The following is a 249,512-nucleotide window of genomic DNA, read 5'->3' as shown; positions in this document are numbered from 1 at the left end:
ACCCTGCTTACACCACAGTCATTTCACCCACAGATGACTCAAATGTAAAATAGCATAGTAGTGACAGAGCTTTCTGGATCTGTGCTATGTGATTTGCAAGCTTAGTGAACAAAACAATTAAGATTCAGTGACATGCCAGCTTAACCGAGCTTGTTTATTGTTTGTGTGTATCGGAGTGTTTGTGTGTATTTGAGCGTTTGAGTGAACTGCCGTGTTCTTTCTTTATACCCCCAATAAACTGCAAAGCAGATTCATAAGCCATTTCAAAACAAACAACTTTCCTTCACCCCACCAGCACTTGTTTATCAGCATATTCATTTTTTTAAACCAATTCTTATCAGTAAACTGGTCATAAATATCATACACACGTGAGTCTATTTAGCTATCCACAGGTTAGCCCTTTTCATTTTATTAGATCAGCCTTGTTATCATTTTCAAAACCAAAATTTCAGTCACTCTGTTTGTCTTAATTACCTGAATTATACTCTCCATGGAGAAAATGAAAAAAAGGGGATTCTCGCCAAAAAGGCACTTTAACACACAATTTTAAAATGATATAAGTCCACAGCAGATAAACATGGAAAGCTTTGTGTCCCAGCCCACCCTACACACACACACACTCACTTTTCATTATTTGATCTATTTCAGATGGAGGTTCGAGGACTCATTCAGAATATTAAAAGGCTTGCATTGCATGTAACACTGCATTTCAATCAAGGAGTCCTTATCTACGAGAATGACAACCTGAGGGATAATACACAGATACAACCGAGGAGTCCACAGCCACCCCCTCCCCACACACTCTCTTACACACACACACACACACACACACACACACACACACACACACACACACATCACACACGCACATTCAGTCTCTCTGTTTCTCCTTTTAGTTTTTTTTCCGCAATTGTCTTTGCGCATAAACAACGCTAACTTCCATTTGTAGTAACAATATTGCCGCCTAGTGGCAGCATCATGACACACAGTTTAAGGGAAGGGCTTCAGATTTCACACAAACACGGGTGTTAGATATTCATCGTTGTCTTAGTCTGGTGGTGTCACCTCAGAGGTAATCCAGGTCACATTTCAAGAGCAAATGCAAAACCTTTCATACTTTGGGAGAATTGTGTCTAACTGGATTCATCAAACTGTGCCTCACAAACAGGTCTATGAAAGACAGATATTTCTCTCCACGGCTAAAGAAGCACCGAATCAGGTTCGTAGCACTGTAGAATGAAAGAATAAAGATAGGTAACAGCACTTCATTATGTATTTGTTTGTGTTATTATGTATTGGGATTTGTAAAACAAGCTTAAAAATGTATTGCACAAGACCTCATAGCCCTTGGCATCTAATTCAAACTTCTACCCTAGATAATCCCTGGCCACTGGCTGCCCACTGAGAATGAGACAGGGCTAGGAAAAGAGAGGTGGAGGGATTGTGGCCACACTTTATTAAGTAATAGAGTGTGTAATGGGTGAATCTCCCACTGATACAGTGAGGCCTGCTAAGCCCTGTGTCACTGAGTCGAAATTACTCCCCAGGAACCAAAAACACAATCTTCTTTATAGCATTTAGCCATATTGGAGAGCCAAGAGAGCATGTCTGAGGCACAATATATAAAATTGTCCAGGCTTTGAGAAGATTTATCACTAAAAAATATATATATAAAGAGAGAGAGAAGGAGAGAGAGAGAGAGAGAGAGAGAGAGAGAGAGAGAAAACAGAAATCCTTTACAATCATAACAGGGGGTCACTTACAACAAAACAGATAGGGCTTTCCCTGCACATTTGGGCCCCAGGACTGACTAGACTAAAGTCTACAGCATTCAGCCCAGCTAGCCTTTTCCCCGTGACATCAGACAGAGCCTAATAAAGAGAGAAATAAAGAAAAGCATGGGATCAGAGACAGACAGACAGAAAGAAAGAAAAATGGAAAGAAAGAAAGAAAGAAAGAAAGAAAGAAAGAAAGAAAGAAAGAAAGGTTAAATCTGGTGCCTAAGGAAGAGGAGGAGACTGAGGACATGGCTCATTTGGCCTAGAACCAGGAGCTATTGGGGCCAGGTAAACAGGTCGTTCTGGGGAACACTGGTTTGACACCTGCTTGGGCTCCTCTGAGCCTCACATCTCAATTTATCTCAGTAATGATGAGCAACCGGGGCAAACAGCATCGCCAATGGGAAGAGAATGAAGCCGCTTGCCTAATGGTCCAACAAAGAGGAGCCACTTTCAGGAAGAGTGAGGAAAGCGGATAGACAAGATCGAGACAGAGAGAGAGAGAGAGAGAGAGAGAGAGAGAGAGAGAGAATACTCAGGTGCACTTTCTCTATGTGCCTCTGGGCAATGCCCATTGGAGTCATTTTATCCCATTCAGTTGTTTCTTTTGTGACTTTCAAGTCTTGGAAGTGTCCTGTTTTTTTGTTGTTTTTTTTAATGCACTGGTCACATAGGTGCTATATCTGTGCTTAAGTGATTAGATATTTGCAATATTATACTTTTTTTATAAAGTCTAACACAGGTATAAGGTCCCCAGAGCAGATATGCGTAAAGCAATGGGATATCCCACAGAGCTCTGAATCTCCTTTCAAATGTGTTTCCATTTGAAGACATTGAGATATTCTTCTCTGCTCTCCGAGAGGACTAAATCGCTCTTTGGAGCCCTACAGATGTGAGAGTGAAAATGATTCTGCTCCCCAGCTGACTAGTGGGAATTGATGAAAGAACTGGTGTGGTTCCACTGGGACATTCTCATCTACAGTGCATTAGCACTCTCCTCTAACATGCTCTGATGCCATCACAGAAAACATGCAACCACATCATGTCCCAAGGTGACTATATGTACAGCCACAGTAACATGAAAAAAAAAAGCCCTTTGCAAAGTATCCAGGGACTGTGTTGTGTCAGTCTCAATATGTATATTTACCTCATTTGTCTGATAGCACATTTACAACACAGAAATATACTCTCTCTTATTGGTATGTCACAGCTGTTATTTAGGATCAAAGCTACACGCATTGTCAATGTAAAGGTGACTATCATCTGGAGGAAAAGAAAAATCTTTGGGGATCCCAAAATAATATATATATATATATATATATGTATATGTATATGTATATGTATATGTATATGTATATGTATATATATCAGATGTTTTCGTGAAAGTCAAAGCTTAAAGCAGCAGGACAAAGTCACTGAACCAATTAATAAGAGAGCAGTGCAGTGTGACTGTCTCTCAGCCGGCATTGGCTGTGTTTGTGTCAAAACAACAGCGTCGGGGTTACCAGGGTTCACCTGACCTCCCTGTCTCCTCAGTTTTCTCTTCCATATTCCCGGAACAAGGCCGAACAGTGTCGGCTCACGGCTCACAATGCCCATCTCCTCGGACATGACAATTAAAGCGCAAAGTGGGGGAGCTTTGCATGCTCATTAAACGGCCCCCAAGGTGCCTTTGAAGGGTCCGGAGAGATGCTGCTACATCCCTGAGGACAGAGCAGGCAGGCCCCATTAGAGCAGTCAGAGCTCCCTGCCGATCGGGGAGATAAATGATCTAACGCCCGCAGAGCGTTGGTTGCCAGCGCTGATAAATAAACATGGGGATATCTTTGCCATTGTTTTAGCAGTAGCACGAGAGCGTCTCTAAACTCACATTGCCAACCAAGAATCCAGAGCTCATGAATAAAACATGAGAGTCTGCAACAGGGCAAAGCAAATGCATCCTCTTTTCAGAGGGAAAAACATCAAGGGAGAGAAAGAGAGAGAGAGAGAGAGAGAGAGAGAGAGAGAGAGAGAGGGGGGCCAGCAAGCAAGTGTGCACAAAGTATAGCATTGTATGTCTTTGACAGACACTTTCTATGGGGTAGAATGTGTGAATACAAAACAAATGGGGCAAACACTGAGTGGTCACATGCTATTCAGTGCCACTCAGTGCCATTCGCTGCCATTCAAGGTCGTGTAATTAGTTAGAGTTAGCTTGAACCCTGATGTAGGTATTGTACAATCCCCATAATGGATAAAACTCCATGACTCAATTCTCCCATTACTAGAAAAGCTAATGGTGAGCGTCTCAACAGGATAAGTCAAAGTCAGTTGCCAATTGTCCCCGGTCTATTGTGTGTTAAGAGAAGGAGCTGTACTGCCCCCGGTGGCAGTGCGACACACAATGCGTCTCTCCGTGCATTTTTGTACACTCAGAGAGATGGCTGTCCTTGAGCTCCTACTGAGTGCCACATTCCAGAGAAGCCAACTGCATCAATAAAGCAGCCATAATACACACTGATTTAATTTGGGGCACATTTCTCTGTGGAGAAGATATGGGGTTAAAAGCTACAGAAACCTCGTGGGAGGTGGAGGGGTGGGGTGGCGGGGGCTAGAAAAGAGGAAAGCGGATTTGATTGAATGAGGCAACACTTGCTGTGTAAAGGCAGGAACGAGTGAAAAAAAAAAAAAAACGAACAAATGATTCTTGCCCTACAATTATGAGGACCGACACAGAAGGGGAACTTTTTTCATTCCTGCAGGTTTAGATATGTGAGTGTTGGTCTGATGATATGAGCACAGAATGATTTGCGCTGATATTCAAACAGGACTACATCACAGGGGATACACAGCAGGGACCATTTGCCTATGTGAGTAAGAAATAAGAATATTGTTCAGCTGCTCTTGTGATGCAATGATTTCTGGATAGGGAACAGATTGGACGAAAAAAAAAGAGAGTTCAGAGAGAGAAAAGGAAAGGAAGGAAAGAGTGGAAGTGAAAGAAAGAAAAAGAAAATAAATTTTTGGGGTTTTTTTATGAATTATTGTCAGTTTATTACAAACCTGGTATTCACAAAGCATCCCAGAGTTGTTCCCAGGCACTGTGTGAAAGAATAAGATACAAGACATATTCATAAAGCATTTTATCTCAATTCTCAGGGATAAAATTTATTTTAAGAGTGTTTCTCAGTGTAGTTTACAACATCTGAAATAGCAAATCAGTTGTCTGTATTGAAGTAGCCTATTCACCATTTTGTCCAAGCATCTCTTTACCTGTGGTATTTCATTTTAAAATATGATTTTTAAAAATTTTAAAAATCCCATGATCATTTTTATCCTTTTACCTGAAATTGGAGGAATGGCAATTGTAACTCTGAGTCTGGCAAACCCTGGCAAACATCTGGACAGAGCTGAAATAATGTTCCATCTTATTCAGTCTGCCTCAAAATCTACAAGCTCTATGACAGAGCTATACCTTCACAGTAATGCTACATCACTGTAGAACTCTGAAATCTGAGACAATTAATCTTAAAAATGAAGTGTGAAAGAAGAAACAGAATTATGCCTTAGAAATAATAAAAATGATGAATATTTAAGACTAGTTTCCTACTTTGTGGCGCTTTAATAAAAAAAAAAAGAACTGCTCTGAAAAACTAATCCAGTTGTCCAGATAGCAAACCTCTCGTCCCACTCCTACTCAGCCAATAATCTATAGCCAAGTGTTCCTCTCTGATAACTGTCAGCTAAACAAACACAACTAAACTATACCCTTGAGCAATAGAGTAATTCTCACAGTAAAGACCCGTGTGACACAAGCTTGTGTTCTTCACGGCACAAAAAAAAGCATTCAGTACAAGGTTAACCAGTGCCTAGATGATGAAAATTCTCAGGCTAGATGCAATACTTTGTTTGTGCACGCGCACGCGAGTGTGTGTGTGTGTGTGTGTGTGTGTGTGTGAGTGGTGGGGCTCTCTAACTAGGACTTATCCAATGCTCTTCCATGTTCACCCATATTATCAGTGAAGAGTTTACGTGTAGTGGTGGGGTGTTTCCTTTTTCTGAGCAGACAGAATGAGACTGTGAGTTCAGTTTTGATCCAGATCTTGAGTTTGAATGAAACTGGGCACCCAGTAGAGGTCCAGTCATCCCTGACCATGGCTACACTGCATCTGAATGCACTCATTAGTATGCAGGTCCTGCTCTCAGACAGACACCACACACACACACACACACTCACATGTGTGTAGCTGCTGCCACTGCCACAGGTGCTACCACATCAAACACACTTCCCGCCTTGACACAAACACACTAATGAAAGCCCACTTCATTGTCCTGCGGGGAGTACACACACAAAAGCATGTTTACGCATGTTTCACAAACACAAAACAAAAACACACACACACATAGAGGCAGTTCTTCCTTTTCTAACACTCTCACAAACACACACTCTCTCTCTCTCTCTCTCTCTCTCTCCCCCTTCTCTCTCTCTCTCTCTCTCTCTCTCTCGTTCTCTCTTTCACACACACACACACACACTTAGACAAAGAAGAGGGTGCAAAATACTTACATACACACATAGACAAAATGATCAGATCTAAATAAAAGACAGTTTAGCCTGGATGAGTGGAGAAGGTTACTATCTACAGTTTTAAATTAGGGCTCAATTTCCTTTCCTTTTATCTGGATCCCTGGTACAGAGCGAGAGGCAGTTTATTGTCTTACTTCTTCAGTGTAATCGCCCAATCAGCCATGCTTAATGCCTATCACTGTTGGCCTGAAAGAAACATATTTCCCTCATTGGCAGAGGCACCCACACTCCCTCATTAGAATGACATTACACATTTCTCCCTTAGACAGTGTAGAAGGGACCCCCCCCAACACACATACACACACACACACACACACAATACATTCAAATTCATAATAGGCAGAACTTTTGCAATTAAACCCTCAATGGCAGAGCCTATGAAGGTCGTCGCGTAACAATTCTGTGAAGTCATTTTTATTTTAAAATGTTATTCAATAAAAGGGTGGACAAGAGGGGCAGATACACACAGTGACACAAATCCACACACAAAATGACCTCTCTTTGAACTAAGACATGTACTAGCGGCAACTGTACTGAAAAGATGTTAAGAACAGAGTATACTGTGTAATCAGTGAGTTACCTTGTAGGCAAAGCCTTCATTGTACAAAGTTGCTTTGTTACCATGTCAGCCTTCCCAGTAGTGTACTGTCCTCGACCAGTCAAAGAATGCTAATTCATCCTTCCAAGATTTTGTCTAAAACTGCTCTTATATAAGATCATTTAGAAATAAAGCAGTTAATATGATTGGTTTGACATTGTTGTACATTATTTCCAATTTAATGTGTCAAAACCTTGTCCAACTAAACTTGTAAGTCTTAACAAGATTCTCCATAGAACAATAATCTCACAACCAAACAACAAACAACCCCGGCAGCTGCTGTCAGCAATAATTAAAAACCTGAAATTTAACATAAGCAGTTACGGTTCAAAACGTGAGTTTGATTAACACTGTGGTGGAAAAAAAAAACAGTAAGCAATAATTGGCAGCTAACTACTTCTCTGATGAATCTGCGTGAAGCAAAAATCTCTCTCTATGCCCCTTTTTCTGGTCTGTGAGCGGTCAACAGGCGTGAGCATGGCGCAGTGTATTTGCCTGCAGTCTCACTACTCCACCCAGTGATCCGATTATGGCTCCTACAAGAGCAATATTGCCAAACATGACCCATGCATCATTGTCTCTGACCCCTCTAACAGTGCAATTAAAGCAATTTAAACAAGCAAATGCACTCAAGACCAACAAATCCCGTAACGAAAATGTTCATCCCTAACAGCCGAGTCCTCATTTAACAGTCAGTGAATGCCAAAGAATTAATTAACAGCTATGATATCAAACCTCAATCTCTTCTCTATATTTTAAGCACTTTGTTTTGTTGACACGGATCATACAGTGGGAAAGTGAAGCAGGGTAATTTTCATCAAGGTGCACTGGGCTTTTTTAACTCAACTTCAGAGTCAAATAAACACTTGTTAAATGAACGGAGCTTACAATGCCTCCTGCTGCATTAATGGAGCCCTAAGGACAGACACCGCTGTTCAAATGGCTTTAATCTCGCACCCTTAACCACCTCCTGAATGCCACTGCTCCTCACACTCACAGAGCCATATCTTATTACAAGTTACAGTTTCTCCGTGTAGAAAATGGCGCTTCCGCCCCTCCCAAAATGGGATTTCTGAACATAGAAATATATACAGTGTACCAGGGGTATGTGGGGGTGTATAAAAAAAAAAAAAAGGCCTGAGATCCTCTGTTCCTTCTCCGTTCACCTGATAGCTTTTCTTATTGAACGAAAAGAATGGAAAAGAGGCGACACCATTAACCATTCTTTCCTTTTGAGCGATTTTTTTTTTTTTTTAGTCCCTCGATTTGATACGGTTGCCCCTCGGTCCATTACAGTAACATTTAAAAAGGCCATCTTCTACCTGACCTTACTGAACCTTAACAGTGAAAAGCAGCGTACACCCTTTTGTGGGGGTTATCTTACGCACATGTGTCGAACTGCAGGACTTGACGATAGTGACATCAAGACTTACTGTCCATGAAGACAAAAATAAGAACAGAAAAAGCACTTTGGTCATATAGTATGCTCTATTAAGATCAGCCGGGAGGTATATGTCTTAGGCCATATTGATATAGTGGTCTTATAAAATCCAACGTATTGCACAGTGTCTTTGATGCTTTGGGAGAAGAGCCATGAGGCATAAATATCCTGCAGAAATAAAAGGCAGGCATAGAGATGGATGAGAGCTGCAGTACAAGGCAAACTTCAGGCCAAATCAATGGACCACATCAAGGGTAGATGTACAAGTCTGAGCGCAGGCTTTCAACCAAATCTTGTATAATAGAGAGCATCAAACAGTGTGCTGCTTGGAACATTTTCTCTTGCCTCACATCCTCCACTACCAGTTGTATTGAATTGTATTGAATTTGTGGTGAGAGAATTAAGAGAAATAGAGAGTTTCACTTTATGTTGTATCCTTTCCTCTCTCTGTCTCTCTGTCTGTCTGTCTCTCTCTCTCTCTATCTCTCTCTCTCTCTCTCTTTCTCTCTCCCTTTCTGTCTTTCTCCGTTTCTTCCTCATTGTTATTACTTGATATGGACCAAGCTACTCCTCCAGCTCTGGATCACATGGACCTCTTCGTTACATTTCTTTCTTTCTTTCTTTTTTTTTTCAAACCAAAATGAAATGAATATTGTGGCTGAATGGTCATGTCCACACTTGGATAAATATGAAAGCCTTTCAGAAAGAGAGGCTTACTCCACGAAGAATGCATTAGGGATATGGGCTCTCTGCCATAAGAATTATACTGACTTTGGTTTGGGGAAAAATGTCTTCCTTTTTTCATTGCCAGTCTGCAAGATACTTCTGCTGAAAATATCACAGTTACAAGAAGACTCTATTCATGCAAGGATTACACATTTACTCATTTCTTACATCAGTCCACATTAGTTTGATCTAAATTAGAACAGGATTTTACCGTCATGTGCCCTTAGTCAATAATGTAGACTACAGGGAGTTTCCATACTCCCTGTAGTCTGCATTCCATAGCTCTGTATCAGTTGATGTGCATATGCATAATGTCCTCAGTGATAAAATATCAGATAGAAGATGTACATAAACTACTAGATGATGCCGTAGCTTTTATGATGTTCAATGTGGCAGGGTTTCAGTCACACAATTTCTGTAAATTCATAAACTACTGAAATGTGCATGCTGAGTTATTAGTCATTATAACATGTATCAAAGTGCAATGTTCCCTTTGTTCAGTTACCTGAAGAACCTCAACCTGATATGAGAGTTCCGTGTCTTATTTTACCTTCTCTAATGCCACGTAAGAGTGGAATTTTTCTGAGGATAGTTGTAAACAGTTAAAATAAGGACAAATAAAAAAAAAACATATTTATCTTTAAATGTGAATAACATACTTGTGCATCGCGACATCGGTCTTTGTGTGTTTGTGTGTGTGAGAGAGAGAGACAGACAGGGAGAGAGAGAGAGAGAGAGAGATGATGTCAAAATGCTTTTCAACTAAAAACATCAATCACCATCAGTCACTGTTTGTCTTGTGCGTCACAGTGCCTTTTCAGATATTAATCATTCATCGGAACATCCTTCCCACCATTAAACCCAACTGGCCTTTTATTCCTGGTGTGTGACAGCTGGAGAGAGATGGATAGATATGATAGTATCAGACAGTGGGCAGGCTGTGTAAACATAAAACAATACTGGTTATTAATGCTTTGGACAGATGGTTGGTACTTCCTGCCTCATACTGCTACCAAACAGCAGAATGACAGGCATTTTTCCCCCGCATAAAATATATCATTTTCGCTTCCTCTTTCTCACTTGGTACCCCAGCCCAAACACTGAGATGGATCCAAAAGCATTGAATATGAGTTGACCAGACAGTGCTTTGCAGGGTTGTATCTGATGTTCCCATTTGGCCCATTCTGTACATTGCATCTGCCCCTACTGTAACACCCCCGTTCTGCCAGCATGACAAAGATATAATGAAGACTTCACATGAGGACAGCTGCTCCATTTTTATCTCCCTCTTTATCAGAAACCTTCCATCTCTCTCTCTCTCTCTCTCTCTCTCTCTCTCTCTCTCAGTGGTGAAACAGGACAAACTAGAGAGAGAACCATTTTAATGAAGGAAAAAATTCTTCCCCTTACTCTCTGTGCAAAGATTTTTTACACAGTTTAGGTATGTTATGCTGTAGTTGAAATGCAAAGCTGTTAATGCCTGAGATCAATGAGAGATAAGACGAAACTTCAGCTGGAGAGCATTACAAGACTCAATGAGGGAATAACTGTTAATCAGAGATGTGTGGATGTGTGTGGCACCACATTTGCAAGTTATGTTTCTGCTGTTGGGTATTTTCCCAGTTCACGGGAGAGTGATGGGTGATGATTGCTCAGAATGATAGATGCGCACACCTTCTCAATGTAATTTTCTCAAATTTAGATTAGCATTTCTTAATATATAATACATTTGAGTAGTACAAATGATGTAGTACGATTTCTATGTCTAAAAGCATACTCCTCCCTAAAGAATGTCTTATCAGTGAGGTGGAAGTTTAGTCAGGGATGTCATAAAAATCACCAGCCTTCCTGTGGGTGCTAATCTTCCCAAAATGGAATTATTTTGGTTTTTCTGTTGGGTGTCAGGGCAGCTTTACCCTACTTATGGGTAAATTTCAATTCTGACATCATGGTCAGTGTCCCAGAAAACATCAGTATAGTAATATCAAACCAGGATTTCAGGATGATGCCCCCTGCAGAAACTTCAGTGAACATTTATGGGGTGGAAAAAAACACTGACGTTGTGAGCAAAGTTGTTTGACTGATGAACTACTGTTCCAGAGTTACAAGATCCGTCAAGAGGCTGAAAATGGTCTGTTCACAGACCACAACATTTAAGAAACTCATTTTTCATTGACACATCCTAAATTTCCATATAAATCAAAAATCATTTAGACTGGATCTCTTTTTGACATTGCTGTTCTACCTTAAAAAAAAAAAAGTTGCGCATTACATTTTGCTCCCAAAATAGAGTTATGGTACAAAGGTGAAGTTGAAAAGGGGTTAGAGAACAGTCATTATGTGACACTTCAGCTTCTTCTGAGCACTCCAGCAGTCAAGCCAGCTGCCCTGGGCTCTTCACAGCCTAAAATGTGATGTCAGGAAGTTTTCTACTTCACCCCATACTTTGAACAACTAGGAGCCATTAAGATGTGGGCTGCACCTAAAAGCCTGTCAAGGCTGCCTACTGCGAACAAGCTCAGTGACAGGGAGAGTGAGCAGTACAAAAAAAAAAAAAAAGAAAAAAAAGAACCTTCTGGAATTTGGCCAAAGCTTAGCCACTCTCAGAGAGGCCCTGTGCATGTGGCTGCAGCCTTATTCATATGTATAATTTGCTGAGATGAAACCTTTATGGCATGTGATCTTGATCCATGATGATTCTGAGCCCAGCTGTTTCTGCCCATCTGGAGCACTGAAACACACAGATGGCTGCGTGTTTTTGTGTCTTCGTTCGTCCAGGTCAGTAGGCTTTGCTTTCCTCCTTTTTATTCATGCATTTTCTTTTTTCTTTTTTTTTTTTTTTTCTTTAGATAGCCACCTCTTTTCTTTTTCCTCAGATATTCACCCTGACGCAATCACCAATTGGATAAAAAGCTCACAGGGGTTTACGTAACCGGATTCACCTAGGAATTGCAAAAAAAAATCTTTACCTCTGTTTAACTCTCTCTCTTGAGAACAGCAAATTTCCTGAGGGCTTGGCTTTAGTTCTGTTGTTTATTTGGTATTCTGCTGTAGCTTCCTGTTCACAAATTTATCCCATGATTACCCAGAGAAACATGGAAATGGAAAAGAAGGTAACTGTTATGAATGAACAAAGCCAGAGGAGGAAACAAAGAGTCCTGGAGGGGGGAAAAAAGCAGTATCGTCTATGACAAGAAGAATTAATCTAAGACCCTTAAACGGGCCAGAGAAAGTCTGCTTCTACAGCAACGACTGAGGGGCTTGACTGACTGGTTAACTGGCCGTGGAGCATATTCATTAATACACAAGACTAGGGGGTCCCCTTCCCAGACAGGCTGCCTTCACATTTACTCTATGTGACCAACAGGTGTTGAGGGCGGTGCACTTCTCCCCATTGAACACAGTCACCACAGGTGAAGATGTCTCCTTACACTGGGCTGGCTGTGCAGGCTGGAACACAAAGCGTCTCTGGTGTGCAGAGCATGAGCTCCCTGCGGAGAAAGAGGGGAAGAACAGATGGAGACCGTAAGCAGATGCCATCGCTCACATCGTGCATCTAACCGTGGAGTGGAGACGGTTCCCGATGGGATGGGGACGTGTTGGGAACCTTCTGCCCTCTTCCAATCTATTCCTCAAAAAACTCTTTCATCCTGCCCAAGTCATGAGAGCACATTTAGGTGCTCCACTCCTGATCACAGTAGGTGGGTTTCTGTGCTCTTTTCTGAGATTCACCAATGTAGCAAAAGAACTTCAGAAGTTTGCTAACCTGTCTGCACTATGACTACACTATAAACGTTGGTTTTGACTCCTGACTAGTTGTTCGGTCACTATCTCTCTTGTACCTCATGCACTACTTTAGGCACCGACTAATTTTAAATGATTAATTGAATTAATTAACAGACTTTACAATGTCTCATGGCTGTAGGGGTTCAGTCAAGCATGCTACACTAATTACTGATGGCTTAACTCAGTGAGTCAGTCACCTGTTTCTAATCAAACATCTGCTGTAAATTTTATGCTTTCTATTCTAGGGTCATTCTTACTGATACAGCCCATCAGAGCAACAGATCTCAGTACTGCAGGTATTCAAATGAAGGCTTACCTGTTAGTGTGGTAACTGCTGAGTGCCAATAACCGCTCTCATTCAGAACACTCTCAAATTTTGACTATAGTATGATGAATTAGTTAGAAACGTACCACACAATAAACAAGATCACAGAAAGTAAATTGTGGTTGTCTCAGAGGCCCTAGTATGGGTTTCACTCCTCTAACACACACCCTCCCACTGGCTCTGAAGTAAAGAGCAGACTGATAGGTGAACAGATACAGAGTGACACTTAATGCGTATGGCATATTCATCATGCCAGAGTCTTCATCAATCTCTGGCCACACTCTCCCCTAGTCCGGAATGAATGAGTGACTTTGCCAAAAATAGACCACTTGAGAAATAACAATTTAAAACAACAGTGAATCAGCTGTCACCTCAGTCACTGTCTATTCACCATGCCTATTTATCTCACTTGCCTCTCGTAAGCCCCAAACACATGAGGAGTGGCCAGGGTCCTTTAATGCTGAGTCAGAAAGATATTTCATTATTTACCTGCTAACAGGGAGGCACAAAATGTCTGAATGTCTAAGAGCACTCGCGCTGGATCGGCCGGTCCCATTTTATTGAAGCCTGCTGGCTGACACAAGCACTCGAGAATTCAATGAATAATGCTGACCTTTCCCACAGATTGGAGGAGGGGGAAAAAATCTGTCAAATCTAGCATTACCATTTGCTAGAAAGCTATGACTATGACAATGTATGGGTGCTGTAAGTATTCTACTGTTTTCAGTGTGGTTAAAATGCACCTCACACACGCGGCATGACGGATGAGAGAGCGTATCGAAGTGCGCGCGGGAGTCAGCCACAGATGGCAAACGTGTGCACTTGTTCGCTAGGGCACATGCCTGCCTGTCTGACACATACCACACCCTCCTTTACCATCCTACTCTCCCCTCTCCATCCAGATTTACACTTGGTAACGTGGGGCTGATCTGTGAAGTCTCCCTCTCCTACCCCTCTTCTACTCTTGCTCCCCCCTCCCCTGTAATTCCCATTAACATCTCGTTGAGTAATGAGTCTTAGAAGATTACTCACATCTTTATCCTACTGCACACCCACTGAAGAGTAATTATCTGTACCACAGAACAATACGTTATCTTCGGTGGGTGAAAAAAGAAACAGACACACTCTGAGATGCAGTGTCACCCCCACCCCACCCCCCCACCCCCCACCACCACAAACACACACACACACACACACACACGCACAAAAGTTAGATGACATTTTTCTTTCTCTGCTGTCTTTCGGGAGTGAAACCTATACACAGGACATGGACAGAGATCCTCTGAGACCTCAGTAGTCCCATCAGTGTCTAATGAATTCATTAAGAAGATAGGCTTCAGCTAATGAAATGCTGTGCACAGTCAGATCTATAGACTTTAAGTAATGAGTCACTTCTAAAAGAGGGAGAGTAGAAAAAATATACACGAGTAATTCCCTTAATGTCAATATTTTCCCTTTCTTATATCCAAATCGTTTGGATCACTTACTGTCAGTCAAACTGCTGAACCTTTTTTTTTTTACTCGTTTGTGCATACAGTGGCACTGTCACATCTGATTCGGCTCTGATTTGAGCCAATTTGACTGGACTTGACTTCCTGCTGTTCCTGCGCGTAGCTCTGAATTCTATCTTCTGTCTTAAAAGCCAAAGAGACGTGTTTTCAATCGGTTTACTATGAGGCCTCATCTTTTAGGTTATGAGGAGTAGGATCTTTTCGCTAAATCGTTTTCGCTAAATCTATTGAGGGCGGCACGGTGGCGCAGTGGATAGCGCTGTCGCCTCACAGCAAGAAGGTCTCGGGTTCGATTCCCGGCCGGGCGGCCAGAGTCCTTTCTGTGTGGAGTTTGCATGTTCTCCCCGTGTCTGCGTGGGTTTCCTCCGGGAGCTCCGGTTTCCTCCCACAGTCCAAAGACATGCAGGTTAGGTGAATTGGAGACACTAAATTGTCCCTAGGTATGATTGTGTGTGTGAGTGTGATTGTCTGTGTGTCTGCCCTGCGATGGACTGGCGACCTGTCCAGGGTGTTTCCCCGCCTTTCGCCCTGTGACCGCTGGGATAGGCTCCAGCAACCCCCGCGACCCTAGTTAGGATAAGCGGCTTAGATAGTGAGTGAGTGAGTGAGTAAATCTATTGATTAATCACCATCTCTCTCTCACTTTTTTTTCAGCTTCATTTTTGCCTCTTAGTATCTCTATCTCACAGACGATTCTCATATACTGTTTTTCCCAGTCTCTGTTACTGTCTCTCTAATGATGAATTTAGATACTTTTAAAATACTTTTATATTTTCTACCATTTCCTCTTTCCCACCCTTGATCTCCCTTCAGTCGCTGAGAGGCGATAATCCACACTTTTAGACCATGTTCATTTTCTTTTTCTATCTTTCCCTAAAGCGGGTGACTGTGCCGTAGCCTACTTCCTCTACGTGCACACTGACGGCGCTGCTCCGATTTTACTCGAAAAATTATCCCACTGCTGACGCCACAAAAGAAGATTCACATCAAACAACCGGCACATCCAAAAGGGCTGAGAGGGATCAGTGAGTAAAAAAAAAATACTGTTATGACAAACTGCACTTCAAAATCAGCTCTTTCTCAACACACAGTCACACATCTGATCATCTCTTCATGACTAATGTTATACAGAGACTGTTCTTACAATAACTCATCTGGGGTTACATCAGTGCTGTGACTTGCAGTGGTACAGTTGGTGACACCCATGACAGACACAGACATTTGGAAGTCTCACAAGCTTCTTGTACTGCTTTAAATTAGTTCCACTGAATCACTGAATACCTCTATTACTCATAACTGGAACAAGTTCAAAAAGCATACCTCTCACAGCACATTGTGTCAGCTTTTAACGATGGAGTCACTCTAAACTTTTCAAAATGACTATAGTATATTTGGTCGTCAAAATGTAGGAGATGTAGCAAGACTTCAGCGATGACTTTCGGGGATCACATCTTTTCACAGCCTGATAGCGTTTCAGACAACAACAAAACAATTAAAGTTAATGATTAAAGTAAATGGATGTTAAAGCAAGAATAAATTCAGCTAATGTCACAAATCTAACAACAGAGCTCTAATTTTCTCACATATTTTAAAATACAAAGCCACACTGCAAACAGTTTCTCCAAAATTTAGGCAACTCCAGTGACAGCAGATGCAAAGTGGTCAGACAAGTATGTAAAACAGCCTCCTGATTACAGAGGCTAGTCTTGACACAAGTGCTGGTTATCCTTCCAACTTAACTGGAGTGCTCATGGAGAAATAGAGAAGAAAATGGGAAGAAAAACATGCAAAGTCATTGACATAAAGAGATTAAAATGTCTGCAGTGTTTTCTCTCAGCTCGGTCTTGGACACTAGGGGGTTAATGACAGGTCAGCATAGAAGTGGTTTGGGTTAAAAATGTCAGAGAGAGAAGAGAGCTGGTTGGCCATGCTGAGAGCTAATGAATGCAGGTATACATACACACACACACACACACACACACACTCATAGGCTCAGAGCATCTCCAGCGTGTCTGTGAGCACACTTGTGTTCCTCCTGGCCCTTAATAAGCTCTGTAGGAGAAGACACATCACGCGCCATTTCACTGAGGGCTTGAGAAACTGGCAGGAGTTTATAGGAAGCATCAGATGCGTATACCTGATGTGCCTCACAAAGAGAGCAAAGGAGAACTTTTACAGACAAACAAATCAAAGTTCCAGTTCTGACACCACTGTTTCTGTAAAGTAAATCACTGCACAGGAGGGGACAATGTTCTTTGAATGTGCTGTGTTGCCTGTGTGAGCAAAGCATTGACCAGCTCTACAGAGGAAATAGAGTGAGAGATGGAAGGACAGATTTTCATGGTGTTGACTGACTTTGCATGCTGAGCAAAGAGGTGGTGTCTGTCAGCATGTAACAGGAAAGAACACGGTACATGTACAATGTAACAGAGTGTAAGATACACAAGACTGTACTCTAGCTCCACTGGAGGATTCACACCAAGCCACTTCAAATTCCAAAAATAACCATGTACACACACACACACACAGTCACACACTCACGCACGCATAATCGGCCAAAAGCATTTTTTTACAATCCATCTAATGATCTATCTGAAGCCTTCAGTTCCTTTTTTGATGTATGTGCTCTATGATGTGAGCATGTGCACAGGAACAATGTGACAAATAGTGTCTGACAGTGGGATCAGCAATCAGTACCAGTTTTATCAAGAAGGAAGAAGAAACAGAGGGAGACAGAGTAGTTGTTTCCACTCGGCTGAGTGTTTTCATGCATAATTAATTGCAGAGAAAAAGAAGAGGAGCAATAGAAGTTTAAAATAACATTACAGTTCAAATGTAAACATCACACGTGTATGTAAATGTTGTATGTAAATGTTGCTTCCTTTCACTGCTTCATCTAAATCACTGAGTCTGCTCAGCGGTGATGCCACTACAAGACATTCAATTAAAACAAACAAACAGACAAGCCAATCTGGAATATCATTAGAGATGTTCTGCAAATGGTAAAAATGGTAAAAACAAACAGAACTCTGCCTTTTAGCCACAGCAAACGTGGATTAAAGTGTTGCTTCTGGGTACAGTATCATGGATAGTCATATTTGGAGTGAACGCTGTGGTTCTGGCCCCTCACACCCCGAAAGGGCAGGGAATCATTGTAGTGGTGTTCAGCATGACACTGTGGCTTGGAATCAGCAGATGGAGCACGACCCAGGGCAGTGACATGTAAATGGAGGCAAACAGTGAGGGAAATAAGAGTGGGAACAGAGCACTGGGCAACATTCTGCATGAATAAGACCTGAAAGAAAGAGCTGAGAGAGAGAGAGGGAGAGAGAGAGAGAGAGAGAGAGAGAGAGACAGAGAAAGAGAGCAGAGAAAGAGAGAGAGAGTGAGAGAGGGAGAGAGAGAGAGAGAGTGAGAGAGAGAGAGAGAGAGAGAGAGAGACTAAAAGAGCTGAGCTGGGGGTGGGGGGTGGGGGGGGGGGTGGGGGCAAACAAAATGAAAACGCAAAAAGCCTATTAGATGGCTAGCCAGATATTCACACAATTTCAGAACACATTTATCAGGGGATTCAGGCAGTTCTCTGAGGCTGTCTTGTGTACTTGCGTGTGCCATCTCAGTGCTGTGGTTTGAGCTCGCCTCTCTCTGTCTGCATGAGCCGTTCTGGTTTGATCAATGAACTGCAACTCTCCAGCAAATCTTCTCTTCGTTGGAAAATGGAAGTGAAAAACATTCAGCAGTCCGGGACTGAGAGAAACATCCCACCTAATATTCACGGATGTATCTCCATCTGCCTGCACTGTATGGACCACAGGCTGTGTATGATTTCCCTAAACCACACTCACAGTAGAAACACTTTGTCTCGCTGACTTGCTGTACTGAATATATTACAACCTCCTCTAATGGGGCAGCCTGCAGTGATCTTGGCACATGGTGTTTATGAAATCATATTGGTGCAATTGCATCACTAGTGGTGGTCTTGGACTTAAATGATTCATAAAGCACCTCTGAAATTCTTAAAGACGTCAGTGGAAATAGCTAAATAACAGCAAAGGTGGTCAAAATGGATCCAATCCTTAGTCAGGTTAGTCTACCTGATCCTATTTTAGAATATCTGCCTCTAACAGGTCCAATTATACTCAAGTCTGCAAAGCACTGCTTTGACTTCGATTAAGGGGGAGAAACTGAAAGCTCAGTCTTACCGCACAGATGGTGTATCCAGAGAAATATCTCATTTCTACAACTTCCTTTGAACCCACAGTGCAGAGTTCTGGAGCTGAATTCTGAAGAAGAAATGTCCAGATCCACATGATGTGTTTTAAAGGTTATATCTCAACAACGAAGGTAGAGGATTGTGATCGTATCTGACTTTGCACCCAAGAAAAGATAACCACAGTTCTGATACATAGCATAGGGTGATAGTGAAAATAAGTGGTTTAATCAATGACCAAGTCTCCAAAAAAAAAATGAGTGAAAAACTTCCAGCCCCCATCACACCATTAGTAGTCATCTTAGTATTCCATAAAATGTGTTGAAGGAAAGTTGTGAGGCAGCAAACTTCAACACTACCCACTCTTCCTCTGTAGTTTTGTCCCATCACATCAAAATTAGATAGCAAATGATAACTGGATGGCAGAGAACCCATCTACACAAAGCACTTTATCAATTGGACTGACAAAACTTGAGCACAAAGTTATCTTATCCACAAATCCTCAAAAACCGCTCAGCATGGAGGACAAACAGGCAGTACCACAGAAACAAAAGCAAAACTCTGGCAAAGGAAAACTGACAAGAATTCATTAAAAGAGTGTAGCAACTGCGAATCAAGCTTGTTGCATTCACAGCTTGTGTGGTAATTAAAGAATATGTATTTTTTTCCAAAATGTCCCTTGATCTTATCTCTCAGTCAGATATGCAGGAGAGTTGGAGATGATGTTGGAGTGGGGGGGGTAGTCTAAAGCTCCATCGGTGGCATCCAAAAACAGGCTGGCAGGAACAACGGAGCAAGAACTGACAATTACAGGCCTTAATCCTGCACGGCAGTGACGGACCCCTGCCTGGGCCTATGCACGATGACAGATGGTGTGAGATATTACAGTCATTAAAGCTGGGAAACTGCGGCGAAAGACCCACCCAAGAATGTACAGACTTCATCGATCCGTGCTCACAGTGGGGTCTAGCTCCGACGTGCACCGACGCTCTAACTCACACAAACACACAGACACACACACACACACACACACACGCACAACCCTTTTACGCCTGACAAGTAAAAAGTGTTAAATAAGGAACCAGGAGAGGTGGAGGGATGGAGAGGTCTAACAACAGCCTGCCACTTATTGCATTGACTTATTATTATATCTCATCCATCCACCGTTAACCAGCTAAATATTTATGATGCTCCGCTGGAATTTGATGAAGCATTTATTTTCGTCCAATAACAGCAGGAGGTGGAAATTACAGTCTGAGCACCCTCAGCTTGCTTGTGTCCATCATGGCTCACTTGGACTATTATGAAAATAAATTTGCCTTGTGACAGAGACAAGTTTCTTCTCTTGAACGGGTTTGTATTTGAAGTGTTTAAAGTAACTCTAACCTTACGTTCTGCCAATGAAAGAAATTCAAATGAAGGATTCCGTAATGAATTTTAAAATGGCTCCATCTCATTGGCCCGAAGAAAATGGGCCACCATCTGTGAAATGTTTTCTAAGTTCTCAAAACAAAGCCTCCCGCACCTCGTAGTTTGCACAAACATTCACCGCATTACAGACGAGAATAATGCTGCATTAACCTGAGACATAGCTTATAAATAGCCTCGGATTTTTTACCTTCAAAGTGCTTTTGCCTTATTTTTGCCATGCCAACAAAGAGCTTTAGGAAGTGCCAGAATCCCACAGATGGTGTTGAATCGGTGGAGGACGAACTTAGTTTGGCTAAAACTAAGCCAATGTGTCTTGCTTCAGTGGAGTTTGAAAAGTTTGGATGTGTCACAGTAAATTCCTTCAAGAGGAGAATGCCTTGATGTATGGCAGGGACAATGAGAAGAATTTGTGCAATTTATTTTTGCTATACGGTACAATATGACACAAACATGTGGATTTTAGACAGTATGCATAAACATTCACTCCATGATAATCACAAAATCAAACATGAGGCTGTTTAGCATGAAATTGTTTTTGCCAAATGTGAAAGGATAAATTTACATCTTTTTTGCAAGTGCTAATGTTTAATCTGATGCATTTCTGACTACTGCAGCATAATAATAGAAATTTGAATGTAGGTACATTTCATATCTGTGGTGCGAAATGCAATTATTTATCACCTTGACTCTGACACTGGACAGCCCAATTAACGACATAACAGACTGTACAAGTGTTAAATTATTGTATGGAACATCTCTGTACTGGTAAAACAAGAGGAGAAAAGAGGAAGACTGAGCTTCGAGCACACCGAGGTATTTATTCAGTCCATTTGAGGAATGTTTGAGGAGTCTCTCATATCGTGTTTATAGAAAACACATTAAGAGTCAAGGTTTATAAAGTATAGATTTCACTCACTCGATGAAGAGGCCCTATCTGCGCAGGATTTCTCCAGTGAATATTTCTTAATGTTTGTTAAGCACTACTATCTTGGTTAAATCAGGTCAGTGTGGTTAGAAAATAAAGAAATAAATAAGTCAGCTATGCAAATCTAGTCTTGGCCACAGCACCAAATGCAATATTTAAGGGAGAAAAGTTCATAACTTATCTCAGTTTTGCACATCACTTATTTTGTCCTATATCTATTGTATCTGATGGTTCACACAGATATCCTTTAAATAGAACCTTTAAATTCAACACTATACTACAACCAAAATCTAGACAAATAAAGCAGCCTGGAAACGGGGAAACATTCTCCTTAAATCTCTCAGTTGGTCCCTAATGTGTCTGACATATTCAGTTCTCTCTCTGGCTCAGTGACAGCAGACATTCATTGAGTGGAGTCTAGCTATGGTCTGCTGCTGACAATGAGAAAAAAAAGGGATGAATTTGAAGGAGGGCTGGTCTTCTGTCTTCACTTGCCCTTCCTTTATTAATTTCACAGGGACTTCAGCTAAGCCCCATATCTTTATGCTGACGCAAGGTGGACATCTTAAAAGATGTTCCTCCATGCAGACACAATTAGCAGCCTGAGAAGGTTTTAATGGATGAGGCATTGGCTAACCTGAAACAGTATATGCTCCGCATTTCTATTGCTACAGAACAGATAAAGAGAGAGAGAGAGAGACAGAGAGACAGAGAGTCAGAATGCTCAGTAAGAAACAGTAGAATGAGGGAGATAAAAAAAAAAAAGATAGAAAAACAGAGAAAGTTTTTCTTGTGATGAACTCAGAGAGTTCACACAAAGACATTAGACAAAAAAAGGAGGACAGCTGACAAAACCAGACATCAGGTGGTTTTCTGTTTTCTCCTTACAGGCTTTATGTGCACTGTCTCCCTCTTTTAACTGCCTCCCTTCAGATTGCTTTTATTCTCCTTCAATACTTCTGTCCAGCCTCCATCACGCACAGGCTGGACCTGGTTAGAAGCTGTGAGCTGAGACCAATGATTTCCCATTTCTGTCACAAATCCATTGAAGGTTTCTCAGAATTTTCAATCGCCACCTCTTTCTTTCTTTTTTTTTCCTTTCCCTAAGAAGAGAGATCGAAAGGAATAGGGAACGAGGGATTAAGAAAAGCCAGAGAGGAAACAAAAATACAAACGCCAACGGACATGTGGAAGCTTACCAGCTTTTTAACTATGAATCTGGCCTTGTTAATCGACAGAAATTAATTAAGTCCAGTTAGCACTCGTTCTAAAACATTTCCTAAGTCATAAAATCTCTTAAAACGGAGTTATTCATGTGTATATTCCCAGCATCAGATGTAGCCCTTGTAGGCAATAAAATTTATAATTTATTGTTATAAATTACTTGTATGTGTCACATTACCTTACCATTAGCCACATCTACATGTTCTTACTACTTCCACAAGCCAACAAGTCATATTGTCACAACATTTACATCATTACATCACGCCACACTGTCACTGTTACATCCACAGACCAACACATTATATTGTCACTAATTAAATTTGCATGTCATTACACACTATTAATTACTTATTAATTACATATATCTGTCATACAATGACATTCCATTGCCATTAGCTACGTCTGCATGCCGTGGCAGTACATCGCATTTACTTACTCTGTTGTTACAAAGTTGTAAATTGCATTTATATGTCATTACATTACACTATCAGTAGCTATTGCTACATCCTTATATTGCATTGTTGCACTATCACTGGCTGTATATCACTACAGCATATTTCAAGCAGAGCCGAGTGGGGGACAGCAAAGTGTCCAGAAGTTCGCACAGGAAGAAATATTCCGGCATTCGGAGTCATGCTGTTTAAGAACCTTGTGTTGTAAGATGAACGTTAGCGTTGAGCTCTACGACAGCCGGCCCATCCATCAAAACGACGCCTGCCGATTTTTGTGAGGTTCGCACCGCTCTGAAGGACATCACTTCAAACCATGTCCTCCAACGCCACTAGCCTTGGCTTTGGTCCTCCTCGACTCTGACACTGCTACTGAAGATGAAACGATTGTCACAAAGGGGGCCCCGTTTCCTTTCGATCCCTCTCACTGCTTGACATCTACAATACGGCACTGGAGTCAAAGAGAGAGAGAGAGAGAGGAAGGATAGAAATCAATCAGTACTGGCCCCCTGCTCCTTTTTTCCCTTTCAAAACCAGAAGTGTATATTTTTCCCATTATTGATTCATCTACAGACACTGACCTTATACAGAGACATTCAACTCATGGCGAGCACTACAGAGAAGGGCCCTAAAGTAAGTTATACATGCCCAGGGCAACAGAGGTTCAAACCCACACTGGCCCAAGTTTTTCACGATGCTATGCGTAGCTTCTGCTAAACAGGTACTTGTTCAAAGATATGTAACACAGGTTTTGTTTTTAGCACTGGACAGACACTCTTGATATAAAGCACTGAATATGTTTATTCAAGGTTGTTTCATCAGCCTTGAATTGATTTCAGTTGACTGATGTGTCACACGCTCCCTCCATAGCGAATGGTGATTCTGAATATAGGGCCATTTGAAAGTTGACGTATGTTTAGAAAAAAAATTTCAGGTCAGGAATTCAACCAGTATTCATACAAACATCTTGATACAAAACTGGCACTTTGAAATATTTCAGGAACTGTCCCATCAAGATCTCAGATGTACCACAGGAATGCGCACTCATGTAATGTATTGTCTAGCCAACATCAGTGAAACTTTGTCAGTGTAAACATTAGGTGCACACAAATAGTCCCAGATGTGCCTGTTAACACTTGACAGAGTCATTCTGACATATCCCGTCTGACAAAGTCATAAAGACGCATAAGAAACATCAGTTTTACATCTGTCATGAAATGAGACATCCTACACATGACATTATGGCACATACAACAGCTTGTATTAAACCTGACTGACAGCATGTTTGTGCACAGAAACCTCTATGCAATATTGTTGTTCTAACACTGTCAAAGTCATAATATATATTTATTTGACAGTTGTGGGCATTAAGAGACGACAGCTTCACAGATGTTATGTGTAACTTGTTTGTCATTTGAAACTGTTGCTGTTCAGAGAGGAGCCAAACATTGTAAAGGTTTGGGTATTCTATGATCAACACTGAGTCACAAATCAATGAAGAACAATAATTAAGATACCAGAGATATTTAGAAAGACAAAGTGTATGCTTAAATAACTGAATTATCTTTTGGAGGTCTTTAGTACTTTCTTGATTCATTCAGTAGGTCCAACATGGAAAGCTCGTGTGTGAAATCTAAAACTTCACATTGCCAGTTTTGCTCCTTTTTAAGAGACTGTTCTCTTAAGTTCCTACCCACTTCATTGAAATAATTACCACCTGCATGGCTTTATTCAGACTTAGAGTTGGGGTAATACAGGTCAACACGAAGCCTCTTATAGGAGGCGAAAAAACGTGTCGTTTTTGCGGTGTGACATGCTGGATTATGTAATTAATCAAACTGTCGGCAGCGTAATGAGGTTTTGCTGGACCCTTAATCCACTGGAAATTAATCAGCAGGAATTAAACAATTGCCTTTGCTTCACAAAAGGTGAGCCCTTAAGCCAAGAACATCAATAACTCTTCTTCGCCTACAAAATCCTTACTCAGACATCCATGTAGGTACTAGATTTAGGAAAAAACTTACAAATGGGTAGGTGAATATTACTTTTATTACTAAATAATACAGTGAGAAAAAAAAAACAGTGATATTTGCTTTAGGCATGTGCACTCAAGCCATCAGCTGTAAAAAAAAACAATGTGATAGTCTCTCAAGGTTAAATAACTTTAACACCAACGCCAACAGTGTCAGTAAGACATTAGTGATGAGATGAACACAAAAGAAAATCAAAACTGTTGTTACAGATTCAAACATTAGTGATACTCTTAATGTGAGTCATGCTTTACTAAGCCCATTACTGTGTAATTTGAAACGGGTGCTACAGCAAGACAGAATTTAAAAAAGACAGTAAGGTTTTAAAAAAAGAATCTCTTAAAATTTCATTTCATTCACAAATATTGATACAAACGTCAAATTCATTTCAGCTGGCAAGTGCAGCAGCAGTAAAGACATGATAAATAAATAAGGCAGGCAGTAAGGTGTAAAGTGTCCGTGCAGGCTTGCCGTAGGGCGCGGAAGAGCTTTCAGTAAAGGAAGGTGCCGAAACTGCCCTTGCCATTACGTCTGAACTGGTTTCCGTGGATGGAGACGAACATTTCTTGGGCGAGCAGGTTTTCATCAGCTTGTGTGTCTCCTGGTTCTTTGGCACGGAGTCTCTGCAGGCGATGTTTCCGTGCCGACGTGGCTACCAGCTCTTGTTTTATGACATCATTGCCCTCTGTGTATTCCGGAGGGATGCCACTCCTGCGCGCTGGGGTAGGGCATTCTTCCTCAATGACGACGACGGGAATGTTGCCGTCCGTGTCAGTCTCTGGTTTCACCTCATCCATGCCTCCCTCTTTCTCCTCCTCCTCTTGCTCATCTGAAAAGAAAAAGTCGGATATAATTTAATTTGAAGTCGCTCTTGAAATGAAGTCAACTACTCTATGAAATTTTCATCTCCATGACTACTGTATGTCCTTTTAACAGTATGTGTGAACATACACAGTTCCACTTTTTTCCCCCCTGCACAGAGTACATTAGATTCATAATTACACAGGTTCTAACTATGTGACCATGAACGAATGCTGTTGTAATGTAAAGTGTGCAGTTTAAAAAGCTGAATCTCAATGCTTGACACGACTAAATTGCCCAGATCACTAAAAGAGAAATGGAATGGACCCAGTCAGTGCACTACATCCTCATATAAAATGGTTAGGCTATTTCAGTGGAAATGAAATGGAGTGATGCTGCCCTTGAAAAACCTCACCACTTTTATTTAGGGGCTCACCCCTGATAAGGACAACCACTGTGAATAGACACAGTGCCCATAAATTTGACAACCATTTGAGTCTCACCCTTTCAAGTTAGAATTCCATTTCCAAGGAAAGAAGTTCGAGTGTTGTCACCTTTTTCATGAGTGCCCTTTTCTTTTTTTTCGGTCCTCAAACTAATTTTCACTCAAACACAAGAGTGCTTAACTGAAATTGCAAATAAAATAACATTTCTCCGCTTAACGCTACTTGCCTCAATCACATGCTAATTTTCAAAGAGGTGTGAAAAATTTCAACCTGAGTTGTTAATGCAGAGGTAATTTTCGTGTTCTATCTGAAGACACATCAGACTATAAGCCTCCTTCAATAGTTTCACTTGACAGTCATAGGGAACCACAAGCCATTCAAAAAGGTAAAAGAAATTTAAACTCATTTTGCGCTGCTCTGTGCTGCACTTAATGAGCCATGAATGATGACATTTGGCATTAGAAACCTGTACAATAGTAATGGAATAGATAAGGGAAGTCTTGTATTGTTGTATTAAGAGTCACAGTTACCTTCCTGTCTTTACCACTAGTGGATTCAAGTGGTATTACTACCAGCATAAGTCTTGACAATCTTGCTGTCGTTGCATTTAAGTACTAAATAAACGACATTAAAATTTGAGCTCATGACCAAAATGTTGAAGTGTTAATGTTACCCTGGCTCTCTGACTACAAGGGAAATGAAGTTGTAAGACTATTCAGTTTTAAACCTGTTTCATCCCCATATCTGAACAGTGCTAATAAGCTTATGTCGGCAGTATAATCCTATATCCCCGGTGCATGATTCGTATCAAATTTAATAACACAAAAATGAGCCACCTTGCCACTCCTTTTGTTTTCATTAGAGAGAGAGAGAGAGAGAGAGAGAGAGAGAGAGAGAGAGAGAGACCACAAAAAAGCTTGAGGCGTTAGTAACTGCTGCAGAAAAGACTGTGGAAGATAATGGTTGCTTCTTAACACATTCTTATTTTTGTAACACATCCACAGAAATAAGAGGAGGGTTTTAATGGACAGATCTCTCTCTACAACATTGCCTGTAATGACCACTGTTACCTTGACATCACCTGAACAGAAACATATCATAGGTCTTATTACATTTAAAACAAACAAACAAACAAACATTTGTTTTTTGGGAGCAAATAGGTTGGTTTGGTTTACTTGCTTTCTGTGACACTTGCTCACCAGAGCACTCACTCACTCCCTCTCTCACATACACTCAAAATTACAGTCATTTTACCCCATTTATCTGCTGAGAATGGAGAAAGCTCACTCCGGCAGTGAGCCTGCCTGTGCCAGATATTCTATTAAAAAAAGGAAAGAACAAGACAGAAAACCAGAAAGAGAGAAGAGAGAAAGAGAATGCTCCCCCTTTCTTATTTTGAGTCACTCCACCCTCCTTTGAGTCTCGTTTAGAAATTAAGCACTTTTCTTTCGTAGCTGCCCTTGAGTGAAGGTCGAGCTTATTTTCGCTTTAATACAGCCTCTTCTCCAAACCACCATGAAAATGCTAATTTTTCTGAAGAGGTGCAGGAAAGGAATAGAGACCCCTCCCATGGCCCCAGGGGGCATTTTTAATAAAAAAAAAAAAAATTATGCACATGAATACTTTTTTTTCCACTGATGTATTACTCTGAGCAAAAGCGGAGCAGCCTCTGAGAGACAGTTCGAGTTATTCCTGTGATGTTCCTCGACAGTCCATATGGGCAGACACTGACTGTTCACCTGTGTCTAGCTATTTACATTACTGGGTCATGCAGTCCTAACCTTTTGTACATCACACACACAGAGACACACACAGAAAAACAGAGCAAAAGCATTAAAGCTGAAGATAAGCTCAAATATCACAAATGTATTATAAAGTCTTCTACAAAGACACTTTTAAAAAAAAAAAATTGTGAAACTGGTCTGATTCTGAAACAAAAAAAAGTGAGAGTACTCCAATTTGTGAAACTCATCTCTGAGCTTCTGGGGACATTAATGGAACACAGATCTTCATAATTACTTCATAATTACTATTTACACTAGAGTAATTCTACTCTATTCAACTCAAAATGTGGAAGCAGAGCAATAATAGCTAAAAGATTAGGATGAGAGGAAAACTTCCGAGAGACGCAGCTCTTAAAATACCTGTGATGGATTATTTTTTATTAAAAGTCAGTTTTACCATACTAATCACCTAAGAGTGTAACAATAATAATAATAATCATCATCGTCATCATCATCATCATTGCAGCTGTATTAGAAAAGTTTAAAACTGTTTGGAAGCCTTGGTTTCTGGAACATCACTGTCACACAGTGACCTCACAGCAAAGCTTTTTATACTAGCCAATTTGAACTAGGTTTAGACGGACAGCATTAAGAGACACGTTTATTCATTCAGCAAAACACTCCTAACCAGTCAGATAAGATTAGATAGACAAATCTGACAGACAGGTAAGATATGTAGGATAGGGAAGACAGAAAGACCGACAGACGTTTATGACAACTAAAAATAGCTTCCGTCCTCCTTCAAGACTGATTTGGACATGTCAGAGATTATTTGGCACTGTGCGGTTTAGCTGAGTGAACTCTGGCATGTAAACAGAAAGCGTGGTGTGTACCTGCGGGACTGGTCTCAACGGGCTGACCTCCCGCGGCAGCATCGTCTGGCTTGACCAAGATGACGCCATAACTCTCGTTGTTATGGATAACGTTATTCACCATGGTGATCTTTGGCATTACGTCCAGTTCATCAGCAAAGTCCTGCCAAAGAGAGATGGGGGAGAGTAAACAGTCAGCAGAGACACACAAACACACACACACATACACACACACACACAAGCTGTAGCTTTCTAGCCTGAGTGCATCAACAGAAGATCACAGAGTGTGAGGCAGGAGAGGTATATGAACATCACCTCAAGAAAACAGATACGACTGAGGAGGACATTTTGTTGAGATGTGTATTTGTGTGTTCAAGTATAAATTTTCTGACTTTCTTTAAGTACATAATTTATACATTGAAAAGACAACTTGCAAGTGTGAGCGCAAACATGACAAATACTGAAATTACAATATTTGACTAATCTGAAGTATCAGCCTTTAAAAGGCAGTAAGAACAGGGGCCACAGTGAGGAGTCAGCTTAAAACTGTCATAGAGAATGTTTAAATCCCACTGTGGCACCTGAACACCCGCTAAGCTAACACACAGGAAAAGCAGGACTCCCTATGGCTTTTTAAACCCTTTTTTAATCCTCTGAATCATTTATTAGGAACTGAGAGATTTCTTACATGCAACTGCTTTGCAAGGCAGGGCTGGTAGGATTTTAGCGGTTGCCAAGGTAACCAGGCTAGCATTGAGGGAGCAGAACAAGAGCCAGGCTAATCTACAGTCATTTATAGACTCTGGAACACATCCATCTAACTCACCTTAATCAAGATCCCGTCCTTGCAATGATGGATACCGTTCCCCAACAGGCTGCACACACTCCCAGGGTAGATCTCCACGCCTGCACCCTGTAATTCAAAACAAAAGGAACCATCAGCCTATCCACACTACACATCAATACTAAGGAGGTTCAGTACCACGTTACTGAGCACTGTGCTGAGCTGGCTAGTGATACTTACATGCAAATGGCCATGGTCTGAGGCCTCCTACTTTAACAAAGACTAAATACTGAAGTGGCGCAACAGTAGAAACCTGAGTACATGAAAGAGCTGTAGGACAAGTAGGCCTGACCAAGGGGAGAAGCTCAGGGTCGTACACATGGACAATGCCCTGGTGTGCTGGATCACTAACTATCCAAGCAAAAGGCCACAGTTCGTCCAGTCAAAAGACGACCTCTCCAAGATCGTCCTGTACGGAACACGAGCTCCCCAGGGAGCTGTAATGTCACCCCCTTCATTTCACTCCTCAGATCCATACTGGGTTCATGCCATCCCCGGTGGTTCTCAGATGACTCTGCAATAGTGGGATGCATCGAAGAGGGAGAGGAGGAATACTGGATGCTAGTATATGGCTTCACGGAGTGGTGACAGGAGAACTGCTTACAGCTCAACATCAGTAAATAAAAAAAGAGGAGTGAGTGGTGGACTTCCAGAGTGGCAAAGCACAATCACCATCACCTGTCTCCATCCAGGGTGAAGGGGAGTACACCTATAAGTAACTGCGGGTCCACGTCAATGACAACCTGGGTGGACAACATTGACACACTCTTCAGCAAAGGTTAAAGCAGGCTGTTCTTCTTGAGGACGCTATGGTCCTTCAATGTGTGCAGCAAGCTGCTCACAGTGGCCAACATGGCCTTCTTTGCTGCATTGTGTTGAGGAAGCAGCCTTAAAGCAAAAGAGGTAGCGAGGCCTGCTATGCTGTGTGAATGAGCCTTGACTTTGTGGAGACAGTGGTGGAAAGAATGACCTACAAGCTGTGTGCCATCCCGCGCGAACAATTTCCACCCCCTTAACAGCGAGCTTCTACATCTCAGGAACTTCCTGAGACCCCTGCTTATCCACCTACGGTGCAACACAAAGTGTTTCAGATGCTATTTTGTGTCAGCTGCTGTCAGCCACTACAATGCCTCCTGCAACAATGTGTGACTCAGCCAGCTGGATTCCTGCAAGGAACTGTCTATAACTGCCCTACAAACTATTGTATTGCAATACACTTTTGCCACCATAGTTTGCACTATGTTTTCCAGTTCATCACAAGCACCACCAATCTGAATACAACTCAATCTTACTTATACTTGAAACTTTTCTGCACCTAAACATTCACCACTTGTATACATCATACACAGTACGTTGTTTTGTATATATACTGTGCTTCCATCCACATACTCTTCAGACTGTGGTACTGTTCTCTGCACCTTATGGACATTTTATCTGCACTGTATTGTATATTGTACATTGTACAGTTCTGCTCTGTATATAATCCTTGTATAGCTGGACTGTTTTCTAACACCTAGATTGTATTTAATCATTCAACAACTATTACTTGGGGTTTTTTGTATTGCTGCTACTGTATTGAGTTCCCCCCATCATCAATAAAGTATTCGTATTGTGAACACTAAAGGTACAATAATAACCATATGGATAGTGCCTGGTCATCAAAGGTGAACCTATTTCAACAGTCAAAGATGTAAGCACATAGCATTTCTAGTGCCAGACTTCAAACAGACTTCACAGCACATAGACCAGCGAGCACAGTCAGTGTTTGACAAACCTTTGATCCATAGAGGTCACACATGTTCATGGTAAGCTGGGCAGATGTTCGTACAATTACGCCAGTGGTCTCACACTGCAAGACACAATTTTCCATTTCTAGCTTCCCCTGACGCACACCTGTCAGAGAGAGAGAGGGGGAGGAAGCAAAGGACAAGTGAAAAAGTTGAGAGATGTTTTGACATGATGAAACATAGAAAAAAAAAAGTATATGCAGTAAAGCTTGGACTTGATTTGACCTTTAAACAACTTTCAGATCTATAGTGAACCCGTGTGCTTCATACAAGTTTAACAAGGACAAACAAATGCTGTAACTGAACAACTAAAATTCGTTTAGCCCTCTCAGCCAGGCTTTTTAATGGTGTCCTAGTTATAAGACGTACAGTAGCTCTCTTTTTGCGTTGTCAAATGACAGTTTAGTAAAACGTAAAGAAAAAAAAAGGACTCATTCTTCTCTTGTTGTCTCCTTCACTCTCAGGGAAAGAAACAGACTGGCCAACGAAAACACTTCACTGTCAAGACATTTCAGACCTGTTACTGATGCCAGGCTTGCTTCAGGAGGTTTTGGTGTTTGCGTGCATGTGTGCACGTGTAGGTGACAGGCCCCCAAGAAATATAATTAAAAAGCAGCTCGGCATGGGCAGCGGTTGTGACACACAGGAAGAGGGATCTGTGAGTTTTGCTGTGGGCACTCACATAGGATGCCCTCTATAGCATCATGCTGAATGAACTTAAGGTTGGAGATCTTCACGTCGGCGCCTGTAGACTCCACAAAAATGTCACCCCTACTGCGTTTCTCAATCACCACCTCATCTGGCAGCCCATACCCTACGGCGAGAAAAAGGTGAGCATATATATTGAGCGCGCGCATATATATATATATATATATATATATAAATAAACATAAGCAGCCTATACCCTATGGGTAGAAAAAGGTGAGCACATATAGAAACATAAGCAGACAAATTTACAAAGAACATAAAATCATAAGAACATAAGTCATTTTTCTATATTTCACAATGAAACTTGTCAAATTCTCAACAAGTAAAATGTCACTTTCAAATGCATCACACAGATGGCCATAACATGTGAATGGATTGAGTCAATTTTGGTCTCACTAAGTGACAGTTAATTGTACTCAGTCAACAGAAGTAAGTGGAAGCGTTAGCTGGACGGAAGGTCTGAAATAATCTCCGTTTCAGACACAGAGCTGCTCCATGTCAAGTGGCAGGTCAGAGCAGAAGCGGCCCAGAGCCTGAGGGTTTGATGGAGTGGAGCATCCTGACAGCCCAGCTTCATTACTGCCAGAGCTCTGACAGCTGGTCCTCACAGGTGTTTTCCAGAGCTTTCTAACAATGCTCAAAGGGACCTCACCACCCTGACTGGGTTTTCATAAACCAGCTTCAAAAACACCCAGGGTTGAATATTGATCAATAAGGTCACTCAGCCAGCCACATTTCCTTCACAGATACTTTATCATAATTGACAGCGATGTGCTACCTCTGGTATGGAAAAACAGAAGCTAAATATCACAGGCTTGCTTTGTCTTCAGAAAACCAATTCTTAACGTCTCAACAGGTTACTCTTCACACAAACACACACCGAGTATGCATCCTAAACAAGAAACACAAACAATCTGAGATAAAACAGCAGTCGTGAAGCAGCTGCTCTCGCTAAATATCAGAAGCCTTTGGGCAAGAGCAGAGGAATTCTATTATGGTAATCCAGTGCTGCTCTAATTGAGTTGCTTCTTGCCTGTCGTAATACGGAGCCAACAGTCTTCTTCTCTTTTACGCTGTCGTTATCTCTCCTTTCAGGGGTTCCCTGCCGTGGCAGGAGAGGGGCTGCCAGACGCTCAAACCTCCCTACTTAAACAGTTTTCTCTCACCCTTTCCCCTCCCTCCCCCTTTCTATCTCTCCCTCCTTCTCTCAGTGTTGACTCTCACTATCTGACTCTGCAGGTTGACTATTTGCATAAAAAGACTGGCACAGCGTCTTGTCCCTGACCTATCCACCCTCGCCCCTTTCACATGCTGATGCTCTCCTAATGCTTTTAAAAATCATCCCTCTCTCTCATTAAGAGACGCTAACCGCACAGTCAAGCTCAGTGACCTCTACAGGCTTTCCCATTCTTCCGTCTCTGCTCTCTGTTCATTTTACACCGATCCAGGGATCCATTTTAGTATACACAGGCCCACCAGTGGACCAGGAACACACAGCAGATGATGATGATGATTTCTGGATCAGAACTGGACCGTCTTACTGTTTTTTTATTAGAAACCATAGAAATGGAGTTTGTTTTTCCCCTGAATCTTTTGATGGGTGGATATGACAAAACCTTAAACAAAATTCTCTCTAACCAGTTAGTATAAATGTACATAAATGTCGAGATTTGCAAAGCTGTTTTTTTTTTTTTTTGACTGCCAAAAATTGGCTGTCGTTAGGCCAAAGCAGTGAGTGACAAACGGTGGGTAGACTTACACATTGCACGCCTCTAAAGAACCTCATCAAAACACCTTTAAAACAACCAAACAAGAAGTTATTTTTAAATATGCCACTGGAGGTGTTGGTTGTCACATTTTCCAGAATCTCAGCCCATACTCATCCACGCTAATCCGTGACAGATTCCAGTCAGACTGCGGGCATGCAGACGCTAGTCAAGCAGCCTCCTGAGGAGGATCCCTTATCAGTACAGCCATACATTAGTATTTTAGCTCCACCATAAAGATCTTTTGCTTGACCTGTGAAGTAGTGAACATTTTAGTTACCTTCAACTTCGATAGAGTCTGAAATGCTGATTGAACTGCTGACATCATAGTGACCTGGACACACAATGACCACGTCACCTTCGTAACATGCGTTCACTGCCAGCAGGGGGTCACTGTGGAACTGATTGAAACAAAGACACACACAAATTTAGAATCTTTTATCTAATAGTTTACCGGCTATTTAGATAAGAACGATGTTCTGAACATCTTACAATCAATGTTATTACGGACCTATTACCATTACAATTTGTCTTACATTGGTTATTTTATCATTTATCTTAGACCATGAAATGCTTTGATCTCGGCAAAACGCCTGTCCTATCGATGCTGTATTTGCTTTTGCCCCGATGAGGCATATAGCCTAAAGAATCTTGAAGTGTACTTAATATGCTATTTGATTTCAGTGAAAACCATAACAGCCAAGGACAGTCATGCTCCACACATCTGTCTGCCTGCAGCCAGTTTACCCAAGTGGTACAGCGAGTCCAGCTTAATTAATAGAGAAAAATAGATGGAGTGCAATCCCCCCCCCCCATCATTTCTTCTAAATAGTGTGCACAGATACATTGAATTAAAAATAAGCAAAAACATGTTTTTGAAAAATTTATGTCTTGGTTTGTTTTCTCTTGAATCAGGTGAGACCCCTTGCATGTAAGGTTCATTTCCTCAACAGTCAAAACTACTGGTAATTATTTATTACAAATATTGTATTTTTTTCTTTTAATTGAAGTATGTTGCATCTGTATTCATCATTGCAGAGGTACTGTGATATGGATTTTTGGCTATATCCTCTTGATTCCTCATGTAAGACCAAAACACTTTCAGACCTGTGCTCGCACATACACACACATAGACACACACACACATACACAGACAGCTAAACAAACCTCACTCATCATATCCCAGCAGAATTGAAGCAAAGAAGCACTCAAGCACAAACAGGCACACACTCACTGTTTTTACAAGTCCTTGGGGGATATGACTACACATTGAATGAGAGGGATCAAATAAAAATTCCAAACACAAAAGAGCGTTAACAAACCTTACAAATCTCCCCACGTTAGACCAAATCATCAGCTTAACACACTACTGAACACTGCTACGAAACATACTCCAATGGCCGCATTACCGATCACTACTATTGAACACGCTCTAGTGAGTCTGACAGGAGATTGTGCTGGGTTCATTATACGCTGAACAGCCATGTGGAAATGTAGGGCCAGGAGATCAGGCCTTTCATCTCTGAAATCAAGTCCAAGACTAACAGAAGGGAATTAGCCCGATAATCTGTATGGTGTTTCACATTAAAACAGCTCTCTAATGCAGCAATACAAATCTAATAAATACACTCTTTCTTTCATCCGCTTGGAGCCGCCTCATTTATGAATTTCATATGAACTGTAAGCCATGGGATTCGTTCCAAATGGAAGCTATCAAAGAGTAATTTATATTTCAACAAAGTGACACAGGGAATTGCAGAAATCTAACAAATCTGAGGAAAAAAAAAAAAAACAACAACAACATGTGAATCAAACCATACATGAATACAGTGAAAGAGCAAGAGAAAGAGGAAGAGAACTAATGGTGACTCACTTGCAGTTCAAACTCCTGGCTGGAGTATTTTGGGCACAGTTTGTCAGACATCAGGCTCTGTAACTGCTGCACAGTGGTGGTGGCACATACCACGTGAATGACCTTACCCCCAGTTGGACGAACACCTTTGGCCCTGCAGGACTGTTGGCCAGAGTTCACCTTGTAACCCAATACATACCTGCAGAGAGAACATACACGGCAACCACAGGTCAGCACAAAGCAGCAACCCTGGGCTGTCAATCAAATATCACCAACACAGGCTTTCCACTGTACTGCCCTCCGGTACTCATATCAGCGAGATGGCTGACAGGTAAAATTGGTGGAACAGTGTAATTTGGTCAGTGTAGGTTTGTGTTGGGGAGTGAAATGGGAGGCTGATATACAGCGATGTCCAGTGAGAGTTGGAGATCGAACATAAATGGGGAATTTTAGTATTCAGCATAGTGCCATGATGTACTACTTTGGACCTCAGTCACTCACACAAGTGAAACTCACAAACACATGTCACTCAAAATGGAAAAATATATGCAGCAACATTGTAAAAGTATGCTACTTTATAAAACTGATAGAGCTTTTTCATTCTCTTGGTCAATCTACATTCCAGTCATGTGGTTCCTGAACAGAACTCCACTGCTGGAACTGCATAACAAAACACAGCTCAGACATTAAGATGGAATAACTCTTCATACTAATCCACATTATTTTGTTTTCTGTGAAGCAACTCTTTCAAATAGTATCTCAAGGTAACACAGGTTGGCTCTATTTTATTTTTTTCCTCTAAGTGTCACAACTTTGGATGCATTCCAATTCTCTACATGCTGTACAGCAAATTCTGTATCTCACTTAGAGATCTTTTTTTTTTTTATTATTATCTAAATGGACTTGCAGATAGGTTGTATAAATGCATCAATGCTCTTGAGGATATGTAAAATTAACAAATGCACTTTTTGGTGCCAAAGGGTACTTGGCTTTGCCTCAAACCCAACAACCACTGCACTATGCGGCAGTAACCCCATAAGACACATTCTCAAGTACATTATTGCCTCATTAACATCAGAAATAGCCATATCTGGACATTTCATAAATATGGGGATATACCATAGGCCTGAAATACTCAAGAGATGCTGTCTCACAGAATTAGCCGACTGAGGTCTCTTACACACAGACAGACACACACAGACACGCACACACACACACAGAGGTGGATGGCAACCTGAGCAGTGGGTTTTCGATGATCCTCAGCTTGCGCTTGAGAGCCTCCATCTGTTCATACATGCGCAAGCCCTCCACCATGGAGACATTATCCAGCTCAGAGTCAGAGTCACTGCTCAGCCCATTCCGAAGGCTGGAGAATTCCTGAAACTTCTCTGAGCAACGTGCCAAGAGAGCGTGATACTCAGCAACCAAACCTGCAGGAACCCTGTCCTCCAAAATATCGTAGTACCTAAAGTGATGGAGGGCAGAAAAGAGAGAACAAGAACCTCAGTATTGTCTTTTTTTTTTTTTTTAACGGGTAGCCCTACATCAGAGAGTGTAAGCACTAAATCCCAGCCAAAAGGGAAATGGGGACAACATTCCACAAACCTAATGTCTTGTGGTTTCATTTGACCACAATCTACAAATGTGGGACTGGGTAGGTCTGAGTGTACTCTGGTAAAAATGAAGCCTCAGGACATTTATCTAGGATTGACTGCTTGTCAGCTGCTGTTTAAACACGCCAGATCAAGATATGTGTCGCCAGTCATTCTGGAATAAAATACTTAGCAAGAGAATTTTCGTTTTACTTGAAACCCTGACAACCCAAAGCTGAAATCGTGAACCCCTTATCCAGTTAAAAACACTCAAAGTAAAAGTCTAGAAGATCTCCACTAGCATCAGAATTAGGGAATGTGCCAATTGATACGCCTATACAATAATCAAGTAAACATTGCCATCTTGTGGCCTTATTATGAACTGCTTGAGAGACTGGATTAAGATTTCTGAATTATGACAAAATGCAAACTAAAAATGTAGACTGATAGTAAGGAGACTGGTCGGACTGAGATTGCCTCTTGGGGAAACACTGGTGATCCATTAATTTCACGATGGACAGATGGATTTAGTTTGCCAAAAGGGATCTGTCACAGCCTATAAGGAATTTTATATGTGACATGTCAAAGGTCCAGAAAAAAAAAACAGGGCTGTGACAGCTCCACTGGCAGATTGTTTCTGCAACACCTGTATTTATCAGCATAGCCCGAACTTAGTCAAGCTACAATTAACTACTGTGAACTACTCCCACTGTGAATTCAATGTGTCTGTGACGAAGACAAGCAGAAACAGACAGACGAGATCCTTCCAGCCAATCTCATGATTCTCCACAGACACTTACAGTCGGAGACGGGGCTCTACACAGCGAACAAAGTAATCAAAATCATCATCCTCATCTTCCTCATCCCACTTCCTCCAGATATGCTTGTAGAAAAACCTGTCAAGGGAAAAAGAGAGAGAGTATGTGTATGAAATTGGTGAAAGCGGCAGAATGAGAAAAAGATCACCTGAAACCGACCTCAAACTGGACTAACCAGTTAATTCAGCGCATCTCCACCCCGAAAAACCCAAAAGCATTTACATGCACCCCCTAGCACTCCACATAAATGACAAGTCTTGAGTGTACCTATTAACTTCATTCACTGCTTCACATTCTCTCTACATTCATTTGCCTAACTGTGAATTTAAGCCAGTCTAAGACAGGGGCCCACCGCAAATGCTTGAAGCCACTGTGACAGAACAAAAACTCCCACAGGTCATAGAAACCTTTAGAGGAACAAACACTTAGAAGAGGAGTGTATCCTCCATTGACTGGCACCAAGCAGTTACAGGGTTAGAATAAGTGGTCTTTTTTTTTTTAGGGATAAACAAAAAAGAGGGATATTTGCATGTTTGCACTTTAAAAAAAATCTACTTTCAAAGCACAAGTTTCCTTCATAAGAGAATCTGACCTTAGGTGCTCCAGGGCCAAAGCAGTCTGGTCAAATTCGCCTGACTCATCAAAGACAACATGGAGCTCCTGCAGGGGCACTTTGTGCGTTGTGGCCTCCAAAAGAGCTTTCATGGCCTCCTCTGTCAGCTCACAACCTCTAGTTTCACATTGCAGTGGCAGCACCAAGTCAACTTTCGCCCTGAAATCCTTATAGTCCACATCCACAACCTGGAAAACACAGGTGATGGGCATTATACACTGATCATAGCGTCATTCTATTCACAGTCAGTCAAAGCTATGGAAGTCACTATGTTTTCTTCACAAGCTGTTAGGGTCTTTGTAACAGAGTTTGCCCAGAGCCAGACACAAACACTCTATACTTCATTCTAAATCTCAACAAAACCGTGTTTTTGCTCTTACAGTCACAGTTGGTCTATGTCTTCACAAAAAAATTCTCTATTGCTATGTTCTATAGAAGATGTTTGGCTGGTAGCTGGTGCAAATGACTGGGAAAGGACACATTAGTCATACAAATACACTCCAACAAGCAACAATGCATTAGCAGCTGAGCTTTAGGTTCGCAGTTCTATTGCACAATTAGTGTCATGACTGTGAGCAAATGTTTTACTTACAAGTTGTACCAAAGGTACTCTTGTAAGCATCAAGAACATATGAAATGTCCTATTTCAAGACTAGACTGCAAGACGGTTTCGTTTGTATTGCATGCCATTTTATGATTTTGAGCGCTTGATAAAGACTTGCATACCCTTCTTTCTCCTTGCACCTTTTATTTATCTTGGGATTTAGCTGAAGAACCGAAAACGGTTCGGCTTCACGTCTTCCACAGTATACGTGTTCAAATGTATTTCTCCGCACTAAAATGCTTGACTGCGCATTACAAAACGAAATTAGGAAAATAACCCAACAGAACGATTTTCAATACAATTTTAATTACGGAAAAAAAGTCTGAGGACTGTCAGCCGTTCGCGTGTTGGATTAATTTTGTGTTAGGTGACACGAAGGATTTGAAAGGCTATATGAATATACAGTGACACAAAGTCAAAGATTTCATTAAGTTCTGCAGAAGAAACTTGATCGAGAACGCAAATCCATCACGGTCATAAATCCTTCAGCTCATTATTAGAATTAATAAAGTGTCCGCCTTGAGGGGGTGTATTATCTCCATAACTAGTTCTACTTTGATCTTGTTTTTAAAAGTACTCCTCGGTTTTCTAAATATTCTGTCCACAGAATACAAGGAAAACAGATCGACAACATAAATAGTGTCACAAATAAAGCAGAGTTTTATATTATAGACTATTTTCATTTTACTGAAGGTCTACTACTAAACGAATGGTCACCATAGAGAGTGTGGAATGCGTCCAAGTGCCTTACTTCAACTAACACGTCAAACACCTCAGTGCGCCACAGGGCTTGCCAGTCACACGGCTCCACGATCTTCTCCAGGTAGTCAGCTGTGAACGCTCTAACCTCTGATGTTTTACAGTCACCTGATTAAAAAATATTGTTTACATCAACAGTTAATTTCTTAAGCACGTCTAAACTTAAATAAATGTGTATTAATGTGAATTAATAAAGAAGTTACCCTAACTCATTTCACATCCTTCTTAACATTTTAAACATTTGAGATCTACGTCACCTAGCATATAATCTTGATAGGCTTTAAATCTCTCGTAGAATAAAAGGTTGTTGGTTTGGAAAGTGTCTGGTAATCCTGCATTCCCTTCACGCTCTGCACGTTGCAAATGAGTGCCTCGATTGTCTTCGTCGTTGAGGTAATCTGTACCACTGTCTTCATCATCTTCCTCTTCGTTTTGAAACAAGCCTTCAAGAGTTAAAAACGCAAACACAAAGTGCTTAGTAATACGCTGTTTCTATGTGAATCCGTGTTTAAAAAAAAGAAAAGAAAGAAAGAAAAGAAAAACAGGATTGGCGGACCAATTGTTATGCTGCAGGCAAAATGTATTAAATAGGTCACATGGTATTGTCAACGATTGCAGTATTGCTCATTGGGGGAAATGTTAACAGATAATTAGATTGAAACCACCTCCCGCCTTGAAGGCCACGGCATTCAATGAGTCCAAGCATTTCACATTAGCTGCCCTTCGACTTAATAAAGAAAAAAATGACAGTGATCCCATGCTGTTAACGACATGGTAGAGCAGTTGCTTGTGTAACTCCACATGTATTATTCATACGCAATGCGGCAGTAAAGTAAGTTCGCTGGGGACACTGGCTGTTATTAAAAACAAACAAACAAAAACATAGCACAAATTAGCATGAGCCCACATAAATCACAACCACTTTGCGTGGAGATAAGCACAAGGCAGTTAGTTTAACTTAACACACCTTTAGACACTCGAAGAACATCTTGTCCAAGTTCACTGCGCACTGCCTCAATTTCTGTTTCAGACTCTATATCGACTTTTACCTCTGGCTGGCATTCTCTAGGTGTTGTGACAGCGAAATCTACGTTGCCATTTTCAACCCCGTTTTCTTTAACTTCGTTTTCTGTATTCGAAGCAACGACGCTTTCGGCCATCCTAACAACTTCTTCCTAAAGCAGAAATTCAGGATCAGAAGAACCCCGCAAAATGTACCAGATAAGGTAATACGGAGGAGAACCGTCAACAACTGGAATAGAGTATATTTTTCAACTTCACAAGCGACCCGTCCTTGTATTTTCAAAATTTCCCCGGTACTTGTAAGGAAACCAATAAGAAGACTCGTAATGTCGGCCGTCCCATTTAGGGGCAGAGTTACCAAGTTGCAACCAATGAACAATGAGTCTTGCTGGAAAACTTCCGGCTATATAACTTTACAATAAAAGTCCAATGGGCGTCAAAAATCGTTTGTTTTATATACATCAAGGCGAAACTAAGACATGTAAACCACAAATTATTCTCAGTTCCAACTCAGTAATATGATACAACATCTGTGTCCAAACAACATAAGTGGAATCTGTCTGAAAGCTAGGATGAAAAAACAATATTCTGAAACATACATTCCCAAAACTTGTATTTTCTATGTTCTCTTAGCACCACTATTCCTCTGTTGTGAATCAGTAAATTTCTTGATAAAAGTGTGACTTGCCATTGTTGCGTCTAATAAATCACTATGAGTTAAGGTCCTCCAGTCAGGCATGGTTTTAAAGGGACAAGTCACAGATATTATGTGTTAAATTTGTCCCTACAAAAACAACCCTTGTCTCAGATGTCAAAGCTAGTCTGTAATTAGTAGTTAACTGGTTTGTGGGACATAAAGACTTCACAAGCTTCCAGTTGTTTGTAAAAGGCTACATCGGATTGACAGGTTTAACCTTGATACTGGTTATTCATGCAAATTGTCCAAAAGTGTTAGTGTCACATTCATCAGAATGAGCATGTTAATGTGAATGAAAGTAAACAATCTTCAAGTTCCTAACCTAAACCATCAAACACCAAACACATTTGTCATGTTAAAAATTATTACATTTAACATTTTATTGTCCACCAGTACTTGACATGAGGCGCATGAAGAACATCAGAGCTATGATAATAAAAGTGAAAGCTATTCCTCTTTCCAGAAGATGGCAGCAGAGAGCCATGTACACAGAGGTATGGTTTTTCAGATGAATGTGAGCCCCAGGGGTTCACCAGATATTAACTGGGTGGACAGCTTTCAGGCTTAGTTTTTAGTCAGCTTCTGAAACAAACCACTGAGCTCATTGGTCAGGCATTGTTGTGCATAAAGGCATAGTACCAAGAATGTAGTAGGCATTCAGGTACACAGGCTGAGATATCCTTATGTATTTGATGTCCTTGACTGGTTGCGAACACCTGTTTATCAGATAGGGATCAGTCTTTGACAAGGGAGTGGTGGCATCTGAGCAGTCAAGATATAAAATGACATTTGAGTTGTAAATTAAAGAAAGATATTTCACCACAAATATGTTCTGCTTGTTTTATTGTAATTGTACTACCGTCCTGCACAGTTATAGTTCACCAGTATATATTACCCGTGAGAATGGATAATAACATGTAATAAAGTAATTTCTCACTGCTGGAGACTCAGGAGAAAAGGATGATATTGTGTAGTATACCAACAGTCTATACCTAATGAGAAAAGGACATCTATATTCTTGTCATACCTTAGATTGACCTAAGAATCCAACACAGTATAAAAGAGTTCAGTGAATAAACTGTAACTCTGTATTGTTAAATCCTAGACATTGCACATTGTGTACCAATGTGAAAGGACAGTGAATCACTTAGGGCGGTTTAAGAGAGCATGATGATGGCACAGCCTGCTGCACACGCACACACACACACACACACACACACACACACACACACACATACACAGGACTTACAGATTTGTGTTGCATTTATTAATCTTTTCTTGAGGCAATCTGGACAAATCCAGACAGATTTTCCTACAGTAAAAAACAGTGCTCCACTCATACACACATTAGGAGTAGGCTGAGCAGGCCTGTAAACTGACATGGTTGGATGGTTGGGACTCACACCACCTGTTGCTCAGACGAAAGTGATTGACATTGACAATAAAAGTTTCTTTAAAAAAGAGAAGAAGAAAAAGTGAAAGGTAGAGGGCAAAGTATTCAACCTCCTGCTCATTGGAGATCCTCCTCTGACAACCTGTTTGTGGAGGGAAGTGACAATTGATTTTAAGGATGCAGTTTGAACTGGAAATCATCAAATACTGTTCAGATTGGATGTCAAATTCAATGAGCATCTTTGACAGCGGTGTCCATCCTCAGCCGGTTGTCGTGGCAACAGTTTTTCGACAAACAAGAATGAATCATCCCCAGTAAGAGCCATGCCTTTCCTAGCAGATCAAATCTAATTTAACAAAGAAAAAAACACAGACAGAAAATATTCATATGTGTAAGCATGCCATGTCTCATCTTTCATCTATGTCCAGAGTCCACAATCTCTGTGACAGCAATTAAACTGATATATAACTCCTCTGAGCCACAGTGATTAACTGCATGATGATTTACTGATAGATGTTTCACAGAGAATACATAACACAGGAGACTCTACCTGTTTCACAGGGAACTTTGAGGTCTTGAATTACTCCTCCCAAAATCTTATACGATTAAGGGATCAACAAATGAAAGGAGAAGTTCAGAGCTGGAATAATCTAGAGGGTGAGCTGAGCTAGCATGAGGAGATGAGACTGCTCACTACACTTCCTTGGTGTGACCACACTGAAGAAAGCCCTGCTAACAGGAACACACGTTGCGTGGGTGTTCACACATGAGCCAGCATCCAATTGCATTTGGTGGCTAATTAAGTACATTATGTCCACTTATCTATCAGCCTTACATGTCATGTTCACCCCTGACTAAACCTTTACTGCTTTTGATGGGGATACAGTCTAATGCAGAAATTACCTGGTGTTATTTGGAGGTGAGACTGAATCGACAGAGGTGTAGGGATGCTGTGTTAGGTTGGTATAACTGTTCCCGTTGCTTCACATTATCTTGTGGATGAACCATTACTGAAAAATATCTGGCTGAGGGGGTCACTTAAGGCATATAGCACCTAGCATATGTCTTATAACCACAGCCTGAGGAAAGCAACAGTTTTTTTTTTTTTATTTTGGAACCAAGAGCCAAAGAAGCCTACCCTCCAAAAACCTTTACTTTCTGTTAGAGGCCAATGAGTCAGGGCTGGCGTTCATTTGTGAATGAATTTCTTTTCAAGTGAAGAATTTGAATTTTAAATGAAATTGGGTAAGGCATTGAGCAACTGATATTTTATTGAAATTACAAGAAATGAAGTCTGTTTAATCCACCCATTCTGTGGAGACTAAATACTTATCCTACACTCTCTGAATAATTAACACAAACACAAATGCTTACAACTTGAACTCATATCTATTCTTTAATTTCTTATAATACTTTAATGAAAAAAAATAATAACTGAATAAACTAAACCACCATATCACTATTTTACATTTTCAGCTCTTCAGCCTGTTCGTTGCAACAACCACATTGAAATGTTTCTGCAAAAACAAACAGACTGATTACTCAGCAGACTGGAAAAACTCCAATTTAGAAAAGAAATCAAACATACAATGTCATGATTCTTTTAAACTGTATGTGTGTGCATGAGTGTATGTGTATATATTTATACACACACAGGTATATATATGTGTGTGTGTGTGTGTGTGTGTGTGTGTGTGTGTGTGTGTGTGTGTGTGTGTGTGTGTGTGTGTGTGTGTATATATGTCTGAAAGCCTGACATATGTTAGCAATAAGAGATAATGCCCTCTTGTCTGTCTTATTTCATTATATTTATGTAATTTTTAATTCTGTTTCCTGTAATCCCAAAGGCAGATGATAAATATTAGACTAAAGAAAAATTTAATATAAATAAAATCTTCCAGTATTAAAGGATTAAACCAACATAAACAGAGTTAACTCATCTAAACTCCTTGATTTCTAATACTCAAATACTGCACATAGCAGAAGTACTTATGCCACAGACAGCTCCTTAATGACTACATACATGGGTTGTATTCTGCCTCTCTTGGTAGTCACTTTGGATAAACAAATAAATGTCCGCCGAACTAAGTGTCTGCCAAATACATAAAAGTAAACGTAACTGTAAATATATTTCATGACTCAGCACTACACAAGCACTCAGCTGTTGTCTGTCCTTACGTGTTTATGCCACAAAGGCATCTTTTTGAAAAACAATAGAAATCTTATACACTAATGAAGAAGCATTGAAACGACTGACTTCTTGCTTCAATGTCATCTCTGTCTGTAGTTATTTTTATTTTTATTATTATTGTTATTAGTAGTAGCTGCAGGAGGCAGTTTGTTGGAGGATGAGCAGGGATGCCATACCCCTTGTTAGCAAAATGACCAAAATGCATCCCACTTGTTAACCTGCCACCCTCCTATATATTCTACAGTAGTGTCAGACCATTGGGCCATCTCCCCTGTTAGAAAATAACAAATCGCCTACTGAGTAGTAATAGTAGTAGTAGTAGTAATAGTAATAGTAGTAGTAGTAGTAATAATGTTGTTGTTGTTGTTGTTGCTGTTATTTTATTAGTAGCACTAATAGCAATAGTGCCAGTAGTTTGTTCAGAGTAATAATGAGTTATTACGTTAAGACAAAAATTATTTGATGGATTGGGTGTGAAGAGGTCTATAAAGCATTTTGCAACTACAACTTTAAATGACCTATTATTGTGAAGTCCAACTCATATTTCTGAGGGAAATTTGATTGCACCTCCCAAATCTTCAATATATATTTGCTGCTCCTACATTTTCCATATTCATGAGTTGTCTTTTAACAATCCTTAACCTGGCCTATTTCACCCCCCCCACCCCCCCACCCCCCCCAAACTATCCAACATTAAAGCATTAAAATATGGTCAGATACCATGTTTGAGTGGAGGCTTTTTTTTATCATTTTGAATGAGTTCTGTGATTTCCTGGGAATAATGAATCTGCAAGATGAATATCCACTGATTGGTACAAGGAACAGAAGGTTTAACTGTCTAATTGCGTGCTTGATCCAAACAATCCCACTCCAAACTGATCAGGCTTCCGGTCGTTGCAATTACCTCTAATTAGTGAGTGTTTGTTGATTCCAAGACGTGGAGAGAGTGCTTTTAATAGGGATCAAGTGGGAATACACAGTGCACATCTGTCACTTTGTTGTGGAAATTGATGTTTGTGGGGGCATAATACTGTTATTCTTTATTCCAGAATTTTGTTGAGTCCTTTCACTGCCTTGTTTTTATTTTCACCCAAGAAAGAGCTGAATAAAATCAGTGCGTATAGGCCATTCAAAATCCCTTCTCTACTCAATTCATTTGTATCACATGTGAAGGATCAAATGGCTGAGTCATTCGACTGGAACTGCACAGACTTAACACAATCAAGTCCACTACAGGACACTGAATTAGACAGTTGCCACGTTCAGGAAAGCTGAAACCCCACATATCTGTGGTGTGCTACTGTGGCTTCTGGCAAAAACATTATACCTATGGTTTTTGTCTAACGCATTTCATATTTTGTTGAGTTCCAGAGCTCTTTCTTCACTGTTTCAGTAAGTCTTCAGCACAGGAGAAGAGGAGATTGTAGAAAAATAAACCCAAAAGCCTAGACACATCCTAGGGTTCTTGCTAATGAAAAACTCAACAGAGCGCTTTCCTTAATACTACCCTGTACTGTGACTCAGCTGGTTTCCTTGACAACAATTTACTCTCACATCTCGTACCTGTCAAGACTTGTAGTGTAATTCATGAAAGTCTAGTGTACACATATATGTGTGAGTTCATGGGGGGTTTTACTATGTAGATATTTTCTTTGAACCAAACTGTATGTTTCCACTGCGCTTAGCACTTCTTTCAGCCAATGATTCTTAGTAACTCAGTTTAACTCCTGTTAATGAAAATAATTATATTATTAGTATCATAATATTGAACCGTAATGCTGTCATTTCTCTTCTTGAATGCTAAATGTTCCCACAGTGGCACATAGGATTAGATTTTTATTCCAGTGCAACAAGCCAACTGCACATCTAGGAATGACAAATCAGAAGCAACTGCATTTTAGCTGTGTGTGGGCTGTACCTGATAATCAATATTCTGAACAATCACTAGTACAAAGACCTCAGGTTCCCTGTTCACAGAAATAGTTGCCTATTTGACATGTTGTGCTTCATTAGCACTGCCAAGCCTCTCATCTTTCACCCAAACATGTGACATACCACATCTTCTCTGATTCATTTGACCTTCACTGCTTGGAAGTCTATTATTTTGCCACTTGATCAGTGCACAGTCAATATGATTACAGAAACATATCAAAGTCCTTATGGAAAAGGAATTGCAGTATTTGAGGGAGGTTCAGTAGCGGGAAGAATTAGATTTGATCCTTGTGTCTGAGCATACATGATAATGGAAGAGAACTAACTTTGCAGTGCCTTCAGAGTCAAACACATCATGATCCCAGAGAAAACGAGAGAACTGATTGAAGGTGGTGGGTGTGTTTGAAGTGAAATAAAGGAGCTTCAACTAGGAGGATGAATTGTGCTTTCAATGCAATCAATCAATAAGTTAACCCTAAAGGTGAAAAACAGTATTCCAATGTACATGACAAAGACACAATTTTAAAAATAAGTCAAGTTTTGAATTGTATGTGTAATCTACTACTTTATGATTACATTTACTTATCATAACAGTTCATACATTTCAGTATGAGTACTTGTATGACAAGACAGTTATCAGATATGTGGTTAAAGTTTGAGATTTTTTCATTTGTTTATAGTAAATAAACTGGCCTATAAAACTGGAAAAGAAATATTATAAAATATAGAAAGAACTTGGACTTTGCAGAATGAAATAACATGAGTTTAGATTAGATTAGATTAGATTAGATTAGATTAGATTAGATTAAATTAGATTAGATTAGATTAGATTCAACAAAAGGAATAACCTGCACTCGTCATAGAATGGAAAAAAAAATCATGATATCAGCTTCATACAAGTCATTGTATAGATTATGGACAGCTTGGCGAGCTCTAACAAGCTGTGTAATTTGTACTTGAAAACCTTACTATTGTCCTGTAGAGACTGTCCTCAAAATTCGTGCTAAGTGTTTTGAGATGTAATTTGGCTCAAAATTGGCCTTTTTTAGTAGTCCATCCATTGACCTGGATATTTTGTAAAAGCCTCTCGCTTGCCTACGGTGATCAGTCTGAGACCTCTCAATCGTTTAATAAGTCTATTTGTTGCAATGTGCTCAAATTACCGAAACAACGAAGCTGATACCAGTCAGAATAACAGTAGTACTTGAGTTTCATATTTGTTGAAAGATGCAAACTCACTGGCCGGTGGATGTCGGAGAATTATTTTATTATTGTTGTTGTTGTTTTCGTTATAAGTCTTCGAATGGATCAAAAGAGATTTTCTACCACTGCACGCGCAGTCTTTGTCGCAGCTTCTACTAATTTGGTTGGTAACTCACGACTTCTTTCATATTCATCACGGAACATGAAGTGTTGCACAATAATTACTTCGTGTAATTCATTAGGATTGAATCGACAGCGGCTTTTGAAACAGTGGAAGAATTCTGCAATTTTTAATCATTTCACTGATGATATAGTAAATTTCTGTCTTGCCTACACCGTACCCAAAGACTGTCAGTGTCCTAACATTACTCTACGTTTGTTGAATACAACACCCAATTGCACAGTGCATCAAAACCAGCCAATAAACACACAGCGCTCCTTGCAGTATAAAACACCCTGACTGCTCCTCCGTCTCTCTACTCCACCAAAGCTTGCGAGTGTCACAGCACGCTTTACGCGCACCCGACAGAATGTCTTGTGCGTAAAGCTCTATATCGCGGGGTAGCCTATTTTGGAGGCCGGTGCTACCATGCAGTCCTCGTTATTTGCAATGGCACACAACTTTGGAACACCAACACCGGTGTCGTCTGCCTGGAAGTCAGTAGAACAGATTGTGTCAAACTGGTCGACGCAGGAGCGGGGAAACGGCACACATCTTGGTGAGACGGAGACGTTGGAGAACTGGCGCGCACCGTACGGACAGTTCTCCCGGTCTACCTCAGTGCTTCTGACCGTGCTCATGACACTGCTGGTCTTCGCCACAGTACTGGGCAACGCACTTGTCATTTTAGCTTTTGTGGTAGAGAAAAGTTTGCGGACACAAGGCAACTTTTTCTTTCTGAATTTAGCCATAGCAGATTTCTTGGTGGGTAAGTGAATATGCCAACTAAATTACTGAGATATAATCACAGAGATGATTATATGATTATTATCTAACAATTCCCTGACGTTGCAGGGGGATTTTGCATTCCGGTCTATATTCCCTATATTTTGACGGGAGAGTGGAGGCTCGGCAGAGGTCTTTGCAAGCTTTGGCTGGTTGTGGACTACATGTTATGCACAGCTTCAGTCTTCAACATCGTTCTCATTAGCTTCGACCGGTTTCTGTCTGTCACGAGAGCGGTAAGAGCTCACAAATACAGTAAGCTACATATACATATGGTCTAAACACTGCTGTGCTAAAAAGGGGGCATAATCTATGGTGTCATATAAAGTAGTAGGCCTACTACGGGAGCTGTATTACTTCCAACTAATCATTATTGTTTATGCCTTATGTGGAATTGTAATGGGAATGGCGGTGTGATTCTGTGTCACATGTCAGTTAATTGAACAGCCTTGTTTGTGATATTAGCCCGTGTGTTGTGTCATATGTGTTTAATGATGTGACAGGTGAGTTACCGCTGCCAAAAGGGTGTGACGCGGGAGGCTGTCCTGAAGATGCTGAGCGTGTGGCTGGCAGCTTTTCTTCTCTACGGACCGGCTATAATCAGCTGGGAACACATTGCCGGGGGAAGCGTGGTCCCAGAGGGAGAGTGTTACGCCGAGTTCTACTTCAACTGGTACTTTCTAATGACGGCTTCAACTGTCGAGTTCTTCACGCCGTTCATCAGCGTAACATACTTTAACCTCAGTATCTACATTAACATCCGAAATCGCTGTGAGGTTAGAGAGGAACACCCAACTAGGAGTAGCGAGATGGAGCCCCTCGGAGCGGGGGATGTTCAGCGGGTGTTCTTCGTAAGACCTGTGGATGAAGGAGGGATTTCACACATGCCTTCCAGGTCTGGATGTTGTCGGTTATCCAGCGCCAAAGTTTCGGCAACAGAATATGACAACCGAAGCGGGTTGAAACGTAGAGACAGTGTAACCCCAGATTTGCCTCCCTTACATGTTGGAGACATGGAACAACATCCAAGTGAGCGTTTTCATTCAGCTGAGCACTCGTGCGGTCTTCATCGCAACCGCCCAGATATTGGCGCAAGTCTTGCCAGTCGTTTCCGCCTTTCTAGAGACAAGAGGGTAGCCAAGTCGTTGGCGGTTATAGTTTGCGTGTTCGGTTTGTGTTGGGCCCCTTACACATTACTGATGATAATCCGGGCGGCATGTCATGGACAGTGTGTTCAACACTACCTGTACGAGATATCCTTTTGGCTTTTATGGATTAATTCGAGTATCAATCCTGTCCTATATCCACTCTGTCACACCAGTTTCAGAAGAGCATTCAGTAAATTGCTATGCCCAAGCAAGATCAAAATCCAGCCTCAGTATATGGATCATAAGTACTAAAACGTGTAGGCTGAAAATAAACGTTATGTAAGGTTGAAATACAGTGGCATAGACTTTAGGACTTTTTTGGTGTGCTCCAGGGCACGACGACGTCTTTGTGCATCAAAAAGTCAGTCGGTATTTGAGTTTGCCATGAAAGCAAGACTATTCTCTTTGTTCTCTTGTATCTTCTTTTTTTATCTGGGAAAACAATCCATTGGCCTTGTCAAAATTCGATGTAGGCTAATTTTGGTACTTCGGATAAATAGGTGCGTCGTATGTGTCTTTTGTGTTAATAACAGGTTTCTGAAATTAACTGGATGGGTGTAAAGAAGATGTCCATGTATAAGACTGCACTGTGTTCGCAATTTCTAAATGGTTTAATGGTTTCTAACGTGTGCCGCACTCATGGAACGACGAATAAACGTGTTATTTAAGACGTCTTTCTCTCTATTTCTTTTCTTACAGATCTAATAATAATCTCAACATGACATTGTACCGCAGAAAGCAACACGTGCAAATTCACACTTTTGCTTTACCAAACAACGATTCTCAACGATTCACAATAGCTTCCTTTAACGTTCATTACAATGATAATATTCTTATTTAAAATATATTTAAACCTACGGTCAAATGCGAGTCCGAATGAAGGCCCAGATGAATAGGAGGGCACTGAGTAAATTATATTAAGCGCAGGTGCAGTATTGTAAGAAGACAGAATAATGACTTAATTGAAGTTACCCCGTCTTTTACATGCGACCTATTACAGCTTCATAATAGACAGGGAGAGCACACTTCACTAAAAAAAAAATTTCTCACAATAACATGCCGAGACAAATAGTTGCAGATGTCAGTGAACTAGTGTTCTGTACTAGAAGATTTAAATTTTTAGCCACCACATATACTGCGCATTTCAAAGCAGATAGTGAAGTAGTTTCATGTCACACTGGCAGAACACAAGCAAAGAGACTTTATCGAATATATGTTTGTTTGTTTGTTCTTTTTACAGTCCCTAAACAGATGTGTCTGAAACAGAATGAAAGCAGAGCAGTTACAAGGAAGCTCTCACGTAACACTTCTCTTAGGGTTTCTGCCAGGGCAACTGTACATCATATGTTATAGCCACCTATTGCCTGTATTTAAACACACCAAGCAGGGCAACCTTGAAGTACTATTCTTTGGTGTTTCCATTTTGATTGGATGCAGTTTATCAGATATATTTGCATAGCTCTCGTGACGAGGAAAGCTTGTCATGGTTTCCCCAGCAACAGAAAAGCATAGCAGTGGGTTCCTGTAATTTCTATGACCACAACATGAAAAACCTGAGGCTTCTCTGCAACACAATAAAGCAATGCCATTCAAAAGAACAACATAATGATAGTCATAGGCATACTACTCTAACTGAAACTCAACCTCCAGATAATTCTTTACTGTGAGCCTCCAACTGAAGACTCCTGGCGATATGATCTAAATCGGTGCAATCTAGTGTCAGCAAAATAACCCAACTTTCCTAACACAGTGCATGAAAAAGTTTTGATTATTCCCATAAATAATGCCTTCCAAACACTGAACTCAAGCTATCTATCCTGTAAGATCAATTGATACAAAATTAAAAGTTCTGTAATAATTGTCACGTTCAATTCTCTTAACATCCAATACTCAATCAGGGTCAATTTTTTTTTTGCATGAATCCATTTAGTCACAAACAATTACTCTTCACAAGTGTTGGGTTAATATATTTTTTTTTTTATTTGTGCAAATGTCATGAAATCAATGATACGGGTTAAGCTGATTTACAATTAGATGATACATACAATATATAGAGGCATGTTGGGAAGGGAGGAGGGGCAATAATCCAAAAAAGAAGAAAATGCATTGGAACTGATAGGGTGTGGGCACAGCTACTCTCTCAACGGACAGAAAACACACACACACACACACACATACACACATACATACACACGCAGATCAGCATCTTTCTTTCAGTCAACCCGGCAGCCGACACACTTGCTCACACAGCAGTTTACTCTACTTCTCTCTCTACAAAACAGCATCTGCCACAGAGAAAGTGTGTGTATATATTTAACAAAACTTTTAACAAGGGCAAGAGAGAAAATGAGGCACACGGGGTAAAATGGAAAGGTGAGACAGAGAGAGTGAGAATGAGGAGGGAAAAAAAAAAAAAAATCTATATCCGTTGTACAAATGCTCTTGAGGACCACAGGGCACTGAGCATGAATGCAGAGAGAGAGAGAGAGAGAGAGTGCTGACTCAAATGAGAGGGTAATTTCATCACACCTCTATACAATGTCGCCACAAAATGGCTTAAAAACGAGGTTCAGCTTTTTCCTTTCTTTCACCAGCCAGAATGAAAGGGACGGGATTCCACACCTTGAAAACAGGATTTAGCGCTTTCTTCTTCTTCTTCTTCTTTTTTTTTCTTTCAATTTTTCTTCTGATAGAGATGGAAAAATTCACACTGGAATGATCATACGCAGTGCAAAGGAAAGCAAAGCGCAGAGCTTTACGCCTTCAGGGCTCCACAGTGCCAAGCGGGAAGCGAAAAGAGAGAGATTGAGGGAGAGAAAGAGAGAGATAGAAAAAGGAGAGGTGGATATAGGGAGCGTATGTGGAGAAGGAGGCAGGTTAGGTTGGCATTTTTTTTTCTCCCCCCCCCTGACTGAAATACCCTGCTGCACATGTGTGTATGTGTGTGTATATATACATATATCTCTCTATGAGTATATTCACGTAAGTGTGTGTGGACCACTACAGCACAAGACCCTCGTAAGCTGGCCCCTCGGACTCGGGCGACTCTCTCTGTAGACGCAGATGCTCCAGTGTGTTATGGAAGTGTTTATTGATCTGCTCCGTCTCCTCACTGGCCTCCAGGTTTGGCAAATCCTCCCGGATTTTCTGGATCAGCTGGTTCAGGACCTGCACAGTCACCTGTCATACACACACACACACACACACACACAGACACACACACACAAATCATATGTACAGCGTTATTACTAATGAATGACAAACTGCACACAGCTCACCCCCTGCCAAAGTACTGGTTGGTTATTGTGCTTCATCATGAAGAGAAAAATGATTCCACTTTTCTCAGCCTCAGTACAAGAGTATCAGTCAGCCGAAGCGTGACTGCAGAGTGGCCTTACCAAGGCCAGCTGTGGTTTCATATGACTGCTAGTACCTTGACGACCAATCTTAAACATGAATAAACCTTGCCATTATTTTAACAGTCAGGTCCTGCACAGCGCAACTTTTCAGCTCTACCCTGCAGTAAATGTCCAATAATAAGAATAAGGGCGCACACAAGCATGCTCCAAGTACACAGAAGAAATGTGCACCCCTATTCTCTTTCTTTCTAGGACTCTTCCTTTCAATCTAACCTCTTTTCTCACCTCTACAAATCTCCTTCAATCTCTGTCTCTCTCCTCTCCTCTACAAGGCTCTGCTGGTTACAATGTGTGTGACCGAGGGGTGACCCTGTGTGCTTGGGCAAGTTCTAACTCAATCAGAGTAAAAGCTGATGCTCCTCAGCCGTCAGACACAAAGACTGGGAGTTAAAGAGTGTAACCCAGTCTACCCCTGATGGGTGACAGATTAGAAACAAGAGAGAAATATAAAAGAAGACAGGGCATTCAGAGAGAGAGACAGAGAACGAGAGAGAGAGAGAGAGAGGGAAAAAGAAAATGAAAAAAGGTATTGAGAGGAGCAAAAAAAAGCAAGGAAAAAAATGAGAAAGAAAAGGAAAATGAAAAAGAAGGAAACACATGAATACAAATGAAAAGAAAGAAACACTCAGAGAGAGAGAATAGGGAGGAAGGAGGGCGTACCGCATCATTCTCTCGCTCGTAGAAACAGACGTATCTGTTGAGGATCTCAATGAAGAGCTGCACCTGCAGCGACGGATCCATGCACTGGTTCGCGATTTTCAGAGCTTTCTTCAAACACTCCATCACCCTCTTTCCATCACGGATCTGCACACAGACACACACACACACACACACACATACACAAACACACAAGACAGATGACATAGACATGAGTCGAAGTCATTAGGAGCCTGACTGAAGATCTATTCTTGGGTAGAAATTATTATCTATATATCAACTATATATATATATGACAGTTCTGCAAATCTCAAACTGTAATTCGCAAATCAGAGAGAAAGTGAGAAAGAAAAGACTTGACAGCTGGCAATGTCTCAGATATCCACCTCCATTTACTAAAAATACCAAGCTCTTTCCCTTTGAACCTTTATAACCATGACTAAGTGAAGATTAACCACCTACAGAAAAGACAACTCTTGGTCCTTTGTGTCATCATTTTCCAAAGTTATACTCTTTTTCAAAACTACAGATCACACAGATAACAAATACTCAATCCCCTCCTGTTTTTCCCTCTTCCTTTCTTAACTGTTCAGGCCAAGTGCTCCTGATAAAGAGAGAGAGAGAGAAATGAACATGACAAGAATCTTGTACCACTCTCAGAGTGCGTTATCATTTAAAAATACCCGAGCAAACTATCTCGATAATCAAAGAAGCAGTCTGATTGATTCACCACTACCAAAGAAAAGATTTCCACTCTCTCTCTCTCCCTGTCTCTTTCTGGGGAAAGAGAAGTTCTATCCTTTTAGCCTCCTCCTTTTGTTGATAAGTCAGATGATTAATCAACTAGAGATGAACCGGATTGCGTTTCCTGTCAGTGCATGGTCTCAAGTAAACTAATATCAATACTATTCTCATTCATTCCCAATGAAGTAACGTTATTTTTTTTTACTATCAGACTTAAAGACAAGGTATCTAGCTATTTTTGCTTGGTCTGCCTATGAAACTCACCTACAGAAGTCTACAGAACCCTATAGAGCAGCCTGCAGAATATGACCTATGACCTTCTCATTACATCAGGCCAAATGAAGAATCCAAACATTTGAGGAGATTAACGCTTGAAAACACGATCACATGTTTACAACTTCACTCACAAAATGCAACATACAAACTTCTACGCAGAGAACATTTTTTGCACACACAAACACACCTCCTCTCCGTTCTTGTCTGTGTTGCGTCCGGACCAGAAGAGATGAGCACAGATGCTGACAGCGCGACATTGGTCAGGTTTCTTGAGCAGTTTGGAGGCAGCAAGGGCACACTGCGTGCGTAGTGGCTCATGGTTCTCTTCACTGAAACAGCGTGTTCGCTCAAATGTGCCAATAATTAGAGTAATGGCAGCCAGCTGTGCCTTAGAGTCGCTGATCTCATCTTCGTACAGTGAAAAGGCCTACGGAGAACACACACACACACACACACACACACACACACACACGTACATATTACTTTACAAGCTGCACTACCAGCACAGATTGCAGATTGAGCAGGGCATGACTAGTAAGTAAGATTATTCATACCTAGTCACACTTGCCTTCATTTGTCTATAGCTAAGCAGGTTGTAAATGGATTCCAGTGTGCATGTGGGGAGGTGTTCTTGCTTTCTACACACTCCTTCAGTTGACAGTGCTTGAACAACAGAAGTCACTGCCATAATCCTGTATGCACTCGGCTCCACTAAAGTGCCCCTGACCAAAGGTTTTAACAAAAACGACCTCCTTCTCTAAAGAGACTCTTCACAGAAAAACGATGCGGCGACCACTGTACCTGAGACATGAACTCGTAGGCCACTGTTTCATGGTTCTCAAAACCAATTTCTCCAGCTGCCAGGGCACCCTGGAGGAACAGCCGCAGCGGAAGCTCAGCCAGCTCTGCTTTGATCAGAGCACTAATAGTCTGATGAGCAAAGGAGAAAATCTTCTGGCACTTCTTTTCCCATTTGTCATCCTTTGAAAGGGGACAAAGAGTAAGAGAAAGAGAGAGAGAGAGAGAGAGAGAGAGAGAGATGGAAATGAGGCAAAACTTTTTGGTCCAAAGGAAGTCTGTTCTGCTTCTGTTATTTTCTTGTCATCCATAAAATCAATAAAAGAAAACAGGAAGAACATTTCTCTTGCGTGACATTTGATTGTAATTTTAGACACGTTAGCTTAAGTGCTGATTTACAAGACCCGGGGAAAATGACATCACTGAAGCCATTTTATTTTTCTCTCTGAGGAGAACGGTCTAGTACGGGTCGGAAATAAAATGCTATTATCGTGGGTATTTCTTCCAGGTGCTAAATGGAAATCCTAGACCCTTCTAAGAATTTCTTTGATAAAGGAAATTCTACATTTCTAGTAAGGAAACACAAATAGCGCACAAAAAGGGCTAATAATAGATCACATTCAATTTTTAGTCCATTACAAAGAAAGGAAAGGCAAATCATTCAGTTGACCTGGTTTTCTGGTCAATTTGTAGTAATTTATTTAAACTGAGTGCACAAGTCTCCACTGTTGTTGGACTTGCGAATCTCAGGGTCTTGGATCCTCAGTGTTTTTGTAGACACATGTTTACAATATGTCTAGTACTTTGACTTCATCATAAAACAAAACAAAAGTAAGCAGTTTGGGGGAATTCTGTCTATCTATACATCACTTGTTTACATTTTCTTAGTGCTAACGCCCAACTAGACTGTTCAGGGTTTGCATATTTAAATACTGTCATTGAAATATCTATTTTTTCTAAAAACAGTTGCCAACTGGTCGACCTTTCTGTAACCTATGGACTCTCCAGCCTCAACCTTCACAACTCTATGCCGACCGTAGAGTCATTTTCTGGCGTTATTACAACGCGGGTGTTTTTGGAAACTAAAGTATTGTGTGATAACAAGTGTTGTGTTCAGAAACGTACCGAAGAGGAGTTTTCTTTGTAACGAAAGGCCAGCTGATAAGCTGCAAACACCAGCGGAGGCAGGGTGTAACGAATCCTCTGGTTTCCTCCTGCCCCAAAATGCTTCCTGGCTGTGTTTAAAATCTGTGCAACCATCAAATGGAACCATTAAACAATCAAACAAACAAAAACCTCATTATGCGCTACACTCATAATGCACTGGGATGCGTCACTCACATATCAACACCTCCAGTTTCATGCTTCATATCCTGAATTGAAAACTAGAGACATGCTGTAAGCTTTTTTAAGTGAGTCAAACACCTAACATCTTAAGGGTGATGCATCATTGCATATGACAAATTTGAACAAAAAAAAAAGGCAAATCCAGGCATTGCTAGCAATGGAATATACAATGCACCCTCATGCCCATACACACATCACAGATACACCTTCCCAATGCATACATTTTTTCACTCTTACCATCTTATGCAATGAAAGCATACAGCCGAATAACAAACAAGGTACAGCCGATAGTGTTCTGTGATATGTGATTCCATTCGCATGAGAACTGATTCAGTAAAGAAGGGAAAGAGACAGGGGATTCACCAGGTACTGCTGATCGGGATCTTCCGAATGCAACAAATGGATGAAACGGCCCACTAAGCTCTGCTCCTCTGCAAAATCCTCAGGATCAGGATCTTCTGCTGGCTGATCTGGCTGATCCTGGATCAGCGTGGACACCAGGTTCAAAATGGCATCCACCTACAGAGAGACAAAGAAAGAGAGAGATGAGAAAATGTGTAGATGGCAAAGGAAGGGGTGAATAAATCCCAAAAGCAGTAACCCAAGTGAGTCATGTTCAGCCCGAATACCGACAACAAATGCAAGAAAAGAGGTCTGATCTTCAGCGCTTCATTAAACAAGTAAAACAAGCTACACGAGGTATCTAACAGAGCTTCAAAGACATCTAATGGCTGGTCTTGGAATCCCAAGAGCACTGTCACAAAGAAGCCAAAGGCTTTTGATGGTCTCCCCAGACCTTAACATCAGCGAACCCTCACGGTTCAAAGCAGTTCTGAATGCAGAGGATGGTCCAATCATTCCTTATGAATTACCAGATATTCATATAGTGCTTGGTGTTTCCAACTGCTCAACAAAAAGATACAAAGATGCAGAGAGTAAAAGGAAAATCTCATCACAGATGCAGATTTAGGATCTTTGATGATTCGAACTGTGTATCGTACAGAATTAAGGGAGTCTGAACAAATTCAATGCCTTGATGAACTAACTGAATCAGTAAAAAGGGAGAAACCTAATTGCACAATTATAAACAATTATATAGTGTTTCATAATATCCCAGTTCGATACTGCAATTAGATGAGCCCAATATCATTATGACCATACTGATATTCATCCACGCCAACCAGACGGCAAAAGGCCGTTACTAAAAGCTTGACTGGACTGTCCTCTAGCATAGTGCTCATCTCTTCACCTAGTGAAAACAACAGATGGGCAGGAAAGAATGTCTGGGGACAAACGTGTGGAAATGCCACTCATGTTGATGCATCATGGGAAGCGAGGGAAATCAATATGAAGCTCTGCCCCACGACGGACTGAGCAGAAATTAAAAGCATGCAGATGAGGACACTGCTGACCTTTCAATAACAGCCAAGTCAAAGACCTTTTAAAAACTGAGCAAACAATACCTATAAACAAAAGACACACAGAAAGAGAGAAAGAGGGAGAGAGGGAGAGAGAGAGAGAGAGAGAGAGAGAAGGAGGGAGGGGGGGGGGGAGAGAGAGAGAGAGAGAGAGAGAGAGAGAGAGAGAGAGAGAGAGAGAGAGAGATCCAGGGAGGAACTAGAAAATGTCATTATAAGGACAACTTTATGAAGATTTCATTTGCTTTTTGTTTGATGTCAGCAAGCATCAAAATGTACTTAACATGTCCCCAGGTTTCGTTCAATGCACAATGGAGAGGAAGGCAAGTCTGCAATTGTTTGGGTGTATCTGACCAATTGGAGATGTATTGCATCGCTAAGTGGTTGTATGGCTAAATAACCCGTCATTCAACAAACTATAATTCAAAGAATATCCTGTCTGACTAGTCATAGTAATACCCTCATATAAAACTTACACAGCACCATAGAAAAACATCTGTTATGTCTGTCAACTTAAATGATGTTTAGGAGCAAATACATAACATCAAAGCTACAAATACCTTGGGAATTTTCCACCTCTAATTCATAGAGCTACTCATGAACGACAGACTGTAATGTGAGGAATTTTTCCCCCCATAATTTATAGTGGCATCAAATATGGCGTCGCATGTCATATAAACAACCTCCAGTTGAGATGATTGCATTAATAGTCTCGGTAGATGTATCGCTAAAATCAAAGGCATGCTGTTAACTCCCCGGTGTTCTTCTGGAAAACAATCTACCTCATGGAGTTTCTCTCCAAGTCACGTTCCCATTAAACAGGATTTATGCGAGCAAGCAACTGTGTGTGGACAGACGAACATCTGTCAATGTGTACATCTATCTGTGTTTAGTTACGTATCTGTTGCTGAGGCCCGACGATGGCGTTGTAGACCAATCAGACGACAGATGTCCGTGTGTGCGTATGTGTATGTGTGTGAGTGAGAGAGAGCGAGAGAGAGAGAGAGAGCGCGAGTGAGAAAGAGAGACTGTTAGTTACATACCTGTTCCTGTGATACAATGGTGGTGTTGTAGTCCAGTGTGTTGCTCAGCACATGGCAGCTCATGTTTTTGCGTGACTCATAGTCGAAGTACTCGAACAGTGGAGGGAAATGAGCCAGCTGCAGCACGGTCAGTATGTTATTGTAAGTGTCGACGGGGATTTTCAGCAGCCTGGTCAGCTCCTTAGACACCGCGCTGCTAGTCGCAATGCTACACAGAAGAGAAGGCAATCAAAGAAGGCTAAAAAAAAATAATAATAATAATAGCTTGCGATAAATAATACCGCTCTGAAAGAGTTGGGCCACACGGAAAAAAAATAAAATAAAATGACAGCCCTAAACTGATAGAATGCGACCACTGTCATTCGAAGGGATTCTGTTACATAGCAGGGATTTGAAAGCTGTCATCCCCAGTCTGGGGCACAGCTCTGCACGGCGAGTCAGTAACAGTACCGACTTAGCTCTAAGTTTGAAGTATACTGTCTTATTTTCTGTCCGTAATGGAACCTGCAATCAATAAATATTAGCAAAAACATTTGATGAGTCATTAGTTAATGCTAGGTTTGTGTCAAGAGCTTTAAAATCTATGTTCCTAGCTGCTCCATAACAACCAATGAGAATTAAAGAAACTACACAGGAACAGACTGTCTCGACAAGACCACTTCCCTGTTCTAATCACAAATCTCAGCATTGCTTCAAGTTCTCATACCCCCTTTTTCTGAAAGCAGATGCAAAATCAGTCGCAAAACAACAAGAAAAACAGATCAATTGAACATGACCCGTGGCAGCTAATGAATGACATTAAGAACGCCATGCTTTAGCAAGTCGTAATCATTACAGCACTGTCATGAACAGTGGAAATTTCCTTTCGCTATTTCAAGGACGTGCCTCTATATGGCTGTTTTGTCCTTCATAAAAACAAGTTATAATGTATGTAGTGAGTAGACAGTTCGTAAGCCTGTGTATATTAGTTCTATCTTTACAAACAACTTCTAGAAGTATCCTTACCAGTCCCTTCAGGTAAGCTTTTTTTTCCCTAAGTTCAACAGAAAAGTAATATTGGTTCTCAAAGTCAACAGACCCTTAACAGCCCAGTTGCTGGTTGAGGATGATTGGGTGTTGTTGAAAACTGGGCAGGGCTGTTGTACTTACTGTTCCAGGTTGAGTTTGTTGAAAATCTCAACAGTGCTCTCCAGGACCTTGTCCACATAGTCCACACGGTCTGGGTAGCATTTCATAGCCAGATTAATGAGAGACACCTGCAGTGAGACCACATCCTCAGACGGCATGTCCTGACGAGACTGAGAAAAAAAAAACCCACAGGGTCGATTACACAAAACACGAGAGCCATGCTCAGTTATGAAAATCATTGTTCTAAAAATGGACTCATCTCTTTATTTCTTTCTCATCACTTTAAAGATATTTAAAACTTTGATTACCACAGCCATTATGTTCTTTTTTTTTTTTTTTTTTTTTAATGATCACTAATGATTGACACTCACAAGTGTCTATGCAACCATGCTTTCTGGGAAGTAAACAAAAATGGCCTTATATTTAGCACAAAATACAATGACTATGAAATAAAATGTATGTCAACTAACAAAGCTGAGTGCCATTATGTCCAATGCATGAAAGGAACTGTCGTGTCCAATGACTCTCAAACACTAGAGATTCAAAGAAAAAGTCCCTTTTAAGACTAGTATCGGCTCTCACACATTAACAGCTGTAACAGATACTTTAACATAAGGACCTGTAAAACCTTCAGTGTGACTATGAGTTGAGCTGACCGAAGTTTGATGGGACATGTCTCTGCATCGTAACCACTCCAAGCAAAAAAAATCACTCACTGCAACTTCCCTTTTTTAATTAGAAACATAACAACAACTCAATTAAACGCGCGTTCTCTCCCAGTGCAACCACGACTAAGGCAACGTCAAGCACCTCTATTAATGACACGGTTTCCATTCATTTGACTGCATTGCACTTGTATTGGCTTGGTTGCCAGGAAAACAGTGGATTATGTGAGCTTCTTATTTGATGGTAGCATATGCTCTTTAAAACACCTGCTTATTATTCACCAACAGGAATTGTATATATAATAAGTTTTATAATATCCTAGAAAACAGGCCTAAAGCCAAGGACAAATTCCCGTGCGTAGATACAACTTTTAATTGACTTAAAAATATAAAGAGAACTTCCGTAATTAAATGCTTCTTTGAATTTATCGTGAATTCTGTCCTTGAGTATGCTTAGCAACAGTATCGTCTGAAATGAGATGAACAACTAAACAGATGAAAACTTTGCTCAAAATGACACAGCCTTGGGTCATTTCCGTATTGCTGTTGCCACTGTGCGCATGCTTTACAAAAATTTGAAGAAATGGCTCTTCACAACACTTGGGACTTTTCCACTGTTTCTGTGTGATTGGCAAATTCATACTCAACACACCTGTATAACAGTAGCTACTTGCTGGGAGAAAATGTCAAACAGTTTGATTTCAGCAGGGATACCAGGACCATCTTCTCTGTGAGCAAACAGAGCCAACCTACCCAGAGAAAGAAGCACAGAGATGTTTAAACATTTATAATTATCACAACAAAGAAAAGCAGACTTATTTTTGGATCTACTGCCATACTTGCATGCGTAATGTGCAATACTAAGTGTTAAGTGTGTGTGTGTTTGTGTGTGTCTGAATAAAAATGTGCAATCCGCATTGTAGGTCACCTGTCGATGAGAGCAATAATGATGTTTTTCACATTGACGTTCTGATGCAGTTCGGCACACGAGCGCAGGAAGGGATTCAGTGTCTGGAGGTGAAACTCATCTGGGAAGACCTGGGGAAAGACAGCAGAAATTCTGATGTCACTGGACGGTCATACAGGCAAAGAAATCAACACTGTGTCCACGCGCCTGACATTCTGTAAATTTTCAACATCAACGCATTCACATAAAAATGGGAATAAAAACATTACGTATTTCAACATCTACACTACGGAAGTTTTTTTTGGAGAGTTGTGTACCTGAATGATGCACTCCATGAGGTATTCCTGAGCCAGAGAGTCTCTGCAGTTTACAACCTGTTCCAGGACTCCAGGCAGCACAATCTGAGCATGAACAAACATACGCTTAACCATCAGGGACAGACAATGCCTCATCTACATCCTGAACAATGCATGCTTAGGCTGCAGCCCCCTAACATAGCCAATCACAGCGTAGCGCGTGTAGGCTTTGGCTTATTAGTCAGCACTGGGAAAAGATCAGCACCACTTTAATGGTGCTGTAATCTGTATTCTGTCCCCAGAACAGTACAAGTCCTAATAACAGAAATCCTTGTCCTCTGACATGATTCCATCCTTGTAATTCTAAAGCAGCAATCAACATACAAATAGCAAACCAAATGATCACGTTCACGGGGGAAAAAAAAAATGTTTACCGCCACTGGATGAGAAGTATCATTAAGCTTGGCATTTGAGAGCAAAGAGCATGAGCTTGTCTTCAAAGATCAAACGGCATAAAAAGCATCAGCAAAGAAGAGTCTCTGCCTTCTGAAATCATTTTTTTTCCCTCTTCTTCAAAAGCATTTAGATGGCAGTGCTATGACCTGGTCAAAAAATGACTCTCACTCAAACACTCCCAACCAAAGAAAAATGAGATTTTAGAGCTGTTGACTCTGACACTTTATAATTAAAAGCAAACTCACTTTCCTATGAACCCTAGTGTGGACCTTTTGTTAGGAGTTCCAACGCGATTTTTTTTTTTTTTTAAAGGTTAAAAAGTTTTTGTTTCAAATGTCCCACTTTCTCTTCCAAAATAACCAACTCTACTCTCATGTTGCCTTGGTAGCAAGAAGTTTCATAGCTGACGGCACAACGCAGCATAACACCACCACACACAGCACTGGAAAAGGAAATACATATTTCTATATCAGTTTTCCCTAATTCCTGTTGTAGACACGTTAGTCTTTGGCACAATAACGATGAACCTTTACCATATACCCACAGAAGAACGGGATCTTACCTGTTTGTACTTCTCCACGTTAACGCCTTCCAGCTGGCTGAGACGGACAAGGTTCGTGCCCACAAGGATGCGCAGTTCCTGCCTCTCTTTCTCTCTCTTCTCCCTGTCCCGGCTGTGGCCCTGATGCTGCATTCGGACCCACAGTTTATTCATCTCAGCAAAATTCAGCAGCACAAAGTCAACGGAATCATTAATGTCCCCCGTCATCTCCTCCCTGGAAGGACAGATGAAGATTGTGTTGATCAAACTTTTTGGCAAAGGGTTAAATTAAACTGTTAAAAAAAAAAATCATGATGAAATTAACTTGCTTTTGCAAGACTGCATGTTTGTATATGTTTAACACACAAAGTGTGTACAAATGTAGACTTTCAGCTTTCTCAGCCAGCACAGACCTGTATGATTTTCTGATGATGCTTTGCAATAAAATCTTGATGTGGGCCAACATATGATATGCTTGAGCGGTGACATGTACAACTGCACTCTTAAAGAGTTATCAAAAATATTGAACTGAAGCCACCATTTTTATTGCTGATAGATTTGTATATGTAGTTCAAAGCACAATTACTGTTCTTTCGCGTGTATTTCTCCAAGCATATGCTAACACAATAATAACCTTTTAACATATACTTTTCCAACATTTTCCAACGTCACCATATACTGCATTTATTGAGGAAAATCCTGAAAGTCTGATGGTTTGAGTCAGAGGAGTAAAGCTCTTACTCAGCCTGTTCACCGTCGTCTGGGAGAATGTTCCGGGTGCACTGTAGCAGGTAGTTCCTGAGGAACAGGCCTCGGAGTGGATGCTGAACCCCTCGACACATCTCCACCAAGTCTTTCAAGATGTCTTTCCGGGATTGAGGGAAAGACCGCACGTACACCACCCCAACAGTAATCAAAAGGTACCTGACACGAATTTAAAATGGGAAAACTATTAATAAAACAGACAGCTGATTTCTGCGTTCCACTGAAGCAGAAAACGGCTTTCATGAGGCATAATTCTTGCAGTCCTACAGAACAGACAGCTAGCTAAGCCATTAGAGGAGAGTGTGACATTTGGCTTTTGGTTCTTTTATGTGCATTAATGTAGAATCTGAGAAGTCTGTCTCAACAGCCAAACTCAATTCCTTTAAAGAACACTCATTATTTCCACCAGTCTGTCTCAACACATGCTCCATTTCATACAGAGAATTACGACCGATTCATTAGACAACCCTAAAATTTAATATTCAGGAAAAAACATAAATCTTCATCTCTCTCAAACAATTTGCATGCTGTCAGCAGCGCTGTGGTCTGTCTATACAGAGACACCCCGCACTACATTTTCATAAACTCAAATGGCAGAGTCTTCTCACTATAATTTCATGTGATGTTCACATCTTAAAGAAAAGCATGCTATTACCCTGTACTACCAAAAAAAAAAAAAAAAACCCAAACAACCAAAAAAAAAAAAAAAAAACTATTCCTTGACAAAAGAGCAGGCCATTTGAGGCTGTATTCTTACGCTTGATACAAACTCCGGGCTAAATCATAGGCTTAGAACAGGACAAGTATACTCACAGTCTAGGGATGATGTTCCCAGCATACTGAACCAGTTCATACAGGTCTGCTACCTTGCGGCCCTTGGCGAACTCGTCGGTCAGATACACCTCCAAGTAGTGCAGCTCATCAGAGATAGCCATGTCTGCGGCAGAATACGAGAACAAAACAGAGAGGTCAAAATGATATCAGTTAGGAGACCAAAATGTAGGTTTCTAGGTTATTAGGACATTTTGGTTTTTTGGGGGTTTTTTTTCATAGGTAGCGATTACGGTTTGAAATTCCTACCCAAATCCCTTATAATGCTTCTGTCCAGCAATTACTTCATTTATTAAATTTGGCCTATCAATGACACGAAGGATTTACCCAGATGTGCTCAAAAAAAGGAATTTTAATTTAGAATAGTAAAAGAAAGCAAAAAAGATAATTCATCAAATCAGAGGCGCATCCAAACAGCTATGAAGCAATGCCTACTAATGAAAAAAAAGCTATAGAGGCACTAGGTGATCTTTTAAACTCAACACATCACATGGCAGATGTTTTCAGCACAGAAAAACACCAAAACTGAGGACTTTACATTACGTATGGACTCAGTGTAGAAGATTTACCCATAATAGCTAGACTATGCATAAATGTAAGACCAGCTAATGTCCATTCAAACAATAGGGAAAAGAGCACTGGAAAAAATACGTGATTAAATACATTTATTCTTTGAATATTCACTGAAACTTTAACATACATAGTTCATAGTAGCTCTTTGGAGAGAGCATGGATGTCCTCAGTTCCCCCAACATATTAGAGGCATGTTTCAACGCATCCATCAGCTTATTCTTGTCCTGAAGGAAGACAGAAAATATTCATGACTTTTTTATTTCTTAAAAAAAATCAACAATTTTTTTTTAAAGCCAGTTTCCAAGAACTCCATTTGGCTGTTTCATGGATGGAGACTCAGACTAAAATCGGCTGCATTCAAAATGCAGTTTAAGCCAGAACAAAATGCTTCAGAGCACAATTTTGGCCTACACTAGACTTACTTCTAGTACTTCTAACATTAACTTACTTCAAACATTAACTGTTATCGCATAAAATGCTACAAAATAATACATTAATGTACTCTTTTGATGGAAACACTGTTAGTGTCTTACCAGGCAGCGCTTCATTTGAAAGGACTGCACCTTGACTGCCTGGACTGCCTCATCAAGCAGCTTCTCCTGCTCATCTTGTGGGGACTGCTGTGTAGTCGGCTGAGGGATGGACCAAAGAGATGATCAGTATGATAGAATACGTAAAGATATTTCAAAAGGGGTCCGCAGAATCGGGATGAATATGATGAGGAATGAAAACCAAAACTATTTAATAATTTGTTCCTGGATACAAAAGAGTTTTCGTCTCTAAGAGATGGTCGCTCGTGTTCTCTTAAGCACACACAATCTATGGCTAAGTGTTAAGGTGCACAGAGTTTTGTTAATGATCTTAAGAATCGATCTATTTCCACACAGCACGATGCTGTGCAGTATGTTTAGTGAACAGCCACATACATCCGTCACATGATCATAAAAATAATAATTACACATACGCTTCTACTGTTTCCGCTTCTCTAATAAATGAATCCAAGAAAAACTGAAGTGTTCAAGTGTTATACCTAACATCCAGCATCGACATACTATTAAGGAAAAGCTAGTCAGAAATATGCACCTATTCGCATGCAGTGAAAGCGACTTGTTAACAGTACCATCCAGTAAACGAACTAATCCAGTACATCGATGTGGGATAACCTCTTGGCTGACAGGTGATGAGTACTAACGTCAGCTAACATTCCACCCATTGCGATACAGTTATTAGGCATTTAACTTAGCTTTAAGCATTACAGGGCTACAGCCGCCTTACTTTGATCCCATATGTTTCTCCTGCAAGCAAGTGGACAGGACAACTAGGGCTAGTAAAATATTATTTATGTTTAATTCAGTAAATAAACAAAGCTAGCATAGCTACACTGGCTGGCTAGCTGTAATGCTAGGTTAGCAGAATTACTCTCATCCGGTGGCTATGCTATGTCAGCTACATCACAAGGCAAAAACACAACACTAAGATTTAAAATAATTTGTTATTTAAATGTCTTGATCACAACTCTCTCTGAGGCAAAAAACAAATATAGGCGATCCAATCTATACTAACAGCTATATTTAATTAGGCGGCTAGTTAAATTCGAACCTCTAGCGTTAGCTAGGCCTCCGAATCTATCTACAACCACTGATAGTTAGCCTGCGAACCAGCTGACTGCAGTAATAAAAAATATGCTTAGATTGCTTAGTATTTTTTCATTACAACATTCACCAGAAACATATGATTTGCACCGCTTAAAATATAATGAGGGCACGGGAATGTGCATATTATATCTTTTACTCACCATGATTACCAAGTATGTATAAGGAAAAGACAGAACACCCCCCTGAAACTGTTCCCAGTCATGTGACTGTACCAATTCTGTGGTTCTTGTGATTCCTGTATGCAACGTCGTGTGCGCTGAATGGGGAAATTCATGTCTCAGTACGATTCAAGGGCATTTTTATCGGATGATTACATGTTTTGAACGTGATAAAATACATTCGTAGTACAAACACAGATAATGAAATATCGTCGTTCAGTGTTTAACCGTTCGTTTGGAAACATGCCTGTAATTCTGAGTGAATTTCAGTGATTAGATTAATAAAATATTATTTTAATGTTCGTGGCTATTTTAATGTTATGAGTGTATTTTGGTCTGGGGCTTTTTTGTTTGTTTGTTTTTTGTGCACGTTTGCAGCATTTCTCTCTTTATTGAATGCAAGTTAACATGCTGAAAACATGATTGCTCAGTGTTGTCCGTCATTGGCTGCGTGACGACATGTACTGTGGAGGGTAACAGTTACGCCTCCTCTATATCAGCCAATCATATTAGGGATAGTGTTTGGTGGGTGAAATATGTCAAATTTCCCGCGAAAGCTTTCTGTTCGTAAGAGTTGTTGGCTTTTCTTAGACGGTGTTCTCTACTGAAAAAGATACAAAATGGATAAAGAAATGTTTAGCAAGCTTGCGTCGAAAATGGGGATCACGTCTATGAAAGTACTGAGGTGAGTATTCAAATTTGAACTTGACCATAATGCGTGGGAAATAAATAATCCATACTTATTTAAGTAAAGCGAACGTCTGTTAGCTTCTTTATTAGCTGACAGCCGCTTAAGTAGCAAACCTTGTAGCCGAACTACATTGCATACGGAGAAAATAAAATATTACATTTTGAAATTACTGGATAAATGCAGATACACATTACTTTTTTTCTTCTACCAATATATCTGTAGCCAAGCAGAAGAATACATGCGATTATCTCAGGTGAGATGCAATGGCCTAGGCAACGCAACAGCTACAAGCAAAGCTGTCATCTGCCTGGAACTGGCAGCCACGTCAAAGAAGTTTCCACTAGACAAGGTCTGTATGACTAAAGTCAAATTTCACATAAATGACAGTATCAATATCTGTTTGTTCACAGTTCCAAGATTCTACTGCCTTGTTCCATTTTAAACAGGAATATGCCATTAAATTATCTGGATTGAATAAGAAGCTATATCAGAGCCATCTGAAGTCTATGGAATGCATCCTTGGCCTTCAGTCAAACATGGGTCTCAGGGATCTGGCCGTTCAGTACGGTTGCATGGACGCAGTTAAGATAGCGTCTCAAATTCTTCAACGGTGAGTTGATCGCTTCCTGTAGACTGACATTGTTCGTTGTTGATTGAATTTTGCAACTTTTTCGGAGAGGTCTTTTGTTGTGTGAATTAAATTCACATTAAAAGTCGATAGGGTGGTCTTCTGAGGCCTGGTGCTGTTTTTTTTGTAGGTATGAAGCGTGTCTACCTCCAGCCCAGCAGCAAGATTTGGACTTGTCAAAACCGCTCTTCACTACTGCTGCCTTGTTCACAGCATGCAAGTAAGCTCTCAATGTGATGTGACTTAGTTGTGAGGTAGTGATGTGTAGTTAATTCAGGATTTTTTTTATTTGTTTGTTTATGTACAGATTTTTTTATGATATCCAGTCCTCTTTGCAAAGATGCTTTTAGGGCCTAAATATTAGATTTCTTTGCAACTGCTGGTTATTCAAGTGTCTGCATGTAGACTGTGCTCAGGTGTAAATTGATGCATTGAGACGCAGCAGATTAATTTTTATCAGTCTGCTGCCCCCCCCCCCCCCAACCCCCCACCCCCAGCTTGGAATCGCTTTGTATCTTCAGTGTATTAGCTGCTGCTGTTAGCCCGTCTTGAAAATAACCAACTGACATAACCATTCATTTCACAGGTGCATGAAAATTAGAGTAGACAAAAAGTTGGCATCATCATCTGGTGCAAAGAAAAGCATCTTTGATAGGCTCTGCGCTCAGCTAAACAGTCTCGGACAGGATATCTGCCGTAAGTGGGACAAAAACACCTCGTTGAGCCAAGAGCTATTAAAATGTGTGTGTGTGTTGGGGTGGGGCGGGGGTGTTTTTTTTTTGTTTGTTTTTGTTTTTTTTACTGTTCCCTCGATTCAAATTCATGCTCTCACCTGCCCATGGAATAGTGCTGTTTTCATAGAAACTTCAGGCTCTCTTGTGGACCTTTTTATTTCAACCAACAATGTATTTCTTTCAGTCACCAGCACACGTTTTATATACACATATGAATTTCAAAGATCTTTTTAGTGTTGTGTGGTTAATTGAATAATCCAGTGAGTAGTTCAAAGACATGCAGGCCATTTGTTGCCCTTCATGCGGTTGTCGTGGTTACCACACAGCATTTGCCTCTGTCTAGGATATCACCGTAAAAAGATGCATACAGAGTTTCATGATCTCCAAACCTTCTTTGCTAATTCAACGTCCTACAGGTGAAACAGCTTCTGAAAAGGTATCGATTAAAACGGGACCAAAACGGAAATCAGAACAACTGAAATCCCTCACAGAGGTTCTGGAGGAAAGGGAAAATGGTAAGAGCGGAAATGTGTGAACCTTGAAAGATGGTCAGCCAGTCTTATGGATATACCACCTACTGCGTGTAATTCCTCATGTAAATTTGAAATTAGTTCTCAGCTAAATGCTGTAAAATTAGTTTAGTGAGCCATGACCTTTTAGTCTTATGAATATGAGTTCATATGGTGAATTAGCAAATCTGAAAGCACTACAGAAGGCTTCCCGTTGAACTGCATTGATATTTTACTGCTGTGACCAATTTTTTGCAGTAAATTAGAAAAACGTGTATGTGAGCTTGCAGGGTCTCTCCTGTAGGACAAATTTACTTAAAATAGATTTTCAGTTTCAAATGTATCACCAACAGTATTTTCAGGCTGAGATGAGTACATATGTCACTTCTCTCCAACTGTGGCAAAGAGCAAATAAGATCAAACAGAATTTTAAAATGACATTTAGGTATTAACATCAGTCGAATCCTGTCGACCAGATCTGTGAGGTTACTGTAGGGTAATGGCAGAGTACAGCAGAAAAAGGGATTTGTCTCAGTTTTGCTCAGAGGTGTTTTGTAGCAAATATACACTGATAAATGTCAGCTCTGTCTGTCTCCTCTCTCTCAGCAGAGGCAATGCCAACTGCATCCAAGCAACAGAAGGAAGAGGAGTTGGAGGATAGTGTTAAAGTGAATTATGAGGAGTGGAAGAAAAAAATCCTTGAAAATGCACTCAGAGCAACGAAAGCAGACTCATAGCTTTTGATGCCAAATAATGTACAGCATTTAATGTATAGATTTAGTTTTTTTGAACCGGTGTTTTATCATTAGAGTGTACAGATAGGAGGCATTTCATTTTTTTTTTTTTCTTGTAAATGTGCATTGGTTTTGTTGGGATCTAGACTGCCCTCTGCTGGCCCTGTCAAAATGCCTAGAGTTTGCTGAAACAGAGTCGTCCATGTGTGCAGGAAATCTCTTTCTGGAACCTACTGAACCTGCTTTATTATTTCATTCAGTTTAGTGAAGAAGAATAGTTGTCAAATGAGTGTCCTACCTACGCTTTGTTTTTAATTAAAAGCAAAATTTGTGAAAGGCTTGATTGTTCAGTGGTACTACACACATCTGATTGTCTTGTGAACAACTTCTGCACAGACTCAAAGACTTCTACATCAGATTCTGCTAAGCCTCTAATTAAGATTACAAGTCTGCTCTCTGAATAGTGTCATGCAGTCTTAAATCTCTGTAAGGAAGCTCTCCACACAGAGTATGCAATATACATACAGGAGTTTGGACAATTTATCAGTGCCTTCGATTCCTTAAAGTAAGTTTTGTTCAGAACATTGAGTTAATTTATGACTTCTCTTGTTTTTAATAAAATAACTAGTTTTATCTGTGTTTGACCCTCTTACTGCCTCTCACAGAGTGTGTGTGTGTGTGTGTGTGTGTGTGTGTGTGTGTGTGTGTGTGCATGTGTGTGTATATGTATGTGTATATATATAGAGGGGGAGGAGTGTCTGTCAGTGTGATGGAAAGTATTGGCTGTAATTCACATATCAGTTTTCTCAAATGTAGGGCAGTATTTACCATGAAATTATAGGAGTGTATAATTGGTACAACAATCAAACAGGAACCATACAAGATAATGAAGCGACTCGAATTCAGCTTTTGTTAAATTTGGTACTTGCTGTATTTGTTGGCACAGGTGACAAGCAGTTATTTTCAGCAAAATACACACTCTTGCCAATATTATGTTAGTCACTCACACTTCCTAAAGACTTTGTCCCATTGCAGAAATAACCACTTCTCTGGAAAGACCATACAGGTACAAGCAATATCAAGGTCATTGCACTTAGACGTGTTGTTTGTATCAACCAGCTGGTTTTCAGGTATCCAGTAATGTCAGAATCTGACAGGGTGAAAAATTGAGCTAAGTTTGAGCTAAGTAAAGCTGAGTTTTGGGACAAGGATAACAAACATACCTTCATAGAAGGGAGAATATAGTGTTGATGCACCTCAAAAAGCACACATATGTTGCATCATTCAACTGCTAAACAAGACCTTCGGTAAAGCAAGATAAATACAAGCAGTTTAGTTATGTACATTTGTATTGCAAGCAAGGTGCCTTAGTCTAAAAAGCAATCAGTCCTTCTTCAGTGTAGATCCTCTAATGTCAAAATGATCTGAACCAACCAAACCAAATCCAAAACATTTCCACTGAGAACAAAGTGTCTCTGTTGAAAACCTGCTCCAGAGAAATAAACATGCATCACACACAGTAACTCAATAAAAATCAAAAGCAAAGTTCAAATATTTTTGCACTGTACAGTAAAAAAAAAAAAAAAAGACAACAACAAAAAACAAAAACAACCCCCCGCCCAATCACTCAGTGTCTTTCAGCACTGTTAGACACACTTGGATGCATGTCTTGTAATCTCCGTATGATGTGCTATCTTGGAGTGAGTCCTCAGTGTGTCAGTAAGGTGACAGTACAGACAGCACAGAGAATGAGAGATGACAGCATCTTCTTGTCAGTCCCTGGCTGATCTCTGGCACTACCCGTGCTATGCCATGCTGATCGATCTGTTCTTCTGAAACCTCTTCAGCCTGTTTGCTGCAGCAACTACATTGAAATGTTTCTGCAATAACAAACAGACTGATTAGTCAGCAGACTGGAGATTTGTTTGATAGAAAACAAATCAAACATACAAAGTCATGATTCTTTTGAACTGTGTGTATATATATATATATATATATATATATATATATATATATATATATATATGTGTGTGTGTGTGTGTGTGTGTGTGTGTGTGTGTGTGTGTGTGTGTGCGCGCGTGTGTGTGTGCGCGTGTGTTGTTTTGTTTTGTTTTGTTCTGCTTTGTTTTGTTTTGTTTTGTTCACTTAACTTGACTGACCTACCTTCTGCTGACCTGATTCCAGTTAGTGAAGTCAAATGGGTTAAGTATCTAAGGTCAGCATTGTTCAACAACAAAAAGCACAATATATTTTTAAAGCATTCTACCTTTAAGATGAGGACTATACATAGTCTGGTTCAGACAGAACTGGTCCAATATGTGTTCGTGTTATGTAACATGCCAGAATGAACTAGATGCCCCATTCTTCTTACCTTCCATTGCCGGTGGGCAGCCAGATAACGCTGCAGCCGTAATTGGGACTTAAGCCGTACCTTTTGCCTCTTAGCTTTCTCCTCCAGGTTGTTCAGCCAACTGTGTTTCATACATCCAGATGCACTCAGTCGACTGCTGCAATTGAGCATAGACACAAAGACAAAAGCCTTCGTGACATGCCCAAGATCAATAATCAAGTGTACGCCACAAAATCTGCCTCGAATACAAAGAGTGCTTTATATAGTAAATCAACAATGGTAGCAGTAGAGTAGCTTAATACATCTGAGTTCAAAACCACTAAAAATGAACACTCAAAAGCTATAATAAAACTACAGTGGAACAGGGAGTTCTGATAGTCACATGGCAACAGTTTCTCTATAAGAGAGGGATGATACCTAAGAACACAAAGAACACATTTATTAGATTAATTCTCATAGAGAGAAAAAAGGTTGCACAGGAATAAAAAAAACAAAAAAAAACAAAACTGCACCCTACATTACCATTAGATTTTATATGAGCAGTGGTCCACTGTTCAAAGAGCAGTCACTGCACTAAAATCGTTGTAACATTTTAAAGAACACGCAATGCAGCCGAACACGGACATCCCATTAGCAGTCATCAGCTAAAAGCTTTGATATCCTGGTGTACGTATGTTTAAGCAGGGTGTGTGTGTTTGTCATTGGTTAACGGGTTACGCTGCAGGCATGGCGAAGGGAGAGAGCGGGTTACGTGGGTGTCTGGTGCGTCATTAAGTGCACTCTTTCACAGATTACTTGATCATTAACAATGACACCACGCTCAAGCGGGGCAGAATGGTGCCACATGTCAGCTCTGTGCCCACCCTTCGACACCTGCTGTGGCAGCCTGCTATTGTCTCATGCCAGCTGAGCAATAAACAGGCTCAGCGTGGGAGCAGGCATCTGTCTTTAGTACCGTGACGTCTGCAGACCCTAAAATACACCCTTATATGTCAAACCTCTGCATTGCGTGTCCACTGGATCCCTTTTTTCGTTTTCCTTTATTGAATAATTTCTCCCTTTGTTGTCGCTGTTAATAACACAGCGTGCATCCTGTTTCTCTGTAAATAAAAAAGCCCCATTTCATCAGGGGCTGTCAGTTGGATTTGATTCCAAAGAGATGGAGAGAGAGACGGGGGGGGGGGGGGGGGTTAAGGCAAGAAAGTGTAGAACTGGTACTAAAGAGTTCAAATGAAGGAATACCATTTGGCAGGGATGAGCAGTCTGGAGATGAAGTCTTTGGCCTCCTCTGATACGTTCTCAAATGACTCAGCATCAAAGTCCCAGTTTCCATGAATAATGTTGTTCATAGTCTCTGTGTCACTGTCACCCAGGAATGGAGAAAGCCCACTCAGACTGAAATTCAAAGGCAAAAGCACTTTATGAGAACATAACCCAGAATGCTTTTTATTTCTTGAGCTTTCCAGTATCTATAAAAAGAAAGGCAAGATGCGACGTTTTTTCTCATTGCGTTTTGTGTCTTTATAAGGCATTCATTTCCAATGAATATTTAACTTCATAGCAATGGCGCTTCATCCCTCAGGGCACTGCTTTTGGTTAGTGTCACGCTTGAATCCATTCTAAAATGAGGGCAACACGACACTCACACAACACCCAAACATGAACGTGTTAAATAGACAAGAATAATTGAATTAACACTTTGGAGCCCCGTATAGTAACAGGTATTTGGGCCTCTAGGTGGTGTGAAGTAGGTCAAACTCACATCCCGGGTGGGAATTAGCTCTCCTGAGGCCTTTTCAACAGCTGTGAGGTTATTAACATTAATTGAATCAGTGCACCACCTTTGAGGCTTGCATAGCAGAGGGTCATTTGAGGCTAGGTTAATTTTTGATATGATAGCATGTTTACAACATAAGCAACAGTGTGAGGAGACACAGTTAAAGAGGAACGTGATGTCTATTTTTTGTTTGTGCGTGTGTGTGTGTGTGTGTGTGTGTGTGTGTGTGTGTGTGTGGGAGGGAGGTGGAGTAGAGTCAAGGGGACATTGACTACAAAAAGGCACAACTGCCTTTGTTGTTGCGTTGGAACACATAAAATGTTTTGAGATGCTTTTAACTTGCTGACAGAGTCCAGTGGCCTTTTCATAATGAAGATGCGCGGTACTCTCAGCTGAGCTTTCTGAAGTTCAGCTTCTATGGGCTCAATATTTGCATTTTTCTTTTCATCTTTCCATCATCTGAGAGCATAGCAATAATATACCATTCCCCCTGGCAGAGGAATCTCTTAGAAAGTGGAGCAGTGTAATACGTTTGTATTTCCCCTCCTCTCTTCACTTTTCATCATCACACCCTGCATGGTAGCTTTCTTTGACTTGTGATTCCTCTTATTACTCTCTCTTTCTCTCCACACACACACACACACACACATATATATAAATAATATATGTTATATTAATATATACATATATTAGCATTTATACAGATATTGTAGTGTGTGATCTAATAATGGGTATTATATTACAGTGCTGTAGCACAATTATTTGGAATAGTTTAGAAACATAGATTTACAATGATTTATGTGCGTAAAGTGTTCTAGTGGTCTGTGATGTTGATACAGTGACAGGCTAGGTAGGGACTCACAGCATATAGGTGATGACTCCTACACTCCACATGTCTGTAGGAAATGACACAAAGTCATAGTTGACCACTTCAGGTGCCAGAAATTCTGGGGTCCCGAAATTGACCTTAAGTTTCTCCCTGGGTCTGTACCTACAGAAAGATGGCCAAAAAGTTGAATACTGACTTTCTACCACCCTGTGCATTACATTTAGTGCTAGAGGATACTTTCTGATAAAATTTAAAATCGGTTTTAAGAATTTGTATCCCTTGCATATAAATGTAAATGTCCGTGATTGCACACACACACTGTGAACAGTGAGCAGCAAATTTGTTCTCTGCATTTAACCCATCTAACACACCAGTAGTGAACACACACACCAGACGCAGGAGCAGTGGGCAGCATTCCTTGCGCCTGGGGAGCATTGGGGTTAAGTGCCTTGCTCAAGGGCACACAGGAGTGGGAACTGGCAACCCTCCGGTCACGGGCCCAGTTCTCTAACCTTTAGACCACGGCTAGACCATGATTATATCATTATGAATATAATTCATAATGACAGGGTGTTTTGTAAAACTTTTTGGCATGGCAGGCTTTCTGCATGCAGTTCTGAAAAGATCAAATATTATCAAGAAAATGAAATCAGCCTGTCCCCCACCCTGCCCTTCCTTTTCCATCAGTCAATCTTTCTGTGAATCACTGCAAGAAGGGGGGGGGGGGGGTCGCCATGGTAACAAAACCCAGTGTGGGACAGTATGACAAACACACATCAGCAGTGTGAATGAAAGAGTGTATGGATCACGGATGTGTAGGAGGGAAGGAGTGAATGAGTAAGAGAGAGAATATTAAGAAGGCTAAAGGACAAAGAACTGTCAGTGATGGTAATGTGTCTGTAGATGCATTAACGAACATGAAGTCACTTACTTTCTAGCAAGTCCAAAATCAATGATCTTGATCTGGTTCCCTGTGCTATTGACACAGAGGATATTCTCAGGCTGAAAGAAAGATCAAAGGAATCATCATCATCATCATCATCGTCGTCATCATCATCATTATCATCATCTTCGTCATCATCATGTAACACTTATGATGGTACTATTAATAAAAAATGTCAGGAGAATACTGAATACATCAAAGACAAAATTTTAAAACATTTAAACAGCACATACCACACCTGACAACTTGTTCTGTTAATGTATGACTGGATTTGAGCAGCCAACACAAGATACCGCTCCAGTCATGTCATTCAACGCAGGCATGACAGACAGATTGTTCATGCTGACATAATGAGTGATTTAAAGGAGGAGCATTGGCGAGGGGTACGTGACACTGCTAGGAGTGATAAGCTAGAGTGTATCTCAGAGAGAGAGAGAGAGAGAGAGAGAGAGAGAGAAAAAGAACATTACCTTCAGGTCTAAATGGAGAATGTACTGCTGGTGGAGGTACTGAACCCCCTCACAGATCTGTCGTGTAAAGACGATGGCATCTAGCTCGGTCAGCTGGAAGTTGTCATCAACGATGCGGTCAAACAACTCACCGCCCTCCACGCTGTGGAAAATCAGACAAGGCACATCGAGAGAGAGAGAGAGAGAGAGTTTAGACCCACTGTTTGCATGTAATTAAATCCATTTTTAATTCACAGAGTAATATTATACCCTGCCAAAAATATTTCTTGAATAGAAAAAGTTTTGGCACAGAACAATGTCCACTATTTGTTCACTGGCATAGGAGTTCCTCTAACACTTTAAAAGGTGATTTACTGCAGCTGAAGTCCAGACTGGTGTTAAACCACATCTGAAACTTCAGCCTCAGAGATATTGGTAATAAGATATGATCTGCATGCTGACAAACAGAGTTGATCTCATAGAAAGGATCCAGAGGACTCAGATAGGTCCTGGAGTAACTTACATTTTCAGTAGATTTTTATCTGGGAAACTAACTGAGGGTCAGGTAATTTAAGTTTAGGAATCTATTGTCCATTTCTGATATCAGAGTACAGTCAATTCAAAACTCAATGAAATTCAGTTCTTGATGCACTTTTACTTTTCAAAAGCTTTTTGAATGGTGCAATTAACATCTTTTGAGTGTTTTGAATGGACTCTAATCAGAACACGGCTTGTTTAAATAAACACGATATTTGTTTTAGTAAAACAGGTTGGCTTAAATCTTCCAATGCAGTGTTCTGGTGTTAAGTGGTGCATGTGGGTAGGCGGGTACTGTCAGCTTCTTTCAATGTTTTGTTTAAAAAAATGTGTAGTAAGAGGAGAATGCCATGCTTTGATGGAACGCCAAAAAAAAAATCAAAGCCCTTTTGAGATAATACATGAAAAAAACAGCTTGCAAAAGATTAATTAACTCATTTTGACAGCTTTGAAAATGATGGGGAGACCATCTTTCATAACATAAATATGTTGACAGTTTCATTCATTAACTGAATAAAAGTAGGAATACTCACTACTCCATGATGAGGGTAAGATTCGTCCGAGACTCAAAAGCATCGTACAGCTGAATCAGATTCACGTGATTTAGCTGGTTCATCACCCCAATCTCATTCTTCACCTCCTCCTTAGGACATGTAGGGAAAGAGAAGGAGGGGGAGAGAGAGGGAGAAAAATAGTGACAAAGTCAAAAAACCCTGCAAAAGGAAAATCAGAGTTAAATTGAGTCGTTTTTTTTTTTGGGGGGGGGGGGGGGGGGGGGGGGGCTCTGTCAGAACAGTCTAACTCCTTTTCAGACACCGAAACTCACCGACAGGGCGACTGTGCTTAAAATATGTGCATTTTTTAAAGAACAGGAGAAGCATAGCGAGAAGAAAATGGACTCATTTAAAACAGAAAGAAGCGCTTTCTGATTTTCAGAGAATTATGTAAAGTTTCAGATGTGATCAAGCCATGGATGAGGGTTTTTTTTTTTTTTTGAGAATAGAGAAAAGCCTTCATTGAAACCTGTTTGAAAAGATGAAGACTGACACTCTGTGCCAGACTAGTAATTGCCTGCCATGGTTGGTCTGGGACTTCTTATACACACCTCTGCCTATGACCCTGGAAATCCAGTCAATTATCATGTTTAGGAAGGTTCTCCCTCTCTCAGTTTAAATGGATAGTGGAGGCAGCCTTAGACAGCTCATCACTGGGTACGTGCCACCACTGTACAGGAGTCTCTCAAAAGTTAAAAGTAAGTGTGTGTGTGTGTGTGTGTGTGTGTGTGTGTGTATGTATGTGTGTAAGAGAGAGAGAGAGGGAGAGGGAGAGTGAAAGAGTGAGAGAGGGAGAGAGACAGACAGATAGACAGAGAGAGACAGAGAGAGAGAGTATGCACACATTTCTGCTATGCTGTTTATCATCAACTTGTCCACTTATCCAGAACACACAATACACACTTGGACTATCAAAGAAAATGCTTTCAAATCCCCTGTTCCTACTGCTTGGATTTTGTAGAGTTACAAACCATTTCCCAAGAGTAAATGTGAGTGTTTTGAGGCTCTGTACTCATTAGAGGCTTCTGCATGTTACTGGGTAAAGAGGGAGGTAAAAGTAGAGGCTGAAAATACATGACATAACTGTGCTATTAGAATGAACTCCATCATTAGAAATAAATACAGTAACTTGTCGAATGCTTTAGCTATGAGAGCAGAGGAACTGTTGATGGCTTGTTGATGAGATTTGATAGAAACATAAACAGGAGAGGTTTCCTTGTGAGAAATACAGATAACAGATTAAATGGCTGAAATGGATGAAAATACTATATGTGTCTTCATCCACATGACAAAGTAAGGTGTGTGTGTGTGTGTGTGTGTGTGTGTGTGTATTTGTGTGAGTTTGTGTTTTGAGCAAATGGAGTAATTTAACATGTCCTCAGCAGGGGGTTGGGATGTTGTTATGGTAACGTTCTCACAAATCAAACTCAGAGGAAGGGAATAACAAACAGCTTATGGAGAAAGAGCTAAAAGGATGAGCAGATAAAAAGATACGCACCCTCTCTTTTAGTCCTTTTACTTTAATGATTTTGGCTGCCAGTGTAAGACCAGAGGATAATTCTGCACATTTATGGACTTGACCAAATCGCCCTCTGAAATGTACAAAAAACACACAAACACCACACACCATCAGAGCATGTGGTTACAACCAATACAGTAACTCTCTCTCTCTCTCTCTCACACACACAAATACACACACACATGCACACACACACACACACACACACACACACACACACACACACACACACACAGTCCATTAGAACGTACTCTTGCCTTCTCCTGTGCAAGGTCTAGATTTGATATTTACCATTTCACTGAGGAACTGATCATCTAGATATCATTTTATCCGAGTTTGTTTGTTTATCTCTGTCAGATAGTGAGAATCTAAGATGGCTGCTGCTGAATTTGTATAAAGGCCAAAGCAAATGGATCTGCTCCGCACCTGCCCAAAATAACCTCCTGTCCCCACTGTGTCCAAAAACACGAGCTGTCGTTTATTGGTGGCTGGTGCAAGGGGGGATTATGAACTTCATCTCTGTATTCCAGTTGTCCTGCTTGACTGCTATATGCTATCTGCCACAACCTCCACCCCCCCCCCCCCCCCTCCACCACCCTACCATCGCATGCTATCTCTTGCCCAAGTCTCCTTTGCAAGTGTTCCCCTGTTTATCTGTGAGCATAGCGGCGAGTTAGCCCTCACTCCAGCCCTTATCTTCATGGCCATTGTTAGCAGACATAATTGGTTAAATGCCAGGCTGACACTGCACTGATAGCCAAGAGTTAAAAATATCCAGGACTCGACTCTTACAAAAGGTGCAGAGACTAAGGCAAAACAGTAGGGGTCAGCGAGACTAAAATGCATAGTTCATTCTATCGTGCAATTGGTTCTCTGTTCTTTCCAAGGTTTCATGACTTTTGCCCTTCAAATTTCTGTCACAGACTAACCTAGACAGTACTACTCAGAAATGTGCATCTGCATTTTTGAGATAATTTGACCAGGTTTGTATTCGATTCATTGGAAGCAATGCCAAATCAAAAATTATGCATTAAAACTGGGATAGTTTATGTACTGGAATAGTTCCCAGCACAGAAAAAGAGCTGACTGAATGTTTGACTGCTTTTGAACACTTTTTGAAATTCACCTATTAAAGTGTGCACTATCAGATCTCTTTTGTAGTTGGCATATATGGGTAATTAATATTCTTCACCTATGTAGGCTGATCATTGTGATTTAGTTACTTCAAAGTTACAGCCTATATCCGCATGTTGTTTCCACAACACCCTGTATGTTAATGGTTAGCATCAGCACCAGTAGAATGTATGGGGCCAATGAAGTTAAACTGAGCCTATAGTTACCAGTTACCAGTTACAACTGATATACACCTTGAAAATTCAGCAGTTCACCTTAGAGTAATGTGGATTAGCATAAAGCATGAAAACATTTGACATTTGTCATTTTCTTGAAAGTGTGGTTTTATCTGTACTGCAGTAAGAGATATTTCCTGTATCTGACAAGGATTCGGACAAGTGGTAACAGAACTCAATCAACAATTTAACAATTAGAGTGAACTTGACCCTGACTAATATCAGCCCAAATTTATGTCACCCTGAAAGAGCAGATTGAGACTGACACCTTAAGAGTCATTTTCATTCCACTCTGTGTAATCAGAAATGGTATTTTAAATGATTCTCTTCATAACACAATGAATTATTCCCTTTTTAAAGTGGAGCTGGCAATTTACAGCGCGTTAAATTGAACTGACAGTAGATGAGTCATTTGCAACCTTCTTGACATTTTCATCTTCCCTGGATCAAACTATTGCCATACCTCACATAGTGTATCTACTGTTAAATATGGAACATCGCTTTATCCATCTCATCGGGTTTGGGTGGACAGCAGTATAACTGGTAAAGGAGTGACTCACTGGGCATTTTGTGATTAATTAACAGTGAGAGGTCCTATGCAGATGTTCAAGAGGTTTATTCCACAGGCCTAGAATTAGACTTAGAGGAGCTGTACTCACCCGCCTAGAAGCTCATTGGGTTTGACAGTATAATAGGAGCCCATGGGGACCTGTTTGGCACTCACAATACGATGCTCAAAGGGAGCAGGCTGAGGTGGACAATCATCTAAAAAAAAAAAAAGATGGAACGATGAGAAAATTGCTGGTGTTCCCAGATAAGTGGATACAAAATAGTAAACTGTTTTACGGGCAAATTAAGATACAAAGAATTTTTTCAGTGGTGCCCTTACGGTGTATTTCTCAATACGATTCTTAACTTCAAATATTAATAATTCCAATCAAACTATAAAAAATAAATAGTTCCAGTCAAAAATGCTGATTGGCCAACTGGCTTGTAGCCATGCTTCAACCCCAGCAAAGTCACACCTATGATGCACTGGTAACCTTATTTTAATCACAGCTGTGCTAACTAATTCGAAGGTTACCGAGGCTACCTGTCAGCTATCTATCTACAGCTATTTATCTACCTGTCAGGGGTTAACACCATAGAATTATGATCTCCATTGTCAGCATGACAATTTTGTGAAATAGTGACAGTACAATTAATAGCAACATTGAAGCATTTTGACAATACTGTAATCATTTTGTAAAATCAATGAAGCACTCCAGGCTGTGAGTTGTTGTGAATGTAATCGCAGTTTAAGAGTCCAGGCTCTATATTAATGAACACAGTCTTGAGTATGTTGCCTTATATTTTCAATGTCACATAATCTGTAATTTGTTGTGTTGCGGCTGTAAAATTAGCCTCTGCCACTGCCACTCTGTTATGTTTTTTTCTAGATTAAGCTGTGAGGCCAATGGTTTTGAACCATTCATGCTCAAATGTGAACATTTAACAAAAAAAAAAAAAATTGTTTCATCTCAGAGTGGTAGCAAATACTCACCAATGATAAGCAGCTGTACATCAGGCATTTTGCTCAGAGCAGCAGCAGTTAAGTTTGGCGTCATAGAGGTGGATGACATGGGATTTAGGGCTGCGCTGTCTTTGACACTGTCAGAGCTGCTCTGTGGGGTTTCCTGAGTTGTGTCCACAGATTCGAATTTGATGTTCTGGGGGCTTAATTGAGAGTCTGATTCATCCCCAACCTGCTCTGACTGGGCTGTTGCCATGGAAGTTTCCACAGAAACTGTTTTCTGTAGAAGCATGTCCTCCTTCAGTTCCTCTTTTTTGTTTAGGTTTTCCTCGGAAGGAAGCTCCGGCTTATCTGTTTCTTCTTCCTTCTTCTCCTGCTCATCATGTTCTAGGACTGAGGGTTCAAATAGGAACTCACAGATCTGGGAGTCTTCTATCTGACCAGAAGTCCTGATTTTTTTTTTTTTTTTTCAACAACAAAAAAAAAATTAGTTCATTTATGTGAGTTAAAGTGTTTTGTTTATCCTGTTTATACAAATGATTTTCAGAAGGCGATTGTCCAATGTATATGCATCATACAAACCTGAATTGATCTGAACTGATCGGAGAGACATTGAACTGATCTGAGGTAAAGTAAATCCTGTCAGCCTGGACTGAATTGAATTGAATTGAATTGAACTGAATTGAATATATAGGTTCTGCAGTTTAATGTTTTGTTTTAATGCGTACAGCTGTTGCATAAAATAACATTTAATGATTAAAAAAAGAAAACATTTTTTGAAAATGTGATGTAACATGAATCCACTGTTGTCCATGTCCTTGGGGCTGAAGCCTCACATGGCTCAGATTAACCTCTCATATGACAGAACAATGTCCTTTTTTACTCAGCAACATCTGCATGTACAATAATACATCAAATGAAAGCATATCTCTCTACAATTGTGCTGAGAGCCTGCTGCTTCTCTATCTCCATTAACTCTGACCATGAAAACACAATTTTTAATCAAGTCTCATGAACGCTTCTGTTTCTGTATCGAGTTCTATAATTTAGTGCAGGCATATGTCTTTGTTCAGCTTGGACAATATGATCTGAGAAATGAGAAATACTTCAATATTTTTTTTAATTTAGCCTAGGCTTGCATTCAGTCATTTGTATAGTATTCAGTTACAGGTATATCTTTACTCCTGTACTTCACCTGTACCATTTTAATTACGTGTAAATGGATGTTTGAGAGTGCTTGAAACAAAAAGTGTGTAAGACAGATGAATAGTAACAGTGTGTGTGCTTTCGTGTGGCTGTCAGTTAAATCAATTCATTTCCATTGAGATAGATGTTGGTAGCTGTATTTCAAACCAAGAAGAATGACTGGGTGAATCAGGTGAGAACGTGAAATTTCTCTTGAAGCAACAAGACAATATAAAGCAACAAGTATAAATACTATAATGAAAATCCTCAATTTTGAATTCAGATGCAGAGCCCCTGTGGCCTTAGCAGGTGACCAAGATTCCACTGGAGTTAGTATTCCTACAATACTAGCCGTAGTACAGATTAAATCAATTAAATGTCAAAACCTTCAAACAGTGATAGCTGATGTGAGGTCCCGACACCAGACAAAGGATAAATGCTTGCACTGAGTCCGAGTTATCTGTAGTAGTTTGACACATCTTACCTCTCAGGCTCAGAAATTGTTGCTTCCTCCACATCTGTTGTCATAGTAACAGCCTCTTCCTCAACTGCTTGCACAGCTATGCTTTGATGTTCTAACTTCATACCATCATGCACCTCTGCAGTCCCAGCCTCGCCCTCAGCTTTGGGGGCAAAGGTCTGGACCCTAGTGGGCTCTCGGCTCTTTAGGGTGACCTCTTTAGCCTTCCGCTGGACTTTGCCAGTTCCCTCACCTCCACTGACGGGGCATGGTGGATCAGAATAACCTAGCTCTGTTTGGGACAGGCCTGAAGGTGCATCAGAAGCTTCTGGAACCTTCTTCTCCTGTGCCTGGGGTTTGTCTGTGTAGGGAGAGGACAGTCAAAGTGGAGCAGTAGTGACATGGTGAAACAATTTAAGCCAAATTTAGAGATTTGGGCTAAGGAGAAATTGTTTCATTACATATTTTTGAAAATTAAATCAAAGATGGAGTTAAGGGGTTCCATTTTTAGGCAAAATTTCAAGAGTTTCTATAATCTACATTCACTGGTGTGTATTATGTACACATCACTAGAGTTCATTTATTGCTGGCAAACTGGCTGTGTGCAAAACACACAGTGGCAAATGTGTCTTGTGAATCCCATTTTACGATGTTTTCAAGATACCAGTGCACATGATCTCACAATTTGTGATTTGCAAAATGCTTCGAGCAATGTCATGTAAAAAGGCCTGAATGCCTCAAGGTGGGGTTTATAAGCAGAGTTATCACTGTGAATTTTTCATATGATGTTGTTAGCTTCTAATGCAATTTTACCTGTAAATGTTTTGTTGGCATCCTCTGGAACTTGCATTTCACGATGACAAACATCCACTTTGAGCTTTGCATCATTGCCATCTGGTTTATTTTTCTGTGAGAGAAAAGAACAAATTTGTCTTTTGTTTTTTGGTTTTTTTGCATGAGTGAATTTCATCGCGAGCATGTCAAAAACACATTTTCATTTCAACTTGCCAAAAGGACTAGTGACCTTTAAAACATCTTCCTCCTGTTCTTTTGTTCCAGTAATTAACTACATTATAAGAAGACCATAACCACACAAGTAATGATTTCAAACTGCCAGCCTTGTGCTCTTTCACATTGTATTTGCTCAAAAAAAAAAAAAAAAGTTAACCCACAGCTTCAAAAGGCCTTACAAAGAGTACACTGGAAAACAGAGGCCATGCTGTTATAAACACCAGAGAAGGGGGGAAAAAGTGCTTCAGCCTGTTTTTACAAAGTGACCAAGTTTCATATTGGAAGTATGTCCTTAAAACAGACAGAAAGATTAAAAAAAAGGGATGTAGATTGAGAGGTACACAGCAACTAACACACCAAACACTAACCAAGCCAAGCCTTCAAGGGCCTCATCCATGACGCACCAGCATAAGACACACTATAAGTGCACAAAATTCAATATACACTGTAAATGTGCAGAAAAGGTTATATACTTTATGTTGGATTGATAAAGAATTTAGCTTACAGTACAATATAAAGCCAACAGACAACAATCAGTGACATACTTGAGACAGCTGTGATTTGAGCAAAGATGTTTTCAAACCAATAAATGTTTCCTGTTGAATGTAAGTCTTTCATAGTACAAACACAGATCAGAAGAAAAAGGTTAGGAAATCACCATATACAGAGATAAATTTCTAGACATTCGTTGTAAGGCTGTAGTTGCATTGCTTTTGTGGTGCTCAACGGTTAAGGTGTCGTATTGCCCACTTAACAATGAAACTCCGGCATCTGAAAACAGATCTGGCAATTAGAGCATAACGGCCTTGCCTCCCCTTCACAGAGACTAAACTAACCAAACTCAGACATGCTGGTCTGTAAGCGGATCTGTTGCTCCGAGGCATGTGTGACAGAAATGAGTTATGGGTCTAGAGTGTGTGAGAGGTGACGCTGTTTTGGTCCTGTAATGGCATTCTTTATTCATATTCCAGTTTAACGGATTTTACGTCATCTGATGAAAAATGCACCAGTCTGACAATGACATTAGTGAAACTGAGTATGGTATAACATTTTCACAAGATTTGAAACATCATTCAGTTGTTTTAGTTTTAATGGAATTTCTGAAGTTAGAGTAAACTGTGTGCTTTTGACACATACTATGAAGCCTTTCTTTTTGGTTTGTTTGTTTTGTGTTTTTTTTAATGCTGTATTTGCCTCATGGGAAGTTTTGTCTTACGAAACAACTAGCTTGTTTTCTTCACTGAGCAGCTGAGCAAATGTTGTCCAGACAGCTGCTCACTCATATGAGTCATCCAGGTTAAATACCTTCACACAACAAGGCCTCTCCGAACAGACACCACAACTGTCGGTGAATTTGAAATAGGAACTCCATAAAACCTTACAAGTGGTAAAATATCAAACTTAGATAACATGTCGCATTGGCCAGTAAATGAATTTCCACACCTGCACTACTGATAAGTAAATTGCATTCATTTCACCATATCTGTATAAAACCATATCTGTATAATGTATTCTGGCCCTAAACCAGCAATCTGAAATCAGAGGACCAACTTATTTTAGTCATAGTGTTTCAGAAGGTGAGGAAATAAATGCAGAAGCTTCTTGCACAAAAGATATGACTCAAGCACTGATTCTGAGCTGACCTACTCAAAGAAAATGAATGCGCTACTTTGTTGTGATAGTGCTCTTCTTGGAAACTAATCTAAAGTTTCTGTGTGTGTATGTTTTTTCTGTGTGTGTGTGTGAGAGTGTGTGTGTGTGTGTGTGTGTGTGTATATCTTTGTGTATGTGCATATGTGTGCACAAGTGTTCACTGACCTCCTCTTCAACATTGTCCAGCAGGCCTTGCCTCCTCCAAGGTACTATGCCGTTTAAAATGAATTCGACAATCTTCGAATTACGGAAAGCCTCCGCCACATATCCCAAGACTTTATCTAGAGTTGACACAGAGCTCTCAATGTTTTCGATTTTCTCCCTCTGTTTCTGCCCATCCTGTTTAAGGCCCTTAAGCAGAACCAGCGTCTCCCCACAGAGGACCCTGACCTCTGATAGCAGTGCTGGATCGTCGCCCTCTCTCTGATTTGTACCCTGAGTATTAGACGTCTGAAGACTCTGTCTAAATTGACCAAAGTCTTTCTCCAGCGTCCCCAAGCCTCGGCAAACCATGTCCAGCCTTTGCAGTATTTCAGTCTGGGTACAAGCTATTTGTTCAACCCTTCCTTCCAACAAGTTCAGTTTCGTCTCCACGCTGCTAAAGCTATTTAGTAGAGAATTACTAGGTTTCTTGACTGCCCCAGAGGACGCTCCTGTGTTGTCCAATCTCCCACCATCATACATCTTGGCAATACAAGTCGCCAGAGTCTGTTTGTTACTCATCGTTAGAGATAAGTGGCGAGGAAAAACAGAGAAATAAAAAAGGGCTAGAGAAAAACCCTCTGCCACAGAGTAACAAGAATAAGAGACTTGTCTAGTTTAGCTGGTCCACCTCCTGCTGTTTTGCAAGCTTCTCTGAGGTGTTGGTGTTCTCCGCACAAAACAGGCACCTCAGCCAAACCCTGTTGTCAGAATGTGCCAGAGACATGACACCACTTAAATAAACACCTCCATGGGAGTATCTTATCTTGCCACTTCTATTTTTCCTCCAGTGCTCCCCTCCTCTCTCTCTCTCTCTCTCTCTCTCTCTCTCTCTCTCTCTCTTTCTCTCTCTCTCTCTCTCTCTCTGGCTAAGGGCTTTTATATGACCTAGCAGGCCCCAGTGTCTGCCAAAGTTCCAGTGGACTCTTGACGTCACCAAAACATTTAAATTCACCTCAGCAGATGCTGTTGACAGGTAGGCATGCAAAGAATGCCCTTTTGAAATGACTACCCATATGCCGCAACAAAGAAATATGTGGAGTTGAACACTGGCAAGGTTGTTGTTCAATGTGGTCACCTTTCTGTGTTTTTAAACTTTACAGTTAGGTTTACCTGTGAGGCTGAAGCTTCATTTCCCTCTGTTTCAGGGGGTTAACAATGTCCTCCCCACAGGCTGGAACGTGACTTAACTTTAGCTGACTTCAACACTTTAACAAAAATAACTCCGGAATGATGATAAATGTCATGCTGTACTCTCTCTCTCTCTCTCTCTCTCTCTCTCTCTCTCTCTCACTGCAAGAAGTTTCTGGGATTGAGCTCTTTATTGGTGTATGTGGATTGGTTGCTTGGGGAAACATAAGAAGTATCCTAACAGTCAGCTTGGGGTCATTACCCCCTTCTATCTTCTGAATTATGGAAAGTTGCATTGCATTGCTAGAAATGTTCAGATCTCAGATACACCACAAAAGGCAGCTCATTGGTAGTTAAGATAAGGATTTATGATTTTGAGTCTGCCCACATTTTCTGACAAGTGACAAATGACCCGACATCAGTCAGGCATTCATGATATCAATGGGAAAACGCAATATTATTAAAATAGCAATGTAACTGCGAACAAGCAGAAAACATTTGGTTAGCACCATTCCTTGGCTTAAAGGCCATGCCCCCATACCACACAAATAAGCAGAATCACACCATTGTGACAGATAGTTAGCCAAACAGTTAGTCTGTGCGTTTAGAAACTTCAGGAGGTCTAAATCCTTGAGACTTTAGAGATTTATTTCACAAAAGGCCCTCACACAGTCACCTAATGGAGTTGTCCCTCAGGCCCTGTACTATGGGCAGAATGTAAGCCAGGGACTTTATTTAGAAATCCTTCCCAGATGGGACAGGACTTTTGTGCCCTAATTCTGTGCCAGAGACCATCCACATGATAGATGACAATATTATGCAATGGAGCAGTGATGGAAATGTTCTACTGTGGTTCTGTCTGTTGTTGGAATGTGGCTTAGTGCTGTGGCTTTTCCATGGAGGCTTGCGTGTGTATTGTGATGTTTGTGTGCTCATAATGGGGGGTTGGGGGGGGGGGGGGGGGTGGAAGGGGTGCTAGGCATTCTGGTCAGTACAGAGATAAAATACTGCATCATTAACAACTTAATTTACTTGCTAATCGCGCATGGCTAGCCTATTAGCATGTTAGCATGTTTGGAGGCCTGGTGAATATGTGTTTGGCAATACAAAAGCTCATAAATAGTTTATTTCCTTGGCTCCACTGCTGCTGCCAAAACTGAGGAATGCAATGAAGCAATCTATGAATAGAGGGAGGGAGAGGGAGGGACAGAGAGAGAGAGACAGAGAGAGAGTGAGGAACCTCTGACATCTCTTTCATCTGACAGCATTATGTTGTCATATATTCTTCGCATTTTGTTTAAGTGATATGTCAAAGAGCACTTCCCCAGCATTACAAAAGTAAAATAAATAAATAAATAAATAAAAATTAAAATATTAAAATAAATATATAAATTAAATAGATTCAATGAGATTCAATTCAATGGACTGATTCTTAGCAGGAAAAAGAGACACAACATGTTTCTGAAGAGCACAAGGTCATGTATGATGACCAGAGGAAAACCTGGTGACCATTTGACTTCAGAGAGTAACATGATCTGAAGCTGCCCCCTTGACAGTGGAGCTGCTAACACCTGCAGGATCATTGGATGAGGTGTTGCATGAGGCCCGTGACTGAACTTCACGCAAACTTTGACATGGAAATGTAAGGTTCATTGAATCACGGATGTATGTGAACAAACAAATAAAGCCTCCAAATGCCAGTCATGCTAAGTGCCGCCCATACAAGCCGAACATGTGTTCTGCAATGATAAGTGGGGATCAGTGAATGATGAATAAGCACGACAGAATGTCTCCATATTGTTTTCACATTCCTGGATCTACATGATACCATCCAGAGCACAGTGGCGCACACTTAAGTTATTCTTAATGTAATTGCATTAGACCTCTTACATGTCATGACAGAGTTACATAATTTCTCTGAAATGTCTGGATATTTGCAATTCTCTCACTTTTAATGACACAGACTATACTGGATAAATGTGATTATTTTGGGTGAAAACTGCCTCTGCAAAATCACATTGTGCTCTTTCTTCTTCATCACACAGCCTTATCTTCTATGCTGTCGTCTATGCACAGGTCGGCCTTGGCAGAACCAGAGACAGTCCATCTGGAAAGGTTTGGAAATTTATTTCCAGCAAGTGTTTATTGCATTTAGGAGTAGAATCTCTCTGACCTTTGGCATTCAGATAAGATGCCAATAACACACACTGAGGCATTATGACTGAGAATTTGGCATTGTGTCTGAATGTGGGGTCGTCACCCAATGGGAGTCAAGAGGACATAAAAGTCCTGGCAATTAAATGATAGCGGGATGTCAAGAAATAAGGCTGGTGGTTTAAAGTGAGGCCAAACTGGAGATGAAGGAAAATGATGAGTATCTGAGGTAAAAATATATTTACGTAACAGTCATCTCATTGGCAAGAGAAGGTGCACCTGGGTGGGAGATATGATTTGGCAATTATGGAAGGTTCATGGCTGGTTTAGTGTGGTTTAGCCTTGGTTTATGTAAAGACGGTGTTAAAGTGGTAGTCTCAGTTTACAGTCTGATCCGTCTATACAAAGATACGTGATTCGGCAGAACATCCAGAGTCCCATAACTTCAAAGGACACACAGCAGCCTTGATAGATTCTGTTCCCTGTTCAATTTCCTACCCTGCCTTCACCTACAGAGCTTGTAGGATTTAATGGGTCGAGAGAGAGAGAGAGAGAGAGAGAGAGAGAGAGAGGCCACATCATAATCACCCCCACATACAGACGCTTTCACAGACACAGTCACTTTATCACTTTCTGAAACATATTTTCTCATCTGTTCTCTTTTAAACATGTATGACCTATTACATGCTTGCTCACTCCCCCATGCTCACCATACCTTTTCTAATTAGTCAGTGCTTGCTTTAAAAAAAGAAAGTTAACTAACTTTTAATCATGTTTGTGTCCTTTCCTTTTTGAGGGAAAAGGGGAGAGTCAATGAGTAAGTAATAGAGTTCAACTGAAATCAATGATCTGTGCTTTAAAATGCCTCAGATTTCCTTATCAAATCCAGTTATGTGCGGCATTGAACAGTGAATATAGTGCTTTCTCTGAAATCCCTTCAATTATTCAAACAGAAATGCACTGCACTTATTAATTCTACATATTGACACTAAAAATCAACAAGACAGGCTCCTAGTTCAGAGGTGATGCACATATTAGAATTAATTAAAATGCGCTGTCTTTTCTTGTCTGGAGAGAAAGTAAAATGAGTCTGTAGTGAAAAACCCATCCTGGCAAGACTAAAAAAGGATCGGTACCTATAATCATGTTGTTCATGTGTTCTTTCAGCTTATTACAAAGAGGTTCCTCGACCATCTCTTATGCAATTGGATAACACAAGCTTTGTTTTAAATGGATAAATACAAAGGAGCACCCACTGACAAGAGGGATTGTTTATGAATTTTTATGTTGTTGGTGATGATTGTTTATGATTGTCTGTGAGAGGGGGGGTTATGAATCAGTCTCTCTCTCTCTCTCTCTCTCTAATTCTTTAAGCTCTAACATCTGATTCATTATTTTCAACTAATTTGGATTCATGAATTTCTTGTGAGGAACCAATTAGTACACTAGTAGTGTTCAGTCCCCAAGGAAACAGTTTAAGTACATAGCAACATTTTTTCAAATAAACTAATACAATCCTTGTATTATTAGCCTGAGAAGTAATTATATTCCCTTTTTCTTGAAAAACAAAGCAAACAAACAAACAACAACAACAAAAAAAAAAAAAATCGGAAAAAAAGCAACAAAGAAACTCAGCCAGAGACAAACCTCGGAACGACTCGACTCATCCTTAACTGAGCAAAAACATAGATCCGCTTACCGTGAACTTGCGTATGTAGTCAGACACGGTGAAACCTCCCGTACTGAGAAGCAGAGATCTATACAGTGAAGTACCCATCATCCTAGTCTACTTTGAGGGTTAGTGGGACAAGCTCCTAGTCCATTCTCAGACTCCAACTCCCTCAAGAATAAAGTGTCTTAGAAGGCTGTGTACCAAGGAATTGTTGATACATTTTGGAGGGGACTGGCCACCCCTGGAAACATACTCTACCTTATCACACCACACCCCCCCCCCACCCACTCTGTCCTATCCAGCTGAGTACACTCACGTCCCCTCCCGATAGCGGAGCCCCCTCACCGCGGCGTAGAGCCCAGAAAGTACTTCCTGTGGAGAGATAGCAGCTGCCTGAGATTAGTGGAGGTATGCAGGAAATGTGAGAGTCTTTATTAATAGGGCAGAGATTTGTCTTTTTGTTTTGGGGACTGTCCCCAGTGAAAGCCTGGGGGGACTCTCCTCCACCTTTTCTCAGGAGACAGGACAGACCAAAGTTCCATGACAAATTTCAACACTCTCGAAAGGAGATGGAGTTTGATGAAGAGAAAAAACGTAAAAAGAGAAGCTGGGTAGGGGCATTTACATTACTTGCACTGGGAAAGTAATACCTGTGTAACAACTGGGAGTTATGTTTGTGTGTGTCCGCATCAGACCACCAGGGACCTGATCCCCGCCCACACACACACACACTCCGTTTGTTGAGGACAGTCTGTAACTGTGCGTCAGTCACACTTTAAATGCAGAGGCATCGAGTTGCGGCCCTCTTCTCCACTCCTCATAAGGCCTACATGAGCGTAGCTGGGGATGTGGGGGTGACACATTGTCCATTTTGGGGATCTCTCTATGCTTTCCAGAGAGCTTGAAAACCACAGCCACACCCTCTAGACCTTATCCAGTGAGTTTTCACCTCTCAGAGCAGTGTTTTTAGGACATTTGTGAATGGCTTCTGTAAGCGGGGAACTGTAGACAGGAAAAGTGGGTACACCTGATCACTCTAAGGCAACTTGGGACATTTCCTGCTGCACAAATTTCTTGGCGCGAGGACGAAAAGGAGATAACTGGGCCCATTGTCTTTTGGGCTGGTCACTATGGTAACGGTGAGCTCAGTGATGATGACAATAATGGAAATGATTATAATTGCATGGAATCCCAAGATAGAGGAAGTCAGAATAAGAATATCCAGTTTTGTCAAAGCACTTTTAGAAACGTTCTTTTTTTTTGGAACGTTGCGTTCATTTATGGCCCGCAGAATTTGTTACTCAGGCATCGATGCAAAGACTTCAGGGAAGAAGAAAGATTTCAACATATCTGTCTTCTAAACCTTAAGAAAAGAATTTTCTTTTCTTATTGTGCAGGTGACAGCAGATGTCAGAGTAAACAACACCCACTCCAGAGATAACAATGTCCCATTGTCATGACAATGCGAGAGTTCCATCATCCGGCAGTGCTGTGATAAATGTTGTGGACAGGTGGTCAGGGCAAGATCACAGACCAATCATGACTCAGCAACTTTCACTGTTTGGTTTTTTTTTTGCCTTTGTTTTGTGTTGTGATACCACCAGTTGCCAACTACTTGAAACAAATGAACAGAATGATCACTCTCTAGTTTATTCTGAGCATGACATTACAAAGTTCTGTCGGTGGATGTATAAATATTAACTCGACGAAAATTATGGAGACTGAACACTGGTGTAGACAGGGTCAAATTTTCAACCTGATCTTGATTACTGAAACACATAAAGTAGGCAGAAGACTGGACAACATATACATCTTTTTTTTCCGTTTTCTCTGTGAATAAAATCCAATTGTACATTGACACGTATCAGAATCCCCAAACTGAGAAAACGATCAACAGAAAGGATGGCCATGTCCCCTGCACCGATCACCATATGAAAAATCTCACACATAGTTAATGGCTAAATCTGGCAGATCATCTGATATTTACAAGCCAGTATAATTACAGAGGCAGGCACTTTCAAAAGCTCAGCTGGGGCTGGCCTTAAGTGTCCCCAACAGCAGATCAGCAAATCCAACATATTGATCCATCCAGTCTTCCCATCAGTACTCCAGCGTAGTTTAAGTAAACTTTTTGACTGAACACAAATTAAGATTTAAAAAAAAAAAAAAGTGCAGATGAAACTTAGTAAAGGACCAAATTTCACTGTTTGGGGGTATTCTCAATTCTTCTCAGTCTTCAGCTTGTCTTAATTTGTGCACTGCAGCTAGAAATATTTTAAACAAAGTGAATTTATGATGCACATGGAATAGTTGTTGACATAAATTTCTGATGACAAATTGTACTTTTCAGAAGAAAGCGGTTTTGGCTGCTTTCATTGAACAGTCACAGTAATTATTTTGAAAACCTCAGAGTAAGTTCACCCACAGTTCTCTGTGGTAGACTGAATCAAAGAGTTGGCTTTTTCAAGGAAAGAGTTTTTTTTTTCAGTGATATGAGAAATATGAAACAAATGAGGCTCCTTTGTCAACAGCTCAAAGTAATCGTTATATACAGTCTTTAATAAAGTCTATTTTCATTCTGTATACTCGCCATACAGACGTTTTCATTATTAATTCCCCCTCCTTGAACGAGCACTCATACAGTCAGGAAAACAAAATCATTTTGTGGCATCCTGTAGATACATTTATTTTGATAGTTGTGAGGCATTTTTTTTGTTAGTATAAGTAGGGCACAGTTCACCTTCACTCAAAATAGAGAAATAGCAAAAAAAAAAAAAGGAAGAAAAAATGGATGAGCAATGCTATTTGACTGCCACCTAGTGGTCCAGTAGCCCCCCCCCCCCAAAAAAAATTACAATTTGCAAACAATACAACAGCGCAACTTGTGGACAACTAAGGCAACTTAAAAATGCATGCCACACAATTGCACAAATTCACATACAAATAGAAACAAACATTTCAAATTAAGCTACAATAACACTGTGTGAGAGAGAGAGAGTGTAGATAACCATGGAATTAATGGACTGTTACTGTGAACATTGCTTTGCCTAAGGAATGCCCCTGAGGATCTTATTCAGAAACAGATTAATATTTCCATCAAATATATATGCTATCTGAAGTATACATAATACAGTCATAAGCAGGTACACATTACAATCTGTCACCTCGCTATATCATATGTTTAATATAGATACACAGCTATATTTCATCAGATTAACTTGATCAAAAATATAATTATATGATGTTTCTCATTTCTGACTGCATTAGTTATTTTACTTGGACTCAAGGATCAAACATTTTTGTGATCAATTTTCTGTCTAGGGACTCATATCAGACAAATAAATGGCAAACTGAAATCTGGATAAAACATTACAACAACAACAAAAACTTCATTTCACATTAACCAAAAGTAAATAGGGGGGGAATTGGGGAAAATTAGAGAGCTGCCCAAATTAGGAAAACGTTCTAGGCATGTCTAATCTCTTTTCAAGAATGTCTTATGCAATGAATTCTTAATAATGTCTTGAGGGAATAATGTGAGACAAGTTTAGTCTAACTTATTCTGAATTTGGGTGGTCCTTTTGTTCCAAAAATATCTGTTTGATAAATGACTTGTCTATCATAGTCAGTGGTTTGAAAAGAGGGTTTGTAAACTGAACCTGTGAGTTGGTCCTAGACATCTCTCTTGAGACCGCTTTAAGCTCTCCAAGATTAATCTTAAATGGGTCATGAAATTACACTGTCAGATGATAGTACAGTGGGGGGGGAAGAAAAGAAAAAGAAAAAAGAGCACTTAAAACCAAGACGAACATTTTCAACTTCCTTACACTAAATAATATCTCGAATGAAACACAAACTCTCTCTCTCTCTCTCTCTCTCTCTCTCTGTCTTATTGTTCATGCTTTCCATTTCCTGTGGTGTTGGATATAAAAGCAGGAATCTGTGTGTGTGTGTGTGTGTGCGTGTACGTGCGCGGGCACGTGTGTCCGTCTTCCCTCTAGGCACGGAGTAATATTATGCCAAGATGTTCCATCCTGAGGTCTTTGGCAAGACTACCTTATGCTTGCCTTAGCTAATAAAGCCCAATTTGAAACAACCGACCACACCATGGATCCAGTTAATATTGTGTTATAGAAAAAGTGTTATCGTGTAAATAACCTTTAGAACACATTTTCTCTCATTTACATACTGATACAAGTACAGTATGTCTCTTAGCAACTAAAACCCCTCTTCTGAGAAATTCTCTGTGTGATATTAATTTAATGACATGCATAATGGAAACCTGATGCGTTTTGTACAGGGGACATCTTGTGAAAAGGAATGGTTATGCATGCCCATGAGAATATTTTAAAGCGATCCGACTGAAAGTGCAATGATGTAAATGTGCCATTCATAACTGTGCAATGCCTGAGACCCAGCAGATGGGAAATCCCCTGATTGAAACTGTGTAAGTCCCCTGTGCTGTTTTCAGCTGAATTTAACGGAGTCAGAATGACTGAACACACAGACCATTTAGAATACTTAAACCACTGAATCATCCAGGATATAGTAGAATGCATCTGGTGCAAACTCAAACGAGAATTCACTTTTGACTGTTTTTTTTTTTTTTCTTTCTCAGAAGTATTATTTGCACAGTGAGCCTATCACAGCTAACACGAGTTGCCTGAGCATGGGCATTCGCTATGTAATACCCGCAATTGTGAATTTAGACCCCCCGGACTAATATTTTTTTTTTTCTCTGGAATTAAAAAAATGTGGGGAAAAATGTTAATTATCCCGACTATCTTTATTTAACAAACATAATTGGCTAAACATATTCTTTATCCTCATATATTTCTTTTGTAGATAGTATTAAAACTCCAAATGTATGAACAGATTTCTGTTCAAACCACTTTGCATAATAGTAGGTTTCCATGTCTAAAGGAGCCCTGTCACCTCTCGCTCACCCTAATCTCTCTTCTCCTCCCTTCATTGTGTTGTCATAGATCACAGGCAAATGGTGAACACACACACACACACACACACACTCCCACCCACAGAGCTCACTACCATCAACTGAACATTCTTCAAGAAGCCTGTTCACCAGGAGACTGCTTTGCATGTTCAAACACACCCAGTTTTTCCTCTGGTTTCCCTCAGCTATGAATACCCATAGAGAGAAAGAGAGACAGAATGCCTTTCTGTATGTGTGTGTGAGTGCGTGTGTGTGAGAGAGAGAGAGAGAAATATTATCAAGATCAATTGCTTATATGTGTCACATATTAGATACTAAGGCCAACATCCAACACAGTGTACTTTATTACACAAGCACAGGCTTTTCTCTTATTCTATGGTGGGAGTACACACAGATCAAAGAATATCTTAAATACACAATGTAACAAAGATGACCTAAATGCTAAAGAGTAACATGTGCAGTTATTATATCTTGTTGTTGAATTAGTTTGTGCTCAGTGAGTGCCATGCCTACTGATGGAGTCAGAATACAATGAATGCACCAGCAAAAGAACAGAGCACTTCTGCTCTTTTTACAATGTTCCATAGAGCCGAACTGGTCACAGAGAGAATGAGGAAAGAGAAAGAGACCGAGAGAGCAGAGACAGCTGTCTCCAGAGGAAACAGATGGGTTGTAAACAGGTGTTAGAGAGCTGTAACACATTAAAACATTCATGTCTAAAACAGAGTTTAACATACATAAAATTACAAAAGATTTCTGTATTTTGTTCACATTTTAATATGGATATCACAACTAAGCCATGTTAATCAAACTCAATCCCTCTTTCTTCCCCAGCTACTTAATCTACCTGTTGTATAACTAAAGACGGCGATCCAGCCATGTCAGTTTGTATTAACAAGCCAGCTGATTTCTCTTCTGTTCATTCCTTTCATAGCATAATAATGTTGATCTGCCATGCTGTTTTCAGTCTACTCGATTTCTCATATTTAATATGCACAGTATACACATGATTATACTGCGGGAGAAAATATAGACCTAGATCAACATTACTGCCTATACAGCACTATATACAAAGCACTGCAATGCACTTTAATGCTGTCTTTGTTTCAGCAAAGTTTATTTTAAAATATATCACTCGGAAGAACTTAAGAATTTCATAATATTATAGAAATGTCAGGGGATCGTAAAGAAAGGATTAGCACAGTGTGTGTCTACTGCTCTAATAATTGGTATTATTATTATTAGTTATAAATTATAGTTAGTATTATAAAATATAGTTATATATTTATGCTGTTCTATTTTCTGAAAATACTGATAGGACTTCAACACAGGTGCGGTTTTTGTTTAAGACAAGCTGTTTAAATCGAACATGGCCAGTGAATAGATCTTAAATAGTCTTTTCAAAGCACAGCTTTTGAGGACTTACAACATGTCTAATTTGAGTTTGTGAGATGCCAATGGGCATTTTGCTTGCTCTATAAAGTCTCAAGGACTTTTGAACAGCAAAAAAACGAAAGACCCAGGAATGGCAGTAATTAACTCTTCCTTTGAAAGAGATCAGGCTTACAACCACTGAGGCTTTTTCTCCAACATTTAATATACTCATGTACAGAGTGAACATTACATCTGTATGCTTTTAACATGTGTGAAACAAACAAAAAAAATAACAAGAGGAAATAAAATATGCACTTAAATTAAGGTGGTACAGGCATAATAAATAGTTGTTTAATCAGGCATTCTTCCTCCCAAGGTTGTAAGCAGGATGCAAGCTCGTCTACTCAGCGGCATAGTTTACTGGCATCTAACACATAAACAGTGTAAGAGATTAGCTTACAACCATTTAGAAGCCACAGTTACATTACCAGAGAAGCTGTCTGATTGGTCAGATCTCAACTTAGCACAGAAGTGGCCCCATTGGTAGAACAGGAGCTCCTCAGAAAACAGCGTGGTTCTCTACAAGGCATGGCAAGGGGAACAAATCCCTTGATATATTTGATAAAATCCATTAAAAAGATAAATAGATAAATTCCTACACCACTGAAATTGATAGACTATAGAGGTTTGCTCTTTTTTCCATTTCCGTCTCGGTCTCATTTGAGGAAAGGGTTGTGTTCCTCGCCCTCTCATTTTAATATGCAAATTAAGTCTCTGCATCCACAAGTTTCCAGGGTGACACAAAGGAACACCTAGATGATCAAACAGTGTCTTTTCCAACATTGAAAGTCAGTTGGGCTTGAGATTTCCCATCTCCATCAGACACGAGCATCACTTGCAGAGGGCTGCACAGTAGGAGTCCTGAGTTTCCACTGTCAATCATCTGAAGCCACGCCCTTTTACAGAATCAATCTCTGTCCCAAGATCTTGCGGTTGATCTCTGCCAAGGCCACAGAGAAAACAAAAGCTTTCTCATCGGAGAGGTTGGCATAGATGTCCACCTCCTTTTCCTGTTTTTCTGTAAACGGAGCCACAAAAAAAATAAATATTTAAAAAAAAAAAAAAAAAAGATAAATACTTGGATTATTTTTGGGAGTCAACAGCACAAGGGCATTGTTGTTGTTGTTGTTGTTTTTAAATAATCAGTAACACAAATGCTGATTATTGCAGTTAATGTATAATGTTACCTTGAAAATATAGGAGCTATTTAGGTGCGAGCATTCATCTATATTTTAAAAAGAATGTTTGATTTGTGAAAGATTATACAGAAATCACTATGTGACTTTTGTAGCCAAAAATAAAAATCGCGAAAAGCCTCTCGTCCTCTGTATAACACCAAATGACATGAACACCCTGGCAGATTCATGATGTCTTATTCAGGAGTGAATGTGAGGACGGCACATTGTCTGTGAATCATTAATCTACATACTTAGGCTAACACTCACTCAATCTGGACAACCATCTACACTAAAAGCTTTTCCTGTGACTGTGTAATGCACAAATATTCCCTCTTTTTTTACCTCACAAAAAAATGACACTGACCTTTATAAAGCAACAGAACATAAAAATGAAAATCTCTGTTCGGCAAAGGACCTTTTGTCTTTTCTGAGACGTGATCTAAGAATAGAATTTCCATAAACAATTTCATAAAATAAATCCTCTAAAAGACCGAGCCAATACTAACTTGCTAACTGCACAGTGCTGTTCATTGTTATTAATTCAGAGATTATCTTTACTTGTGTTTCAGACTGTTACCAGGAGCTTTGTCACACAGTGTTTCACCAAATGGTTCATTTGTATATTACAAATAAAGAAGTATCTCTTTATGCCTAACTGAGCTTGTTCTGACTGTTAGTTTTAGAATCATTCTAAAACCGAGACATGGTGAAAAAAGAGAACTGTCTACAGATGACTCAAGAGAGGAGAGAGTGCCGCCAACATAAGTAGAGGTTTAGGAAAAGAGCGATCTCAAGAAATGACAGATTGATTATAGCTAGAACAATTTATAAATATGAGGGTGTCTGTACAGTCAATGTCAGACTGACTTAAGTGATTGACAGTTTCTGGGAACCCCCCCCAAAACCATATCTAACAATTCCTCCTCAGTTACAAGTCACTTGATATGGGAGGGAAAATAGCATTCCCAAACTCACCATTTGGTATCTGAGCAAGAATTGCACACAAGGCACAAAATACATACACACACATTATATATACACACACACACACACACACATATATACACATATACACACACACACACACACACACACACACACACACACACACACAAAGCAAATAAATGCCAAAAGCAAAAATTAACAATGGGCATTGTTTTACCTTTCTCCTCCTCTGGCTTCTTAAGTCCAACAGTTTTAGGCCTGCCTCTCCCCCTGCGGATAGGGTCTGATTGGCTATTCGAACGGGACCTCCTCCTATTTTCCATATCATTAGTGGAGGTTAAGTTGATTTTCTCACGACGAATTCGTTCTGTCCGTCTCCTCTTCGCATCCATTTTGTCTACAAACAAAAAATAATTCATTGAAATTGAATCTCTACATCTAGACCTCAGACTTTGTCACACAGTAGGCATGTATTAAAAGTAATTACTCTCACTGAAGCACATTACAATAATTCTAGACTTGTGAAACAATTATCAAACAACCCTTATACCAGCCCCACCTCAATCACCTCCACCTCCGCCATGTCCATAATAGGAATTGCAACAGAGAGAAGCTGTCAGGCCATTCAGGTCTTAGAGAAGGTAGGTGTACATAACTCTATTGGAGTTTATTTATAGGGCTCTTCACACACACAAAGTGAACTTCAGCCATGACCAAGCCAACTAAGCCTTACTGTGTATGAAGAGAGCCTGCTCCCAGGACTTTCATAACTATCACACATTCACTGAATCAATGTAAGCGAACTGAGCATTCACTTTTCTGTATGACTCAAAGACAGTTTATAATAACATGGGTGCTGTTTCCATCGAATCAGCATGACATTTTACATGACTAGCATAGTCAAGTCTGTTTTATCAACTGTGCTGTCATGAGCTATAACCATTTCAAGTTAAATTTCAACACCTTCCAGAAAAGATTAGCAGAAACTTGAAATAATTTGGATCTATTAAAAAAAAAAAAACACCCACTCTCCTAAAACAACTTGAGATTTGCATTACATACTTTCTCATACATTTCTATCTATAACGCCCTTGGAAAATCTTTTTAACCTTTAGTAATGTTTTAGATTAACCACAAACATGTTCATGATGGCGGTAGAGAGTCTATTTTACTATGAGTGTAGCGATAAGCTGGTGCATGTATCCACCCTGTCCTCTACTCTAAAAAAGACTACACATTAGCTCTGGAATCCTGGCCCAGCCAATAGCCTGCCCTGACAGGAACTGCAATGTTCTGGAGATTACAGATATGACTTATTTCATTTACTCTCACAATCACAAGGTTTGCAGCTCTATTCAAATGCAGGTTTACTGTTTTCCTCAAAAGACACTGACTCATACTAATCTAATTTAGCTTTGTTGAGCACAATATACCAACAGAATTGAAGTATTCTTTTATTAAAACTGTATTGGACTGTATTTAAATGAACATGTAAACAGTTACACTTCCTTCCTTTTGAAAATATGCCAACATAAACATGTTTGTTAAGTGTCTCTGGATAACTAGAAGCCATCGATGTTCAGAACAGAATAACATTCATATTTCCAACAAAGTAATCTTGAGCAGAAAGACAGCACAGCCTAAATAAAGTCTGCCCTACTTTACATTCAGGTCCATTATTCTTAGCTGAATAAGTATGATGGGGAAAAAATCCATCATCAGAGGCTGCAGATAGAAAGGGACTGTGTGTTTAACTGGAAACCAGAGCACCACTAGAGCCACAGAAATGTCTCTGAACAGATTCGAATAGCTAAACTTCTTTCTTTTTTTATGACCTCAAAGGAGAAAGAGATGACACACCCATCATTAAAAATCAGAGAGCAGCAATCTTAAACCCCCCTACCTACTGATATTAAAGCAATCTTATCTGCCTTCCAGGAGGTTAATGAAGTAGTTCGGCCAGGATTCTACAGACAAATTTGAGAAAATGGAATGTGACTGTGAAGACTATTTTAAGTTTTCAAAAACTGATATGTTTATACGAATAAAAAACCCACTCATACAAAGAGGGGCTTGTGTGGAGCATTCCGCTCATAACTTCAAGCAAAGTAGCATACGCTGAGGTTGTTCTATATCCCCTCCTCCAAAAAAAAAGAAAAGCTTTGAATCAACAAGGCACTGTAGACACTCAGTCCCAAAATGCTATGAATGAGCCAGATAAACAAATGCTGTGTTAAAAGGCAACGTAACCACTGTGTATCTGAAAGGTTTCTATTCTGAGCCTAAAGAAAGTCTGTTTTAAAGAAGGAAACAGACTGTGAATCTAGACTGCTGTAATACATGAACAGGCGGTTTCCTATTAAATCCTCAGTCTAATCAGCATTCTAATCAGATCTAACAAGATCATTACAAAGCAGGCTTGCCTCCCCTGTCTTTCACAATTTTTGTATTTAATTTTCCACGAGAAGCAATTCAAACAATGACCTTCTGAAATAGCCCCTTTAAATCCCTAATGCCAAAAAAAAAAAAATCAACTGGAGAGAATTTAAAAAAAAAAAAAAAAGCTAGTTGGAGTATTTGGCCAATAATTCTGAATTCATTCTATATTTACCTGTTCCTCAGCGGGTAAAGTTTGAGATTAGCTAGTCCCAATTATATTCAGCTCAAAACACCACTAGTAGTGAGACAACATAGAGGGGGACAGGGGGAATAAGCTTTTCAGAGGGGAATTAGTGATCCCATCCCCCCTCCTCTCAGCAGTACTCAGTCAAGCAAACAGCACTTTCAGCCTGCCACTAGACTACCTACTGCACCACTCATTTCAACCACCAACTCTTCAGGCTGCTGACTGGAAACTTCACAGTAATTTAGCTCTGTACTCAAAAAATCCATATAAAGTGAAAAACCCAAGCAAGTACCTCTGGGAGCTGAAACAGGCTGGACCTGATTAAATTGATTTGTAAAGCTGAAGCAAAGATCATAAACTTCTAAAACTTCTGTATGCAAGCTGTGTAAATGTTAAATTTCAGAAAAGTCCATGACAATCAATGACATGTTTAAAACAATAAATCATTTCCTCAGCTACTACTACTAACACTACTACTACTGCTGCTGCTGCTGATGGTAATAGTGATAACTCCCCTGTCAACTTGCTATAAACTCCTACACAAATAAGAATTCAGTATTTATTTTCTGATGACACGGCATGAATGAGACTGATGAGTACTGATGGTAAGTGCAGATGAACTCTTTCAGGTCGTTGCTCATTACCTATGGCTGGTGCTGATCTCTCATTCAGCTTCGCATTGAGTAGCTTTCGACTGATGAACACATAACCACAAGGACAGGATTTGCAAGCTACGGGGATCTGACACAATCAGAAAACAAAATCAAGGTTAATTTTCACGGGAAATGTCAACATAGTAGACTGCAATAAAAGATCTTGTGTGATAGAACAACATACAAAGCGTACTTTTATTGTTTTGGTATAAGATCCATATTATTATTCAATTCATTTATTCTAATCTATTATTAAAAATATGCAGCCACTCCTTTCGACAAAGATAGGCGTATTTTATCCCATATATGAGTAATATTGCTGTGTGATCACGCTCTGAAGGGGAAAAAAGTCATTGGCGCAAGGTACTGAACTATATTGGACATGTGCCGATATTATAATCACTTAAAAATCCCAACAGTTGGGGCAAAAGACTGCTGCTGTTTATTCGGGGCTGTGGTCATTCTAATCGTATTGTTCGAGATATTTAAGAGGGAGCGACAGAAAACGTCCTTAGATTCTAAATCCCACTGTCGTCATTCATTTGATAGCTTTAGCGCAATCGACGTGAGTCGCTGAATAATTTAAAGCGATCTGCATCTGTTTCGACACAACGTGTTAATTTTCAGACAGCTTCGTCTTCCTCATTTGGTTGAAGTTACAAATAATGCACGTAGCATATATGCGTATCAGAGGTAAAGATATAGTGGATCAAATATACGGAAACATCTAATCACACGGAGGCGTACGCGATTACACCAATAGACTTAAATGTCTGCCATCCTATTCGAGGTGCTGTAGACCCAAATATCGACAAAATTCCATAGCGATTTGAAATCGGTTAAACTGCGACAAGCGTTACAGACCAAGATCACCTTCTACATTGTAGAACTTTGACATAGTTTCATTAAGCTAGCGAAAGGTTCCCCTTTGAATAGATAAAAGTATGTAGGCAGGATTTGTAAACTTTAAAGACTTTAAATATTTGGATATTCCTTACCTGCTGGTCGCATTCAGGACAAGACTTGGTAGCCATTTTCACTTTCTTGACTTTATTTGCCGACATGTTTTTGAAAAAATCCGAATTTTCTGAAGCCTCGCAGTCACGCAGCAAAACTTCTGTCCGCTTTACTTTCTGCACTACGCTACTGGAAGTGCAGCTGATCGTATTCCTGAGTGTACACACACACTCACACACACACATACATACACACACACGCCAGACCAACATCAATCACACCGAACTCCGACCATGCGCGCTAGAGCGAGCTAAAACAGCTCCTCAATATGTTTACTCCACATTATAACATTGAGCATGCGCGATATCATTACAGTTTTTGAGAAAGAAGACAGCAGTGACACGTTTTCGTTGTGATATTTCCTTTCTATATGTGTGACCTATACTGAGCATGCGTCTTAGAACGGGCCTTGTCACGTGGTTGAAGAACAATATGTGCTGATTAGAAACACAAGATACCTTAATGTTCATCTCTGAAAGGGAAAATTCCTTCATATTCAGTTAGTATACTGTTTATGCAAGTGAAATGCAACACCGTCTTATCTGACCAATGAGAAATCTGAGTGGATTAAATGTTGTCTGGTTTGATGCTAAAAAGATATGACATTTGAACATATAATTTGTAATTTGTAAAAAAAAAAAAATAGTATTATTGCTGTGCTGTTGAGTGTTTTATGTACATGTAAATTGTCCTATGTAGTGTAAATGCCCCCTCCCCAAACAAGGGAAAATAAACAAATAAAAAAAAAAACATGATGTTGTAATGTAATGTATTCTCTCCATAGTATTTGAATTGTGGTTATTGTTGTTAATTTGTGGAATTCTATTCAGAGCATTAATCAAAACCTGCTTCTGACTGAATATAAAAAGAGTGTATAACTATATGCCCATCCCCCCACAACCCAGGCTCTGAGTGCCAAGAGCTGTCCTTTGATTCCCATTGTGCTAGGAAGAATCTATTTAAATGCTCCTAACTCACAGTCATCAGAATGAGGACAAGCTAGCTAAGCAACCTCTAACTCCATTAGGGTATTATCAAAGATATGTACAAATGTCATGAGAGATTATAATTATGGTTTCAACAGTTAACATATTTAAATTAAGACCTACAAGTATCTGCTGAGTACCTATAATAACCAACCAGGAATTAAGCCCAGAGTAATTCAATATGATTTGCCTCAAAGATTTCAATCCTCTGTTTATTGTCTTTGGTTTGGTTCTTATACTATGCCACATGGCACTTCCTTGATATCAGCTTGTGACAAATATATTCCGGCATTAAGTAATTCACTGAAAATGTGTACAGATCATTATCATGATTGGTCTGTTTGCACAGTAGTGTCAACAGAGACATGGCCAGTAAGCTATACAGGACAAGAAAGGTGTGATTTTACAATGAAGCACCAAAAATGTAACTACATGAGGTTCTTACATCCATAACAGTTCTTGGAAGTGGGGTCAGTTCCCTTCAGTGATGTGACTACATTGTAAACAGAGTTTTATGGACGTGTGTTACAGATTAGTGATAGGGTATCATACAATAATCCGTCACAGTGACATACTTCCTTTGTGCTGTAACAGTAGACTCTGTTCCCTCCCCAATAGCCAATCAGAAAGCATTTGCAAAGATGATTGTCTTCTGTTGCCACAAGCAGAGGAAGTGTGAGAGAGACACCAGACATAATGACAACTATATTTCTGAAAGTAGAAATAGCATTGTTGCTAAATCCAGTTTAAGTGGAAATATCAGAGGTTTTAACAGTGATAAAAATGGCTTGTAATACAAATAGTACCAGAAGTTTTAAAGTTTGTTAAATTGAAAACAAACAAACAAATAAATAAATAAATAAGCAATACAATAACTGCAGACAAACAGATGAATAAAAATGTCAAAAGGCGTCTGTTTTTCTATACAAATGGGGAACAATGAAGCAACGTTTGTAACATATGTGGTTGCCCTGTATGAATGGTAATCGAAAAGACAAGTACAACACATCGACCTAGATCTTAAAAATACTCTCTCTGATAATTTACTTATTTGTAGCTACATCTGAAATGAGAAACATGGGACCCGCTTCCCCCCCCAGAAAATGCTGCTCGTTGGATATTGAGCTGAAACAGAGGATTCAGTCAGACAACCAGATAATGGGTCTGTGCGGCTCTATCTGTCCTCCTCTCTCACACAAATCAACCATCAAAGACAAAGTGAGCGGTTTAAACCAGCCTTCACAGCATTACTGACCTGCCCTCTGGCTCACTGGCCATTTGCAGTTTGCGTTTCCCTTTACCAGCATAAGAATCCCCCTGCAATGATGACACATTTTACATTTCCAAACCAATCTGACACAGATCCGCACTTAAAATCAGAGAACCGAGGGCCTGATCGCACTCAAAATGATCAAGACATTAGGCAAAATATGAGTGTGTATGCTTGAAAAGAGCTAGTGATAAAATAAACAAACAAACAAGGAACAAACAGTTTTGCAATAAAACAGTACTGTTATTTTACCGTAGAACAGTCTCAAACGTGTGTGTTGTGTGGATGGCTGGGTCTTGTTTTTCGTTCTTCTCTCTAAAATCTAGTGTGATAAATGAACTGCTTGATCTCACATACGTTAGATGAACCTAATGAATGCTTTTCCTCTAGCTCGCTGGTGTCACACAACGTGTGAAATGTAGCACTGGTTGAAACATTTTCCATGAGGCAGTGTCCTTAGCCTGAGAGAGGTCATCCATATGACACTTAGGATAAATAGAACCCAGTCAACAGTGAGTCTGAGTGGGTGAGCTTGAGCGGAGGAGGAATCTACAGCATGTCCTTTCACATGTAAAACAAGCCACTGTTGAGTTCTGTGTTGCAACGGAGCACCCTCCACTTTACACACACACACACACACACACACGCACACACATGCACACATACACACACAGTGACAATACTGTCGATTACGTTCTGCAAATAAGAGTTTGTAGAGGAACTTGGGCAGCTATGAAAAACAAATTTTAGTCATCTTCAGAAATGTATGGCACAGAATCAACAGAATTTCACAACATTCCTTTAACAAGAAGTTAAATACTCTTCACTGAATATCATGTGATTATTTGTAATTAAGCAACACAATTCTGCCAGTGATTGGCATCAAATGAGACTATACAATCCAATAGCTTTATGTGTATTTTTTTCCTCATTGGTTGACTATGCATTGGCCCACTAAGCAAAGAAAGATCAGGAACAGGGACTTGTGGATGAAGAGTTACACAAAGACCAACTCATCCACTTGTTTCATGACTGAACCATCATTACATTTATTAATACATTTATTGAAGTTGCATCCTGACCATAGCCTGTGTCTATTTTTTTGTTTTCTTTTGCATTCAAGTCAAAGGATTATGATAACAGATGGTGTAACTAGACTAAATAGTCTCTTAGATCCCTTTAACTGGCCTGAAACGTTAATGATAATGGCCACTGCATTAGGTTAGAAAGCCGTATCTTCAATTTGGCATGGTATTGTCTTAAGACACAGCTTTAAGGACGTATCACACGCACATGGTGACGGTAAATGAACGAATACACAAATGGTTCCCCATAAATCAGAGCTTGTTTATGAGGAAATGTGAGAACTATGGGTGTGGCTGTATAATGGCTTTTTGTCCCATTTCACTGGTGTGCAAATGCAAACTGTCGTGAAATGTGACTCATTTAATAAAATTCTCAGTATACCTGATAAGTATCTCTGCCTGAAAACCTATCATGTTAGAAATGACCAAAGCAAGAGACAGCTTGTAGAGACTATGGTTAAACCATGTATCTTTAAAATAATGAGCCAACAAAAAATACTGCATAAATTTTCTATTGTTGACATGGCTGTATGAGATGTACAGAGTCAAAATTTCATGTTTAAAGAAACAAAATTAAATTAATGTTGCAGTGACTACTGATATTGCAAATGTAGAGCAAGCACATGCATATGTGACAATTTTCCAGAATGCAATCCACAGAACTTCACAAACTTGTTGACAAGCTGTTTGAGAAGACCAAAGACAGTGACCATCATTGTATTCTGTCAGCTAAAAATGGAACAATTCAAATGATTTTTCATTGATATAAATAAGTTTTTGGTTTAAGTGCCACTGAGGAGACAGTGGACACTGTGTCATTTCTTCTGAAAAGACTCTTTTTGAGTAAAGTCTTCTCTATATCACTGCAAAATTGAAGTAAAGCAGACATTAGCTCCATTAGTTTCATATGTTTCCAGGCTTTGGAAATGGAGGCAAACTTAGAAAAAAGAGAAGGAGAGACATGAACAGTAGCGCTGAATCTAAGATTAAGAGAAAGGTGCAAGGTTGACCTTCAACACGAAACACTGTGTGTACACTAGGAGAGCATGAAGGCATTTTTGAAACTGCAAAGTCATCAATAACCGCAGGTTCACCTTATGATGAATACAACAACATCAACAAACCTTCATTCGAATGTGTAAAGCCAAACACACAGCACTACGCAGTTATCAGTATGGCCAGCAGATGGCGCCATTTAAATAAACTGGGAATGGGTTTGCTTGTTATGACGTCAATCAGACTGTTCTTGTAAATGTCACACGGGCATAATAATGTGCTCTTTGTCAACTGATAGATTTTATCTCTATTTTTTGTTAAACATAACATTTGGTAACACCCTAACATTTTAATTTTCATATATAGTCACTAGTATCCCCAGTCCTTCTGGAGGCCCTCCAGGCTACAGTTTTGAGGTCTCTCTGTGCTCTAACAGACCTGTTTCAGTCAGTCGAGGAGCTGATTGGGTGATGAGTTGAATCAGCCTCGTTAAAGCAGAGAGAGGTCTGAAATGCACAGTGTTATAGGCCTCTAAGAGCAGAACTATAAAACACTGTGCTAACACACATTAAAACTGCATACATACTCACTGTGGAGAAACTAAAATGAAAAAGACATTGAATTGCTAATGTAATGAGAATATTTTTGTTCTCCCTCTAGTTCCCTGAATGTTCCAGGATATCATGCATGTCCAGTCAAGTGTAAAATGGGCAGCAGCTCCCTCATGCAACCCCCCCTCCCCCCCCCAACACACACACACACACACACACACACACACACACACAGGAAACACCAACGGTTAAAATGACTGAGAACAAGTAGTCTGGGATGCTTTGGTCTTGGTCTCACACGTGATACCAGCATGGCTCAGCGACACCTGAAAGAGAGAGGATGTATGTGTTCACTAGAGTGCTAATGATTACTGCTATCTACTCTTAAGGTTTAAACAACAGTACCAACACTCAGCACATTCTACTACAGTTCTCCTGTGAATCATACTTTATCAAGCAGAGTGAAAAAAGACAGACAAATATGGGTATTTTGAGTCAAATGTTTCCATTAAGCTTTAAACTACTCTTTTCAACTTTCCACTCCATACACAACTGTACTTCCTGTTAAGCAACACAAAGGGTGAATGACATGCCTTTCAACACTAATCATTGCCATGTGAGGGTAGGCTGAGACTCTGTTCAAAAATCTTGTGTAACACATGGGCAGAGAAGGGTCAAGTAAGGTTGTCTCAGAGTTTAAATAACCTGTCCAATTTTCTCAGTGCTTAAAAAATTAAATTCAATAACTGCTGTAATAGCAAATTAGGGCAGAATATATTAATACATTTAATAAGTCAAACAATTTGAGTGGGAAAAACCAAAGAGAACATTCTACTCAGTTCTGGTGTCCAAGTTATTTGAACTGCTATTTCAGACAAGTTCAAATCTAAGAGCTCAGACTGTCCTTCCCAAAACACCTGCCTTCCTGGTTTTAAATAGCTTACAAATTTCCAAGTTAAAAGAAACTGTTAGAAAGTGCTGCCATCTGGTGGATAAAGAAAGGTAAGCCACCGAGTTGACCACTGCAAGACCAGCAGTTGTTCTACGTTCTACGAAGGGTTTCCCTGACTGAGAAGACAAAACAAAATGTCTGACAATATTTGACCTTCCAGTAGTCATGCAGATGAACTAGCTTACCATCCACAAATTTAGATGAGGAGGATAACTAGAGCCGGTATCAGAATTCTCATTCTGTGAATGAGCAGAGCCCTAAACAGCAGGACATAAGGTAATTGTCAGGACGTTGTTACAGTCCACGGCATACATGTACTTTATATCCAAATACAAATACACACAAAATCATACCAATTCCAATGCTTTAACACCTTTATTGTGCCCAACCAGAACACTGAACTTCACATTTGTAAATACAGGCAGCAAAAACTTGGCAGACCACAATGAGGTAGACTTTCAACATTTAAACAGCAGCTACAACCAGTGAACACATTTAACAGGATATTTACTATAGAAAAAAAAAAAAAGAATGGCAATCCTGGTTCTACTATTAACTCTATACCAAACTACCAGAGAAAGGGTTTGAGACATGACGCTGCAGCTGTGTTTGGTCTACACAGGATCCAAGTGCATTCACATGAAGTTCACATTCTACATTCAACAAGCAGCTGTTGGCATCACAGGCCTCCTGCCTGTGGCATTAGACTCGCTGAAGGAATACAAAGTGCTTAAAAACCTCAATTTACCCCATCTCTCCACAGTGCAAATTAAAAAGTGCAATACTAAAACTATGTGCAATCAAATGGCCATCTCAGTTCTAGATCAATATGACAAGTTAATTGGGAAAAAAAAAACTTCATGAACACAGTAAAAGCCAGATCGAGTGATGGGACGCCTTGCAAACACCCTCGGTCACAGGGAAAGGGGACCAGGTCGTGGCATTTCCTGCAAATGACCAGGGTAATAGATAACAGCAGAGTGTTAAGTCACGTTGTTCCATCAAACAGAACACTGATTGGGAAAAGAAAAAAAGTCCCCATGAGAACACCGGGGATGGAGTGAAAACAAAAAAAAAAAAAAAAAAAAAAAAAAAAGAAAGAAAATTAAAAAGCCACCAGGTAGATTTATGCTCAAAATTTTCCATGTCATGACTTAAAACCGTTTGTGTAAAAATTAGTAAAAAACTGCGTAAAAATGTCTGGAGGATGAAAAACTGGGCTTCGGTCAAGTCGTTGCATTTCAAAGTGTAAAAAAAAAAAAAAAAAAAAAAAAATCTCATCTCTGCCTAACTGTAACTGGAAAAGGCCGCTAGCTAGCAAGATGAGACGGCGAAAAAAAGAAAAGAAAAAAAAAGAAAAGAAAACAAGGCACTGTATGGCATCTGTCAGTCAAAGGCAATGACACCAGCATGATCATACATCAAAATTACAACAGCATATGTAAAACAAAACCCACAGAAATGCTTTTCATTGTAAAAAGAAAAAAAAACAAAAAAACCCTGAAAAAAAAAAACAAAAAAAAAACAACTTCAGAACCATGGCCTGAATTTCTCTTAGAGCCCTAACGCTTGGGTTCTCTCTTTCTCTGGGCCCCTCTGAACCCACAAAATCACGTTGTGCACTGTGCATAGGACAAAAACCAAAAATAGCAAGTGCAATAGTGAACTTTTAGTGTGTTCCCCCAAAAGCCCCAAAAACTCCTGGTGAGTGTCGATCCTGCTGAAGGGACTGCTGCTCGTGCTAAGCCCCTCAGGCACGACACGAGGTATGGGATGGCACATATCGCCTTAGCTGGAGTCCCGGTTCTTCTGGTTACGCATCAGTGGGCGATGATTACTCAGGATATCCATTGAGTGCTGCCAGTGCCAGCAGGAACGACAGTAGTACTTGAAGCAGGCCTGAGGAACAAACACACACGTTCACACAAATCACTCAAACATTATCACTAATGGCACACACTCGTCTTTCCTCATAGCTAGAGCCGGCGTACAGTTTTACAGTCTGTTACATCCCCTCTCTCAGAACTAATGCATTAAGAGTAAAAGAGGAACTAAACAAAACCCGTCTCTCCAGGTGGCTCTTCACGCTTCTGAAACAGACATTAACTGAAAGTACTGGAGGCACACAATGCTAAAATCTGTGCCAATTCAAATGCCGACCTCTCTGAATCCCCAAATACAAAAACTTCACTGAACACTGGAAACCCTTTCTTTTAAGACGACCATCAGTACTGAGCACTTCCCAACTCACCTGGTCTCTGCAGAAAAAGGGACCTGGCTGGCGACTGCACATCTGACACATCGAGTCCTCCAGGTATGGGTCTATCTGCACCTGAGGAAACACAGGCACGTCATTCATTACACAGAACACCCACCCCTGTAGGACTTCTATTAAACTACAGTTTACATATGACACGATCCATGTTACTGAGCCAGTGAGTGATGTTATTCAGCAAAACTTACCTTCTTTGTAAACTTAGGAGTCTTTATTTCCACAAATGCAGCACTCACTGCCTTCAGGTAACTGCGCTGGTTGTTAAAGGTCACACGGCCTGAACCTGCATGGGGAGAGAGAGAGCCATAAATATAAAAAACTTGTAGACACTATAGTGACTGTTTTAAAATTACTCATTTTCCTCGATATCATGGGCATATTTCTATGCATGAGAGTACTCTGTAGAAACTGATGTATGTATAATGTTAGTGGCCTGAAGCACTAGCATGCAACCACAATATGCAACATTATATGCAGCAAACAAGACATGGACACTGAAGTAAAAATAACATCTCAAACACAGAGTGCAAGGGGTTTTACACCACCACATGGGACATCAACTGCATTAAAGTCAGATAAACAAATATTTCAAACAAGCATTGGAATACACTGAATACAGAGAACATCCCACCAATTGGATACTTGTGCTTGTCTGTGTCAATGCCAGCATACATAACCCCTCCAAAGAGGTCATTCATAATGCTGGCTAGAGCCTCAGCGTTCAGCATGCCATGGAGAGCTCCCACAAACACTGTGTTACTGGGGTCCAGGCGCTGAGAAGGGCAGCGCACATAATTACTGTCCGAAATCACCCAAGGGATGACCTGCACCTGTCAAAGTGGATCACATGACTAGTTTCAGCCTCCTCTGAAGCAATGTGGTTACACATTAAGCATGGCAGTGTATGTGTGAAGAAGTCTGGGATGCACAGTAAGATGGAATGAAAAAGACACATTTATATAGCATAATATTTAACGCTGAGAAAATTCAAGGCAAACAGCTCAGAGAGCTGTCAGTTTATGCCTCTCTGCCTATGTGCTGTAAAATAAGGTATAAAGTATGTGTCAATGATACAATCAGATCCGAATTAATGTATTGCCCAGATGGATGGCAGGTCTAACTCACGTCTTTGCAGCGCATCCTCCTGCTTGACATTTTGAAATAGTACTCGCTGTAGCCCTCTGGGTGCAGGAGATCCTGAGAACATGCCTGCAGCAGCCCACGCACAGACTTCTCTGACTCAAACACCAGGTACACATATCCTACACCAAACACCAACAAAACCACCTTCACTCAGCCACCCAGTACACATGTCTGACAGTCTGTTCCCAACCCTGTCTCTCATACACACACACACACTCTCCCACATATCAAACCACACAAACACCAAAATAAACATCCCCTACAGGAGATAGACCTCAGTAATCATTTAGGTTTCTTACTGAAACCATGTGGCTGATTCTGTCTGCAGGCTATGTTGCTTGTTTTATCAAGTCAGTTCAGCAGGTTTTTCCTGCCACAATCATCATGCATCCCTGAGCCCCACACAGCGGAGCATGAGACTATTGCAAGTGATGAATCATAAAAGGGTTCACAACTGACTCATTTAACAGTGGGCACAAGTGCAATCACAACAATGACTTTGAAAAATAACCACATGTGAGAGATGTTGGCCACATAACGTTTGAAGAGACCCATCTGATCCGAGTAAAAGCCATGCTCTAATTCATTTAGATCCATGCAACATATACCTTTCTATACAGTTTCTATCAAGAATACATTTCAGAGGTGAACCCCTATCTCCTTTAAAGTATTACTGATATTACTAAATTCCAGAGGGTTCAAGCAAGTGATTTGAGTAAAATGAAACCGAACCATCACCAGTGTACAGGTAACTACCAAAATAAAGGAAACACCGACTTCATGTCTGCATACAGCACTGGGGCACCATAAACTGCCAGAACAGCTTCCATGTGCCTTGGCATAGGTTCCAATGGCTCAGAATTCAACAAAACTACTAATCTACAAAATACTCCATCGTTTGATCTTTGGATGGTGCTAATGGAAAACATTGCTTAGTGCTGCTTAAGAATTTACGAAACATTCAACCGAGTAGAGATCTGGTGCCTGACAATGCCATCCTTTTTAAGTTCCTCAAACTGTTCACTGACAACTTGTGCTCTGTGGATGTCAGCAAGGTCATCCAGCCCATAGAAAATCTTCAAAATGAAGATCACCCAGAATGTCTTAGCATTTATGGCTTGGCCTCTGAGTAGTTAAGTGAACCTTAACCACAAGAGGGGTCAGTACAGTCACTGTGGCAAGCCAGATCTGTCAGTTATTTGGTATGCACCAAACATGCAGTCCTCCACTTGCTTAGACTAGGGTAAAGGCTGACTCATTTATAATGAATTTTCCTACTGCTCAGCAGAGCAGGGCCTAGGGGTTTATATGTTGCCATCATATCACTGCACCCTTCACTGTGAGGTTCAACAGAATGGGTTTCCTGCGAGTGCCTGCTCCTGTCCTAGACTGACATTTGTATGCTTTTTGTCTTTCATCTCAAATAACATGCTCCAGGATTCTGCACTTTCAACCACAACTGACCCCAAATGATGCCTTTCCTGTAAAAATCACCTGTTCCGTGCAAAATACTAGCTTGTGAAGCACTCCTTCACTGAAGCTCATGCCGAAGGTTCCCAAAACTCAGCGAGATCTCTACTCTAGCAAACAGCTAAAAACGGTGAGCAACTTTCATATATAAATCTTAAACATAACAGGATCTCAGATTTACCAAGGACTCACACCTGTGTGGAAGTACCAGCTTTCAATATACTCAGTATATTTTGCATCCCTTTTGCTTCAGTGTTTCCTTCATTTAAGCAGTTACCTGAAGTTCCCCACGAGCTCAAGTGCTTCTGACCCCACCTCTAGTGCTCTCCATCTCCAATGGTGCAGTATTAAGAAATAAACTGTCCTACCCATTGCATTACCTTTAGGCATATTACCTTTAGGAGGGCAGCGTGGATGCTTGCCATCCTTACCCGGCCACTCCACACTCAGAGGGCCATAACAGCTAAAAGTGTTGATTAGACCAGCTAAAGAAGGGAGAGAGAAGTTACAATGAGAATTGCATGCCAAATCATTAACTCAATGTTTTACCACAGATTCCAATTTAAAAAGTATATGAACAGTTGGGCCCAGAGGGACATGGCCAGGGGAGTGTAAACTGGCTGTGTCCGACTGATCATTCTCCTTGATGCTCCAAGACTTCATCATTGGTACCACTGGCAGAATTAACCGATACAACTCTTAAACTAGACAATACAAAGTATAGGTAAAAGAAGCACTGTGTTGGTCTGTGCATGTGGCACATGCTGAGTCTCATTAACCTGAGAAGTATGGAGTAACCACTAAACTCTCATTAACCATTTGCACAGACCCCATGACAGAACGCTCCCTACCTTCAGTGATATCCCAAGGCACTCCTCCCAAAAAGACCTTGCAAGAATAAACAGGGTTTTTGTAGTTTCGGGAGGGAAGCTGTCCGCTCCACGTGAAGGTAGCTTCATTGACCGCTGTTGAGGAACAGTTTGAGAATGGGTAAACTTAAAGAATGCACTTGGTTTGACATCAGTTAGCCACGGTCAAGAAAAGACAGATTTCTAGACTAAAGCAGCTGTTCAAGGATGAGACCGTTAAAGCAACATTTGAGAAACCAAATTAACAAATAGTGAATATACTATAGAATCTCACTATAAGGTATACTCTCCCATGAAAACCATTCAGTTCTGCTATGTGCTTCATTCCTATACGAATCACCATCACTTGCTATACGAAAGCTTTAGCATAAAGATCGGCATACATGCAGCCTGTCTGTGAAGTCGGGCCTCTCTCTCGATGCTGAAGGGGCCTTCGGGGGTTTCCAGCAGGTCCCAGTTTGGCCAGACAGAAGCACCAGGCCAGCGGCGGGAAAGGGCACTACCTGGAGGGGCACTAGGAGGGGGAGTCAGCGGGGAGCTATCATGGTCCAGCCGAGAGCCCAGGCTCAGTTTGAGAGGGTCTTTCTGCATGTTGGACATGAGGAAGGGCACCGAAGGAGAAATCCTCAGGGAGGACTAGAGATGGAGACAGAGCCATGATTGTGTGAGATGCATATGGATTGATGCGGGATGAATAATCTTCCCCGTTAAGGGGGATGAATGTAATTATCCTCATCCACTCCTTAAGGCTTAAAAGCACGTCTCTACAGTAATCATAGATTGCAGTTTACACTGACAGTTTGTATGTCTGTCAGGTAATGATGCACGACAATGACAGCTTAGATCTAAAAAAAAAAAAAAAAAAAGGAAAATGAAATAATGAACGTCACAATAGAGGTATTCCTGACACTAAAGCCAGATGGCGAAATGATCTTAAATCTCAGTGAGGAAAGTGTTCCGAGATCTCACACGTACCAGCAGCTCAGAGAGGTGATCGGAGCCAGAGCTAAAGCCGCTAGTCTCGGAATCCACAGGACTGCTAGAGTGGGAGTCAAGGAAGGAGCGGGATTTCATCCGAGCCATGCCTGGAAAGTTCTCCAGGAAGTCTGCAGCACCCGTCGGCTCATTGGAGGAATAGCCAGGCGGTTTGTTGAGGAGTTGGCTGAGAGGACTTCCCAGCATTCCCATCACTGGAGGAAAAGCAAAATAAAAACGAATGCAACACAAATACTTAAAACTACAAAGATCCAAATTAATGACAACTAAACATGAACCAAACCAACATACTTCATACATATTCATGGTTGACAATTACTTGGTGGCAGACAATAAACTGTGTTGCAACTGTAGTTCAGACCAAGCACAGAGGAATGCATTGATTTTAGTGTCTGATGAGCTTTCAGCTGTTTGAATTCATTTTATGCCAACATTTTAAGCATTTCTAAGTATGAGCCCAAGGCCCTTTGCTTGGAAAGCCAGGGAGAATGAGAAAGTAAAAATCATGAAAGATTTCGATCAACATGTCATACACCAGGCAAGCACCAGTTATCTGATACGGGTGACTGAAACAGAATTAATAGAAATAAAGCTTCTTTCAATGCATGTGCGTGAAAAAGCGACCGCAAACAAAGAGGGGTGGGGGTGGTGGCATGACCGTTAACAACTTCTGCATGTAAATTTGATAGTGACTTTCTCACACACACACACACACACACCCAACCCACCAATTAAAGTAAATAAACTATGAGTCACTCAGGGAATCTCTAACACACACTCGATTCTGACTCACAACTTTTAAAAGGCCTACTGACAACAGCACTTTCAGTACCATCATACTCAAATCACACACACAGGTCAGGATTTTGAGCGATTTGGGCTGGTTAGCTAGAGATAAAGCAGATGCATGGAAGAGGACAATGCTAAAAAATGGGTTAAGACCACAGCGAGCGAAATCCACACACCCTTTATTCACCCAAGTAATCCCCAATTAAAGAGATCACATCTGATTAACAGACATCAAATAGGTCTGAGAGCACGCACAATAAACTGATCGTAGTCTACGGTGATCAGTACTCAAAACCCAGTAATTTAATACCACATTCAAAAAGAGCACACAAATAGTACACACTCTAAAAACGCCAAGGACTAAGAATAAACTCCAGCTAATCAAAGCCAGTGTAGAGCTAAAGAATGAACACTATGGCAGTGACTGTGGTCTGTACTCACTGGAGGGGGTGCTAGCCTGTGTGGTTGGCTCAGTGTCCTGGTTGCTCCAGGGTCTGTCCCACCCTGAGAGATTTAGGGACTGGAGACCCAAACCCAGATCACTGACATCGGTTAAACCCCTGGACGAGTCCTGGGCAGTGTTTGGGAACAGCATTCTACTCCTCACAGCAGAGAGCTCCGAATCTGGCCGGTCTGGGAATACGGAAGAAAGAGAAACAGAGTTTGGACCATCTGCATCGGCAAGGTGGCCTGACTGAAATTGTGATATGGAGAAAGATGAAAAATAAAAAAAAAAATAGAAAAACCAAGTCTAGCGTCTATGACTAATAACAATCTCACTACAGAAAACTTCATCCAGTGGGGTGTGTGTGACTGTTAGCTAGCCAGCCAAAACCCTGTGCTCCTATTGCAGATGCCATGTGCCTGTCTGTGTGTGTCTCTCTCTCTTTCTCCCTCTCTCTCTGAATCAGCGACCCACCCGGCATGTGATCCAGGCCCTGATGCCATCTCACCCTTCTGCTAATGACATCAGCCCCCTCCCCCCCCCACCTCCGCTGGACCACTGCGTGCCACACAAATGAAAATTCCTGTCAAGATCTCCAGCCTAACAAAACAGGCAGTGCGTTGCTGTGCAGTCTGTTCTATCTGTTTCTGAGGCACTGATTGCAGTGCTCTGGATGGAGGACAGAAATCTCCTCCCAAACTACTCCAGGCTCAGACCGAGGTGAAAAAAAAAAAAAAGAAAAAAAAGGAGAGAGAGGATGGTATAGAGGCTGAGGAAAGTGCTAGCTGCTGCTGTGTGCTGGATGATGTCCAACTGCGTGATCCAGCCCTGAATCAGCAAGCTCAGAGAGAGCGAGAGAGAGAGAGAGAGCGAGAGAGAGAGAGAGAGAGAGAGAGCGAGAGAGAGCGAGAGAGAGCGAGAGAGAGCGAGAGAGAGAGAGAGAGAGAGAGAGAGAGCACCCAGCTTCAACAGATACACTGCTGCTGCATGACACTGCAGAACTGATACTGCACCTTTTACCACATATATACAAACAGAGACTTGCTACACATAGACAGGAGTAGCGACAGGTATTTAAGTATAATGGGCTGGGTATATAATGTACACAATATGTAGACTGAAATGATGGTTAGAACATCGAGGCTTCCTAAGTCTTTAGTGATTTCAATGGCAAAATGATAACCACATACTGTACTCCTAGTTAGTACCACACGCACAATGCAAACTTTGTCAATGTCAAGCACCCATTTTTAACAGACACAAAAATATGCTAATCTGTTTAAAACAGCACAGTGTGCAGTTCACATCAAAAGACTGACAAGGTGAATGCCTCTATATTTTCAACCTATAAATATTGTCACAGTTTTGTGGTCAAATTATCCCACTTACACTGAATAGGTTTATTTAACTGAATCATTTTCCATGTAAAGCATTAATGAAAAAAGGAAAACTGTTACTTCTGAAAGGTACTTGAAAACCACCATTTTTTGTTATGAGCATACTGCTGTGCAAAATACCTTTTGACTGATCAAACCAAATCCTTGAAAGGCAACAGATTACACTGCTGGGCCTGATAAAATGAACAATCAACAGGTTTAGTGTGGTTTGTAATTTCCAGAATATTCTGGCTCTGAGGACGAGTTACCAATCAAAAGGTCCCGCTTGCCCTTAGCACTTGGAGTAGTGCAAACTCCAGTGAAGTCCAGAGAATTGCCAAGCATGGTATTCATTCTGCGAAAAATATCGGCATTGCTGCATGTGGACAAGGCAGGAGACTCCGAATCCCAACGGTTCTGGACTCTGGGATCTTCTCTCTGGGAGTGTACAACAGGATTATGGAGAAATTATGTAATTATCGATCATCGCGCTCCCCCTTTGAATAGTTACTCTAATTTTATCTTGTAAGGCCTTGTACCTCCAAGTGTCCTAAGGCCCACAATATGTAGCATTTAAGAAGGACCTGGTTCCCCGAGAGAACCGTTGGCTAGTATTTGATGTTGTCTCATCTGCATTAAAGTCATCAGTATTTCTTAAATTCTGGTTCTTAAAAATGGTCCTACGACAACTGGTTTAAACTGTCAGAGGTGCAGTGTACAGCAATACCTAACTATAGTTGAGCTACTCAGTCAAAGAAAGATAATTCGATATTTTGAGATTATACTTCACGAGCCACTGGGCTCTTGATTCAAAAACATTTTTTTTGTTCACGACATGTCTACATCACTGTGGCTTATGCAACATACTTTTTAGTAAAATGTTTTAAAAGTGTGTTAATCCCATAATGCGTAACAAGGATTACAGTGCTGGTGAACTACTCTTCACACTTTGAATTAGCCTACTCACCAGAGAAAACGCCATGGTAGGTTTTAGTGAAAGAGAACGCTTTACAACGCACCGGTAACGAACTGCGGTCCTACTTAAGCCCTCTACCGACGTAAAAATTACTCTTTATTGGAAACATCTGAAATGAGGTTTTGGGAAACACATCAAACGTTACACGTGATGCCCACTCAGGCTTCACATGGTCATAATGGAGAAAGACGTATAGATATGAGTTATATAGATCGTTAGAAATTTTAAAGGATATTTTAATTGTTAATTGGATGTTCAATATGTGGTTTAAGCACTCACATAAAAGTAGGCTGAAAATTAGTTAGAGGTTTGTTTCGTTTGTCTCTGTTAAGTAGAGTAAAGCATACTGTCTTTATCCAGGCATAATACTCATAACACTGATCTGCTATAAACCGTGACACAACGCAGACTGTCTGGTCACGTGTACGCGGGCGTGTGTGTGTGTATGTGTATGTCTGCGTGTCTGGGGGTCTGTGCATGTGAGAAAGAAAGTTCTTAATCGCAGTCTTCGGTCGTATAGTTTTTACAATTGTCTGTTGTAATATTCGTGTAATGTTCCCTTTTTGCAGTTGTACTCGTGTGTATGACTAGTCTCCATGCAAATTAACACTAGAGTGTGCTTTAAGTTGGCCGCTCAAATCATATTTTAACGATTTTAATAACGATTTTATGGATGATTACTCCATGAAAACTGCTGCATTCACTGTTGTGGAAGAGAGTCTGATGCAACTTCCTCTGACATGGATTTGACGGGTCCCTTACAAATACTGCTCCGATTGTTTTTCAGTATTTGTGTGTCAGAGTAAAGCCATATAAATTGTGTTTATGACTTGTCACAAATTTATGTCTGCGTGTCATATCAGGACCTTGGATAGTACCAGTTACGTACAACACTATGAGGCCTGGGATCAGATCCAACTGATTATATTTATATATGTAAAAGCTGAAATATTTATGGTAAGTGGACAGGAAAATCCATCCTTGTGCCACTAGAGTGCATTGTATCTCTTCAAATGAACAGCAAAAGGATGTTGATTTACCCTACCTCCACTGGGTGCCAGCCATCATCTTCATCTTCACTCTGGGAAAGCTACAATCGTATTTGAATGATAACGATCTACCAAAAATCGTATTTGAATGATAACGATAATGGTATCACATAGTAGGTTATAAATATTAATCTTAAGTATTCCAGGTCATAGATGCACTGTTATGTCATTTATACCATGCATGACAAAAGGTAGGTCCTTTAAATAAGATTTGCTGGTACTGTTATACATATCACAAGATAAGACACAAGTGTTGAAATTTATGTTTCAAATATTTTGGTTGAGACACAGTGGTGGATAGTCAATGTTTACACTGCTGAAAGACACATCCATGAGGAATATTGTACTTATGGGTATTGACTTACAAGTGAACAGAGCTGTAATGTGACGAGTAAAAGCGTCAGTGGCTCTGTGCTGTTACCTGGACAGGTTATAATGCTGGGATTCTGAGGTTTGGCTAGTCACGTCAATAATATTTGGAAGGACAGAATCAATGCATGCTCAGCTGGCTGAAGATAAAGGTTATTACAATGAAGCACCGTGAGACATGATGTATTTACTGTAGTCCGCAGTAGAACTCTGGGTGAGAGTAGAACACTATGAAAAACATTTGGGGCAGTAGAAAACAGATCTGTGGTATACACTACACATATGAAAGATTGCTGAATAATACTGTGTGATGGATAAAGCTAACGAAGCAGATCGTGAATTTTTTAAAAGCACCAAAAATAATATGGTTATTTAGTCAGGTAAACAAATCATTGAATATAGTACTGGCATATCTGAAGTACTCCCGGGCAAAATATTTAGGACTAACATTTAATGCTCAGTCAGAAACAGGAGATTATCGTCTAATGCGAAAATCTGTTTGATGGGTCAGTTTCTTCATCATATGGGTGTGGCTTTTTTTGAGATGAGTCATTTTGCATTTGCAGAGAGCAGGCAAGTCTGAGCAACCATAGCACACACTGGCCCAAAACCATTTTTCAAATAATCTGCAAGTTATCCTTTGGAGAGATTTCCTTAAACATTTAGGCCAGAGATTTTTTGTTCCAGGTGTATTCAAGTTTTGGTTAATGTAAAATGACTTAAAAACAATTTAAGAAAACTATTGTAAATATTCATATACACATTTACAGAAAAGGTTATTGAGAGCAATATTACACAGACACCAACTGCATTCTCTTATTTAATTTCACGAATTTTATTATTTACACACCACTTTTTTTTTTTTTTTTACAAAGTTAGTCTAAATGCAAACTAGGGTTGACCTTACATGTATAGTAACAACAAAAATGCTCCACATGCATCATTTTCCCACACTTTCCATGACCAATTTTTACTCTAATTTCATGTAAGTACTCACTTCTGTTTCTCTTAATTTTAGCATCATTCTAACACAAACAAAACAAACTGCTTCTTAATCTGTCAAAAATAGAAATTAGCAAACACACACAGTAAAATAATTAACTTGCACTTTCTTTAAACTTTTATTTAATTACACAACAATGCACATGTATCCATTGCTGAAAAGTACAAAAATACTTGAACTGTTTTTTCCCCCCAAATATATTCTACTGAGATTGAATTTAATACATTTGGCAAATCCAAGATGACACACAGGTATACATTTAAAAGGCCTTAAGATGGCACTTTAAATGAGTTCTCCACCTTTAAGCTTTAACTCTACAGAAGAATCCCGCTGCATGCAATAGGCTTTTGGGCAAAGACCAAACCTCTTCAAAACAATAAGTGGATCTCTACTTGGCATCTAAACACAAGCAAATTAATCTTCACAGGAGGTAAGACCAAGACACAAAACACAGCAAGTACAAGACAGGTTCATGCCCAGTTAAAGAGGCAACACAAATACTATAGAAACCAGGAAGCACAAAGAAAATACATACATTCTAATTCATGCCAAAAAAGTACTACTAATAATTACATGCTCAGTAGCTGTGTATCAGTTGATTGTCCCTAAGATCCCTTCAAAACCAAACTGAAAAGAGCAGCTTTGCCATTTCAAAACACCCTAATTGTGATTTCTCCTTTGAAAAAAAAATTATATATATGTAAAATATTTTATATAGAGAGTATTACGCAAGTGCTATGCCTGTACCATCGCTGTGTACCTCCCAGCACATGTTCATTAATTATCTTTTAGCTTTCACTACTCAGACTATGCTAAATGGTTTTCAAAGGAGTAAATACATCCACAATGCAAATGTCCATTTAAATTAACCTGATTAAATTAATTAGGAGCTCAGATGGGATCACTCCATTTGGAGGGAATATTGGTACATCTGAAAACAGAAATGTTAAATATTAACATTTAGTATTTAATATTAAAATGAATATAATTTCATTTAAGAAAAACTGTATTCAGTAACAAGCATGGTTGTGTGGTTGAAGCCACTGTACTTAAAACCACCTACATGTTTAGCAGAACTGTCGAGATTTCCATCCAGGCTGGGAGGACTCTGATGCAGAGGGATACCAGCGCATCTATTTAAAAAAAACAAAAAAACAAAAACAAAACAAAAAGCAAAAAAAAAAAATTGAGTACCTCCTATGGATAAACAAGGGTCAACTACCAGTCCATACATGGATTACTCTGTAGTTTAAATTTTAGTAAATAGTCATGTGTCACACAAAATCAAAAACAGTAGCAGCTGAATGCTTGTGAATGAAAGGGAAAGAGAAGAGAATGCCTAGACTGCACAATAATCATTCATCTCAGGTGAGGTACAGACAGTGAAGCAGCACAGAGAAGGCATTCAGAGTTTTATGAATCTATCATCAGATAGTCATTAAAACCCTTGAAAATAAAACTCCCTTTGAGGACAGGTTTTAACTCCAGCCAAAGGGCAAAGGAAATCAACACAATACCTCAGCAGTCTGAATCAGATTGTAATGATGAATCATTTGTCTTCCATTCTATTAGCCCCTATAGATTTGGACAATTAGGCATTATCACTGACTTTTAACAGAGCAATCCACCTGCCACTTTCTATTCTGGCTATGCCAGTAACCTGGTGATGAAATATGTAAATAAAATTCTCTCCTATTCTTATTTTTATCATCTGTGTAAAAATGTCAGGAAGATTCAAACAGATAAAACAAAATCTCAAAAATAACCTGTTCAATAAGTGCTCAACCAGTTAATTTAGTTGACCTTGTATTCAAACCTAAAATGCTAGAGAAAAGTCCAAACGGAATCCAGTCTGAAAGACAGAGATTGTGGATAGCCTTAGAGACATTAAGGACTGTAACAGTTGATGCTACGCTCATGCCTGCCCATTCACTGTAGTTTGGTCTGATTGAGTTTCATTTCACAAAAGTCTTCAATCATTTATCATCTCTGCATTTATCAACACCCAGTGGAGCAGTAGAGCACACTATGCCCTGAATAGGAGTTTCATCAGCATTTTTTAAAGTTTGACCAATTTCATTCCCTTTTCACCCTAATGTTAACTATAAACCACTCTATATGTGGATTTGATGCATTCAGCCACTCTACCAACTGAAATTCATAATGCTAGCATAGCAGTCTTGGGTACAAACAATAGGAGTACCAGGCCCAAATCTAATGACAAAATAGAGCCATTTATTTTGCCACATGCCAATTTGAGAGAAAAAATTAGAAAAAGTACACAGTGGATTAACATCCACCATTTCCAGCTGAGATGATGGCACATTCAAACTCAGTAGTCACAATCAATAAAATACATCAGATATTTCCCAAATGTTCCAATCCCTCCTTTTAAGTCAAGAACACAATGCTAGAAGAAATTAAATTAGCTAACCTTTCCTTTAGAGACTGATTCTTCTTTCTCGGTGAACAGAGCAATGAGACTCCTAAACTTGACCAGTGTACAAAGAGAGACTATGATTTACTGATAGGGATATCGTTACTCTGTGAGTGAAATACTATTAGCATTAGCCTTATGGTATTGGTTAACCACTGGTCTCATGTACCGTCATATTTCATCATCCCCCCGGCCTGCCCTAATTAGAATCTCCTTGATGTGAAAATCTTTTTTAGAAGTACTATAACGATATGTCCGTCGACTAAACAACGCAGCCAGTCACTGTGCATCCTCGAAACCATGAAGCCATTTCTCTGCCTTACGCTGTATGTTCAGAAACCACACAAGGATGGCATGATTGAGTAAACCGACGTCCTACATTACAATTACAATTTAGCATTTGGCAGACGCTTTTAGCCAAAGCGACTTACAATCAGTGCATCAGTCGAATTCCTAATACCTCATAAGCAGACAACGCCATAAGACTGACCGTCAATTTACCCCTTCGTATTGCGCCCCTGGAATTCTTTGACAAACATAGAAACAAGACAAGTTTTTTTTTTTTTTTTTTAACATATCCCACATATCCTTTAAACATTGGATTTAGTGCTGTTAGATCAATGTTAAAACTCAGAAAGCCTGGCTGTTGAGTAGGACAGCCTACGCCAGGCAGAAATAGGTAACTTTGGAGATTGAGTGATCTGACCTGTGCGTGCAGAGCTGCAGCAGCTGCGGCCGCGGCAGGATAAGTGAATGCAGTGTGCGGCAGGCCAGGGGTCAGCTCTGTGCTGTACAGGGGATAGGGAGTCCAGGCATCAGGAGATGCAGGAATCAGTGCTGCCCCTGTCAGGTCATCTGTAAAAGCACAACACACCAGAACACCCCCACACACCAAAAAATAAATAAATCCTAATGCAGCACCATTGTCAGGAATCAGGTCATTTGATCTGGATCCAATTCAGTTTAAATTGTTCCGTCCAGTGTTCTTTGTTTCGCTGCCTTTTTTTTTTCTTAAGCAATACAATTCTGCCAGAAAAAAACTGTTGTGCTCTGATGGGATGCAACAAGCAGTTGTCTGAATTTGGGTCCTAGTCACAATTCTCCCATTCACAAGTAGTAAAAAAAAAAAGTACCAATAATTGCAAAAACATCTCAAAGGAAAATATTCTCCATTTACAGTTGCTGCAAAAATCAGGCATATGCTTGGACAAAAAGCATATATGTAATATATAATTCAGTGTATTTGCACATGTAACCTAATGAAAAAATAAATCAGCACAACAGTTAAAAAGTAGAGAGATGGCATCACAAAGATAGTTTAGTCACTAGGAATACCTAAATTTGTATACTGACACGAAATTCATTTGCAGCAGTGATACTTTTAAACACAGAGTGTGATTTCTAAATTGAGCATGTGGAGAAACAAAAATTATCATGTAAACATAAACTCTCAAAAGGCCCTCTATGTTTGACACATGCATGTGGAGGTGAATTAGTTTGTTGCCTGACATCCGGATCTACGCAGTAAGTGTGCATCTCTGCACGTGTGAGAGCTAATGTGTGGCCGTACACTTACATGGGTCCCGTGCTATGAAGTGTGCTCCTAAAGCTGGGTGGATATTTGTGGGGTTCGGTGTGCCCATCAGCTTACTCTTAGCCATCTTCGTGTTGGCTTTAGCAAACTCTAATCGGAGGGTCTGCGGGTTTTCAGGGTCAAACCGGACCCCCTGGGGACAAAAGGGGGGTTGGGGGGAAATACAGTAAGGGAGGAGTGTTGTCCCTGCCTGGCAGAAGTGCAGTGTGTCCTAAGCTGGTGCCAACATGCAGGTGAATGCCTTTGCTTGTGACTGACTAACACTAAACAGTGGTGCTCTAATTAGGTACAGAGAAACTAGTAAGGAAACTACAGTTAGGAAACTACTACTATTGATGTTAGTGTATTGTAGAGATCCTGACAATTTCCAAACCTTTCAAACTTGAACATAATTTCTCTGTAAAAACAATGGCCATAAACTTAAACAGAGAAGCGATAAAGGCCTGAATATATGTAGACCAGGCACAAACCAGAATACAGTGGCTTGACTTGCATAACTGTATATAACAGTGTCAAATGGAGCAGCTTTTCAACTGAGTTAAGTCACAATGAAGTGTCATACATTTCTCATCCCCAGATTTAAGATCACAAACCATAAAAAAAAAAAAAAAAAAAAAGTTTGGTAATATTAAGATCGGTTAACAGACAATGTTCAATTTACGAGGAATATACATAATCTGGACTCTACAAAATCCCTTAATCCCCACTCAGAACACAAACATGCATACAAACACTACAGTACATCAAAATGTTGGTAACTCCAGTACAACACTGTCAATATCACAGAGCTCACAGATGGCCAGGTGCTTACATTCAATGCATTTTTTGCCGCCTCTGCGCCTGATCGACTGTCAAAGGTAACAAACCCAACAGGCTGTGAAAGAGAAGAACGTTCAAGGGTGAGAGCTTTAACAGAAAATACGCCTTTTAATGTTAGCGAAATACCAAACAGGCCGTAAGACATAACATTTATTGGTTAATGAGACGGTAAACCACAATCGCCAGTAGGTTGTCTTTGTTTTCTTTTTTTTTATTATTATTAATGCTTTACATCTGTAACCAATGGAAAGGAAATATGGGCACCTGAAATTCAAATTAGCACAAGCCGCAACCATAATCTCGCTTTATAGTGATTTAATTAATCCCAAAATGCATACACTCTCTTTACCATAAAACCAAATGGAGGTTTTTAATGACAGCACTTCCCTGCGATGCCCAACAACGTCTCACCTGCTTTGATGTTAATTTAATCAGTGAACCTTCATAACCCTGTAAAGGAAAAGAAATCCAATTAAGAGCCATGGAGTCACATGCTTTCAAAGAGGAAGAAATTCCTCTGACATCCACCCCTCCCTCCATATGAGGCCAACCCTGAAAGCCAAGTCCTTTGTTGGCATGCTAAATTTCTCTTCCACAAGGCTTCCTGAGGACAAATCTGCACATCCAAATTCAAAGTGATTAGCAGATTTATTTGACTTCTATAAAAGAGAAGTCAAAGTCTCAAATAAGAGAACTGAACCAACAATGTAGGCAGAGTTGCTGAAAGCAAATAAGATGGATCATAAAAACTACAGAAACACACACCACCAAGACCCATTTTACCTTAAATGGTCGAAACAGCAGATAGAGTTCACGAGGTTTGATGTCTGTTGGTAGACCACTCACAAACAGAGTCCGTACCTGAGAAACAAAACACACCACCGAGACCCACATACCGTCGTCACACCACTGAGCAAAGACAAACATACTACAATGCGGATAAGAATACATCAGCGTTTGAATGTTGCGCCTGCCGCAATAAAGTAATTCTTTAAAAATAAATTAAGCACATGCCATATTCTTAATAAATTTGCATGACAGCATCACAGTAATATATTGCTCAACATTGATCAAAAGATTTCTCCAACCCAAGAGACTTCAAACACTGCAAAATTTAGACACATAACTACCAAAGTTTTTTACAGTTTTTGACAGTAACAGAAAAGCACAGTAATCAGAATGTTTTTTAAATGAGGAAATACATCAGTGAAGCTTTTTTTTACAGATGTTGCATTTTAAAGTTCATATGTCTGGTCTGGTGATGAGCAACGTCAATATTAATAAATTCCCCTCGGTACTAATGAGTCTACATTGCACAATAAAGATGACACAGCCATGCCACTCTCTCAGCCAATAAGCCACCTTGGGGAGGGAGATGCAGGAGGTTATCATATAGTGGGCAGTATTTAACAGTCTGAGAATGTCATTGATGAGTCTGACAGACACAGAGACTGTGCCAGCTCAAACTGACTTTAAGCAGTGCACCCATTTCTCACCCTATTTATTTATTCTTGAATGAACAATTGAAAAGTTCGAACAGCAGCAAAATGTTCTTTTTCTTAGGCCGAAAACATACCTACCGTTACATTCTACGTGGGGAAAAAAACACATTTCTCCAAATAAATGTTTTTATTCTACAGACATAAAGACAGAGCAGCCTTGGACAGTGACTTTTGGGCTGAACGTCCGACATTTACTTCTGCGGTTAGTGAGAAACAAGTGCAGAAGTCCACTTGTCCTCTCAACAGGAGATTCCAAAAGGCACAATGGACTGGCAAAAGAACAGTGCGGAACAGTGCTCAGCATGACGCCATTTCCTTCCTCTGACCGGCAGAAATGACCCCAGCAGAGCTCTACAGACCCCCGCTACTGCAACACCTCTTTCTTGCTTTCTCTACACAGGCCAGTCCCCAGTCCTTATCCACATATAGCTGTCCGGCTAGTCTTTTGCAACTCGTCTACTAAAATTTGAATTGAATTCAAAACATTTCAAATTTATACCGAAATGAAACAGACAAAACAATATTTTAAAATATCTTCAAGCGTACTACTGGCCCCCTTTGACATCTCAAGTCCTATACTATTGCGATATTAACCAGACACCCCCCCCCCCATTAAGAAAAAAAGCTCGATGATCCCCCCTCTCTCCCTCCTCCCTAAAGTAACATTTTTTTTTTTTTTTAAATCAGTTTTAATATCACACCCGAACTTGAATAATATTTTTGTGAATTTGCAGATATCCGAACTGTCAGAATATATTGTTTAGGCAAATGTAAAGAACATGATAGCAAGTTCACTTGACGAGTCAGAGGCCACAGGATGTCGTCATTAATGAGTCTGAACGTAGCGCTCCTCATAATTGTTGCCAACAAGCACACCCACTCTAACCATTGTGTCTATACTATCTACACGGACTTTCACTATTTGAAACCAATGTAGTGTAAAAGTCCTGGACATTACTTACAAGTGTTCCTAACGAGACATTCGTTGGGTGGGAAGTGTGACTGAGTAGCCTAACTTTTCCTTTTCGGTTAAAAAAGCAGCAAATGGCAGCAGTCTACACTTTAAGCAAAAAACTCTCCAATTATACACTACCAACAAATTTTAAAAATATCCTTGTAAAGTGGTCAAACACGTTAAGATAATAATAATTATAAGTCCAGATTTAAGCACTAACCCATACATGCGTTTAGAACAGAGTGGAAGGTCCGTTACTGCGCATGAAGAGGACGGAAACACATTTGACAACAATTCTTTGACCTCAACAAACGCATTACTGTCTTTGTAAGAACTTAGGGTTAACTCCCCAATGAACAAACCTAAAATGTTACATACTACCTAAAACAGTCTACCAAAAACGGTAACAGAACCTCTACGCAGGTCAATCTAGGTGCAAGGAGCGGAAACTGGAACCTCTACGGAAACAAACAGTACAGTTCTATTGGCTTTAAGCAACTGTTACATGTCAAATATCTTGGATAACGCTGTATAAATCTTTAGAAGACCTATTCTTACCTCCTCTTCAATGGACACATTGTTGTTTGGCTCAGAATCGGACTTGATACTCATCTTGTGGCTAACGTGAGGTACTTAGAGGAAACTACAAGCGACAACAAGAACAAAAAAAGTTTTGCGCGTTGGAGTGCCTTTAAAGTGCCGACAGAAATTCGATTAGTTTTTGTTGACGTTTCGTGACAAACGACAAAAACGTGACGCCTGTGAGAGGCCGTGTCAAAGCGTAGACAGTTCTCAAAAGCAGCTATTAGGAACCCGGTGAAGCAAAAAAAAAAAAAAAAAAGTTGGATGATTTGGTGAAGAGGTGCACTGTGATGGTGAGAAAGACAGGAAAGTGGCGGTATTCCCGCTTATCTCACATCTAGCTTATTGTGGTTAAAGTAGAAGTTCAAAGAAAAAGTGAGTATGGCGAACCCCTATGCCATAACTCTCCTGACTCCCAATTAGGTCATCAACTAAGTTGTGGCCAGCAACAAAGTGATAATCAGGGCATAGAGAGGTTCCAGCTGGCGGAAGGGCCAGCCCCTCCGTTATCACATCATCGTCTCTAGAGGAAAGTATGAACCAATAGAAACTGATTTTTCAAACTTCACGACTTCAGGCTCTCTCTCTCTCTCTCTCTCTCTCTCTCTCTCTCTCTCCCCCCCTCTCTCTCTCCTTAGAGCTCTTTCTTGAGAACCAAAATTGTACTGATATTTTTCTTGGAATAAATGAAATTTCTACGTTTACATACAATTTTAGATATTACGTTTCATTATTGACATATATAGACCACACATTTCAAGAGGTCAGTGAAATATGGCCAATGCATCGAAAATGCAGTAATTAAAAGAGAAAAAAATATTTTTGCAGTTTATAGGTTTTAAATGCTGTATTATTTATACAGCACTAATGTTTCTACAATATCTTATTCTGTCTTATTTGAATAAACGACAGATACTAAGCGTAATTTTTACAGTATATACCTCCTGTACATTTAATTTAAAATTTGAATAGGGAAAAAAACACAGGGTGGCTATTTAGATTTGGAATGAAGTGCAATTATTTATCATCCCAAATTCAATTCTTATTTTAATCTTATTTTGAATTTATATGACTAAATTTGCGCTTTCCCCTGAAATCAGACTGTGGTCTCCATCAGCACAACTCATTTACTTGACTGTTACCCCTTCACCACACAGAGAGTGGTTCTTGCGAACACAAGCAGTGGTTCATGCGCTCATGCTTCCATGGCTGAGATGATTTGTGAAAACGGATAGACAGGACAAACATTTATTTAGTATGCAATCCGTTTTTTCTCCCTTATTGGATGAAACATTTTTGAATGAGTCCGATTTACTGTGAATCTGAAAGGGCAGGCAGCTTCCTGACATTGTGTCGGAGCACAATTAAAGTGAAGCTCTTGCTAAAGGGTGGGAGGGTTTGGAAATATGTGCCTTTTTTTTGCTGTAATTGACCTAACGTTGTTTTGCATGGTCTATATCTAAATTTAGGCAAATTCTTTTACCCTACCATGCCTAAATTTATGGTACACTAGGGAGCATTGTAACTATTTATAAGTCAAACAGATGTTTGAACACACTCATATGGAGCTTGCCTTGTATAAAAGGAAAAGAAAATGGAGGTTAATAAAAGTTAAAAAAACAAAGTGTTTGACTTAAAATTCTTTTCATCATTGCTGCCTGTGAGATAGAGTTTTCAGTAAATGAAAGATTGTGAGGTTAGCATTTGACAACTTTAGATGTCAAAAATGGCACTTCTCTTTGCTTATTGTGGTGAACATGTTGTCTACAAAACATCCTTGTTGCCTTTCTTTCCTCTTATGCTATCATTATGTAGACATAAGAAAATATCACTACTATGAGTCAATGATATTTTTTATAAATAAAATGAATATTACTTTTAATTCTGTTAGTCTCTAAAAGCTGTATTACTAATGTAGAGAATTAAACCCATCACGTACCTAAAGATTCCATTTCAATTTAGAAATAGTTTAATTTATGTGGGTAAACCATGTTCTACAGTGACCCAAAATCTATGCGTATTTAGACGTCTGAAACGTCAGAAGAAACCCAAGGTTTCCGGCTTAGATTTTCACTTTATCATGGGAGGAAGTGTCGGTGCAAGGTGAAGGAGAGATTGGCTTTTAGCAGTCCTTTAAGACTGCTCCGTCTGACCTCAAGGTCTTTCCACACTACCGATTCTTCAGCCCTATTTCCTCTGTCCCATTCAGAGGTCTCTCCCTCACATGTTTGGCAGATATGGATATAGAATAAGTCCGTGTATAAATAAATAAATGTGATACACTGCCTTTGGAATTCTCATTAGAGATTGAGGTATCTCTTAGCTTGAAAGATGAGGAATACTGAATCCATCGGCAGAAAAATATTTTTGCAAAGGTCTGTGATGTGTAACACTACGTCATACCTTTTGCTCAGTGTTGTGATATCTACTAAATAGCAAGTAAGACAGAATGAAATTTTTAAAAAAATTGCTATGATGTTATCCTGTTGTCTCTCTCTCTTTACAATGGGCGTGGCAGGTCTTGCTTAAACAATGGATAGTTTATGATGCCTCAAAAGACATTAATAGAGCAAGTGTATCAGACACAGGCGAGGAAAAGATTCAGATCTTTTGCACAGTGTCATCAATGAAATGAAAACAAGCATCTTGACCCACTGTACAAAATGAGGACTAATTTTAGCCTGTGACAAATCTTATGTTTCTAATCTGAGAGAGTGATGAAATAATCATATCTGGTAGCATTACTGCATTGATATTTTACATTCATGCATTGTCTTCTCTCAGACTCAGGTAAACCACAGAGACCACAACTGTCAGTGTCTTATCTTCTTAATGACATTTAATCCCCCAAAAAATGACTTAAATCTTTTAGATGGAAGAGAACTTGGAGTTATTGATTTTACTGTTCTTATCCGTATTAACAGTTATCAGGACAGACATAATTTAACACAGTTAATTGCTTTCAAAATGTAAGTCGCATCATAAAAAGACTGTAATAGGATTTTATATTCTCAGAATATGACTGAGGAGGCCTGGCTTACAAATTGAGAGGAAGAATTTCTTTCTGCTGTAAGAGGGGTCACTGTTTCATGCTGTGCCAATGGATTATCCGCACACTTTGGATACACTCTGATGTGCTCACCAGTGTCCACAGTTTTTGGAATGAAACGTTGGAGGAAAATATGAATAGTATCTATCGTCAAAGGGCGATCAGAAAATTCTGTTATTGTACATGGATCTGTGCTTTACCATTCAGAGTTTAATCAAAAAGTGATTACAAATCAATACATTTCAGCCTCCGATACCACGTTAATTCACATTCTTCGGGTCTTCATTGACTGTTGAATTCCAGCATTACAGAGTCTTAAATATGACAAATGTTGACAAAAGCATAGATAACCACGGTTCTCATTCATTGCCTATATATGTAGTTTCTTTTCCTCTGCTTGGTGCTGTGTCCATTTGACGCAAAACTCATAAAGCGAGGCCAGATCCCTGTGAAGAGGCGCTCATGTTTTATTCGAGAGAAGAGCGACTCCATTGTCCCAAAAACCACCTCTCTCTGCACTCCTCCGCCACTCGCTTCACTGCACCCATCCCATCGCATCATCATCACCCGCCACCAGAGCACTTAGCAGCATGTTCCCAGTGTCCTCTGAGCCTCACCGAACAACCACCATGTTCTGCAACTTTCATTCGCTCAGACCCACCGAGAACAAATTCCCCCTTCTTCTCTCAGTGCGATGCTTGTGTGTAAACTATTCATAAGCCTCTTTTTAGATGCTGCTTGTGACCGAATGCAGGACAGTATGTATGTAAAAGTGTCAGAGTTTAAGCAAACGGCGCATTTTGGCAAACTCTTTTACAGTGTTTTGTGTTGGTGGACCGCCGTTTGCTGTTAAGCTGAATGTTGGATCGATATATGTAAACTTGAACTCTTCTGCGACTCTAAAACAACATTGCATGAATGTCATATCACTCAGAAAGCAAAGACACAGTTAAGAAACTAAATTGAATGCACTTTGTTTTTACATTGACACATGCTGGCACGACAAGACTTAACACTGAACACCGGAGAACAAAAAAAAGATTCATTAAAGGTTAGAAAAGTTCATATTTGCCCAACTGTGTTAAGAAGAACCCTGTTAACTTGGGTCTGATGCATTGTACTGGATCTGATACAAGAGTTTCAGCATGCTAACATTAGCCTCCTCATAGCTAGAAACAATGAGAGAAACCAAGGCTGAGAGAGGCCAAACATTTGAATGAGCCAAAACTCTAATATGCTCCAATTATTTATTATCTATAAGTAAGTTAATATTACTGTCTAGAATTTATCATCCACAGTTATTATCCAATGAGGATTTGTAGCCGATGTACTTAAAGATTGAATTGTCAAAACTGAATTCAGTTTCATGAACCTCATTCAAGAACTGCAAGAAATGTTCATTTTTAAGATGAAATATTACAGAAGCTGTTTATCTGGTTATGTGTGATAGACTCAGTTTGAAATCTTAAGTTTTTCCTTCAGTCTAGGAGACAATTATCATTCAGAAACCTCCTTCTTTTTTAATTCACACACACACACACACACACACACACACACACACACACACACACGTACACGTGTGCGTGCATGTTTGTGTTTTTTAATTTAGGTTTTTTGGTTTTGGCTTTGGTTTTGTATATATATATGTGTGTGTGTGTGTATATACATATAATCTGCATGTTGCATGTCATTTATGACTTATGACTGAGCAGACACAAGCACGTTTACAAATGCTGAGTCACCGGGGTTCATTGCCTCAATCTCAGGGACAAAGTTGTTGTTTTTTTCCTCTACAGAGAAAATAAAGTCATTGCCAAGGATACAGCATGTTTATTGTTAATACGGAACAGAATAAAACAAACAAAAGCTGAAGTATGATCAGCAAAGCTTCATTTTTTCCCCCCTCTTTCTCTTCTAGTACATTCCATCTCAAAAATAGGGGACACACAGTGGTCACAGGAAATGGGCAGTATATCCCTAACGTTCTTCTTTGACCTCTTGTTTGAAAGACACAAAATTAAAAAAAAAAAAAAAGTGTGTTCTTTCTCATGCTTTCCCTCATTGATAAGCCAAAATTTTCTGCAAATCCCTCTCTTATGTTTGTATGTTGTAGCCTATGTGGAACCACCTTCTTATCCCTTATCACCCACCTATTGGTAAATATGACTCTTTAATGTCATTGATAAATGAATGAACTTTGGCACTCAGTAGGTCTCCAGATGGAGGCAATCATCTGAAAACTCTTCAGTCTGGACACGAAGGACAAAATCAGTTGTGACTTTGTTCTGATTCAGTTATTTTGACGTTCGCTTGTTCAACTACAGATAGATTCTTTTAAGTAGTCAACTAGCCCCTAAATCCCAGTATGGGTGAATCTTTCCTTTAGTGTGTGCATCTTACATAATATTTCAGTTCCCGCACTAACTTGAATGAGAACTAAATTTTCTCGTATTGCAAGTCAACATCTAATGTGTTTCAGACGTCTTTGTGAAGATTAAACCAACAAGTCTCTTACTAAATGTTCTAGTTATATTTATTTTTGATGTCGTTTTCTATTGTTGAACTGCAAACTATTTAGTGGTACCATATGACCATGTCATTGTGTTTAAATGCCATGTGAAACGCATGTAGTAGGCTATTTAAAATTTTGGAGTAAGAAAAAAACAAGGAACTTCCCTCCCACGCCTTTTCTTAAACGGTTTCCTGTTTAAATGTGGTGAGAGAACTTGAAAGGTTATGCTATGAAAGCAAAGGGGCCATCATATTCCCAGAGAGAGAGAGAGAGAGACTCCAATCACATATACTCAGCTTCCATTTTCTCGTGAAGAATGATGTGACTTCAAAATTAGAGAAGGGCGACAGTATGACCCAATATCTTTTGGACACCAAAAAACACTCAAATCATTATTACTTCAGTTAAAAAAAAACAAACAAAAAAAACGTACAATTAATTGTAGGTAACCAAACTCTTAGCTCTCCGAACCAGGAGTTATTAATATACAACAGAGAGCGTTGTCAGAAATGACTGAAGAAAAATTAAAATTAAGCTTGTACTAACTTGTTACATCTTTTGACAGTGGTACAAAAATCAAGAAATAATCAAGCACTTTTAACCTTTTAAGATATAAAAAAGCAACTCCAAAGAAATGATCTGCGCTGAAGCATTCTGTAGACAAAAGATTTTGCTTTGATGTAGATGTGGTGGACATAACATATCTACCATATTTCTATCCAGCTCACTAAGTCACTGCATAGGGCTGGAGTAACCCAGCAAAACCAGCCAGCAGAACTAATCTCATCAAATATTAAACATCAGTTGGGAGACTGGTCCAGCAACGCACAGGGCTGTAATCCTGAATGAAGCATTTATGCTCCAGACTTGATCTTGAGTGGCATTCCCTCTACATGTGTGGTAAGACAGACCAAAGGAAGACAAAAAACTCTGATTTTTCTCTGCCAGAATGTCTTAGTGTTGAAGACTTAACGCATATTCAGACGATAAATGCTCATCAACAATACTGAGTATAAAGGTTATTCAAGCTGCTTTCTCTCACGTATGAAGGCTTTAAAGGCTTTAAGTTTTCCCTGGAAAACTTTTATGTCAAACGACAAATTCAATTTATTTTCTTTTTCTTTTTTTTCTTTTTTTTGCCATTGTTAGACTTCATAGAACTACAACAATGCGTATCTGTAATATGTTAAATAATCTGTGTTACAACCTACTACATAGTATCGCTTCTCAGTTTAAAACACTGTCAGCCTTGAATCATACATTTGCCTGCTCTTTACAGAGTCTGTGATATCCAAATGAAATAATAAACCTCTTATAAACTGTGCAAAACAGACAAACCTTATCTTAATGCACTTTAGAACGTGCTGAAATGAAAAAAAGGTTTCTAAAAATAACCATTTCAACTTGACTGTTTACCAGAATTTCTACATGAAGATTTTGGACCATGACTTGGTACACACCGTAACCTTCTGTCTCAGACGAGACAAGTGAGCAGAGAGTTATGGGAGAGGATGGCATGAAGAGATGATAAGGAGTGGTAAAACATTCCAGAGTTAAAGTAAAGAGCACAGGGGGATCCAAAGGGGGTCAGACCACTACACTGCACAGCTGTCCGTCAGCTTGAGTCAACTCTACTTAAGCCACTCAGAGAGATGAATATTTCATATACACCTCCCTCCCTGTGCGTGGGCCTGTCGTTCCTGGTTTCTCTCCACGCCTGCTCACCGCTCTCTCTCTGGCTCTTAAGAGGACACTGCAGTTTGCATAATTCACATGCCTCATGCTGTGTATCCCTCCCTCCCTCCCTCCCTCCCTTTCTCCTCTGAAAAAAAGTGCAAAGCCCAGATGGAATAACGTGTACAAGTGAAATCTCAAATCTAAAAAATCGCGTTTAATTTACTCTTATGTTTCCATAGGAGCAGACTGAGTATACTGACAACTGGCCCATAAACCGCACATGCTGCCTAGTTATAGGAAACAGTTCATACTCTTCCTCCCTTATATGCAGTTTAAATACTGCCAAAAAGAGAGTGTAGTGTTGAACTTGGACAGACCTGCTGTCGGTGGAAAATGAAACCATGTCTACCTCTCCAGCAGCCAACACCCTACTTGTGAAACTTTAGTATCAGAATGAGCATCTTCGCAACAAATCTGTGTAAGCACTCAGTTTGCAATGATAGCTTTCGTCCTATAAATTGACCTCAGACTGATGTGTTGCTGGTTGTAAATTTTCATTAAGATATGCTTTCAAAATGTTTGGACTGAAATTTCCTGAGACACATTACTTCCAAAAGGGAAAATACATTTTAAAAATACCATATTTGTCTTGATACGATTCTTCGAAAGCTTTCTAACCAAGTTGTTTAGCTCATTTTTCTCTCAGGTTTGCAAATATTTTGAAAACGTTGTGGTAATGTACATGGAACATGAGAAGTTAACCATTTAAGGAAACTGTTTGGTTCTTCATCTGTAAACCTGGCAAAACACTCTATCCCCAAATCTCTGTCTGGAAGGAAACGGAAGACAGGATTTCCTTTAGAAAAAAAAATATTTCTTTATATAACTTTCTCTTCTGATTACAGGTAATCTAGAAATCTGTCCAGATGTCATCATTTGAACTCTCAACATCCTGTTGTTATATGTACTTAAACCTACAGTCATGACATACCAAAAAGATATTATGCTTAGCATTTTACCCCTCCTTCAGTCTCACAATGGGACCTATCCTCAGCCATAGACGACCGTATCATAAGGTCTGATAGAAGCTTTTTTTTTTTTTTTTTGGCCCGGCTGGAATTCTGAACCCATGTGTTTACATAACATTAGTTTACATTATACTCAGAGTGAAGAGTTAAGATGAATGAAATGAGAGACAAAAGCCACCACTGTAATGGCCTGTCTGAGAGCTAGGCAGAGACAGCTGCAGTCCAACTGATCACAGTGAGAGAGATTTTCACAGTGGAGAACCCAGAAATATACTCACAGCAGTAGTACTTCCATTTGTTTTCACAACATGTTTTTAATCAAAGCTTCAGATATGCATAAATTGAACAACTGAGTGAGATTAAATTAAAAAAAGAAAAAGAATTAAAAAACAGAGCCTTGTATACAGCACACACACCAGCGATAAATTAAACCTGAGCGTATGCATTATAGAGGGGATAAATAATATAATCTATACAGTGGTTAAATGATATAAATATTTTGTGTCTTAAATCACCACATAGGCAGAAGGAAAATCTTGGGGAGGGAGAGGGGGGGGGAGGGAGATGTGGAACAAACCAACTGTTCTGTGTTTGAATGAACTAATGAGTAATAATTATCTGATTCCTCTGTCTATGTGTGTCTGAGTGAGACAACATGTCTGGTCTCCTGACAGGCCTCATGTTAGCCCTGTGTCAAACATTTTCCATGTACATCACTCTAATCCTGCTTGACAGCCTTAATGCTGTTAGTGCAGACACATGCAAATGATTTCCCTCATCGCAACAGCCAGAATTACTCATGATACAGGTATGATGGTGTTGATGAGTTTCATTATTTATTCTCTGGGTTGGTGAGTGGAGCAGAACAGAGTTTTATGGCAACCAGCTATAGTAGGGTTAGAAGTAGTTTGGTTAGTAGGGTACATCATCACTAAAGAGGATTAGCAAAAAAAAAAAAAGTGGAAGTTCAGTTATTTGGTAGAATTTCATGAATAAAAATTTTAGATCTACCTACTCAGACTCAACAACTCTGAGGAAGCATGGTTAACCGTCCTGCTTAAAAGTAACAGATAACAAAACAAAATGATAATTTAAGCAATTTCAATGGAACAGGAGGTTCATGAAAAGACTCTCTTTCTGTTAGTCTCTCTGTCTCTCTGACTCTCTCTCTCTCTCTCTCTCTCTCTCTCTCTCTCTCTCTCTCTCCCTCCCTCTCTCTCTCTCTCTCTCTCTCTCTCTCACACACACACACTCTCTTTCTCTCATATTCTCTTTCTTTCTCCATCATTATGTTCCTCTTTTGCAGAGGTTGTGAACAGTGCAGTCCCCGTCCTGTTTAGAGGTTGGAGGGGATATGTCAGCCATTTTGTGATGTACACCAGCTGCCCTGGCCCCTCTATGACCCTGTACTGCCCCCACAGTGAAGGCATTCCTCTACCTCCCAGAACCTTGTTTACACTGCTGCCGATTAGACAGCACTCCCCTCATACACATACAAGTACTCAGCCTTTCTGCCAGAGAGGTAGAAGGGAGGTATGGCCTTCCTTCTCTAGCGAACTCATCTGCCAAAAGTCCCTACAGTAGTTACCACTGGGACATTTAAACAATGAGAAATCCCAGGCAGACACTGTAATTCATGTTCAAATAGGGAGAGAGCGAGAGAGAGAGAGAGAGAGAGAGTCGGACAGACAGACAGACAGAGACACAGACAGATAGATGGACAGACAGACAGAGACAGAGAGTGAAAGCTGTAAGCATGTAAAACAATTTGTTTCTGAATTTTATCACTGCTACCAATCAGATAGTCAGACTTACCTGTCTTAGACTACCTAAAGTCACAGGACAGGGGTGGTCTTTGTCATTAGGTCAGATTTGAACAACTTTCAACAAATATTTGTGAACAGTCAACTCATCAAACAAAATCACAGAGGCATGAGTGTGAATAATTTTTAGTTTGCTTGTTTGTTTTTGAGCACTACTTTCATTCCATTCCAATTAGTGGTTCTGTGTGGACTAGTTCCCAGTTGTAGACTGGTTCCTGGATCTACAGTATATGGAGATAACCACATTGGCTGCTCAAGTTCCATGGGTGGTATAACAGCTGGCAATGTGGCAAGCAGAGTTTCATGGTTAGACTTTATTGATACATACATACTGACTGGAGATGATTAAATGTTTCAACATTACAAAATAGGGATACTGAGGTACATCTACCTGACTGAAATTGCACTCTCTGCTCTGATCATGCCTGGTCATTAGTGACAATGTGTTGTGTCTGAAGAACCGGGACAATAGCTAAGGTGCTACAGCGTGATCACAGCTCTGACAAGGTGTTTGAGTTAAGTTAATTTTCTGTGTGAATGGGGTAGCATTTGTTTGAATATTTCACAGTTTCTATTTGTTTTAAACAGCTCTCTATGTTAAACAGCCCTCTGAAGGCTTGGAGTGTCTGCCCATAGAAACTACATGAACATTGCCATTCATTCAGCTCTGAATTGATTGATCCGGTAATATATACACAGAGTGCCAGCTCCATCTCCTGGTCAAACAGAAACATTACTGATTACCAGACAGAAGAACTTGCAGGGAGAAACTTTTCTTTGCAAATGTCCACGCATTTCTGTGAGAACTAGTAAACGCAAAATGTTTTAACTGCGAAGAACTATTTGTTTATTATTGTTTTTTAGAGCCAAAAGCGGGAAATGAATCGCACAAAAGGCGTTTTGTCAGTAGTTAATCAGTATTGCTTGAGTCCACATTTCATTAAAACTAGATGGTTACGCTGTAAGGGTTAGGAAGATATCATATGTGAACAACACAAAACCTTGTTTTGCTGAATAGTTTTATTCTGTTGTTATGTAGTTGTGACACCAGACGATGTCGCTCTTATTTCAAGACCGGAAACGTGCTTGCCGTGCGTGAGCTCTTACAAGTTGCGCCTTACGCACGCTTAAAGGTTTGAGCGGTTGCTACTGGTAGCGCTTAGAATAGGGGGTCACGGTATGATAGTCTTGCATGCATATAATTTCAAGTGACTTTCAAGAGCGACAAAGAGAGATTCTGCCATTCTACCAATTACCAAAGAAACGTTCACTAATAAGATACAGCCATGATAACCTCTGAAGAAAGGTAAGTAAACGAATACGTAATTGTTCTTGAAATGTTCCCATTGGTACAGTTTATCTCTGAATGTTATATTCGTCACCATTTAACCATACTTAATTTACCTGTATGCCGCAACAGTACAGTATTTTATTACTTGCTTCTTTAACATCATTCTCGAAAATCATGAATACGATTTAACGTTGTCGTAGAATACAGAAAGTGCGTGATTGGTTTTTATTGCATAGTTATGTGAGGGGAGAATCGTTCTTGTAGTTACTGCCCTATAAAGAAGCTTTTCCCCCGTGAGAACGCACTGCAGAGCACAACACGTTTTGTTATGGGAACTTTAAAATGTTGTTCAGCTCGTTAAATGGACAGTCTTGATAAGTAGATTTTTTCAGTGTGTGAGTTTATGCGGCTTTTAAAAGTAAGAGAGGAAGAAAGTAAAGATGTGAATGAATGAATGCATGAAACATGGGGTTTTTGACAAGCTTGTAGCCCACTCCCTTATTTTCCTTCAACATTCTTGCATTTGCATGTGGTCAAAAATGAACTTAGCTTTGACACTTATGCAACAGATTGCTCCTTAATGCGTATACACTTGATGTGTATTCTGCCTGTCCTGGATAAAATCGTCTGCCAAACGAATACATATAAATGTAAATGCAAATATGGATGAACGAGCGAATGAATGAATGACCGTGGTACAAGTGGTGACAGTGCCATAAACTAGCTAAACTAGGGTCATAAAATGAGTGGAATAAATTATTGTTTCTTGTGGTAGGGTTTTTGAGACAGTTTATGGGCACCTTAGGCAAGCCCTGTATTAAATGTCAGTGGTCAGTATTTGCCTTTGCAATAAACTGAACATGTGTTAAAAGAGGAAAGAAAGAGGTTATTTGTGAACAGGTAACGAGCTATCAGCAATGGGATTAAAATAATTCTTGTAAAAAATAGCTTCCCCTCCATGCTCAGGGAAGGAAGTGCTCCAGTTTAATGTTCTTGTGGTATAATTTGTTCTCAGTAAATGCAGCTCTTTAAGTGTGATTGTGGGTCAGCAGAAGTCTTACTCAGCATGATAAACATTCCTGACATGATTCTCAAAAGAATACTTGTGTGTTTGAATGATCTCCCATTAAGTATGAGCCTATTGTTTCACATTGTGTAAACAGTGCTCTCTATTTATAACGGCCCTGAATGGGGCGCATGCATAAAATACTAGTCCAACCATCTGCAAGGATCCCACTTCAGCACAATTCCCTGTTCTCACTTTTAGTCGGTTACACAACCAGTGCTTATACGGGTTGTCTCTCTAGAGGCTGTTACGCAAGACCCTCCGCAGGGCTCTTTCTAGAATGGATGCTGCTGTCTCCCATTCACAAACTAGGATTAGTGGCCTGTTATGTGATAACCAACAAGATCATAAGTGAAATCCATATGCTTATGAGTACAGCTGTAAAAGTTAATATGATTTTTTTTTTAATCACATGTTGTCTTTAAGGCATTATTAGTCTTTTTTTTTATTATTATTATTTTGTACGTAAGCATCCACATGACGGGCCGATTCAGAAGTGCCAAGAGAACACTTGACTTAATGAGGAGTATAAATCATACGGGAAGATGAATTTTAATTTGGCTACCGTTGCTATAGGTGGAGATCTTACTGACTCTTGAAAAAGGGTGATTGTTTGGTAACATGTGTCAGGAGCTTCAGCGACAAAGAGTACTCAATGAGATGATGTTACAGATGTAGTGGCTAAGGTGACGTTAGCATGTAAGTCTGATGGAAAGAGGTAATTAAATAATAATAGCTGTGGTCATAAAAGATCATAGTCATCAGCTTAAAGACTGTACATTGGTTCGGAATGCAGCACAAAGACAGATAAGCAACTCTTTTCCATGCAAAGTATTTTCTTAATTTAATGCAAGTATCAGTCCAGAATGTGAACAAGCAGTTCCATCAAGAGCAGTTCATCGTGACTGAAGGAACTAAAAAGTACAAACCAGTAAATACACAGCTGTTTACAGTTATCATGTGTATCCTATAGTGAAGCATTTCTGTCTAGTTAGTGTAACAAACTCAAGAGCTGTGTTTGAACATTGTGATAAAGATATTTCCAAATTTAAAATGTAGGTCATGAATGAAGGTTTTTTCCAGAGAGAGAGGGGTGATTCATTCGAGTGAATCATAGACAGAGTTATAGTGCTGTAAAGCTGAAGGAGGACTTACAGAGCTTGCCCTAAGGTTTCTGTGCAATGCAGTAGAACTACTAGCTAATTGACAAATTGGGATTAGTGTGTAATGTGTGACTGTGCTCTGGAATCAGTCTGAAATCCTCTTAACTAATTCACTTTAAATGTGACCTGCATTCGTGGAAAGATCTGTAGGTTGCTACAGTGTCTTATTTTGCTTCTCTTACAGATTTTGGTAGATGTACGAAGCATGCATTTCTTATCATAATTCTCTCTTTTGTCTCGTAGAAAGTATCAAAAAAGAGGGTAAATTGTTAAAGCAAATTCTGTTCAGTTGTTTGTCATAAAACAGGCTGAAAACAAGGCTAATTTGTTTGGAAATTCAAAGATATATTGTATATTTCCTCAGTTGTGCCTAACTGATCAAATATCATTGATCAAAAAAGTTCATCTTTACAGCATAGTTACATGTTTTAAAGGCAGTGTAATCCTGTAATCCTAAGCAACCTTTTCTCTTTCTCTGTTGCTTTCTCTTTCTCTCTCTCTCTCTCTCTCTCTCTCTCTCTCTCTCTCTGTGCAGTGCTCTGCTGCTGAGTTCAGTTCACCTGCTCCGGTGGTGCAGGCTCCAGGGGCCAGGGCCTCGGTGGTGTTCCTGACAACCCCCCTGTACAGAAAGGCCTCCAGGATGAGTGGGCGACTGGCACAGATCAGGGCCCTCCCATTCTCCTTCACAAGGCGAGCTTGAGTCTTCATGTTAGCAATACTAACTCATCCATAATGAATGCCATTGTCCTTTTTAAATAAAAGTATGAAAGCGATGTGACAAGTTTTCTTTTGGGTTTTATTCACAAGGTTAAGTAGCAGTTGTTGACTCAACAAAATTATGAAGGTATATTAACCGACAAATCTATCGAATTAAAATGAGATTTTAAATATGTGTTAGCTGTATTCGAATGATCTGCTCTGTTCCAACATTCCTCAGCCCTCCCTCTCATTGTGCTCCTGATTTCTTTGCCATTTATATTATTTTAGTGCTCAGGGGTAGTCATTATAAGGTCTATATAAGGCATTTTGTGATTTTTTTTTTTTTTGTTTTGTCTTGTTTTGTTTTTTGATGTAAGACTTCCAAAGACTTTCAGCCATTTTATTATAACTTTGGTAGAAAAGAGCACAAGTTAAATGAGGCATATAAGAGGTTTGGGACAGGGAGCAGTCATTTAAATATATCAACTACATTTGCATCGAGGATTGTCAACTAGACCTTTTAAAATGGCCAGTTTCAGTAAAGAGGTTAATCTGCCTAATGTGCCTAAATTTACAGCACAGATTTGTTGTCACTGGGTGGGTAATTTGTCCTTGTCCTATATAACGAACAATACTGTGTTTACTCATACTCTTAGGGATATAGGTTTGTAGGTCTGCAAAAAAAATCTACACTTTTAATCCACAAATTGACTTAGAAATGCCTGACGAATACTAAGTGAACTTAATCTTTAAAAATAGGTTCCCTTAATGTGTGATGTCATGGGTCATATGACATGTTTCAGTCTCACAAAAGTATTTAATGGATGAAAAAGAATTGTATGAATAATAAGATACATGTAACTAGCATAATTTTTCTAAGATGTGCGAATGTTATAGACGGCAGAAATGTCAGTTTAAGTCATTTAAGTTGGGACAATGAGAAGTAGATGTAGATTTGGAGACAAGAGTTACACCCGCGTAAAAATGTAAGTATAAAGCTGGCATTAATTTGCATGTTAGAGGAACACTCAAGTGAAACTGAAGTTTTTTCTACTGAATATACAAGACCAGTTCTGATATGAAGCATAATCTTTCTAGGTCACAAACTGTGGAAGAAGCGGAAGTTTTGCTGGTTAATGTTGAACTCTCTTAGATAAATGTTGTCTGTGTATTCTCTTTTTCCAGCATCATAGACTAACAGTGACTCAGGTGACACCAGTGGATCAAACACCATCTGTCCTACAGTTCCAGTACCAGATTAGTGAGCAGCGTTTTTGTTGTTGGGAAGCTGTCCTGTCATCATATGGTCTTTTCCTGGGAGTCCCACCCGGAGAACTCCCAGAGGGCAGTAAAGAGGGGTGGGTGTGCATGTTTACGATAAACTGCATACTTACAGAACTAGTTTAATTACAGGTGTAATAAGTTTGTCAGAAACAAAAAAAAACACTTAAGGATAGGGATGGCTCCTTTATTATAGGCAGACTTGTCATAAAACCAACTCAAAACAGTCTAAGTTAACCATTAGAACCCCCTTTAATTGCATCACTGATATTCTGACTGGCTTTTGGAAATCCTGAAATTCTTGAATGGCCTGATTGACAAGGTGACTTCTGAGTGTCTATGTGAATAAATAACTGGACTTCACTGTAACTGATGTATTTGCATTTACACATTGAGCTGAAACGCCAGTTTATTTACACAGAGATTTTCAGTCTCGCTGCTAGATATGAAAAAAAAAATTCCCAGTAAACAAAACAAAACCTATAGTTCTCCAACTGCTAAACCATTTTCCTTAGTTTTAAACCATCGTGTATTAATAGCTTTGTGAAGTAGTCACTCTCTCACGCACAACCCGGAGAATCTGAGCTAAGAGTGCTCACCGTTAAGGGTCTTATGTAATGACACTTCTGTTTGTGTTCCAACACGCTGTGCCTAAGGCACATTCACTGTAGCCAGTCACTCATTTAGCAGGAAGCTGATGGATACTGTAAGACTGCAATTGCATTTTTCTGCAGTAACCTGTGAGGAAAGCATTAATGTAAAGCTTGTGTGCTCTCTCTCTCTCTCTCTCTCTCTCTCTCTCTCATCCTTTATTCATTCCTTCATCTTCACTTTTCTCTTCTATAGACTCACCAGCCTCCTAGAGTTCGCTGAGGAGAAACTAAATGTTAGTCATGTCTTTGTGTGGTTCAGCAAGACCAGAGGAGACTTATGTAAGTTCAGAATTCTGAATCAAGTCAAATATGTAAACTGCTGCTCAAGTACAATTTATCCTTGAACACTAATGCTTCAAGCTCAAATTTAATGTCAGATGTTTGTTGTGCCTATCCCCCGCCCCCCCTCTCTCTGTCTCTCTTCTTCAGTGGTGCTTACCAGAACATTCCACTACCTTGGATTTGAGATTGTGAGACTTGCCCAACTGCAACTGCCTACATGGTCAGATCTGATGTTCATGGTATATGCCATGCAGCCTGCCCTCTCTGATGAAGGATGAATGGAACAATCCAGAAAATTCACTTTGGTCTTTCGGTCTTCCGGCCTGATTTCTATTTTCCTTAAGACTAGCGCTTACACTTTTTGCTAAACTTGCACAGATGTATATTCTCAGATGGACAAATATCCAGGATGTCACAGTTACGTTAGAGAAACATGAGTAAAAATGATTCTTTCAGGTTCCAGTATGCTGAAATGTACCACTCTTGAAGTGTCAGTATTAGACTGCTGGGTTGTTTGGTGCTGTTTATAAAACAACATACTTTCTCTACATTTGTTTTGGAAATCTGAGCCTCACCAGTGCTTTATTGGATTCTCAACAATCTAAACCAGTGGTTCTCAACTCCAGACCTGAGGACCCCTTGTCCTGCACATCTTCATTTTAACTTTTCATTTTAACTCTTCATTTAACTTTTCATTTTAACTCTTCATCGTCACAGCTAACTGAGCCAATCAAGGGCTTGATGATTAATTAATCGGTGAAATCAGGTGTGTCAGTCCTGAGCTCAGCCTTTGATTAGCTCAATTATCTGTGACGATGAAGAGTTAAAGCAAAGATGTACAGGACAGGGGGTCCTCAGGACTGCAGTTGAGAACCACCAAGCTAAACTAAATTCATTAAATTCAAGTTAGAGAGGCCAATATATGTAGTTCCAAACCTGCTCAGCTTTTGATGTTATTTGTTCATGGTCTGCTATGCAGCCGTAGCCACTGAGACTTGATGAATAATGTGTTCTGATGAATAATACTTTTTCAGAATTATACTGTGGTTTCAAAGTTTCAAGTAAACCAACTTAAACCAATGGTAAACCAACTCAATCAAATACACTGGAGCAGGGATGCAGAACAACTGCCTAGCTGTAAACAAACTTTTAGACCTTACCACAACACACTTTACAGTTGGCATTAGTGTTTGAGTTGGGTTAAACTGATCAACAGTGTTTGTTGGTGCTGCACTGATATGTTTATCGATAGAGACAGTACCCAAAGTACGCTAAACCAATGCTCTCATTGAAAGAAATATAAAATAGCCCATTTTTTCTCATAATTTATATGACTAGAAGACATTCAAGAAGCTCAAACGTATCTATTACGTAAGAAAATAACTAATAGAAAAAATAATAAAATAAAATAAATCTATCAAATAAAATTGAATATAAAAATGTATATGAAATAATAATCATTTTAAAAAGCTCATCATTTTACTGGCATAAAATGTATTTGACCCCAGACCACTTCATCCAGACAACATTAATTTTTTCTGCATAGGTCTGCCTTTCTTTCTTTTTTTTTTTTCCTCTGGGGGACAAAGGTTCCAAATGTTTAGTTCTTATACATACCTGTACCTCTGGCAGTGTTTCATTAACAATAAGGATCCAAGTGGAAGACTGAGCTTTTCCACGGTTTATGTAAAAATTAAATCTGATTCTCACACTATATTAAATACTATTTTTATTATTAGCTACACCTGAGTTTCAAGCCATCCAGTTTCCTATGACAGTTACCTGGCTACCGATGGCTGAATTTTCAGATGGATCAGCTTCGCGTAGCTCAGAACATCTTTCAGTCACATAAATTGCCATCTAACATTTTTGTGTTTCTCAGTAGAAACAATTTTTGTTTTCACTGAGGTGAGGAAAGTTTGAAGTATATGGCTCTGTAAACAGTTGGGTTCTGGTGCTGCTCCATTCAGCATTTGCCTTAGGCTCATCTAATTCTGGGTATTAAAACTGCTTCACTCAGCTGTTGTATAATACAATGTCATGAAAACATTAGAATGAATATTTTGTGTTTTGAGCATTAGTGCTATATGTCACTATTGGTTTGAACTAATGTGTGATTATGATTTAGGTAAGTAAACAAAATGAACAATATTAACAATATTAATAATAATAATATTAACAATATTAATAATAATAATATTAACAATAAGAATAATGAAGTGTGGTTTTGAGCAATCAGCTGAGTGATTTTTAGAATAAATGGCATGCATAAGGACTTAGGTGCAATTTCATATGAGCAATGAATGATGAAATGAAATAAACTGAGCCTAGTAAATTAATATTTATTTTGAGAAATTATTCTTAAATTTACTTGTGTCACAAGCCCTTTATAAAAAATAATTGCACTTCCCCTGTTGCACAGAATGTATTGTAGAACTAAAAGAAATATTTTAAAAATATTTCTCTTCTCCTCTCAAATGCTTTAACACTACACACCATCAAATGTTCCAGTTGTCCTCCGAAACATTTACTGCAAGCTGCTTTTGAAGACTAATACTTTATGTGTGGGTGAAACAAACTGTTGTATACCTTTTGCCTGTTGTTATTTGTAAAAGCAAAGGAATCGATTTGAAAACTGGAAAGGACACATGGGTGAGGTGGAATGTAGTGTGTTGGGGAGGGGGGGGGGGGGGATAAACCCAGGGTTAGAATACAGTTCATTTCGAAAACAGATACTATCACTTTGATTACAGAGAGTGAGGTCTGACAGACACCAGCAATTCAAGTAATGCACCACATGACCTTGGTTATATTCTAAATGGTATTAAATAATATTCTGAATGACATTTTGTTACATGGAATTAAATCTATCAAATTTCCTACACCTTTCTCTGTTGTCTCATCAGAATAAAATGACTGTAGGCACAGACCCATCCAGAGCCGTTATAAACAAGTATTTGTTTACTTGTTGAGACCAGTAGTGTAGCTTACAGTAATTAATATTTAATATACAACAGAGCTAGCTCCCGCACATAGTTTGGACAGATAACTTGATCAGCACAATCATTTTCCATTTACAAAAGTTTCTCTAAACTGCTGTATAACTTATACAATAAACAAACACGAACTTGAGAGGTTGAGTGTTCATGCGTATTGTAGAACCAACTCAGTGTAACCCGTTACAGTGCCCAAGGGACTAAACAAAATCAGTCGTCTCAGCCGAAACCTAGATTAATGCACCTAAATGCTGTTCAAGTTTCAGCTTCCCTGACGGGACTAGTCTTAACGATCCATTCCTAAATCTACGCCTATCATTGCTTCTCTTGAACTCATCCCCTCGAACCAAGCTCATTCACAGACACACATGCATACACATTCAGAACAGAACACAATACACTTTGTGATGACAAATTAAAATGCTTTTACTTTAGAACGAGGACAAAGACTCAAAAATGAAATGATGCTGTGGTTATCACATAGCTTCCAGTGAAGAGTACTTGTTATAAAACGAATTGGATCCTTTTCTGACTAAAGAGTTAAAAGGTACGTCTACAGCTCTTTCACCATGTAATCTAAAGGCGCAATAAGCACATTCCACCGTGAAGTGTCCTCTTGTCCTTACAAGGTTGTGACAGACCACTGGCAAATTCCAACATTTCTTCTTCCGATCCGTTGGAACTGCCGCTAGGGGCAGGTTTTATATTGTGTGTGACCTTTCCACTGTGGTGTGTGTGTGGTTTGAGAAAAATCATTGGCTGTTTTAAAAGCGTCACATTTGCAGGGAAGTAAGCCAAATCCCATTGATTCCTGTATCCTATGCTAGTTTCTGCCAGCGAGTACATACACATACCACCAAATGGAGTTTAAATGACACGCGCTATGAGGTAAGGGATCCACCGTCATTCTGCAGAATGAAAGTGATCGTGCGGATTAGCAGTAAAATACAGCTGATTATTAAATTAACTAGAACGAACAATTTGACTTTTAGCAAGTTGGCTAGCACACACATCACAGTGTTATGGCTAAATGGCAGGTTAGCCAGAGCTAGCATGCTAACGACGTCCAAAATATGCCCCCATTGTCATTTATAGGACACTGGTGAAATATCATTTACGTCCTTTGCTGTTTTACCTATTTGAAATATATTGTATGTAGTTGGTATGATAACTGAAGAAACAATATTCATGAATAGTTCTCTTTTTCCTAGAATATCCAAAATATGGCACTTGGAACAGTATGTACTATGACAGAGTGTAGTCGTAGTAAACCAGTTATGCTAGTTAGCTGCCAAGTCCTGCCTCACAGCACGTAGCTTGTAAGCTAGCCCAGCAGGTAGTGGTGCCGTTAGCACGCTGTAAATTGTTACCGGGCCTAGCAAACTGGCACGGAAAATGTACCAGGTCAAGGGTGTTTTCTGCAGTGGGAGACCTTCTACGAACTGAAATTATTTTCTAATGCTTTAAATTTAGTTCTCTAAAAATGCACATATCTGTTATTGGCTGAACTGTTGGTGTCTGCATGCTACCTTAATAGTGAACTAACTTGCAGGCTAGGTGTGACAACATCAAGCATTCGAAATATGGAGAGAGAGATTTCTCCTGAGATAAGGAGTGTTTGATTGCATTGTAAAATACTTAAGAACAGGCGTGTCAAAATCCAATCCTGGAAGGCCAAGGTCTTGCTGCTTTTCTTGTCAACAAACTACGTGTGGTCTTTGATTGGCTGAAGAGCACACATTCCTGTTTTTCCAGGTAAAAATCAAATGACAGATGTCAAAACAAAAAGCAGCAAAACCTTGGTCCTCCAGGACTGAATTTTGAAGCCCTTGCTGTAGAATCACTGCTGTAATAAACATTACTCTGACAGCAGAAATCTTCTACCCCGATTTAGAAACAGATAGTTTCTCAGTTTATCTTTAACCCACGATTAAAGAAGTGTTTCAAAAGTGTTTTTTTCTTAGTCCACTGGCTGTTAAGGTTAGCTCTGTTGAAGTTAGAAACAACAGGAACCTATGGGGCAGAGAACTGGTTTGTTCAAATCTTATCACTTTCTTGACCTCATATATTCCCGTTGTCTCAGGTGAAAGGATGTCCTGGAGGGTCACGGTCCTGCTGTTTTTCTTGTCGACCAACTAAATACAATCTCTGATTGGCTGAAGAGCATGCACACCTGTTTTCAAGGTGAAAATCAACAGGTAACTGAGCGGTGAAAACAAATATCAGCAGGACCCTGGCCCTCCAGGACCGTATTTTGACACATATGTTTTAGCTGGATTGGGGATTGGGGAATGCATCAAACCCAGACAAGTTTTAATGTGAGAACACAGCAGTAAAAAAAATGTTGAAACTATTCAGCTCCATGTTGATTCTGAGCCATTGCCAAATTATTTTCATGTCACACAGGAAAAAGCCTGTGCCAAATGCCAGGCAACACTGGAATAATGCAGCAGAAAAGGAACATTCAGATCATAGAATGGGAGGATTTGGACAAACGCAAGTTCTACTCCTTTGGAGTGTTTATGACTATGACAATCCGTGCCACTGTCTATCCGGCTACGCTCATCCGCACGAGGCTACAGGTCCAGAGAGGGAAGTCCCTTTACACCGGCACCTATGACGCCTTCCGGAAGATTCTGAGAGCAGAGGGGCTGAGGGGCCTTTACCGAGGTTTCATGGTGAACACATTCACGCTGATCTCAGGTCAGGCGTACATCACCACCTATGAGCTGGTGAGGAAGTATGTTTCCTACTACTCCAAAGACAATACCGTGAAGTCTCTTGTGGCAGGGGGGTCGGCGTCTCTCGTTGCCCAGAGCATCACTGTACCCATAGATGTCATCTCTCAGCAGCTGATGATGCAGGGCCAGGGGGAACATTTGACGCGGTTCAGGGTCAAACCCAGGGAGGTGTCAGGCACAAAGCACACAGTCACTTTTGGCCAGACCAGAGACGTTATAGCACAGATATTTGCGGCAGACGGCATCCGTGGGTTCTACAGAGGATATGTGGCATCCCTCCTCACCTACATCCCCAACAGTGCTGTCTGGTGGCCCTTCTATCACTTCTATGCAGGTAGGTCAATGCTGTTTTTCTACAGGGCCATTGTTCTTACAGATAAAACTGTTTGTCATCAGGAGCTATGTGTATACTCTCTCTACCAAAGCCCATTTATGCGAAAGATTTGGCGTCTCTGGGTCATATCTCTTGCCCTTAAGATTGTGATTTTCAGCACTGAATGGCCCATAAGATTGTGATTTTCAGCACTGAAATGGGCAAAGTATGCTTTTGACTTCAGATTCTATGATATTAGTTTGTTTCCATGTGCTTTATTCTCTACCCTAACATTTATTCATGTTTTTTTTCCTGTAACTTTAATGTGATTTACTTACAGAGCAGCTATCCAAAATGGCACCAAGTGACTGCCCTCATCTGATACTGCAAGCCATGGCAGGACCACTCGCTGCAGCTACTGCAGCCACAGTCACCAATCCAATGGATGTTGTTAGAGCCAGAGTACAGGTATGAAATATCTTCCCCTGTTTATTGTTACAAGACAGACTCTTTGATTTTTTTTTATGTTACTTTTTGTGATGTTCCGAAGAGCATGTCACAAATGGCAGTTTTGACTGCTGACTTTGTGTGGTGAAGGTGGGCCAGTAAGTTCACAGAGTAGTAGCTGAAGTAAAAACATCACCTCCCTGAAATTTGAAGATCTGGCCTGTCAGCCACAGGGCTGACAGTGGTCCACTTTTAGTCCACCCTCGGTGAAGCACTGGCCAACAGTGTGTTAAATGTCGCGATGTTGGGGGTTTGAATCCAGTTCTTGACAATTTGTATTGTGTAAATGCTGATTTAAGCTCTTAGCACTAGATGTGTGAACTTAAGTAGTCAGAGTGGCTCAGAAACCATCAGCACTATAATATTCTGGTTCTTTTATGGGTGTATTTTTGTCTGCGTCCGTGTGTTTGACAGGTTGAAGGCAGGACCTCCATCACTGAGACTTTTAAACAGTTAATTGCAGAAGAAGGATTCTGGGGTGTGACCAAAGGTCTCTCTGCCCGCATCATATCGTCTGCACCCACAGCAATAGTCATGGTCGTCGGTTACGAGACACTGAAAAAGCTCAGTCTTCGCCCAGAGCTAGTGGACTCCAGGCACTGGTAGATGACGTTGTCATTTCAACAATTGTTTCTGATCCACACTGATTCTCTTCTGTGTATCTCATTCATATTATTTTATTTTGCCTTTGTAAAACATTGCTGCCTTGTGACATTGCAGTGTGATGTGGAGCCATTTTACAATACTGTGTTCTGCTCTAGTGAGGATTTCATTTTGCAGAAATGAAAAGGTGATTATTATCCTGTACATATTCAATTATGAGCTTTAAATTTTGGGGGGGGGGAAAGTTTAGTGTAATATGTGTATGAACATCTGTGAATGCACTGCTGCTCAGTATTTTATTTTGCTGAAACAAAACCCGTGTTTTAAGTGTTTTAATTTATTCTGAAGTAGAGTTGTCTGTACATTTAAGCCATGAACAGCTGGGCTTTTACCACTCTGTTGACAGTAAAACAGATAAACATGTTGACAATGTGCAAATGTGACACGATTTCTCTGAATACACGCTCTAAGTCTCTGTATCAGTCTGTGTTTATGTAAGTACATTTGGATGTTGCACACTGTAGAATTTCTGCGTGCTGATTCCCTGCTGATTCTCCCATTTTGTACACAAACATCATCAGCTTCTTGTGAACGACATTGCTTATGCTCTGGTTTGGGAGACATTCAGCTCACTGTGGGACAACTCATTTGTCAAGGGAAAAAGAAAAGGATCCTAGCTGTGTACCTAATTAATGATGAAGAACAGGGCGGTGAAAGAAAAGAATGTATTACAACAGAGAAAGAGTGGTCCTTCCTTTTGGGCCTGTGTGTGTGTGTGTGTGTTTGTTTGTGTGTGTACACATTGTTTTGGCAGTAACCTTTCAAGAAGCCATTCAGTACTACAGAAACCATGAAGGGGGAATTCCTGTCAGTTTCTGTAAATGAGGTCTTGAGATTATGTGAAAATAACAAAAATGAGTTTGCTTACAAATGAACTTGGAGCTATGTCTTTAAACAGATGTGTCATTCATGGAAATGAAATAGATTTTTTGCTTTGTTTCGTGAGGTGGGTGAAACTCTCCCTTTATCAAATGTATTTTAAATACAGGTGCTTTAAAGAAATTTCACCTCGGTCTGTGTATTCAGAGCCCCGTCAGCGAGATGTGATTGAGTAGGCTTGTTCTGTCCTTGACAGCTGATCTAAGGTCAGTTTTGATTGCTCGCCTTTTGTTTACAGTACCTTATATCAGCGGGGCTGGACAGAAGGTAAGTGGAATGATCCTCCATTCCTAAAGTCACCTTTTTGAAGGTTAAATGTTTGTTTACAGCATTTATCTCAATAAATACAGTTTCTCCTACTGGTGCAAACACAAAGAAGAAACAAACTTTCTTAGCTGTCTTTATTTTATACCAGTTTGATAGATGACAATTCAAACTGGAACAGGACTATTTTCAATACATTTTGAATTAAGTCTCAGTACAGAGGGCAGTTCAGTCCAGGTTTAGGATTAATCCTCTTCTGAGAAATTGACAAAAGGTCACTGTAAATCATAAATCTCTCAGGACTAATCATAGATGGGTATGCCTCATATCTGACGTAATCTTCCCCCCATATTTCATCGTGAGCAGTGACCTCTCCTGCCTTGTGTGGCAGGTTGTCAGGCATATTACTCTGACTTATTCAGTCTTGTCTGATGTAGAGGTACTCTTATGGCTGTTGTTTGTCCTCTATGTTGGCTTTGTTAACTTTACTTTAAAAAAAAAAGGTAACAGGGTTTGTGTGTCTTGCAAATATGGCTTCTTCAGGTAAAACAAAGAAGACCGGTTTAGTTCTGTTGCATAGCTGTAATTTGCCAGTAGAGGGCACAGTTTAAAAGTAACTGAACATTTTGTTTTAACAGTATAAACACTGCATTGACACTACAAATTATTCATTGCTCTCGTGCTCCATTTTCTGTTTTACAGATTTTTTAGTTACCGTCCCAAACACAAGTTTACCAACTTGAATTTCTCAGGAGAACCACAGTATCTCATTTTTACCCAAAGTCAAATGACATTTACACGTTTGGTGGTAATACCACATCTGAGATCAAAGCAGTGAAAACATGAAATTAGAAAGCATTGCAGAAGAACCGTAATCATCATATCCGTTAGATAAAACGCAAACAGATCATTCCGCGAAGCAAACACGATATACTCGTCGGATTGTTTATCCTTTCCTCTGAGGAACCCGGGCTAAATGAAAGAGCCAAAAATGTCTCAAGGTCTTCTGAAAGAGAGTTTGAAGAGGGCGAGCGTTACTTAGTTCAGTCTCTGGGCAAATGCATTGCCCCCTGTGGAGGCTTTTTTACCGCCGCTTCTTGGCTAATTCACTGGAGTCTCACTCTAGTGTGATTTAATGCCGAATGTCGCTTAACAGAAGTGGGAGCGTACAGCTCTACTGCTGAGAGACAGAAAGGAACTGACACAGAGGGAAAATGTTACCCCAACATCTGCCCTTGTCCAACCGAGCAAGAGACGAGGCCATGTCGAACAGCGACAGTACTCTTTCACAGAGAGCTGCACTCTGTGCACTGTGGTAAACTCAGGTTGCCAGAGCAAAAATAGGTCAAACGTCTTTTTTTCCCCCAAGTTAGCGGTGAAATAATTTAGTCCGTCAGTTTTGGCATCTACGTAAAAGAGTTTTGTAAATGAGCAAGAAAGTAGGAAAGTTAAAAGTATTGCTGTATAAAAAAAAATCGAGCTTGTTATTATTTTTTAATATGTGCTATTGCCCTGATAAGGCCTGAGGTATGGGTTCAATTTTCCTGTTCCATTTGTGAGGCAGAAAGTTTTTGATTGCTTAATTTACTCAGTTTCATTTTAACTTTTGCACTACTTTTCATAGTACTACATTTTTTTAATGTGGGGGTTTTATCAAGATATTTTATCTAGACACTTTCCAGCCAATGGTGAATGCCCACCATTGTGAGAGCTTCAGGGTCACATGAAGTCGCCCAGAATGAGTTTAAACCATAACACCACATTTGTCCTTAGAACTTTGAAACAACTCTTAGAGAATTTGAGCAATGATAAATCACCCATTTCATCTTGTTCTTCTCAGTCTCACAAGAGATCTCCCTTTCATCTCTGGTTAAATATTGTTGAAAAATAATGGCCTTATACAGGGAGATTTAATATACTGTATCCATAGAAGGTAATGATGCATGATTACTGCTTAATATGCAATGCAGAGGTGAGCTAGTGATGTCAGCCGGGAGATGCTTTCAGAGAGAAAGCTGCTACCAGGCTATAATTTTTTCAGCCAATACACAATGACACGTTTCACAACTGCGGTTAGAACCAAAATTATACAGCAGTGCTCCGGCTCATAGCTCACTGATTCCACTTCTCCTGCCTGTTCCACTCGTCACATTTTTATTTTAGAAGTTGGAAAAAGATGGAAATGTTGCAAAAGCGACGAAGTGGAACAGAATAATACTTTCCTCACAAGGCACAGGAAATATTTTTGTAGGCTATATTTTGATACAGTAATATACAGAAGTTGCACACAGAAAATAAACATTACAGATTCTGATCAAATAGATTTTTTTTAAAAGATGGCATTCTGCAAATGATACTGTAAAGCATAAATTTATAATGCTCCTTCCCATGTCCTTCTGCTCACACACACACACACACACACACACTCGCAGCACCATTGTCACCCCTACATTCTAAAAGCTGAATTATTGTTAATAATCACCCAATAACACAGGCTGTTGACCATTTTCTCTTCACTTTCACGGTCTCTGTTTCTGCTCCCTTGTTCATCTCTATCCACTGCTTCCATTTCACCATGACTTCCAATAACTCTTCCTCTTCACTCTGTGTCTCCTCTCCTCTTTAACCTTCACATTTTCTCTCAGTCCACCTGTCTCTCATGGTCCATTTGCTGCCCCCTCCCCCCCACACACACCACCCCCACCTCTCTGCCTCCTCCACACCTCTTTATCTTATACTCTTATACTTATACTTAAATTGTCTCTCACTCTAGCAGAGTTACTCACTCTGATGCTTCTCTTCTACTTTCTGTATCCTTCCCACTTCAACCGTCTTTTCTTCCTTTATGATTAAAATACACAAATCACCCCTGTGTAATATGCGTTGATTGTTGCTTAGAGAAAAGAAATAACTTGTATATAGTAACTACGCAGCTAAAAATGTATTAGCTGTAGTTTAATAAAGGAAACTCTTGTGTCACAGTTCTCTCTGGGTGTGTGTCCGTGTCTGTGTTTGTGTTGTGGGTGTAACCTTTATCATGCTGAGGTCAACATAGATTAATGATCAAAGGCAGCTGAGAACATGGAGGCGTGTTTAAGACACTACTCTCCACTAAATGAACCTATGGAGAAAGCCTCAGGGCCCTGGAGGGGTTAGTGCTGCAGGGTTTGACCATCTCCTCTGGGAATCGAAACTCCACCAGAGAATAAAAAGCTTTATGCGAAATAAATGACACGCTGGCAAACGACCCTTGAGATTGCTCCAAAGACTTTGGGTGTAGGGGTGCTTAACGTATCTGCCTAATCTAGAGATGAGACTGTTACACACAGGGTCACATCTCTTTCTTGCTGCCTTACTGGTGATAGATGTGGCCCATTAGAGTACGTCGATGACTAGGCTGTGATTCAATTCCAACATTAGCCAGTAAATACAGGCAAGCAGTGGTTCCAGCTGAGGCTTGTCAGCAGAGTAAAGATTTACTTGGATGACTAAATACTTACGCCCAGATCAATTTGTAATATGACCTTCTGAGAAATACTGTACAAGTTAGAAATCATAGATCATTAAAAAGATGAATTGGGAATATTTGGGATTTTGGGAAGGGGGCGGATTTGTTCCTCTAAATTGCACCCACATATGTTTTTAGTTTACAAACTTGTCCTTCTGTTTAAATAAAGAGTAACAGCACTGATTGACTTTATGTTCTTAACTGGTATTGTTTCTGTGGAAAATGAAGGGAAAAATCATTGGAAATGTTTTTTTGGGGTTTTTTTGCTTGTTCATTCATGTTTACAGGACTTTGGTCAGTTTGCATTGTGTGCTTTTGAGATGCAAAATTCATAAAGATCATCTCAAATTTCTGAAATCCCTTTGGTGTCTGTCTTTGTTACACAAAGATTTTTTTCTTAAGTCCAAACAATATGTGAGTGTCAGTGAATTCGCTGCACCCTTCATAATTAAAATTCGGAAAAATTTTTTACAGTCCCTCTCAATGTGGCAGCAACACATCCAACTCCAGCACTGTGTTATTTTACACATATCCAGGACTGCAGGAAATTTTATACATTCTGCTGCCAAGAGTACTAGAGAAAGCCATTATTCATTTACAAAACATTTATCTTTAAGACTACAATTGCTTTCACATTCATTCTGCTCAGGTCAGTGGGAAAAAAAAAAAAAACAAGATCTGGAGACGCAAACTAAATTCATTGATTGATGGGACAAACAGTGGCTGATGAGGGTACGAGGGTACTCGGGGGAGTAGATTGCTCCTTTGCTTTTTCTGAGTACTTCCTGGGAGGAATGACAAAGTGCTCCCTGCCCTTTCTCTGCATTAATTATCAGCTGCTGTCCAGAATGCACTTTGTCAAAGAGATGGATGAAGTACCATCAGAAAAGGAACAAATCAGCCTGGAGAGGAGCTAGGGGCCTCTCTCTCTCTCTCTCTCTCTCTCTCTCTCTCTCTCCCTCTCTCTCACTCTGTGTGTCTCTATTGGGGCGTTCCTCTGTTCCTCTCTGTTAAAGAGGTGGGACCCCCAGGATGGATGGTCCTTCATTGAAAATGTATTGAAATCATGTCTGGTCAATAGCTGTTTTTTTTTTCATGTAAAGGGCTTGTCAAAAGAGAGGAGGTTTTTAGTCTGGAATCCAGAATTCTTAGAAATAGTTTCCTCTCTCTTTTTTTCAGAGATGCAGTGCTCGCCTCTTTGTAGAATTTTAAGAATGAGATCTAAAGGCCTCTGTACAAAACAACATACTAAAAGTCCTGGCAAAGCTGTTGATCTCAGTATCTTAAAAAAACCCAAACAAACAACAACAAAAAAAACATTGTCAAATAATAAAACCATTGTTGCACCCACCGCATACTGGCTATGTAAAATATTTTAGAACACTGGTAAAATATATTTGATTAGCATCAGGTTAATCCCACTATGTCACTAAATGCAAGAAGAAAAGAATAAAGTCAGATTAGGTTGTTTGGAGAATTAGGGATCCGCTCATGTAAACCATTATGTCCCACATAAGGCAGGAGCTTTTCACAGCTTTTCAGCGGGAGGAGCCACAGGCCCACGTCACATATGCCTGCCACCACACAGTGGTTCTGATGAGAGAGAGAGAGAGAGGGAGAGAGAGAGTGTGTGTGTTAGGGGTAGGGTAAAAGAGAGGGAGTGAGAAAGTGACAGGGACAGGTAACTGCTAAGACAGGGAGAAGAGAGCGAAACACAACCCTGTACGAGACAGGTCCGCTTCTTGATCTTGGCTGAAACATCTGAAAGAGATAGAATTTAAAGATGCCAAACTTTGCAGGCACGTGGAAGATGAAGAGCAGTGAGAATTTCGAGGAGCTCCTGAAAGCCCTTGGTAAGATATTTACAAGCTGTGATATCTTTGTGATCTAAATTACAGAATCACTTAGCAACTTTGCGATTTCAAATAGTATCATTTTTTTTCTTTGTCTGACCTCAAGAAATGTTTTTTTGTCCTCTGTTTTCTCTCAAATGTTAAAGGTTTAATAAGTGTGAAGAGTAAATCAGGGTTATTTGCGGTCTGTTGAACCGCTTTTGTCTGATCCTTTGTTTCTAAGACTGCACATTCTCTTTCATTTTGTATTCAGAGTGGAAGATCAAAATGACAGTATTGTGCTTTTCCCCTTTGGTGACTGAGAGTTCAAGGAGTGAAAATGTTTTGAGTGGACCAGCAGTGAATCAATTGGACATATTTTCTTGCAGCTGAGGGAATATTGTTTGGCTTGCAGATGTTGTAGTATTCTGTGGTACTGTGCTGTGGTTAGTGCTATGAATGGTGACAGTAGATTTGAATATGGCAAGATGGCACACTTACCTCTGCGGGTATACAGTCAGTGCGAAGGCCATTGTGCAATTAGGTAAAAACAACAACAATAATAATAATAATAATAATAATAATAAAAATAATAATTAGTATTAGTAGTACTAGCATTAATAGTAGTAGTAGTAGTAGTTATTACTGCTTTTGTTGTTCTTGTTGTTATCTTCTTCCTCATCTTCGTTAATAGTCTTTATTAACAGGTAAGACAAAAGTAGAAGTTAAGAAATTTCCCTCTCTGTCCCTGCTGACAGGGAGAAGAGCTGTGGTTTTATTATTTTCCTAGAGAAAAAAAGGAGACGAGAGCATAGGAGGACAAGCTGAAAATTATTCCTTCTTGAAATGTAAATGACCTTATTTATATTGCTCATAAAACCGAGTCAGCACTCTGAGTTCTTTCCCACAGTGTGAGCATGCACTTTTGGGAGAAAAAGAAAACCTAGCCCTGAAACACAGATGGAGATTGGGTTGAGGACACAGGCCAGAGTGTTATACAGACCGTTGTTTATACCAGTGCTCTGTGCCAAAGGGTCAATGGGTTTGTAATATGCCAGCGCTGAGATGCATTATAGTCCAAAGGAAGATTCTACGAAGCCAAGAACACTGACATTCCTTCCACTCAACACCTTGTCATCGCATAGGCACATCAACATCTGCTGATAAGAATCTTTTTTTGCGGTGTCTTGTGCTGGAGTTTTTATACAGAAAAATCGTATAGCAGTCGGGTGTGTGTGGAGAGACAATGGGATTCAGTCATGACTGAATGATTAAGACATGTAGCTGTAATTTAGAAACATTCTTCTCCAAAATATCTGCGGTGCTGGCGACAAACCGCTCCTCTAATTATCCACATACTGGATAGATTTAAACGAAAAAAAAAATAGTTGAAGAAAACTGTGCAAATTCTCTAGTGGAACAGTAGATGGAAATGAAAACTTCTGAATGTTAAACATTTGAAAAAAAAAATACAGAGCTTTACATGCAAATACATGAAAAGTGCAAAAGATGGAGTAGTTCCCATGTGAGATGATTCCTTCTAATTTCATACGCTGTCACACAGAAAATATAGCTGTACTGTGTACTTAAAGTGCAGAATTTTTGTATATTGTACTATATTGTTAAGTGGTGTTTTATAGTATTGGGGTTGCAAATGCATTTTTTTTTTCTCCCATGTTCCAAATGCATTAGGGGTGAATGCAATGTTACGGAAGGTGGCATGTGCAGCGGCCTCAAAGCCCCATGTTGAGATCCGTCAGGATGGTGACCAGTTCTACATAAAAACTTCCACCACCGTGCGCACCACCGAGATCAACTTTCATATCGGTGAAGAGTTTAATGAGGAGACATTGGATGGCCGAAAATGCAAGGTGAGACGAACAAAAATTAAAATCAAATCATAAATTAATTTTTGTGTGTGTGTCAGAGAGAGAGAGAGAGAGAGAGAGAGAGATGCATTGAGATCTATGGATTCCATGGATTTGTGGATAAATCTGTTTGGAAACTTTAACCTTTAGCCTTACGTAAACCTCTCCACAGACAGAGTTACAACCAATTAGATTATATAACACGCAACAGACATAGGTAATGAAGCAAGTGCAAGCTTAACACTGATCCTAGGATCCCGCAATCTGTCGGTGAAAAACTGGACCTCCACTAAACATCACATCAGATCAACTGTCCTCAGATAATTTACACGTATGGGATCTGACCAGAAGAGCATATAGTCATTTTGGACAGAAAGAGTTTTGGACAGCAACTTTTATTAATGTTATTATTAATGCTTGACCATAAGTATCAGCACTTAAATCAGTATGAAATGACAATAAACCTCAGCATATATAAGAGAGTGCTGCAGCATGGTGTGGGAAAGTGCAACACGATGACTGTAGACTGATAGGAATGAAAGGAAACACGGCAGGCTTAAGAGTCAGCTTCTAGGAAATGAGAACTACACTGACTCACGGTTCCTCTAAGATGATAAAACGGCTCAGTGACAGCTCCCCTTCTAGTCTTTACTCTTCTGAATCACTCTTTCCGCCTGGTACTCTCCGATCCTTTCATCCTCTCTTCTCTCGGATATTTTACAAACTTCATCAAAGAATGAAAAGGGGTGTAGGAACTGAGGATTTTACCTCCTGGAGGTTTATTTCACAGTTACGCATTTGATAGATGTTTATTTACCATGGAGATTCGGCCCGGATGGCTTTTCACCCTGATGGTAATGTTCTTGGATGACGCCATATGCGCACACACACACACACACACACACACACACACACACACAAAGACACACAGACACACACACTCATACAGCTTGTTTGCAGAGTCTGGCCACCTGGGAGTCGGAAAATAAGATGACCTGCAGGCAAACCCTTCTGGATGGAAGTGGTCCCAAAACCTACTGGACACGTGAGCTGAGAGGAGATGAGCTGATTCTGGTGAGGAGATCAGAGTTTAAGTCCAGACTTAAAGTCATTTTAACAGCTTTTTCTTCCCCTTTTAATATGTGCATATGACATGTTTAAAATTGATACATACTTTCCTAATAAAAAAAAAATGGTGTCGTAAAGCCACCATGTCTCAGAGATACCAGATCAATTAAATCCCATAAGCCCCTCAAGGTATTTTTACCATAGAATATACCATAGAATTTGATTTCTTTCCTTGTGTTTTTTTTTTTGTTTGTTTTTTTTCCATCTGATACTGGGCTGATAGCACTCTGTGCTCAGTTGGTCACAAGGTAATGATTACGGCACACATAATGTACAGTCACATTTATTGCCACTCTTCAAATGCACCTCTCAGTTTTTCCTATGCTGTTGCTTTTCTGAATTATCAAAAGAATGTGGCTCTGGTAAACATCTGGGTTGTGTGATTTTATAGACCAGATGGACGACAGTAAAGGGGACCAATAACCTGAGAGTTCATTTTTATTGGTTAGGGGGAATATCCTCCTCACTGAGTTTGCAGTCCCAGAGGGCCACAAAAAGCTGAGCCCTCCCTTGAGCTGATATATCAGGAGAAGAAGCATTAGCGCAAAATACAAACGACGTGTTGCTTTCAGCTGTGAAGAACGTCATTGAAATAATAGACGTGGAAGAAGTAGGAATTTGTGGTTAACAGAGGGAACTTGTATTTGCTTGTAAATGAGACTGCAGAGAATTCGGTTTCGGTCTATTGTACCTGTGCCCGTATTTTTAGATTAAACAATACCTCAGACTGCTGTGACGATGGTGTTAGGTGACAAACTTGCTATGGAAATATGGCAGGAATAAGACAATCGGCTTGATATTCTGAAGAGCTATACACATACAGGACATGATGACTGGGTAATTTGGTACACTAGTAACGACAGGCAAACAAAATACATTTACACAAGACGATACTTGCTACTCGTGAGTTGATATAAGATGATATCAAGAGCGAATGTGTTTAAAACTGGCTAGTTAAAAATCTATCTATCGATCGATCGATCTATCTATCTATCTATCTATCTATCTATCTATCTATCTATCTATCTATCTATCTATCTATCTATCTATCTATCTATCTATCTATCTATCTATCTATCTATATGGCTGTCTGTCTGTCTATCTATCTATCTACAGTAAACTACAAGAAATTCAGGACAATACTATGCTTGCCTTGTTTTGCCTCTGTACTCTCTTTAGTAATGGTGCACAAAAAGCTGGATTAATGTGCAGAATATTTTTGCTTTATTCTGATTTTTTCCACCTTAAATGACCGGCTTCTTTGGTCTTATGTTTCCCAGATGCTCCAAAGGCAAATACAAAGCCTAGAAACAAGACTAGACTGTTCTCTTACATATGCACTAATGACACAAACAGACATACCTGCGTAATAAGACACAGCTGTGGAATCAATTCAAAAAGCAATCGGAGTATCCTAAAATGAGGCAAGCCAAGTACAAAATGTGTTGCAACTGTAAAAAAAGAAAATCGGACACAAGTCAAAAACGGGAAAAAAAGTGGGTTAAAGATGTCAGGCTGGTTTTTAACCACATTAATCTCATCATTGTCATTTCACATCCAGAGTGTTGGAACACTGAGCCAAAACAACAACAACAGAAAAATCTACTTTTACAGCTCATTCCCTCTGTCTGCCTGTCTGTCTGTATGTCTGTGTATCTCTCTCTCTCTCTCTCTCTCTCTCTCTCTATCTGTGGAGAATGTATTTGTTGCTGATCCCTGGCAGTGTTGGCAGAGTTTAATTTGTGAGGCTGTAGTCTCAGCTGGATTCAGCAGCATAAAGCTGGCATCCACTGGCAGCCATAACCAGGCCGTTGGCCCTGACCCAAATGGGCCCAGAGCAAATGGACCCTCATTGATCACGTTTGGATAGGAAATGGTGCTATAGTATGCTGAGGCCCTGACACTCCTCCTGCTAATGACTCCCACGACACTTACGGCAGATGGTTCATCTTTACACCATTCTTTAAATGTGTGTGTGTGTGTGCGCGCGTGTGTGTGTGGTTGTCCAGCCCTTGTTTCCTGCTCTGGAACGCAGATGGTCCGTGGTGCTGACAGACACTCCATTTCTCTCTTGCTGAGCTTTTCAAAGTGCAATAAATATCACAACTCACAGCATTTCGCTGTCAGACAATCCACTCTTCTCCTTTCCTCCCCTCCCTTCCCCTCCCTCAGTCATGTAGACAGGACTGACAGTTTATCTGCTCCTCTGTCAAAGCACAGGTATAGGTCTATATGGTACCCTCTATGTCCATTACGTAATCCAAAAAATAGACAAGTACTAAACCTCAGTTTGAGTGTGATAAGCTTAGTACACCATGAACATGAGGCATTGACATTGTTTTTTATTATTTGAATTTGAACTGGATTCTGAAGTTAAACCGATTTCTTTTTTCTGTCTCCTTGATGTTAAAGACCTTTGGGGCAGACGACGTGGTGTGCACACGGATTTATGTACGAGAATGAGCTTCAACTGAATCTGAAGACAGCTGAGATGTTACCAGCATCCCTCATCATGTTACATTCCATCTGTAGATCCCTTATCAGCAAAACTGAATTTTTATTGTCTTGATGTTTAACTGTGCTGCATAGCTATAGCATCTGTTTACAGACATTTTGACATGCTTTAGGCTACTGTTTGTCAAATAGTGCTCCCTATCTTAAGAATCCATGTGATACAGTTTGACGAGGATAAAAACTTGTAAGAAATGCATTCCTCACAAAAGGACAAATGAGGCAGTGTTGTTGTTTTGGTACAAAACCATACACCTTTCTCTGCCAAACACTTTACTGTGTTACATTTGCAAAACTTTCTATTGCTTTTTTTTTTGTATGTGTGTGTGTGTGTGTGTGTGTGTGTGTATGTCTTATTGTTTTCTGCACTGCAAACCCTGAACAATAAAGAGTCGACAATTTTTCAGCATTATTATTTATGCTTTCCCTACTTCTTGACTGCTGGAGTGCGTACATCCAAGAGACAGACAATTTCAGATGAATGATTGCTCCCAGAGTGGTTGATAGATGAAAAAAGCAGACGGAACGGAGCGAAAAGAAAAGGATTTGGGATGCAGCCGGCAGAGACTGTCCGAGGAACGTGCTAGCGGAGATGAAAGTGGATCAGTATCATTATCAATACCCGTGTCAGAGCCGGATGTTAGGAAACAGCTGTTCTCTGTCTTCAGCCCCATTATTACATCACATAAGGAATGAGACAGTGAAATATTTTCTTTCTTGCTTCACTTTTTAAAACAAATTGAGATTTGATTGCAAAAACTGCTTTGTTTTAAGAATGTTTCAGCACACGTTCAAAGGACATGTGGAAATTTTGGCAATCCCATAGATTTCCATTATTGCCCCCTGAAATACCATTCTAAGAATACAGTATGGCACAAGAATTTGTTTCTTTTCCATCACTGTAGCACATCTGAGCTTAAAGAGATGTTTTGCAAGTCAGTAACAACATGCTTGCGTTTTTCACTTCACTGCGGACACCTCATACATGTATTGAAACAGGAACAAACACAACATTTTGTTTTATCCTTTTGGCAGGACTACATGATTTCAACTTCCAATGCTGTTGTAATAAGAACACTTTGTAGATTCACTGAGCAAAATGACCTCTTACTGACCATCTACTCTTTAACCCATTTCAGAGATCATGGATCACAGTACAGAGGTAAGATTCAAAGTGTTAGAGCAGTCAGAACATTACACACAAAAGAGTAAGGTGGGTTAGACTATTCTCTCTCAAAACATTCAAAGAGGACACTCCTTTTAAGAATGGCTGAGTCTTTTATTCATGCTGATTCTCTTCAGCTGGTGTTTCTTTCAAGATGGGGAAGGCAAAAAAACCCCTTTTTTTTAAAGAAAAGGTATAATCGTGAAAATACCAGAAAGAAGCCATTTCAGCTTGTTCGGCTAAAAACTTAAGATCATTGCACTGTGGACTTGCTAAAATCTCCACTTAAAAACATTTTTACTTGTATTGCATCCATATGAACAGACATATATTCATATCTTTTGATAACCTTGTAATCAAATCCTAATCAAATAATTGAATTAAAGACTTATTACTGTAAGTAAAGGGACAAATCCTATGTAGTCTCCCTCAGTTATATTTGCCATTTGATTAGTCGCCCTCTACTGTTAGTATTGAAAACTGCACCTACAGTGATTTAAAAAAAGAAAGAAAGGAAAAAAAAATCCTTCTTGTACACTCTAAAAAAGGTCCAAAATATCCAGCGTGACTCTCCAAAAAATTGGAATCCCCCTGTTCAAGGCATGGAAACAACAGCCCAATAGTCTATCCTTTGTTCTTATCTTCACGCAGTGCAGAGGGAGATGAATTAATCGAATTCTGCTTCAGAATCAGTCACACTGCTTTGGCTATGTCAGTGGGTCAGCATTGAGCTCCAAGGCTTGGTCACAGTAAAGCAGTAAAAACACAAGATATAAGCCAAAAAAAATGAGTTTTACCTTGATAAGCAGTTACTTAACTGTACATTCTAGAACCTCTACATTTGCTGGTTTATGATGTGCTACTCATCTTCAAAACCATTATATTTTACAACATTTTAAAAGAAAAAAAGAGATTGATACAAGAGAGAATAAGGAGAGGGATAGAGCTGCAAGAGACTGCAATGAGTAAAGGGTGTACCTTCAAAACATTTCTGCTAATGCACAGATCATTGCCTCATGGTTATTAGTCCAATTAAGTCAATCTGTGCTTTAACAATGGTGCATTTTCATAAGACCTCAGACTGGAAAAATGAACAGGTCAGAGACAGCAGATCAAACTACTACAACGTCTTTTTATTTCAATCTTTAAACAATAATGAAATCTACAAGACGACTACAGAACAGAAAGACATGCCATCACAGCCTCTTTAAAATACACTTTCCATATTTTTAAGTAGAGATCAGTCCATAGTGAACAAACCAAAGTGCCTTCATCTTTTTCACAACTTTTACATTTGAGAAGGACATTGTGAGACAAAACCAGTATGAATCGTTTTTAAGCTCTACTCTGTAACATGGGCAGTGATATCCTTGATTTCAATGTATTAAGGACTTTACAAATGTCACAAAAATGCATTCTGGGGGGGATGGGGGAGAAAAACAAACAGAAACATTCTTAAAAATCCAGGAGCTAACTATAACCGTTAAAATGAACATTATAGACCACCACAATGAGGAAAAACAAGGACCAGACAAAAAATGGAAAAAAGATATACATATATAACAACTCCCTTTGGTAAAAACAGTAATAAACAACTTTTAATATACATACCAGCATTTGCCACCTTTTGCTAAGATTAACAGGAAGTCTAAGAGGTGAACTACACATGGACAAAGGTGTCAGGAGTATAAACAGTCTGGACAATGTACAAGGTATTTACATGATGATTGGGGTTTGTGGCTGCTCTTGGCTCTGCTGTCCTTGATTGGCCTGATGATGCTGGTTCTCTCGTTATGGGTCATTAAAAAGACATCAATAATATCTTTAACCAGGGCTGCCAGAAATTTACACACTATACAAATGAACAGCTGAAAACCAGTTGTTGCTGTTATGGTCTTTTTTTTTATCTTTTCCCTCCAATTTTTCTTTAGATCAGGTTACAGGTCATTATGATCCTACACAGGAAAGGAGTCCATACTCCCGTCTCTGATCCGTTTCTGAACCACTAAACTACAATATTGCTAAACTACTGTTAAATCTGAAAGAGATTAATAAAAAAAAAAAAATCTGTAATATATATATTTATATATATGCCTTGGGCTTTATGAAGAGAGAGGGGTCCATATTGTAAAATAAGCCTATGTGGGTTTTCAACTCTCAGTTTGAAGAGGCTTGTTCAAATTAAACAAGAAGAAGAAGAAGAAGAAGAAGAAGAAGAAAAAATACTTGTCAGAGTTTGAGCTCAGGCATAACCAAATGCCTTATGGGACACTCTCTACCAGTCAGCGGGAAGAGAGGAGTACAACTAAAATGTTCAGTGGGGGGAGAAAAACCCCCGACATCTTGGCATCAAGTCCCCACAACAACAAAAACCCATCAAAAACCCATCTAAAAGTTCTTTTTGTTAAAAAAAAAAAAAGAAGAAAAAAAAATGCAGAGAGAGAGAGAGAGAGAGAACTGACTCCGAAACAGCCTTCCTACAAAGCCAGCTCCAGTGCTGCTGCTGCTGTTTCAAGTTCTTAAAAATAAGAAAAACAACCAAAAAAAGAAAACACACACACACACACACACACGCACGCACTCACGCACTCCTCTTTCTGGAGAGCCAGCAGGTTATGATGTCAATGTTGTGCCGTATTTGACGTGGTACTTGTTGATGTTCTGGAAGTGGAGGACCTTGGGTTCTCGGCTGGTTTTGCAAGGCAGGAATCCGTCCTGTCCCTCCCCCATTAGCCACTTGAGGTTTTCGGTCGCCATGTCGTGAGTGACGTGTTCCTTCGTCCACTGGTCCACCCAGGACTGGAACCGCTGGTGCAGGCGTGTGCTTACCCTCTCGTGGGACTGGGGATGGTGATAAGAGAGCAGAGTGATGAGGACAAACGTGATTCATTAAAACTGTCCCAGAAAAGTTGCAACGCAATGTAGACAAACTGGCATGGTCCTTTAGAGGACACCAGCACTGAAACGTAATGAGTGATCATTTGTTTGCTGTTTTTATTCAGAGTGTGTGACTGTTAAACGTCTAATGCTGAAAGGCTGTGTTTCACAAGTCACTGTAAAACATCTTACAGTTTCAGTTCATTCTCTCGCTTGGTCATTTTGCTACTACAGCTTCAACAGTTCTACAGTTTAGTCATGTGTTCATAAAAAAAAAAAAAACACCGTAATTATACATCAGTCTGAAAGCTTGTCTGTCAACACAATCTCACGTTCACCTCCATTGCAAAAGGAATAAACTGAGTATTATAATAGGACACAATTTGGGATTAGAACCACACAGATTCATTCCATGATGCTCAGTGAAATAAAAACAGTTGACGATTACACAGATTATAATATCAGAGTCCCACAATAATAAAAAAAAAAAAATGCTGGATTATTGAAATAAGACAAATAGTAGTGACAGAGAACTGGAGCTACCTGGTGGGCCCGGAGAAGAGCTGTGCGTCGGTACATGTAGTCCTCTGATTTACACACGTACACCATCTTATAGGAGTTGAGTTTGAACATGCAGTCCATCTTACGGTTGTCGGCGCTCTCCAACGATTTCTCCGCCGTTTCTTTTCTCTCTCTCATCTGAGCCTCCTGTCCCCGCTGACACTTCCGTATCCGCCGCAAATTCCTTACACACAACACAGTCATATCACACAGCTGATCTACATTTAAAGAAAAAAAACCCCTCAATACCTGAAAAAAATAAAATGTCCATTTGAAACTTTGTTATCGAGGCTGCATAGCTCACATGCTTGTACGTTAACAGAGAGAGAAAAAAAATAGCCTTAAAATATTTCTTTCCTGCAAGTTTTGGAGGGAGATGCATGTAGATTGGAAGGTATAGTACAGCAAAGTATCACTGATCAGCCTGTTTTGTTCAAACACACTTGTAGGCTGTCACAGAAAGCGCTTGTTTACCACAACTCAAAGAACTCAAATACGGGTGGATTATATCCCTCCATTGTTCTGCTGGACTATGACAAATGTTCTAATTCCCCCCCACACACACACACATTAACAGAAAACATCTGTATATATAATCAGTATTTGAACATCTGTATATACTCATAGAACATCTGGAACTGAATTCAAAGTCCATAACATTTTAATAGTCATATGGACAGAAAATTCAAAAACATTTCTTTTGATAACACAATGATGTTTACGGAAATGAAGACTTTTGGATCACAACCTACAGCTTTGGCACTTCAAAGAACTCTAAAAGTAAGTGCAACAGGCAGCAATACGACTGTGTACCTGTTCTAGCTTTGGGAATTACAGCACTACGCCGATATCAAAAAATGACACTTCCAGACAAACAGAGAGTATGCTCTCAAACATGAAATAATTATCCAGCCAGAACTCGTGCAGGGAGCTGCACCATAAAACGACTGTTTCATCTTCTGAGGAGAAATGTCAAAATCACACGCATTGATAATCTGTAACTTCAACTCAATTTACGCTATCATCCTTTGAAGACATTAAAAAACATTTAAAACACTTCAACATCAAACTTGCTAAAAATACCAATCAAAACTTCTCAGATCAACAGCAACCATTAAGCGTAAAGAAAAATGGTACAGACAGAGCCGTCATTGAATGAAAGAATGCAAGCAGGCAGTTTACTCTTGAAAGAGACAAATAAAGAACTCTCCTCGGTGTTAAAATGAATGCTTACAGACAGACTAATTATCCCAGAGAAAGGAGCACCCCCCTCTGGGCAGGAAAAATGAAAAAAGTAGCATCAACAAAAATATACAGCACCCTAGCATTTAAAAATTAAAAAGCAGCTCTCAAAACCTGTGACAAATACGAGATAACCTCATAAAATAAATAAGCGAAAAGTTCCTGAGGTATACCCTAACTGTACCCTATTACTCACAGTATTTCCTGTTTGCCCTGATAAAGTTTGCCTGTTTGGCTTGTCTTTGCAGACATCGCCAGACTTGTCGACACTCAAGCGGTTCTGCTCCACAGAACAAAACTCACTGCACTGTCTGTACTCCGCAGCTGATAGCCCTCTGCTGTACTGACAGCCTCACACTGGGTGAGTAATCATGTTTAATGCTTGGTTTGGAGTTAAGAGCGATGTTCTGGGTATGTATGGTTCTGAGATGCCAGGATAACAGCGAGGTCTCACCTGGGTAGGAATACGGGCTTCTGAGACAGATGTTCACGCAGCTCTGGAGACGCCGAATCTGTGTTCAGGTAACGCTCGACGTAATCAGACCAGCGCTGCGAAACCACAAGAAAACCATTTCATTTACCTCTGTTACACTCTAATGCTCATGTGCTAGTCACACCACTGCTCCACACCGCAAGCTCTCCTGCTACATCCTGTGTGATATTTCAGTAAGTCAATTCAAAGATTCTATTTTACATGCTCAAACCGTCGGGCAGACCATGGTCTAGAACTAAACCATAAAACAATCGGATAATGATTGAATAAAGAACACCACACAAATGATCTGGACTGATCTGTCATTTGTTTTCAGACGAGAGCAGAGTTAATATTAGAGCAGAGGGTTCAGCACCCACCTCAGCCTCCACTGGCTCATCTGAGTTCTCCTCCTCTGTGTCCAGCAGCTCCACCGCCAGCACCACATTACCTCTACTCTTCTGGAAGGATAGCTACAGGGGGAAAGAGAGAGAGAGAGAGAGAGAGAGAGAGAGAGAGAGAGAGAGAGAGAGAGAGGGAAAGAGAGAGAGAGAGAGAGAGGGGATCAGAATTAAGCGAGTGAGGGCTCCCAAGAGAGATAATAAGAGAGACAGAAATACAGTTGTTGGGGAAATAATGATTTTGCCGAAACTGCTGCCAACAAAGCATGACTTCTGACAAATATAGTTAGCAAAGAACTGAATTATCCGGGGGAATGAGAGAGAGAGAGAAAGAGAGGATTTACCTTGAAGCAGTTTTCGTCAGACATGAGTTGTTCAGCTTTGCGCTGGTAAGCTGCCTCAGTGGTGGCTCTAGAGGGCTGAGTAGACTGGACTCCTCCTGTGGCTTTATTCGCACACTCACTCAGGTAAAGATCCATTACCTGGGTGCATATCTCATCGCTCACAATGTGCTGAAGCTACACACACAAGCACAAACACACACATACACAAATGGTCAGCATGTCGGACATGACTGGTTCAGATTTTGGGCATGTCTTGGTCTCGTACACTCTGACTGGTTGCAGCTATTGGGAAGCCCATTTCAACATGTTGAAACTTAGCTATTACAATCTTTATAACAGCCAGCAGAATGCCTCTGAGCCCATCTACAGTTCTGTTTTAAGTCACAAACATGATGAAAAATAGAAGAAAACTGGTGACCCTTTAACAAACAGGCTGGTAAAATTTAGTACAATGACTAAGTTTAGTAAAAAAAGAAAACAATATGCAGAACTACTTCAGGAAAACATATTTCCATCCTTTGATTTTTCTGTAATCTACTGATAGAATTCCACAGGGTACAAGCAGTATTCAGACTAATGTGTAATCCAAATATCTGACCCTCACATACAAAAAAGATTGGGGAGAAAACATAACATTTTGTCCCATACAAGAGAACAGGTAACTCATCTTGAACAGTCTGTTCTCTTTAAGAAAAACTACACTCTACACAGTTTCTCTCATCTTAAACTGTCTGACACTGCCGTGGATGAGTGTGTCTGTCAGAGGGAGAGAGAATGAAAGAGAGAGAGTGACTGACCTGTCTGACGATACTCTGGATAAGTTTATCCATGGTGAAGGCAATATAGGCGTGGATGGTGAACATCTCTCTCAGCGAGTCCTCGTACTGAGATGTCTCCATGTTCCCATCCAGAAGATTTCGCACCATCTCCAGAAAGGCTGAGTAATACTCTTCAACTTCAATATCCACTGAAAAATTCAATTAAAAAAAAAAAAAAAGAGATTTTTAATCACAGCAAGAAACTAATGTAAACACTCTTACAGTATGTTTCACTGGCCTTGTTTTTCAGCTGCATATGGACTACTTTTCCTTTAGTTTTATCGTTTAAATTCACTCACTCACTTTTAACACACACTAGGCTCTATTTTAACAATCTCAGCGCATGGTCTGAAGCGCATGGCGTTAAGTGCACTTAAGGCATGTCCAAATCCACTTTTGCTAGTTTAACGGCGTATAATTTGAGCGCAAAGTAAGGTGCAAGGCGCTAAGGACTTGTACTTAGTGTCTTATTTAATCATAAGTGTGCTTTGGTGCGTAACATGCAATAAACCAGTCAGAGCGTCAGCTCCCATTCCCTTTAAAAGCCACCGGCGCTGGCACCTTGACGGATAGCTATTAAAATGGCCGCCTTAGCACCTGGACAAAAAGAGTGATTCGCTGCCTCCGCCTTCACCCAACCCTCTGTCGAAACAGGTATTGCTTTTTCACAATGAAACAACTGCGATATTACTTCAGACCAGGTTTTTGTTGGTCTAAGCGTAGAGGCTTTCGGTTGTATTCAAAATAGCAACGCGCTGGCAATGCGCCTGACCACACTGCGTTTTAAGACCAACCGCCCAGACGGACGCAAGTTCATTTGCTATTTAAGCGACGTGGGCGCTGGACGAGAAAACGACAGCTGCGTCGGTCTGAAACTAGGAAAGGCACTTGCGTTTCGGTTTGCGTCTCGTCGCGCCTGGTGTAAGATAGAGCTCATTGTCTTTTTTGTACTAAATGTGAGACAGCCTTGATTACCATGAGTCATTCTAACAAACAAAAAAAAAATACAGCTCTATTAAACCTGGTTTAAGGAACATTATGACAAGGCACACATGGCCGTCATAAGCTGCGCTATCAGGATGACTGTAGGTTGTTTGTGTGTGTGTGTGTGTGTGTGTGTGTGTGTGTGTGTGTGTGTGTGTGTGTGTGTGTGTGCGCGGACTCACTGGGTTCCTTCAGACGGAGCTGCACAGCAGGGCTGTCGTTCTTCTCTCGTTTAAGACCCAGCACTTCTCTCTCCCACTCTCGTTCTCTGGCATCTTCCTCAATCTGTCGCTCGGCCTGCGCGTAAATGCGCAGCAGGCGGGAGCAGAGGATCTGGTGGAGGCGTAAGAAGATGTACCAGTTGTTGTTGACGTAGAAAAGATTGTAGGCCTCCTCGCAGTCTGCCAGTTTCTGCTGCTGTGCCGCTGTGTGGCTGAACAGGAGCTTGGATTTCGCTCCGGACGACGTGCCGTTGTGCTTCTTCGCTCCCTCCTCGTCAGGCTCCGTCTCGTCCTCCTCTTCCTCCTCCACGTCGGACAGTTCGCCGCGGCGGGCGAAGAGCATGTCGGGGATGAAGTGATGGATGATCTGCTTGATCTTGTATTTATCATCTTTGTGAATACCAGACTGCCTCTTCACGTGGTGTATGATGAGGGCGGCAGCGTCCTCCAAAATCTGCCCATCCTCGTACGGAAGGGTCATGTGAGGGCCAGAGAGGGGCGTGGCATTGTCCTCCGATGCCTGCTCTTGTCGCTGATTGGATAAAGAGTAAAACAAAACACATCAGCCTAACCCGAATGGTTTATCTCCTTAAATAAAGGCAGTGGCAATAATCTGAAATCGGACACCGTATGCTACTTACAAACACCTTGGCTATACCCTGTATACCAATGTTTTTACTTGCTGTAGAATGAACGGACTTAATACAATGACTTACAGCCCACAATAACAGAAGGACGCAAATAGTGGACAAGTTATCGTGGGTTAAAACCACAGTGCTAACACATTGGAAAGAGAGTTCAAAAGAAAGCCTTGAAAGTGCTCTGACCTCGTCATATAAAGTCTCAATTTCATTGAGCAGGGTCTTGGAGCGAAACACTTTGGTGTCGTTCTGTTTGAAGTTAATGCCCTGGTGGTCCAGCGACTTGAGGTAATACTTTTCGTTCTGCTCTCTCCAGATCTTATTGAAACCCCGCTGGGCTTCCCGCCACTCTTCCTCTTTCATTTTTAATCTGGAAAAAAAAAAACACGCAAAACAAACACCCGCAGAGTCAACGTTTATCGCTCAATTCCCCATCAAAAAAAAAAAAAGGGAAATGTCAAAACGAGTCAAAATGAAATCATTTTACAAAGTCTTTACATCTCCTTCAAGCAGACAGAACTCTTACAGAAATTCAAAATTGTTGCCCGGACAATTAATTAATTAATTAAGTTTAAAATAAGCGCTCTGCCGAGAGGAAATGAACAATCAATGGGTTATTTACGCCTACAAAATCAATCACTATATAATTCACAAAACACTTCAAAAGAAGGCACATAGTGTTTCCTACACCCCAGACCCTCCCTCCTCAGGCACACAACTGTTTGGAGTAATTGATTCATTTACTCCAAACGCAGAATGGGAAAGATGAAAGAGTTTGCTTAAATGACAATTTTTAAAACTAACACGCCACGCACTCAAATCTCTCACTCAACACAGCTTTCTTTTCACTCAGCTAATTAAACTCACAGAAAATAATTGTCAAATTAATTCTGATAATCACTTTCATTTTAGAACGTCTTACAGAATTAATTCACATTTTCAGTATGCTGATGTTTTTAATGGTACAGTTTCCTCTTCAATACAAGTGCTGTATCATTTCTGCAAAAAGGGGTTAGGAGTTCTTTCAAACGTCTGCAAGGGTAGATGAAACAACGACAGTTTTAAAATGTAACGGTAAAAATAGACGGTGGAGTTAGCAATACATCATTTTTTTCTGGATAATCCTCCCCTTCCCACAAAACCCCTGGTATACCTTTTGAGCACGATGGGCACCGAGATGGCAGGGTTCCTCTTCAGTCCGTCGATGATGTCGGGGGCTTTGTCTCCATATATCCTCTGGATAGCTTTGCGGTGGATGACCTCTGAGGAGCCTCCGATGGTGTTGTCCAACCTGAACTTGGCCTGTTCTTCGGCTGACATTCGCGACAGCTTCTTCTGCACGGTCTCCAGCACGCGGATAGTGGCCAGATTTGTCTCCAATACCACGTCAAGCTAGACACAACGTTCAAATATGTTTTTTTTTTTTTTTAACCAAACAATGACAGGCTGAAAGCAATGTGTGAAAAGTAACCAACAGCAGTGCTTATTGTGCACATTTTTAAAAGCTACGCTATAAACAATATGTACAACAAAAAAGAAAAGTTAAAAAATGGAGTGAGGAGAGAACCCCCCCCCCCACAAACTAGAATGTCCTTTGTGAACATTTTTAAAAGTATTTTAAAAGATAACGTTAACGGAAAAAAAAAAAGAGTTTGTTAACACTGAATCAAAAGGAAAAAAAAAAATCAGATATAAATGAGAAGCTCAATGGTGCAATATCAATGATGGTTGTGTTGCAGTGACTTTAAAAAGACTGTGCTGTTTTACCTCAAAGCGTTCATCTTCACATCTGTAAATATGCTCTTCATACTGCGTCTTTTTGGAGCTGACGAAAGTGGAGTCCTCAGACCAGGAGGGGAAAGACACCCATGTGTCATTAAGCACCTGAAAGGGGATTTGCAATTGTTTAATCATTTCAGAAAACAGTAATGTCTAAATTGTAGACATTGCAACAGCTCTATATTGTTCTATTATAGTTTTCTGGTCCACAAACACAGTCCATATAAACAACACTTGTATGAATAATCAAACTGTCTTGATAACTCTCCCCCTCATCGATTAACTATCGTGCACAGGTAAGAAAGGAAAATGTCATTGGCTTCTATGTTGCATTCTGACCTCTTTGCAGAGTGGAGTTCTCCCAGTGCATCTGGGCTGTTGGAAGCTCTTGGGCAGAGCTCTGTAGCTGGAGCCCAGTCTCTTACAGGATGCGTAGTCGATCTCCATGGCAATGCCTTCGGTGGCCCGCTCTTTGGGAATGCTCTCGATGTGGGCACACTCTTTATAGCCCAAAAAGTTTTTGAACCAGGTGAACAACTCAGGGAATTTCCTGTGGGGGAGGAAATCAATGCTCAAATCAGCAGTGTTGGGCAAAAACAGTGGAAACAACCATTGGTACAAATATTAATGGCTGGCTAGCCATGTGCACCGGGGCAAAGGATCCAAATTTGTTAATCACCAAGTCTGATTTACTTTGATGAGGAAACTGAAGTGCTTATGAATGGGTACTGCCCCTTTAAATAATCTTAAACGAATCAAAACAAAGGAACCATCACACAATTCAACTTACTTTCTCTTTTGACATGACTACAAAAAAAAGGTCTTTTAAACTGTGCAGCAATGTCCTTTATCGTGGCTGTCTGTCTCTTACCCAAGGAAAGGTAGCACCAGCTGCACCAGTTCAGCCCGGGAGATCACCTCCTGATTAAAGATAACCAGGCAGCGAAGGAAGTTGTCATAAGCCTCAGCACTCCGGAGAGCTTTACGCACCTGTAATTGTCACAGAACCTCTGATCAGACACAGCCTGACTGCAGACAAACACACTCTTCCAGAGAGCGTTTTATTAGTCACTGTATCTGGACAAAAAAGGGCGATATACACAAACACTCTCACAACTTTTCTTAAGAGGCAGAATTCTTTGAGAGACAGAAATGCACAATGTCTTCCTCAACATCTAATTTGCAAGGGACTTCAGTCAGGAAGATTACTATTAAAAACAAAACATTTGATGTAACAACTTGTGTGCTTACCTTTTCAAAAAACAGAGACTCAGTGCCAATTCCATGTTTACTGGCCTCTGCCATTGGATGATCCTTACCCATGAATTTTGGCTTCTTCTATGAAAAATAAATATAATGATCAATTCACATGGGTAGGTTCCTGACTGACATTAATGGCACCTGTTCCAGGTGAATGAATATAAGCCTGTATACACTCAACAGTGCTACATCCCTCTTCATTAATGGACATTATCACTTGACAGATAACCTACATCAAGCATTTGCTTAACTTTCGGTAAACATTCTCCGTTCATTCATTGTGCAACTTTTTTTAGGATGAAGAGTCGACACACTCCAGGTGCCGGGCTTACTGACAGACAGAGGGGTGTGTGGAGCAGGAGGAGATGTTCACCTTTACGGGAGGAGTAGCAATAGGCCCAGGGAGTCGACGGATCTGACAGCCATTCTGGCTGAATCTCTGCTTGTTGTTGAGTTGTGGTCTCTTCACTGTGCCGCCGTGGTCATTTCGCACAGAGTCGGCCTTCTCCGCCGTCGTCTTGTTCAACAGCTGAGGGAAACGGAAAAGAAGCTTCTGGAACGATCCTCCTCATTAAACACTAATTACCTAACATGCCCAACTGAGTTTGAGTTCCATGATGAGGCAAAATAAACAGTCCTGAAATAGTTACGTTTGTACAAATGACACATTTCCAGTAGTTTTAACCAACATGCAAACACAGGCAGCCGTCCACGTTTGTTGCTTGCCACTTCACTGGGAACACTCACCACTGAACTGTTGGCGTCGGGCAGGAACTGGCCAAACTCGGAGAGGAGGTCTTCTTGGTTCTTAAAGAGTCGTGCCACCTGGGCGTAGACCTCCTGCTCGGTGAGCGCTGGCGTGTAGTTTCCCCCGGCTTCCTTCGCGTTACGCTGCTCTTTCTGAAAACATAACTGTGACATTATCATCAGGGACTGACACAACACAAGTGCTGGCTCATTACTTCTAATGTAGACCACAGATTACCCTGTTTAGACCTAGACTGGCCCAGTCTTACATATAAGCATCAACCTTTCGATAAGCTGTAACTTTCGTGAATGAATGTATAATTGACATGAAAATGTTCCATAAAATGAAATTTGCCGTTCCACAAGAAATGTAAAACATCTGTATGACTTTTTGAAGCAACTAACACTCATTTAATACATTCTTTCAGTGCATCATCCTTGTTCATTCTATGCCCACTGCCCTGTTGCAGCGTCTACCTGGTAAGTATGCAGGATCTCCAAGAAGGCTTTGTAGATGTCTGGCTGGCCTTGAAAACGGTTCTTGATCTTGTTTACATAGTTGATGGCATGGTTAAATTCCACAGGCTGATTGTTCTGCAGAAGAGGGGCACTGGCCGGGGTGCTGCTGACTGGTGTATGAGACTGAACCGAAGGGGACCGGGGGGAGGCATAGGAAGGGATGGACGGATTGGGCTGGCTGGTCGGGGTCAATGCTGGAGACTGGATTGGCTGGAGATAATTGACAAGATCTGAGTGACACACTTAAACTTAAAAAGTGATGCTTTCAGGAAATGTTTTGGTAAAAAATTAACACTTCTCCAACCTTTATGGCCACAACAAACGTCCTTAATGCTGCATTAATAACTTAAATAAGTTCAGATCAATGTTATGCACCTGCCTTTTAATTAATTTCCAGTCTAAACTGGCCCGTCTGGGATAAAAATCTTATTCTGTTTTTCAGTTTAAGAGCAACAAAGAGAATGCACCTTTTATAAACATATGAGGCTGGTTATCTGATTACCTTGCTGATTTTGGCTGGGGTAGGCTGACTGGGTATAACCAGGGCTGCAGTGCTGGTTGGGGCAGCCTGCTGGGCTTGGTGTGAAGCCGAATGTGTAACGGGTATATTCTGCACAGAGATGCCATGAGGAGTGATATGATGGATCTGACCAGGAGTGGTCACATTCACCAGGTCGTTGGTCTGGACCTCAATCTTGTAGCCTGGAGGCAGGAAGGTGTTGAAGCCCATGATGAGGTCTGGGTGGCCCTTAAAGAGCTGGGACACCCTGCTGATTACACCTGGAGTGTCGATGCTGAAAACACAAAAACACACAAGTCAAGCCTCTTTCAGCATCCAAAAAAAAAAAAAAAAATCTAGAGAACTTCATTTCAAGAAGACAACTGCACACACAACATTCACCACAAATAAAATAAAATTAAAATGCTTTTGACTGAACTTTAACTATGACTTTTCACACTGGAAAACAGGCAACCTGTGGTGCGTACAGTATCCTTAGAAAAGTGTATATACACACACACATACATATATATGTGTGTGTGTGTGTGTGTGTGTGTATATATATATATATATAGATATAGATATAGATATATATATAGATATATATAGATATGCATGCTGTTGTCTGATTTCTGAACAATAACACCATATGTAGACGATCTGGACGTGCTTTTATGCTGACCTTTGTGATTTAAACTCCTTCATTATATCAAGGAAATCGTTGTAAACCTGAGGCTGATTCCCAAACTGCAGTTTCACCTGATCCAGGTAGGACAATGCATCTTCAACCTGAAAACATACACACACCATTATTAATTATCTATCTGGCACAGGCAGATCCTGTGTGCTCCAGAATGAAATTTTTAATTTTTACAAATTCAACAAACAGAACTTTTTCTCTCTTGGAACTTATTTTTCTCTTTTTCTTTTGACAGCAAACAAGCAGTAAAAAACGTGAGCTGATAAGAATAAGTTGAACTAATCAATGATTATGCATAGAGCCTTTAAGATGTATTTTGCACCTTGAGTCTCTGGAACTGCTGCTGTCCAGGTGTTGGAGCTGAAGGGGGTGTGGTGTGGGTGTGACCCTGACCAACAGGGGCTCCTTGTGATTGGACAGCAGGGCTGGGGTGGTGTGGACCACCATGGACAGCTGGACTGCTGTTATGGCCATGGCCTCCAGAGCTTTGAGTCATAGACACCTAGACAGGAGAGAGAGAAAAGCAGTACTAATGTTAGATCTATAAACCCCATCACAAAAGCCATTACAAGAGGAACAACAAAAATAAACAGTCTACAAGTTGTACTTTATGCATCCTTAAGATAAATAATAAATAAATTCTCATATTTGCTCAGTAGGACTTCCAGTTAAGTTATGTGGGTGCAGAGTATTCAGAACAAACAAAAACTAAGTCTAAAATTCAAAACTTGGACAAGGGATAACTCTTGCAAATAAGTAAAAAAAAAAAAAAAAAAAATTTAAATCAACAGCTGATCTATACAATGTGTTCCCACCCACATCATCGTGTCCTCTTGAATTCTGCGTGTTTGTCTTAAATCAGGTTGTCTAAAGTGACATAACACATGCTCTATGACAGAAGTCACTGAGTACCTGATAACTCTGCGGGACAGAGTACTGCATGCCAGTGGAGGGCTGCATATTGTCTGATACAGCCTCGTACAGAGAGGATGCAGGGGTGACCACACGGTGCTGAAACCCGTCTGTGCTCCCCGGGATCCGCCGCGGCTGAGGTCCAAACACAGTTTCCTGATCCTCCAAACGTCGCTTCATTCTGCACTCATACTCTATGACGCAGTGAAATCTAAAATAAAAGTTACAGAAAAGGCTTCCTATAATGTTTCCTGAAAATTGCTTTATTATTGTAGAAAGTAACTAGGTCAGACATTATCGACATGCAACTGATTTCTCTAATCTGAACAACATAAGACTGCAAACCTTTGGTTTTACTGTGTTATGGTGCTTAAGTTTAATGGAAATTTCTTTGAACTGTTACATACGTAACCTGAAACTTTGGTAAAGACCAATATGCTGGTATAAAGTTTAGTATGTAAACTAAGTTGCTTCACTTACTATGATATTAAAAAGTACAAACATCATTGGTCTACAGGTTAACAGATTTCTGACTTGTTCAGACAAAAACAGACTAACAAACAGAGAAAGGCAGCTGTCTGAATTTATGACAGCTGTCAAAGCTTGGTCCTCTCAGAGAGCAACCTTTGCCGCGTCTGTTTAAAGGATCTCAGTTTTGACATTCGAAGTACAATAACGCTTCCTATACTGACAAACTAGTTCATACAAATCCGTTTTGACATTACACATGACACTTTTAAATACATTAGCAACAAAGCTAGTTCGACCTCTCGCTTCTCGTCATATAACGCGGAAAAGGTGTCTGAACGCAACCTAGGAAAACGAGTAACAGACTTTTGGTGAAAAAAACCCTCATTTCAACATCAGACAAGAAATTTACCGGGATTAATTAAAAAGATATAAAGCATGTAACTGTTACTGACCATGGTGAAGTCATTCCCTAGCTATGCAGTCAGTCGTAGCATTAGTTTTGTTAACTGTAGGTCTGAAGCCAAACAAACGCTTGAACGTTTTTATGGACACACAAAGACGGATTACAACTCGGCTTGTAACTCGTTTTGGGGTGAAACACATTGTCCAACATGCTAACTCCTGGGGAAAAACTGGCAGCTAGGCTAGCTCGAATAGCTACACCCTCCTCGCTCGACAGATACTTTCAGTCAAATGCACCCTCCCCCATGTATGGTCTGTGAGATAGCTGCCTGGCAAACACTGACACACGCATACACACACACACACACACATATACATACTCACTTGCTTGCTCAATCTGAATAGCTACCTAGCTATAGCTACCCTTTCCTTGATAGCAGTCGGATAAAATCGAGCAACTCTACTGTAAGCAATCTGATATGGCCAATTTAAAAAAAGACAACGTACTGTTCAGGACTCCAGCAGCTGTAAACTCTAATTTTTACATTGCTGCGTAGCGCTGACCATCAACTACTCCTTTAAGGCTAGCTAAATGGCTAACAACGCCGCTGGCTAACGACTAGCCTCACCGTTCTGTCCTAATTCGAGAGAGATGAATGAACTCACTTAAAGCTAACGCAACCCCTAAATGCAGTGTACATTAACATTAACGTCCGGAACATTCACTTAAGACAAATCACAATCGCTATGCTCATACACAATCGTTTCCCTCACTGCGAGAAACGCGGTTTGAATAGGAACTCCAATGATTTGACAAGCTAGCTAACCTACTAATGCGAGTTGGGTTAGCATATCCGAAGTTGTTCCAAGCTCATGTTCAGTCGAGGCTATGCCAATGCGCATCTACATATGCGTTAGACAGCATCACTTTGAATGCATTTCGGAAATGCGATAGCTATCGTCTATGCTGAATGTATTGTTTTACGCGTAATCATGGTACTGGCTCTTTGATAAAATAAATATAGGGGCAGCCGATTAATGTTGGGTCGCTAGCTAAGGACTAGCCTTGCTATGCTAATTGTAGAAGTATGCTAACTGGCTAGTTAGCCAACCTAACGCTAATAACACATAGCAAACTCACCTCGCTTTTCTGCGACCTGGAACAACAAACTCCTCTTACCGATTTGCGTGTATTCTGAAAACTATTAGAGAAAATGGTATTGGGACATAAGAATGTCCCCAAGTGTGTAAAATGTGGTAGTTTGAGAAGTGGTATTTAAATTAACGGTACGTTCACCATCCAGTTTAAGGCGCCAGTCCTCAAATTCTTTGCTATGTTGCTAATTGGCTAACATCGGAAAACAGAATCTGAACGAGAGGCGTGGCTTTGGAGGGGCGGGTTTTGTTCTTCGGCCAAGTAACGCCCTTCTCATGTGCTGATTGGTCAGATTTCAAGTAAATTAGAATGAAACACCCATCAGGTTTCAGGTTCAGATATCCGGGGTGTATCTAGAGTGGGCACAATTACAGAAATGTATCGAGGATCCCACCACCGTTCGTGTTGACTGGTTGTCGCTTGACTCGAATTCGTAAGTCACGGACAATAGAGATTTGCAGTCTGCTGAGTTTGGGCATAGTCAGTGTATTTCCTCGAGATGACAGGCCAAATATGATTTAGGGTTTTAAGCTTGATATTGGAAAGCACATGCCAAAGCCGAATGTTGTAAATTACAGCTGGACAATCTGTCCCATGTTCTCATAAGTCTATTTGCTCTCTGTTTACTCATAGATATCTAATGAACTGGTTTCTAAAAGTGATGATAGCAATTTAAAAACGTCGTTGCTTTAGTTGTTTTAGTAGTGTAGCTACTAGGGGATTTTCCTCTATTTCCGTGTTATGAAAAATGATGAGTTCCTTTAAGTATTCGCCATTATTTTGGACGCTGGCTGTCCAGATTTCTGCTGTAATTAATGGAGAGCCTGACGACTGAGGAATGAAGACAAAAAAAGAGTTCATGACTGACGGAGAAAAATGTAATCGTTATGACGATTTCAACCTTTGGTCACAGACTGGTGGTCTTTTTCCAGCAGAGGGAGACAAAGTCTCCATGTCTATTCTGTAGAGCATGACGGTAGCTCAACTTCTCACTTATCGTGAGCTTGACAAATAATGTGTATCGCGAAAGTCTGTGCATTTTGTCTTATGTGAGTGTGTACAGTTTTCCCCTGAGATCTGAGAAACATCTTCACTTTGTCTGTAAGCAATTTAAATGCATTTGTATGCATTCCGTTCATAAATGTTTTGATCATAAGTCATGGTAGAGGAAATCTACATCCACTGTGTGGATTTGTGTTAGGACAAAGCTAATATGGTAAGTAGATTTGTCATAGACTCATTGCGTGACCAGCGTTGAATGAGTGGGGAGAAGAGTCGCAGATATGGAATGGATACTGTAATCTCGATTCGGAAAAAATGTATTTACTCATATGGTTTCGAGTTCAAATGTTAAGATAATCCTTTATTAGTCCCACAACAGGCAAATTCACGGTTCTGACATAGGTCATTAAAGACTGGAGATGAGGGGAAGAAGACAGTCTGATTTAAAATAAACTAAACAACAAAACCCCAAGATGGCTTCTCACCAAAGTTTCTGTGACATGAAAGAGAGACGGAGCGAGAGAGCAACAGGCCAGGGAGGAATCCATTATCTAATGCATGAACTACATTCTGATGGGAGATCATTTTCAACAGTTATGATGGATCTATGAACACTGAATTATCAAGCCTCTCCTTGCAGCATTTGACATTTGATCTTTGTAGATATCTATCTATCTATCTATCTATCTATCTATCTATCTATCTATCTATCTATCTATTCCTTTGCCCTTTACTCTCTCTTTCAATTTTTCAGTTCCCCCCAACTGACTCAGATACTTTTTTTTATGGTCATTTATGGGAATATATTGACAAACAGCTGACATAGTAAGAGAAGTCAGAGTCTATTATTTTACTTATTTCTTTTTCATCTAGTATCTCGCATATTAAGACAGTGGTGACATGTAACATTACAAAAACTGTTTTGAGAATGAAAATAAAACCGTAGATGTCCTCCGTTCAGGACTAATTTCATTTCAACCATTGTAGGGCTGTTCTCTGTATTACAGTGGTACTGCAGTCATCTCGAAATTTTTACCTTTTAGTAGTTATAATGCCCTCATAGTGAAATAGCAGTGATCACAAATGTCAGATTAATGCAAATTGAAATACCCCTACTGCTGAATATCCATTAAGCCACGGAGGCTAAGTGAGCCCCTTGTTGCTATGATGACCTTCACATACAGATTTCAGAACTTGACTGTAGTACATATTGAAAACAAATCACATGCTTTTGACAATCATCTAATTTCAGAATATAAATAGTTATACCACAGACACACACAGCACTAAAACTTACTGTGTGAAAATGGAGGTCTGTTTCTTCAGAACTTTAAACCTATGCTGTTTTAGAAGATAGATTAATTTAGTGACAGAGATTACAATTTACAGCATGAAAAGAAACCTTTATTGATCAGTTTTGCACAACCCAAGGGGCTCTCAACAAACATGAATGCACTGAAATGTATCTTGGAAATGATGATTGCTTCACTGATCTCCACCGGGAAAATTTGTTTTTTAACTTGTCAGATAGTGGCAGTTGTCATTTAGTGTAACTGACTGACACAGTCTAAAAAGTAATAATGGTTTCTATGGTGTCCTGGGTAAGATCTGGTCACATTAAAACAATTTTGGCATTTTTCTGGGGAAGAAAGGCATGAACTGGGATTAGTTTATGCATGTTACATTTACGTTTATATTTAATCATTTAACAGACGTTTCTCTCCAAAGTGATTTACATTATGAATAATTACATTATGTGCATAGGTAACATGCCATGAAACAACATACAGTTCTAGAGAGCAAGTGTTGTAGTTATAAGTGCCACCATATGCCCATGAGTATTATACAACTTTTAGAACCTAACAACCAGAAATAAACTATTCTCTGCCAATCATAATATCATCATATAGCTAGGATATTTGATAATACATAACAATAACTACAAATTAAAACTGTAACCAGTAATTATGTCTTATCAGGATCAGTCAAAGCATTGATATACGACCATGTAAAAAAAGAGACCATTGGTCATTTAAAAATGAAATATGTGAAACGGAATACATATAAAGTTTATACAATATTCAGATCAAAACAGTGCATTTTGGAGTGCAGAATTATAGTTCATTTGTGGTAGATCACCATGCCTGGTGCAGTGAAACAATTGCTATGCTTTAGCTATGCATAATAGGCTTAACTTGAATCAGGCAGGAGAGAGAGAGAGCGAGCGAGACTCTAACTTTTCAAATCCCTTTAATTAACCATTGCATAAATCAGAGAAATTTATGCAATGGTTGTGGACAAGTCCTCTGCTCTCAGAGAGCTACAACAGGCATAAAGCAGGTTTGACACAAACAAATTCAATAAAATAAAAGTCCAAAAAGGCAGTAAACACTAGGGGAAAGGCAACATCCAGCATGATTTAACAGCTGGTTTTGAGTAAACCCTACTCTACCATTTCACAAAGCAGTCATTTATGATGCATGTTCTCCTTTCAGGAGAGGCCCAGAGCTATGTCATGCCGACTTATCACACCATCCTTTTAACATCCGAAAAAGTCCCTCATGTTGCTATAACAGATGAAAAACTGTTCCTGCCTGCAGACAAAATGAACACCACTCCCTGACTCTTGGATCAAGGTGTGCCCTGTGTCTGTTGTGGTTATTGCACCATGCATACTCACCAATTGGAGACACCAGCTCCATTGTCATTTAGAAATTAGCATGAAGTCCTCCAGGTTACCTTTCGGGAACAAAGTTGACCCTGTCATATCTTGCTACTTCAAGGCGTGAAGATGTGCAGTTTTTCAGCTTTATAATATCAAGCTTTCCCTGTGCTGCGCAGAAAACCAAGCAGTGGCACCTTAAACCTGAGTAGTCAGCCCTCTATCTCTTTCCACATCCCAATTGTGGATCAAATCACAAGCTCTGGGAAGGCTGAATGGGCCCCATCACCATGATCTGAAGACCCTTTCTGAGCAAAATGCTTGAAAAATAGTTGACAAAGCTACAGAGATCCCACTGACTAACTTTTGTTCCAACTGAATTGATCGCAGGCCGAGCTTGTTGACCAGTACCTCTGCTTGTCATCCAACTCCTTTAGAAATACACCAAACTGTTCACCTCATTTACATAAAGAAAATGTTGGTTGCCTAGGAATCTGATGGCTGGGTCTCTGCTCTTAATGTTTACTGCTCCTTGACTTGTTTTATGGACTGACAAAAAAAAGGCACTCCTGCTCTCAGCAAATGCTGGCCAAAACAAAACAAAAATAATTCCAGTACAGCAGTGAATCTTGCCTACCAGATTTTTAAGAGGATCAAGGGTTTCTGTCCTGTACTGCAAAAAGGTTATTAATGATCATGTTTCTTGTTGCCAAGATAGCTTTCTCTTGAGTATACAAAACTGTGATTTTATGACAGTACTGTGCAACCGGCCTGAAACAGCATATCCCTGTTAGATGTCTCTGCAAACCTTAGTCCAGCTGCTCCAATAGCCACTGACTTTGACCATACATACTGCATGTGTTGACTCATCCAAGATACAGTGTATAACCTGGCTAAGAAGGCATCAGATAAATAAGTGTGATCAACCCTATCAAGAACCATAACTTCCTTTAAAGAAATCAGGGCAATTTCTAAATCACGCAATTTAACGTAGTATGTTATGTGTACTAAAAACAAATGACCTCTGATAGCTCTGATCATTAGACAGTATGATTGGTCCTTCTGAACAATCCCATCCATAAATATATGCAAGACACCTTGATTAAACTGATTAGTCACTACATGGGTGAAACATGTACCAAGTACTTTAAGGAGTAGGAGAGAGAGAGAGTGAGAGATTGATCATTTACATGTGAAAGTGGTGCCTCACCAAACGTTGAACTGCCATATGGAGAGGCATTTAACTGGTAATCCTCTTCATAGTGAAGGAGTGCGCTAAAACCAGACCAGTCAAATTTGCAGCTGTGGCATGAAATTGAATTGTCCTTTTGCTATCAATGGAACAAATTCATCAACAATACAAGATATAATCCTCTTTTGGCTTATGAACCAAACCCGAAAGCACAAGCCTTTCTATAATCATCACAGGTAATCAGCTCTGTGTCATCTCCAAAAGTGTGTGATGAATGAGTCTGTGCTTAGTGTCTGACTGCCCATATCCTCTCACAGGGCCCTGTTCTTGTGAACGTGCTGGCACTAAGTGTGATGTATAAGGGTGTCTTGCCCCGTCGGACATCTCTGAATGAGATTATTGCCTCCAGGCTTTTGCTAACAACTTTGCTGAATCAGTTGAAACTAGGGCTGTATCAGTTTTGCTTTTTGCATTAGGCGCCTCAACAAACAACAGCCAAAATTGGAAAACAGTAATGCAGAGCCAAGTATGTGCACCAAGGCCACAGTAAATAATTATAAGAAAACCACCTGTGTGAGACAAAAGAATGCTCATTTTTCCCTCTTGAAAGATCTTTCTGTCCAAAATATTTGTGTATATTTTTTTTTCTCCTCAGCTGCTCCTGGGCATGCAAATGAAAGTTGTTGTGTGGGGTCTGCAGCCTGTAAAGAATTTTGACAAGACCAAAGAGTTCAAGGATTTCTTTTTGGAACTGAAGTTGATAAATTCACCCTCAGGGTATTTTACATGCTTTTCTGTTTCAATGGTAAAAGAGCATGAGACTACTAACAATGAGACTATAATATTAAAAGACTATGCCCCTGGAAAATGCATGTCGTTTTGTTTAAGTTTGGAAAGAAAATCTGAAAGAAAATGTAATATGATTCGACGTGAGACACTAAAAAGACAACAAATATACATCTCTGTTTAATAATTATCTTACTGGTAAAGATTCTATTACCTAACATTTTCCACATCTCCTTATGTGAAAATCATCTCATCACAATGAGAGAGATTCAGAGGAAATGCATACGTTACCAATATGGCAGTAATGTAGTTACGCTGCATCATATAAGATCAATACATCATTTTTCTAATACATCAAACCAGTTTTAAAAGAATTCAATCTTGCAAATCTTCAGGCCTGATCACTATATGAAAACTTGTTTTTTTCCAGGGAACCCCCCCCCCCCCACCCGTTTGAATCCATATATTTAAACATATGCTGTCCTACATGCAGTACAACCAGAAAAAGAACACATGATTAAACCGCAAGTCCCGCTTGCCTATTCCACCTATCAAGCACCTGAGCCATGACAGACAGCAAGTGTGAAGCAACCTTTGTTTGGTGAGAGAGATATTGTAGACTGCACGTAATGAGGTCATTCATCGTCCTTTGATGGCACGGAACGGGGCGGTTTCAGAACAAAAGATGGCTGCTGGCACAGCTGACTCATAATGGCAGAACAGACTGAGTAGTCTGTAGCTAATGGCAGCCTGTCATCACTCTCATGATTTCTGCACCTCCATTTCACTCGCTTTGTCCCTGAGCAGTTTTGACCATATGATGAACAGGTGAATGAATTTCTGATAGATTGGATTTTATTCTCTGTGCGCTACTAGCACACCACAGAGGGAAAGAAATAAAAAAAAGAAAGAAAGAAAGAAAGAAGGACAGAAAGAAAGAGAGAAAGGATGAATGAATGTACTGAGTTTTCTCATGATATTTTTCTCGTAATAATATGCCTCAAAAAGAGAAAAAAAAAGGTCATGAAAAGTGAAACCGAACATGAATTTACAATTCAGAGACTAAACAATATGCCAAGGATTTGTAAATGCTGCATTTTAGTTGCACCCCCCCCCCCCCCCCCCCAAGCTATCCTCAAGTGTCTGAGAGATGTTTTATTCAAGCTCTCTACAAACAGTTCAACATATGTGATGAAAGGATGAAGACTCAATTGGGCAAAACAACTGTGATATTTGTCCAGTGGGATGAGCTGTCTTTGGAGGACAGCCTTGCGTACACAACTTCATTACTGGTGCAAAATGGAGGGATGCAAAGTGAAGCCAGATCATCCAGCTTCTCCTGGGCAGTCGGACAAAAAGATCCGGATTTGCTGCAGGTGGTGTTCAATAATTCATGCTCTGGGAAAAAAAAAAAAAAAAAAAACCTCTTCAAGTTGTGGGTGCTATGTAGGTCTGCCAAATCCATCTGTTTTCATTATCAACCAAAGCACAGGATTTACAAAACACTTTCACATTAAGATTGCCCTCAAAAATACAAGTGTTTGACTGAATTACACCGGCCGTTCTGTTGGTGGTGGAGCCTCTTTCTTTTTCTGGCAAGACCACCAATATCAATTTTTTTCACGCCTAAATTATATTTAGGTCACAATTTTACTCTAAGAAATTGGAAAGAGAAGTATCTGCACTTTGGTCATTCTCTCTAAATGTATTTGTGTAAGCCTAAAGAAAAATGTAAAAAACTGTTGAATTTTTTTTGACAGTTGAATCAATGCATCAGAACAGTTAATGAGATAAAGTGTATTTCAGAGGCTCCTGCCTCAATATATTCCAGTTAAATAGCCCCAGACCTAAGCTATTGCAGTAGGCAGAAAACTATGAGAATCCTTGGGCCACAATAATTAGGCGACTCTATACTCAATCCACTTATAAGTATTTTAAAGAACTACTTGGGAAACACAGCAAGAATAGGAACTTTTTTTAAAAAACAAAAAAAATCCAGACTCATTAAGATAAATGACAGAATTAAAAAGCTTAGTTTGATTAAAGCAATGCTTTGATGTAGTCATTTGCCACCTGCTGTCGCATATCAGTACCGAAGAGGCTTGAAAGACAATCATTATGGAGACCAGGGGAGTTGTGTGTATCAATACGTGTGTGTGTGTGTGTGTCTGCGTCTGTATCTGTGTGTCTTGGAGTGAGTCTGAATGAGTGTATGCTTTGAAGCACATCTCTTCCAGCCTCATCCCTGAAGACAGTAAGGTCTATTACCACTCTGTCACAACTAGATTTCAGATATTATGTCAGCCACTGTTGGCAGTAAATCCATATGCTGCATTGAGAAAATAGTTCTTTGTTTCAGGATTCCTCAAAATAACTGAAGTACTTGATAATGCCAACATAGGGATAGGGTGGTATAATATGCGTCAGAGACTTACCAAATATGCTGTTCAGAGACTTACCAAAAGCTTAATACCAGTTTTAGTGTATTACCACTGTATTAGCAATAAAGTGTGTGTAATCCATTAAAATAATCCATTTGGCATTGAAACAGAATTGATCTCGGTAATTTCTGAGACCATGAGAGGGGCTGAGCTCAAGACAATACAATTAGCGATGCTTAACGTATGAATTTTGCAAAATATACTACCAACGCATATGTCTACTAATTACGCAGGGATAAAGACTGATAGCTGAATGGTTAGGCGGTTGGTTGGATGAATAGATGAATGTAGTATTTGTATGTTTGGAGGTCAGGTCAAGTCAATGGAAATCACATACCGAACAAGATTAAAGATACATTCTGAAAAAAAGAGAACAGGTGAAATATTGTGCTCTTAATAAACATATAGATTACAAAATATCTATACAATTTCATGGTAATATTTTAATGAATGCGTGACAAGTTGACTGATGTGAAGTACTACATCTATTCAGTAATCAACTTGAAGTTGCTACCATAAGGTGAGAACTATGGTAAATGCTACGGTAATAAATTCTTTCTGAGTGGCTAGAATGGAATAGGCTGTGTAAGCTACTGAGCTCTCAAAGTAATATAATTACAGGACAATAATTACACTTATGTAACATGCTCGACGTGTGCAACTGCTGTGGGCGTTGTGATGGTGTCTGGAATCTCCATGACATTACGAAGCTGTGATGTGTTCAGATCACGTTTACATCCAGTGTGAGAACTTAGCCCGGACCCACACCCTTCAGGCCTACAAGCCTTGAGTCTGCTCAACTTCACACATAGAGTAGCACCAGCGTAACAACTCAGCCCTAATGACAATGCTGCAGTCTGCGCTAAACAAGAGGAACGGGGAAAAAAGTCAGAAAGACAGGCGGTGGTCTGAAGGCAGGTCGCAATGGTCTTTTTTTGTACAAACAGACTAGCCTCCAGTCAAACTGGACACAAATCTTCAGGGAGAGATAAGCCACTCAAGCTGTGACTCACTTGCTGTTAGTCTCCGGGGAAGTAATTGTTTGTTCTACATCTTCTCAGGTCCTCCAGAACAACAAGCCAAGACAAAAACTACTTTACAGCAATAAAGAATGAGACAGACAGACAGAGAGCGAGAGAGAGAGAGAGAGAGAGAGAGAGAGAAGCTGAACAGTGCTTGAAATACAACCAATGTGACTAATGAGTGTGACAATATGACTAATATGAGCCCACTATGCAATGCATAAATTAGAGTATAAACTCTGACAACAGTTTTAGATTTGGCCTTTAAAACCTTTAAAAATGAGAACTCGATGAATGAATAATACCATGACAAGTACCTTAACAAGATTTTGTAAATACATACATACAAAAATGAAAAATTGTCTGTCTGTCTGTCTCTGCCTCTCTTTCTCCCTCTCTCTCTCATGCTCTCTGCTAAACCTGCTGATAAGTAACGAGGTACACTTGCTGAGGTGATGCTGACATGTAAGTTTCATAATCCATAATGTTTGTGTATGCTTTGACATGCAAAGCAAAGCAGATGACAACTCTGAAGCAGTCAAAAACAATATCAGTCTGGGTTGTAAGCAGGCAGTTTGTGTGTGAATTGTCTACAGACTTCACAGAAAGAGATGTTAGCATTTCCTTCATTTTGCCAAGTAACTGTAGCCAGACAGATTAGTAGACAGGTAGATGACTGTGTCTTTGTGAGAGTTTGGGGCAGAGATGGTACAACATTTCAGACTGTAAGTCGTGTTCTGTGTTGGTGGCACAGAGGAACACTCCATTGCTGACAAAACAATTAAGACAGATCTGAGATGGGTCACTCAAACATACACACACACACACACACACACAACAGAACACACTCCCTCACCCACTCTCAGGATTGGATATTGTTTCACAATCCATCACACAGAAGGGCTCAGCTCTCCCACAACAGAGAGAAGGAGAAAGAGAGAGAGAGAGAGAGAGAGAGAGAAACATGGCACCTCTTCATTCTATCTCTGCTGCCAAGCATCTCCCACACCCCCGTCTCTTCTCCTCTCCCTCCCTCCCTCTCTCTCTCTCTCTCTCTCTCTCTCTCTCTCTCTCTCTTTCTCTCTCCTGCAGTTCTTCCCTGCCTCAGCCAATCTGCATGTGATTATTCCTCCACTGTGATCCTTCTCATCCGTCTACCTGCCCAGCCTCAGTTTCTCCCATTATGAATTAGAATAATGGGCTGAGGACTTAAAGGGATTTACCGTTGATTAGTTTTACATAGAGAATCCTCATAGACTGACCTTGCAAATCAACACTCACTACCTCCACCACCCCCAATCTCTCCACCCATCCACCCCTCCCCTCCCTGCTAGTCTGGCTGTTTTTTTTTTTTTCCTCCCTTTTTTTTGCATCCAATTCGGCAAATTTTTTCCCCCGAACCTCGGGCTCATCCACCCTCTTCCTGTCCGCTCGGCAGCTGTTCATTCCTTTACTCTCTCAGTCTGTTTACCTCTCTGACTCATACATTTGTCACATCGAAGCCCTTGCATGCATTTGATGAGCCGGTGTTGTGTTTTGCATAAAATCTCGGCATTAATCAGGGTGCTCAGGCAGAGTGATGGGTGGGAGGGTGCCTGAGGGTTTACAAAGGTAAGCTTAGATCTCCTCTGTCTCCCTCCCATAAGCTTTGACATGCTTTTCTTCCTGTCGTCTCTCTCTATCTCTCATACTGTAGCTCTGATGAACAGTGGAATTGAATTTCATTAGTCACATTGGCCCTGTTTCAAGCATTGTACAGCTTCTCTCTCTCTCTCTCTCTCTCTCTCTCTCTCTCGGTCTCTCTCTCCCTCAATCCCGCTCTGCCTGGCTTTCTTGAGCACAACCCTCCCCTGCCCCCCCCTCTCCCCCCCATCTCTCCATCTCGATGCACCACAGCTCCTCCCTCCACCTTGCACAGAGGCGACTCCTCCCTCTCCATCTTTCTTCCCTCATTCTCTCTCTCTCCCTCTCCCTCGCTCTGCTAGGTACAGCATGTATGGGAGAGGATGTGAGCAGCTGTGCTCCTGTTTCTGTGCCTGCTTTCATCTGCGGCAGGATTTCTGGTATTCCCAGGGCTCTCGCTTCCTGCTCTCCTGCCTGAGAATTTTCCAGACGGTGTGGCTTGTTTTAGGAATTGTGTTTTTCTCCAAAGGCCTCCTCTGTGCCTCTCCGACAGTCCGGACCAGTTTGGATTTAAAATGTATCTGGGCAGAATGAGATTGCCAAATCTAGAATTCACTGCATGACAGTTCTGGTAAGGATACTGCCTATTAAGTACTCTCTGACTAAAATATTTTGTGGAGTTGAATCCAGTGTGTGATTGGTGGAACAGTCTGATCTGTGTCTCGAATTTTCAAGGGAGAAATATGTGTCTGAGACAGGGAGAGAGAGGGAAAGAGATAAGGAGAGAGCAAGAGAGAGAGAGAGACAGAGAGAGAGTAAGAGAGACAGAGAGAGAGAGGGAGAAAGACAGACAGAGAGAGAGAGAGAGAGAAATAGTGTTCTATATCTAACAGCACACTTAAAACATGGATAATAAAAAATGAAGAATTAATATGTATGGAGGAGAAATACATGCCACATATATTAGTGTGACAGTGTGCATGTGTTTCTATAAACAGCTGTGCATGTGTGTGTGTGTGTGTGTGTGTGTGTATATAAGTGGTGTCATGGTTTATTGCTACAGGAAGAAGGATCTTTATTTCACGGTGAGTGCTCTGTAGAGGAAAATTGTGTGCCCTTGTCATTGCCAGTGAGTCTTAATTCCTGTATTATTTACAGTCTTCATAACGGTCTCTCTCTCTCTCTCATTCTCTCTCTCTCTCTCTCTGTCTCTCTCTCCATCTTTCTCCTTTTCTCTCTCTATTTAACTCTTCAGCACAGTCTAAGCCCATGTCAAAAATATAGTGAGAGCTTTGGTTTATCCATGTTACACTTTAGTACTTCACAACACTGGCATCCCACCAACATTGCATTAATGCAGAAGTCTTGAGCCCATAAAAGATTCATGCATTCTCTGATTCTTACCCATGTCCAGTTTCAGCCCCTCATTTTATTCTGGGAATGTTTTCTTGTCTTTTTTGCATATTTGCAGATGGATAGAAAAATCCTTGTTAGTTTACACAGGAAGAGGCAGTATTTCTCATACTGAGCCCATCCTGATTCTACTTTTCAGTTTGTCAAAAATATTAAAAAATAGCTGTGTGGTTCAGAGGCACAATACAAGATCATAAAACGTGATAGTCAACAATATATTCTGTTTAAAAGCATCGCAGAATAATCCACAACAGTCAAATAATAAAAAAAAAAATCGAAAGAAAATAGGCGTGTAATCAGTGTCAAAATGAAGCTCACAAAATATAGGCAAAGACAGTGTTTGAGGGTATCAGTATGCAAACACAGTATAGAGGGCCAGACACTTGTGTTTCTGTCTGTGTATGTTTGAGTGATCCAGCGTCATCCACATTCAGGCATTCAGGCTAAAGCCTTTTTTTTTTTTCTCTCTCCAAATACCCAACACCCTGCTGCTGTGCTTCACTGCATTATCCATTAAAATATGTTCTTAATAATCTTTTGAGGATTCACGACCGATGACAGCTGAAAAATGAATCAACTGTATCGCAAATATGTGTGAGGCATATTGACAAGCTAGCATATCACAGCACGTATGGATTTAAATTAAAGGCAAATCAATACAAAAATCCTCGCATATATCCAGTGCAATGATTGGAGTGGAGTTATGAAGTAAAATCAAAAAGATGGAATATGGTTTAATCATGTAATGATTATGTTAGAAGAGATTTAACACACATGGGGCCAACCTACGGCAGGTGGTAATAGGCATTATGATAATAATGAAGGCTGAGATAACACACACACAAGATTAGGACAAGATAAGGTACTTGCTAGAGGAAAGCAGCTAATACCTTATTACAATGCAATCTTGTTGTCCTGACACTTAGGTAGCTGATTACAACCCAGTGTAATTACAACCTCATGATCTGGTCCAACAAAGCAGAGTGCATTCCATAATCATTTAAATTCAGATCCACAAAACCTCTCTCTTGCACTCTCACTCACACATACAGTCACACACTCTTGCACTCACACACACACACACACACACACACACACACACGCACACACACACACACACACTAACAATCTCTCTTTTTTCGCTCTCTCTCGCCCTCTCTCGCTCTCGCACTCTCTCTCTCTCTCTCTCTCTCTCTCTCTCTCTCTCTCTCTCTCTCTCTCTCTCTCCCTTTTTTCTCACTTTCTTTTTCCCTCTCTCTCTCATGCATACACATACACGGAGTCATCATCTCTCTCTCTCTGTCACTCTCTCACTGTTTATCAACCCTCTCCCCTTCCCTTTGTACATTTTTTGGGTCCCAACAAATGCTTACATTGAGGGGTGCAGCACAGAGATGGACAGACTAGGTGTGCTCTTGGCCTCATTGTGTTAAGATGCAGGAATCAGTACCTATCAGCCTAATGGCTCATTTCTGTCACACAAAATGACAGTCTATTAAAATGGCCCATGCTTAGAAGGGTGAAGCCACAGTAAAAGCGACAGGGTGGCATATCCGACAGCGAGGACTCTATCTACCCTCCCACAATTGCATTCAGAAGGTCACAGAACCACTACACTGCAGCAGACACCGGCATAAAATTTTAATCAGAGCAGATATATCCCTAAAAAATGAGACAGCCTTGTTGGAGAGCAGGGAAACCTCTGGTCCCAAATGCTTACCCTTCAACAGCTATTTAAGGCTGTTAAACATCAAAAGGGTATACGAATTAACAATCCAAATGTTTTCTTTTTCATTAGAATGTGGAATTAAGCTATGACAGTCACTTGTTCTGACCTAATGTGATCTCGTGTCTTAGCTGTTGAGGGTGTTTCTGTGGCTGATGAAAATGGCAAGGAAAATATCACTGATCTTATCGGTCAGACTTATAAATTTATTAGCTCAGATAGAGTGCTGGCCTTGGTAACAGTGACAGAACAATTCAGGCTGCACGCGAGTGATTATCTGGTAGCTAATTTTTAGTGATAAGCTCCGTGCTAATGGCACAGTTGATGAAGAACTTCGGGCGGCTTTGGCCAGGGAGTGATTGCCTCTGGGATTAGGGAAAGATCGCCCCCCCCCCATCCTTTCTTCTTACCATCCCTTTTCTTCAGCTTTTTTTTTTTTTTTCAATTAAACCCAAAACAAAGAGGCCTATGTCCTGAAAAAGGAAGAGGTTGAAGTAATTACTGGCTCAGTCTGCTTGTAGCTGTGAATCTCAAATTATTGTCAAGAGCCTTCATCGGCAAGGATGAGATATTTTATGGAATTATTAGTAGCCACTGTCAGAAAAACTGAGCGATGGGCTCATATGGTAACTGCTACCAAATTCCACCCCTGTACCACAATAAATTGGACATGCAGCAAACTAATGAAGCTCACAGGAGCCACACAAGATCTTAAGTACCTCAAAGGCAACCAAAGGGTTAGTGTTTGCTTTGTTTAGAACTATGTACCTCATTACAAAAATTCAAGAGCTTGTGAGAGTGGCTACAGAAATGTTCACGTATTCCGACATCCCTGCACACGACGCATACTTAAAATGCATACGTGGCATTACACTCTCCACTGTCATTTAGCCAAAGCATAGAGATATGAGACATGTGACAAAGACAAGAATAGCAACCACTCCCTGGCTGATCCCTCTGGATTTCGGAAGCTGACTGTCACACGTTTAATTTAACAGTGAACTGGGCTTCACTGTCGGTAAGCTTTGCACCTGAATGTAACAATGAATTTTGCCTCCATTTTTTAAGCAGTTATGTCATGTCAGGGAGGTGATTGCTGGTTGGATTGAGGGCTGAGGCCTCACATCATTTGAATTAATTCGGTGGAGGGGATCACAGAACACTGCTACCAAAAAAAAGAGCAAAAGAAATGTTTGTAATTTTATTGAGATGGACATTCAGTAGAATGTCTCCCCCCCCCCCCCTTCACAAATGTGAGTCGTATAACACCATTGTACAGAATTTGTTTTGCAACACGCTGAATTTATTTTATATCTCAAAAAACTAGTCTTGGTATTTCTGCATCAAACAACATGTTAGGTTTTTTTTTTTTTATTTTCATTTTATTTTGTTTTATTTTGTTTGTTTATTTATTTATTTTAGTGAACTGTGGCACCTCTTCAGCTTTCCAAACCTCAAAAGCTTTGATCTAAATCATCAGGTAGTCAAAAACAAGATCAAATGAGGCCAGATTTGGAAGGCAAAGTGAAGCATAAAAGGGGAAAATGTGACATGTGTTCAAATGTTACACTGGAAGTATTAGATTTCTGATTTCTTTTTTTTAGCACAAAGCTGTGGGTGTTTGGCAACAGCAAGACAAATGCACAGAGCCTGAAGGGGTCTAATTATTGATTTGACCCGAGTCTTCAGGTCTTCACTGATTAACTGCAGTTGCAATTACAGATAAAAATCCTACCCAGGTTGTAACGCGTGGTGGTCTCTGTGTTTCCTTCTCTGACTTCATAGCTTGCTAATGCAATGTTTGTTTTTTTAGAATTTGTTTTTAATCCTATATTCAATGTCATCTGAATATTGTTGAATATGCTTGCACTGTTTGCATTCTTTCTAACATTCTGGATAATGCTTAAAAATCAGACATACTGTATATGTATATTTAAACATTCAGTTCTACACAAATGATTTGGTGAGAATTTACAATATGTTAAGAAAAAAAAATGTGGACTGGTGAAAGGATGAAAATGAAAGAGGGATGAAATGTATTTTCCCTTTGGCAATAACTTATTCTTCTTTCTGATGAGAGATGAGTGGAGAATCCTTATCTGTGCAATACACTAGCTGTATTTATCCATGTTATTTTGCATTAAATGTCGAGAATCAAAATTTTATGCTCAATAATCATTTTCAGCCAGTCAAATCTGTTTTAGACGGATTAAAAGAAGCTGTTTTGTTCAAATTTACAAAACAGTTCAAGTTGCTGTTGGTTCTTTGATTCACAAGTCTTCGAAAACCTCACACAATTCAATTCTGTCATCCTATTGGTGGGAGCTATTTTAAGTCAACCACAGGGGGAAACAAACAAACAAACAAACACCCCCCCCCCAAAAAAAACAGAAATCAAGAAACGTGGTATTTGCTCACTGAATGGCAAGACAGCAGCAATCAGAAAAAAAAGAGAAGTGTCTCTAATCAGATGAAATACAATTAGTTGCCTTGCACATTAAGTATATATTTTTAGCATGGCTGATATTGCTCTTGTGCTGCAAATATCAGCTCTTATTTTACAAGGTTCTGTTGTGATTTCTTCTATTGCTTGTTTTTCTTAACGTTGTCCAGCAGAGATTCAGACAAGGTCAGGAGGAAAAATGGCTGAAGAAATGGCCCGTTGTGTGTACGTGTGTGCGTTTCTTTCCAAGGTTATCACTGGGAAGAAAGAGAGGGAGGAGAGAGGGGTAAGAAAAAATAGGAGGGGGCACTTTGGTTTAAATTACGGTTGTACACTTGGTGGGGAGGAAAGGGAACCATCTAATGTCTTCTCCAGCTGATGTGCAGTGTAACATAAAATATAAAATCAATGTCGTTCATATTTGTTTTCTGTAGTGTCAGATAACAAAGTGTGTTAATATCACCAGGACCTCTGCATGGCGGATTGTTTTGATTAGTCTGTGTAATTCTTCTTAACACAAAATGTTCTGGTTAATAAATCTCAGGAAGAAATGAAATGATCATATTTGAAAAGCTGTGCTAGCCTCATGAGTTTATCTCCTCTGTGACGCTGTGGAGGATCTCTGTCTTAAACAGATAAATAGAGTCGTTTCTCTCTGTTGGATAGCTGAATTGATTTTCACTGCAGTGCTGACTGATAGCCCTGAGAGTCAAAAATGGTAAAGATGAGGGCAAATCTCTGAAGCGAAACTGCTTTTGGTGTCATTTGGACTTGTCAGGGTAAAATAATATAAACAGATGTATTTCTCTGTTAAAGAAGGATGTTGTGTGAACTTAAAAAATAGAAAGTCAACATTTAGTGAAATTGAATTTCTCACTTTCCTCACAATAATGTCTTAAAGCAAACGGATTCGAAAGCAACTGACCACTGAGGATAAGAACATCTGAGTCTCCATTAGTCTATTGAAAAAAGGTTTTTCTCTTCCTCTTCTGAGAAATGGGTTAGAACAGAAGTTTCTTTTTTCTCTATAGAAATGTATGCTAAAATATGCCTGAGGTGTTCATTTTTAACCTAAAGGTGGCATTGAGGACTAGATTGAAATGAATGGAAAGTAGCTGACTCTGAGGTGGATTCCTCTTTCAAGGCACAGAACAAAGTAATTATTGTTCCAAGAATCTAGCCTACTGCGGTAAAACTGCGCTTAAACTGCAAGTGTGCTGGGACAGTTCTTTGAATTATGTTATGAATGCGTCATAACATAGTTTTGTTTTGTTTTTTAATACTTTAAGGAATACTTTTGATAATAAACAATGGCATTGGCATAATACATGCTGAGAGATCCAATAAACTGGCAAAGAACACATCAGACCTTTAAAAGAAGAAGAAGAAGAGGAAGAAGAAGAGCTGAACACAATTTAACACCCAAATCCCAAACCAACGCTTTCGTATGCTAGCTTATTGCAGAGAATGTTTTGATCAAGGTGCGCAACAGTTCATGGTTGTTTACAAAAAGCAAAATGAACGCCAGAATAAATGAGCAGAATCATGTGGCCGTATACAAACTTCTCTTCAAGAGCACAAATTGCTTGGCTGCTTAATGGAATTACTAGCAGGTTGAAATTGGCTTCTTTTTATTCAGAACATTGTTAATGTAGAAGAAATTTATCAAATAATTAATATAATAATTTTTATTATGTATCCAGCATCTGACTTTTTTTTACCTCTCACCAGTTTGTCTTTCCAAATGGTTTGAGTGGTTGGTGGTGTTAATTTCAGTTCCTCATGGTTTTATCGATTTTACCATCTTAAGCTGGACCTGTCAGCATACAATTACTTTTTACTTTGTGTGAGCCAAATTACAGGACGTTTTCAGCGATGAGATATATGTTCTTATGAGACCAGAATAGTTATATGGATAAAATGAAAGGTGAATTTCATAATAATTAGATGATCTATTTCAGGAATCACAATGATTGCTTTTTGCCATTTTGCAGCCAATATGCAGCGAACAAATAATAACAATAAAAAAAAAAAAAAATCAAAATAACCAAAATAGGAAACGAGCAGGCAGACAAAAATTGTTTCCAGCAGAACCGAAAAAAATGATTAGTTTCCTAAAAATAACCGATGGCTTATTAAAAGAGACACTGCATATCGTTGCCAAAACAAGATTTTCCTCCAGAAACAGCATCCCAATCCGTTTTTGAGAGTGGGGTCATATCTCCTTATTTATACAATCATGCTGTATTTAACTGATTTATTTTTCTCCTGTAGATCCAGCATATTCAGTCTGCCTCACCAACCAGAACACTATACGAGTTACTTGACTCATGCTAAGTAGTCTTTTAGATAGCTAGCATTTGCATAGCATGAATGAAAATCCTGGTGTTTTATGCAACACTAAACTGGTCCAAGCTTCAAATAAATGTTTAAAAGCCCAACACCTTTAACACTTTACTATTTACTGTATCTTTGGAAAAGCATGAAACCTTGACACTGAAAATGATCAATCAGTAGAGCAACAATATCTCCAACCAAGATATGAAACATATGGCAAAATATCTGTCAGTCAAATATGGCCCACTGGAGATGCGGTAAATAAAATCTTCATCCATATTCTAGTCTACACATTGCCCTTGCTACCCCACCACAGTTTTACCCCACCCCCCCCTCTCACCCCCCATGCTCTCCTGAATATCTGCAATATCTGTATACTCAACATTTTATTTAGCAGTCTTGCATTTGACAGCAAGATCAATACCAGGGGGTCATACCAGAAGCCCCTCAGATCTGAGGGGTTTTTTTTTTTTTGCCCTCTGATTCCACACACCTGTTTCTCAGGTATGAATTTAGAGGTAGAGAGAGAAAGGGAAACACTTCGGCACTGCTTCAAGACACATACTAATCATGCATTCATTCATTTTCTAAGCCGCTTATCCTAATTAGGGTCGCAGGGGATGCTGGAGCCTATCCCAACGCTCGTTGGGCGAAAGGCCGGAAAACACCCTGGACAGGTCATTGCAGAAATACTAATCACTACAACTCAAAATCCAGCTCTTGATGTGGCTGCGCTGCAGTTTAGAAACAAGTTAATGAACTGTGAAGAGTCTGCATACATTGCAAATATATGATTGGAACACAGGAAAAAAACAAGGAAGCAGTCACTGATTCAGGGGAACTTAGTGACACATTTAAAAGTCTTTACATATTATCCATAACAGCTTATAAAACGTGCCCACCATATGTGCTTACCACATTTTACAATAATAGTTAGTATGAAATGGGTATCTAAAGGAGACAATACTTGTTTTTACATAAAATGTTGTTCCTTATCTAATTGCTAATGAGTATAACATAGGTAAAACCTCTAATTTCATGTTACACAAGTATATAAACATTAGGGCACTTCTCTATGTCTCAAATGCTCCGAATGGATGCTTTTGATGAGGTCTTTGCTTGTCTGGGTTTGACCATATTTTGGATAAATGGCTATATTGTTGCACAGTCATAGTGCCGTTTCATCAATGATTCACTTTTTTTTTTTCTCTTGCTTGATTTTTTTTTTTTTTTGTTAAGGTTCGGTTTCCAGCTATCCAGAGAACAAATTCAGCAATTTTAGTTGCTACTTTTCTTACTCTTGTTAATAAACTACCTAAACCAATTACATGGAGTGTTTGCATACAGCATCTGGTCTACTTCACTGAAATAAATAAATAAATAGATAAATTAAGGCAAAGAGGAACAAACCAGATCTTAAGACAAAAAGATGATTGTGCCACATTAGCACGCACACTCCTCCTCTAACTATAATGACACCCTTCAGAAACACACTTTTCACCACCTTTAATAAAATATGTTGCCAATTGCAAGTGATGTCAGTGTACAAAATATATCAGTGGGCGCAACACATTTTACTGACAAAGTGCTCTCAGGTATATTCATTCTACAATGGTGCCAGCATTGAATGTTAACATATGTCATGAAAATGTTTTTTTTTTTCTGATCTAAGAAACGAATGAAATAGGCACCACTAACTCACACCAAATGTTAAAGCTCAGGTTTGTGTCAGGCACAGATCAGAAAAACCAAGCAGAAAAAGAAAAAAAAAAAGCGTGTCTTTTAATGAACAACCGAGTGCAATAAATGGTTTAAATGTTTCCACCAAAATCGCAGTGTCCATTTGTGCTCCACAGAATGTCAGCTGGAAACTGTATGTATTTTGTAAATCAGAGAATTAGTGCACTAATGCGACTGTGCACTGCAATGCTAGCTACCAAACAGGGGAAAGGAGTTAAAATGGCAATTACAAACCACTTTAAGAGTCAGTGAATGATGTGGGTATTAAAAGACTTCTGCCCACTGCTAAAGAGAGGGCCCTGTGACACAAGGCCAGAGTCTGAAGGTTTTTCAGAAACCTTGCTGAGTGAATAGTGGACTTTGTATGCGTATGTGTATATGTTCGTGTGTGTATGTGCGTGTGTGTGGGTTTGGGAGTGGGCGTGTGTGTGTGAGTGTTTGTGTGTGTCAGCTATTTGCTGTCTCATATTAATGCCCTGTTGTTTGTCTCCCACATATTTGGAGTGCTTGCAAAAATATTCTGTTGCTGGTTGGAATTTTGTATAATGACTTTCCCCATCAACTCACTTCTCTGCCTTTGGGGTGTGTAATTAAAATTGAGAGGTTAGCCAAGAAACAGAGGCACACATTTTATGGTTGGCTTTAAACAGTTGTTAAACATATTCATATCGCAGCCCATGAGCGGCTTTATTATAACCAGTGGGAGCACTGCAGTGTTATAACAATAAATTTAAATACAAGCGCTAACTCGGGATATTACTGTGTTTTAATTATGATCGGTGAAACCATTGTAGGTAATTTTAACTCCATGTATTACAGTTGCATGACCATAGTAAATTAAGGCTTTTGTGAAGAACACTGCACACTGCATTACATTTCAACGTGTAACATATAGATAAACACAATTTAATTTGTATTTTATTCACATTGTATTTTGCTTGAACGTTTTGAATGTCATTTATGAACTTCCATAAGGAGGTCAAAAAGTATTTTTTTGATCATCAACCTCAAACTATTTCAGCATATTTTGTTTGGAGACCACGCAGGAATCAGTGCTATAAATGACTCCATGTCTGTCTTTCGAACCATCTCATATAGCTGTTTTCCAAATGTCAATGTCAGCTGAATGAAACGAAATTTAAAGCTAGCATCATAACAGCCAAGAGTCATGGTGAAATTTGACAGATACAACTTTAGAGAGGAAGAAACAGGTGCACTGGGGTGTAAGAGGGCATATATAACAAACTCTCCTCATGTCAGGTTTACGTCTGAGAGGATTCATAGATTTAAATTGTTATTTTTCTAGGTGCTCTCAGATCTACCTTACTGGAAGCCCTATTTGGGGAAAAAGGAACCTTTAGAGCTTTGATCTAATAAATTTGAAGTTTGAAGTTAGGGCTCTTCTTAATGAAAAGAATATCAAAGAAAAAAAAATCAAATCAGAGCTCCAGTCTCATAAGTGTCTTAGTGAAAATGGTCGGTGACATTAACCCAAACATTTTTATTAGTAGCTTAGTATTGCTTTTGATACAACAGGCCACTCATTCCCAATCTTGAAAAGCAGGTTAATTTTTCTGATGCAGTTTGAAGATGCTCAGTTGTCAATATAACTGATACAAACAACATTTCTCAAATGCTTGTGTTATCCTGTGGAGTTCCTCAGGTTTACATGATTTATTGAATTTCACTGGGTGTGGCAGACCTCATGGTGACCTTGCCAGTGCATGTGTGCAGACCTTGTGTGTGTACATGGTTGTGCGCGTGTGTGTATGTGCGTGTGTGTGTGTGTGTGTGTGTGTGTGTGTGTGTGTGCACATGCATGTGTGTGTCTGTGTCTGTCTCTGTATATGTATGTGGATGTGGATGTGTGTGTGTATGTGTAAGTGTGGGATTATCCATAGTTTAGGACAGAAACTTAGTACCTAGTGTTTCAGAGATGGAAGCATTATTAGAGGCATTATTTTTTTTTATTATCAGTTGTCAGTATTGCTTTGCTACTTTTACATAAACATACATGATTAGGTAAAATGTAATTCTGTGTATTTAGTGTGCAGAGGTGCTAAATGTCATGCAGCTCATGACACACAGGATCATTGCTAAATGCTGAATGATTAAAACGATTAACGATTAACATCCTGCTCATCCATTTAAACCATGATCTTCAGTCCACCTGCTCTCTGAGTAGAATAATCAATGGGGGAAACAACATCTACAGCATTTTCTGCTTCATCACAAGAGCTGTGTGGATTAAACTCAAGAGATTTAAATGTTAAGTACTCTTAAGCATATAACAGCACTTTTGGCCACATTTAGGAGCTGTGATGGCAAAACGTTGCTATGGGAGCTACTCTTTTAATTTCACAGAGCTGGAGAAACTCCCACTCAGACGTGATACGCTGTACCTCAAACGCTGTGGATGGCATTGTCTTTCCACTGCAGAGTGACTGCAGGAAAAACAGATGGCTGGGTGTACAGGCCTCCTCTCTATCCTCTTCTTGCAGGGGTTTCAGCTCATCCCGGCTGCCTTACAGCGGGTGGACTTTTATCACAGCACAACATTTCTCCCCAGAGCATATTTCACTGGAATAAATAAATACATATTTAAGCGAGCTGCCTTGAAGACGTTGCATTTCAGAAGAATAATCAACAGTACAGTTTGATATTTAATACTGTTTTTTAATGAAGCACACACTGTTTTTAAGAAACATGCAATATTCACTCTACTCGATGGGACTCATAAGACATGGGATCTTGATGGTCATATATAAATGCTTTTTTTGTGTGCAATGCATTTAACCAATATTGCAGTGTGTCCATTTTTAAACTAAAATCTTTTCTATGATTAGTATAAGGCCCTTTAGAAAAGGATTTATTTTATTAATGCCTTTCTAATATCAATAATGTCATAATATCTAAAATAATATTAACACCATATACCGTGTATACTGAAAATTACTGCAATTACCATAATCCCTTTCTTTTTTCTTTTGTTTAGTTGTTTGTATATTACGTTACGGAGATCCCTAAGAGTTATGACGGGAATTTCTTTTTTAGCTTCTTTTGCGTTCCCTCACAATGCTTTTGTGTTCCCTCGCAATACTTTTCCGATCTCACTACTCTTGCTCTTTTTGCCACTCTTAACATGAAACGCGACAATGGATCATCTCATAGAATTTTACTTTAAACTTGGCATTAAATATGCGGATATAGTTTTACTGCCAGGGCAACATGAAAAGTTGTACGGAAAGGTAGCCTACGTGTAGCTGTAGTGAGAGGCAAACTTTGCGAGGGAACGCAAAAGTAGCTCAAAAAAATAATCCCCACCATGAACCTTAGGGGGCTCCATATACGTGGGCTCCGTACCTAAGCCTAATCATAACATACACGTTCGCCTCCTTGCAAATTTTACATTGCACCCTGCAGCTGGCCCTGGAGAATGCTGCTGCAGCATGCTGGTACATGAAAGTAGAATTGTCGTGTTTCAAACTTTCCTTTATTGCAATGAGATATCAGACTGAGTGAAAATGAACGCTGACAAAGCCAGCAAAGCCATGTGTGGAATAACGTCATTTGGATTGCCTGCTACAAAAGGAATTTAGCCAGAGTGCGAATTATACAGTGACAACTGGGGGGGGGGGGGGGGGGTCAACATATATATATAGGATATATAAATGTTTCAACCCCCCCCCCCCCCCAGAACTATTGTTTTTGCCTCTTTTGCGGGGTCCAAGTTTTAATTGGGGGGTGGGGGGGGGGGGGGGTTTAGACCCCCTCCCCAATGCCCCTCATAATTCGAACCCTGAATGTAGCCTCGAGTGACTTCATCCTGCTTGCCACACATCTTGGAACTGCTGAAGCTGTGAGTAGACTACAGGGTTTTATTTGTGAAGCCCAACTGTCTTTTCATCCACTGGGGTGAGCACAACCGTAACAGCATGAGTGAACTTTGATTTAGTTTCTATTGGATTTCCTTCGCCATTGGGAATAGCGCGGACTGTGGATTTTCACATGTGCACCAACCTAATGGGCCCCATCGTCTTCTTGCTTGCGAACTTTAATAGAGACTCCCTGAACTGATTTTGACTGCGTATTCAATTTGTTTTGCATTGTAATCAGTGTTCATTGCAACCTGACCACTTAACCTATTGCAATTTTTTTTCTTCCTTTAGTGGAATTACTAGCGCCATTTTACATCAGTTAGTGGGTTGCCTGTTGAGCACATTGGTTGCCAAAGTTTCTTGATAAGTGTTTTTTCAGTTCATCACACAACTGTGTACCAAAGTCATAAAACTCAGTTGAAACTTCATATTTCATACTTCATATTTCATATTTTGACAATTACATTTTATTCAAATACATTTTACACACACACACACACACACACACATTTCCTTTATTTCATTTGAACATAAAGGGGAAAATAAATTGTCGCCTATTTGTTAAATTTCAGTGTGCTGTTTAATCACTGTTGCTTAACAAATACTGGTAATAGGGACTACTCTTTGCATTTATTACTTTCATTGTAACTATATCTGAGGATTTACATATTTCGTGCCAGGTACACTGGTATATTATTTCTTCAGTGGAGGCACTATGCTACTTACTTAGTTCATTCACATTTTACTTCTTAGGTTTCTTTTGTTATTAACTGTTAGATACTGTACAATACTCACCTTTTCTAACTCTAGCACTCTCTCTCTCTCATCTCTCACTCATTATCTAAGCCGCTTATCCTAATTAGGGTTGCGGGGGGTGCTGGAGCCTATCCCAGCATTCATTGGCCGAAAGGTGGGGAAACACCCTGGACAGGTCAACAGTCCATCGCAGACTCCAGTACTAAAGTTCCCAAATTTAGTGGTAGACAGGAAGTCCAGCCAGCTCACTCACAACAGCTGGCAACCCAGGATCCTGTTTTTGTTTTATATTTATGAGTGTGACTCTTGAGTACCTCATAGCACCAGGGCAAAAAAGGGGTTACATTAGGAATATTGAATACACTTTTTGTAATTATTTCCATCATCACTACATTAGCCACACATGTGTTCATTTGCTGAATTAATGTTGAATTATTCTATGGTTTTGAAAAATTCAAATTCTTATTCCATGTATGAGGATAACTTGTTTTTTAAATAAATCATATACTGACCCCCCCACCCCCCGAACTGAGAATGCTGGGAAAAAAAATGCCGAACTGAGGTCTTTGTTATTTAGCAGCTGAAAGGGAGTTGGTATGAGACTGGTTGATCGATTTGGGAAGTAGAGCTTGAAGGCTTTTATAGAAGCACCACTGACTCAAATATTTTGAATTTGGCACAGTGTGTACCCTTGGTCTTTCTTCATAAACTGCTCTCTCTCGCTCTCTCTCTCTCTCTCTTTCCCCCTCTCTCCTTGCTCTTTCTATGTTATTTAATTTCAAGGTTGCATTGACAGATCCATCACTGAGCTGGGCGGAGTTCATTTACAATGTGGTTGTGTTTGAGAATATTTACAATGTAATTCATTTTAGCATGTTTTTCTTTCTCCCCAAGCCTCTAATGATGATACACGGCCTTCACTGAACTGAAGAGAACAACTGTTCTCTTCTGTTGCTCCAATATTTCACATAAATGCTGAAAAACTTAAGAGCACTTAAAGACACAGTCAGAATGCTTTATTTTTCTTTGGTTACCTACTTGGACACACATATATGGGTGTTGCACATATTTGCTTATTCTCAGAGTAAACCTTCGGATGAAGGACTGACAGAAAGATTAATGGTGAGAGCAGAATCTTTTGTGACAAAAATAAAGGTTGAAACAACATCAGAGCGCTGTGTTCATTCAGAAGGAAACGGTTTGTCTCATTTTTTCTCTAGGTTTTCTTTCATTTGTTCACTTTATTCTTTCTCAGCACGTATTCTTCAGTCTATTATGAAGCCCATTCAAAATGTGACCTAACATTTCCTTCCTCTGTTTCAGCAGGTAACCAGCAGAATGGCGGCTGGCGATGTGAGTGGACATAGCTACCTGGTGGCTTGCTGGCAGCCAATCCTGATCTTGATGCTAGGAACAGTGCTGTCGGGCTCAGCCACAGGGTGTCCATCCCGCTGTGAGTGTAATGCCCAGGAGCGTTCTGTTGTTTGTCACCGCCGGAAACTGGTCGCCCTCCCTGAGGGAATCCCTATTGAGACTCGTCTGTTGGACCTGAGTAAGAACCGCCTAAAAGCCATCAACCCTGAGGAATTCCTCAGCTACCCACACCTGGAGGAACTGCAGCTCAATGAGAACATCATATCTGTGATCGAGCCAGGGGCCTTCAGTAATCTTTTTGGGTTACGGACGTTGGGGTTACGCAACAACAAACTGAAGCTCATTCAGTTAGGTGTTTTCACAGGTCTTAGTAACCTCACACGGTTAGACATTAGTGAGAACAAAATCGTCATCTTGTTGGACTACATGTTTCAGGACCTTTATAATCTCAAGGAACTGGAAGTTGGAGATAATGACTTAGTTTTTATCTCTCACAGAGCCTTTCATGGTCTCAACAGCTTGGAACAGCTCACGATGGAGAGGTGTAACCTGACCTCTGTACCTACAGAGGCCTTCAGCCACCTTCACAACCTGCTGATGCTCAAATTACGTCATCTCAGCATTAACATCATACGAGACTTCTCCTTTAGGAGACTGTATCGTCTCAAAGTGCTGGAGATAGCAAATTGGCCCCTACTTGACACGCTGACCCCTAAATCCCTCCACGGGCTCAATCTTACAACCTTGAGTATCACAAACTGTAATCTCACCGCTGTTCCTTATGTGGCTATCCGACATCTTGTATACCTTCGCATTCTCAACTTGTCCTTTAATCCCATTGAAATTGTGGAAGGGAATCAATTGCACAGTTTGCAAAGACTAACCTCTTTTCATTTGGTAGGAGGTAGACTAGCCACTATCGAACCTTATTCCTTCAGAGGGTTAAACTATCTTAGGGTTCTTAACGTGTCCAGCAATATGTTAAGCACTTTAGAGGAATCGGCCTTTCATTCAGTCGGTAACCTGGAAACCCTGGTACTACACGACAACCCTTTGGCCTGTGACTGTCGCCTGCTGTGGGTCTTCCGCCGTCGCTGGAGGCTCAATTTCAACCGGCAGCAGCCATCTTGCACCTCACCAGAATTTGTCCAAGGGAAAGAGTTTAAAGACTTCCCAGACATACTGCCTGCCAATTACTTCACCTGCCAGAAGTCCAAGATCAGGGACCATAAAGCCCTGCAGACATTTGTGGATGAAGGGACCACTGTTCACTTTGCATGCAAAGCAGATGGGGACCCTCCCCCTGTGATAATGTGGCTATCCCCAAGGAAGCAATTCATCACCACCAAAAGCATTGGGCGTGTCTCAGTGTCTCCTGATGGCACCTTAGAGGTAAGGTATGCCCAGATCCAAGATAATGGCACATACACATGTATAGCCAGTAATGCTGGGGGAAATGATACAAGGCTTGCCCACTTACATGTCCACAGCTATTCCCCCAACTGGCCCCATCAGCCCAATAAAACATTTGCCTTCATTTCCAACCAACCCAACGATAATGGTGCCAACGGGACTCGAAGTAGTGTTCCTTTCCCATTTGATATGAAGACTCTTATTATTGCCACCACAATGGGTTTCATCTCTTTCCTAGGAGTGGTCTTATTCTGTCTGGTGCTGCTTTTTCTTTGGAGCAGAGGCAAAGGCAATGCAAAGCCAAACATTGAAATTGAATACGTGCCACGGAAAACAGATGACGAGGCTAGTCCAACAGAGGGACCGCATAAGATCAGTATGAAAATGATGTAAGGGACTTCACTACACAATGAAATGAATAAATGGACTATTTTAATGAAAAATATGAGGTGAGAAAACATTGGATGGAGATTTAACCTTGCCATGAAGAATGGAGGCATTCAGCCTAGTCTTTGTTCTCTGTCTACATGGAATATAGGGAGCAAAAATGTCAAATTCCCAACAAAAGCTACTTTCAAAAGTTTTTACCCAGACTCTGTAGTGTTCAACAAACAGAGACTGTTTCCTTAAAAAGTGAATTGAAAAGGAATCGCAACTGGTTTCATGTGTCTTTTCATGTGCATTTGGGCTAACATGTCCTTTTGAATTGTCTTTATGTTGCTTAAGAGCCAGAGCGAAGAAGTCAGATATAAATCTATATCTGTTCTTTTATCTTTTTTTCTGTAAAATACTCTTTCTATGTACATAGGGCAATACAGGTGAATACAAGGTGGCTCATACGTTTTGTTGAGGGTGCATGTACTGATCTACAGAGAAAATACATGCAAAATGTACAGACTGGTCTGATTTATCACTGTAAATGTCCATTGCCAACTCTTCATAAGAGATACAGGTTTGTTTGAAATTTCTGAATTTTTAATTATGCTTGACAATCATCAACATTATAAAGGTCAAGTGTTTTTTCCTTAGAATTCCTTAACAAATTCTTTAACAATTATCTGAGTCTCCAGTGCTGACAACTGATATAGCATTTTAACCAAATTTAGCTTTGCCTAAATTAAAGCTTAAGTTTGGTTAACACTAATGTGTGCTGAAACTAATGTATCAAAGTATTCACAGAGTTGATACAGGACACAGTTCTTTGATTCATAATTTTGAAATGGAAAGGTTAATAAAATTACTTTTATTGCTTTCCCCCTTGTTCAACATGAGAATATGTTTTATTTTATTTTATGCTAAAATATATAATATGAAGCTATTGAGATATTACTCCTAAGCCATGCATTGCTCTGAGGTAATGTGTTCCTCAACCCAACCCCCCCCCCCCCCCCCCCCCCAATATACTCCCAGTACTGATCCTGGAATAAAACAAGACTTACCAACATATTAAAATGATAACTTTTCTTAATTTAATGTCCAATTTCTTCTCTTTTCAATTGCTTTATTGAAATAGTTGGAGAGATATACATATAATAGCTGTCTTCATGTCTTTTTGTCTACTCCTCTATTCATACCTAATTTCTTGGGTCTTAACTTGGGGGCCAGTCTCCTCCAGAATTATTACCATTTACATTTCTCTGTCTATCTTCTCTTCCCATTCACTCAGTGCAGACAAAGGACAAAAGAAAGTAATCTGGAATGGAATATCCATGTCTTCCATTCCCTGTCACAGCTCAACATCCTTCATTAGAATTCTCTTGAAAGGCCACTTTACATGACTTGCTACTTGTTTTGAATATTGATTTTGCAGAATACTTTCTGCTCTATTTTTAGACAACCATCAGTTAGACACAACTAAAATAATAATGAGCATCTTCATAAAAAGAGGTGGAAAAACTTTTTTCACTGCACAAACATGGATTTCATTGAGTAATCACTGTGGGTTGAGATACTGGTTTGCCTGGATTATTCTTTGGAGCTCAGCTCTACAGATGAAGATTAAATTTAGGCTTTCTCTTTTTGCTTATTATTAATATGGACAATATGCAAGTAAAACAGAGTGTTGAAAATGCATGAAAATTGACAGCATATGTCCATGAACGGTAACAGTCTTGTTGATCTCACTGACTGCTATCACAAATGACTCAGGAAAGCAATTTCAGTGCTAGGAAAAATAAATAATATAAAAATAAAATTTACTCCCGCATGTGTGAACAACATTCATATTATACTTGGCTGTTCAGAGACATGCCCTTATTTGCTCCCGTTTCTAAATTATGTATTTTCTACCCCCTGCCATTATGCTTTAATCAGGAAGGATGATGTTTTTGTAATACAACACCATTTCTCTGTGGCTTTTTAATAAGGGCGGTTGACTGGATACACCTCAAAGTAATTCCCCACAGTCTGATGCACATCAAAACATTAGAACTGATGTGGCCTTCAGATACTTTAATTTAAAACGCGAAATCAAACAAATCTGCATGTTGCCTACACATCAGCAAAGGGCCAACGTGACAGCATATCATCTCCCACTGAACCACAGTCACGAACGTCAGAAGCAGCAAGGGCAGAGACCTGGATTTCACTCTGGAATGAAATGTGATGGTTGTGTAAGATTCGGCTGCCTGCCCCGTTTCTACAGGATGACTCACAAACAGACCAACCCATACATGCTGCACCAAGCAACAAGCAGCTACAGCTGAGAAGAGAGGTGAGCTTAATGAGTAAGAAAAATGGAACATCAAGTCCTGGTCTGTGTCAGTGTCTATCTGCTTACACCCTCAGTAAAGAGAGGTACGATGTGATTAATTCTGACAGGAAAAAAAAAAACAAAAACAAGAGATGATAGATTTCAAAAATGTCCAATGTCTGTTTGATATATGTCACCTCTACATTATAAATGTGTTATATGGCTTATTCTTAGTTTGGGTTCTTTGAAAAGAACATAGATTAGGAAATTACTCCCCTCCAAAAAGAATGTTAACTTGCTACAGTACATATCATACCCTCCACTTGTGAACAGAGTGGAGCTAGACAGAGTTTAGCAAGAATACTCCAAGCTCTTGAAGTGATGATTTTTAACACATCAGGTCTTCTGAAGAAACCCTTGGAGGACAAACACATCTTTTTTTGTACTGCAGATACAGCATTATTAAAGCTAAATTTGAGCCGTTCATCTGCCTTATGTTATCACTTTGCCTTTTTATGCAAGTAGAAAGTACGAAGGAAAAAAAAAAAGTTTCAGCTGGGCAAATGCCCTCAGAGGATGAAAAAGGATGTTTTGCTTACGGACGATTTGTTTGGTCGATTCAGACCTGATTAGCATGCAACGGATGTCATGGGGTAGCTGTAAAGGAAAGCCAGTTTCTACTGCAATATCCACACAGATCCAGCCTTTGCACATTACGAATCATTTCTTCTCTGCTGAACTAACAATATCTACTCAAACAGACACACCAGCTGCTATCATAGTAGCCCATATCATCATGCACAATATCTATGGAATCAGTATAACTAGTACTACAAAAAAGCCTTAAAGCAATATTTCTGTTTCCCTCAGAACAGTTATGTTTTAATACAGTTGTCATTGTAGAGTTTTCTGTGCATGTTGTTTTTGGTGGTTTTTTGGAAAGCTATTGTGGTAATGAAATGACTTTTTTGCAGCCGTCACATAACACGGGGACACAGGTCACATGTCCATTTTTCTTTTCTTTTTTTTTCCGTTTCTTAAAAATCTTAAATGTTACATCAAAGAAACAAGTGTCGTTCAAAATATCAAAAGGGAAGGCAATAAAAGTACCAAAATCCAAGGTCGTTTGTTTAGAAGGTGAGTATTTTTAAGAGCTTAATGGCTCTGAGGTGCAACAACAAGCAATAACAAGACCATTTTTCTGCTGAGTGAATAGTGTCTCTACAGCCAAAGGACAAATGCAAATGGCTCGTTTGGTTTTTTTTAATTTTTTTTCTTTACTCGGTCAGACATAAAATTTGAAAATAATGCATCAGCTGAATGAGTGGTTACCTGTGTTTAACATTTTGATTTATTTTCACTCTTACTTTGAAGATATCAAAGGTCCAGCTCACTTGGCTGTTCAGTGGCATAAACGCACTGATGTCTCTTATGAAATGGAAAAGTAGCTGATGATACAAAGATCAATTGCATGTTCCACAGATATGAAAAACAATTCTTTGCACAACGCTGGCCCAAACACTGACTTCCTCCATCTCATTTCTAAGGTCCAAGCACCACAGATGGTCTAGAATACAAACAATAACAAGAAAGAGCTTTTACAACTACAAACTAATGGCAACTGAGAAACACTAACATTCTGAGTCACCTCAAGGTACATTAAAATCTAACAAAACTAAAAAAAAAAAAAATGTCCACAGCTATCATGAATTTCCAGATTAATATGTGTTTTGCAGTGTTTTATCTACCACCAGATGCTCCTAAACCCCTGTTACAGTCCAGATGGCATTTTAGGTTATTGTGTAAATGAGAATCTGTGTTTATCCAGAGGGAGCAGTTGGTGTCATTTTTTACGACCTAATATTCTTCCACTTGAGGATTACAAGTTACCGATTTGTACACAGGCATACTCCCACATCAGTACAACACCCACACTAATCCATGCATGTGACGTCTAACCCACCCTCTGAAACATACATGTTTTGCCACAGCCTTTTCAATCCCCCCTACAAGCAGCAGATGTCATAATGCCAAATGACGAGTCTCATAGGAAAGTACACAATTCAATTTATTCCTCCCACAACACCACGGGCACCCAACCAGCACCAAGAACTGCCATTGTGTCGAATAGAAGAGTCCACGCCATCTCTTCCACACATATGGCCAATTACTTTTCCTAGGACTCCTAGCTACAGATGGGAAATAAGGCCACAGCGGGTTCAAATAGTGATCTTACCTGCAGGGTGGCCCCATATACAAGATGCCAGTCTCAACTTAGTTAACAGCTTCGTGGTGCCTCTTCCCAAGGGCTGGAATTCTGGCCAGAATTTAATTATGGCACCGCTTCAGTGTGCCAAAGAGCTGCTAGGAGACTGAAGTGGTGAAAAAGGTGAAGAGTGGGACCCTGAAGAAGGTGTCAAAGAGGTTGAGAAACGCCTGAAATCAAATTGGTGTGAAATCACATTAAAAATCATCAAGAGAAAACAGCGCTCAGAGTCAGACTGGATGCTTTTTTCTTTTTTTTTTTTTTGGAAATTGCTGTTGTACAAAATTATATGTGGTGTACAAATATTTTATAAATATTTGATATATTTACATTTTTGTTCGGTTAGCTTAACCTCATTTCTTTTTTATCACCAGCGAAGACTAGGGACTTGTGTGAAGGCTCTAAGATACTTGGAATGATAAATGAAGCTCACCGCTCCATAACCAGAACCATGTTCTTTAGACAATGTATTTTCAGCTCCAGTGCTATATCAGCTAAATAGCCTGATAGTGTGTATAGAAAGAAAGATTTTTATTGACTGCACTCTCAGTGTTCTATTCCTGGGGAGTCCAGTGGATGCGTAAACAGTGTGTAACAGACACCTGGAAAATATCAGGAGGTAAAAAAAAAAGAAAAAAAAAAAGGAAGCACTAACAGAATGGACACGCCACCTCAGAATAGATCGCACAGTCTCGGGAGGCTAACATGATTTGCTAAGGAGAGAAGAGGGAAGATGGGGGATACAGGCAACGGGTGACCTTGGACAGTAACGCATTTGAGATTTAATATTTTTCTCTAGTGAAAGACAGAATTGGTTGGTGGATCAGCTGTGATAATAGCAGTAAGGAATATTTGTTGCCTTTCAGAGGTCAATGAGGCCTATTGGATGCCTGACATGAATTTAAGCTGTCATCATACAGTAGTTTCATTCACAGAGGATATGACATATGAAGCTTATATTGTGTTGTGCTCTTATGGTGTTTTGATATTTAAATTGATCTTTTAAAACCCATGCAAAATAAAAGACTAAATAAAGTGGGAAAAAAAGCATTCTAATGTATTTTTAATGGTACACTCTATTATTAATTCACTGTACTGCTACATTTTTTATGAAACATAGCTTCACTTTACAACATAGAGGTCTGTTTACCTGACTGCAAAATACAGAGCATATATTTGCTAAAGGGCACTGAAAAGAATGTTATCACTCTACGTTAATTAAGAAATACTCTGTGTGTGTGTGTGTGTGTGTGTGTGTGTGTGTGTGTGTGTGTGTGTGTGCGCGTGTGCGTGTGTGTGCGTGTGTGTGTGTGTGTGTGTGTGTGTGTGTGTGTGCACGTCTGTGTCTGTCTGAAGCCTTGAGCGTTTATGTGAAGTATGTGTGCCTTATGACCCAAATGCAATGTCAGTCTTAAATATGAGGGTTCAGAGAGCAGAAGGAATGGAGTGGTATATAAAAAGAGAGCTCAGCTGGTTATGTAATCATGTGGGAATTGTTTCTGTTGATTCATCGGGACTCCAGACAGAGTCGGCAAAAGAAGTGTTTACCACAGAATAAAATTACAGTGATAAGAGCAATAACAAGATGCAAACAGCTCAGAGAGGGAGGGGGAGAGAGAGCGAGAGACAGAGAGAGGCAGAGAGAGAGAGAGAGAGAGAGAGAGATCTGTAGCTAAATTGAAGTGACTTCACAAGCTCTTTGAAATTATTAATGACTCTTCTATACTTTAGGAACACATCCAAATGACAACACACAAAATGTCCAAAAGTAGAGTTTTACAATAAAACAGGCTCCCGCTTTATATTGCGTGCTTGCAGTAAATATATGGTTACACAATTTGTTATGGACTTCATACAATGTGTTTCTTAGGTATGTGCAGGTTCGCACTTAATTAGTTATTACTACATTCAATTTTTATTATTGTAATTGCCTTTGATCATAGTGTGGTTCAAGGCATGTGTAATACTTGAAACTGAATATCTGAAGAGCATGAGATGTAAGTGCAGTACCATCATATTGCACTTATGTCATTCACATACAGTAATTAGGCAATGAAAATGCACAAGCTTCGTTCTTTGTGTAAAATATAGTCTTCAGCATAGCATACTGAGTAGTGAATAATGTGTGTTTCCATGCAACCTGCACAGTCATAGCCCACTTTGAGTAAGGAATGGAAATTGGCTGCTATGGGTAGGTGCCCTGTAACTGAAAATTTAAGACTACTGTCTCAATTCATAACAATTCACTACAACATTCATATTAAACATGGAAGAGACAATCTGAAGCGTGTCTGGAGGAAATATTAACCTTAAGTTACTTAATTTCTATATGATAATGTTAAAGGTATTGTTTTTTTCTAACATTGTCCTTTTGGCACAGTTTAAGAAGAATTCACACTGATTTTTCCCTAGTAGAAACCAGCCGTTCACTAGAAAGCGAATGGTAAAGTCAGTGGAGTATTGAGATCTGAGAGTTGATTGGTCATAAGCAAGATTGTGATTAACGAACCAAATACATATTGAAAAACTGGTTAAAGATTATTTTAAACATGAAGCTGTAAGAATAATAAAACCTCATGTACGATTGTATTATCTACATCTTATGATTACCCAGAGTAAAACTGCCTCACAAAAGCTTTATTCTTTAATTCAAGTAATTATAGGTTATGCTGGAACACTTTGACTAAAATGCCACTGAATTGTTATAATTTAAATATTACAAAGATATTTTAATGAATCTGGCAATACAGAGAATATTTTACAATATTATTTTTATTAGTACTATTGATGTAACACAAAAGGTGTAGGGTAGGCCAGAATATTTTCCCAAGGAAGGAATATAAATTTCATTGGAAAGACACTTAGCATTCACGGTGCAGCTGGCACTTCAGAGTAAAGAAGATGAACAATAGTTCAGCCCTTTCAATTGCAATCCAGTGTGAAGTGCTACATAAGCCTTCAGTCGCTGATACCGAAACAGAGGAAAGTCTTCCGCGGCTTACTCGTAAGTGAGACTCAACTCAGCCTCTCTGTAATAACTGTAGCAGTTGATGATAATGTTTGATCATTCCTTTTCAATTACTCCTATACAATCCCCCCACCCCCCACCCCCCCGACACACACACAGACACACACTCTCTTTCTCTCATAGCTTTAATCACTCTGTCATAGTGACACAGAGGAACGAAGTCTTGTCATGGAGTGGTGTAATTGCTGAGTGAATTGGCCACCGCTGAGAGGAGAGCACACACAACTCACACAAATGATGAACCCAAACACAGACATGACTCATTATACATGCTCGACATGCGGGTGCACGTCTAGTTTATATAACAGTTTAATCCTATCACAAACATTAAAATATGGTAATAAGTATCTGTAAACAGTTAGAAGAAAATGTTGCTCAATTCAGATCCATTTTTTAGGGGAGTTTCAAATGTTAAGTGCATTTTCAGTGTATCATACTGGATACATAATGCATGATAAATGCAACTATTTATAAATAAATATATACATAAATGATGCTTAATAATGTATGACATAAGCTTTCAGGATTACTCATAAATCTTTGTAGTTGCATACATAAAGCATTACAATACCGTTGTCTAAGGCCCTCTAGTGCCATATAACATACTACCATTAAGGTCCGTTACAATTTAGCGTACCCAGGACAGAAGTAACGTAATAGAATGCCCTGGTATGTAAGAACTGTCTGAGTGTTAAGATCCTTCTGTGCCACACAACTAACACACCTCATTGTCTATCAAATTAAGGAGGTTTCGTAAAAGTCCTAACTCCTACTTTTTGCAGGCTTTCTGTAAAGTGAACTCTTTTAAATATGAAAGGCTGTTATGAAACTCCAAATTTTAGATTGACACATAACATCTTATTGAGCAACATCAGTGCATCTCCATTTACCAATGGAATATTTATTAGACAAAATTAAGCTCTTTAATTAAGGGAATAACAAAATTTCATGACCCAACCTTCAACGGTCAGGAAAATGATCAAAGACTCTTCCAACTGTTACAAATGTGTATGTCATGAATTAAAGGCATTATGTACAGAATATAGGTACTTATAAACATATCTCCTATGCATTATGTGCACAGGGTTCACAGGAAGTGTTGCCATTGGCTACATCAGTGTATTCACTAAGCAATCTATTGATGGCAACAACACCTCCTGTTGTTGAAAATAATTACCATGAATTATACTAGGGGATTTAGTTTTTCATGGGTTCAGTTTAAAGCTTTGGTCGTGTCAGGGTCTTAGCACGAGCAACACAATGTATTCACAATGATCTCACTGTAAGAGGTACCCCAGCCCATTACATGTCCACTATGGAAATCCATGCAGTTGGCATATTTCACCCTCCCCTCAGATGGAGAGGCTTGATCTAGATCAAAGGGATTTAGCGGCTGAGATGCCATTCATAATAATGGCAGTGTTCTCACTCAATAACATCACACTTGACATTTTCCCATAGACAGCAGCTGTAGCTCTTGCCCAGCTGACCATCAGTGGGGGAATAGCACTCATGTTCCAGATTACAGGGACTGTGAGAGTGCCTGCACTGATGCTGTCAACCATCCACGGTTGAAGTGTTATTTCTACGCAGCACAGCAAAAGGGAAAAGGGACAAAACACAAATTAATAGAACGTTTCCCATGCAGCCACCAACAATAAGTAATCAAGTTATTCATATGCTTTCCCTCTTGGAGAGAAGATCCCAGCTATGTCGGAACTGAAATTGTGTGCTTTGCCAACCTGGTCAAGATTAGAACTGCTCTGCTGGGTATGTGTGCCTGATGCTTTGTAAGATGGAAGACTGTAATCTCTCTATTGTTGAGAATTACTGAGTCTGCCAAAGTGGTTTTGACTCATTTTGGTCTCAAAATTGTATTTGCCCAACAACACAAAAACATTTTTTTTTTTTTACAGTTTATTCTTTCTAATCCAAGAAAGTTATTAAGAAACAGTGTTTATAAGATAAAGCACGAAATATAATCATTATTGTTTGAGGTGAAAAAATCAGAGGGGAAAGAAAGGTCAGCAATGAATTTAACTTTGTGAAATTTATCAGGAAACCGTTACGCAGATCACTGAGGTAAAATAAAGTTTATTGGGAACTCGCAGCAAAAAAAAAAAAAGCTTTTAGATAAAGTTTTTCCTCTGATGTCAAATGGCAGACACATCCTAAATCCTGAGAGTATTTGCAATATTCCAGTGTTGGTATACTCAAAAAATCTTGTTGTAACAGTCCTCATGTAAACACCTTAACCTGAATAGCAGATTCAAGTTAAGCCCTTATTATAGATAGCTTTTAGATGACTCCAGTAGCCTGAGTTTTCAAGTATGTAAAAAGTCTTTTTCATGTCATGTAAAAAAAACACATTTATGCCACAAATTCAGTGGTGTGCAAGGCACAGTTAGTTACGGTTAGCTAGTTAGTCTGAAGCTTGCCAGTTAACTTCTGAAAAAAGAAATGTTGTTAAAAAATCTCTGCTATTCTGAAATTCATACCTCTCAAGTGAGGGTGAATCACTGCACTGCATTGAAAAAAAAAAACCCTAATCAATAAAATAGTATTTTTTTAAGTGTTATGTAATTCTTGCAATCTAGTTATGACTTAGATTTTTGAAAATGATTCTTTTATTCACTTATCAAACTGATCTGGTATGAGAACTCATTGGACAGACCATATATTGAGAATATCAAAGTAGGATATGGATAACCTGTTTAATAAGTATATATAGGGAGGTTTAAACAGTTGTCTAAGAGAGGGATTACCCTGTAACCTGTAATCTCTTACATGATAATCAGATAGAATATTGAACTTCTCGTGTACTCACCCACAATGTGCTCTTCCTCAGTGGACCACTGTCATCAGTCTGATTGTTACAGCGGAAATCCATAACATTTCAACATGACTTCTAAGCTCTGTATGCAGTTCCAGTGGTTTTGTAATAGGTTTAGACATTAGCATAGTATAAAACTATAATAATATTAAACCGTTTTGATGTCTGATATGTTTGTTCAGGTTTTGTGTTTAATGGAATTAGAAATTTGATGAATGATGAGAAACGGGAAGCAGGCTTTGCCTCAGACGGCATTTACAGATTTAAGATGGTAACTCTAAACAAGATATTAGAGTTTAATTCATCCCCTTGTAAATAAATAAATAAATAATAAAACATTGCAATTGGGTCTCTAAATTTTTCATAAAAAGTAATCTGTCAAAGCCATCTGCATTTCACCATGTGCTTTCAGCTGTGACTAGACAAAATACTTTGTTGTCTAGCAAATGTTGGATTACTTGTCTGAGTCAGCTAAAATGGCAGCTATTTCTCTGAAAGCAAAATGCTGAATCAATAACACTGAATTTCTGCTGACAAGACCAGCGAGATTTCTTTCAGAACGCCTGTGTAGATGTCGTCTCTTGTATGCTGTCTCATTTGCTTCTTTTTTCCATGTTTGGTACACTTTACCATTCTGGAGGGGAAATCAGTAGAATATTTTCATTTATGCAAGATAGTCAACCAATCAGCAGTGTTTGGTCATTCCTGCTTTTTTCTTTCTTTTAATAATTCCAAAACGGCTAGTGTTTGAACAGGCTACAGTTTAAAAGTAAAATGATATAAATAATAACAGAAAAGGGTAAAAGTTGTACCACAGCAGAAGCTGTGTCTGCTGACATTGTTTTGTGGAAACTGTTAGGATTTGAGGACATTTTGTTCTATTCTAAATTTGGCGTTGCTTTCCTTTACATTTTTTTTTTTTTTAGCTTTAACACTATACCCAAATCTCTTCTGTGCAGAAACTCACAGTATGTTGCATCAAACTTTATCTTTTTTTTTTTTTTTTTTTGTGCTGTTGTTCAGAATGCATACATATTGTAGACCCTCCAGGAAATTTCTTTTCAGAACTAAGCACTGCTTGTTCACACACTGTGCAAAATAACAGCCTTAAGTTATTGCTAACATTTCGCTAATGTGAAATCGAGGCGTTGCATTCGACAATGGAAGTGAAAAAATATACACGTACAACGAGAATCCACTGTTATTTGAATCCTTTCTTTTCTGTACACATTTCAGTCTGTAGTGACAAGAGCATGAGTGGACATGAGGTCATGCTAATGGATATTTCATGCACAATCGCCTTCCCTTGCTTGTTGCTAATCTCAAAAAAAAAAAAAAATCCAAACAAGAGGATTTAGGAGTGTTCTACAGTACAAGCAAAGGATTTTGTCATAGAAAGACAGCAGACTCACAGGGACACCATCCTGAAACAACCATCATTCCTCATTTTCTGAAATGTGAGTTTTTTGGATGAAATCATATATTCCTCTTCAGTAAAGGAAGCACACACTCCGTAGACCTGTAATAAAATCAAACATTGGTACTTCCATAAGGCATCATCAAACTTTCTGGAGGCATTTGTTGTTTTATAAGGCAATGATAATCAGTTCTATAACAGCATAAGACTCTTCAATTGGGAGAACATTGTAGTGTTCATGCAGTTTTGTGTGAAGTCAAGGGTATCATCTGTAAGCAAAATTCTTGTATAATAACCACATTTTTGCCAGCTTGGCTCAAGGTTAGTATGGGTGTTTATTTCTTCCATATTCATACCTCTTTTGCTAGCTGCTTCTCTAGGAAGGTCTAGCAGATGGGCCTGCCTTTTTTTCCTGACCACTCATGAGCAATGTTGCATTTGACAGTTGTTCACAATTTTTGGCTAGCTAGCAGACACATGACATGCAGAGTGAACACTCTGCATGAGCACGATTCTTCATTTTGTCCGTGATAATGTCGTTTGCAGAACCCTGTGAAATGTCATGTTGGCATGAATTGTGCTACAGTCTTACCATTACTGTACAGTTAGCTCATAGTTTTGTTTTTTTGTTTTCTGGTTTTCTTTTAGCAGTTAGATGTTTTTATTAATACTGTCTTATTAACGCTGCCTTCACATAATTAATGCTTGAACAGTGAATCACATTTTTTGTCTGTCTGAGGTTGTGCACCTATGGGACTTTCTCTGGGTGAAGTGCATTGCTCAAGATAACTTCAGCAAAAAGCTATTAAGCCGGAGTTATTGGGTTTTTCTTTTTTTCCTTTTGAAACTAAGTTTACTCCCCACATCATTAATATATTTTTATTTGAGTAGAACATATAATTAGTCTAATTCAAAATGTTATGAAAAGGTTATGAAGGGTTATTAGGCCTTATAACAAACTGAGATGACTATTAAGGACAGGTGATAAGTAAACCACTTCCAAATCATATTTACACTGCAGCCATTTGCACAAAGGCACCAAGATAAAACACGTTAACTGCTTCCAGTCTTTGTTTTTGTTCATATCCTTTTATTGTTTAAAATGGAGCCACAGCGGTCATCTGGCAGGCAGCCTGTGGACTTGCTCTAATAGTTGTCTGCGATCAGACTTCAAGCAGAACAATTACTATGACAAAAGAAGAGAATGAGGAAAATTGGTCTATTGTCAGTGCAGGTACTTCCTGAGCTGTTTTCGAAAGGCTCTGCAATCACTGCTCTGTGCTGTTTAAAGGTCGTCAGTTCAACTCAGGAGGATCAGACAAAAGTCCTATTTTTTTTCTATTCCATCATTTCAAATAGATTGGCAGAATCAAACAATGCCTCATCAGAAATACCAGCACCATTCTGAATAACTGTGATATAAAAGAATGCTCTTTGATCTATCTCCAATTTTAAGGCTTCTCTCTCCGTGCCTGACACATGAAAGGCACTAAAATTAGCCATAAAGATTGGATGTAAATAGCATGTGTTCTTGGAGAATAGGGAGAGAGCTGTGCAACACTGTAATTGACCACGTGACTATGCCACCCCAAGATAAATGAATGTGTCCTGACAGGAAGCATACACCTGACCTTAACTTGAACTAATTACACAAGCAAAGGAACATGAGCATGGTGGCAAAGTTCACCAAGGATGTGAAGAGTAGAAAAAAAAAGGCAACAGAGGCTGGAACCTATCGTGGTGGGAGAGAGCATTCAATGATAGAGAGAGAAGACTGTTGTATGCCTTTTCTTGTAACCCCCAAGACTGAGGCTGTGAATGTTTGGATGCCGCGAATATCTATCGATTCTTCCCAGTTCTCTGCAATGTCTGCTGTTGCAATGGCAGGTCCAAGCCTCCCACACACCGGGTGAAAAGAAATGTGTGGGTTTTCAACCATGCGTCCCTAAACACAAGACTTTTTTTTTTCTTCTACACACACCACACACAAACCACACAACGGACAAAGACACACACATACACACACACACACACACACACATAAACATACACATACAAATGGATGCACGGAGAAACACATAAATGCACACGCACATTCACTCACATCTCCATTAACTCACACTTGAGAGATGTCTGTCTGTCCCAATTTAAGCTTCAATTCAACTTACTTCATCCCCCCAGTGTTTTCTAGGCATTGTGCTTTGGCTTGTTGCTATTCATGTTGTCCCAATTTTGTCAGGTCTGTCACATGAATTCCCAATTACACGGCCACATCTTAGAGAAAGCTCCTAGATGCAGAGATTGCAAGCTCTGTGAAGTAATGAAGACCACTCAACGTGCTTTACAAATCATCTCTCGTGGCCCAACATCCCTCTGCCTGCGTCAGATGAAGCTTTTTTCTCCTGATAATATGCTATTAGAAAAAGCTTCTTTCCTCAAAGTGTACGTGTGTGAGAGAAAATGACAGAAAGAGAGAGAGAGAGTGGGAGAAAAAGAGAGAAAAGGACAGATAGAGAGAATGCTCGCCCGCTAAATGGGATATTTAGTGGACTGTGTGATTCCGTCCGGACGTCGTGCTGTAGATGTCTGCGGTGCCACTTCTAATGGAAATCTTTGGCTTTACACAAGCTGAGCACTGGAGAAACATCTCAAATGGAATGAACACATATGTCTTATTCAAAGACTGCACAGCCTGTACAATGCATTATGACACGGATATAAAGGCACTTGGAGAAATAGTACGATTTGATATGAATGAAAGAATGACATGGGACACCAGACATTCTTCTGATAAATGACCAATTTTTATAGATAAATAGAGGCATCATACAAACCAATTTGCAAACGTTGATTAACCAGCATAAAAATTTTGCCCAAACATAATTTTGAAGTTATTTTAAACCCATTAACACTCAAACACATTGATACGGTTAATAACTAAAATGTGTTTTTATAATCTGAATTAACATGCTCTTAAAATTTTGAAATTGGTGATTTTGCAGCACAAGTTACCAGTTCTAAATAACTGATGTAAATTACATGGCGTATTCGTGTTCTTTCTTAGGAATGCATTATCTATCTGAATTTCATTGGAAATGTATCTGTCATCAGAATGCAATAACACAGTGGCAGAGAGTGCTTTCACTGCCCTTTAATTGAGGAGTACCTGATTATGTTGCCATTTATAGGAAGCTGATTAGCCGTGGAGATAATTTGTCACTTCATAGTAAATAACATTTTCACATTTTGTTCTTATTTTGTGGTTACACAGATTTTTTTTCTTTTTGCTTTCCGTCTGGCAGAACTCTAGCTTGAGTGGTGCCATCATGCAGGATGGAGCCATTGTAATTTGTCTCACTATATGCTATAAACCCTGAGGGATAACTGGTTTTGTTCAAAACGAGACTGTGTGCATTAAAGGCACATAGTCCCTTTGCTTTTTTGGTTCTCCATTACTATTCAGAAATGCAGCAATTCCAATTTGTGCACGTGACAACCATACTGTGGATCTCCCGTTAGCTGTGAGCAGTGATTCTCCTCTCTCTCTCTCTCTCTTTGTCTCTCTCTCTCTCTCTCTCTCTCTCTCTTTCTCTCTCTCTCAAACAGCATATGTCCCACATTCCTCCTGTTCTGATTCTGTTTAGATTTGATTAATGCACTACTGCATGATAAATGAAATCAATTCCAACTGATGCATCAGGATTTCTGTAATTAGGTCATTGATTTGAAGTTCTGATCTTGTTGGTAAGATTTATGTTTCATTAATTCAAGAGACAAATTCCATTCTCAAGGAATGTAATTCAATGTGCATGCATACCTCTGAGGATGAATACTTAATGTGGTTATTTTTACTGATCTAATAGACAGCAATGTGCACATAGAGTCAGGCACCGAACAGAACCAGTTAAATGTAGGATATATTTTTCAGTAGAATGGGGAATAGTGTTGACAGTATTTACTTTGAAAAGTTGTCATATTAGGATAAGGGGCTGTTAGTGTAGAAATGAAAAATATGTGTCATACCCTATTACTGTAGGGCAAAGAGAAAAACAAATAAGATGCAAAATTAAGTGAGTGAATTAAAACAATAGCATCTGTTCAAGTAATTATGTCTCATATGTATCAACTCCTTAAATCAGCTGACACTTTAACATCCTCAGCAAAGAAAGAGATAGTGGAGTCAGCAAGAGCACAATAAAACGAGACCCCCTCTTTCTTTAAATAAAAAACTCTCTTTTATCATGTCAAAGAAATAGGCTTAATAAGCAGTATGGAGTTTTTCATCTGGACACAACCCCTCCGGCAATTTAGCCAGCCTTAATATCACCCTGCACCATTAATACCTAGAGTCCTTGACGATTTAAGTAATGTGAAATCACACATACACTAAAACTTTTAAAAGCTGACTTTTGTCCTTATTGCTTTCTCCGCACATCTTGCCACAGCTGTTTACAGTTTTACAGATTGAGTCACGATCTCAATTCAGTAAGTCAAACTGTACAGCCTAACAGTGGTAAAAGAATACCACAAGTGTGGGATCACTCCAGAGGAACAGCTGACAAGAAGCTGAAACAGAAGAATTTCTAGCCCAGTTTGAAGGTGTTTAATATTAAACAGTTTATATATTATTTACCAGTCTTTGTGAGTTAAGTGTTTGTTTATCTGGGCACTGCATTTGTAGCTGAAGTGAATCTTGGAAAGCCAGTTCGCTGGTGCATGTACCCTGCATTGCCTTATGTATCTCTATGGAGAAAATGTCAAGAGTATGGATTGGAAAATCAAGCGGGTATGGAAGGAAGCAGTTGTCAGGAGATATTTGTCTCTTGCTAACAGTAAACGTTGCTTATCACAGGTCAGCCTGAGGCTTTGCAGCTCTTCCCATTAGAGAGTTTTTAAACAGTGGCACATAGACACGACAAATGTAATTACTGTCCCCCCATCCTGAAGAGCCCCCCTACCCTCCCTTTATGCTCTCTAGCCAGCAACCATCACAAGAGCTTTGACTTCACTGTCAGCAGTAGCTATTGTTTCTCTCACACTGCTGTAGAGCAAAGAATCTGAGCAGTGTGTCACACATGACCCAGGTTATGGTGACAGGCCAGTTTGTGTGTGTGTGTGTGTGTGTGTGTGTGTGTGTGTGTGTGAGTGTGTGGATGTGTGTGCGTGTGCGTGTGCCCGTGTGCCCGTGTGTGTGTGTGTGTGTGCGTTCGCCCCCGCATTTGTGTGTATGTGTGATGGGAAGGCCGCAGGGGTTTGTATAGCTGGCAAGACTGCCAGGCATGGCTGGCCACATGGTGCTAGTAATGAGAGTCTTCCAGCCGGTCAGAGACCAACCACTCTGCCTTTTCCAGAGCAGCAGATGTTGCCAAAGGGACAGAGGGAGAATGGGACACATGCCAGCTCCAGCTCCTCTCTCCCTCCTCCATATGAATGCTGAATAAAATGTAGCTTTGGCATGGTGAGCTCTTTTGATTACAGCATAATCACACATGTTAACAGCGTGTCAGAAAAAGTTTACGACCTGAATTTGTCAGTGAAGAGAAGCGGGATTGTCAGCTGAAGACCTATGGTTGTATGCTCAGCGGCACTGGTGAAAGCAAGAAAGCTGTACAAATGTAGGATGCTGGTTTATTTTGTCTTGTTTTATCTTTTTTTTTTTTTTTTTTTATGCAGAACCGTTCTTGGGCTGTGAATTCTCTAATGTACACCCTGAAAAATAGAGAGAACTGAGATGATGATTTGTGTTCCAAAATTTTTATGTTTTTAATTATTTGCCTTTTTTGGAACACATAGCTCTCTTTGTGGAGATGGTACATGGTGCCTAGGCACTGAATGGGGTCCCTGAAGGCAAAGATAACAGGAAGCCTTGTTAAAGCCTGGGCTTGGCTCACAGACAATGCTGCTTGAGGTTTAGAGGGTGAGAACAGCATCATCCTTCTCTATGCTGGGCAAACTTCCAATTAAGCTCTCTTGTGAGGACTTGTCATGCTAAGCATTTATATGTATACAGTGAAAATGAAAGTCCCACCTGAGATCTGAGTTGCAATGGGGCAAAAATTATGAAGTGAGTGAAATTTTGATTAATTTTAATTATACAGAGACTCGACAGCAAGCTACATCAGCCAGGTAAAGTTTACCAGGATAGATTGTATCCTCAGCCAATTATTGATCTTGTAAGCAGATTTTTTTTTCATCGTAAAATACTGAGCTGAGATACCGGAAACTCAGACACAAAGTACAACAAATTATTATAAAAGTACAATTTTATTTTTACAGTAACTATCAGGCTTTTGTGTGAGATGTAGGGGGCTGGACATTATGAGGCAAAAAAACCCTTCAGTACAAATTTGTGGCAAATACATCAGAAATGTGAACAGTGACAGTTTTTTTTTTTGTATAGATCTACAACTGTGTCAAGATCAGTTGTAATGGTTTAGCGGTTACAAAATCTTTTATGTTACGTACTTTATACTCATGTCACGCTGGTGGTGTGGTGCAGGACCCAAGTGCAAAGACACGATGGTTGACGGTGACAAAACGGAAGGCTTTACTTAAAATGAAGACCAAAATACAGTGCAAACTAGTAACAAAAGCCGATAACAAAAAGGTGCAGCATGACAGTGCGCAAAAATACACAAACAACGATAGACAAAGACAAGGCAAAACACTGGGGCATAAATAGAGGTGGAAACTAAAACAGGGCAAAACAGGATTGGATAAAATTAACAAGGTAATAATTAGACAAACAGGTACAGGTGAGGGGCGGAGACAGACACAGCAAGAGCACAAAGACATAGCAAACTAAAAGTCCAAAATGGCGGTGCAGGTTGTGACAACTCAAATAAATTACAGTATTTCGGCTTTCCCTTGCTCAGTTTTCTTTGTGTTTGTGATCTAGGCCTTGTGGGTAATCCATGAGGTAGGATTTCTCAGTTGGCCAGATAATTTGAGTCAACGTCAAAACTGTCTTATGGGAGAATAGCTCTGGAACACCCCCATCCTACAGACTCACATACATTTTTTTTTAAATTATTATTCTTGTATTGTGAATGACTCCAGCCTATTTCCCAATAACTGTAGGTATGGCTGAGTTAATGCACACTTGTGCCCTATGACAAATGTTTTGCAAAAAACAAAAACAAACAAAAAAACTAATTTGGAAACATAGCTATGGCTTAATCTCTTCTCAAGCATTTCTAAAATACTAAACATTATGATTTTTTTTTGCAGACATAAAACAAATCATGTTGGTAGTTATCATCCATCTGAATAAGATCTGAAATGTCATCGCTCAAATTACAGCTCCAGTTATCCTGAAAATATATGTGATATAATGAAACATATTTTTGACTTTAGACATCTGACCAATTCCCTTCAGTTTGTTTTCTTTCACAGCTGTGCAGCACAATCTTTTTCATTCAATTTCACAGGTTTACAGGTGAGAGCTTTGCATGGTAGCAGCTCCTGAAGTAAAAATTTAAATTTCAAGCCACATTAGCTAGCACACGTCACTCTGAGCTGGGAGAATTGTCTTTTGTCTCTTCTCTCTCCCTTTCTCTCTCTCTCTCTCTCTCTCCCTCTCTCTCTCTCTCTCTCTCTCTTTCTCTCTCTCTCAAAAAGGCTTGGCGTGTTTCCTCAGTTCATGTCAGTCCCTGGCTCCCCAGTTTTATATCATTTCATGCCACTCAAAAAATACTGTCTGCTCGGAGAAACATGAGAGAGATCTCAGAGTCAGAACCATGAATTTCTCTCCCGTGTGTTTGCTGCGCTGTGACATTGTCGTATCAGCTTAGACGATGGAAAATTGCCCTAAGCCGACAGAATTTGGGCTCTGTTTGTTCTGATTTACATGACTTTACTCTTGTCTCTCTTATGCGATGCAGACAGGTTAATCTCATCTTTTTTTATCGTATATCTCATCTCCGATCTTCGGAAAGCTGCGTGCAGAGGGCCGTGTCTTCCAGCTTTGACAAACAACCAGAAATAAATATATAAATCTGATGAATAAATCCTTGTTGTTTGAGGTCTCTGTTTCACTTCAAGCAGATACTTCTGGGATGAAATTAAAATGATAATCAATGTAAAACACAACACAACTGATTAATAAACAGAAGAGCATAATTTGTAAAAAAAAACAAAAAAACAAAAATATGCAGTAGTGATTGTACAGACAATAACAAATGATTCGTAATCAGCCTCTTACCTTTGACAACTGATTTATCATCTTTAAAGAGGTCATACTAAAATAACCTCTGTCAAACATTTGTGAGTCCTAACAAAACCAATGAATTAAAACCTGGATTACCACATACCAACATTTTTAAATACTGGAATATACATATCCCTTTATAGATTTTACCTAATAATAATTCCTTCACACATTATAAATAAGCATTATTATTATAGCACTACTGATAATCAAAACAGTGTTTACTGAGAGGAGATTAATATTGCCATTTTGATCGAAGACATCTGATGTACAATTGGAGGTTGCTCCTCATATGCATTCTGAGGCTTTTCCTCCTGAAAAGTGCCAAAGCTGATTCCATATTCAGGTGGAATCACTTTCTCTCTCTTTTCCTGCATTAAAATTCACGAGAGGAGCACTGAACATGCTGCGTCTGTCCACTGATTTTCATTAGTGGGCCACTCTGCTTTTCATAATGATCTCAAATTGGAGGCAAAGTTGATTTGACATTGAAACATTACCAGAGCACTAGAGAATTTAGCTGAGCACGGTGTAATCTACAAACCTCCGACTGATTCTCCAAACCTAACAGTGCAGTTGTGAATGCTCTCACACCCGAATCTTAATGAGGATTCTCACTAATGAGAAGCCTCTTCGAACAGAACTGTGACTGTCTGAGCCTGTCAAGAGTGTGCTCAGAGTCACTTTCAGTTGCTTCAAAAGGTTGAGTTTCATTGACTGATGGACGGGCAGACTGATTGATCGACTGATTGATTAATTCACGCACTCACTCATTATCTAAGCCGCTTATCCTAATTAGGGTCGCGGGGGGATGCTGGAGCCTATCCCAGCATTCATTGGGCGAAAGGTGGGGAAACACACAGGACAGGTCGCCAGTCCATCGCATTGATTGGTTAATTAATTGATTTATTGAATTATTATATTTTCATCTACTTTCATATATTCTCATCCTGAACCTTAATATTTACCCAAAACCCACCTGCATTCAGGACTAACTCAAGTCAGCGCAGACCGAACTGTGCTGAGAGGCTGTTAAAGTGATACACCTTACAATTGAGTCTAGTTTGTTTGTTTATTTTTTCCTTAGGTGCAAACACAAACAAAAGCTACATCTACACATGTCCAATCCATCACAAAGTCGCTAAGTTCCGTGCTCAGTTACATTATGTACACTACTCCTAGTGTGTGTGTGTGTGTGTGTGTGTGTGTGTCTGTGTGTGTGGCAGTATATATTAATCCCCAAATCCCTCTTGACGCCTTTGCGTTTCTTCCGTGACCGTCCCAAGTTCTTGGCCGCTGCTTGGTTGGTCTGGGACTGACGTGTTGGGCAGAGTCACAGAGGAGGGAGTCAGTGCAGGCTGAGCTCTGATCCCATTAGTGTAGCAGTGTGGAATAAAAGCATCTCGAAGGGAGAAGGAGGAGTGACTCACTCACTTCCATATCCCTCACTATAGTGCTAAGTAGTGTCACAGCACGCCGGAGCCTCTGCCATTTCAGTACACAGAGGGGAAAGAGTAAGGACCACTGCTGTGTGCATGTGTGAGACAAAGAGAGAGAGAGAGAGAGAGAGAGAGAGAGAGAGAGAGTGAGTATGTCTGTTTTAGTCATCAGAGACGTGTAAGGCCATTACCTGCTTAAATATAGGCATGTATTGTCATCTAGAGTGAAAGGTTGGCGTGCAATGAGTGACTACCCAATGCAGCCTGTCAAGGGCACAACTGATTAATTTAAATTGTATTTTTGTGTATATAGTGACAGCATATCAACTATATATTCAGTTAAATGCATTACACTTTTAAAGTTTGACAAAATAAACTGATCACTTTGCCCAACTTCTCCAAATGATTAAACATTCTGTGAGAAGCTTGTTGGCTAATTTTGTTCCATGGTAAAGTTGTCTACACAAATATTGTGCCTAGTGAGCATCTAAAACACAAGGTATATCTGATTATAATTACAGTTACACTGAGTTTGATGATAGGACTCTTCTAGCCATCATTTTTCATTGGCTGTAAAACCACCGTCATCATCTCCCTCTTAATCTTCTCTCTTTTGATTTTCTGTCCTTCTTTGAGACAAATTTCTTATTACGTTTGCTGTATTCGTCCATTTTTTTAAGCTTTTCATAACATCTTTCATTACTGCACAAATGAATGTGTCAATATTCTGGAATAAGATTTTTTGAGGTTAAGAGTTATTTTACATCTGCTAATGCCATCATTGTGTAAAGCATAAAAATTAAAGAAAGTTTTGTCCAGTCTCCACTGAGACCAATATGTTTGTATACATATTGTTTTCACTGTATAGGTGAGAAAGGTATAATGAACTAATACATAAAAACCACAAATCAGTGATCAGTACGTATGGAGAATTCATATCATTCTGACCTTTTCAAAAGGAATGTAAAAATGTATATTCATAGACAAAAAAACATGTATTTTTTTTGTGTGTGCCAAAGTGAGACTGTATTTTGTAACTTGCGTTGTCCGGTTAGGGACTAACCAGACAACCTTCCAGCTGATCTTGCTGGTCCTTTTTCTTGTATAAACATGTATAAACCAGAGACAGAGCAAAAATTCTGCAGGAGGGTAGGTCTCCAGGAAGGAGTGGACTGCTCTTGGCTGTGTTCAATACATCTAAATACATGGGGGTTCACATCAAGTTATCAAAGTGTGTAATTGATCCATGAATTTATACTTCTTACATAATAAAAGCAATTGATCATATCAGCTCAGTTTCCATGTTGGTTACTTCACAATGAAATAAGTGGAGAAGATTGCAAGTATAACAGTCTGTGGAATTTCTGATGGTTTTGGAGGAATGTTTTGAAAACCTTTGGCTTCCATGCATGTTTTTCTTTGGGGAAAAACCAGAAAGCATATAGATTTTGGGCTATTGCTGAAAGGCTGTAGTAAATTATCCATTAGTGTAAGGCATAAAGGTTCTGGAACCGCTGAAAAGTGAAGAGAGGTAAAGTCAATTCTGCGAAGAAGAAGCAGGCAAGGGCTGCACTGAAGGGCTCCTTTCCTCTGATTCATCTCAGCTGAAAAAACGAAACATGAGCTTCATTATTATTCTCAGTGTTAGCACAGAATTCCCACTCTTCAAAATGGTTTTCTGTTCAAGGTTTGTTAGACAGACCTCATGGCCTGCCTGGGGGGCTTCTCCTCAACCTCTGGTGATGTTGAAACCCAAAATATATCGGCCCTTAGTGGATCCTAGCACAAAAAGGCAGAGATTTCATAGAATTTTTCCTCAAAGCTACCTGGCCCTCTCAGGACAAAAGATCTGTCTGTTACCTACCACCCAAATCAAAATTTCACCTGGGTATTCATCAAACATAACAAACTTGCTTTGTTTCATAAGGAGCTTTAACTTGGTTCAACCCAAGTCTTTGTGAATTTCACTCACAATCACTCTTGCAAAGAAGGGCTTCAGCCAAGTGTACCATTGAAAAGAGAGAAAGAGAGAGAGAGACAGAGAGAGAGAGAGATACAACTAAATAAACTCAGCAGTGATTATGCCAGGGGGCATGAGAAAGCACTACAGTGATTTTGCACTAAGTACTGAGGATGCAGCTTTACCTGATTACTCATCAGTAAAACACTGTAATTTGATCATCTCCACACTAACACTATCACCTGCAATGTTTTCGCCAAAGCTTTTTCTGGATCCGGTGCAATAAGCATATAAAAGACAGAAGCTAAGAACTAATCTTCATTTAAGTCAAGATAGGTTTCTACATTCAGTTGAGAAAGAGGCGACTGCAGTGGCTAAATAGCTAATTACACCACTTTACAAATTGAAAACCATTTATCATGGAACGTGTTAGGTTACACTGAAGTGCACAACCATTGTAAGACTATAGTTCTATATAAAACAAACAAATAAAAAAAACATTTTTTCATGATGCTGTGGACAAACACCCACCAGACTAACAAACACATTTCAGGGGCTACTTTCTACTTAAGATGAGTCCACAATGGACATATGTAGCACTGCACTCTCACATCTTTGCTACTGAGACATGCACTGTATTTAACCCCTGATTTCCACATCCGCCTTGAAACTTGGAGTCTCTGTATTATTTCCCAAACCCTTACAGTTTAAATTAGTTTGTACATACCCCCAGCACTTTGTATAATTTATCCAATCAGCTCAGGTACAGACTTCACTGTTGTCTCATGCCAATGACTGAAAACAGGCAAGTCTAATTAAAGATTACATGCCAGGTTGGAATCAGTAGACTGGAGGCGAATGGGAACTGCCTCTTTTTCCTACAGCTGGAAAATTTCTACCGGCTGGCATTTAGGGTCATCAAAGTAGGTCAACAAAATGCTGCTAAAGAACAGAACCGAGAGTTTTGGAGAAAGAAAAAACTCAAAGAGGTAGATGTTACTTTTACAGTCAATATATATGGTACACTGAGGACATGAAACCTTACACACACACACACACACATATACACACACACACACACACACACAGTGCCTTTAGAACAAACAAATAAAACAAACAAAAAACAGTGGTCCTTTAGAACAAACAAACAAAAAAACTCAATTACCACCCTGCTTACACAGGGGTATGGCTGAGACAGGGGAACACATACAGATCTCAGTTACTGCTACACTAGCACGGATTGAGGAAGCAATGAATAGAATCATGGACAAAGCCTTGAAAAGAACCTTCATCAGTCCACAAAAGACCATAGACTGAAGTAAACATTTGTCCTCTAACATGACAATCATCCCAGACATACAGTCACAATAGCCAAGACAAGGCCCAGACTTCTGTTTGGGAATCTGTAGAAAGATTAGAAGAATGGTCTTCACCAGTGCAACCCGTCCAATTTAATGGAGCATGAGGAAAATCTGCAAGTCTGAGCAACCCCAGAAAACAGTAATTGCTGCCTTAGGATGTTGCTGACTTTGGAAACTGCTGACTTAGTAGGGTGAAAACATGAGTAAAATATATTTTTTTTAAATTCTTTATATATTTTTGTTATGTGATTAAAAAATATCTTTTGCTCTTTTAATGTGTTGAGTATCATGAGCGACTCAAAACAAGGAATTCATTTCAAAGCATTAAAAAAATTGTGGTGGTAACTAAACATTTGCAGTTTCTTAAATAAGGGTGAAGGTAGTGTGTGTACAAGGCCCCTGATAAATTCATCAGTGTTTGATGGGATACACAGGCCTGTGAAATGCTCCCTTACACTGTAACATAATTCACTGTAGCATAAGTTCAGACAAGCCCTGCTAAACAGCAGGAAGCTTGATGGATATTGATTTCACTAACTCAAAGTGATTGTTGTTATTATGCTGCTGAATCACATCCATAGTACTTTCAAGACTGATCTAGACTGAATCATGTCCATAATGATTTCAAGTGATGGTTTAGTCTTCCCAAACTGTAGTAGATCTGTTTCTTTGCCAGGCTTTGTTGAAATTCTCAAGTTAGAACACTTACAACTTCTGGGAGCAGAATAGCATTCAGCATTACATTCTGCTACAACACCCCATTCTCTCTGTAATAAATGACAATACTAGATGGCAAGTCAAGTTATGATTATGTAATTTTTTTTTAAATGTGTATTTCAGGATGTCTATTATTGGCATGTAAAATATTAATGAAAACCAGCGTGAAGCAGAATTAAGTGGTCTTCCCTTCCATTTCAATGCATTCTGGTCCATGCATCCACTTGACCTGGCTTGGTCAGGAGGAGTGGGTAAAGGTTGAACCATTATTATGAGTATGAAAAGATCACAGAACCTTTCAAATACTGCACTCTGGTGTCTGTTATAAGTCACAGCAGCAAACACAGGGCAAACATTAACCCTGTTATTTGTTAAATGCACTGGAAGTGCTGGACATGACTTGATTTAATTCCACAGGCAAAAAAAAAAAAACCTAACAGTTTCAATCATCGCTTTAAATGATCCGTGTTGATTCTATTAGTTTGTTGTCTTCACTGAAAATGCAGATTGGTTGGTCAAAAGGTTGGTTTAACATTCACACAGAGATCAATATGCAATCGATTTTTTCATCCCTGAACTATTCAAGACCCTGTCAGTGGTTTGTGTGTGTGTGTGTGTGTGTGTGTGTGTTCTCTACCTCAAATACACATTTTAAATGTGATTAGCAGTTCTGAATTTTTCTGAAGTCAATATTAAGCAGGCTATGTGACATTCCATTGCTTCATCTGTAAGTAAATTTAATTTAAGAATACACTCTTGTGTTTTTCCTTGAATGACACACACTGACCACTCCTGTGGAGGCCACACAACCTGAGCCGAAAAGATCTCTGCTGGGATCTTTGCCTGCTCTATCATAATGTCTACCTGACAACAGGGTCTGTCACCACCTCCGTGTCACTTGACTTAAATGAAAAGCGATGTCACAGGGAATCAATGCCTGTCTTAATTCTCAAGGGTGAGCCAGCGAAAATTCAAGGTCAAGTTGAATAAGTCTGTGCCCTAACTCCTCTCTCTACAGGAGAACTTTGCCCTACAATTCAAATACCTAAAAACCAAGTGTCTTTAGGGTTTAAAACTTGAACATTATTTTCAATAAAATAACTTGTTTACAAATACTGTTTATCTAAGTCTTTTCGTTAGGTCATTTGCATATGCATAATACCTAATCTCAACAAATATTAGATTTATTATTAAATATGAAATGGTTATTTAGTCTTGACCTGCGCAGTATGTTTAATTTACCTTGCTCAGACTGCAAAAAAATTTGATGCACTTATAATAGCTAAATATGTAACAGTGAGCTGAATATTTGCCACAGGTCATTGTTCAAGACCCTACCACTTCTAAAAACAAAAAAGAAAGAAAGAAAAGTTCAACTCTAACAGGATAAAATCTAAGATGGGCAACTTAATGCCTTTAAGCCGGAATTACTTTTTCTCGCAGTGTTCTTTACACGGGTTACAGAGAGGCGACCCAGCACATAAATATAGTTTGTTGAACGTAAACTCTTACCACAGTTCTCAGGACACTCCCCAGCTGAGCTTCCTGAGGGACGTCACTCTTCGGAAATGGGTACAGTTACTGTGGCATCAATCCACTACACTCAAATTAATATCGCTTGCTGCCGGGTCGATTCCAGTATGCATTTTCTGGTTTCACTTTCTGGTACAAGAGGAAGAAGTTAACTGGAGATCTTCAACAGGCTACTTAAGATGCAGGCATAATTTTAAGCGAGCGTGTGTGAAATACTATTTTGACAATCCCCGACTCTGCAGTTTTGATGAAATCCACCTCATTCATCATACAACATGTCATCCCAAGATCAGAACCGGGCAAGCACGAGTTCCACCAGAGGTTCGTCAGATATCGAACAACATGGCAGAATACAATCAGAAATGGAGATGTCCGAAACTACGTTGACCGAACAGTACGAGCCCATCCAGTTTGCTAAGCCTGTCAGTAAAACAACGGTCACTTTACCTCCAAATGACACCACGAAGGACAAGAACAAACTCACTGGGGAACTCAATGAGCCTACGGTGTTCGCCCATCGGCGGGCATCTCACCTGTATGGTGTCAACCTGAACCACCGGATGTCCATCTACAGCACAACTCGCCCCGTGTTGACCCGAGCATATTTTCAAGGACGGGTATACAATTTTTTGGAGAGACCGTCAGGTTGGAAATGCTTCGTGTATCATTTCACTGTGTGAGTACGCTGTTATTCTTCATTTTTCTTTCATTGTTAAAAGAGAGGGTGTGTGCTCATGTAAAGCTGTAAATGTTATTTACCAGTTGAACAGGCAAGTGAATTTACACTTCTCATGCCCACTTGAAAGCTTAGATAACAGTAGCAAACTTTGCAAAGTTCAAGGTCATAATTCATTCTTCTCAACACAATAAGCTCATTTCTTCAGTCCAACAGACTGGAAACACACTGGCTACAGCATAAACCAGCTAAAATTATGCTCTCAAAAGTCAGTACATTGCTTGGGTGTTAAACATCTTTATCAGCATACCCTAAATCCAAAGAAATTTGTGGAGAGTCTCCTCTCTCTCTCTGTACCAGCCTGGTGCATGTGAATACATGCTACACGTTAGCTGTGGACTATTGCTCAGGCTGTCAGAGTTGAAGTGAATATTGTCAGAGAAGATGAAGAACATTGTTGGTTGTCTGTGCTGGTAAAGCTGTGTTTTTGTGAGGCTGAACTGTGGAGGAATGTGTAGTATCCAGAGAGGGAGAGAGAGAGAGAGAGAGAGAGTTTGTGTTCCCTGCCATACCCTGTATCTGTGAAGCAGGAGAGAGCTTGATAGCAGGCAGCTAAACTTGGCTACTGCTCTGTGGAGCATGAAGGCTCCTGTCAGACTTAGTAACCCTGTGACTTGTTGGTGTTGGGCAGAGATGCCTGTGTGAGTGTGAGAGTGTATGTTAGAGCCTGTTGCTTAGGCAAGGGGAACATCGATAACAGAGGGCCTCTGTTGATAGTGCTCTTGAATCAATGTTACTAAAATCATGTTTTAAGTTCCACTTTTTAGGTGTTTTTGTATTCACCACTAGGATTATGTATGATTCTCTCGTGAGTGTATTTGGATTATGGCAAGTTGTTGTATCACAAGACATCCATCCTTTATAGAGAAAACAGAGAGCTAGAAAGAAGGGGGTGGGGGTAGGGAGGGATGAATGGGGTCAGGGGAGAGAAAGAAACATGGTGTAGCTTTAGCTAGCTTTCACTGAGGGTAAATACAGTGTTGTCCTTATGTTAGGGTATAGTGGGAGGCACGCAAAGCTAGCCAAGAATGTGCGCTGTCTTATCACTGCCTCAAAACCAGGACAGCAATAAGATGAAAGCACCTTATCAAAAAAGTATGACCACTGCATCTCCCTCTCTCTCTTCCTCTCTCTCTCTATATATATATATAGATATATGTGTGTGTGTGTGTGTGTGTGTGTGTGTGTGTGTATGTGTGTGTGTATGTATGTATGTATATACACACACACACACACTGTGTATATATAAGTGTGTTTAAGTGTGTTTGTATGAGTGTGTGTGTGTGTGTGTGTGTGTGTGTGTGTGTGTGTATATTCTTCTGTGTGTGCCTGTGTTTCTGTTTGTGTCTGTGTGTGTGCGTTTGTCATATGCATGGTGTTTTGTCTCTCTGACCTCTTGGTGTGATTGAATGTGGTTGCACCTCCTTGCTCCTCCTTCACTGTCCTGCGTTGAGTAGTGTGAGATGTGTCACAGAGTGGAGTGGCCTCTCGGCTGTCTTTAACACCAACACCGAACATAGGAGGAGAACAGGAGGACTAAAGATTAGATAAATCATTGAAGACAAAAGGAAAAACCAAACCGGTATAAAGAATGGAGCTATGAGCCCATTCACAGTGGTTAAGGGGGTTATCTTGCATTATAACTAATTTGGTCGATTAACTGTCATTATGTATGCTAAATATAACGCATATTAACATGATCATCTTTCTTTCTGTCTGTCTTTCTTTCTTTCTTTCTTTCTGTCTTTCTTTCTTTCTTTCTTTCTTTCTTTCTCTCTTTCAGAATTATATTGACAATTTAATATGGCAGCATTAGCTCTGATGTTAAAGGCTGTGCTTCTAACAGAAGTAGTAACTCTGCCAAACTCAATTTACTATGCCAACCTGTACTTTTTCTAATTTGTTTTGCTCCACTGCAAAATCTTATAAGACTGTTAACTGAAATTATCTGAACATTACATGTCTGTGGAACCTCGTAATCTTACATCGCACATTCTGCTGTTCATTGTCTTACACCCACTACTTTGTTTATGAATAAAATGCCATGCAAAAAAAAAAAATATATATATATATATATATTATACAATATTAGCCCAGGGCAAAACTCATTGCTCTGTCTTGTTTTCTCTAATTTATTTCTGTATAAATAACATAACATGCATATAACTGTGTCATTCCAATCCAAGGCTTTGGGTAAAAGTCCCTAGTCAGCCGATTTACTCTTGCAATTATCTCTCCCCGACCAAAAGTTGCATGACAACGATGAAGATGTTGATGATGATGGTACAGGTGTCTGTTTGTGTCTGTCTGCCTGTCTCTGCCCAAGGCTATGCTGTTAGATTATTTACGACCCCCCCCTCCCCCCCCCAACAACATGCGATGAAAGGTGACAGGTGGGCAGGCTTTGTCATACCAGCTGCTGCCTATCCTGTATTTGGCTTTTCATTCTGTTGTTTCAGTTTTTCTTTGAAATAACAATAATAAAACAGAGCTGGAGGTTGATGTCGCTGTTTAATACGACTTTGTGATATACTGCAACTGTGATTAATAGCTTATATATTTGCAAGAAAGAATTTTACTGGTGCATTCAATGTGGTTTAAACATTCTTTAAAAGACGAAAAATATTAATCATAACTATTGTGTGTCAAAGAATATTAAGAAAAAACACTATTGTGTTCAACACAGACAGATACGACAGTCCCCTCTTGTTCCTATGGCATACCTGGCATATTAGAATATAAAAAAACTAACAAATGCAGTGTGTGAACTGCTGTGCAACGTTTAAGAGTGGTAATTGTCACAGTACACTGTACGTTGTAAATCTGCGCATTTAAGTTTTACATGTGCTTTTCTGTTTCATCTGTAAACCATAATGGCATAACCATGAGGGGGTAAAAAAACCCAAAACATAATTAAATCTGCATCGTTTATCCTTGTTGAGCTGAAGGCTGTTATTGGATTTTATGCACTGTCACATTGCAATATATCTAAGCCTCACCCAAGGCCAGTTGACCTCTTTTTGCCTGATGCTCACGTTTTATGAGTTTCCTCGTGATATTGCTGCTGTCACTGATGATTATGAGACCTTTTTGCTGCTACCATTTGGTTTTTTGTTTGTTTGTTTGTTTGTTTTTTCAAACTTATGTTTTCATTACTGTTCTTTTAAAGCTATTTTTCAACATACCTGTTGTAGTGATGACTAGGGCTGGTATTATGTTATATAGTAACCATCATACTAGAAGAGATCCATGCTTTGATAGAGAATTTTATACTAGTATGTAGAAGTATGAAGGGGACATGGAGAGATTTTTTTATACCATGTTGTGGCTATGCTATAAAGTTTTTCAATCTGCATACTCGTTACTATAAAACAGTAACGCGTATATGATTATAGTTTAAAGTTTCTCAATCATACACATACTCATTACTATAAAACAGTATGCTGTATGCATGCATGGCAAAACCCATGACCATGCGTTGTGGAGTAGTCAGGAACATTGTAGCCCTAGTGGCTTCACTAGTTCACTACAGAAGTTTGTTGCTTTCATACATAGCCAGCTTAAATTGTCTCTGTTGCCTCCAACGGATATTGTTTGTTTTTGATGCATAGGAAATACTCAGGGAAGGGGAACTGAGCGAACACGAAAGAAGATTAAAGAATGTAAGATTGATTCTCACTGCATTCGTCTAATAGAATTTGGTTTTATATCATAGAGACCAACCCCAACTGTATTGTTCAAAAGAACCCAATTATATTAGGAATGTAAACACATGTTACAAATTTAACCCATACAGAGTAGAGTTGTAGCAATTCCAAATGTTGCTGTACAATTAATCATCTCAGGAATAATTACAATTAACAATATAATTGTCTCTCTCAGTCAAATAAAACAAATATTTATTTATTATTTTTCAAACAAATGAAAGTTTTGAATTAATCACAGGATACATCTTTTGGTTATTTCACTGTTATGTGACCCAGATAATGTAATAACACAAGCACACAGCCTATGAATAGCTGAACTCAGTTGGGCTTGCAGACTCCCCACATTTTGACAGGACCAATGGGACAGTGTCAAGCAATTTATTTTTACCAACACTAAGTGAAGACTCCAGTGAAAACCAAACGTGTATCAGTTTAATCTTATGGGCATTTCTCAAAGGTACAACATGGCTTCTCACGAAACTGCACAATTCTGTTTGGATTTTTAACGTTCAAAGGCCGACTAGACTTGCAGGGCATCCTCTGATAGGATAGCTACTGTTCTGTCACGCTACAGGGTGCACGCGGGCATTGAAAACATGTTTGATGAATGCAAACAAAAGTGTGACCTTGCTTTGACCCATCTCATTAAAATAGATAAGTGAATAAATAAAAATGCTTTAACTGCAGTTCAACAAAGACACTGCGATCACGTCAAAAAATCGCAGTTAGACAATTATGAAATAATTGTTACAGGTCTAATATAGAGTTTGCATAGATGAATGCACTGACAGGCTTTCGTGCAGAATCGTGTGGTTAAAAATAGCACAGACAAGTTGCAATCCACAATTTATAGCCGGCTACTTTGGGGTAGCCATGCAGAAAATTGAGATATCACAAGAAGAATCCTTAAAAAGGCCTTGGCACAAGGAATGCAATTGATTGGGACTGACAGAAGAGATGAGGAGCTGGGTAACATGAGGGGTGCTTTCAGCACCATGGACAGCATCAGTGACTTAAAAATGTATTAAAAAATTGATGCATGATATATTTTTCTTAGGAATAAACTTAAGCAGATAGAAGACAAGTTGGTACCTGGATATGTTTACTGAAGAGCAGCAGGTTATCTTTAGTTATTATGTAAATCTTTCTGTCTGTGCTGAGTATACGTGTGCTACTGCTTATATCAATGGTGAACAGATCATATATTTCAGGCTATTCATGGCTGTCCTGTGGGAAAAACAGAACAGAAACTGCCTCAAAATGGAGAAGTGTATTTTGTTTTTAAATTCTTTAGAAGACCTGTGCCAAAATAAGTTACAATTAAATAACTGTATAAGATATAGTATATCTTAAATTATATCTTATAGTAAAACTTTTAAGATTTAGGCATTTTTTGTAAAGCTAATTGTCTAAGGCAGTAGTTAACATAACATAGCTTGGCAATTAAAACAACATGTTACGAGCCAAAAGTTAAAGATACATTTCTGCAGCTTTATCTGCGTGCAGTATGAATAAGAACAACAAACTGTCATTCAAAGCATAACCTTTTTATGCATACTATGTCCTATATTATTCACATGAATTGACAGAACAACTCAAATAGCTTATCTGGATTGACCTATGCTTTTGCAAAGCACCAAAGACATCTTCATTTGTAGTGCTATTTCACAAACTCTACAATAATGTGTCTGCATCATGTTTAGTGTGACCAGTACCATAAAGACTTCCATACCTATTTAAACTTACGTAAGGAAAGGAAAGATAAGAGAGAGGTGTCTAGGTGGATGTGTCTAGAAAGTGTAATTTGACTAAATAGCCTAGGCCGGAAACACAGCATAGTAAACCGCCACCAAAATAAAATATGTATCCAACATTCTGAAAAAAGATGAGAAAAAAACATTGTGAATGAACAGACCCTATCCAGTCTGGCTGGTGAAAACAGTCCTGAGATCAGAACAGTTAAGTTGCAGTCAACGTTAGTCATGCATCTTGACAAACAAAACCAATTTGCAGCTCCATAAAGCAGGAAGTAATAAAATGAAATACTTAGAGATAGCATTCTAAACTGTAAATTAACATTTAAATGGCTGCAATGTGTCCAATTTTGTGCCTTCAATTTAATATAAAATGACTACTTGAGTTGATGTAAAATAAACAAATCTGTGTCTTTTTTCTGTGGTTTAAATTTCCACAGATACATCTGAATCAGCTTTAATAACCAGTAAAAAATCAGACAAAAATGCTGCGTTCATCAGTTGCCCCTAATTAGTTGTCTTGTGAGCAGATTCAATTTGATAAATATCTTTTCATGCACATGGCAATACAGGCCATGGTTTCTCTGTTAGCAAGACTTAACAAATATTTGGAAACTTGCAGAGAATTCTGTAAAAATCTAAGCTGAAGAAAAACTCTCAGATAAGCTTGACAAGAGAAAGAAGTCATAAAATTACTTTCACTTACTAGTGATATTTATATGAGAATTATATCCAAACTGTTGAGAATAACGTTGAAGAGTATGAAGGACTGAGTAATCTGAATAGCTCACTTGCTGCATGAGAAGGCATTCGTAGCTTGAGGATGACATTCAAACACACATGCTTCAATAAACTGTATTGTGGCCTTCAAAGTGAACATCAAAGAAAGCACTGTAGAGTGCTGTCATCCAAATACCCGGTGTACCTTTTCAGATGTCGTGCCTCACAACTCTGTTGGGCATTTTTGTTTCTTCTGTAAATTTTAGGAAGTTCCTCCAAACACTTTGTGTGATGGAACACACTCTTTGATTTTTTTTTTTCCAGTTACCCTCTGTGGAGACAGTCTCAGCCAAACCTTTAGAGTGAGACCCCAACAACAGGTTTACTTAAGGGCTTTGTGGCCTAACTGTGTGCACAGCAGTATAAGGTATTCTTCAATGGCAGATCTGATAACATTTACATCAAAATCATCCAGTAGCAAGTCTGGGTCAACAGATTGGACCTTGCCCAGTGCCTGCTGAAGTACCTTCCTTTAATGGCTCGACATGAAAGATTGTCAGATACTGCTGTGGATAGTACCATGAAAAGCCTCTTCCAAAAATGGGAGAAGGAGATATATTGTAAGTATCCCTTAGCAGCTCCGCCTTTTACAGAAATCCTTGCAGTGGCTTACCACTCAGTGATTACACTATGTAACACAGAAGTGAGTAGTTTTTCGAGATTTACGATAATACTGTAAATCGCTTTCACAAATAAGCCCCCAAATATAGTTTCCCATCATGTCCTTGTCATACGCTCCTTGGTAGCGGCGTTCGAAGCCCGGTGTGTCCTGGTTTAAGTGCTCGCCTTACTCGCCTACTCCACTTCTAAATTTTTTGTGGTAACTTTTGTATGACTTTTGTATAAATACATGTTAATTTTGATTCATGCTCTGTTTTTTTCAAGTGAACGCAAATGCAAATGTACACATTTGCCCGTTTTCCCATTGGAAATAGGCACATTTCAAGAAATCATTGTCCAGGTCACAAAAGCAAAGTTTGAAGGAAATAATAGCCATTTTCTATACTTTCTAGGCATAAGCAATTCAGAAATAATACTTACTACCCAGGAGCAAATTCAATTCCAAAGCTCTGTCATAGACAATGCCTGAGGAA

The 249,512-nt window shown here is 39.8% G+C and overlaps 14 protein-coding genes across 20 annotated transcripts in view; 7 read left to right on the top strand and 7 right to left on the bottom strand.

Annotated features, from left to right (window-relative positions):
* Positions 1 to 25,489: 25,489 nt before the first annotated feature.
* On the bottom strand, positions 25,490 to 41,344 carry shcbp1 (SHC SH2-domain binding protein 1). The gene is made up of 13 exons (XM_030794197.1): positions 41,152 to 41,344; positions 40,442 to 40,627; positions 40,177 to 40,292; positions 38,801 to 39,009; positions 38,191 to 38,286; positions 37,033 to 37,263; positions 35,820 to 35,997; positions 34,227 to 34,347; positions 32,155 to 32,286; positions 31,460 to 31,578; positions 29,668 to 29,754; positions 28,863 to 29,004; positions 25,490 to 25,827 (listed from the first exon to the last, which is right to left on the bottom strand). The coding sequence occupies exons 1-13, from the start codon at positions 41,342 to 41,344 to the stop codon at positions 25,490 to 25,492; spliced, it is 2,148 nt and encodes a 715-aa protein (XP_030650057.1).
* Positions 41,345 to 49,212: 7,868 nt separating this feature from the next.
* hrh3 (histamine receptor H3) lies at positions 49,213 to 50,969 on the top strand. The gene is made up of 3 exons (XM_030765071.1): positions 49,213 to 49,552; positions 49,639 to 49,805; positions 50,073 to 50,969. The coding sequence occupies exons 1-3, from the start codon at positions 49,213 to 49,215 to the stop codon at positions 50,967 to 50,969; spliced, it is 1,404 nt and encodes a 467-aa protein (XP_030620931.1).
* Positions 50,970 to 52,682: 1,713 nt separating this feature from the next.
* vps35 (VPS35 retromer complex component) lies at positions 52,683 to 68,533 on the bottom strand. Its single transcript, XM_030794196.1, has 18 exons — positions 68,521 to 68,533; positions 68,377 to 68,471; positions 67,115 to 67,213; positions 66,709 to 66,805; positions 65,991 to 66,114; positions 65,154 to 65,336; positions 64,434 to 64,647; positions 63,437 to 63,520; positions 63,141 to 63,250; positions 62,865 to 62,961; positions 61,569 to 61,717; positions 60,420 to 60,627; positions 58,322 to 58,477; positions 57,737 to 57,859; positions 56,615 to 56,794; positions 56,001 to 56,240; positions 54,797 to 54,940; positions 52,683 to 53,897 (listed from the first exon to the last, which is right to left on the bottom strand). The coding sequence occupies exons 1-18, from the start codon at positions 68,531 to 68,533 to the stop codon at positions 53,718 to 53,720; spliced, it is 2,496 nt and encodes an 831-aa protein (XP_030650056.1). The 3' UTR covers positions 52,683 to 53,717.
* A 481-nt stretch (positions 68,534 to 69,014) lies between these two features.
* On the top strand, positions 69,015 to 71,693 carry orc6 (origin recognition complex, subunit 6). Its single transcript, XM_030766908.1, has 7 exons — positions 69,015 to 69,079; positions 69,308 to 69,434; positions 69,532 to 69,695; positions 69,844 to 69,933; positions 70,300 to 70,409; positions 70,864 to 70,962; positions 71,566 to 71,693. Exons 1-7 carry the CDS (start codon positions 69,015 to 69,017, stop codon positions 71,691 to 71,693), a joined length of 783 nt encoding a protein of 260 aa, XP_030622768.1.
* Positions 71,694 to 73,495: 1,802 nt separating this feature from the next.
* mylk3 (myosin light chain kinase 3) lies at positions 73,496 to 88,542 on the bottom strand. The gene is made up of 14 exons (XM_030794195.1): positions 87,985 to 88,542; positions 85,969 to 86,062; positions 85,180 to 85,516; positions 84,447 to 84,487; positions 83,541 to 83,903; positions 82,657 to 82,762; positions 80,628 to 80,721; positions 79,109 to 79,218; positions 78,060 to 78,201; positions 77,578 to 77,648; positions 76,680 to 76,808; positions 75,283 to 75,435; positions 74,062 to 74,197; positions 73,496 to 73,570 (listed from the first exon to the last, which is right to left on the bottom strand). The coding sequence occupies exons 1-14, from the start codon at positions 88,540 to 88,542 to the stop codon at positions 73,496 to 73,498; spliced, it is 2,409 nt and encodes an 802-aa protein (XP_030650055.1).
* An 11,067-nt stretch (positions 88,543 to 99,609) lies between these two features.
* c2h16orf87 (chromosome 2 C16orf87 homolog) lies at positions 99,610 to 106,044 on the bottom strand. 3 transcript variants are annotated; one of them, XM_030766512.1, is made up of 5 exons: positions 105,766 to 106,044; positions 104,759 to 104,855; positions 102,551 to 102,553; positions 101,706 to 101,885; positions 99,610 to 100,383 (listed from the first exon to the last, which is right to left on the bottom strand). In XM_030766512.1, exons 1-5 carry the CDS (start codon positions 105,994 to 105,996, stop codon positions 100,265 to 100,267), a joined length of 630 nt encoding a protein of 209 aa, XP_030622372.1. In that variant the 5' UTR covers positions 105,997 to 106,044; the 3' UTR covers positions 99,610 to 100,264. The 3 variants fall into 3 exon arrangements, with proteins under 3 accessions (XP_030622372.1, XP_030622371.1, XP_030622373.1); XM_030766511.1 differs by lacking the exon at positions 102,551 to 102,553; XM_030766513.1 differs by lacking the exons at positions 101,706 to 101,885; positions 102,551 to 102,553.
* A 7,368-nt stretch (positions 106,045 to 113,412) lies between these two features.
* On the bottom strand, positions 113,413 to 129,696 carry cpeb1b (cytoplasmic polyadenylation element binding protein 1b). Of its 4 annotated transcripts, none has more exons than XM_030765034.1 (12): positions 129,684 to 129,696; positions 121,257 to 121,421; positions 119,608 to 119,799; positions 118,357 to 118,571; positions 117,765 to 118,017; positions 117,364 to 117,477; positions 116,893 to 116,997; positions 115,025 to 115,161; positions 114,531 to 114,729; positions 114,088 to 114,182; positions 113,876 to 113,956; positions 113,413 to 113,523 (listed from the first exon to the last, which is right to left on the bottom strand). In XM_030765034.1, the coding sequence occupies exons 2-12, from the start codon at positions 121,339 to 121,341 to the stop codon at positions 113,413 to 113,415; spliced, it is 1,587 nt and encodes a 528-aa protein (XP_030620894.1). In that variant the 5' UTR covers positions 121,342 to 121,421; positions 129,684 to 129,696. The 4 variants fall into 4 exon arrangements, with proteins under 4 accessions (XP_030620894.1, XP_030620895.1, XP_030620893.1 ...); XM_030765035.1 differs by having other exon boundaries at positions 116,908 to 116,997; XM_030765033.1 differs by lacking the exon at positions 129,684 to 129,696 and adding an exon at positions 121,955 to 121,969 and having other exon boundaries at positions 121,257 to 121,425.
* On the bottom strand, positions 125,265 to 132,517 carry rbpms2b (RNA binding protein, mRNA processing factor 2b). Its single transcript, XM_030765038.1, has 8 exons — positions 132,250 to 132,517; positions 130,018 to 130,095; positions 129,646 to 129,684; positions 129,227 to 129,289; positions 128,398 to 128,548; positions 127,528 to 127,676; positions 125,448 to 125,517; positions 125,265 to 125,315 (listed from the first exon to the last, which is right to left on the bottom strand). Exons 1-7 carry the CDS (start codon positions 132,301 to 132,303, stop codon positions 125,452 to 125,454), a joined length of 600 nt encoding a protein of 199 aa, XP_030620898.1. The 5' UTR covers positions 132,304 to 132,517; the 3' UTR covers positions 125,265 to 125,315; positions 125,448 to 125,451.
* Positions 132,518 to 143,648: 11,131 nt separating this feature from the next.
* On the top strand, positions 143,649 to 149,075 carry oaz2b (ornithine decarboxylase antizyme 2b). The gene is made up of 5 exons (XM_030794194.1): positions 143,649 to 143,668; positions 146,418 to 146,485; positions 147,735 to 147,939; positions 148,709 to 148,794; positions 148,945 to 149,075. The coding sequence occupies exons 1-5, from the start codon at positions 143,649 to 143,651 to the stop codon at positions 149,073 to 149,075; spliced, it is 510 nt and encodes a 169-aa protein (XP_030650054.1).
* A 3,526-nt stretch (positions 149,076 to 152,601) lies between these two features.
* On the top strand, positions 152,602 to 156,422 carry slc25a44b (solute carrier family 25 member 44b). Its single transcript, XM_030766097.1, has 4 exons — positions 152,602 to 152,681; positions 154,200 to 154,868; positions 155,188 to 155,315; positions 155,769 to 156,422. The coding sequence occupies exons 2-4, from the start codon at positions 154,217 to 154,219 to the stop codon at positions 155,958 to 155,960; spliced, it is 972 nt and encodes a 323-aa protein (XP_030621957.1). The 5' UTR covers positions 152,602 to 152,681; positions 154,200 to 154,216; the 3' UTR covers positions 155,961 to 156,422.
* Positions 156,423 to 162,451: 6,029 nt separating this feature from the next.
* Positions 162,452 to 167,959, top strand: crabp1b (cellular retinoic acid binding protein 1b). Its single transcript, XM_030766190.1, has 4 exons — positions 162,452 to 162,521; positions 164,193 to 164,371; positions 165,329 to 165,442; positions 167,909 to 167,959. Exons 1-4 carry the CDS (start codon positions 162,452 to 162,454, stop codon positions 167,957 to 167,959), a joined length of 414 nt encoding a protein of 137 aa, XP_030622050.1.
* A 3,434-nt stretch (positions 167,960 to 171,393) lies between these two features.
* Positions 171,394 to 186,311, bottom strand: sin3ab (SIN3 transcription regulator family member Ab). Of its 2 annotated transcripts, XM_030766140.1 has the most exons (21): positions 186,164 to 186,311; positions 184,150 to 184,360; positions 183,560 to 183,739; positions 183,220 to 183,326; positions 182,541 to 182,832; positions 181,997 to 182,248; positions 181,520 to 181,672; positions 181,146 to 181,301; positions 180,764 to 180,850; positions 180,384 to 180,502; positions 179,852 to 180,062; positions 179,501 to 179,617; positions 178,887 to 179,125; positions 177,920 to 178,103; positions 177,054 to 177,624; positions 175,867 to 176,036; positions 175,070 to 175,243; positions 174,705 to 174,797; positions 174,307 to 174,401; positions 172,593 to 172,794; positions 171,394 to 172,013 (listed from the first exon to the last, which is right to left on the bottom strand). In XM_030766140.1, exons 2-21 carry the CDS (start codon positions 184,327 to 184,329, stop codon positions 171,786 to 171,788), a joined length of 3,810 nt encoding a protein of 1,269 aa, XP_030622000.1. In that variant the 5' UTR covers positions 184,330 to 184,360; positions 186,164 to 186,311; the 3' UTR covers positions 171,394 to 171,785. The 2 variants fall into 2 exon arrangements, with proteins under 2 accessions (XP_030622000.1, XP_030622002.1); XM_030766142.1 differs by lacking the exon at positions 186,164 to 186,311 and having other exon boundaries at positions 182,556 to 182,832; positions 184,150 to 184,352.
* Positions 186,312 to 212,519: 26,208 nt separating this feature from the next.
* Positions 212,520 to 214,379, top strand: lingo1b (leucine rich repeat and Ig domain containing 1b). The gene has a single exon (XM_030766291.1). It carries the CDS (start codon positions 212,538 to 212,540, stop codon positions 214,377 to 214,379), a length of 1,842 nt encoding a protein of 613 aa, XP_030622151.1. The 5' UTR covers positions 212,520 to 212,537.
* Positions 214,380 to 241,716: 27,337 nt separating this feature from the next.
* Positions 241,717 to 249,512, top strand: part of kcnq1.1 (potassium voltage-gated channel, KQT-like subfamily, member 1.1) — a 34,624-nt gene continuing 26,828 nt past the window's right edge. Inside the window, exon 1 of the mRNA XM_030794193.1 lies at positions 241,717 to 242,117. Coding sequence (XP_030650053.1) covers positions 241,717 to 242,117 — 401 coding nt within the window. The remainder of the gene's footprint in view (positions 242,118 to 249,512) is intronic.

This window comes from Chanos chanos, chromosome 2 (assembly GCF_902362185.1).
Source record: "Chanos chanos chromosome 2, fChaCha1.1, whole genome shotgun sequence".
In the NCBI taxonomy this organism is placed as follows: Eukaryota; Metazoa; Chordata; class Actinopteri; order Gonorynchiformes; family Chanidae; genus Chanos; species Chanos chanos.
This window is presented reverse-complemented; position numbering and strand designations above follow the sequence as displayed.

What these genes read in the sequence shown, in the direction of transcription:
- crabp1b (XM_030766190.1), top strand. Translation starts at nt 162,452, where the DNA reads ATGCCAAACTTTGCAGGCACGTGGAAGATGAAGAGCAGTGAGAATTTC. An exon ending in GGAGCTCCTGAAAGCCCTTG is followed by an intron (nt 162,522 to 164,192) that starts GTAAGATATTTA and finishes CAAATGCATTAG; the next exon opens with GGGTGAATGCAATGTTACGG. An exon ending in GAGGAGATGAGCTGATTCTG is followed by an intron (nt 165,443 to 167,908) that starts GTGAGGAGATCA and finishes TTGATGTTAAAG; the next exon opens with ACCTTTGGGGCAGACGACGT.
- slc25a44b (XM_030766097.1), top strand. Translation starts at nt 154,217, where the DNA reads ATGCCAGGCAACACTGGAATAATGCAGCAGAAAAGGAACATTCAGATC. An exon ending in CTTCTATCACTTCTATGCAG is followed by an intron (nt 154,869 to 155,187) that starts GTAGGTCAATGC and finishes ATTTACTTACAG; the next exon opens with AGCAGCTATCCAAAATGGCA. An exon ending in TTGTTAGAGCCAGAGTACAG is followed by an intron (nt 155,316 to 155,768) that starts GTATGAAATATC and finishes TGTGTTTGACAG; the next exon opens with GTTGAAGGCAGGACCTCCAT.
- lingo1b (XM_030766291.1), top strand. Translation starts at nt 212,538, where the DNA reads ATGGCGGCTGGCGATGTGAGTGGACATAGCTACCTGGTGGCTTGCTGG.
- shcbp1 (XM_030794197.1), bottom strand. Translation starts at nt 41,344, where the DNA reads ATGGCCGAAAGCGTCGTTGCTTCGAATACAGAAAACGAAGTTAAAGAA. An exon ending in CTATCAAGATTATATGCTAG is followed by an intron (nt 40,293 to 40,441) that starts GTGACGTAGATC and finishes TTTTTTAATCAG; the next exon opens with GTGACTGTAAAACATCAGAG. An exon ending in GTAGAGCCCCGTCTCCGACT is followed by an intron (nt 37,264 to 38,190) that starts GTAAGTGTCTGT and finishes CCATCACTTTAG; the next exon opens with GTACTACGATATTTTGGAGG.
- c2h16orf87 (XM_030766512.1), bottom strand. Translation starts at nt 105,996, where the DNA reads ATGTTGGTCTGGCGTGTGTGTGTATGTATGTGTGTGTGTGAGTGTGTG. An exon ending in GTCCTGAATGCGACCAGCAG is followed by an intron (nt 104,856 to 105,765) that starts GTAAGGAATATC and finishes TGATTGTGTCAG; the next exon opens with ATCCCCGTAGCTTGCAAATC. An exon ending in GAAGCCAGAGGAGGAGAAAG is followed by an intron (nt 100,384 to 101,705) that starts GTAAAACAATGC and finishes CTCCGTTTACAG; the next exon opens with AAAAACAGGAAAAGGAGGTG.
- vps35 (XM_030794196.1), bottom strand. An exon ending in ACGTGGAGAAGTACAAACAG is followed by an intron (nt 63,521 to 64,433) that starts GTAAGATCCCGT and finishes GTTCATGCTCAG; the next exon opens with ATTGTGCTGCCTGGAGTCCT. An exon ending in CCTACGAGTTCATGTCTCAG is followed by an intron (nt 56,241 to 56,614) that starts GTACAGTGGTCG and finishes TGTTCTCCGTAG; the next exon opens with GCCTTTTCACTGTACGAAGA.
- sin3ab (XM_030766140.1), bottom strand. Translation starts at nt 184,329, where the DNA reads ATGAAGCGACGTTTGGAGGATCAGGAAACTGTGTTTGGACCTCAGCCG. An exon ending in AAGGAGTTTAAATCACAAAG is followed by an intron (nt 182,833 to 183,219) that starts GTCAGCATAAAA and finishes TTGTGTTTTCAG; the next exon opens with CATCGACACTCCAGGTGTAA. An exon ending in TCCAGAGTATCGTCAGACAG is followed by an intron (nt 175,244 to 175,866) that starts GTCAGTCACTCT and finishes TTGTGTGTGTAG; the next exon opens with CTTCAGCACATTGTGAGCGA.
- orc6 (XM_030766908.1), top strand. Translation starts at nt 69,015, where the DNA reads ATGGATAAAGAAATGTTTAGCAAGCTTGCGTCGAAAATGGGGATCACG. An exon ending in ACGTCTATGAAAGTACTGAG is followed by an intron (nt 69,080 to 69,307) that starts GTGAGTATTCAA and finishes ATATATCTGTAG; the next exon opens with CCAAGCAGAAGAATACATGC. An exon ending in GCGTCTCAAATTCTTCAACG is followed by an intron (nt 69,696 to 69,843) that starts GTGAGTTGATCG and finishes TTTTTTTTGTAG; the next exon opens with GTATGAAGCGTGTCTACCTC.
- cpeb1b (XM_030765033.1), bottom strand. An exon ending in ACTTCACAGACAGGCTGCAT is followed by an intron (nt 117,478 to 117,764) that starts GTATGCCGATCT and finishes GTTCCTCAACAG; the next exon opens with CGGTCAATGAAGCTACCTTC. An exon ending in TAAAGGTAATATGCCTAAAG is followed by an intron (nt 115,162 to 116,892) that starts GTAATGCAATGG and finishes TGTTTGGTGTAG; the next exon opens with GATATGTGTACCTGGTGTTT.
- hrh3 (XM_030765071.1), top strand. Translation starts at nt 49,213, where the DNA reads ATGCAGTCCTCGTTATTTGCAATGGCACACAACTTTGGAACACCAACA. An exon ending in CATAGCAGATTTCTTGGTGG is followed by an intron (nt 49,553 to 49,638) that starts GTAAGTGAATAT and finishes CTGACGTTGCAG; the next exon opens with GGGGATTTTGCATTCCGGTC. An exon ending in TTCTGTCTGTCACGAGAGCG is followed by an intron (nt 49,806 to 50,072) that starts GTAAGAGCTCAC and finishes ATGATGTGACAG; the next exon opens with GTGAGTTACCGCTGCCAAAA.
- mylk3 (XM_030794195.1), bottom strand. Translation starts at nt 88,542, where the DNA reads ATGAGTAACAAACAGACTCTGGCGACTTGTATTGCCAAGATGTATGAT. An exon ending in TGTACAGCTGCTTATCATTG is followed by an intron (nt 82,763 to 83,540) that starts GTGAGTATTTGC and finishes TTTTTTTTTTAG; the next exon opens with ATGATTGTCCACCTCAGCCT. An exon ending in TTCTCCATTTAGACCTGAAG is followed by an intron (nt 77,649 to 78,059) that starts GTAATGTTCTTT and finishes TCTTTCTTTCAG; the next exon opens with CCTGAGAATATCCTCTGTGT.
- oaz2b (XM_030794194.1), top strand. Translation starts at nt 143,649, where the DNA reads ATGATAACCTCTGAAGAAAG. An exon ending in ATGATAACCTCTGAAGAAAG is followed by an intron (nt 143,669 to 146,417) that starts GTAAGTAAACGA and finishes CTCTCTGTGCAG; the next exon opens with TGCTCTGCTGCTGAGTTCAG. An exon ending in CAAGACCAGAGGAGACTTAT is followed by an intron (nt 148,795 to 148,944) that starts GTAAGTTCAGAA and finishes TCTCTTCTTCAG; the next exon opens with TGGTGCTTACCAGAACATTC.
- rbpms2b (XM_030765038.1), bottom strand. Translation starts at nt 132,303, where the DNA reads ATGAGTATCAAGTCCGATTCTGAGCCAAACAACAATGTGTCCATTGAA. An exon ending in TGCTGTTTCGACCATTTAAG is followed by an intron (nt 129,685 to 130,017) that starts GTAAAATGGGTC and finishes TTTCCTTTACAG; the next exon opens with GGTTATGAAGGTTCACTGAT. An exon ending in TTAAATTAACATCAAAGCAG is followed by an intron (nt 129,290 to 129,645) that starts GTGAGACGTTGT and finishes TCTCTTTCACAG; the next exon opens with CCTGTTGGGTTTGTTACCTT.